Here is a 288,358-nt window from a genome sequence, read left to right as displayed (position 1 = left end):
TGCCATATGATAGCAGTGAATGAAAACAGGCATAGTAGGCTAATTTATTGATATATTTATGACCAAACTTTTAGACAACACTAAAGCGTAAGTAGCCAAAGCTAACTGTTTCAGCAGGTCATCAATGTGTTTTCTCCAATTCAATTTCTCATCAATGCACACACCCAGAAATTTTAATATTCTGCCTTAGCAACAGATTTCTGTTCAAAGTCTATATTTAAAAAAAAGTGTTATGGCATTTACCGTACAGAATTGCATATACTGTGTTATCTCAAAATTTAGTGAGAGTCCATTTCTAGAGAACCACTTAATAATTTTCTGAACAATATTATTTACAATTTCCTCAGCTGATTCCTGCTTGTTGGGTGTGATTACTATACTTGTATCATCAGCAAAAAGAGCTAGCTTTGCATCTTCATGAATACAGAGTGGCAAGTCATTAAAATATATTAAAAAGAATAAGGGGCCCAAGACTGAACTTTGTGGGACACCATTCTGGATACTTCCCCTTCTAGAAGATTCTGCTGATTTTTGCAGACTATCTGTACTGTTAATTCCAACCTTCTACATCCTTCCAGTTAAATATGAATTAAACTATTTGTGCACTGTCTCACTCATACCACAATACTTAAGCTTATCTAAAGGAATTTCATGAATCACACAATCAAAAGCCTTTGAGAGATCACGAAATGTCCCAATGGATGATGTTTGGTTATTCAATGCATTTAATATTTGATCAGTGAAAGCATATGTAGGATTTTCTGTTGAAAAGACTTTCTGAAAACCAAACTGTCATTTTGTTAGTGCAGCATTTTTACAAATACGTGATGCTACTCTTGAATACAATACTTTTTCAGGAATTTTAGATGAAGCTGTCAGAAGTGAGATTGGGTGGTAGTTCTTAGCATCAGACCTGTCCCCTTTTTATGCAAAGGTTTAACAATAGCTTATTTCAGTCTACCTAGAAACAATGCCCTGTATCAGTGGGCTCCTACGTATGTGGCTAAGAATCCTACTTATCTCCTGGGCATAAGCTTTCAGCACTGTGTTGGGAATTCCATTAGTTCCATGTGAGCTTTTACTTATGAGTGAATTTATTATTTTCCTAATTTCTGTAAGAGAGGTGGGTTGCATTTCAGTTTTATCTAATTACATAGGTATTGTCTCTTCTATTTACCAAATCGAACTTGCTCAGTTCAAACACCGTTGAAATGTTACATATATATCTTATTCTGTAACTCTGTTTGTTCATTAGTTTGTTTCCCGATTTTTTCTTTGTGCAGTTGTATATTTCAGTTTCTTCCAGAATATTTTTACGTCGGGCAAACAGGGAAAAACTTCAAAAAGGGTTCCACAGGACATATTAATCTTAGTGAAGCCAGTCCCTCAGTATTCAGTGCTCGTTTAAGAGATTACAACAATTCTGCTAATGACATTAATAAAAATATTACCATTTTTTCTAAGGCATAAAAAGGCAGATTATTAAATATTTTAGAAGGAACTGAAATATACACCCATATGATGAAACAGCCAGACGACATATTTAATTAATAAAGATGTATATACAAAATTGTAATATCTCTTTATATTCGATGAATTATTCAGATACAATTCTACCCTTGAATGACGTTTACTAATTTTCTATCTTCATACTCGCAGAATCCATGCGAAAAGTAGCTCATACAATAGCTATGCCATGAGCGCATAAGTATTCTTTGTAGTACTCTCTCTGGTGGTTGTTAGAAAAAAAAGAAAGGGAGCTTCCGAGATTGTCTTCGTGCCGATTAGCCTGTGCTTGGTTTGGAAGAACTGTAATCTGATTATTGAGATTTATTACAGAAGATAACTGATATGAACTGTACGATTAAATGGAAATATATATAGATGGCTCCTTCAAGTAAATGGTGTGTATTTTAAATTTGAGAATTAATGATATTTATCGATATATTGCGTAGTTGTTAATCAGAAGGGACTTCCGAAAGACTGGATACGAACCTGCACTTAATAATCCAAGAGCTCCATTGCTTCTTCGGAAGGTTAAACTTCATCAAAGCCAAATATCCGCTTGATCTGAGGTTTCCCGACTGATTATACAACGCTCCCAAAATTACGAGGCATTTTATTTGTGCAGATTAGCAGACTGCCGCAAAGCACGAGCCTGCAGAGAAGAAGAATCATCGCCTGATTTCATTCCAACAAGTAAAATTTCAGAATCATTTTGAGTGACTGAGCTATGACTGTATTTCCTATCATGAATGATTGATTGCTCGAACGAATTGAGAGCTACAGAATTACGTAGATAGAAGGAAAAAAATTACAGTGGCGCCAGTGTGACAGGACTCTCTTGGATTGTTATATAATATATGTATTTTTTGTTTCATGAAAACCTACGAGAACGAGAGGTAACTAACCTGAAGAGAGATTCGGTGCCCATAGTAAAAGATTGCTGATACCAAGAAACGATTTCAACTATTGGACAACACCAAGACTACAGAACAAGGCCAGAGAAATCTATTTTTTTTTCCTGTAGTTAAAATAGTTTGAAATCAATTTAGAAAGAACTTTTCTCCAGATAGTAGTTAGATTGTAGAGCTGTATATTGTGTGATTTCGTATCTGGACATTGAACTTTATACCATCTGTGAAGTAATTTGAAAGTTAAGCGTGTCTACGACAGTAAATTTGAAACCGTATTTAGTGATTAGAACCTGATATTGACAGTTATTTAATTGTATTGACTAGAGCGGCATTTAAAATGTCATTGAATCAGCAACGAGACGTGCAACAGCCTTCAGCTGTTTGCGCAGGAGCAGAGGCCACGGATAACAATTCTGAGACTGTTGTGGCTAGCGGTAGCAATATAAATAATCCCGCTGGTTCAGAAAACATTCATACAACAGCTGATCAGACTGTTGTTGACACATTAGTTGTTATTATGCAACAGTTGTCTCTATTAGCCGAAGGCCAAGCGGAGGTAAAACGAGACTTATCCGTTATACAAAATGAATTCAAAAATCAACTAGCCGAAAATCAAACAGAATTACAAAATCAGTTAAGAGCAACCTTTACCGAATTAGATCAGAGATTAAATACCCAGACACAGGAAATAAAGGAACAGGCAGAAAGGACCGAACAGAATCTTATTGCTCGAATTGAGCAGGTCCGCCAACAATGCCAAGAAAACAATTGTAAATTGAAAGCGGAACTAACCGAATATGTATCCGTCAAAACTGACACGATACAAAAACAAGTAGAACTGTTTCCTCAAGTAATACAAGCTCAAGAGGACATACAGTGTTCCGTATCTATGATACCAGAAGTAACAGAATCCCAAGATAATTTAAAGAAGCAATTTGACGAAGTGAAGGAAAAACAGGAGACAGTGGAACATAGAATGAATGTACTTGCGGGAAAGTTTTCAGAAATGACATTAGAATGGCAAAATTCTCCTTCGGAAACCATAGAAGAAACTGTGAATGTAGCTTTACAGTCAATTTCAGAGAGTTCCGAGGATAATTTTTTTAACAAAGGGTTAAAGGAAGTTCGAGAACAACTTGGCGAAGAATTCTCGCGTTGGAAAGAAAATATCGAAAGATCGCTAAATCTCTCGCAGGAGGATTTAGAAACACCGAGAAGTAGGAAACAAAACTCTCAATCTGTGCGTGACATTCCGTCCACGTCAAGATCCGATGTAGACAGAACTGGAACGTCACAAGTAAGATTCGATATAACGGATAGCCACAGGGAAAAGTACGAACAGGATGATTTTTGGAATCGTAGTAGCATTGAGGAGAAGATGATTAAACAGAGACAATTTCAAATCTTTAACCCCGACAAAAAGAATGTTCATCCTGTAGTCTTTATTCGAAGTTTCAATGGTCTATTTCCACGATCTTGGACAGAATGGCAAAAGATTAGTTTTGCATCTGGATATATACAAGGAACAGGAGCATTGTGGGCATCCGAACAAACATCTTCTTGTAACTGTTACAAAGAATTTGAGCAGGCTTTTCTAGCAAAATATTGGTCTGCTGGAATACAAGAAAGACTTAGGCAGGAAGTATTATATCCTGAGCCTTTCTCGTTTTCTAGAGGATCTCTAAAGAGATATTTTGAGAAATACATTAATAAATCTTTGTATTGGGATGTACCGATTCCTTTGCCGGATATACTTAGACTACTCAAGTCCAGACTACCCACCAGTATAAGGAATCAGCTGTTATATACAAATGATAAGGATATAGACTCATTTATGACAACGCTTGATCGTATTGATATAATTGAGGAGGACAATAAAAGGGCAAGAGAAATGTCATATCAAAGAAGAGCAATAGAAGCGAATCCGAGCTGCAACTCGAGTGGGAATGGCAGTAATGGTAGCAGTAACAATAATCATAACCAACTACACTCTCCGAGGAGACTTAGCAATGGACAAAATGCAAACAATAATTATTACCATAATGGAAACTTTAGTAATGGTGCAGCGAGGGGCTATTTGAGGAACAGTAGGAATTTTAATCGGTATAATCCAATGTATGGCAACACAGGACAGTTCTACCAACACCAGCAAAACAACAACAATAATTACACGAATCAAGCAAGGCAATATAGTCAGAATTCACCACAACAACCGATAATCACTAAAGTAGCTGAAGAGACAAATACCAATCGGACCAACAGTCAGTCAAACTAAACGTGACCGCATCGTGCCCCGGAGGAGCGGTCAGGGGATCTGTTAGGGGCGAAACAGTAAAATTACAATTGTTAAGATATAATGATGGTGAGCTGTTGACTGAAGAGTTAACAAAGGATTTACTAACGTGTCATAATGACAGATCGAGTGTTCCGGTATCGGAAGTATTTGTTGAAATAGAGGAAGTTCCAACGAATGTGATATTGGACACCGCCGCTTCCGCCAATGTCATCTCAGGCGCTCTTTTTCGGAGAATTATTAGGAAGAAGAAGGTACCAATTTTGCCAGTACAGAACTGCAAAATCATCGGAGCTGTTGGAGCACGCTCTCCCAATGTCAAAATACAAACACAATTAGAGATGGAAATGGGAAATGTAGCAATAAAATGCACGTTCCTTGTAGTGGAGAAGTTATTAGTGGACTGTATTCTTGGTATTGGGAGTATGCAGGAGTACGATTGTCAGACAGATTTTTTGGAAGGAATAGTTAAATTTAGATTAAATGGAGAAGAGATAGCACTGGATTTAAATAGAAAGGAAACTGTGCATGAGAAATATTGTCGCGGTGCCATAATTCAATTAATTGACACTACAAACGGTCGTTGGAAGGAGCTTTCAAAGGATTTGATACAACAGGAGGACTTTAACCAAACAACAATGATAAAAGCTAGTGAATCAAATCAGCTTACCGGAGAACAAAGGCAGCAGCTTCATTATTTGTTAGAGGCATATGAAGAGATTTTTGATGAGAAACTAGGAATTATTAAAGGGTATATTTGTCACCTACAAGTGAAGCCACATCAGACTTACTGTTACAAGCACTATCCGATCCCCTGGCGTTTAAAACAATCCGTTCAAAGGGAGATAAATAGAATGTTAGAATGGAACTTGATTGAGCCATCAACTAGTCCATATTGTTCTCCGCTCTAAGTCGTTCCAAAACCTGGAGGCAATGTAAGAAAAGTATAAAGACCAGAATTTAAAATGGGAGGAAAAGATTCGACTCGCACTTGTCAATTTAACTAAAAAGGCAATACAACGGAAATTGACATATGATAAACGGATTCACCGGATTCAGACGTTTCATCTTGGAGAAAAGGTTTTATTGAGGCGACACATCCATTCTTCGAAACTGATGAAGAACATAAAGAAATGGAATCTTATGTATACCGGACCATATGTTATTGTAAATATACCAAATCCTGGATCATACTTGTTGGCATATCCCGAATCGAAAAGGATAAAGGGATTATTCCCGCATAATGATATTAAGAAATTTAGTGAAGGATCGTAGATCTGTGATACCAAATATGGAGAAGAATTTAGTGTGGAATTTGACTATGAGTCGAATGTGTATATAAATATCAAGAAGTTTATGTTGTCTAGAGGTTAAGAGACAGTGAGATTACTCTTGTGGTAGGTTAAGAGACTCTTGTGGTAGGTTAAGATACAGTGAGATTACTCCTGTGATAGGTTAAGAGACAGTGAGATTACTCCTGTGATAGGTTAAGAGACAGTGAGATTACTCCTGTGATAGTTTAGCACAAAATTTTTAAGATAGGTAGAAGAATTTGTTAATTACTAGTGTTTGTAAGTGTGGACTATGAGCAGAAGCCACAGTGATATACAATGAAAGTGCATCTACATTTCCTCAAGACACGGCACTGAGAATTGCGTGTGAAACTTGAACAGTGTGGGATATGTAGGTAAATACGCTGTGTGTATGATGTGCGCTGTTTGCGCAAGAAAACAAACGAACTGTGAAATGAAGCAACAGTCGATAATGTCACTGTTGCAAACAACTGAAGAAACTCTCTGGTTGCGCGAGAGAAAATTATTATAATTTTTAGATTTTTTCATTATGCCTTCTTTACCAGGAGAATTAATTTAAGAATTTTAATGAACATATTAAGAATAGCAGTTTGTGTGTTTCATATTATGGACATAATTGTTGAAATATGTTTCCATAAATGTTCATGAGAGGATGAAGAAGATTCTGCGAGTGGATGATTTGTTAAATGAACATACGTCATCATTAATGATATTTATTTTCAAGTGGATCTATAAATCAATTAATTATAAGAACAATGAAATTCCTTTTGTGGAGTCAGTGTCATATGCCTATGTTTAAAATTTTTCATCAGGTGTAAACTTAAATTTTATCCTTAATTTCGTAATTGAAAGCAAACCTCGGACAGATTCAATGCTCTACTTCCACCTGCACTATAACAAAACGAAGATTAGATTAAAAAATTTTTTTGAGAGGAATACATTCGATATGAGCTACAACAAAATTTAAATGCCCACAGTCTATTTGGCAATGTTTTGGACAATCAGCAGTTGTAATGCAAAACAACTTTGGTATTGAGGACTACAAAAAATTCGCGATTGTCAGGACTGATGGATGTTCCAGTCTAGTACAAATGGAAGAATATAAGAATCCACTCCGATTTTGAGTTCAACGATGAAATATGGACTTAGTTGCCTTAATCCACTCTCTTCCAGGGATTTATTCAGTCAGAACCTTTTCTTATTCCACTTTAAACCTGTTTCATGTTCACGTACCTGACCATCTGTTCCTGAGATCATCTTCCTGTTTCTACGGCACGTTACCAGCTTCTATCCTGTACCATAAGCCATCGCCTGTCCTCCGTGCCGCGTCCACCAAACGCTGTACGTCGCCTACCCGGTGTCCGTACCCAGTGTTCCTGTTCCATCGACTTCACAACGAGATCGCCGGCTACATCGTCGAAAGAAGAATTTTGAAAATTTTTTTTTGAGCAATATTGTAAATTTTTTTTTGGCTATGACGCACTTTTCCTTCAGTCTAATCTATAGAGCTTCTATATATTTCAAAATTACTGGATTTAGGCTTTCCTATCTTCTTTAATACCTGAGCTGGGGTCTATTCTTCCGGGTTTTCCAGGGTTTCCCTGTGAAGGCCAGTTCCCAAATGGGTAGACCTTTTTCGTAATTACACCAATCTACATCTTCCCTGGTTATGTACTCGGGATGCGGGTATACCCCGGTACATGTAAAAGCTACAGCTTAGGTATTCTCGTAACTTATTGTCTTAACATGTTACCCATACTCTCTATAGTAAAATTCTACGAATTCAAAATATTCCTCTTTTGAATAAACAACCCAACAAATTTTTTTCTGTTAGCTCGCAAAGTTTATTATCATTAACTTTGCTCGCTGCGAGGGGCAATTGTAATATCTCTTTATATTCGATGAATTATTCAGATACAATTCTACCCTTGAATGACGTTTACTAATTTTCTATCTTCATACTCGCAGAATCCATGCGAAAAGTAGCTCATACAATAGCTATGCCATGAGCGCATAAGTATTCTTTGTAGTACTCTCTCTGGTGGTTGTTAGAAAAAAAAGAAAGGGAGCTTCCGAGATTGTCTTCGTGCCGATTAGCCTGTGCTTGGTTTGGAAGAACTGTAATCTGATTATTGAGATTTATTACAGAAGATAACTGATATGAACTGTACGATTAAATGGAAATATATATAGATGGCTCCTTCAAGTAAATGGTGTGTATTTTAAATTTGAGAATTAATGATATTTATCGATATATTGCGTAGTTGTTAATCAGAAGGGACTTCCGAAAGACTGGATACGAACCTGCACTTAATAATCCAAGAGCTCCATTGCTTCTTCGGAAGGTTAAACTTCATCAAAGCCAAATATCCGCTTGATCTGAGGTTTCCCGACTGATTATACAACGCTCCCAAAATTACGAGGCATTTTATTTGTGCAGATTAGCAGACTGCCGCAAAGCACGAGCCTGCAGAGAAGAAGAATCATCGCCTGATTTCATTCCAACAAGTAAAATTTCAGAATCATTTTGAGTGACTGAGCTATGACTGTATTTCCTATCATGAATGATTGATTGCTCGAACGAATTGAGAGCTACAGAATTACGTAGATAGGAGGAAAAATTACAAACAATTCTGCTAATGACATTAATAAAAATATTACCATTTTTTCTAAGGCATAAAAAGGCAGATTATTAAATATTTTAGAAGGAACTGAAATATACACCCATATGATGAAACAGCCAGACGACATATTTAATTAATAAAGATGTATATACAAAATTTTAACAGTGATTCAACCGATTAAGCTGGGTGTGAATTATCTCCATATCCTACATGTAAAGTAGTCTAATTTGATGTTTTATGTAAGATTATTTTGCAATTTCATACCTTTTGTATATTTTACCTTTGTATACCAATTGCTCGAAGATTGTATTTCACAGGTATGAATGCAAGTCATAGACGTATATAAATATGATCCCTTTGACCTGTCAGTTCCATGTTTGCACTATATGACAGTTTTGCCAGATCAAGAATTGTCACTGCCGAAGATTTGACAACAATGACATACGCGAAGACCAGTTTACTACATGATAGGATGGATTTCATATCCTATCGTATTAACTGATATGAACGTCATTGCTATAGAGATACTTAATGTAGGCAGATTTATGTTGTTGTTGTCATGTTGTAGGAATTTATGTACATACAGTTGTTTGTTCCTCTGTATCACATTCCACTGGCTTTCGGTTATACACTCGAATATCGATTTGGCACATAAACGTTTCAGGTGCAGCTCATGGTGTTTAGAATAGCTTCTTTAATAAGTGGTTTGTTGCTGCGCTCCAGGAAAAGGGTCCCTAAGTGGATTGTGCAGACAGGTTACAATGATTAAATCCACTGTTGTATCAGAATTTACAGGAATCAGAATATAAATATGTGAAATACCTGACTTAATAACGCAAAGCCTTTTTATGACTCTCCATGAGTTCGGCAGTGATGGTAATTAAAAACCGCTTTCTTGCTGATGACACTTGCAGCTGGCTGAGAATAGAATTTCGCCGTGTTTGCACTTACACGAATATATGTCAAAACGATGTTATAATTGGGCAGTTTGCAAGGTGGTGATAACATAGTGAAATGTTGTCCTGTATTACTCTTGTGTCACTTTCATTTCCACGTGAGTCAACATCAGTGAACATAAACTTGTAATTAAAATCGACGATAAATGTAACACAACGCATAAAACATATTTGTAACTATAAAACAGTGTACCACTATGGGTACGGGAAAATTTTGCACATGATTTCCATCGATGGTTCTACCACAATTTGGAAAATTCCATTAGGTTCAAAGTCCTCAGATTTCTTCTTCCAATCAAGAGGGTGGCTGCAAAAATAGAAGCGTTAATTTCTTCTTAATTACTAACAGCGTGAATCGTGCTATTCTGCTGATGTAGCTCCGCTATATTCCGAATGGAAATGCTTGTTGCAATGTACTTAAAACACACTTAAATCAATTTGAAATTCGGAAGATAAAAGCGAGATGCACATGGGAATTGAAAGTTATAGATAACTGCCCTGCCTGATTTAGAATAAGATGCAATTATTCCCTAATAATTAATGCTGACACATTGCAGTTGAAGGTGTTAACAGATACCTATCAAAAAACGGCTTAAAAAAAGGAAAAGTAACTGGACCTTTTACTTCAGATCAATGTAAGAAATGGTCACTGGCTGATACACTGGCATTTCTTGGAAGAGCGGACAGTAAGAGAGAATAAAGTATTCTTCATCATTTTCTCTATCCTTAACTTACATATATACATGCATACATTCATAGTCATGAAATTGTAGTTAAATTCATTAGAAATGAAATTGTTTCCTCACAGAGGTGTATCAAACATTCAGCGTTCTGCTCTCAGTTCTCAGGGAGCTGATGATAAAACCGTTGCACTAGAGCTTCCTTCGACAGAGAATGAAGATTCATTTGTTGAATTCCTTCCATAGACTAGTAAAAGGCAGAAACGAAATTATAAAATTTTAGAACGTTTGGAAGCAAGGAGCATCGAAAGGGAAAACAGAACTTTAAGCAGATGCCTGATAAGGATGTCGATTTATTTCTCAGAAATATACCATTGTCAAACAAAAAATTGAGGCAACACTTAGTCAAAGATGAAAAATGGTGTCATTGCAGATAGTTTCCCATTTATAAAATCTTAACGAACAATCAGCATGTTCAGCATCCCCAACTATTAATATTGCCACACCATTACCACCACCAAATTTAGATTTTATAAAAAAACAATAGAACTGAACATTACTAATAATTCACAAAATGATAGGGTAACAAATTTCAATTCGTTCAGTTTTCACTGTTGCACAACAAAATGAATCTTAGATAAACCACTGTAGTTTTTAAAGTATTGTGCTTTTTCTTACATTAGCGTTACAGCTAATTTTTCGTCAGGTGTTCTTGGATACAGACATCTATTGCATGAACCCTTGTAGAAACCTTCTTTGAGCAGATCTAGGACGTATTTAAGCCAGGCAATATTTAATCTGCTGAACTCAATAAACTTTCAGTCGTTGTTTCATAAATGACGATTAATAAGAGTCATAAAGAAAGCTTCAGTTTTTCCGTTATGTAATTGTTGGCGTAGAATGGCTTCTCCTTCAGCATTTTCTTCCAGCATAGTATAACAATAAATCACCATCACTCATTTTGAGAGATGTGCGTCTGCTTGCATGAACTGCGCTGCAGGCTACTTACATTTAGGCGCACTCAGAGCCAGCTCCCTCAAGCAGAATACAGCAACTTCCATTTTCTTCATGCTGTAGTGAGATATGGCTTGCAATCCGGCGTTTAAAACAATTTCGATGTGTTAGCAACATTTAGTACTCAGCAGTGTATCACCTAAAATTAACTTAACATAAAGTAACCAATGACAACATTTTTCACTGCAAATTCTTCAAATTCTATACAATATCTTACTTGGAAAATGAAGAATCGAAATACGAAATAGTTATGGCCTATATCGAAAACATACACACTTCAACTTGGAGTTGAGATGTGAAATTATAAGATATGAAACAATTGATTTACGTGTGCAAATTAGTTTCCTCAGACTCGAATGATAAATGTTAGTTTTTTAATGGAAAAATAGAGCCTGAACCAAAAAGCTAACTCCAGGAGCTGATGTAGCTTTGCTTCATTTAGATACAGTATTTTCTACACCAAGAAAATCTAAACACTCATTTTTCTCATGTAGGTACGATTAGCCGAAAGCCATAACCGCTTCGTGGGAACTGCTCGTAAGGCTAAGCGCAAAATGAGATATGTATAGCGCATGTGACGTGACGCGACACTACAACTCGTCGCGCACATTTCGCAAGTGCAGCGCAGGTCCTGCGTGCGCATATTGGCATATTGAGACGCATACACATAACGTGCACATGCCGGTTGGCGACGCTCAACACTGACAATCGAAGCGCGCCCACCCTGTAATCTTTCTCAAACTATTTTACAGAAACTGTTCAGTAAAAATATCTGATTTTTGCTTTACTTATAGCGTTACATGTCAACTTCATGTCGGAGTGCCAATCATCTCGCTAATGCTCATACTTGTTACGATATACGAATTTTCATAAGACACTGTGGAAAATTCGAAAATTTTGCAATGACAATTAGGGATTGCTACAAGTTTGCGTTTGGTGCGAATTACACCAATAGTTGCTGCGTGTGAAATATAGCTAACATATTGAACTTTTCTTTACACTTCGGAGGATGCCTCAATCTGCGTCCGACCTTGAGAAAATGTGTCCTAAGTAGTGCGTTCACTCCTGATCTCACGCCCGCGAGAATGAAATATTCACAGCATCCCTCATATCTACTAAACCACTCAAGACATCGAAACGAAATTTTGGCGAATGATAGCACACAAGGAGGAGAGTATTTTACCGATTCGTAAAAACATGGAACTTTCTTATCTATGGTGATATATCAGAAGTTATACTTTCTTTTTTTTTTACTCCAGTTACCGTAATTTTTTAAGAATTATCGACAGCTAGTGAAACACGCGTTTCCTAGTACGAAAATAAACATGAAATTTCTTCTTTTATATTACTGAAAACAGACACAATGAGGTTTCTTGTAAGCTGTTGAGCTCTCTGGTTGCCAAGTACTTGTTTAATGAGATACTCTGTTTCAGAATCCTGTCGCAATAGCTTCTGCAAGATGATTTTGTGCAAATTATACTGTGTTTTGGCGAAGAAAGTACAATTAAACCTGTCAACAAGAGAAATAAGGCAGTTACTTATAAATTGTGATGCTTCTTCGAATGAGAAAGGTCAACAGTTCACATAAAAATAAATCGCTAATTCTGTTTGAATTTTGGGTGAATCACCGCGACTCATCATATTTTTAACACTGAACGACTGTAATTGAAACTTACCAAAGGATTTTATTGTTCTTCTTCATCAGAGGAGTATTAAAATAATGGCGAGCGTACCTTTCAGGCAGAATGATATGCACAAGGTTGGTTGGTTGATTTGGGGGTAGGGAACAAACAGCGATGTCACGGTTCCCATCAATTTTGGGAAGGATGGGGAGGGAAGTCGGCTGTGCTCTTTCAAAGGAAGCATCGTGGCATTTGCCTGGAGCAATTTATTGAAATCGCGGAAATCCGAAATCAGGATGGCCGGACACATGTTTGAACCGTCGTCCTCCCGAATGCGAGTTGAATGTGGTAACCACTGGGCCACCTCGCTCGACATGCACGTGCCAGATGCTGGTTACTCACGTATAGTTTGTCAAACTGACAATGTGTGACTCATAAATAAAATAGTTGTTATTGAGAAAAGTAAACAATTGATCTGTCGCACAACACAATGATCAGTATATTGTCAACAGCTGAGAATAATGCATGTGACAGAAATGCGGAAGCTAGCCAAATGTGCCTTGTGACAGGAAGCGTTCACTTCGTTCGAAAAACACCGTCATGAAAGTAGATCGATCTTTGTCAGCAGTACATTTCAACAAATTAAATACGTCAAATCACCACACTCATTCAGGATACTCATACTTTCGGAGTAATTCGGATCACTCCTGTATTTGTGTAGTTTGTATAATTAGATTATTACTGCTGGTAGCGTGAATGCAACCACTGAAATGCTTTTTCTCATCACGACTTTTTCTCGTCACGACGGAGCCAATTAACACATTGTATTCATGAGGGCATCTCGATTACTTCTAGCTTGCATTGGAAATGTGATGTCCAAATTAATGTAGTATTTGTCTCTTATTACATCCATATCCAAGTAATGATAGTAATATTGGCCTGAAACCCTTTGGTAAGTTTCCATTCCAGTCATTCTGTGTTAAAAATACGGTGGGTTATGGGAATTCAACTAAAATTGCAACACAATTGGTGATTTATTTTTGCATAAATTGTTAACCTTTTCACTATTTACAAATAATTGCTACATTTCTCTTGGTGACAGGTTTAACTGTGCTTCTTTTGCCTAAACACAGCACAATTTGCGCAAACTCACCTTGTAGCCCCGGGTTCCCGGGTTCGATTCCCGGCGGGGTCGGGGATTTTCTCTGCCTCGTGATGACTGGGTGTTGTGTGATTTCCTTAGGTTAGTTAGGTTGAAGTAGTTCTAAGTTCTAGGGGACTGATGACCATAGATGTGAAGTCCCATAGTGCTCAGAGGCATTTGAACCATTTTTTTTCACCGTGTAGCACCTGTTGCGACAAATTCTGAAACAGAGTGCCTCATTAAACAAGCAACTGGCGACCAGAGAGATCAGTAGCTTACAGAAAACCTCATTGTGTCGATTTGCAGTAACATAAGAGAGAAAATTTCATGTTTATTTTTATACTAGGAAAATCTCGTTTCACTGGCTCTAGATGACTTACAAAATTACAGCCAGTGGAGTGAAAACAAAAATAAAATAAAAATTACAACTTGTGATACATCGTCATAGACAAGAAACTTCTGTCTGTTAACAATGTGGCAAGAAGCTCTCCTCGTTGGGTGCCATAATTCGCCAAAATTTCGTTTCGATGTCTCCAGTGGTTAGGAGATATGTGGGATGTTATGAATATTTCACTCTCACTTGTGTGCAATATGGAGTGAACGCACTATGTACGATCCTTTTTCTCTAGATTGGAGGCAACAAGAGATCTCCTCCCAAGTCTAAAAAAAATTCAGTATGTTAGCTAAATTCCATACGCACAACATATAGTGTAATATGCACCAAACGTAAAATCATAGCGACCCCTAATTTTCATTGTAAACTTTTCGAAATTTTCCGCAGTGTCTTACTTAAATTGTTATATCACAATTAGTATGACCATAAGCGAGATGCTGGGCACTTCACCACAAAGCTGACATATAGTGCTAGAAGTAACGTAAAAATCAAATATTTGTACTGACTAGTTTCTGTAAAATCGTTTGAGAAAGATTACAGGGTGCGCGCGCTTCGATATTTTCAGTGCAGAGGGTCAACCACAGCGTGCAAAGTATGTGTAAGCATCTCAATATGCGCAGGTCCAGAGTGGCACGTGCGGAACGTGCACGTCGCGCTGCAGTATTGTGTCACGTGACACATGCTATATACATCTCAATTTGTGCTTAGCCTAACGCTGAGCGCAAATTGAGATGCATAGTGTGGCATGGCGTAGTGCAGCACACGTTTTTGTAACTCAACAGGTTTACGCGCGGCTGCACAAACTGGAATGCAACGCGATGATGTCATGACACGCGCCAGGTCATGTGGCGCTGTGCTTGCGGCACAGTTTCTCGCCCCGCAGCCATGCACTCACTTTGGTAGGCATGTGGCAGGGAGCTTGAAAGCGGCCTCCCGCATGGTTCCTCAGGCAGCCCGAATATGGCCAGTGGTAGTGTTGGCCATCTGAAAAATATTGCCTCGTTGCTAAATTGTCACTGAGTAGTGTTTCGTTTTTCGCCATTTAAGCTCTTGATCTTTTCTCGATAGTTCATTCTATTTTTCAGTTATTTATATCTATATAGTTTTGTTGTTTTATTTCGTTATTGTTTTTCTTTTGTCACTAACAATGCACAACGTAGTGACTGGAAATCATTAACCACTGGGATATATCATCTGCCCCTACAATGTCTTCAAATTGCAAGAAGGGACAGTAAAAAATCATGTGATCAAGAATCAAGGCCGGAAGTTTTAAATACACTCCTGGAAATGGAAAAAAGAACACATTGACACCGGTGTGTCAGACCCACCATACTTGCTCCGGACACTGCGAGAGGGCTGTACAAGCAATGATCACACGCACGGCGCAGCGGACACACCAGGAACCGCGGTGTTGGCCGTCGAATGGCGCTAGCTGCGCAGCATTTGTGCACCGCCGCCGTCAGTGTCAGCCAGTTTGCCGTGGCATACGGAGCTCCATCGCAGTCTTTAACAATGGTAGCATGCCGCGACAGCGTGGACGTGAACCGTATGTGCAGTTGACGGACTTTGAGCGAGGGCGTATAGTGGGCATGCGGGAGGCCGGGTGGACGTACCGCCGAATTGCTCAACACGTGGGGTGTGAGGTCTCCACAGTACATCGATGTTGTCGCCAGTGGTCGGCGGAAGGTGCACGTGCCCGTCGACCTGGGACCGGACCGCAGCGACGCACGGATGCACGCCAAGACCGTAGGATCCTACGCAGTGCCGTAGGGGACCGCACCGCCACTTCCCAGCAAATTAGGGACACTGTTGCTCCTGGGGTATCGGCGAGGACCATTCGCAACCGTCTCCATGAAGCTGGGCTACGGTCCCGCACACCGTTAGGCCGTCTTCCGCTCACGCCCCAACATCGTGCAGCCCGCCTCCAGTGGTGTCGTGACAGGCGTGAATGGAGGGACGAATGGAGACGTGTCGTCTTCAGCGATGAGAGTCGCTTCTGCCTTGGTGCCAATGATGGTCGTATGCGTGTTTGGCGCCGTGCAGGTGAGCGCCACAATCAGGACTGCATACGACCGAGGCACACAGGGCCAACACCCGGCATCATGGTGTGGGGAGCGATCTCCTACACTGGCCGTACACCACTGGTGATCGTCTAGGGGACACTGAATAGTGCACGGTACATCCAAACCGTCATCGAACCCATCGTTCTACCATTCCTAGACCGGCAAGGGAACTTGCTGTTCCAACAGGACAATGCACGTCCGCATGTATCCCGTGCCACCCAACGTGCTCTAGAAGGTGTAAGTCAACTACCCTGGCCAGCAAGATCTCCGGATCTGTCCCCCATTGAGCATGTTTGGGACTGGATGAAGCGTCGTCTCACGCGGTCTGCACGTCCAGCACGAACGCTGGTCCAACTGAGGCCCCAGGTGGAAATGGCATGGCAAGCCGTTCCACAGGACTACATCCAGCATCTCTACGATCGTCTCCATGGGAGAATAGCAGCCTGCATTGCTGCGAAAGGTGGATATACACTGTAATAGTGCCGACATTGTGCATGCTCTGTTGCCTGTGTCTATGTGCCTGTGGTTCTGTCAGTGTGATCATGTGATGTATCTGACGCCAGGAATGTGTCAATAAAGTTTCCCCTTCCTGGGACAATGAATTCACGGTGTTCTTATTTCAATTTCCAGGAGTGTATTATACCGTGAAACAAGGATGTCCACATGTTGTTTATGCTCACGTTTCTGTACAATCCGTTACAAAAATTCGAAAAGTGGAAATTTCCCTAAATGTATCCCCTTTGTGCTGCTGATAAAAACCGTCCAAGATTTGAAGTATAAGAGTTTCACTATGATCACTTGGATATGAATGTAAGAACAGACTTTATACTATATGCATGCGCACATCACATTTTCACTGTAAGCTAGAAACAGTCGAGAAACCCCACTCGATGACAATGTTCTAAATGGCTCGCAGTGTAGAGAATAAGTATTTCAGTGATTACATATACAGTGTCGTCATCGATAAACTTTTTATTCAACGGGCTACACAAGTGATGAATGCGATCGTAATTATTCCGAAAGTATGAGTATCCTGCAAGAGTCTGTTGATACAGTGTGTTTAACTTACTGAATTTTATTGCTGACAAGGTAGGCCTACATTCTTGACAATGTTTTTTCGAGCGACATCAACTCATTCCCACGCAAGGCACACCTGGCTAGCTTCCGTATTCCTGTCATGTGCAACATTCTCAACTGCAGTTAGTGCACTGACCGTCGAGGTGTGCGATAGATCAGTGGTTAACTTTTTTCAATAACAAATATTCTATTCGGTAATCAAACATCGTCAGTTTGGCAAGCCATAGGTGAGTAATCAGCATCTGGGAAGTGCACGTGACTCTGTCTGAAGGGTACGCTCTTCATTATTTTCATATTGCTCAGATGAAGAACAGGAATAAAACCCTTTAGTAAGTTTCCATTCCAGTCGTTCAGTGTTAAAAATACGATGGATTACGGTGATTCAACCAAAACTGCAAGAGTACTGACGACTTATTTTCGTGTGAATTGTTAACCTTCTCTCATTCGAAGAAGCATCACCATTATCGAATAAAGGCTACATTTCTCTTGCTGGCAGGTTTAATTGTATTTCTTTTGCCAAAACGCAGTATAATTTGCAAAAACTCACCTTGCAGCAGCTATTGCGGCAGAATTCTCAAACAGTGTGTCTTGTTAATCAAGCAACTGCCGACTAGAGAGATCAATAGCTATCAGAAAACCTCTTGGTGTCGGTTTGCAGTAACATAAGAGAAGAAATTTCATGTCTATTTCCATACTAAGAAATTCTCATTGAACTAGCTATCGATGACTCTTAAAAAATTAGTCACTTGAGGGTGAAAACAAAAATGAAATAAAAACTATAACTTCTGATATATCGCCATAAATAAGAAAGTTCTGCGTGTTAACAATATGGCAAAATACTCTCCACCTTAAGTGCTATGATTCACCAAATTTCGTTTCGATGTCTTGAGCAAAATAGGAGATAGAGGGATGTTATGAATATTTCATTCTCGCTTGCTTGCGATCTGCTGAGAACGCACTATGTACGATCCTTTTTCTCGTGATTGAAGGCAGATAGGTATCTCCTACCACGTATAAAGAAAAATTCAATATGTTAGCTATATTTCATACACAGCAACATATGTATAAAAGCACCAAACGCAAAATCATAGCCACCACTATCTTTCATTGCAAACTTTTCCAATTTTGTGTAGTGTCTTACTTAAATTGGTATATCACAATAAGTATGGCCATTAGCGAGATGATGGATACTTCATCACGAAGATGACATATAACGCTACAAGTAACGCAAAAATCAAATATTTTTACTGGTTAGTTTCTGTAAAATCGTTTGAGAAAAATTACATGGTGGGCGCGCTTCGATTCTGTAAGCGCAGAACGTCACCAGCTGGCAAGTGCAAAGAAAGTGTAGTGTCTCAATATGCGGACCACCAGCACGGCATGTGCTGAGCGCGCCTGTCGCACTGTTGTGTCGTGCCACAGGACAAGTGCTATGCGTGTCTCAATTTCCACTTAGCGTTACGTGTCTGCCATGTGCGTCAGCTGCACTGAGATGGCCTCAGTCGACAGCCGTATCATGGGAGCAGCACCTAATTATACTGCCCCCCCCCCACCCCCTCCGGCCTGTGTATGTGGAACAGTGCATATTACTAGCAGCGGTTCACGTAGATGACATTGTATCTGGCCACGACCATTATCTTGCATTGCAGAATGGGAACCCGCCCACCTACACGTTCTGTATTGAGGTACTACCGAGCAACACATTGTCCTCTACTCCTGGTTTCACCATCCTTCAACCACTGTCCACAGATACTCATGACAACAGCACATGAACAGCCGACCAGCTTCGCCATTTCAAAGTCGCTTGTATCAATGGATTTCCCAAACTTCAGCTCAACTCTATCTTAGTGCCAATATTCAGGCTTCATTACACCCATGACATGGTGACTGCACGTTCAGAACGTTTTGTAGAGGTCATAACTACTGTACCGTTAAGCTTGCATTAATTCTGGAAGTATTCTCCTACTATCTGATATTTATTCACTGAAAATTTAAATTAGTAACTAAAAGTCACTATTTTAGCTGCAAAAAATTATTCCTAGCCTGGGGACGTACATAAAGTCATGCTGCCGAAACTAAAACTCAACGCTGAAAAACGCATAAATCTGTATAATCTTTTAGAATCCTTTTATTTATACCAGTAAATAGCAAACATTTATTGTGTTTTTAAAATATTCACAAATTGTAGAGAACACTCATATTGAGTTTGATAGATTCCCGCAATGTGCGAGGATTTAATGTACAGGAGACATTAAGAATTCGCCGCCAGTGTTGTAATGGAGACCAGCATTATTGAGACTAAAGTGTGTAAGAGACAGTATTCACAACAACTTCTGAGAAACTTGAAAGTTGCCTCTAATGTATGTCAGCTTTCAGTTTCTCGTACTTTTCGCGCCTGCAATTCGCGAACAGTTTTGCTGCGGGAATTTATGCCCACTAACTTACGAATGAGGTGGAGATAGTCTCATTCGAGATGGGGACTCTAAATGACACTCTTTGGATAGCTGTATGTCTCGTCCAATAGGAAACTAGCAGGCGCGCGCCGCTTCAACATGTTCGGTATTCGAATGGGACGCGAAGAATCTTGATGGTTTTTAGCTGTTGCTGATCTAATGTATATAGAGTGAGAGACCGCTGGCTGTTACAGGTTGTGGTTGTATTTGAAAACTTACAATGAGATTTGCTTCCTGCATTCTCTGGTTACGAGCTACGAGTTAGAAGGTACCGGTAACATATTGCAAAGCGCAACTTGGTGTGGTATATTGGTGCAAAGGAATTTACTGTTGTACGAAACCATTACAAGTGAAACTATGAACATGTTTTGTACTGTGGAGCATCCAGTCTCGATTCATGTGGGTCAGAATTCGTTTTCTTTAGATTACGCATTTGGATTGTAGATGAACTATATAAATCACTTTGTGATTCATCTAGAGATTCTTCTTTCGCAAATATTTTGTGAGTAATGTCTTTTTAAGCAGGGGTATAGAATGACACATGGTTCATGCAAAGAGATAGAATACCACGGAGAGGCAACACCGCAACCACAGTGGAGCAAACTGAACAACTCCGCGCCATGTTTTTGGAAGTCTAAATAAAGTCGTATGGCACGTGATAGTATCTAAGGAAATTACAAAACCTCGGGTAAAATGATAAATTCATGTATTCAGATAAAGTTAAAGACGTGAATGTGCTGGTGTATAACACAAATGCACAAACCCACTAATGGACAAAATTTTTAAACGGTACTCACCCGAAATAAGATATATTCTCAGTTTTATTAATTTTGTGCATGTAGTTATACAATGCGCAAACGTTAGGCATGATTTCGAATAGAAATTCGACAATAGTTTATCTTACAAGTTCACTCACGTACTATTTCACTTTCAAAAAAGCCACAGAATGACTTCCGAAAATATGGCGCACAATAGTACAGTGTGGCTAAATAACGTGCCTCAGCCTATAAATATTCTATGTCTTTGGGTTCGTGTAGCTTTAACTATGTTCTTCCTTGTGTTTGAAACTGAAAAAACTCAGTAGTTTACGCATCATCTCTCTTTATTTATTTTCACTCTTCGCCATTATTAAATCGACAGCTTACATTTAATTATAATATTTAATATGCCACGTATTCATGGACTTTACAAATGAAACGGTAGTGAGAATTCTAACATCATCAGTAGCATTCAGCACACGTATTTATGTAATTACAGTTGCTTGCACATTTATTCAGATTGCTGGTAGCGTTTTCGTATGATTCGTTCTGGTTGCAGAAGGTAAGTTTACCTCGAGACCTACGAAGCAGCTAACGCTTTCGCAAGAGCCTGTCGGTCTTTATTTTGTCATTCTGTATTTTCAGTCTTTATGTGGAAAAGTATTTACCCTACAATTGTGAACTTAACATACTCATGGCACATGCTTCATCTATAAGATGGACCATTTATACATTTTGTAGGCCAAGTGGTTATTTCAGAGATAGGAGACGGGATCATTAAGGCGTATTTAAATATTCATTTAAGCCCACTGAGTAACTGTTGCACATAGCAAATGATTACTGTGATAATTTGCTCTTAAATGATGTGTGTTAGTATAAAATAAAATTGTCCATGGGTCAGTTTTTTTCAGATTGTAAATGGGCGTTCTAATCACGACAATTTTCTGTAGACATTCTCATATGTACTCACAATTTGACAACAACCAGGGTAGCTGCAGTCTCACATACCTGTCTTCGAAGATATTTCCTGAAATTTTCTGATAGTAACTGACTTTACAGGACAGTTACTGTTTTCTGTTCAACTCTGCTAGTATAAGTCTTACATTTTGGTTTTATCTACATCTACATGCAAATACCAAAAGCCACAGTAAGGTGCGTATTGGAGTGTACGTTGCACCACTGCTAATCATATCTCTTCCTGTTCCACTCGAATACAGAGCGAGGGAAGAATGCCTGTCTATATGCTCCCTTACTAGTTCTAGTTTACCTTATGTTCGCAATCCTTACGCGAAATGTACGTTGGCGGCAGTCAGCTTCAAACGTTCCTCGAAAAAAAAGTCACCTAACCTCCAGGGATTCCTATTTGACTTCTTGAAGCATCTCTGTAGTACTTGCATGTTGCTCGAACCTACCAGTAACAAGTCTATCAGCCCCGCCTCTGAAATGCTTCGATATCTCCCCATAATCCTACCTGGTGGGGATCCCAGACACTGGAGCAATGTCTCACTAGTGTTCTCTATTTTCTCTCCTTTACAGATGAACCACACTTACCTAAAACTCTCCCAATAAACCAAAGTTGATCATTCGCTTCCTCCTGTGCAACCCTTACATGCTCGTTCCATTACATATCGCTTTACAAAATTACGCCTACGTATTCAATCGACCTTTACGATGTCACGTTACTAATGCTCTATTCGAACGTTACGAGATTGTTTTCCCGACTCATATGCATTAACTTATATTTTTCTACCTTAATAGGAAGCTGCCATTCGTCACACCAACTTCAAATTTTGTCTAATTACCTCGTACCCTTCCACAGTTACTCAGCGACGAAACCTTCCCATAAACCACAGCATCATAAGCAAATAGATAGAGATTACTGCCCACTATATCCGTCAGATCATTTATGTATACAGAGAATAGTAGCGATCCTACTATACTGCGCTGGGACAGTCAGGCAGTATCCTTGTCTTGCTCCCGCACTGACGGGGCTCTTTCACTTCAACAAAGCCAAAGTTTTTCGTTGTCAGTATTGAAGATCGGTTTGTGGAGGTTGTGGCAATAGAGAAGATGAGAAATGGATCTTTGCTGATCAAAACATCACATGCCAACCAATCATGGGCACTGCAGGCCTGTGTCAAGTTAGGAGATATTCCAGTCACCATTTCTCCTCATAACAAGCTCAATAGAATCAAGGTGTTACCTTCTGTTGGGACCTAACGCTACATACTGATGAAGAGCTGTGTACTAATCTGGCGTGGTGTGGAGTCCATTTTGTTTGCCTCATTCAGAAGGGATCCAAGGATAATACAATGGACACTGGAGCTTTTATCCTAGCGTTTGACGGCAACACGTCCTCCCACTGAGGCTCTCTGTAGGGTATGTGGATGGGCATCCCATCAGGGCAGCCCTTGTAACCAGTCCCCTCAGTGTGTCAGCTGTCTGGAACCGCACCCTCCTCAATCACCACAGTGCTCAGCATTCAAGAGGGAGAAGATAATTCAAGAGTACAAAATGCTTGACCACTTGTCTTACCAAGATGCAACGAAAAGGTTTGAAAAACTACATCCGATTAACATGGCCTCCAGTTTTGCGACTGTTGCGTCACAGTCCACATCTCACATGATGGCAATGTCCTGCACAACACCTCCAGGCCGTGGTCATATTCCAGGGCCTGCCCTACAGTTGGTGAAGAGAACCTCAGCTCCTTCATCACATACGATCGGTGCAGCCAGAGATCCCTAGTGATCCTCTTGCGTCAGGGATGAGGATACCAATCAAGGTGCTCCCCTCTCAAGACAAGAATGGTCTTCTTTGCTCCTAGAAGCAAAAGTGGAGAAATCTTCACAGAAATTGAAGTCTCAGAAGGATAAGAAGGATAAACAGAAAGGTAAACTACTTTCTGAGGCTTTGGATGGTCCGCTCCCCAGTCCTACAGCCGTCAAGCCTATGCACATGGACGACGGATTCCACGATCAGGTGGACCACGACCTGGTAGCAAAAGTAATCACACCTGTATTTTCCGCTCTCCACTTTCTCAGATCTGGCATCAATGCACCATCAATGGAACTGTAATGGCTTCTAGCGCCATTTGACTGAACTCCATCATTAAATGGCTACTTACTCCATAATTGGCACAGCGCTTCAGGAAACACAGTTTACGGCAACACACCTCCTGTTCTGAAAAATTACCAACCTTACTGCACCAGTAACGTTAATATCGAGAGAGAGTCTGGTGGGATCTGTACCCTCACAGCCTCCAATATTTTCAGTGGGCAGGTACTCCTTATCACTGCACAAGAGGCGTGGCCATTAGTGTCTACCTGTCAGTTCGGATGAGAATATGTAATGTTTATCTACCCCCAGACAGACCATTCCATTACCACGAGCTGTTACAGTTAGTGGCACAGCTCCATGCCCCCTTCATCTTATTGGGGGACTTAAACAATCATAATCCTCTGTGGGATGGTGACACTGTGTCTCGCAGAGGCCGAGCACTAGAAAACCCCTTTTCAGAATTGGACGTCTGCCCAGTCAATATTGGAGCTGTAACCCATTTGAGTGTGGTCCACAGAGTGTTTTCAGCTATTGATCTCGCAGTTTAGAGCCAGAGTATCTTAGCCGTGATTCAGTGGTGCGTCCATGGCGATCTTTGTTACAGTGACCATTTTCCTATCGTTCTCTCCTTCTCCACTCACAAACATCTAGAACATGCTCCACATTTTTCGCTTCAGAAAGCTGATTGGCAGGCTTTCTCCTCTGCAGCTACTTTTGCAGCCAGTTGTGTGACAGATATCGACAAATTCGTAAAGGGGCAACAACGGTACCCTATTCCTTTTGCTCATCCCAACGACCGCCGGTGCCATGGTTGTCTGAAGATGTACCCACAGTTATCATCGAACGCGACAGGACGCTTCAACCGCCATCCCCCTATGGATAATTTAATAGCCTTCAAGAGACCCCAGACGAAAGCGTGTTTTTTAATAAAGAAAAGGAAACAAGAGTGTTGGGAACAACATAACTTAACTACGCGATCCCACACCCCATCACCATCACCCCAAGTATGGACTAAACTCCGCCGCATGTGCGGCGATCTACCATCCATGGCAGTTCCTGGCAGCGTTGTCAATGGTAACATCTGCACTGATCCCATAGTACTTGCCGAATGTTTGCGGCACACTTCACTGAAGTATCCACTTGCAGTAATTATCATCCTCATTTCCTAACCCGGAAACAACTTACTGAGTGCCTCCCGCAATCGTCCCGTGCACACGAATCTCTATCACACAGTGTCCCTTTTAGTGAATTGGGGCTGCACAGCGCTTTGGCAGAGTGTCGCAAAACGGCCCTTGGATCCGACAAAATCCACAATCAAATGCTCAAACATCTTCATGCCAACAGTATGAAACATATCCTCAGGCTTGTTAATCGCATTTGGCGGGAAGGAGCACTTCCCTCTCAATGGCGGAAAGATATTCTTATTCCTGTCTTGAAACCGGGAAACGACCCACATATCTTAACTACCTACTGGCCAATCTCTCTAAAGAATGGGCTGTGTAAACTATTCGAACGAATGGTCAACCGCCGATTCCAAAGTAGCTTTTGGGCTTTCCTGTCCGCCACATATCACCTGATTCGTTTGGATTCCGCAGAGCGCAATGCTTTTGGGCATCACCAACATCTGTGCTCTTTGAGCTACAGAAAACGTATGACACAACCTGGCGACGTCACATCCTCTCTACATTACATGAGTGGAGTTCCTCAGGCATTTTACCCATTTTTATCCAGAATTTTCTATCTCTCCGACTTTTATCGGGTCTGGATAGGTTCGACTCTCAGCAACCAGTATGTACAGGAAACTGGAATACCTCATGGATCGGTTCTGAGAGTAACGCTGTTTGCTGTCGCATCAATGGTATTGTAAATACAGTGGATCCCACAGTCTCTCCGTCACTGTTCATGGATGATCTTTGCCTGTACTATGCCTCTCCATCACTGCACACCACCGAGGGCCAAGTACTGGGGGCTGTCTGGAGAGTCCGTGACTGGGCCCTCAATCATGGCTATCAATTTTCACCTGCAAAATCACAAGTTATGCATTTTTGTCGACTCTGGATTGTGCACCTGCAACCAGAAATTTTCCTTCGTGACCTGTTACTTTAAGTCATTGAAAGTTTCCAATTCTTACATACTTTATCTGACCACAAGCTAACTTGGCTGCCGCATGTCCGCTGACTCAGAGCAACTTCCATGAAGAAAACTGAATGCTTTCCGTTTTCTTAGTCATTCTTCATGGGGCGCGGACTACACAGTTCTTCTGAGCATCTACACTACTGGCCGTTAAAATTGCTACACCAAGAAGAAATGCAGATGATGAACAGGTATTCATTGGACAAATATATTATACTAAAACTGACATGTGATTCCATTTTCACGCAATTTGGGTGCATAGATCCTGAGAAATCAGTACCCAGAACAACCACCTCTGGCCGTAATAACGGCGTTGATACGCCTAGGCGTTGAGTCTAACAGAGCTTGGATGGCGTGTACAGGTACAGCTGCCCATGCATCTTCAACACGATACCACAGTTCATCAAGAGAAGTGACTGGCGTATTGTGACGAGCCAGTTGCTCGGCCACCATTGACCAGACGTTTTCAATTGGTGAGAGATCTGGAATATGTGCTGGCCAGGGCAGCAGTCGAACATTTTCTGTGTCCAGAAAGGCCCGTACAGGACCTGCAACATGCGGTCGTGCCCTATCCTGCTGAAATGTAGGGTTTCGCAGGGATCGAATGAAGGGTAGAGCCACGGGTCGTAACACATCTGAAATGTAACGTCCACTGTTCAAAGTACCGTCAATGCGAACAAGAGGTGACCGAGACGTGTAACCAATGGCACCCCATACCATCACGCCGGGTGATACGCCAGTATAGCGATGACGAATACACGCTTCCAATGTGCGATCACCGCAATGTCGCCAAACACGGATGCGAACATCATGATGCTGCAAACAGAACTTCGATTCATCCGAAAAAATGATGTTTTGCCATTCGTGCATCCAGGTTCGTCGTTGCGTACGCCATCGCAGGTGCTCCTGTCTGTGTTGCAGCGTCAAGGGTAAACGCAGCCATGATCTCCGAGCTGGTAGTCTATGCTGCTGCAAACGTCGTCGAACTGTTCGTGCAGATGGTTTTTGTCTTGCAAACGTCCCCGTCTGTTGACTCAGGGATCGAGACGTGGCAGCACGATCCGTTACAGCCATGCGGATAAGATGCCTGTCATCTCGACTGCTAGTGACACTAGGCCGTTGGGATCCAGCACGGCGTTCCGTATTACCCTCCTGATCCTACCGATTCCATATTCTGCTAACAGTCATTGGATCTCGACCAATGCGAGGAGCAATGTCGCGATACGATAAACCGCAATCGCGATAGGCTACAGTCCGACCTTTATCAAAGTCGGAAACGTGATGGTACGCATTTTTCCTCGTTACACGAGGCATCACAACAACGTTTCACCAGGCAACGTCGGTCAACTGCTGTTTGTGTGTGAGAGGCCACAGGCGCCAACCTTGTGTGAATGTTCTGAAAAACTAATCATTTGCATATCACAGCATCTTCTTCCTGTCGGTTAAATTTCGCGTCTGTAGCATGCCATCTTCGTGGAGTAGCAATTTTAATGGCCAGCAGTGTACATCTATCTACATGGTTACTCCGCAAATCACATTTAAGTGCCTGGCAGAGATTTTACAAAGCGCTAATTTATCCCGCTTGGACTATGGAAATGTTGCCTATGGGTCAGCAGCACCGTCCTCACTGAATCTGCTGGAACCTGTTCACCACACTGCCCTATGGTTGACGATGGGGGCCTTCCGTATGAGCTCTGTTGTCAGCATCCTGGTGGAAGCCGGTGTCCCACTGCTGTGGGCTGCATGACAGCAGCTTCTGGCAAGTTATGCAGTCACAATCTGTCAGATGCCAACCATCCATGTCACTGAACTCTGTTGCACAACCAGCAGTTCAGATTGTTTGCGCGCCACCAAAACTAAGAAGACCGATTGATATCCAACTCGATATTCTACTGAACGGCCCCCAACAGCTTCTGTTAGTCCGTGTTCCTAGAGCTCACTCTCGGCATCCCTTAAGGGCTGTGCCCTGTCCAGTGATACGGATGGACCTCTTTTGTGGCCCCAAGAAGGATGCTTATCCTATCCTCCTCCTATATCTGTTTCTTTCAGTCCTCCACGATTATTCTAACACACACGGATCGAAAGTCAATGAGTTGGTCGGTTACGCTTTTGCATATGCAAGGGGACACAAGAAGCACCCTCTGCTGAGTGCCTGCAGTGTATAAACTGCAGAGTTGGTTGCCATCTCTCAGGCTTTGTGGTACGTCAAATTCCAGGCCATGAGGAACTTTCTGATCTGTAGCGATTCCATGAGTTGCCTAAAAGGCATAACCCCATGCTATCCCAAAAATCGTTTGATCGCCAACATCCAGGACATGCTGGTTGACCTCTACAGCTCTGGAAGGACGGTGACCTTCAGCTGGACACCGAGGCACATAGGCATTCCAGGAAATAAACTCGTCAACCATCTAGCTAAAGACGCAACTACAGGAGATCAACTTGACGTTGGCGTACTGGGCCCAGACTTAAGATTACAACTTCCACGCAGTATTCTGACGATCTGGGAATTGGAATGGCAAGCTATTACGAACCAAAACAAGTTGAGAGCTATTAAATGGTCCACCTATGGTGTGGCATACATCTTTCCAGGCCTCTCAGGAAGATGCCATTGTGTTGTGCTGACTACGCATTAGCCACACAAGATTCACCCTTGAGTTCCTGCTGCATCAAGAGGATCCTCCTCACTGCAGCTGTGGTAGTCTACTGACGATAGCGCCCTGCTGGACGATCCGTGGCACACTCTCAGCTTGCCTTCCTCACTATCTCAGATGCTTGCGGGTCACGTGACAGAAACACTACCAAAGTATTGTATTTCCTGAGAGAGAGCGGATTTTTCTTTAACCTATAATTCTCTTCCACTTCCAGTGTTAGGGATGGTTGTGGAAGCGATAGCCTCCCCCTCTGGTGGTTACCCACCCCCCCCCCCCCAAGCGACTGTCTTCTCCTCTCACCTTGTTGTATGCTTTAGGCCCCCTTTGGCAAGATGCTACCTGGGTTATCTCATTTCTTTTACCTGTCGTGTTACAACTACTGTCACGCCCTTTTAAACTGTTTGTTTGAGCAGCCGAGTTCCCATTTTTTCTCATTTTGCCTTTTTACATGTTTCTCTCGTGATAAGGAGGGACTGATGGCCCAGTAGTTTAGTCCTTTAATCACATAATCATCATGTATAGACACCATCGATAAGATCAAGCCTATTTGTAGTTGCAAGGTCTAAAACATTTTCATGTGTGTGGGCCTTCTAAAGCTGTTCAATACAGTTTTATGGAAACGTGTTCAAAAGTACTTCACAAGACTGCCTGTCTGTACACTCTGCTATGAATCCATACATGTCTCAGTCTATACTCGGAAGGTTTAAGTTCACTCCAACTAATATAGCATGACCCGGGTGTTTCTGCGCTGCTGAGTGTAGACTTTCTTAAGTGACTATAAATCTGTCACTGTGGAATCGGGTGGCTCGTAGAAACATCCGACTGGTAACTTAATTTCACCTACACCTATTATACGAGTCTAGATAATTTCATAGTCAAACTCAAAATCGACCTCATTAGAGACAATATTTTTGTCGACTGCAGTGAAGACTTTGCCTTATATGGCGTCTACAACAGGAGTGCGAGCATTGCTGGCGAGTAATAACCGCCACACGGCCTACTTCCAACTTGAGGAAAACAAAAGAGCTCACATTCCATTCGCTAGCGACTACCAATCATGGCGCACGACGTAAGAGGCAACAGACGACAACAGCTCTTCACTCAGTCACTGTCCGCTGCTCGTGGTCGTGCGGTAGCGTTCTCGCTTCCCACGCCCGGGTTCCCGGGTTCGATTCCCGGCGGGGTCAGGGATTTTCTCTGCCTCGTGATGACTGGGTGTTGTGTGCTGTCCTTAGGTTAGTTAGGTTTAAGTAGTTCTAAGTTCTAGGGGACTGATGACCTAAGATGTTAAGTCCCATAGTGCTCAGAGCCATTTGAACCATTTGAACCACTCAGTCACTGGTAACTAAGCTGTAAAACTACCGTAAGCCACCGTAGGCTATCATAAATCACTGTAGACTAGAGCAGTTTTCGTAGCGGTCTTACTCAGTTAATATCGCAACAGTGTTACCTGTAGGTCAGGCGTATTGCATACCTATCAGGCATTACCTCATTTCGATCTCTCTGTTTGGAAGCGCTAACGGTGTCTTATTAGATTCCCCTAGAAACCGGAAGTGGTGAACCATTTAGAAACTGAGTGTTGATACACAAAGAGAAGTGTAACATATGGAGCATTTCTTTTCTACAAAATCTTCCAGTTTGTTTCTTACAAACAAACATTATTCATACCAAATTTGACATTGTCAGTGAATAATCGAGGTTTTATTGGAAAATTGTTGATTTGTTACGTGAAACAGGGGGATGTGGTTGTAAATATAAAAAAACAACACAATTTTATCATATAGCGCTAGAAAACGCAATTTCCTAAAAAATTGTAAAATTTAAAAAAATCCCATGAAAAGAAAAATATATCAAACATTGTTTTACTTCGTCTAGCTCATACAGGGTGCTCTAAAATTCTCCTTAAAAACTTCTAGGACCTGTGGAGGGGACTGGGTAGATAATATTTTGAATAGAGAACCATGTCCAGAAATACGTCCTTTCCGTGCTACATGTTGTTAACGCGACTACTTTTAGATGGTAATTTACTAGGCGTGACCCATTACATCACTTGTTTTATGATTCCACTCATTAATAGCCAAAGAAACAAAAAGGAAACGTAATTAGTTTTCCCGAACACTGTTGTTTACATTTAATTAAACCTTTTTTCTGTTTCTTTCCGAAGGAGGCTTAGCGTTCTGATCCCCACACGTAAGGTTCGATGTGGTATCCATTGCCACTACTCGTGTGCTCGCTGAGAGTTTCTCTTCAACGTAATGCAGTACAGCCTCCTTCAATTAGGGTGTGCGATGTCTCCTTGGAGCACCACAGTCACGTGTGCTGACGGTGAAGGTACACACACACACACACACACACACACACACACACACACACACACACACACACACACACCCGCCGTCACGAAGCCGCTGCGTACTTGTGACGAAAAGTAAATGCGGTAGAGTCGGACGTTGTGGACAATGGACCCTTTACAAAGGCGACGAGGGGCTCTTCCAATGCCGTGAGCTTCGCCATACAGGAGGCTCTGAGCACTATGGGACTTAACATCTATGGTCATCAGTCCCCTAGAACTTAGCACTACTTAAACCTAACCTAAGGACATCACACAACACCCAGTCATCACGAGGCGGAGAAAATCCCTGACCCCGCCGGGAATCGAACCCGGGAACCCGGGCGTGGGAAGCGAGAACGCTACCGCACGACCACGAGCTGCGGACGCCATACAGGAGGATCATGTCTGTGTATTCTGCATACGTGTACGCAATCGTGTTGCTTGACACTCGCAAATAAGTGAATGAGGTTGGAACTAAATCAGAGAGGTAGGATAAACGTCAAATGACATCAGGTGGTGCGACGTAAGCATCCCTCACCACTACTATCCTGTTCCATACCTACCTAGAAAACATGTTTTTCCGGACATGGGTATCAGTTCAAAATATTGTCTATTCAATCTCCTCCACAGGGTGTATCATAGTTAATGGCGTAAACGCATACAATTGAAAGTACGAGATGCTAAGCAAAAAAGTATTAATAAACATAGGGTCGAAAGTGCATACCTTAAGAGCTACGAGCAATTTTACATCTTCGATACTGTGAAACCAATCTCTTCTACGGCAAGCTCTTTGCTCTCCACTTTATGGGAAGTAGTAGTATGGACCAAAACAAAACAAAAAATATCCAGTAAACATGCATACCGTACCTTAAAAGTTATGAGCAATTGTTCATTAGAAGATTTGTGTTTCCAAGTAGCGAAGATGAGCACTTGCTCATAGCTCTAAAGGTATGCATTTTAGAGCACACGTTTACTGGACTTCTTTGTTTTGTTTTGGTCCATACTACTACTTCCCAAAATATGGAAAGCAAAGAGCTTGCAGGAGAAGAGATTTGCTTCACAGTATTGAAGATGAAAAATTGATGGTAGCTCTTACGGTAAGCATTTCCGAACCTATGTTTACTGAGACTTTTTTGCTTCTAGTATCGTGTACTTTCAACTGTATGCGTTTACGCCATTAATTATGACACACCCTGCATAAGTCCCAGAAGTTTCTAAGGGGACTTTTGGAGTACCGCTTATAAAATATGTTTCTGTTATTTATAATCATCTTTCGCACTTCTTAAGAATAACTGGGAACTCTTGCTTTGATCATGATGAAGAACGTTCTACTGAGTACAACAGTAATAATTACATAGTTTTTGATGCTTGCGCATATAAACTGTACTTGCATCAAAAGCAATTGCTTTGATTACATAAAAACGCAGAAGTTGGCGAGCAACTAATTTTAAGTACCTATAAATTGCGATTTACATTTTGTAAGCACATAAGATGCACAATGGACTAACACATAACAATGTGCGGTTCTAATTACGTGCAAATGAAACAAACAAGAAGCAAAGAGAAGTCGTTGGCTCCCAGATCCTCTCACACGTTCATGTGTGTTTCTTTTCCCACCAATGCTGCCGATATTACCCGCTATCCCGCCATTTACTACGTCATTTATGTAGTGTACCAAAACGACAGAACGGTAGTTTTGGTAGAGCGCAACTGTATTGATAACCCGTTCTTCCGCCATAAGAGACCAATATCATCGTTTTTCATAAATTTTGACGTAGTATCTTGCTAAGTAGAGCAGTCATAACCAAATGTAAGTGACTCTAGATAACAAAATATACAAGCTGACCCAGAAGAAGACTATTGTAACCGTATGTGAAATGATGGTGACAGTTATTTACGATATGACGCGGTACCATAGTCAGTAAACTTTCATATTAATTGTCTATGAACTGTTTTGAAGTGCATCCTAAGCGTAATTATGTTCTATGCGAAGTGCAGTTCTCATCACTAAACCCTAGAACATCAAGGAAGATCCCTTCCAGCATCTCTGGTATGTTTCTTACGCTTCAGAAATTTCATCTCCTTTCCTTCGCTTTCTTTAATTCACAGTTTTCAAATAGAAATAAGAACTCTTTTTTTATTACATAATTTCGCAAGATAAATTATGTAAGAAGGAAATAACGCCTGATAATGGACCCAAACACCGAAATACAACACGCAACACAATCAAACTAAATTTTTGTGGTTAAAGGTATTGTCCATTTTAGTTTTGGTGTATAACCATTAAATTTATCTTAAGTCAGATGGAAATCATTAATTACGTTCTGTTACGACGAAGAACAAATGGTATGTTGAATTTTTCGTCGTGTGCTGCCGTTTCTTGTCTTGGGCCGTTTACTAGATAAGGAATGTGCAGCTGCTGTGTTTGCCGTGCCAAGTGTTTGATATACGCACCCGTATTAGTGGAGAACTGATAACCACTGGGCGCCATTGTTTCGATGCCTATAAGAAACTGTGTTTGTTTCTAGATTTGTGTCAAAAACCAAGGCATAAGATGTTTTCTGTAACGTTCCACGTTTTAAAGAAATTTCCCTTTGAGTTTCTTTTCCTTTTAGAGGGTAGAAGAAACTTTAATCTCAAAATTTATCATAAAATTTTGAAACAAGACGTCGCACGTGTGAAACTCCACGTCTTCGATCCTTTTCAACAAAAAAATGGTTCAAATGGCTCTGAGCAGTATGGGACTTAACTTCCGAGGTCATCAGTCCCCTAGAACTTAGAACTACTTACACCTAACTAACCTAAAGACATCACACACACCCATGCCCGAGGCAGGATTCGAACCTGCGACCGTAGCGGTCGCGTGGTTCCAGACTGTAGCGCCTAGAACCGCTCGGCCACCCCGGCCGGCCCTTTTCAACAGACTGTCCTATTTAAAACCTTTCACATTAAAATATTACCGCGCCACTGCATAGTGAAGTCCTCCCTTGCTTCATTGCAAGTGGGTAGTATTCGTGTTACATTTAAACCCGGTCTCGATGAAAAGTGGCGGATCAGAATCGATGGCACAGAATAACTAGGACATGTCGCACTACGGAGTCCCTCGTGAATCTGTTAGAGAGCCCGCACTGGTATTTATACAAGTCAGTGAATAACCCTTATCTTGAAAATAAATTATAATTGATAAAGTATTCCGTGAAATTATGCCGTGACTGGATGGATTTCACAGCCGTTAAGCAAACTAATGTTTTTTCTCCATATAACACCATACATGGTTGAGCACCGTTGTGCCATCGTCAGTAAAACGGGGAGTTCCACACTTTGACCCTACATGAGCCAATCGCGCCCCTATCGACCTCTGTGTCATCCTGTGTCAACGGCGTCGTTGGACGCAGTGCGATGAAGCACGTGATCAGCACACCGCTCTATCGATCGCTGGAGGGTCGCTTGACTTTGGAATCGCTATCACAGGATCAAGTAGCTCCTCATTTGGCTTCACGAGGTGAGTGAACCCCGTCTCAGTCCTCACACCACGTAAAAAGAAAACCCTGGCTGTACCGGAAATCGAACCGGATCCCCCACATAGCAGTCAGCCGAGCTGATCACTCAGCTACGAATGCGGACACCACCGTCATCGGGTATTCTTTATTCAGTTCTTAACTTTTCTCCATTATGGGTTATGTAGGACCCTCTCTACAGTACTGGATATTGGTAGTTTGTTATAGTTTTCGAAAAGCTTTTTCATCTGCATTCTCATGTGTTATTGAGATGCACGCATAAACACTACAACAGATGCGAAAATTCAGTTTAGAGAGGCTTTTCGAAAACTAGGACAAGCTACCAATATCCAGTAATGTACAGTGGATCCTAAATAACTCAATAATGTAGAAAAATTAAGAACTGAGTAAAGAGTACCCGCTTCCGATGGCACATAAAAGTGGAAAAAATTTTGACTTATACGAAAAATCAGTGATTTGTTTAACATCCACTAATTTGCATGTATCCAATAATTTTGTCTGCAAGCACAGCTACCGCAAGAGCTGCAAAACCAAAACCGCATGTACAGTGTGACTTAGACGTAACACCCCTTTGTTTTCGTGAACGGTTCAAGATATCGAAACGAGGTTTTCGGGAAATGGTGATAAGCTGAGGGGAATTTACTTTGCTTGATTCGTGTATCGATCGAAATATTGAAGCGAATATGATTTTTTTAAAATAGAATGCTATACTTTCTTTAAAGTCATGCGAAAGCGCCTCAGAAAAAGAGTGTAGTGATATATTGCTTGTTAACGTTGAGGTTGATACTCTTCGCAAAACAATCCGAGAAATGTACCAAAACTGGTAGGAGAGTGATGTAAGCTCCACCAAGCTGAGCTCTGATGCGAGGCTCCGTCGCTTTAAGCAATAAGACAGGCCTACGCTATTAAGGAAATACGTCATTTGGTTCAAATGGTTCAAATGGCTCTGAGCACTATGGGACTTAACTTCTGAGGTCATGAGTCCCCTAGAACTTAGAACTACTTAAACCCAACTAACCTAAGGACATCACAGACATCCATGCCCGAGGCAGGATTCGAACCTGCGACCGTAGCGGTCGCGCGGTTCCAGACTGTAGCGCCTAGAACCGCTCCAAATACGTGATTTCCTATACGACATATACTGACGTGAAAAATATCCCATCACCAAGAAGGAGTTGTGCGAGATAAACCAAAGTTGGTAGGCAAGAAAGATGACATCAAATCAAATTTCGTGCCAACTGCGTAAGAGTGCAGCTAGTAGCACCACTATGAGGATGCAGATCAGGTTGGTGAAAAAATCACGCTCTTTGTAGTTACAACGACAGAAATAAAAATACCCTCAAGATCAGGTTTGCTTTGAATACGTGCGTATGATTCTCGTGCACAGCACTGCGTCTGCAGCAGCAATATGAGCAGCAGTTGGCACTACAGTGACACAACGGACTGTTACAAATCTGGTGATTGAAGGACAGCTCCGAGCCAGACGCCCTGTAGGATGCATTCTACAGATGCCAAACCACCGCCATCTGCGACTTCAGTGGCGGGCAGAGTGGGGGTCTGCGTTTTCTGATTACATCCGATTGTGCCTCAGTGCCAGTGGTGGCCATGGGTTGGTTAGGAGGAAGCCAGGTGAGCGCCTGCAACCAATCTGTCTGCGGCCTTGACATACTGGACTTACACCTGGAGTTATGGTCTGGGGAGCGATTTCGTATGACAGCACGAGCACTGTTGTGGCTATTCCACGCACCCTGACTGCAAATTTGTACGTCAGTCTGGTGATTCGATCTGTTGTTCTGCAACTCGTGAACAGTTCTCCATGGAATGTTTACAAAAGGATAACACTCGCCCACATACCGCTGTTGTAACCTAAGATGCTCTACAGAGTGTCGAAATGTTGCCTTGGCCTGATCCATCACCAGATCTGTCTTCAGTCGAGTGCGTATGGGCGTCATCCGACCACAACTTCAGCGTCATCCACAATCAGCATGAACCGTCCCTGCACTGACCGACCAACCACTAAAGATATGGAACTCAATCCCACAAACTGACATAAGGCACCTGTAAGACACAATGCTTGCATGTTTGCATGCTTGTATTTTAACATTCTGACGGTTTCACTGGTTAACAATATAACAGCATTTCACATTTGCAATACCCTTTCTCGTTCTTACATTAACCAGTAAACTTGCAACGTTAATATCTTAAATATGTTACCTAGATAAATGTATTCCCGAAATTAATTACTCTACGTTAATTATTTATTGGCGTTTTTTTCCGTTAAGAGTAGTTACAGGGTTAGCTACGATTTTTGTGTTTGGAACTATGGCATATATGCTAGCTTCTGGCGCTTCAGGTGGGGCTTAGGGAAGCTATTTCAAGTGTTTTTACGCTTCCAGGGTTTTTTGGAAACAACTACAGTTTCGGCAGGTAGTTTCGCATTTAAACCCTCCCCGTTGCTGCTTACTTGTCAAAGCAAAACAGAAACGTCGGTCAGGCATACTTCATATCGAGAAACGGCCCTATTCAAGAGAGAAAGGAAACAACTGTATTAACATCCTTGGGTCTGAAAAACAGAAAGAAAATAATACTTCACCAATCCTTGCGTGGAGACGCCTGAATGCTTCTCAGAGTAAACCACATGCTGTCGGACGAATGTGCATATAAATACTACTCGAAATTGTAATTAGACAGACTACACTTTGAACAAAGTAAACAGTTTCTTCAGAATGACTGACGTCACATCACTCACAAAATAAATACTTCTCCCGAAGGAACGTAGGCACGTCGCCCACAAAATAAATACTTGTCTTTAAGAAACGTAGTTTTATATTTAAGTATATGCTGGAATTGTTTTCCATCGAGTGTTAGGTACATCTGCAATCGTCGTTCGAGAGATATATGAACAGAAGAAAGTACATTGGATGATACACCGCTGCGTCCTGTGGCGATTCAACGGCGCATATCGTCTGGCGTAGTTGGGGCTTCAGGATACGCTGCATTTTTCAATGCTTCTCACGAAAGAAATCAGGAGGAGTCAAGTCAAGACACCTCATTAGCCACTGTACTATCCAAAGGTCAGGAAGCATATCATTCAATATTTGCGTTGCAACACGGGAAGAGCGAGCTGGGCAGCCGTCGTGCTGCACCACATACAATGTCGCTTACGAGTATCCAATGGTACCTCTCTTAGAAAAGCAGATAGAATGTTCGTATTTCCATTTAACGTCCCTGAGATGAAGTAAGGTCCCACTACAATGGAAGTTCCTATGATGCCGCACGATAGGTTTACGCTACACGGCCGTTGTTTGCTGTATCTGATGAAACCAGCTGAGTAGTAATCCATGTTACGTAAATATACATTATCGTCGTTCGCAAACTTTGCTTCGTGGGTAAAGAGAATACGATGCAGAGCAAACCAACAAAATTGTATACGACTTTCTAAATCACGTGCTCTGAGTATCTAATGTAGTGACAAACGGTAAGGGTGGAATTTATGTCGATACAAGATGCGTATGACTCTCCTCTGATTGATCCCACATTCCTTGGCAATACGTCTCATGCCACCAATCGCCATAAAATGTATCGTGTCTAACTTCTCCTCGTAGTGTAAATGTCTGCATGCACTGAATGTTGCAGCAGGAATGACCTGCCGATAGACGACACAGTTCGTGCTTGTACTGCATTGCAGAAAGGCTTGACACAACGACATACGCCGGTGTGAGCGTGTTCACAACGCAGTAGCTGATTCTGGCCGACTTTCCTTTCAATTATGGAATATTTCTCTGACTCTTTTGCGAATACGATATTGCCCTGTGTTATTCCGAATTAGGATAGGATGTTCCTTTGGACATGTAAGCGACTTCCAAGTCAAATGTCTCTTCTGTACGGGAATATACATAATGGATACACGAGTACAAGATGTAGACACATGGTTGATGGCAGATGGAAGGTTGGGTAGGGCCGTGAATCGCGATTGGACAGCGATATGCGGAAAATGTGTACTGGAGTCCCGGTCCGGCACAAACTTTGTCGTCATTTCATTATACAGTTGATGGTTGTCCTTATTAGCAATTGCGAATACATTTCGTTTACTTTTGCGAATAGTTCAATCCCAACGTTTACAAGTGTTATATCACTGTAAGCACTGAAAGACTTGAGTCGAAACAAGGCCCCGGGAGTAGGCAACATACCATTAGAATTACTGACAGCCTTGGGAGAGCCAATCCTGACAAAACTCTACCATCTGGTGAGTATGATGTATGAGACAGGCGAAATACCCTCAGACTTCAAGAAGAATATAATAATTCCAATCCCAAAGAAAGCAGGTGTTGACAGATGTGAAAATTACCGAACTATCAGTTCAATAAATCACAGCTGCAAAATACTAACGCGAATTCTTTACAGACGAATGGAAAAACTGGTAGAAGCCGACCTAGGGGAAGATCAGTTTGGATTCCGTAGAAATATTGGAACACGTGAGGCAATACCGACCTTACGACTTATCTTAGAAGAAAGATTAAGGAAAGGCAAAGCTACGTTTCTATCATTTGTAGATTTAGAGAAAGCTTTTCACTATGTTGACTGGAATACTCTCTTTCAAATTCTGAAGGTGGCAGGGGTAAAACATAGGGAGCGAAAGGCTATTTACAATTTGTACAGAAACCAGATGGCAGTTATAAGAGTCGAGGGACATGAAAGGGAAGCAGTGGTTGGGAATGGAGTGAGACAGGATTGCAGCCTCTCCTCGATGTTATTCAATCTGTATATTGAGCAAGCAGTAAAGGAAACAAAACAAAAATTCGGAGTAGGTATTATAATCCATGGAGAAGAAATAAAAACTTTGAGGTTCGCCGATGACAATGTAATTCTGTTAGAGACAGCAAAGGAATTGGAGGAGCAGTTGAACGGAATGGACAGTGTCTTGAAAGGAGGCTATAAGATGAACATCAACAAAAGCAAAACGAGGATAATGGAATGTAGTCGAATTAAGTCGAGTGATGCTGAGGGAATTACATTAGGAAATGAGACACTTAAAGTAGTAAAGCAATTTTGCTATTTGGGGAGCAAAATAACTGATGATGGTCGAAGTAGAGAAGATATAAAATGTAGACTGGCAATGGCAAGGAAAGCGTTTCTGAAGAAGAGAAATTTGTTAACATCGAGTATAGATTTAAGTGTCAGGAATTCGTTTCTGAAAGTATTTGTATGGAGTGTAGCCATGTATGGATGTATGTGGACGATAAATAGTTTGGACAAGAAGAGAATAGAAGCTTTCTATATGTTGTGCTACAGACGAATACCGAATATTCGATGGGTAGATCACATAACTAATGAGGAGGTATTGAATAGAACTGGGGAGAAGAGGAGTTTGTGGCACAACTTTACTAGAAGAGGGGATCGGTTGGTAGGACATGTTCTGAGGCATCAAGGTATCACCAATTTAGTATTGGAGGGCAGCGTGGAGCGTAAAAATCGTAGAGGGAGACCAAGAGATGAATACACTAAGCAGATTCAGAAGGATGTAGGTTGCAGTAGGTACTGGGAGATGAAGAATCTTGCACAGGATAGAGTAGCATGGAGAGCTGCATCAAACTAGTCTCAGGACTGAAGACCACAACGACAAGAACATATCACTTTTCAAGTGCTTTTGGGCCCTGTTAAAAAATATAACATTCTATTTTTTTTAAATCAGACTTGCTTCAGTGCCTCAATATCTGATCGATATAAGAGTTGTCCAAAGTCCATGAGACTTGGTGTACCATCATTTTCCGAAAACCCTTTTTCGATATCTGGAACCGCGCACGAAATAAAAGGGGTGTTACGTCTTACGTGACTCAAGCTGTATAATTCATCGGACAAGACAGTTCCAATAATATAAGAAAGATTTCTCACCGAAATATAAATTGCTGGCATTACAAGTCAACCGAGTACATTTCGAAGCGGTGTGACCACCATTTAAGAATGTTTCACAAGTTCTGTCTGTTTTAATTTCTTGTTGCTAAACAAAATTATTTACATTTTTTTTGCAATGTCTGAACAAAACTTCGCAAAATAACTGAGGTATCATTGTTCGCAGGTAAAACAAGTACTTACACAAATGAAAACCAACATACTGGTATATTTAAGAATATACGCTATCTGTGGCAAAAAAGCTCATAGAATACAATTCACGTTTCATATTCGTAAGTTTGTCTTGTCTGTGTCACATTTAGTTACTTGCAGAAGTAGTTCTCTATCTCTCTTTCTCTGTCTTTCCTACAGGTCTGCAAAATATTCACCGTTGTGTCGATATAGACTGTTGTCTACACGTAAATAGTACTTACTCAAGAGGCAGTACGGCATCAACTGCTACATAAAGGGTGAAGAATAACTCCCGCACTTGGCGGTCAGCACGTAATTCCTCATTCTAATTCAAGACAAAAGTGTATCTAGCAAAACCTACTCCCGCCAATAGGGTTACAGAAATGTGATTTAAAAAACTAGGCTATGACAATGCTGTAATTGCGTGCAGCATGGCCAAGGACACGTAGCTTGTACTCTGCACAGTACCGGAGTTGTCCCATTAGACGCGGCAATGCTGTGGACAACGATATGCAGACTCGGCGATGTTTGAGTCGCGTTCGCACCAAATATACATATTTCTTTTCAGTTAAGTCAACAAACTGTATTCAGTTCACACCACCACAATAAAGTATCATGTGTATTTCTTTCTGTTGCTGTTACCTTTATTTAAACATTAGACATAACATGAACTTCTTACAGGCATAAACGACCACTTTGTTTCATCTATGACACAAATAAGGCCAACAGAAAATAATAGTGGATGCATCAACATCGTCTGCATTCACTGAGGTACAAAAAACACAATAGATAGGCTAGACTAAATTGTACATTATGATGCACACAATAATTCCATTCTGTATGTTTGACATCCAGACCTATCTCCACAGAACCGGTACGTACACGTACGCATTAGAGAAGGTGTTCAAAGCAACCACCTTGTATTTGCAAACGCTTCGCCACTCTCTGGATCAGACTTTGCTGGACCCCACGCAACACACTTGCGTCCGACCCTACGCAATACACTTGCGTCCACCATTGCCAAAGCGGCTTGCTCGCGAGCTATTAGGTCGTGTACATACGTAGGTGAAGTACTATGAACTAGTGCCTTTCAGTGTCGCCACAAATACAAATCTAGTGGATTAAGGTCATCGGAACGTGGAGACAGAACACTGGACCTCAACGACCAATCCATTTTTCAGTTAACACTTCATTTAAATAGTTACCCACGTTTATTCCAAAGTGTTGCGGGCACCATCATGCTGAAACCATAGCTGTCGACGAATACCAAGTCGAATGTTTTATAATGCGTCAGGCAAAGTACTGCGAAGAAACGTACTATACAGGGGCGCATTCAAAACGTCCGGCAATAGGTAAGAGCCCAAAAGCACTCTTTCCACGATTCCAACCCACAGGCTTACGCCAAAGCGAGGCTGAAAACCGCCTTCATGGATGACATGTGGATTATGTTCCGACAGATAATAGCTGTGTGGAGGTTAAGAATACCTTCACAAGCGAAGTTAGATTCGTTACTCCATGTCATGTTATTTATAAAATAATCACTGTCTTCCACTTGGTGCAAAACCCATTCGCAGAACCGTACACGTCGAATGGGGTCTTCTGGCTGCTGGTGTTGAGTTAACGTATAGTGGTAAGGATGTAGTTTTTATGGTGCGACGGTTCGACAACCAGACTTTGAGATATCGAGAACTGCCTTACAGTACTTTGCCGAGGGTACTGGTGTATGGTTTCAAAAATCGCCTCCTCTGTTTGTGGAGTACGTGTAGTCCTACATTACCGGTTTCACGAAGATATTGCTCCAGGTGATGAAAATCATTTTTACCGGGATGGTCTCTTTGGGTGTACTGTGCAGCATACGCACGAGCAGCAGCAGCAACTTGGTTATCGGATACACCCAGCACCAAAAGTATATTGACGTACCCATCGTTTGTGTACTCCATCGGGAAGCCGCCCTACGTGAACTTGATAGGTCCAATTATGGTTATGCACTGCGCGGTTAGTAGATACACGCATGCAAGTTAATGGATCAGACTGTCATGCGATAGACTATTGCCATATGGCAAAATGATGTCTTTCTTATAAACGACGAGAACTAGGGAACGGATGTCTAAAAAATCAAAAACGATCCTGACGAGGATTCAGATCCATAGCTCCATGGAGGATGTAGGTTTGGTGTACCAGCAGTTTACTCAGTGAGCTACGACGGCTGGTACGGTAGTGCGGCGCGATACACGTTCCTCTGTACATTCCGATGTGCTGCACATGTGGCAGTGTTGTCAGCTCCTCGTTTTTATACTTGTGTTTTCAGATTGCACCCGATTTAATTTTGCTAGATAAACGTTTGTTTTGAAACTGCGTTAAGAACCGCATGCCGACCTCCAAGTGCGGCATCTTTTCTTCAGCCTGTATACTGCATAGCCAAAAGATTCTGCACTCCTTTCTTACCGCTCTGTGCCTCCCGTCAAGCGTCACGTCCGTTCGTTTCTAAATGCAGTCACAATGCGTCGACACGTAACGAAAATTAACTGACTAAGAGAACTGCGTTGTTTGGAAAGAGTCAGACCCGTATCGGCTCACTAGTTCTTTCATTTCGAGGGTAAAGCTTCACTGGAGCTTCATGAGTTCAGACCCTCTGGTAGAGATTTCACTGTAATGTTGAAATGTCGAAGTCAAAAACATAGTGTACGATTAAACATTTATTGAAGCAATTGCCAACAGCTGTTCAATATTTTCTGGAATGCGTGACACACAGTCGTCTATCGGGTGACTTTGTGATGATGTTAGAAACTTTCATGGCTCCTGGAGAAGGGTAAATGTATCAATTTGAAGGAAGAGACTGAAGTCCTGAAACAGCCGAGTCGGAAGGTATAAGCGAAGAACTTCTCAAGCTCCGCCTCGGCCTCTCACAGCACTCAAACTAGGGGCTCTAACTTCCGAACCCTGATAATGACACATAGATTACCGCTGAATACTCACCAGTGTCCTCTGTTAATTTCTCCTGTTGGTGAAGTGATAGCGGTGCACGTAACTGCCGGCCGATGTGGCCGTGCGGTTATAGGCGCTTCAGTCTGGATCCGCGTGACCGCTACGGTCGCAGGTTCGAATCCTGCCTCGGGCATGGATGTGTGTGATGTCCTTAGGTTAGTTAGGTTTAAGTAGTTCTAAGTTCTAGGGGACTGATAACCTCAGATGTTAAGTCCCATAGTGCTCAGAGCAATTTTGCACGTAACATGATGCCACAGAGACTGAAAATCCTAAGTCCATGGTGCAGCAATAATTAATTCCATTTACCTGCACAAGTTTCACAAGCTGCTGCATTTACAACAGTTGTTCACAATGGGGTCCCTCAGCTTCAGTGTTGGTATGGAGTAACCACACCTGTTGCCAGAAGGTCCTCTTCAGTTTCGACAGGCGTCTCGTAGAAAAGACTTTTCACATGGTCCCACGAGAAAAAATAAAGTGGAGTGAGATCAAATGAACGTTCTGGCTACGAGACAGGACCTCCTCTTTTTATCCACTGCTTGTTTCAGACATTCCCTGCAGTGTATGATCCACGTGTTCAGGAACCCTCAGTCCAAAGCGAGGTGGGGCTCCATAATCTTGGAACCACATGCGTGGACCAATAACAAGGGCTCGTTTGGATTGCCTACCCTACGGCGGTACTAGTAGATGGATTCCACTGTCAGACGGATCAGAACGATTTTCGCTTATGACTTTCGACTCAGTCGCTCCTCCAGCCGGGTGCCTTACCCCAAATTGATACAGTTACTGCGTCCGCGGTGACCGAGCGGTTCTAGGTGCTTCAGTCCGGAACCACGCGGCTTCTGCGATCCCAGGTTCGAATCCTGTCTCGGGCGTGGATGTATGTGATGTCCTTAGGTTAGTTAGGTTTACGTAGCTCTAAGTCTAGGGGACTGATGACTCCAGATGTTAAGTCCCATAGTCCTTAGATCAATTTGAACCATTTTTGATAAATTTACCATTCTTCAGCATTGCTGGAAGTCTGCAACATTATCACGGCATCATCATGTATATGTCGTTCACTATCGCTATTAGTTTCGGTTAATAGCCGTCATCGTAGTATAAAAGTTTAACCTGTGACGACTGTTGTTATTCGAAACCCATGGTAATAGTAAAGGACAATATACAGCTGCATTTCATAAAATACGTATTGTACGAACCTCTGGTCAGACACCTTTGTCACCTGTTGCAGAAGACTGTCGTTTAAGTACCAGAATACAGATCAATGACAGAAAGATGAATCCTGATGGAACAAGGCTCGGTTTTCGTGCTTGTGCTATTGCACACAGGCAATGATGAATGCGTGCGTCATTTATTGATCTCTGGAGCAGTGGAAGATGGTTTTGCCTATTGATGGGTTATGTTTCATGATGCGCACACAGATAGCATGTCAGGGTCTAGTGGAGGCATGTAGCAAAATATGTCAGCGTCAGCGAAATTCGGTAAAGGTGTTGTAATATAACGCGTTCGGATTATTAACGTTGGCCGATGGTCAAGGGAAAGCAGGTGTTAATAAAAAATTTTAGACTATAGCAAGTTTCCCACACTACGGCAACAACTTCATATCAGACCTTTCTTTATGTGCATTGTGATGTTCGTGACCACAATATAAGGTTCACAGTCAATTATGTACGTCTAGTGACGTATCCTGTAAGCCAGTGTTTCTGACCTTACAGTGAGCGTCTGCTTACCATGTTCCGTTTTCAACGTATGGAAATTGAAACTGACCTAGGAAGACCGATAAAAGACAGACACATTTGAATCTGCCATGAATGTCGGTGTAATACAGTAACTAGTAACTAAAACTTGTTTCGAAAATGTCAGGCGAGAAAGGTGCTCGTAAGAAACCCGGTATGAAAGTTTACCAACCATAGCTTAACTTCTTTCCAGTTATTTCAGTCAAGCATCAAGATTTATCCTTTCTGCGAAATTCAGAATAGTGAGGGAGTTACGTAAATCATTTGCTGTTTTCCTGACGATCTTCGAAATACGAAAAATCACTTACTGCATAACCGTTTGGAATTGGAGGCATCCCGTACACAAGCACTCTCCATTTATTGTTTTTTGAAGATACTCATTACTGAATAATAAAAAGCCCTTTTTATTTTTATGTGAGACGTGTGTGTTTGAAATTTGTTGTTCCGTCTGCGATTTAATAAACGCATTACCCTCCAGATGTTTGCTCCTGATCCCTGCGCAACATATCATTTCTGATCCACGCCTTTTTGCTCGTTTCTGTGGCTGTTGTATAAGCCAGGGAAAGAGGTTTTCCCCATTCTGGAGGTAACTGTCTAGTCTTTCCCTAATTCCTAAAAATGAGTTGTGGTCTGGATGCATGAGACTTCTTCAAGGTAAACGATTTCCGCACTATGGCCGTTTATTTCCAACACAGACTGCAGAGAATCCTCAAATAAAGTAGCACCCTACAGAAGCGCTGTCTCTGGGAACTACCAATGAAGATGTCTACATTCTGCTTCTGATTCTAACTGTCTTAAGCGTCCAAATGTCAAATAATTCCTTGGAGGGGGGGGGGGGGGGGGGGGATTTGGAGCTCGCGAAATCGATAATTTCAGAATTCTTGAGATGTGTGCCCTTCGTGATCAACCGAGCTATTTCTTGCAGTACGGAACTTTTGAGAGGTTCCGAACGTGCTTTCCAGTGGTCGGGCGTGTATTTCGGGTTAAACTTCCCTGTGTCCTGGTCTAGTGTTCCCTTTTAAATGAGTGGGCACGCGCTCCGTCTTACACCATATCGCAGAGCCAGTGGCTGGCAGGACGGTGGTGTTTCGCTGAAGCAGACGGCCTTCACGAGGTTTGACAGAAGCCAATAAATTCTATGTGCTTCCACGAAAATTTGAGAGCGATGTTTTTATGCGACTCTTTCCATATTGAGTTTGAACTGTTTTGTCGTTGCGGTGATCTTCGGCGGGAATTACTTGCAGCCATATGGAGGCGGTGTACTGGACTGTTAGGGGCGAATATATTCCAGTCTCGCAGTTGGATCACGGAATCTTTCCTCAAACTTAATTATTGACTTTGGAGTTGCGGTTGTTTAACTCTGGCTTATGGGTCAAGGCGAGGCTGGCGACCCCTGTTTAGAATGATTGATAGGGTAGCAGAGCGGAGACTTAATCTGGGACCGCCAATAAACTTTTCCGATTAAATTTGCGACGTACAGAGTCGCATAATTTTTCTCGCGTGTCACACACGGCTAGGAGTGTGTGGACTCAAGTCGCGGCCGTGCGTGTGTTTTCGTGTGATGCCAAGGGAATCTCAGAGGACCGGACGGAAGGAACGTTTCTCCTGTTGACTTCATTTGGATGAATAACCGCTACAATTATGCTGAAATTGATATTTTTCACGAACTAGTTTTGACAGCATGTCATCAACCGGCACATTTAAAAAAAATTAATGATGTATAACACAAATCACCTATAATTTCAAAATATGTCGGATACCTGAAAGCGCTGTTAAAGCTGGTCGCCCTGGAATACGGCTCGTCATTATGTAACCCAGACTCAGTACCGCACCTACGCTTATTATCAAAAGTACGATGGTATGGAGTATCAACCGAAATTTGTGACTTGGTTGAGGATTTTTTGGTAGGAAGGACGCAGCCAGGTATAATGGAACGAGGATTTGGATGTGCCACAAGGAAGTGTGTTGGGGCCGCGCGGGATTAGCCGAGCGGTCTCAGGCGCTGCAGTCATGGACTGTGTGGCTGGTCCCGGCGGAGGTTCGAGTCCTCCCTCGGGCATTGGTGTGTGTGTTTGTCCTTAGGATAATTTAGGTTAAGTAGTGTGTAAGCTTAGGAACTGATGACCTTAGCAGTTAAGTCCCATAAGATTTCACACACATTTGAACATTTTTGAAGTGTGTTGGGACCCTTGCTGTTTATGTTTTATGTTAATGACCTCGCTGACAACATTAATAGCAAGCTGAGGCTTTTTGCCGATGATGTAGTTATCTGTAGAGAAATGCTGTCTGAAAGAAATTGCTTAAATATTCATTCAGCTCTTGAGAAGATTTCAAAGTGGTGCAAAGATTGGCAACCTGGTTCAAATGTTCGGAAGTGTAAAACTGTGCACTTCACAAAAGGAAAAAAAAACACAGTATCCTGTCAGCATAATATAAAAGAGTCACTCTTGGAATTGGTCAACTACTATAGCACCTGGGCGTAACACATTGTAGTAATATGAAATTGAATAATCACATAGGCGCAGTCGTAGAATACTGGGGAAATGCAATCACTCGACAGAGGAGGCTGCTTACAAATCACTCGTGCGATCCATACTGGAATATTGTTCAATACCAAACAGGGCTAGCAGGGGATATTGAATGTATGCAGAGGGGGAAAGCACAAATGGTCACAGGTTTGTTCGATCAGTGGGAGACTGTCACAGAGATGCTCAGTAAACTGAAGTGGCCGACTCTAATCTCATCTCTGATCTTGAAGGTACAGGTCAACTATCCGAGAAAGCCTGTTTACAAAGTTTAAATGATGACTCTAGGTATCTATTGCATCCCCCTGCGTATCTCTCCCGTAGAGATCGTGAGGACAAGATTAGATTACTCACAGCACTCACGGAGGTAATGAAGCAATCATTCTTCCATGCGTGAAGGCAATGAGAGGAAACCCCAATTAGTGGTACAATGGGACGTAACCTCTGCCATGCATTTCACAGTGGTTTGCTGAGTAGGTGTGGATGTGCAAGTAGATCAGATTTCATTTAGGAATTTAACTCCCAGAGTTCAGTTTTCTTTTTTTTTTTTTTTTTTTTTTTCCTATCGCGTTTGTCTCAAGTGAAGACGTTGATGACTTCGACTTTTGGTCCAAAATCAGGACCGCAGTGAAATTTTGGATTGTCAACAGCTGAATGCCTCCTCTGCTGTGTCTGTGCCCAAGTAGCAGGACAATAGGAAACGACCTTGCTGCCGTGATAAGCTGGTGATAACGCCTGCGAGGTGCGCCGAGCAGCCAGCCAGGCGCAGCTTCACCGCGCAGACGTCGTCCAGCCGCCAGCCATGTTGCCGCTGCTGCTGTGCCTTCTGGTGGCGACTCCGTGGACGCCGGCGTCTGGCGTCGCGACGGCGGAGGAGCGGCCGGTGGTGCGCGTGCAGCAGGGCGCGCTGCGCGGCGTCTCCCTGCGCTCGGCGTCCGGCCGGCCCTTCTACGGCTTCCGCGGGGTGCCCTACGCGCGGCCCCCCGTCGGCAAGAGGCGCTTCAAGGTACTCGCCTCGCCACTCGGCTTCACGAGCGCTCTAGTTTGCCAATATTTACAAACACACTGGCAAAGATGCTCCTGCTGTTTTGGAATTTAGGTTTCGAAAAATGGGTTGCAAATGGTGTGTAGTACAAATTCATCTACGAAAACTCCCTAAAAGATTTTTTTGAGTGTTCCGGAGAATTAGAAGACGCGTAAAACGTGGATGCAATGTACCGGCAACTTGCCACCGCGTCGACGCACAAGTTCACTAACTTAATTAAAACTGTGTTATACTGTGAAGTTAACATCCATTGTTACAACGAAGGATAGCGTCATTCAACGAAATTAAATACCTAATGTCGTTTTACCTAACTACACATCAGATATATGAGAGCTCAGCCGTTAGAGCGGTAAACCGTCGAATTTTATAAGGCGATTCCATGGATCGCTAGTTCAAATCTAACACGAAAGAACGTTTTAATTTATTTGTAAAACGACTCGACTGTCCTCTCATACGAAAACCAAATCACAATCACAAAACTTCATCACACGACCAGAAACAGAATATTATTGTTTTTCCTTTGCTGTTTACATGCGCTTACATTTCCAACCGCTGTCCACTCGTCACGTTAAAGAAGATATTTTCTAGTTAATGTGACCACACAGTTTTTACTATATTAGAAACTATGTGTTTTATCTTCGTACTGTTTAACTAGAATCCTTATCGTTTGCACTTTTGCAGTTTCATCATCTTACATAAAGATGAACTAAGCCTGCACTAACGTTTATTTACACTAACAAACATCACAGCCCTTCTTACGTATGTGTCACCTGAATATTGTACACGTTTTATATCTCTCCGTGTAACCTAATCGTCCTACACCTCGTTGTACTGTGAACGTAAGGTTATATCTTCACTACTAGCAATGCTTTCCAAAAAAGTATTTATTCGCAAAGTAGATACATTTATCCTCTGTTGTCCGTTTCTCTGATTAAGTCTAACGAGAATTATAACACATTCCACAATCGAAACAACTGCTGCAATGAGATCTTGTTAACGCTATTCTCATTTTCGTTCAAAACTTTAAAAAATATATTATCTTTCTAGGAATCGAACACATCTCCTACATCGAAGGAACTGTCCGTTGCGCTACGAAACGCCTGACAGATGGAGTGTGTCTGCTGCATATCTTCTAGACAGGAAATCAGCACAAGTTTTACCAAGAACAATTTGTGCTTTGCGCTGTAGCTCATGACAGATAGTCGACAATCTAGTTATAAAACACGGGCACAGTTGCAAAAGTTCTACGTTTCCTTAGTTTTGAGCGAGTTTTTGCGATGTTGCAGGAAGTAGAGAAAAAATGTCCGTCGTTGCACATATCGCCGCTCTAAATGGATGGCGCATAAACGCATCAGTTTTCGCGAGGCTTTCGCTATCAGCTTCACAAAATTCCATTCTATTGTTACTTAAAAGCTATAACTACGTTCTCCATCACTAAAAGTGTGTAAAAACCTCGTAACTTCTGCTAACGCTACTATAACCAAGCACAGCTTCTTCGTCTTACGCATCAGCTAATAATAGATTGTTTACGGTCACGTGATCAGATCTCGGTATTTAATGATTTTTAAGCTTTAATTACATAAAAGTAACAGATATTTTGAGAGAATATTAACCGTAAATGCTATTTAATTGTTATATTCAATCAGAATAACAACAGTCCGAACCAAATATTTTAACATAGGAAAATATACTTTTATCCTTTTTTGAGTAATGATGGGTGCCGATTTTTAACATCGACATTTTACCTCTTTCATTGTGTGGACGTCCAGTCTCTGTAATTTAGTAATGGTCGGCCAAAACGAGTCTCACGTTGTTCCCGTGTGGCCTGGTTTTGGCAACCTGTCGTACTTTTTCGTCCCACCCTGCTGAGTCTTCTATCCACTTGAAATCCTTTCTCTTATCGGGTTGATAAAGAAATTAGTTGAATAACTGGTTGATAAATAAATCAGCTGAATTACTTTCGCGTTAATAAAGACTCGTATATTTTCACTTTAAAAGGGGAGGTTTTCTAACATATTAATATGGCTGACTCGCACAACGTACTGCAGCAATGACTCACATAGGCAGCAAAAACTGATTAAAAATGTTGAATGTAGCTTAATCTTCGGCTTTCATTTATGACTTCAAACATATTCTGTTTTCTTAGCTCCTGTGACTACGTACAATTTACCGTAACCTGGTACAAAATATCGGTAATAAAGTTTATCATAAAAAAAGATAGAAAAGGCATTTCTTTCTTCTGTCAGTTTCACATAGCCTATTCACCCAGAGCTGCAACAACACAGAAACAATTTCACGTTACGGACCACCGGGTGTCCCAGTGAAAGCAGGGGTATCGAAAATCCTTCGTACATTCTGTGCTGGTGGTCGCTGGGGTGACGTCACAGCGGATCGTGCGTCTCTAGTGACAAGCCCTGTACTGTGTTGTGAACTTGGGCTACAATGTAATGAAAGGAAGCGTAAAAAGCTGACAGTCGGCATAGCAGAATCAAACACAAGCGATTTTAATAAGAACACCAGGAACAATAATGTTAAAGGTCGATAAATCTAAACTCATTCTGCTGCACTTGAAATATTTTCATTCAATTTTATAACAGAACGCACTTCTTTTTGTTCTATGATCCACTCTTCTGCAGTCACTGTATTGACGGGTTGTTCTAAACCGTGGGCTTTGATTCTGGCTCAAACTAACTCGAGGTCGTTTAATCTGCAGTGTTACGGAGGAATTCAAAGAGCAGTTTCCCCTACGTTCTTAGCCATTTCACCTACTGCGCGTTCAGTGTGCACTACTCTGTTTTCTAACTATTTCTAGTAGTTCTTTCTTTCCACCTTTAAAATTGGTATTTTTCGATTTTAGCCATTTTGATACATCTTATTAGAATTCGCATTAGGATCTTTTTCTTTTTGACGAAAATGGTACAGCTCGATATCAACAACATTTAACTGAGTTTTGCTGAAGCGGAGAGAGGACATCTTGAAACCACTTCTCGAATGTATCGACGCAAATTCCACTCATTTTGGATTCGAAAATCCACAGATTTCGACGAAGCCGGTTTACTCCCATTACATGTGATAATCAAGCATTTTCCTTTACCCGGTGCACCATTATTTCCTGTCGATAAAGCGGAGAGAAACGCTTGTTTGGAGAATTTTATGGCGTTATCTACCCAGACTTCACGTCAGGTATGTCCTGCATTCAACCATGTTTCATCCAAATAGTATATGGACCTCCCTTCATCTCTCAACAATTTAATGGTTCATAGATAACACTGCCTCATTCAAATGATGTCATCCCTATCTGTTAGCATGCTATCGCGTCCAAGCCGAATATATTTAAAATTCATTTCTTTTAATAATTTATAAAATGTTGTTATCCAAAAATTGCCCAAATCTCGATCTTCGTTCACGGCAGCAAGCACTTCGTCAGTTGTTGGCAACTAGTTACGAAAACTATGTGTACTTTCCTTCCTATCGCATTTCTATCGAAGTCGTCAATTCTTCCTGATGTCTTCTGTTGCGATTTTCCTTTGTTGGGAGACTTCAAAGAGTGTGTGGCTCTGTGATCACAGGATACACTGAATAACGACAAACACCTGTACATGCAGCTGTTTTCAAAACAATATCGGTCATTGAGTGCTGTGGACACAACAGCTCCGTTTTATACACATTAATCCTAGATCACAAAGCCTATTCCCATAATACATAAACACAAATCCTCGAAATTTTTACGTTTTATTATTTTCATAAAAACACACCACAATAAATTGAAGATATAACGAAAATTGTATACTGTAATTCAAAACAGAAACTTCCCTTTAAGTATTTTCTTGCAGTTTTACAGTTTTTATTACTTCATTTACAGTGTGCTCCCTGCCGCCGTTGGATAAGCAGCTGCAGCAGCAAGTCGTATACTCCTAGCTCACTCACGTGTTACATAGTTTAATTCTTAATTTCTTTGCGTGTTTTTGGTACTTGCATTGTTTAATTCATAAATTTCGAGCGTATTATAGTATTTGAGAGTTGTAGCATCGCGTTTTAGTACCTGAATAGTGTAAATTCGCGTAGTCGTTTGTCTACTGTTTTGTTTTGAACGGCCAGTGTCGGTTGGTCGCAGTCAGTGTGCTCCCTGCCGCCGTTGGATAAGCAGCTGAGCAGCAAGTCGTATACTCCTAGCTCACTCATTTGTTACATAGTTTAACTCTTAATTTCTTTGCGTGTTTTTGGTTCTTGCATTGTTTAATTCATAAATTTCGGGCGTATTATAGTATTTGAGAGTGTAGCATCGTGTTTTAGTACCTGAATAGTGTAATTTCGCTTAGTCTCCTTCCGCCGCCGAGCAGTGTCAGCAGTGCGCAAGTAGCAGCATTACTGCATTTACTAGGCAATCTTGTATTTTAATAACCGTTTAAATTTTGTCGATTTGTTTGCGCTCTCTGTAGATTAGTTCAGACGTTCTTAGCAAAACAGTTTTTAGCATGGATAGGAACTGCAACTGCTGTGTTCGGATGCAGGCTGAGTTGGCATCCCTTCGCTCCCAGCTTCAGGCAGTGTTGGCTTCGGTCACACAGCTTGAGGCTGTTGCCAATGGGCATCACTGTGGGGGTCGGGATGGGGGTTTGTCGGGGACGGCCAGCTCGTCCCACGCATCCCCTGATCGGACTACGACTGTGGTTGCCCGGGATACTGCCCGCATTGAGGCTGATCCCTCACCTGTGGTAGAGTGGGAGGTCGTTTCAAGGTGTGGCAGGGGGCGAAAGACATTCCGGAGGGCTGAACGGAAAGCCTCTCCAGTTTGTCTGACGAACCGGTTTCAGGCTCTGTCTCAGGCTGATACTGATCTTCGGCCTGACATGGCTGCTTGTCCTGTTCCAGAGGTTGCCCCTCAGTCTGCAAGATCCGGGCAGTCGCAGAGGGTGGGCTTACTGGTAGTTGGGAGCTCCAACGTCAGGCGCGTAATGGGGCCCCTTAGGGAAATGGCAGCAAGAGAGGGGAAGAAAACCAATGTGCACTCCGTGTGCATACGGGGGGGAGTCATTCCAGATGTGGAAAGGGTCCTTCCGGATGCCATCTGCAGGTGATCGCTCATGTCGGCACCAATGATGTGTGTCGCTATGGATCGGAGGAAATCCTCTCTGGCTTCCGGCGGCTATCTGATTTGGTGAAGACTGCCAGTCTCGCTAGCGGGATGAAAGCAGAGCTCACCATCTGCATCAGGACTGACTGCGGACCTTTGGTACAGAGCCGAGTGGAGGGTCTGAATCAGAGGCTGAGACGGTTCTGCGACCGTGTGGGCTGCAGATTCCTCGACTTGCGCCATAGGGTGGTGGGGTTTCGGGTTCCGCTGGATAGGTCAGGAGTCCACTACACGCAACAAGCGGCTACACGGGTAGCAGGGGTTGTGTGGCGTGGGCTGGGCGGTTTTTTAGGTTAGATGGCCTTGGGCAAGTACAGAAAGGGCAACAGCCTCAACGGGTGCGGGGCAAAGTCAGGACATGCGGGGACCAAGCAGCAATCGGTATTGTAATTGTCAACTGTCGAAGCTGCGTTGGTAAAGTACCAGAACTTCAAGCGCTGATAGAAAGCACCGAAGCTGAAATCGTTATAGGTACAGAAAGCTGGCTTAAGCCAGAGATAAATTCTGCCGAAATTTTTACAAAGGTACAGACGGTGTTTAGAAAGGATAGATTGCATGCAACCGGTGGTGGAGTGTTCGTCGCTGTTAGTAGTAGTTTATCCTGTAGTGAAGTAGAAGTGGATAGTTCCTGTGAATTATTATGGGTGGAGGTTACACTAAACAACCGAACTAGGTTAATAATTGGCTCCTTTTACCGACCTCCCGACTCAGCAGCATTAGTGGCAGAACAACTGAGAGAAAATTTGGAATACATTTCACATAAATTTTCTCAGCATGTTATAGTCTTAGGTGGAGATTTCAATTTACCAGATAAGACTGGGACACTCAGATGTTTAGGACGGGTGGTAGGGACAGAGCATCGAGTGACATTATACTGAGTGCACTCTCCGAAAATTACCTCGAGCAATTAAACAGAGAACCGACTCGTGGAGATAACATCTTGGACCTACTGATAACAAACAGACCCGAACTTTTCGAATCTGTATGTACAGAACAGGGAATCAGTGATCATAAGGCCGTTGCAGCATCCCTGAATATGGAAGTTAATAGGAATATAAAAAAAGGGAGGAAGGTTTATCTGTTTAGCAAGAGTAATAGAAGGCAGATTTCAGACTACCTAACAGATCAAAACGAAAATTTCTGTTCCGACACTGACAATGTTGAGTGTTTATGGAAAAAGTTCAAGGCAATCGTAAAATGCGTTTTAGACAGGTACGTGCCGAGTAAAACTGTGAGGGACGGGAAAAACCCACCGTGGTACAACAACAAAGTTAGGAAGCTACTGCGAAAGCAAAGAGAGCTCCACTCCAAGTTTAAACGCAGCCAAAACCTCTCAGACAAACTGAAGCTAAACGATGTCAAAGTTAGCGTAAGGAGGGCTATGCGTGAAGCGTTCATTGAATTCGAAAGTAAAATTCTATGTACCGACTTGACAGAAAATCCTAGGAAGTTCTGGTCTTACGTTAAATCAGTAAGTGGCTCGAAACAGCATATCCAGACACTACGGGATGATGATGGCATTGAAACAGAGGATGACACGCGTAAAGCTGAAATACTAAACACCTTTTTCCAAAGCTGTTTCACAGAGGAAGACCGCACTGCAGTTCCTTCTCTAAATCCTCGCACAAACGAAAAAATGGCTGACATCGAAATAAGTGTCCAAGGAATAGAAAAGCAACTGGAATCACTCAATAGAGGAAAGTCCACTGGACCTGACGGGATACCAATTCGATTCTACACAGAGTACGCGAAAGAACTTGCCCCCCTTCTAACAGCCGTGTACCGCAAGTCTCTAGAGGAACGGAGGGTTCCAAATGATTGGAAAAGAGCACAGATAGTCCCAGTCTTCAAGAAGGGTCGTCGAGCAGATGCGCAAAACTATAGACCTATATCTCTTACGTCGATCTCTTGTAGAATTTTAGAACATGTTTTTTGCTCGCGTATTATGTCATTTCTGGAAACCCAGAATCTACTATGTAGGAATCAACATGGATTCCGGAAACAGCGATCGTGTGAGACCCAACTCGCCTTATTTGTTCATGAGACCCAGAAAATATTAGATACAGGCTCCCAGGTAGATGCTATTTTTCTTGACTTCCGGAAGGCGTTCGATACAGTTCCGCACTGTCGCCTGATAAACAAAGTAAGAGCCTACGGAATATCAGACCAGCTGTGTGGCTGGATTGAAGAGTTTTTAGCAAACAGAACACAGCATGTTGTTATCAATGGAGAGACGTCTACAGACGTTAAAGTAACCTCTGGCGTGCCACAGGGGAGTGTTATGGGACCATTGCTTTTCACAATATATATAAATGACTTAGTAGACAGTGTCGGAAGTTCCATCCGGCTTTTCGCGGATGATGCTGTAGTATACAGAGAAGTTGCTGCATTAGAAAATTGTAGCGAAATACAGGAAGATCTGCAGCGGATAGGCACTTGGTGCAGGGAGTGGCAACTGACCCTTAACATAGACAAATGTAATGTATTGCGAATACATAGAAAGAAGGAGCCTTTATTGTATGATTATATGATAGCGGAACAAACACTGGTAGCAGTTACTTCTGTAAAATATCTGGGAGTATGCGTACGGAACGATTTGAAGTGGAATGATCATATAAAACTAATTGTTGGTAAGGCGGGTACCAGGTTGAGATTCATTGGGAGAGTGCTTAGAAAATGTAGTCCATCAACAAAGGAGGTGGCTTACAAAACACTCGTTCGACCTATACTTGAGTATTGCTCATCAGTGTGGGATCCGTACCAGGTCGGGTTGACGGAGGAGATAGAGAAGATCCAAAGAAGAGCGGCGCGTTTCGTCACTGGGTTATTTGGTAACCGTGATAGCGTTACGGAGATGTTTAATAAACTCAAGTGGCAGACTCTGCAAGAGAGGCGCTCTGCATCGCGGTGTAGCTTGCTCGCCAGGTTTCGAGAGGGTGCGTTTCTGGATGAGTTATCGAATATATTGCTTCCCCCTACTTATACTTCCCGAGGAGATCACGAATGTAAAATTAGAGAGATTAGAGCGCGCACGGAGGCTTTCAGACAGTCGTTCTTCCCGCGAACCATACGCGACTGGAACAGGAAAGGGAGGTAATGACAGTGGCACGTAAAGTGCCCTCCGCCACACACCGTTGGGTGGCTTGCGGAGTATCAATGTAGATGTAGATGTAGATTTTGTGCACAGATTCCCCCCATGTTCTTTGCAGTAAGCACGACGACGTTCTCTGCAACATGTGCCTGTCCTACTTTTTCTTTAGAAGGGGAGATGAGACAAAGAGTTCTCTTGCCAGTCGTCGAAGGTTATTCTTGCCGTTGTGATGGTGAAACTTTAGTTATGACATTTTATATGGCTATTCGATGCTGTGTTTGCAGACTGGGAGTTTCTAGCCTCTTCGCCATCCAGGGTTTAGCGAGTTCTTCACCTAGGCGTATAAGGAAGCCTTTTCTTGGCAATCTGTTGGCCCTCTGCTGCTAATTATTGTGGGTATGCATAACCGAAGCATTCACATACCCAATATTTATGATGCCATAAAACACGCATAGAGGCCATCTTCTGGTTTTCCGACTACAAGAATAGATACTGCACATCTGGTCTAGCTCGTCTATTCCAAATTTGCTGGCATTGTAGTCGTCGATTATGTGTGGTTTCTGACTGACGTCACTGTAATGGGCTGATCGTGAGCAGCTGACGGCAGCACAACCATTTATTTGGTTTTGCTTTGTATGAAACCAGGGTTTTTTCTTTATCAAAGCAAAACGTAGAATACTTACATTTCTGTTTTTCGTGGAAAGTAGCTCAGACGGTATTTCAGGTTTGTTGGAGCGAATAGTGGCTACCTGCGTGAGTTTTTCCTTGAAAAAGTCATATGAGAGTTTCACTGAGGGAGACCAGTTGTCTACCGTAATGCTTCTATTTGAGAAGAGTGTTGGTCATTTCCCTTACATAAAATTCCCCGAGAGACATTCCATTTGTCTCTGTGTATTTCCCTAAGTAAGGAGACCCGTCGTCCATGTACTTTGATTTTGTATCACAGGCCATTACTATTTTGATCCCATATTTGTTTGGTTTATTTGGGATATACATGCGGAAAGGACATCGCCCACGGAAACCCATCAGTTTCTCATCTTCGTTAACAAATAGGCCTGACTTATAACAGGTTCTTATGAACAAATTGTTTCAAAATTTCGCGTCCTGGTGCGAAATAATCGTTTCCTCTTCTAGCTTGACGAGTTTCTTTGTTATCAAATCTCAAGCATGAGATTAGAAATTCCAACCTTCCGGCCCTCATTATGGCTTTGCACAGAGAACCACATAAATTTGTATTGAACATTTCTCTAACAGCTAATTTTTCAAAGCTACTGTTATTATGAAGATTCCAAGAAGGGCTTTTATCTCTGCTATGTAGGTTTGGTTTGTGTGTGTGTTTTTGTTTTGTATCTTGATTTCCTCCCATCTATTTCTTCATTGCTATGTGCCACTATAGCGTTTACCATCTCAGCCGTGAAAAGCGAAGAAAATGTCTTCTGAGGAGTGTTCGATGCCTTAGCCTGTCTCAATGGGCAGCTGAACGGAAAGGATAATGTTTTTGCTTGGCGTGCGACAACTTGAACGACTGGCAGGTATTGCGGACCAGCGGTAATTGTCCTTGCCTTTTAAAACCTTTCTTGGTGGCAACACAACATTTGTATTCCTTGATCGTTAGGAAAGTCTATCGTCTTCATCACACATGGGTTCATTAGCATTTTCAGATTCAATTTGCTACTGTTTCCGTCCGGTTTGTCCAAGCCCAAGATTGTCTCTGGGACTGCTTCGACTCATGTCAGTATTTGGCTCTCGGATTTCTTCACGACCTGAATCAGTCACTGATCAATCTCTACATTATCGATTTCTTCGGTGGAACCAGAATCACTGTTAGATCCGTTTTCGTTTGTTTCTTCTTCAAGCATTTTCATAAGCTTCTCTTCGAAATTAGGGCCGTCTTCATGCAGATTACTCATCTAAAATAATATAAAATAAAAATTCAAATTCTTGCCGCCACACATTGTGCACTTCATATAGGGTGTTCAAAAAGAATATACGTATTTCGAACGCTTATGTTTATTAAACTTTAAGACATATGAATATGAAACTTTACATACATATTTACAAACCTCTCAAGTTCAGATTACAGATGCGACACGAACAATATCACAAAAAAATAGTTCAAATGGCTCTAAGCACTATGGAACTTAACATCTGAGGTCATCACTCCCCTAGACTTAGAACTACTGAAACCTAACTAACCTAAGGACATCACACACATCCATGCCCGAGACAGGATTCGAACCTGCGACCGTAGCAGCAGCACGGTTCCGGACTGAAGCGCCGAGAACCACTCGGCCACAGCGGCCGGCTAACATTATCATATCGTTACTCAAATTCCTCCCATACTCGGGCAAGCATGTCCTTCGTCACTGATGTTATGGCAGTACGGATCCGGTTCTTCAACTCTTCCAGGTTCTGTGGGAGTGGCGGTACATAAACGTTGTCTTTAACGAAACCCCACAGGAAGAAGTCAGAGGGTGTCAAATAAGGTGACCGTGGAGTCCAGCTGAGACATGCTAAATCGCCAGCTCCTTGACGACCAATCCAACGGTTCGGTAGAGTTTCATTCAATTATTCACGCACTTGGCGACTCCAGGGAAGGGGTGCCCCGTCTTGTTGAAAAATAAAGTTGTCTCCGCGCAGCCTCGGAAACAACCAGTTTTGTAACATAGCGAGATACTGCTGACCGTTAATCGTGTTTCCATCAAAGAAGAATGGGTCGTAAAGAGATGATCAGGGTATCTCACAAAACACATTGACTTCGGGCAAATCTCGTACACGTTCAATGGCTGCATGTGGGTTCTGTAGGCCCCAAATCCGAACATTGTGTTTGTTTACCTGACCACTAACATGGAAAGTCGCTTCATCACTGAACTCGATGCGTTGTGCGAAATTGTTATCACTGTCAACAACATCAAGAATCTCGTTACAAAATGCCACTCGATTGTGTTTGTCATGAGGACGCAGAGCTTGTAACAGCTGTAACCTGTACGGCTTCATAATCAACCGACCTCAAAACACGCCAAATTGTTGTTGTACACAGTTGTAACTCCCGATTGGCATGACGAGTTGATTTTGAAGGACTACGTTGGAAAGCAGTTTGAATTCGTGCAACATTTTCTTCAAGAATACGAGGGCGGCCAGGACTCTTCCCTTTACATTCACATCCTGTATCTAGAAACTATAGATACCATCTGCGAATGTTCCACCCATTCGGAGGATCAGTTTGGTACCTCAACCTGAAACATCTTTGCATTGTAATCATGATATAGCTCTTCACAAACTCGAGAACACAAAATGATTTCTGCTGCGAAGTAGCCATTTTAAACATGTGACGTTTACCAAGCAAAACAGAAGACTAATGACATCTAGCGGCTATTAATATAAACTAGACTATGTATTCGTTTCTCCAATAGCCGAGCCGAGGCGCAGTGATCGATAGTTTGGACAAAATAATAGTTTGCAATACATATATCCATTACGAAACACACTGTACTACGACATATACTCATTCAATCAATATTTTTGTTTGAAATAGTTCCTGCTTTTGCACTTATCTTGGGTAATTCTGGATACGTAGACACAAATCCTCGTAACATTTGTAACACAGCACTCAATACCGCTGAATCAAACAAATAAATTCCGACAATGTATACTCACGAAAGTTAAGAAGCTACAATGAAGAATAGCAGTGTGGCGCGAAAAACGTTAACAGACAAAGCAATGCTATCAATAGGGCATCGTCAAAATGACGAAGCTTTGTGATCTAGAGTTAAGAAACATGCGTTTCTCTGCATGACTTTATAATTTCTTCTTTTATCGTTTCTTGGGTGGACTCACAAGTGACATGTCGACTTCGCTCGCTGAATCCGCGTAGAGTGACATAACGTGTTTACTCGTACGTGGTACTAATGGAAAAATGGATGGACACGGAAACAATGAATGATGAATACGATTACAAACTCTGATTCTCACACTAATAAGCTAATATTTCTCTGTCAAACATGATGAACTTTACACTCAGATTTTGAGATAACGCAATGACGACTTATATTCGCAACGAAAGGCTGCCGCACTGAGATAGCGCTCCCTGTATTGTTCACCCCTGGACGGCAGCGCCGTCGTCACGTGTGTTTACAAGCCCTCTCTCGTTTAAGGTACATTACATACGCCCCCCACTGGCTATTGGCATCGATCATTTCAGTTCCTTCGAAAACAGTATGCAGTAGAGGTGTTATAATATCATACACATGAAACGCACATTTTATGTTGATGTCAGATCATATTACGAAAATCTTACCGTATTATATAAAAAACATGTTTTCCGCGTCAAACAAGATTATTTCTACAATCTCCCTTTGATGTTTTACCTGAATTGTGTCATGGTCTGGGAATTTATTCCTTTATTGCTGGAACAGAGGATGAGAACTGGTTGTTACAGTTTATTTTTGCACTGAACGCGGATCAGTCCTTTTTGAGAATTAAAACGTAAATCTTAAGAGTATTATTTTACAAATTACATTTACACATTTCATAATTACATAAAGTTGTCTCGTGTTTACTACCATATTTACAAGTTTGGTAATTACATGCGATTGTTGCCCTCTCAGTGCGGCAGCCTTTCGTTGCGAATATAAGTCGTCATTGCGCCTGTTTCTTAAGTAGGTATTATTATATGTTATTTGTAGTCCATCTTCCTTTTATCAGTGTCTTTATCACCTTATTCGTCCGCAACGGAGGCACGTGGTTTTGTTGGCGGCGGAGACATATTGTTCGACTTTCTTTTCAGTTAAGTCATATTGTTCGGTCCAGCCAGAAAAAACCGCAGTGTTCTCAGCGCATTGGCTATCAGGAGCAAGTTTGCAGTACTAGTCCGTCTGGCTGTAGGCCCATAGTTGTCTTGTGTCCAATAATCATTTCTTCCAATGAATTCGAAGGGTCATCTTTGGCCGAAAGACCCGAAGAAGACTCCGCAAATGATGCATACAGCCTAAGCCTTCATAAAGTAGGTTTGGCACATAATATCAAGTAGTTTCATGAAGTAACAGTTCGCCCTCTCCAAACTGACGGAATCTCTCTACCGCCCACTCACACTTCGTCATACTCATTTTGTGGATCGTATTACTGAAGTGTGTGCTGCCTAATTTAAATCATTTTACACATTTTAAGTACGATGACTGTAAATTCACAATTTTTTTCGTACGTCTTTACACAATTTCACATACGCACATATGAAAATAAAATCCTCATCACGTTTTATTACAATACGTATACTACTATATACAGTTTGTATCATGACTATGTTCAGACCTAGAGAGGGTTTCCCATATGCCAGTCTTCTTTACATTACATCATTCTAAGGCTATAAGGAAATTTGAGAGTTCATGTAGGTAATTCGTGGTTCTTTCCAAATCGGTTGAATGAACACATCTTATTCGGTCAATTCTGTGTTGAATATCTAGAATTTCGTCAGAATTCTGCCATATCTACGTCTGTGACTACATTCAGCAGCATGTAAGGGACGATTTCTATAGTCGTATAACTCAATTGTCGTCTTTTGCAACTATAGTAAAAGCCTTAGTAAGACCAGACATGTTGCGTTTTATTTTAAAGCAGCCTCCGTGACCAGGTTTTCTTGTTGTTTATTGATTCTTCTTCGTCTTTTACGTGTATGTGTTGAGATTTTGCACACATCACTTTCACCGCAATTAATAAATTCACATTTCTGTATTGGGAAGCATCACTGTCCTCTCCCAGTGTTGCAGGGTCAGAGTGCACATTCTACAGTAGTGTATGTGATTACACCACAATAAAAACGTATTGCAAATACACAAAAAATAATGGCATACTGTAAGGTGTATTATGTACAGTCGTGGACAAAACTAGCGAGACCCCTCGCCTTTTCGTTATGCCGATCCGCACAGCCTTAAAGTCTGATACACAGCATAACAGGCAAGGAGACTAGGTGCTACCAACATACTATGCACAGGCGTGAAATTGAAAAACCATCCGAACTATGTCAGACTGTTTTCGATCTTGTGTAAGACTATATTAATGCTGATTAGTGTGTTAAACGCAATACGTAAATATAAGATATAAATGAAAGAAGAAACGCTAATTAGTATGAACTGTACTAATAAAAATGAATTTCAGCTTATCGGGATAACACAACTGTTTTAGGAACACAAAGTACCGCAGATCGTTACGAATTAGCAAAATAATATGCGCATTCGGCCGCGAAACGGTCTGTGTCAACGTTCAGACCAGTCATACTGGATTACCGTTGTTGACCTCCCATGAAAGTGTGCAAAATTTAGTGTAACAACTATTTCGGCTTCTGACACCAAATGTAACAGTTGTGTTACTAAATGTGACACTTCTGTCACTCAATGTAACTGGGTTTTCTCTTTGGATGCTGTCAATTGTCAGGATGAGCATTCTAAAGCATTCTGTCAGGGTGAAAATATTAAATAAATTAACTTTTCTCTCTTAACAACATGTGGGCAGGGTGGGTTCTTCCTTGGCTCGGGTATGAGGTCGAATGAAACATCATTTTTACATAAGATAACTTTTATTGAAGATTTATACAAATGTATCTTACGGGATGTTCTGGTTCGGAGAGCGGCGGCTGTGGCGTTTGTGAAGTCTTCTGCTGCGGCAGCGGCAGTGGCGGCGGCGGCGGCGGCGGCGGCGGCGTCTGATTACGCGTAGCGGTGTGTATCTCGTGTCGCCGTCTCGCCCAGTTGACCGGAGACGCGCAGCGCGAGGTGGCCGGTTTAACTATTGCGAGCGAAGTCGTGCATCGGATGATACCTTGGGTGTGGCGTCCCAGTGTTTCTCTTCTCTAAGCGGCCGCGTGTGTTGTGCGTCGACCAGCGGAGCGGCGCGGCGGGGCAAGGCCAGTGTCCCGAACTCGAACCACGGACTCCCGCTTGCCAGTCTTCGGCTGTCAGGTCTTTATCCCAGCTCACAGGTGACTGCTGAGGTGAGGCCGTCTCCTTCCCGTCCTCACGAGTCACCCGGGTACGTAAAAATCAGACTTCCAATACCTTTTAACTTCTGTCTTCTGGCGCCGCGGCTGCTGCTTGCTATTCCATTACAGCGGCGGACTTGGTGCGACTGCGCATGATGTAGTCTCTTCTTGCATGACGGTCTTCAGCACCGAAACTGACTGAAAACTACTGCTACTCTTCTTTTCTTCCTTCGTCTCTCGTCTTCGTCTCCGTCTGTCTTCATCTGTCTTCATCTGTCGGGCCCACCGCGTCTCGCGTATTTATGCACTTCAGTTCACTGGAGGTGAACGACTTCACGGCCATTGCCTCTTCTGTCACGTTGAAAAGCTTCTCGAAGAATCTTCTTGACGTCGGTCATTGGCTCTTGGAATGTAGGCGAGGGCTTTTGCTCACATGCGACAGCTGAGAAACACGTGAGCCGGTCGGGCGATGCCCTGACGGCTGAATCGACAGCGCCCGCTTACGTGGAACTCGCTGACTTCACGGTCATTGTCTCTTCTGTTCTGCTGTTCTGCCCACTGAATGCGAGTATGTAACTCTCTAAACTAAACCAAGTTTTCCATTTATATTCTAATTTCTAGTTCACTTTGATTTCACTAATTTATTTACTTAAGTACCACTCAACATTCCTCCACCCTTTGGAGAAATTCGCTCTCGAATTTACCACTCAACATTCCTCCACTCTTCACACGGAAAAAGCACAAGCACTGAAAACTCTCGACTTAGAAGATTACACACGCTTCACATTAAGTATGTGGAAAATACCTTATCACTTTACAAAAGCACTGTACGGTCTTGAATCACATAGTTCTTACATAAATGGTTGTAATAAGTGTAACAAATTTTGATGACAATGAATAAACAAAAAATAGATTTTGCACTTAGAAAATTACATAGCAACAGCTGTTTAATCTACGCTATACTAATGCAAGAATATCTATTCTACAGTATTGTTTATGTTAACAAGAGACTGTTTAGTAAAGAATGAAGTACAATAAACAAAATTAATACACTAAGGCTCAAAAGTAACTGCTGAAGTACACCATTTAAGAGTGTGGTATCCAGTTAACAGGGATTTGATGAAGTGGTATATTATTATTTGGCTTATTTTTTCGTCTTAAATAAAAGAAAACTGTACAAAGCAGAAACACCAACACAAAGGTTCCAGATATACCCGTTCCTAGCATTATAATTTTAGTTTTGTGTTCACCTTTTAATGTTAAGACATGTTGCATCATAACATTGGCATCAATTTTGCCTTGCTGTGAGTTTATGACTTCAGAAGGGAACTGTCAAGGGAGTCATTGAGGTAGGATAGGTTTTGTGTAGGAAATGCTTGCATGGCGTTTTCTGAAAAAAGCAAACAACATGGTTATGAACCTACAAACCTAGTAAAAACAAAAACAAAGAACAGACGGAATACATTGTTAACTACAAGATCTACATGTTTCTACGTTCAACTTTTCTTTCTTAAAAAATAAACCATTATCATATATTAATTATTCACATTTGTATATTATCCACAGTCTACTAAGATTCAACTAGGACATTCGCACTCTTGGTCGAAGATTGTATGGTGCCATGTCTGTATGTTGTGCTGGCGTGGCCACTCTTTTTCCTTTACGGGAACTTCCTCCACCCTTCGGAAAAGCAGACACTATTGTTGAAGGAATTACATCTGGAGCGCCCTTAAAAGGTTTTAAACGACTTGCATGGACAATGGTCGTTCGGGTGGGCAGTTGCAATTTAACGTTGACTGGTGACGTGATCTCAATAATTTGATAAGGACCTCTGTAGTTTGTTACAAATTTCTTCGTTTTTCCTTTCGCTATGTAAGGAGTTGAAAGCATAACCCACTGACCGATTTTGTAATTTGGATATTTAGCTTGGGTATTACCTAATCTTTCCTGTCGTTCCAAAGCCTTTGTATTAGATTTTTGAACCTTTTTCCATACATCCTTCATCATTCGACTGAAAGCTCTTACTGTTTCTCCGACTTTTCCGTTTTTCTGCCTGATTACATCAAAAGGGGACGGCATTTTTTTTCCATAGACCACTTCATAAGGTGACAAGCCAGTTGCTTCATGCGTTTTGGCGTTGTATACCGACACGATTATTGGTAAATACGTATCCCAATTAGAATGTTGTTCGTTAATATAATAACTAAGCATCTTGCCAATTGTCCGATGAACTCTTTCTGTGCGCCCGTTGCACTGAGGGTGTAACGGAGTTGTGCATAATTTGCGTATTTTTAGTAAGTGGCATAGCTGTTTCATTAATTCAGACATAAAATTAGATCCCTGATCTGTGATAATAGCTTCAGGTACTCCAAATTTAAGTATCCAGTTGTTAACTAAAGCTTGGGCAACTGTATTTGCTTGCTGATCTGGGAGACTCACCATAGCTAGATAGCGTGAAAAGTGATCGATAATTGTAAGAACATACTTATTACCAGCAGGTGTTTTATGAAATGGTCCGTAGAGATCCACTCCGCACATCTGAAATGGACATGAAGCCTCGGGGAGCCTCTGTAAGGGTATTTTTGAACGAGAAAGTTCAGCTCTTTGTGCGCACGCAATGCAATTACGAACGTACTACGCAACATCCTGCTTTCTGGTTTGCCACCAAAATCGCTCTGCTACTCGTCTTTCGGTTGTCCGCTGTCCACCGTGTCCTGCAAGGATATGATCGTGGGCCTCTGCCATTATTTCTTGTCTAAGGTGTTGGGGAACAACAATTCGCGGTCCAAGTTTTGTTTTACGGCATAATACACCATCTTCAAAGCAAAATTGTTTTTGAGTTGCGTATTTTTTACATTCTGTATCCTCCTCTTGTGCCTTTTTCCAGTCCTTAGTATCTCGGCCTGTTGCTTCCAAAAGTGCTATTTTCCGACTTAGGCAATCTGCATTTGTGTGTTTTTTGCCTGGTTTATGGATAACTTCGAAATCCATTTCGGAAAGACATAGGGCCCAACGGGTAAGACGACTAGATGGATCTTTTAATCCAAGCAACCATTTTAAACCTGCGTGGTCTGTAATGACCTTGAATTTCCTACCATACAAGTAGCATTTAAAGTATTTGATACCATAAATAACACTTAACAATTCTTTCTCCGTTGTGGAATAATTTCTTTCTGCCGTTGTTAGTTGTCTCGAAGCATAGGCTATGGGGTGTTCCGCGCCATTAATATTCTGACTCAAAACAACTCCTACTGAATGACCACTTGCGTCACAGGATAAAATAAATTTTTTGTTATAATCTGGGTAGGCTAATACTGGACTGTGTGTTAACTTATCTTTAAGGGTTTGAAATGCAGATTCACAATCTTCAGACCAATGAAATTTTGCACCCTTTTTCAATAATTGGGTTAAGGGTCGGGCAATTTCAGCAAAATTTTGAACATATTTTCGGTAATACGATGCGAGACCAATGAAACTTTGTACTTCCTTAATGCGTTGTGGTGTTGGGAAGTCCTTAACTGCCGAAATTAATCGAGGATCTGTTTTAATTCCTTTTTCACTAATGACATGCCCTAGGTATGTAACCTCTGTCAATGCAAAACTACATTTTTCCATATTTAATGTTAATTTAGCTTTTCTAAGTCTCTGAAAAACATTACGCAGACGCACAGCATGTTCATTAATGTCTCTGGAGAATACAATAATATCGTCTAGATATACACAACATTGCTGAGTTTTGAGTCCTCGCAATACTCCATCGAGTAGTCTTTGAAAAGTTGCTGGTGCATTTTTCAAACCGAAAGGCATTCTTTTAAATTGCCAGTGGCCTCCAGGGGTAGAAAATGCTTTTTTATGCCTATCTGCAGGTGCGACTTCCAATTGATGATATCCGCTACGTAAATCGATTGTTGAGAAGTATTTACTGTTACCCAAACTGTCAATGATATCTGTAATGTTTGGAAGAGGATAAACATCTGAGATAGTTTGTTTGTTAAGGTGTCTGTAGTCACAACAAAATCTATATCGTTTCGTACCGTCGGGAGACTTCTTTGGAATAATTACAATATTTGAATTATAAGGCGAATCAGAATATTCTATAATTCCATCTTTTAGATGCTGTTCCAAAAATTCATCCAGTACTGGCTGTAAGTGATGCGGAACTCTATAAGGCTTCCTATAAACTGGGGGGCTATTTCCTGTTGGGATCCTATGCTGTGTGATGTCTGTTGCTGGCAATGGACCTTCTGCATTAAATAAATCTTGGAACTCAACTAAAACTGCTTCTATCGTGTCTCTATCCTTTCCTTTCAAATGCTCAATCTTCTGGCGCAATGCGGTTTTATAGGCGTCTGGTTTCTGACCATCATTAATATCTGACCAAATGAAATCTTCCTCTTCAAAAGTACTGACTGTAGCCACTAATATTCCCTTATGCAACTCTTTGTCCTCCACTCCGAAATTGTCAATATGTACCGGTACTTTTCTTTCTCCCTCAACGTCTTGAACCCGTACCACACTCCTACGTACAAAACAATGTGATACATCTAATTCCTCATTTTCCTCTAAAGGCTCTATTAGACACACTGTATCTGTAGGTACTTCGTTGTCAACGGTCATCCAGAGAAGTTTTCCTGAGCCAGATGGTATCTGATCCCGTGAATCAACCTTCAAGGACGTTGCACGCAGTATAGTTGATTTCGCCTTCCGGTTAGGGAAATCTTGCGGCAGAGGGCCCTTTGCAGCGGTGTCACCTAGCTGAAACACTATTCCGCTAAGTTCTACAGTTTGCTGTCTGAGGTCGATTTTAGCGTGATGTTTATTCAGGAAATCCAACCCTAGGATCGCGTCGTACCCGTCAGTTACCTTTGTTACCACTTCTACATCTTCTTGAAATTGTACACCGTGAATATAGAAAATCAGTGATGTACATCCTAATGACTTCACTGTACCTCCTCCTACTCCATTCAATCTATACCTTGGAGGGTCATATTTCTTTTCTCCAATACATTCATTACTTACTATTGATACGTTTGCGCCTGTATCCACCAGTGTCCTTGCCTCTTTATCCTGTATGGTAGCAGATAACCAGCATTCCGCCTTCACATTCGCCTTAATGGCATGAAATTTTATTGGGAACGCCTGGCGGCGGCTCCGACATTCCCGTTTGAGTTTAACTGATTTCTATTTCCAAAAACTTTCTTACACCTGCATTCCTTGAATGTGTGACCTATTCTTTGACAATTAGTGCATTGAGGTTGTCTGCAGTTTTTTGCTATATGTCCCTGTCGATCGCACCTAAAACATCGTACTCCTGCTGAAAATATATTTCGCTTCTCCTTGTATCTGGTGGCAATGTCAATTTCTTCAAAAGCTGTCGCCACAGATACAGCTTCTGCTAAATTTTTAGGAAACTCTGCCCTGACACGACGGGACGTTTCAGGAGGTAACCCACGTAAAAATGTATCCAGAGCTCTATTTTCTGCCTCTTGTAAAATAACTTTATTTGCTTCATCACTAGTTGTCAACTGATAGGTGTTAATATTAACTTTTCTAATCCTATCTACAAAGCTTTCGAACGACTCGTTTTGCCTCTGAGTGATAGTGTTTAATTGTTCCCTATAAAATCTACAGCTGTTCTGTTTTTGAAAACGTTTAAGCAATCCTTTCTTCAATTCCTCAAATGTTGGAGCATTCCGTAATTCTTCATGGTATAAGACGTGTGCTTTAGCCTCTCCTGTCAATCTTAACTTTGTCATTTGTAAGAGCTGTTCATCTGACCATGAGCCTAACTTTGCAGCTGCTACTAAATCATCAAAAAAGGCTGTTATGTCCTCGCCAGGTTTACCTGAAAAAGGAGTTACTAAGGCTGCTGCTGAGGAATCTAGGGTGGGAGGGATTGAACTGGTTTGCCTAACCTCACTCAACTGTTTGAATAATGCATTGTTATCGCTTTTAAGCTGTTCTATCTGATTAACTAAGATCTGAATAGCTTCCTCAGTAGAAACCGCTTGTGGTGCTGACTCTGACTTTGTACGATTTCGTGTCATCATTTTACAAACTGTTAGTTACACAATCTTCCTATACTGAATTTAAAAGATGTTTAAATATTTCCGACAAACTCTTAAAATCATGAGAGAAAATACACTTCTAAATAAAGAAAATATTACGACTGCTATGCAAACCTCTATCCCTTCACACATTAAAAAATACTAACTGTGGACCTTTAGTGACTGTCATTCACACCTCATATTGAGCCAAGGGTTTTTTCTCTGACACTAAATGTAACAACTAAAACGGCTTCTGACACCAAATGTAACAGTTGTGTTACTAAATGTGACACTTCTGTCACTCAATGTAACTGGGTTTTCTCTTTGGATGCTGTCAATTGTCAGGATGAGCATTCTAAAGCATTCTGTCAGGGTGAAAATATTAAATAAATTAACTTTTCTCTCTTAACAACATGTGGGCAGGGTGGGTTCTTCCTTGGCTCGGGTATGAGGTCGAATGAAACATCATTTTTACATAAGATAACTTTTATTGAAGATTTATACAAATGTATCTTACGGGATGTTCTGGTTCGGAGAGCGGCGGCTGTGGCGTTTGTGAAGTCTTCTGCTGCGGCAGCGGCAGTGGCGGCGGCGGCGGCGGCGGCGGCGGCGTCTGATTACGCGTAGCGGTGTGTATCTCGTGTCGCCGTCTCGCCCAGTTGACCGGAGACGCGCAGCGCGAGGTGGCCGGTTTAACTATTGCGAGCGAAGTCGTGCATCGGATGATACCTTGGGTGTGGCGTCCCAGTGTTTCTCTTCTCTAAGCGGCCGCGTGTGTTGTGCGTCGACCAGCGGAGCGGCGCGGCGGGGCAAGGCCAGTGTCCCGAACTCGAACCACGGACTCCCGCTTGCCAGTCTTCGGCTGTCAGGTCTTTATCCCAGCTCACAGGTGACTGCTGAGGTGAGGCCGTCTCCTTCCCGTCCTCACGAGTCACCCGGGTACGTAAAAATCAGACTTCCAATACCTTTTAACTTCTGTCTTCTGGCGCCGCGGCTGCTGCTTGCTATTCCATTACAGCGGCGGACTTGGTGCGACTGCGCATGATGTAGTCTCTTCTTGCATGACGGTCTTCAGCACCGAAACTGACTGAAAACTACTGCTACTCTTCTTTTCTTCCTTCGTCTCTCGTCTTCGTCTTCGTCTGTCTTCATCTGTCTTCGTATTTATTCACTTCAGTTCACTGGAGGTGAACGACTTCACGGCCATTGCCTCTTCTGTCACGTTGAAAAGCTTCTCGAAGAATCTTCTTAACGTCAGTCATTGGCTCTTGGAATGTAGGCGGGGGCCTCTGATCGCATGTGATGACTGAGAAACACGTGAGCCGGTCATTGCCTCTTCTGTCACGTTGAAAAGCTTCTCGAAGAATCTTCTTGACGTCGGTCATTGGCTCTTGGAATGTAGGCGAGGGCTTTTGCTCACATGCGACAGCTGAGAAACACGTGAGCCGGTCGGGCGATGCCCTGACGGCTGAATCGACAGCGCCCGCTTATGTGGAACTCGCTGACTTCACGGTCATTGTCTCTTCTGGTCTGCTGTTCTGCCCACTGAATGCGAGTATGTAACTCTCTAAACTAAACCAAGTTTTCCATTTATATTCTAATTTCTAGTTGACTTTGATTTCACTAATTTATTTACTTAAGTACCACTCAACATTAGCAATGCATGAAGATTGATAACGAAATTCAGTTATAAAGCATTCAGTGCTACACTTAAGTCAATTCAGTTATTGACAGAAGAGGAAAAAGTAGACGGTAACAAGTATGAAATTCTACGAGAGTTTCGTATTGACATCCACAGGGTGCCGGTACAAAACAAAGGTAGCAATAAAACATATTGGGGGCGAGAGAATCACTTAAAATTGCTTTACTGATAGTCTAAGAGTGGAACGGTAAATAAATAGTCCGAAGTTGGTTCGATGAACCCTCTGCCAGGCACGTAAGTCTGGATTGCAAGGAAATCCTGTAGACGTAGTCATGTAAATGTAACAACGAAATTATGTTGTAATTGCGACATGTCAGTTACATTTGATTTAAACATCGAAGTTGTTTGCTGTTTATTTATTTTTTCTTCATTATTTGCAGCCATAGACAAACACATAGGTGCGTTAAATTGAAATTGAAATAAAGTGTCATGCGTGGACCAATAACAATAAATTCTTAACTACTTGATATAATACTAGAGTATCTGCCAGCGTCTTCAGAAGTGGATATCGCATATGACGTTCCTAGGGTGTTTATAAGTGGCTATTGCTGAAGACTTCGAACAAAATTTGAATGTAGCATCGCAAAAGTCCCGTGATCAAACGATTTGAGTTGCTGGCGAATACAGTTTGTCCTCACTAGACAGTATATATTATCATTATACATGAGGTGAAAAGGGTTTAGCCAGGTGCGGTGGCCGAGCGGTTCTTCGTTTTTTTTTCTTTTTTTTATCTTGTTCGTTGCGTTTGGTCGTCGCGGACGTCACAAGACATCTGTTAAAGTTCGTTTGTTGATCCTTCCACTCAGTTTTTTTTTTATTACAGAGGCCAACCAGCTCTCTAACTGGACACGCTGAGCTACCGTGCCGGCGTTCTAGACGCTTCAGTGACGAACCGCGCGGCTGCTTCAGTCGCAGGTTGGAATCCTACCACGAACATGGATATGTGTGATGTCCTTAGGTTAGGTGGGTTTGAGTAGTTCTAGGTCTAGTGCACTGATGACCTAAGCAGTTTGGTCGCATAGTTCTTAGAGCCATATTTTGTCCTTTCGCGTAAATTTTCTTTAAATAAACGGTCGTATCTTTAGATTGCGTTGACATAGAAGCTCACTTTTTTACACCACCAAGGGACCATATACCACAGGAAGTGTGATACATTTCCGCTTATTATGTCCACCCGTTCTCGAGGTAAACAGGTTTTAAGGGTTGGGTAGACAGATAGACAGTCAAGAAAGCGAGACTAGTAGGGTTCCATTTTTAGCGATTTAGGTGACGAAAATAACTACAACAGTTACTGATGATGAGAGCCGCATAAATAATTGCACGTACTCTTTATTCGAAATGTTCTAGTTGCAGTCGATACATCAGCATATTACTCGTAGCTACGCTTTCGATCCAAATCACGTTTACAGGAATGCAAATAAAATCCATTTGCCTATACACGTGGTAATTCAGATCCCAATATTAATGCCACCGCGTTTTAGAAGTGCGAGCATTCCCATTGCTAGCTAGCTTAAGAAACACTTCGGCTAATAAACGTTTTCTGGCTGTGACGAGTCTAATGGAGAATTCGAAACCTTGTATAACACGTTTGGCAGCTTTGTATCCGCTTATTTCCTGGGGTGGTGCAGAATTATCTTACTAAATTTACTCGCTAATAAAAGTATTTTGTTATTTCGATAAACATCCCGAATTATCGTCACATAAGTGGTGACATAAAGGTAGAAAACTCATGTTTTTGAGTCCAGAAAGCTCTATGCAACAGAAACTGCAGATCATATTGCCATTTTCATTGCGAAATTGCCAACTTATTCATGTCTGGGGTAATAATAGAGGGCTGTTTGCCTGGGTTGTCTGCCACCGTAGTGAAAGGTGTATGCTACTGCAAGGGAGGCCTGGTTTGTTTTTGGTTCTAATCTCGATGGAGGCAGATAGACTATCAGTAAAGCAATTTTAAGAAATTATCTCGCTTCCAATACGTTTTACTGCTACCTTTATTCTGTACCGAAGCCCTGTGGATGGCAATATGAATTGACTTAAGTGTGGCACTGAATGATTTTTAACTGAATTTCGTTATCAATATTCATGCATTGCTAGATTTGCATACTTTCATGGTAGGTCAGCAACGGTAATCCAGTATGACTGGTCTGAACGTTGACACAGACCGTTTCGCGGCCGAATGCGCATATTATTTTGCTAATTCGTAACGATCTGAGGTACTTTGTATTCCTAAAACAGTTGTGTTATCCCGATAAGCTGAAATTCATTTTTATTAGTACAGTTCATACTAATTAGCGTTTCTTCTTTCATTTATATCTTATATTTACGTATTGTGTTTAACACACTAATCAGCATTAATATAGTCTTACACAAGATCGAAAACAGTCTGACATAGTTCGGATGGTTTTTCAATTTCACGCCTGTGCATAGTATGTTGGTAGCACTTCCTCTCCCTGTCTGTTATGCTGTGTATCAGACTTTAAAGTTATGCGGATCAGCATAACGAAAATGCGAGGGGTCTCGCTTGTTTTGTCCACAACTGTACATGTTTAGATAGACAAACTCGACGAGGAATCGGCATTGTGCCATCTGTTTTGTCAAAGCCCTGTTTATTTATTTATTTATTTTTCATCTACAAAGCGATACAATTCACATTATCTTAACCTCATTGTTTCTCGTGTATATGCGCAAATGATTAGCGTTATTTCTTTATACGGATGCACGTGAATGTTTGCCTCTAGTCAGTCTTATCTTATTTATTCTTATTACTACCAATATTTACAGTGTTAATGCCTTTGCTTATATGGAAAGTTGTCTTTAAGCAAATCTCCAATTGATTTTCGAACATAATGTATGTTTGACTAGCCTACAGTGATAACATCTTCATATACTGACAGTATACAATATCTGAACACTCATAATGTAACAAATAGTGGAAGACAATAACGTATCTCAAGTAATTCCTTCTACGTTCCTGGATGATTTGTGTAGCGCGTTGTATAAAAATGCAAATGATCACATCTGTGTGACGGAAGACAGAATTGGCAGTGCTATATGTCGTGAAATATTATGTACTCAGAACTGGGGAACTTAGGTCACGAAGTGATTTGTGGTTCAGTGTTTTCGTGACCTGTTGTGTGTAAAAATTCTTCCGTACTCGTTCCTCACTCTCTCAGTACAGTTACAGCTATTGTATTGTACACGGTAATGAGCATTCACACGTACTTCACTGTTCCACGTTGCATTCATTTTCACACGCATTCAAACATATCTATACTTATTGTCAGTGGGCCCTACTGGTACCTACCGCCGTACTCATACCTACTTTCCGTTATTAATCGGACATGCAATTACATCTTTCCCTTAAAACCTTTATCCTCGAAGAAAATGACTAAATGCTTCACTACGTGTAGGTTAACCAGAGTAACACGCATATTTCAAACATTTTTCAGCAGAGCAGCGTATGACGTGTTACTTCTCTTACTCGTGTGAGCTTGTGTCTCTCAGAGTCCATCAGTTTCAAAATTATACTTATTCTTATCAAAGCTTATACTATTGAGCCCACTCGCTAATCTTCGTGTTGTAGGCTTATATACCCCACATATCATGTTCTTCATTACTGAACTTAGCTTCTGATGATTTTATTCAGTAAATTAAATCAATTGCCTTTCGCAGTATTACACATGTGGTTGTGCTCATAGTGTTCAGTGACTCACACTCTTTATACTCGTCATGCCTTGCTACGGTATTTCTTGTTGTTACGTTCGTTGCCCATAAGGCTTTTGTAGTATATAGCGTGGATTGAGTTATCTTTTAATCTAGCGTAGTTCGGATTTCGTGTACAAGACAGGGTGTATACGCTCCAGTACAACCGGGGAATACCAGGGATTTTTTTTTTTTTTTCATACGGGAGAAGACCTTTAAGAACCCGGGAATTTTTTAGAGTTCCGGCAATTTCTCATTGTTTTAGTCTTCAGCTAAATTTTTGTAATTTTGACTGGTAAGAACTGATTGTCTAACAAAGAATTTTACTGTATCACGCTCTGCAGAATAATACTGCAGCAATAAAATGTAAACAAGGGAATAAAATCAAAATAAAATTTAAGTATCAAAGGAAATGCGCCATTTACAACAAAACACAGTGCACACACAAGCGCCTGCCAAAAGCAAAATGTATCAAAGGCTTTAGGACGAGGACTATGGAATACTTCATAAGAGCAAACTGCTTCCGATGAGCGTGACGTCACAACTGTTTACATTAAGTTCGTTTTGAGCAGTCGCCAGCGGGCTCATGCGCTTGGGTAGATGAGTGGCGTATGAGCAGTAGCTTCTCCCGCTTTTGGCTGCTTGAAGTGTGGCTGCAGCAGTAGCAAGAAGCACGTGTTACCCAGAAAATTTTTCCTGGGGCGCTCAATCTGCCAGATTCGCGCATGCGCAGAGCAGTCTGGGTTGTACTGAGTAGGGGGATAGTGACCTGTGTTTACGTTTAGTGATTCTGCTGTTTCTTCTTCGTTTACAGTTCACACGTCAAATGAAAACAAAACGGATTTGTATGAATTAAAACACATTCACATAATTACGGAAGGCGAAAGTATGTTATCAGTTTCAGGTTTCTGATTTTATTTCCACATTTTTGGCAGTCAAGCATTAATTGCCTTGCACAACAATGAAGTTATTTTTGTCGGTTTCCGAAATAAATGTGGCTTTTAGTAATCTTTTCCGCAGGTGCAGTCAATTTATACGAAAGGAAGTGTTTCATTCCACACTGTTGGCTAGTTTAAGCTGTTCACTGAATTTAAGTGCACATTTTCATCTTCTGGCACATATGGCATTGTGCCATAATAAAGAATCAAACGTGAGATAATACAATACTGATACTCCAAGAAAATTTGCATCCCGAAAAGCGCACTGAAAAGCTTAATATCAGGTTGGGGTATCTCATTGTGGACCTGGACATACGAGTGTGTCCTTTAAGCCGAATTATCCATTTTAGTTTGGTTTTGCGAAATTCCTATGCTCTAAGAGTATCCTCTGATGTCATAGTCCTTTTATGACGCCATGTAAGATCTGTTAATGCTATATGTGTACGAACATATGGGCTTCCTACGTCATCGTAGCTGCCTACGCGCAGTAACGCTTGTTTTCCGGCCGCTCTCTGTCTGGCAGCTGCTGAAACGAAACCATGTCTAAGAGGTTACGGGAAAATACTGCGAATGGTTCTTTGAAAAGCGTTATTTTCAAAGGAAATTTCCTTTTACGCAAGATGAATTATGTAACGTGTGAGAATGTGCAATGAAAAATTAAATCACAAGAGCGTTTGACTCACATTTAAAACTTACCCGTTTGAGGACCAGCCACTTAGAATAATTATGAGCCCAGAAGATCAGACATTGTCTCTGTTTAAAATTTTACTGGTACATTTGTGTGATGTATCTGAAGTGTAACACACGCTAAAAAGACCAAGATATTATATGCGAAAGCTTAGCTTTTCTTGTAGCTACACTACGTACATTTATTTAAACCATTAACTTTTCCTATTTGTGCGTTTACGCTACGTTGGTTGGCGAGATCACGTGACATGAGCTATGATTGGCTTACAAAAGCGGATTGCGATCTCAATTTCAATGCTTCGGAAACTAACGTGCTGTAGTTTGTGGAATTCGAATTTATACTTTCATAATACGAAAATATGCAGCGTACGTAATATGAAAATATGCAGCATACATTTTGCTGCACATCAAAGATCGTTTCAAAACGCGTTTTTTTTTTTTTTTTCCTAGTTGCGTTTTCTAAAGTGCAGAGTAATTCTACCCTGGTGTTTAAAACCTTTACCATTCAAAGGATTGATATTTTTACAGCTCCGAGGGAAAGTACATTGTCGCCTATCATGGAAAAAGTCTATTTTCACTTGGAAAAAAGTGCGTTTTTAACCGGGAGATCCGGGAAAAATCCGGGGATTTTTTTCTTGTTCGCGTATACACTTTGCAAGAGTTCTCTTGTAAACCCTTAGGATAGAGTCTTGCGTAGTTCGGGATATTCGTATAATAGTTCTTTTGTAAATAGTCACATTCTGGTACTTAGTAGTTAGTTCCTTTAAACATTATCATAAGTAAAAATACATGTTTTGGTGTTGCGTACTCCAATCTGCAGAGATTAAAAGGTATTTTTCTCTTTCCTTTGCTAAGATTTCTTGCATGGTTCCTGTGTTAAAGTCGTTTCGTTCGAACTAACTCTGCCATTGGCCAGTCCAGAAGGAATTAGCCTTCATGTCCGCCTCTGCTTTGATAACAATTTTATTTTCCTTTTCGGACATCAGTTTCTCGACTTCTTCTACATACGTTCGATGCTGCAGCACAAAATTTTTCGCGAGTGTGGCGTCACTGTCGAACGCCCCCACTTGTGCGTGGTCATTCAACTACTTTACGTCTGTGTCAAAAAGTTTTTGTTCCGGCTTCATAAACCCAATCTCTTCCGACAGTTTTTTCGCTTCGTCTGGGAGTTTGTTGCAAACTGATTGAAGTTTTGATACATCTGTCTGAATTGCAGATGTAGTCTGAGCTAACTCGTCTTGTGCAGTTTGCAAATTGTTTTGCTTTTCGGTCAGCTCGTCTAACCTAAACGGAGTTTACTTTTGTTCTTCGAGTACTTGTGAAAATTTCTGACCAGACTCGTTCGAAAATTTTGAAAAATTTTGATGAAGTTTCTGATCGAAATGATTCGTCATATTTGTAAACAGATTTTTGTAAAATTGCATCATCTCGTTCATGTCGCTTGGTTGAGATGAAGTAATAATTCTTGATATCTGTGATACCCTGTCGCCCGTAAACATTCTTTGTCCTCGCGACAAATGGTTCAAATGGCTCTGAGCACTATGGTACTTAACATCTATGGTTATCAGTCCCCTAGAACTTAGAACTACTTAAACCTAACTAACCTAGGAACGTCACACAACGCCCAGTCATCACGAGGCGGAGAAAATCCCTGACCCCGCCGGGAATCGAACCCGGGAACCCAGGCGTGGGAAGCGAGAACGCTACCGCACGACCACGAGCTGCTCCTCGCGACATGTTTCTTTGTAAAGTACTACGAGAAAAAGTGCTCGCTGTTAACAATTGTATTGACAATTCATCTATTGTCTCCACTGAAATGTATCCTAATAAAATGTTTCCATCTGTAGCTTTCGTTAAACTGAAATCTTGGATGTTGCTGCGTAGTTGTCATCTTATTATTTCGCTGCGTTAGTCATTTCAGTTTGTTCATTCATATTATTTCCTGTTCCTATTTATGAAAAACATTTCCACTCATTTCGTTGCTTTCTTTTTGTTCCATGTTGTTGAATATACAGGATTCACCTACCTTAACTATTGTTTATACTATTACAAGTTATGTTTAGATATCATCGAAAATTTTAGTATACTAATTGCACGCACCAAGATGGCTTTTGTCTCCTTGAGCTCAAATTAAATGGCGCGGAAATCGTTCCCTATCTGAATATTAGTTTTCGCACAGGTGATGCTACGAAAAAATAATTTATTTATTTATTTATTTTTTTTTTTTTTTTTTTTCACTTCCTCCGATGTGCTCATTTGCGTCTGCATAATTTTTTTTTCTATTTTTTCGTTTCTGTTGTGTATTTTCTCCCTTTCTTCTTTGAAGTTTCCTTCTGGGCTTCTGTTTCCTTTCTTTATTTCATTATTGTCATTTTCTTTACAATTCCTGTAATGCAAAGAAGAAAACGCACATTGTTATAATGTGAAGAATCAAATTCCTTAAAATAGTTTAAACAAATTGTACTTACAAAATCCGATAGGTACAGTCCCTGTAAGGTCGCCACTTATAGTGTTACGTTGCACTTTTAGCAGTCAATTAAGTGTTTTAGGCGTCCCATACAGAAACTGAGAGAACAATGAAAATTTTCTACGAAGATTTTTATACAATTCTAACTTTTGGAGGTATTGTCCTTTCTGGAGTAATTATGGGCGCCGATTTTCCCCGAAATAGTTAACATCAAGTTTTACCTCTTCATTGTGTGGTCTTCCAGTCTCTATAATTTAATATTGGTCTGCCAAAATAAATCTTGCATTGTTCCTAAGTGGCTTGGATTAGGCAATCGGACATATTTTTTCGCCTCGCCCTTCTGCCTCATCTGTTCACTACAAATTTGTTTCTCGTATTCGGGTAATTAGGAAAATAGTTGAATAACCTTTGTGTTCATAAAGACTCGCATTTCTTGCCTTTAAAAGCGGAATTTTTGCTAGGAGAAGGTGACGCAAATCGGGGTCATAATGTTTGGACCCGATTATTTGTCATCAAATAATCTTAAAGTCTTATTTCTATTACATATGAGCATTTATTACACTGTCAGGAAGTACAAATTTGCCTAAAGTGGACATCTATAGTCCGTGAGACGAGTGATTGGTACTGACAGTTCCGGCGGGCAGACGGCGCTGTTGCCGAACGTGGCTCACAGCACGCGGCGCCCTGTCTGCTACACGCATTCTCTAGCAGCAGAAAAAAAAGCGAGACAAAATACAAGTCGTATTGGTACGCGTTAATTTATTTAAAGTTGATGCTTGAAATATATTAACTCGAAAACTGATAAGAGCTATTTAGTACAAGTATCTAAGATGCTGAAACATAATAAAGTTATTTGTTAAACTTCACAACTGAAATGAAAACTATTTTCGCAAGTTGTTGAACATTAGCAGTTTTGGTTTCCATTGTTAAGTATTAGCATTATTAATTTGTTCTACTACAAGCTACAGAATAATTGGTCAGTGTATTAAGAGTTATAATCTGAAGAAAGTACTCACAATATGATGATCTGGTTGTAGATCGATAGCAAACTCCCTCCTTACATTCCTGAATACGTTGTAGTTACTGTAATGGAAAAACACCACTCACATCACTGTCAGAATCTGATTTGACATTGTCTTCCTCAGCACTACTCGAACTATCACTGCTCTCTCCCAGATGTATAATTAAATTTTCGATGCATTCTTCCACAACCCCTGCGGTTTTGGCCGCCTCTCTGATGGCACTTGCAGTGCTGTTTACAATTTTAGCCCACGTCTCGCTTGTCACTTTATTGATAGCTGCTGGAAGGAGAGTTTCCACTTCAGAGACCGTGAATTTTTTATTGTTTGCAGCAATGTAATTTTTTATCTGCGCCCACACTCCTTCAATTGCATTGAAGTGACAGTGGTATGGAGGAAGCCGAACGATTTCATGCCCGTGCCTTTTAGCAATCTCGTCAATTACATATGTTGGAAATTGGGGTTTCTTTTGTGCCACAATTTCGAGCAGTTCCGCCTTCCTTAAATCTTCTCTGAAATCTACTTTTCGCCGTTTCAACCACTGAATGATATCGTCTTTTTTTGTTGCCAAGGTTGGTGCCTTATCGTGAACAACGGAATGATAAGGCGCATTGTCCATAACAATCGCTGATGGACTTGTCAGATTCGTCATAAGCGATGTCTCGAACCATTCTTGAAATACTACACTGTTCATTTCTTCATGGTAATCTCCCGTCTTTTTTGACCGTAACATTTTCAAGCAGTTTGGCACAAAACCTTTCGATGTTCCTGCATGTAAGACAAAAATACGCCCTCCTTTGCCAACAGGCACTGCCATTGTCCCCTCGGGCGTTCCATCATTCCAGCCTCTACGTAAAGAATGGCTGGCATTGACCCAAGTTTCATCTAACCACACTATACTTTCCAATTCCACACCCATGATCCTGCGCAGAAATCTGCACCGCCATGCAACTACATCTGTCCTTTCCATAATATTTTGCGTCCGTTAAACAGTGAATAGCTGAAGCCTATGTCTTTCAACACTGTACGCAATGAAAATTTCCTCCCTTTAAAAAGATCGTCTTTCTGAAGCGACACCAGTAATTTAGATAGAGTGGGATGTTCCCTTCTCTTATAATACCTGTATATATGACGACGAATAGCGTCTTTCTGAAAATCGTCCAAAGCTGTCACCTGCTTACTTCTCGGTCGCTTCTTTCCTGGTGTGTGCAGCTTTGTTGTGCCACTCTCGTCACAATCTACACTATACTGTTCTTTCCCTATCTTTACAACAGTGTTCTTACTTATTTTCAATGCTGCTGCAGTTCTCTTCACAACCTGAACAACAGGAATTAAGGGCCCACCTTTGTCCTTTTCTTTCTCAAAGTAATCCCTTACAGAGCACACGAATTCACGGGCCTGGGTGTGTAGCACACTTTTCTTCCTCCGTTTCACTTCTTGTGTTGGGTTGGTACTACCCGCCGCACTAGACATTGTTTACAACGAAACATAAACAAAGAAATCATGGCAATAGAGACAATCGTCTTCTTCATTACCACATGATTTAAAGCCTGTAGGGAGAGCGGAACCGATCTTCTCGCTGCTTTTGCCACGCTTAGAAGAGGATTTTGTTTTTCTTTCTGCAAATCTGAGACATCTTTGTGGTAAATCCAAGCAACGTTTGACTCTTTTCTTCGATTGCTTCCCATTCTGAGCATCTCGTAACTCCAGCTTGTATGGGGTAAGATTGTGATTCGACCTGTCCTGATGTCTTGTCCGAAAATTACTTTGAGCAGGTAGTTAGAGAACCAACTCGAGAGGGTAGCGTCTTAGCCCTCCTGCCAACAAACAAACCTGAACTTACCGAATCAGTTAACGACAGCTTCCATGACGACGGGTCCTACAAGGAATGTTAAGAACGGTAGGAAGATATATTTGATCAGCAAGAGTGACAGGATACAAATTTCAGAATACCTCAGCAGTCAGCATCAAATATTCGGTGATGAGGATGAAGATGTGGAAAACAAATGGAGAAAATTCAAAGGTATCGTTCAATATGCCCTAGACAAGTATGTTCCGAGTAAGGTTTTAAGGAATGGAAAAGATCCACCATGGTTTAATAGCCATGTTAGAAAAGCGCTACGTAAACAAAGAGCACTTCATCTCAGATTCAAGAGAAGTAAAAATCTAGCTGACAAACAAAAGATGAACGAAGCGAAAATGAGCTTAAGAGAGCAATGACAGAAGCGTTCAATGATTTTGAAATTAAGACGTTGTCAAACCGACCTGAGTAAAAACCCTAAGAGATTTTGGTCGTATGTAAAGTCAGTAAGTGGGTCAAAATCATCTATTCATTCTCTCAGCGACCACACCGGCATCGAAACGGAAGATAACTGAGAAAAGGCCGAAATACTGAATTCGGTCTTCCGAAGTTGTTCCACCACGGAAGATTACGACGTCGAAATTGCAGATACTGAGATAACCGATCGCGGAATCGAAAGGCAGCTACAAACGGTTAGTAGTGGAAAGGCGTCAGGACCACATGAGATACCTATAAGATTCTATAAAGATAATGTGAAAGGACTTGCTCCGCTTCTCGCAGTAATTTATCATAGATCGCTTGAGCAACGAAAGGTACCTAACGACTGGAAAAAAGCGCAGGTCATTCCCGTCTTTAAGAATGACCGTAAGACAGATCTACACAATTATAGGCCTATATCGTTGACGTCAGTCTATTGTAGAATTATGGAACATGTTTTATGCTCAAGAATTATGATGTTTTTAGAAAATGAACATCTCCTCTATAAAAATAAACATGGATTCCGCAAACAGAGATCCTGCGAAACAGCTCGCTCTGTAACTCCACGAAGGCAACAGCGCTCAAGATGATACCGTGTTGCTTGACTTCAGGAAGGCAATTGACACCGTCCCGCACTGCCGTTTAGTGGAAAAAAAACGAGTTTATTGCGTATCTGGGCAGATTTGCGACTCGATTCACGACTTCTTGCAGACAGAACTCAACACTTCGCTCTTAACGAAACAAAATCGACAAACGTAAAGGTAACATCCGGAGTACCACAGGTAAATGTGATAGGACCGTTGCTGTTTGCATATATATAAATGATCTATTAGAAAGCGTCGGATGTTCTTTAAGGCTATTCACAGATGATGCAGTTGTCTATACTAAAGTAGAGAAGATCCAACGAAGAGCGGCGCGTTTCATCACGGGATCGTTTAGCTGGCGAGAGAGCGTTACGGAGATGCTAAACAAACTCCACTGGCAGACGTTACAAGAGAGGCGTTGTGCATCACGGTGAGAGCTATTATTGTAATTTCGGGACAGCACTTTTCGGGAGGAGTCGGAAAACGTATTACTTCCCGTCACATACATCTCGAGTATTGACCACGAGGAGATAATTCGAGAAATTAGAGCCAATACAGAGGCTTACCGACAATCATTCTTCCCCCGCACTATTCGCGAGTGGAACAGAGTTGGAGGGATCAGATAGTAGCACCGAAAGTACCCTCCGCCACACACTATTAGGTGGCTTGCGGAGTATGATGTAGATGTAGATCTCGTTTACTTGAAATTCGTTTTGTACTCTGCACAACTGTAGAAACAGGTAATATGTTTTCTCATCTTGCACACTGGAAACTACTGCAGGGTGGTGAGTCTCTGATGTTCTCATCACATGATAAAGTCTGAAGGTCCTTGCTAGTTGAGGCTAAAAGTGGTTCTTCAGTCAAACTGGATTGGTGAATATCTGTCGATGCAAATGGAAGAAAATTTCCATCACTGAAAACATTCCTATTGAGAGGTCAAATTCCAGTTCGTCAGAATCCATTCATAGCAGTGATCATTGTTGCAGCTTGCATATAGGCTGCACTAAACAGACAAGCCATCTGAAATAAAGTCACAACTCTTCCAGGATTAGATCTCAGCCATTTTCGTACTTCGCCCACCTAATATGCTCAATGGTTTCATAAATGATACGTCCAATGGCTGCAGTCTACGAGAACAATGAGTTGGAAAAAACAACCGAATCACTCCATTTTCCCGGGCTAGGTCAATCAGGGTCAATCCTTTTGTGTGCGTCGAGTGCCCGACCAGAAGAAGCAACACCGATCTTTCTTTTGTCGCTTCTGTGAACGAAATAGACTTTTTGATCCACACTACAAAAAGTTCGTAAGTCACCCACCCTGTTTCGTAGACTTCAACAGAAGTGCCAGGAGAAATTCCACTTCGGAATCCGTTTTCTTGGCAAGACAAGCGTGTACAGGACACATGTTCCACCAGCAGAGGCATAAATTTCAGCTGACGCCATTTCTCACCTCTCAGCTGATGTTATCGTTCCGAAGTGCCGACGTCCGCCCTCTGCTATTAGTTTTGAATGGCGTTTGGGATTCACAGTTGGTGCCGTTTCGTCACTGTAGAAATGTCCTTTCACCGGTGAGTTTGGGAGTGTCTACTACCTGGCAATGAACGTCATAAAACTGTTATACTGCCACCTTGTTGAACCCCACTGCACGAGCTACTGATGTAGCTTCAGGTCTTTTTAATCTTAAATTAGGATGTGTTGACATATATCCTCTTGCCCAATCTATACCTACTTTTCCACCGTGAAATGCTTGAGGGAGGTTATTACGCTCGGTTTACTGGAATGCAGGTTCACGCAACTCAAGAGTAAGTCCAAATAGCTGAGTTTCCGTTTTCGGGAGATACTGTTCTTCTTCCTGCTCCTCATTAAAAATACTTACAAAACGTCCAATTTTAATGAACTTTGTACTTCAGATTCTCCTTTCTTTCCTGAACATGCTCGATACAGTTCCCCACAGTCGTTTAATTAACAATGTAAGAGCATATGGACTATCAGACCAATTGTGTGATTGGATTGAAGAGTTCCTAGATAACAGAACGCAGCATGTTATTCTCAATGGAGAGAAGTCTTCCGAAGTAAGAGTGATTTCAGGTGTGCCGCAGGGGAGTGTAATAGGACCGTTGCTATTCACAATATACATAAATGACCTTGTGGATGACATCGGAAGTTCACTGAGGCTTTTTGCAGATGATGCTGTGGTGTATCGAGAGGTTGTAGCAATGGAAAATTGTACTGAAATGCAGGAGAATCTGTAGCGAATTGACGCATGGTGCAGGGAATGGCAATTGAATCTCAATGTAGACAAGTGTAATGTGCTGCGAATACATAGAAAGATAGATCCCTCATCATTTAGCTACAAAATAGCAGGTCAGCAACTGGAAGCAGTTAATTCTATAAATTATCTGAGAGTACGCGTTAGGAGTGATTTAAAATGGAATGATCATATAAATTTGATCGTCGGTAAAGCAGATGCCAGACTGAGATTCATTGGAAGAATCCTAAGGAAATGCAATCCGAAAACAAAGGAAGTAGGTTACAGTACGCTTGTTCGCCCACTGCTTGAATACTGCTCACCAGTGTGGGATCCGTACCAAATAGGGTTGATAGAAGAGATAGAGAAGATCCAACGGAGAGCAGCGCGCTTCGTTACAGGATCATTTAGTAATCGCGAATGCGTTACGGAGATGATAGGTAAACTCCAGTGGAAGACTCTGCAGGAGAGACGCTCAGTAGCTCGGTACGGGCTTTAGTTAAAGTTTCGAGAACATACCTTCACCGAAGAGTCAAGCAATATATTGCTCCCTCCTACGTATATCTCGCGAAGAGACCCTGAGGATAAAATCAGAGAGATTAGAGCCCACACAGAAGCATACCGACAATCCTTCTTTCCACGAACAATACGAGACTGGAATAGAAGGGAGAACCGATAGAGGTACTCAGGGTACCCTCCGCCACACACCGTCAGGTAGCTTGCGGAGTATGGATGTAGATGTAGATGATGCTCTAAAGTTGTATGGGACACGTGATACTAAGTAGCTGTCCTTTTTCATCCCACAGAGACATTCACAACAGCCTGGACTGCTTCATCCATGGATACACTGCTCCATTGGTGCCTTTCCATCTTTCTTTCATATGATCTTACCATTCTGAAATATAGAACCGGAAAAGGAATCCATAAGAATAAATAAAATATAATCAAATACGAAGTGCGGCAGAGCGAGATACTACCCAATTATGCCTCACCCATTTTGCCCCAAAAGCACATTCTTAGTTATGAGGTCTTGACAACACACATAATTCAAATATTTTAAGCAATGGAATAAGAAGCTCATAGAGCACACTTCGAAATAATAATACAAAATTTTATCTAAATGCATATCATTTCCACTTACTCGAGATGAAGGAATGCTGATCAGTTGCAAAACAATGACAGAATACTAGGCAGTGGCCAGAATAATACAGACACGCGCAAGGAATGGCGGCAAACCGTCGTGTGGTAGTGGATAGCCCCGTGACATCATTATCCTGAAAGATTCCGACACATTGCACCACTTACCGCGGAGATAAGATCTATACCAAGTTCTGCCCTGCTACCCTGCTTTGCCCAACCTTCCCCTACATATCGTTAATATGGCTGATTCGCTACTCAACATACACCAGCAATTACTCATGCAGACAGAAGACACAAATTAAAAGAATTGAATGTAAACTAATCTGAAGCATTCGTTAACGACTTCAAAAATATTATGTTTTCTTAAGTCCTATGACTCTCACCTTCACCCCCCCCCTCACCACCCTTGTCTAAATATCCCCTACCATGCCACGACATCTTTACAGTGTCCTCCACCATAGTATCTGCTCCCTGACCACCCACAAACTCCTCTTCCTCCACACCCTCAATCGATACCACACGGATGCCTTCATCCTAAATGAAACCTTCCTCCAACCCCATCTCTCTGTCTCCACAGTCCCTTACACCCTCCACCACACTGATAACCCATAGCATGTGGTGGGGTTGCTATCAGCCACCTTAAATCTCTCCTCAACAATACTGCTGAGCATCTCACCCTCAACCTCTGCATCCCCACCCTTACTGTAATCTGTGCCACCTTCTACATCCACCCTCATACCCCCATCCCATACGATTTCCTGGGCCACATTGACCACACTTTCTCCACCTATGTGATTGCCACAGCCGTGCTCCTGCCAATCTCATTTGGTGGCATTGGTTTATCACCACCCTTCAGAGAGACCTGATCGCCCTCCCTCAACACACCCGACCTGAATCCAACACCACTCTAGATGTGATCCTAGCCTCTCCCAACCTCCTTGGGCGCATCATCACGTAAGTCCTTGACCTAATTGGAAGCGGCCATGCCCCTGTCCTCCTCACTATCTCTGATAGTCGCCATCCTCGCCCCATTCCTCACCCTGAGATTCCTCCTAAGCTTGTCCACGATTACTCCCACGCCAACTAGCGTGCCTATCGGGACTTCACACACACCCAGGTCGAACGCCACAACGCTACACTCCAATCTACCGCCAACTTTGACTGATGCTGTAGTCACCCATATCCTACCAAAACCATCAGCCCTCACCACCCAGCCCTGCCCCCACAGGACATCCTTCTCCTTCATGAATCCTGTTGCCTGTACTGATCCTTCCTCCACACTCGTGATCGGGACACAATCACCTGTCATTGGCAATTACAATGACACATCTGCAACATGCTTACTACGAAGAAACGCAGTGCCTGGCGACAGACATGCACACAACTCAACGCCACACTCCCAATAATCTCTTCCAAGTATTGGCCTGCTTTCCACCGCCTTACTGGAACCGCTCTTCCCTACCGTATCCTCTCCTACTTGATGACTGTCCCTTTCCTGACAACCTTAGTAAGGCCAACCACTTTGCCTCCCACCTATCCGATGTCTTTTCCATTCCACATGATCCCCAGTTTGATTATTCCCTCTTCCCTGATGTCATCGAACATATGGATACCTCCACTCCTCCCCTTGCTCCTAGCTTTCAGTAGTTGGGCCACAGACCACTATCAGAACATAATACTCCCATCACTACGCAAGACGTCAGCCTCACACTCCTCACTAAACACAACACTGCCCTTATCAGGACTCCATTACCTACCACCATCTCAAACACTGCCCTCCTTCCTTCCTTGCAGTCCTTGTCGCCCTCTACAATGTAATTGTTGCCATGGGCTCCTACCCCGACCTGTGGAAAACTTCCCATATCCTGATGTTGCCGAAAACCTAATATGCCTCCATCTGATGCCTCTTCCTATCGTCCTATATGTCTCAAGCTCTTGGAATCCATCCTTGCCTGGCACATCCATCACCACCTCCACTGACACCACTTCCTCCCCAATACCCAGTGTGGCTTTCGACCTCCTTCTCTGCTGATGACCAACTATTATGATTCACCCATCTCCTCACCCTCCAGCTTAACTCTCGTTGCTCCACCATGTCTGTCTCCCTAGACATCAAAAAGGTCTACAACCGTATATGGTATCCCAGTCTCCTGTTTAAACTCCAGATCTACGCCCTTCCTAAAACTATGTCCATCTGATTGCCTCCTTCCTCTCTCGTCGCCCCTCCTGCGTTACCATGCATAACAGTGACTCCTGCACCTTCTACCCCTCTGCAGGTGCGCCCTAGGGCTCTGTCCTCTCCCCTCTCCTCTATCTCCTGTACACAGCAGATATGCCCCAAACCCCCCTCCAGTTCATGTCCTGCAGTATGCCCACGACACCACCTTCTTTGCCCTTGCTCCTACCCTTCCACGGTTCCAGCACCTTAACCTTTTTGTCACATGTTGTAACCAGTGGCTCCTAAAAATCAATCCTTCCAAGACCCAGGCAATCATCATAGGTCTCACCACTGGCTCCTTCTGGGCCCTTGATTTTTCCCTTACCATCTGCGCCCATTCTGTCCACCTCTCCCCCACCCTCACCTACCTTGGACTCACCATTGACTGTCAACTCAACTGCATCTCTTATCTCCGCTCTATCCAATCCAAAGCCCACAACCGCCTTCATCTACTTAAACTTCTCTCTGGCCGGACATGGGGGTTGAGCCCCTCTTCCATCCTCCACACCTACAAATCCTTGATCCATCCCATCCTCTGTTATACCAGTTCCGCCTGGATATATGCCCCCACCCCCCAGATTCAATAAGTCCCTCCAGATCCTCAAGCACCATGCACTCTGCTCGCCTTCCATATATGCCTGCTGTCCCCCACGCATATCCTCTATGACATGATTTCATTCCCCCACCTGCTCCTTTTCCTCGAACATATCAGAATCCGCTACACCTCCTGTAAACTTGATGCTCTCCTCTCCAACCCCTGCCTGCTGTTGTGCCTTCACCATTGTGTCCCCCCTACCCTCCACCTCTACGGCCTTCATCTCCTTTCCAAAGGTGGCTTCCGTCAACTCCCCCTCCTGGATGATGCCCTCTCCCCCTCCATTTATCCCTCCTATCAACTCTGATCCTCACCTACCCTTCCCTACCTCTGTCCCTCTCCTGGGCCGGGCTTCCTCTCCCCCCTCCCCCCTCCCCACTGGTTTTTGCCCACCTACCCTCTCTTTGGCTCCGTTCTCTCCCCCAAGTCCTTTTGCTTTCCCCTCCTCTACCTTCCCCACTCCTTCTCGTATCCAACCTGCCCCCCGCCCTTTTTATGTGTCCTCTTCCTGCATCAGCTCCAACCCCTTCTTGCTTTTCCTCTCCTCCCCCCCTTTTTCCCTTCATCTCTCATCTGTCCGGGTCTTTCCCCTTCCCCACATCTGCCTTAGCCTGTGGTGTGTTATCTTCATGTCTACTCTATAGTGCAGTATTTGAGTGAGTATTCAGTGCTGTGCGTCCCCTTTTTAAATGTGTTTTTTGCCTCTTGTGTACAGAATCCAGACTACCACAGCATTTTTTAAATTGTGCATCACGAACTCTGTGTTTTTATAGTTTAACTTCTACAACATTCTGCCATTTCACTGTTTTTTTTTAAAAGTCACTGTTTCATCACCTGTTATTTATTGTTTGTTATTTTCTCATTATGTTTTTTTAACTCTTCTGTAGACTGTAGTGTGGCATATTAAGCTGCTGCCAGCCCCCGCACCCCCTTTGGGGGGGGGGGGGGGATCTAAATTCATTAAAGGACGAATCCTATGACTATCTACAATTTATCATATGTGGTTGTAAAATAATAAAGAAGTTTATCGTCTAAAAAGAGATCTCATCTTTCCTAGATACATTTCAGAGTCACAGAGGCACCATATTTGGTCAAATTCATGGTTGTGTCCCATAAAAATGCGTGGGAAAGTCAGTAAAAATGCAGAGGAAAGTGTGCCATCTACACAATATCGAAGGAAAATATTGTTACAGGAAAGTTTTCCATATTAAAAGAACTGTGTATAGACTTAGAATGCCTTTCTCTGACCAAATTATGTTTCATTGTTGATGCAAATTATGGAAGTTATGATATGGAGGGTGCAATGTGAAAATAATTACTGATAATATTTTATCGAAAATAAAATCAGACGAGTGGTATTCAATTATGATAGATGAGTTACTAACATTACTTAAAACGAAACTCTATTAATATATGCAAAAATAGTGCATTAGTGGAAAATGTACATGCACCCTTTAATGCTGTGTCTGCTAATAGGATGTAGTGTGAGAGATATGCACTGAAATGACATGGGAACTGGTATAGGAATGTGTATTCAAATACAGAGATATATAAACAGACAGAGTATGGTGCTGCAGTCAGCAATGGCTATATACGACAACAAGTGTCTGGCACAGTTATTAGATCAGTTACTGCTGCTACAATGGCAGGTTATCAAGATTTAAGTTTCCCCGTGATGTTATAGTCGGCGCATGAGCAATGGGACACAGCATCTCTGAGGTAGTGATGAAGTGGGGATTTTCCCATATGACCAATTCAGGAGTGTACCTTGAATAACAGAAATCTTGTAAAACATCAAATCTCTGACATCACTGTGACTGGGAAAAGACCCTGCAAGAATGGGACCAATGATGACTAAAAAGAATCATTCAATGTGATAGAAGTACAATCTCTCTGTAAATTGCTGCATATTTTAATGCTGGGCCCTCAACAAGTGTCAGCATGTGAACCATTCAATGAAACATCATTGATATGGGCTTTCCAAGCCTAAGGCCCACTCATGTATGCCTGATGCATGACACAAAGCTTTATGCCTCATCAGGACCCGTCAACACTGACATTGGACTGTTGATGACTGGAAACTTGTTGCCTGGTCAGACGAGTTTCATTTCAAATTGTGTTGTGTGGATGGACGTGTACAGGTATGGAGGCAGCATCATGAATCCATGAACACTCTTTGTCAGTAGGGGACTGTTCAAGCTGGTGGAGGCTCTGTAATGGTGTGGGGCATGTGCAGTTGGAGTGATATGGGACCCCTGATACATCATTGGGAGGGTCAGTAAGTTCGCAACATGTAAACTGGAATTCTTTTGCATCTGTGCTAGCAATAGGTAAAAGTCCAGTAGCTCTTAGTACACTAGAAAATTTAAACTGTTTACAGTTTTTATCAGTATTGTCTTTTATGAAATATTTCATGTTTCTTGTTAACAAATTGTGTTTGTCTTTTGGAAAGTCAAATTAAGATCTCAAGTGCATTTGCATGTAAATTTGTGTGAACTCATACATACAAGGACTTTAAACTGAAACCTGGTCCAAATTACATTTTTTTTCTCAATAAAGTACCTCCAGAATTTCAAGACTGTAAGTTCACATTTTGTGGAAGTGTAATGCAGGATTCATTGCAACATAGAAACCTTATTAAGCTCATGATCTGCTAATTCTTAGATAACTTCCTTATAAATTTAAATGGGATGCTAGGGGATTTAGATAAGTTAGGAGTATTTAATTTATTTGTCCTAAAACTACAGAAACATTCTGCCACATCTACAGATTTACCTGATCTTTTACTGGAATGGGCATAATTTGAGTAGGTGTTGACAGTAGATGCAATGGAATGGATTTCACAGAGATGGTACGGTTCATTTATGTTAATGAGATGAGTGATTGGTTTCCTATTATGGATTTAGTCTTATAGATTTAGTTACGGAATATACCACTACTACACTCCTGCACACAGTTTACTCTGAGTGCTTATTTAGTTGCATGAACAATATGAGTAACACAATTCAGAAATGACCTTAACTATGGAAAGTGTTAATAAACTTGTCGGCTGAGTAATTTTCAAGTGCCATCTCACAATGACTTTTATTTTGAAACTCAGGCATTCAGTATGTGGAGTACACATAAAAAGCGATATATTCTAATGTGATATGATATAGTATCATGCAAACTATGGAAATCAATACTGACAGTTTACTATGGTGTAGATTTTATATGGAATGTGTGGATCTATTTTAAATTTAATATTACTAAATTTAATTTTAAAGGTAATTTTAAAAAATATTAAAATTTTTGTTTAGCATATTCGTGTTAGCTTCAATTCAGTGTACACATATTTCACTTTTAAAATTCTCATTAATAGTATAATTTATAAGATTTTCTACTCACATAATTTAGCACAAACTTCTCATATTTTGCACAAATGTGAATTTTGATTTGTGTATTTTTGCAACATCATTTTATTTTCTAGTCTAAACCCAGATCAGCTGAGTGGCAGTATGCAAAATGGTGAGAAATCTGCTGCTTGTCATTTTTTTCTAATGTTGTGTTACGGTATGCTCTTATTAATGACTCTCGGTAACTATTCCTTGTATTTGACTCCACTTCAGCAATTTGCACATCGTTGAAAATGATATTATGAAATGCTTAGGACAGCACAAACATCCAGTCACCTAGCAAATAAAATCTCTTAGTCAATTGGAAATCAAGCACAAGCTCCCACAATCCAGAAGCAACGGCAATAACCACTAGACCACGACCTGTTGACTGGAATTACACAGTCTGACAATCAGGAACTGAACGCCACTCACCTCATTCTCCAAGCAAATACCGACAGTACCCGAGGTAATGTTCAGTACAACACTTTCCTCAGAAATAGTCTGGCAGTGTCCTAAAAGTGAAGGTCAAGAATGGGTAACCCCTCCCCTTCATGCAGTTTTCATGGTTAATGTATGATATGTGTACACAATATTGACCAAAAGGCTCATTGGAGATGTTCCCCTTGTCCAATACAGGTTTCTAAATTGATTTCAGACTTCTAGATTTTATAGCAAGAAGTGCATTACATGCAACCAAAACTTGGCGGTGCTACAGATCATTCTGTTACCACAAACTTTATTTCACATCCATATTCACATCCGCTGGCTTTGCCGACTGACAACCAAATTATCATATTCCAACCCAACATATATCTGTGTCTACACTACATATTCATCGTCACCACAACCAAAATTTCAGGCAGACGGAGGGGGGTGAGGGGGGGGGGGGTTGCTGCAGTGTCACCCTCACTCAGCTGAAGGCTGCTCAGCCAAAGAATTTTGACCCTGACTTACTTGGACTGCTCTGTGCTGACAGACTTTGGCCTCACAAGTAGCACATTTTACAGCTACATTCTTTGATTTTTTACTTCAATATTTTTATTTAATATATATTTACGCTCCTGGTCTTAAGAACTAACAGAAGCCATTAAATGGTACATGCTTCCATTTAATGAGAGATTATTTATGTTGTATGCTGGCAATGTTAAATTAGCAAACTTTGTCACCCATTATCTTAGAAAGATTTAAAGACTCAAATGTCCAGTTTTTCATGTTTAATTAATGTACTTTTACTAATATACTGAAGTAGAATTATTGCAAAAATTGTAGTATGAGACCTGTCAAGATATTTTTTTTCATACACTTATTTTTATAGCAGAATATTGTAAATAAATGAACATAAGAACTAAACAACATAGGATATTATTATTATTCTAGTTCCATATGTGTTAAATCTTGCTCTTGATATGCTGTGAAAATTTCATGTTTTTATCTTCAGTGCTTTTTTGAGATAATGGTCATTTATAGTGAAAAGTAGTTCCGAGGTATTGACGTCAAAAGTTTTTTAATTCTAAACTTTTATACTGACATACTGCTCTGACTCTTTCATGCACTAGATTGTTCTGGCCCATATTCTGTGTTCTCTTCAGAGCTGTAATCGCTCAATGCTTGTCTTCTTTTTACTTTCTTGCCTCATTTGTATTTGCTGAGCAGCAAACTCTGCTTGGCATACATGAAGCACGTCCAGTCCTCATCACACCAACTTCTCCAGAACGTTCATTCTTTTATACTTCCCCCTGTCAAATGCTATTACACCATCAGACACTGCTAACTTTAGAATGATGAGACCAACAATAACAGTTTTAGGTACATGTCACCACACAGCATTACTGAAGGAGATGTTCATGTTTTGGGTCTTCTCATGCAAACATTTGTGTAGTACCTCTGGATCTGTAAAATCTTTGAATATAGGTTTGATTGGCTCCATTAATGTCAAAGGAAGATAATTATTATGTGTAATGGATCTAGGTTACCAGAGAATATAGCTTGCTTATAATTACTCCAAGCAGTATTGGTGTGGCCACTTCAAAAAGCATTATTCTGTTTGTTTACACTTCCTTCATTGTTTGCACAGCGTTTCCTACAACTTCAGACACAAATTCAGATCTTGTCTGTTAACCGCAAATTTGCATTTCTTTTGTGCTTAGTCATTTAATATACATAAAAAAAGAACAATATACACAAGTACACTATTGAAATTGCTGACTAGCACATTATTTTCTAACAAACTAGTCCCCCAAACAAAGGATTGATTCTTTTATTCATATTGCCACTTCTGAGGCATAGCATTGGCATCAAAAAAGGCAGTTTACAGCCTTCTAGCTTGTGTGGTTCACAAGATAGAATTGTTTAACTATATCAGTGTACGTGGGGTGGTGGAAATTGTTAATTGCTTGTCAAATTTAAACATATTATTTGAAGGTCTTAAAATAGCCTGTTTTTGATGTATGATATACCATATTGTTCAGAAGCATCTAAAATACATTATGGAATGGAAAACAGGTAACATCAAATTTCATCGAATTTGACATACAGTCTCCTCTAACTCTGATCATTGCTTTTCTGTCTCAGAAGATAAAGAAGCTGCACATATTAACTAATGAACAGAAGATTTTCCCTTTGTTCTTTATTATTTGTCAAAAATTATTTTGAACTGTTTACAATACAGTTGGAATGTCCTTGCTTCACAGGACACCCAGTACATGTGAATGTAAAAAAAGAAACTTATTCTGTCCTTTTATAAAGGCAGCAGGCAAGTAAGGGACATAATTGCATTACAGGAGCCTGAACCGCCCAAACCATGGCCAGGGGTCTGGGATGCTACGCATTATGGTAGTCCGTGCATCCAGTATGTGTTCGTGCATAGCTCTAGTGACTCACCTGTGGTTGGTGAAGAGGACTGTCTGCACCTCAACATCTTCACACCAAAGGTGAGATAATTCAAGGCATCAAATTACTGTCAACACACCAAGGTGGTGTATATTCACATTGCTATTGGACTCTGTTGGTGGCTTTCAGTAACATCTGTAAAAAAATCTTCCCCATTACATGTAAATATATGACAAAACTACACTGTACAGCAATGTATCATGAACCATCACTCATTCTCTCCTACCCCAGGGAGTTGACAAATATACTTAGTGGATGTAAGTATGACAGTGTTAGGCCTACCTTTTAATTGATGGGACGTTAGAGACTACACTTACTAAAATGAGGTAGAGCACTTGCCCGCGGAAGGCAAAGGTCCCGAGTTCGAGTCTCGGTCCAGCACACAGTTTTAATCTGCCAGGAAGTTTCATATCAGCACACACTCCACTGCAGAGTGAAAATCTCATTCTGGACACATCCCCTAGGCTGTGGCTAAGCCATGTCTCCGCAATATCCTTTCTTTCAGGAGTGGTAGTCCTGCATAGTTTGCAGGAGAGCTTCTGTAAAGTTTGAAAGGTAGTTGGTGAGGTACTGGCAGAAGTAAAGCTGTGAGGACAGGGTGTGAGTCATGCTTGGGTAGCTTAGTGGTAGAGCACTTGCCCGCGAAAGGCAAAGGTCCCGAGTTTGAGTCTCAGTCTGGCACTCAGTTTTAATCTGCCAGGAAGTTCACTACACTTACTACTTTTTTGTCTAATACTGTGCTTCTTTATTTCATGCTAAATTCAGTGTTTTTTTACTAAACACAAATACTATTATGGAGTAAATAACAACCCATTAACTGGTTTAATGACTCTATTATTAATTTGTACTATTTTCTTTTCTTTAAGAAATTGCAGTGTGGCATTGTTGACCGTGAGATTTCACTGCAGTTGTTCATCCATGTAGTGTAAGTCTTTCTATTTGACACTATTTCAGTGACATCCAGAGGAAGACTAATCTCATTGGCTGCCATTGGTTAGTGGGTGGTGGAAAACAATTAAAGTCTTGTTATATGCCAAGTTATGAGGCAGCAAATATTAACTACACTCAGTAGTGAGCCACTGCATGAATCTGTTGTAGATCTGAGCCATGACCCCTCCAAAAGACTTTCACTCAGGCAGGATCAAAACATTAAATTTTTCAAGAAAAACCCATAGGCCTACTGCCTGGGGAATTTTGAAAATTAAAAAATTATCATACAATGTACAGTTCAAGTAAATTTAGAAAATTTTCACCCGTCTTCCTAAACAGTTATGTCGTTATAGATGACACGCTACCTAATCAAAAGGTATTAATGTGCTTCAAAGCATATAAATTATGAGTTAAAGTAGAAAAGTACCATAGTAGTAACAACAAAAATATTTAAACTGACTTTTCCATCAGCATTGTTAGCGATCAAAAATTTGAAATTAATTCATAAACATAATGAATGGAAGAAATGCATAGAAGTGTTTCTGTGAAATATCTGTGGAAACAACCTTGTGATTGTCAAAAGCAATTTGAACCCATTCCCATAATTATGTCTCCAAACATGACTGTTTTGAATCATTAAAATGGTAGTATGATCACCAATTAATTCATTAATGGTGTTATTATTTCTACTCACAATACAGAGTATAAATCCCAAAAAGAAGTCAGTAATTGTTTTTAGCACACAAAATATTTGTCTCAATTCCAGTTATTTTACTTTACAATTTTCCATTCATGTTTCAGCATCATATGTTGACAAATACAGTCCTTATAAGTAAGGAAGTATTTAAGGAACTGTAGGCATACTGGAAGGTCTTAGAAAGAAAAATGAATAATACAGCTTTCCTACCCTCTTAGAGATACAGTGTGAAGTATGAGTAACAAAAATCAGTGTAGTTCTAAGGTAATATCATAGCGTATAGAAGGCAGAAAGTGTGATTACTATCTGAGTACACCCATTTTGCCACTTCACAGGACTAGCTCCAATTTAAACGCAACTCTCCAATGCAGTTTGATTACATTTTCAGATATGTGCCTCTGTTTTACATGTTATAAAGTCACGATTCTCATATACACTATAGGAATGTACTTAAATTAGACTATTTAAGCATAGACTTAATACTGATAATTGATTTTTTGAATTGTTCGGGCATAGAAACAGGATAACGTGGCAGTGCATAAACCACATGACTTCATGCACAATATTTAATTTTTGGATTGTCAGTGTATTAAAGTAGCAAGAAAAGGAGTAAAAAGGAACTATTGAATTCTCTATGGCAACACTAATATTTGTTCTTACCATGTCACTTCATATTTGTACAGCTGACCAGCTAGTTAATGATTGTGAAATCTACTACAAAATACAATACATTAACAACTTACTTTTAATAATACTGCAGATAAACTAGAGTTATTATAATATGTCATTTCTTGTGAAATGTTTTCAGTTCTGTTATATATATTGCAGAATATTGTTGATCTTTAATTCTCTCCCAATGTTGTGTTTATAACTATTGGAATGACAATTTGATAATAAACTCATCTAACAAAATGAGATCCATGTGGAGAGTTAGAAAGAAAGAAACTTGTAGTTCAGTGCCAAAGAAGAAGAATGTATCATTAACACAAGAAGGCTCAAAAGTCCCAGACCCAAATTCAGTTGTGGAAAAATTCAATGAATACTTCACTTCACTAGCTGAAGACCTCATTCAAGTACACAGTCCCAAGTTTCTCCAGCAAGTCAGTGATCTCGACTGCTTCTATGTATGTTTATGAAACAAACCCCCAATGAAATTATTAGTAAAATTAAATTATTAAGCAATAAAATGTCAAGTGGTCTTGATGAAGTACGTGATTTCATATTAAAAGCATGTACTCACCACATAGCAAACCACTTGGCAAAAATTTTCAACCTCTCTAAAAACTGGTGTATTTCCAGATATTTTTAAAATAGCACAAGTTTCGTCACTGCTAAAAAAAGGTTCTTCTGAAAAATATCAAACTACCGACCTCTGTCACAGTGAAGTTCCTTTTAAAAAATTCTAGAAAAACTCTTATATGACAGGCTTTTAAGATTCATAAATTTAATTTGCACCTCTTACAGTACAACCACATGGTTTTGGAACGTCTAAATCTACGCAGACAGCAATTTTCGAATTCTTAGACTGCATTTCAAAATCCCTTGATCAACGTAAATTAGCCGCAGGTATTTTTCTAGATCTACCAAAAGCCTTCGATGTCCTGGGCCATAAGATTCTGCCCGAAAAATTGGAACGACAAGGAGTAAGAGGAGTAGCACATAGCTGATTGTGTTCATACCTAAAAAACCGCAGTCAGAAAGCATCACTGCAGTATGAATTCAACAAAATGAATAAAACAAGAAACAACTCATTGCTTTATGAGTCCCACAAAAACTATCCTGTTTGCCGAAGACACCAGCATATTTCTCACTGGATCCAGTCCAGAAACTTTGCAGTCCACAGCAGAAAGTTCTATGAAAAGACTTTCTGAGTGGTTCACAAAAAACAAACTCATTATAAATACTGAAAAACTGTGTGTGTCGATTTTCATTTAATTCCTCCAACTAATCAAATGTCAATCCAAGCTCAATTAAAAAATTATCCCCTAGAAAATGTAAGTGTCACAAAATTTTTGGGTCTATGGGTTCAGCAAGACTTAAAGTGGATCACACTTATAAATAACTTATCTAGAAAACTACCATCTGTGTGCTATGGCCTAAGAATTTTAAAGGCTACAACAAGCAAAACAACAGTACTGCAGGCATACTATGCACAGTTCCACTCACTAGGCCGATATGGGATCGTTTTCTGGATACACTCAGCTCACAGTGTAAAGGTTTTCAGAATGAAAAAAGAGCTCTAAGACTAATTTGTGGCCTTAAAAAGATGGAGTCCTGTAAATCCCATTTTACTGAGCTGTGTGTTCTAAATGTTCCAAGTTTATTCATTTATGAAACTATCTTGTTCACTAGGGACTACCTCCTGAAAACAGGCAAACTGGTACAGAACAAAAATTAACACAACTACAGTACCAAAGGGAACTCTAATATACATAAAAAATAACACAGAACAACTGCCTATCAGAGGAGCATAGTTAACATTGGTGTAATACTACGCAACAAGATACTAGAAAATAAAAAATGCTACTCATCCAATATTTAAAGCTAAACTAAAGGCATTTCTAATAAAGCACTGTTTCTATTCTGTCAGAGAATTTCTGAATATGTAACAAAATTAATTGTAATAGGTACCTATTTTTAATTTGCCTACTATTTTGCTAATACTATGTAGTATTGTAACTATTCTTTGATCTGTGCAATATCAATTGTACAATTTGTGCTGTACGATACAACTGGATCGATAAAAAATCAAATCAACTTGCTTTCTAGCCTTTCAATCTTGATTCAAATTTTCTTTGCCAATAGTCAACCAAGAATGCATCAGCACCTATATCTCAGAAGACACAACAAGAGTACCCTTAATAAAAATGCTACTTGCCCAAAAGTCCCATAGGTCTACCAGTCCATAGAGCAAATGAATAAAAATTACAATACACTAAAATCCCCCCTCCCATGATACGTGGACATTGCCATTAGTGGGGAGGCCTGCATGCTTCCGTGATACAGATAGCCATACCATAGGTATAACCACAATGTAGTATCTATTGAGAGGTCAGACGAACATGTGGTTTCTGAACAGGGGCATCAGCCATTTCAGTAGTTGCAGGGGCAACAATGTGGATAATTGACTGATCTGGCCTTGTGACATCAACCAAAACGGACTTGCTCTGCTGGTACTGCGAACAGCTGAAACCAAACGGAAACTACAGCCATAACTTTCCTGAGGGCACAAAACTCTACTGTATGGTTAAATGATGGTGGCATCCTCTTGGGTAAAATATTCCAGAGGTAAAATTGTTCCCCATTCAGATCTCTGGGAAGGGACTACTCAGGAGAATGTCATTATCAGGAAAAAAACTGCCATTCTACAGATCAGAGAAAATGACTTATCAGTAAATACAACAGCTGTACCATAATTCCGATTGCCCTGAACACCAATTGAACAGGTACGATAACAAATAATGTCTCTATCATAATAGGACTCCAAACCCAACTGAAGCTTATCACTGCCCCTTACAATAGCAATAGTTAACCAACTATTACCAGTTACAACCTCTGTAGTTGTACAAGAAAAATTAATCTTAGCTCCTACAAAAGTTATAGGTCCATTCAGAAGCTCTTCTTGTGCTACATTGTTAGGAGTAAGACTAAATGTATCCACAGTCTTGTACACAGGCATTCTTGATCTTCTTGCATATCATCTCCTCCCGTATGGCATGGCTGTGTGCTCAGTGCAGCTGCCTCGAGTCGAATGAGCATGCAGCTGCCTGTACTGCGGAAGTTCCCACTGATAAGCACCGCCTAACTGGGCGCGGCAGGAAGTACTGTGCTGATAATCCAACATGGCGGCCGGAAGCTGTATTTTTTCCAGCGGATCACGCTTAGTTGAAACTATAGCGCGATCCGCCGAGCTCTAGCGGCGGCCGAGCGAAACTCGTTCAAGGTCACCCGCCAATATATTTTTGAATATTTATTTATATATTTTTGAATATTTATTTATTTATTTTATATAAACTTCTACACATTGATCTTGCCAAAAGCCAAGAAGCGATTCTTCTTAGTGTTTTAGCTCTCTGGGGCACTCTGGGATGCTCTCTGGGTCACTCTCGGATGCCCTCTGGGGCACTCTGGCATGCTCTCTGGGAGAGTTTTGGATTCATTTTCTTTACTATTGCTTTATTTATCTCTCACCTTTCATTTTTAATTTTTTTATTTTATTGGTCTTTATAAAGTTGCGAAGCATCCTTATCTATCTCGTGAGATTTTTTTTTTTTTTTTTAAAGTCTACTTCTAATTTGATGTTAATTTCTTATCTTTTAGATCTCTAAATTAATTATTTATTAATCACAATATGTCTGTGGGTTGCAGGGGTTCCGACCCCTGGAGAGGTGGGTGGGTGTATGTGCATGGCTGTGTTTACTTAGCTGCTGCAGCTACATACAGCGCCAGTTCCTACGTAGTTCGCTCGGCCGCCGCTAGAGCTCGGAGGATCGCGCTATAGTTTGAATATTTATTTATTAATTTTATATAAACTTCTACACATTGATCTTGCCAAAAGCCGAGAAGCGATTCTTCTTAGTGTTTTAGCTCTCTGGGGCACTCTGGGATGCTCTCTGGGTCACTCTTGGATGCTCTCTGGGGCACTCTTGGCATGCTCTCTGGGGGAGTTTTGGATTCATTTTCTTTACTATTTCTTTATTTATCTCTCACCTTTCATTTTTAATTTTTTTATTTTATTGGTCATTATAAAGTTGCAAAGCATCCTTATCTATCTCGTGAGATTTTTTTTTTGTTTTTTTAAGTCTACCTCTAATTTGACGTTAATTTCTTATCTTTTAGATCTCTAAATTATTATTTATTAATTACAATATGTCTGTGGGTTGCAGGGGTTCCGACCCCTGGGGAGGTGGGTGGGTGTATGTGCATGGCTGTGTTTGCTTAGCTGCTGCAGCTACATACAGCACCAGTTCCTACGTAGTTCACTCAGCCGCCGCTAGAGCTCGGAGGATCGCGCTATAGTTTCAACTAAGCGCGATCCGCTGGGAAAAATACCGGAAGTGGCAGCCACGTTGGATTATCAGCGCGCTACTGAAATGTCAGATCCCTTAATCAGGCACTTAGGTTAGAAAATTTAAACAGGAAATGTATAGGTTAAACTTAGATATAGTGGGAAATAATGAAGTTTGGTGGCAAGAGGAACAGGACTTCCGGTCAGGTTAATACAGGGTTATCAACACAAAATCAAATAGGGCCAATGCAGGAGTGGGTTTAATAACAATAAGAAAATAGGACTGCAGTTTAGCTACAATGAACAGCACAGTGAACACATTATTGTAGCCAACATAGACATGAAGCACACACACACCACAGTAGCACAAGTTTATGTGGCAACTAGCTTTGCAGATGATGAAGAGATTGAAGAAATGTATGATGGTATAAAGGAAATTATTCAGTTAGTTAAGGGAGATCAAAATTAAATGAGGAAGCCGCATGTTAGAATTTTGCATAGAGCATAATTTAATCATAGCTATCAATTGGTTTAAGAATCATGAAAGAAAATTTTATATATGAAGGAGACATGGAAACCCCAGAAGGTTTCAGATTGATTATATAATGGTAAGACAGAGGTTTTGGAACCAGGTTTTAAATTTAAAGACATTTCCTGGGCCATATGTGGACTTTGATCACCATTTATTGGTTGTGAACTATAGATTAAAGCTGAAGAAACTGCTAAAAGGTATGAAGTTAAGGTGATGGACCTGGATAAACTGAGAGAACCAAATCATGTTGAAAATTTCAGAGTTACCATTAGGAAATAATTAACAATAACAGGGGAAAGGAATACAGTAGAAGAAGAATGGGCAGCTTTGAGAGATGAAATAGTGAATGCAGCAGAGGATCAAGTAAGTAAAAAAGGTGAGGACTAGTAAGAAATGAAGTAGATGAAAGGGAATACAAACATCTGAAAAGTGTGATTGACAGGACAGGCAAAATGGCTAAGCAGGAATGGCTAGAGGATGAATGTAAGGATTTAGAAGCGCATATCACTAGGGCCAAAACAGATGGTGCCTACATGAAAATTACAGAGAACTTTGGAGAAAAGAGAACCAATTGTATGTATATCAAGAGCTCAGGTGGAAAACTAGTCCTAAGCAAAGAAGGAAGAGCAGAAAGATGGAAGGGGTATGTAGAGGGTCTATACAAGGGAGATCTACTTGAAGGCAATGTTATGGAAATGGAAGAGGACGTAGATGAAGAAGAGATCGGAAATAAGAAACTGCATGAAGAATTTGGCAGAGCACTGAAACACCTAAGTTGAAACAGGGCCCAGGAATAGACAACATTTCATTATAACTACTGATGATAGCCTTGGGAGAGCCAGCCATGACAAAACTCTTCCATCTGGTGAGCAAGTTGTATGGGACAGGCAAAATGGCCTCAAACCTCAAGAAGAATATAATAACTCAAATTCCAAAGAAAGCAGGTGCTGAAAAGAGTGAGAATTACTGAACTATCAGTTTAATAAGTCACAGTTGCAAAATACCTACGTGAATTCTTTACAGAAGAATGAAAAAATTGGTAGAAGCGAATCTTGGGGAAGATCAGGTTGGGTTCCGGAGAAATGTAGCACTGACCATATGACTTCTCATACCTGATATCATTTGTAGGTTTAGAGACAGCTTTAGACAGTGTTGATTGGTATACTCTCTTTCAAATTCTATAGGCATCAGGGGTAAAATACAAGGAGTGAAAGCCTATTTACAGTTTGTACAGAAACCAGGCGTCAGTTGAGGGGCATGAAAGGGAAGCAGTGGTTGAGAAGGGAGTGAGCCTATCCGCAATGTTATTTAATCTGTGTATTGAGCAAGCAGTAAAGGAAACAAAAGAAAAATTTGTAGTAGGAATTAAAGTCCAGGGAGAAGAAATAAAAGCTTTGAGGTTTGGTGATGATATTTTAATTCTGTCAGAGACAGCAAAGGACTTGGAAGAGCAATTGAATAGAATGGACAATGTCTTGAAAAGGGAATATAAGATGGACATCAACAAAAGCAAAACAAGGATAATGGGATGAAGTCAAATTAAATCAGATGGTGCTGAGGGAATTAGATTATAAAATGAGAAACTGAAAGTAGTATATGAGTTTTGCTATTTGGGCAGCAAAATAACTGATGACAATCAAAGTAGAGAGGATATAAAACATGAACTGGCAGTAGCAAGAAAAGCATTTATGAAGAAGAGAAATTTGTTAACATCAAATATAGATTTAAGTGTCAAGAAGTCTTTCCTGAAAGTATTTGTATGGAGTGCAGCCACGTATTGCAGTGAAATGTGGATGATAAACAGACAAGTTGAGAAAAGAGGTTTTGAAATGTGCTGCTACAGAAGAGTGATGAAGATTACATAACTAATGAGGAGGTACTGAATGAAATTGGGAAGAAGAGAAATTTGTGGCACAGTCTCACTAGAAGAAGGGGTCGGTTGGTAGGTCACATTCTGAGGCATCAAGGGATCGCCAATTTAGTACAGGAGGGAAGCATGAGGGGTAAAAATTCTAGAGGGAATCCAAGAGCTGAATAAAGTAAGCAGATTCAAAAGGATGTAGGTTGAAGTAGTTATTTGGAGATGATCAGGCTTGAACAGGATAGAGTTGCATGAAGAGCTGCATCAAACCAGTCTTTGGATTGAAGACCACAACAACAACATAAAAAATAAAACATAAAAAATTAAAACATTTTCAATGTATTTTCTCACCTTTTAACTACTTGGAAAGTTTACTTGTTGATTCACTCATTTTTATTGATTTAAGTTCCTTCCTGAGTTCCTTCATTTTGAAACAGAATTGACATTTCATGCAATAAAAAAGTTAGTTCAGATACAGGCTCCATGGCTGCCAAGCTGCCAAGCCTGAAGTAGTCATTTTTTTTTTTATGTTTTCCACACACTCATAGAACAAGTCAACCAAGGAAGCATATAGAGAAGAAAGATTAGTACTTAATGGTTCTTCTGCCTGTAGCAAGACATTTAACAGTACTTCTGAAGGGTAACATACATAACTTTGTCGCTGATGAGAACCATAGCCTTTCAAGTTAGTGAAAAGTGAAAATGGGCCTTTTTCTACTGATGAATTCTTTATTGAATCTAAACAGGCACAACATTTAGTGATTTTTGAGGCCTGATGTGCAATATAACTTGCTATGTTGTGTACAGTACATGTTTTGTGTTATCAAGTACCCTGTTGTAGTACTCATTCGGTTTTCACTCAGAATGACTTTCATTGGTATTTATGACAATGTTTTTGTTCTATACTCCCTAGCACAGATATTTTGATGTCAGTGTATTTCTTCTTAGTCTTCTTAGCTAAGATTCTTATCTGATTGGCATAGGATGGAACAGTGGGTTCTGTCCCTGATTCAAAATTCCCTCAATTTTTTAAAATATTCTTGACAGGCACATATATTGAGTGGAGCATATGTAAAAGTAGAAAGTCTACTAATGAAGGATGGTCATCACAGATAAATGATCTAATAATACAAATATGTCACTCTAGTGTACCCTGATTGAACTTGGCTGTCAATACATATTTAAACCATTTCTTCCACAAGTATTCAGCTATTTCTAATGTGTTCTATACTGTTACTCAGATTGATTCCAATTTTCTGTGTGAAGCAAAAGTACTGTCTGAAGTAGCCTGAATATAAGAACTACACTGTAGAATTTAATGATGATCTGAATCTTTTCTCATACCACATGCTGGTGTTTTTGAATTCAAAATATCACAAAGGTAATTTGTATACTGAGTACATTTTCCAGTTGGCTTACTATTTTCAAATCCCACAGTGTCACTCTTGCTAAAAAAGTGTATAGCTTTTGCCATGCAGGTACTAAACAACTGGAAAGCAAGGTGAGCATTCATCCGTTGAAAGGAGGTTGGGTGTTTGTGTGTGTATGTCAGTTTGCCACATGCCTTTACACCAGCAAATTCCTGTGAATTGACAGCTTCATAAACATATTCATAAAATCCATAACTCATGATGTCATCATTAAAGTGGTTACATATGCATTTCAAAATATGTTTTAAATCTGAAAAAACTCAAACTTTTCTTTTCTCATCAATAGGATTTTGAAAATAGCATTTAGTATTCCCCTTGTTTCCTGATATTTGAAAATGTTTCCAGGCTTGTTTTTTAGACTGGCTGCCATCACATGTAATACCTACAGTTTATAATGGGTCACCCTCCTCTAGCATCACTTTTTTTTTTTTTTTTTTTGTAGAAATAACTGATACCATGTATAATATTGATTCTTGTATAGGTGAACATTATATCAGCTGTCTAGCTGAATGAACTTAATGTGATTTTGTATACAGTGTGTTATGTTTTGGGCTAAAATACGTAAAAAAATTGATTTGTTTGTACTCTGTACATACAGTTAAAATTACTCTTCTTTTAAAAATGTTTGAAATTACAGACTAACAAGCATACTTGAAATTCATATTATTAATTGCACAATGTAACACTAATTATCCAATTTAATTCTGGACTCATTTATAAAATAATGATATAAATTAGAAAAGATTCTTTTTGTGTCAAGAAAGTTTGTAAACTCTTTTGCATTGTAAACTGTTTGGAATATGGTTAGTAGTTGTGGGTATGCCTCTAATGGAATCAGATGTGTTTTTGATTGTGTCACCAATAATGTAATCTGTTGCATGATAGAAGTGAAAATTGCATTTATCATGAATCTATGAGTTTCTTGTTAGCTCCTTGTCTTCCCTTGGGGTAATTTTTTTCCACTTGATAAAATTTTCTAGATCTTTTGGGGGCTTGAAATCTGACTTGCAACCAGGCACAAAACAGGAAGGCACTGCCACTTCAGTTCAGGAGACTGCAGACCCAGCTATTAATTTCAATCAAAATATTCGCTTGGCAACCATGTGTTCTGGTTTAATTTTCAGAAATCAAAAAATATGGCATCTACCTGCCTGCCTTGATCCAAAGCTTTCAGCATGTCATGTGAGAAAAGTGTGAGTTAATTTGGCATTGAGAAGGTCATTCTCTTCAAGATACCTCATTATGTATGAGCTGATAATATGTTCTAAGAGTCTACAATAAATCAGCGTCAAAGATGTTGGACAATCGTTTTATGGATAACTTCTGCTATCCTTGTAGATGGGTGTGACTTGTGCTTTTTTCCAAGAACTGGACACAGTTTTTTGTTCAAGAGACCTACAATAGACTTTAGTTAGAAGATGGGGTTAACTCAGCCACAAGTTCAGTATAGAATCTGGCAGCGATGTCATAGGACCATGTAAACTTGTTTAGTTTTAATGATTTCAGCTATTTTTAAACACCACTGACGCTAATACTTATTTCATTCATCTTTGCAGTGGTACAAGGATTAAACTGGGACAATTCTCCTGGGTTTTCCTTTGTGAAGCAACATTTGAAAATGGAGTTAAGCATTTCAGCTTTTGCTTTGATACCCTCAATTTCAGTTCTTGTCTCAGTTGCTAGGGACTGGACACTAACTTTGATGCCAGTAACAGCCTTTACATATGACCAGGATTTTTTTGGGTTCTGTGAAAGATCATTTGATAATATTCTGCTTTGGTAGTCATTGAAGGCATCAAGCATTGCCCTCTTGGAAGCCAAATCCATTTGATTTAGTATCTCTGTATCTATAGCCCTATGCTTTGTTTCAAATCTATTATGAAGTAATCTCTGTTTCTTTAGTACACAGTGACTGTCTCCCATGGAGATTCTCTCCTGTTATGAACTGTACTGTTAGGTACGTATCCCTCCAGTGCATTGCCAACTATTTTTTTCTAACGTGAGCCATAGTTTCTTTACATGCTACTGCACCGTGCTGAAAGTTTCAACTTCCTGACTGAGATGTGCCGCTACTGATTTTTTATCTAATTTATGGAAAATATAAATCTTTCTGCTTGTTTTAGTTGTACCAACACCGAGATTTTGCACACAGCCAACCTAAGTATGGACTTTACCTTTTATTACACTTCATGTTGTCAATTCTTTTTTTTTTCTTCAATCTTCATTAGTTGATATTATCATAAAAAAGTCTGCCTGCTTAGGTGAGTGGTAACATGCTTGCCTACCATTCTGTGGGCCTGGGTTCGATTACCGACCAGGTTAGAGGTTTTCTCTGATCATGGACTGGGTGTTGTGTTGTCCTCCTCATCATCACTGATGTGCAAGTCACCCAATGTGGCGTCATCTAAAATAAGACTTCCAAATGGTGGCTGAGTTTCCCCAGACGTGACCTCTGTGCCAAAAATGCCACATGATAGTTTCATTTTTTATCATAAAAATATCCAAAAGCATTTGGAACAATTAATAAACGTCAGCTTTCAGCATTTTTTTTTTCTTTTAATAGCCTTATATGAAGAACTTTCTTTCCTAAAAACAAAAGTACAGTGTCTTGACACTGAAATAAGGAGACTGGATCAAATACTAGTCACCCCAAAGAGACATAATCTAAAGCAATGTAAAATGGTATGCTCTTTAGTTGAACATTGAACTCTGACGATGGCCTCAAACCAGTGAAGAAGCAAGCCCAAAAGTTTTTTTTAGGTGTGCCATAATCAGCTGAAGCCACTCATTCATATTCATTTCCTGTAGATCTACCAAATTGTGGGGATTTTTACTGCTAAACTTTAACCATGCTCCCAATAGCCACACATATTTCCCAAGAGATTAAGATCAGGTGATTTAGTTGGCCCAGCTTGAAGATTTAGAAGAATGAAGTACCTCTGGCCTGAGTTATACCCTCCATTTAATGTGACACATTAAATCATTGGCAAACTCAACATTTTTTCTCATTTTGAAAGACCCAAAATGAGACTCTTCAGGCTTCACTACATGCTGCCAGTCAGCTACTGTCTAATTGCTGTGTTGTATGGTTGACTGAAGATGCGCAACTTTATGCACCACTGTGAACAATGGCCATTTTGAGGTACGTGACTCTAAATGTCCTTACATGTGATACCTTCACACATAAGAACTGGTTGGGATGGGTCGATATTGACTAGCAGTAGCAATTCTTGCCATGTTTGAAACCAGTTACCATTGACAAGGTGTGACATTTGCCTCTGCTTCCTTACATCCTACACAGCTGTGAGTGGTACACCATTCCTTGTAGGTATGTTTAATGGTCCACACTAATACACACAAATATTGTGTAACATCATTTATGGTGTATTCATGTGCACATCTAAATACAATAGCATCTTTCAGCCATTATGTCATGTATCAATATTTCTCCATCTTACTGAGCTGATTTTATACAACCAACGGGCATATACACACCCTTTCACTGTCATGACTTAACAACACCGCTGTAGAACCACATGACACCTGGCACCAGTTCTACATCACCTACAGGATTCTAATGTGAGCAGCATTCTCTTTCAAGAGGAGTGGCTAATATCTTTTCCACAGAGATTATTATGCTAAGGAAAAAAATCAGTAATAAAACAAGAATAAAGGCTAATGTTATATGTTTTTAAAGCAGTAATTCAAAATGTTTCATTAATTTAGTCATCACTAACTCATTTGTGCAATACCTCAGTTTCACATCTTAATGAATATGGAAACTGACTCATACTTCAAAAATAATAATAATATTGTATGTGATGCTATGAGGCACAAACTATAGACATTATACTTTCGAAAGAAAAGAAAGACAGATAACTACTGTCCCAAGAATGCATTGTGTTAATGAAACTAGCTAGTCTGATAAATTACCAGTACAAGACTCATAGTATTCTGCCCACTGTATATTCATGTATGAAGTATGTCTTTCTGTTCCAGTTGCCTACACCAAATGGAGTATCTCCCTTATTAGATGTTTTTGTGTTTATTCATGGAGGAGGCTTTATGAGTGGTTCTGGAAGATACTTTGGACCTGATTATCTACTGGATCATGAAGTTATTGTAGTAACCATCAACTACCGGTTAGGTATTCTTGGTGAGTTGTCATTTATCTGTACAGCATGGGAATCATTCATTTTCAGTGTTCTGTAATTTTTGATGACACTTTGCTCCCTAGATGAAATATGTTTCCTAGACAAGATCAGTGGTCTCATTCATTCTTCTTTTCCAGTTTGTATTATGTAAATCCATCATCAAGTATAGCCAATGGCAATATTATTCACTAAAATGCAAAAGCAATTTATTTGTGTAAAGTATACTAACCATAAATGATGACTAGGGCTAATCTGTACATACTGTTAATTATGGGAATTACTTTATGAAAGTATACGTAGCCAAAAGTATTGTGCCTTGGTGACTTCTCAGACTTTCACCTCTAGCCAGCCCTGTAGCAGAAGTTTAATATATTTTCTTATTCCATTTTTAAATGGTGCCCTTCACCTTTTTTGAAATTGCAAAAATTACTCCAGAAAATTAATGTTTTTTGTACACAGCTCAATACACAAATATCTTACAAATGCACTCACTCAATCAGAACTGAATGTTTGGGTGTAAATACTTCATTCTGCACTGTCATTGCTAGTCAGTGATAAGTCTTTGGGGCACTGTCCCCAACGAGCCCTCTCTGCTCCACTATCTCCCCCAGCCCCCACCCCACTCCTCAAGTCCAGAGCACTGAACAAGGGAGGAGGGTTGTCAACAATCAATGTGCGGTGCTTGTAGTTGCAGGTGCCATGCAAGTTCATATGACTGATGGTGCCCTAGCTAGCACCTTTGTGAGGCATGACCAGATTGTTTCTTGACAGGCTGCTGTGCAAGATTGAATGACTGCCTGTGTGATGGCCTGCAACATGTCATGGCACTTTTGTGATCAGATTGTTTCACATGGCTTGGAGTGCTTCAGATGCTATCGATAGGAGAATGCTGCTTGACATGTTGGCAGTTGTTGATTGGAGACAGCTTGAATGTGATATGGAGCTAGCCATAGTGGAAGGCACAACAGTCGGCCAAAGTGCAATGTAGTGAGGGCTTGTCTGCCAGAGACTGTGACATGTGTGAAAAAGCTACCACATTGTCAGGGTCATATTTGTGTTGCCAGTCTTGTCAGTAGTTGGAAGGAAGACTATTAACTGGCCTGTCTGTGAGAGAAATCATGACTCTGCCATGAAGTCCACTGTTTTTCACAAGCAAAAAGTGTGGATAACATTTTTTACTGACAGGTGTAGTTGTAGAGTCCAGTGCCTTGTGCATGGCTTCTATACAGGAGTGATCACCAATCAGTTTTACTGCTTCTTCTTAGAACTGAAAATCTCTAACACTGATGGTGATATCGGCTGGTCATTCCGGCAGAGAGTTAATGGTAGGTGACTTGCCAGAGGTATTATCTTGTTGGAAATGACTTTTGTCATTTAAGGAGTGAAGGATCTGTGTGGGCTTTACTTGTTGATAGACACTATCGTTATCTTTCCATTTAAGCCTACATTAAACATGTGGCTACACTGTTGCAGCACCTAAAATGGTTTGTTATAAAGTGGCGACAGTGTTGGCCATACAGTTATCATCTTGAATCACTACATATTCATAGTCAGTGCAACCATTATGAAGGAACAGTGTCTGTACCATATGCACCAACAGAGGAGGTATGCGTGATTTCTGTATATGTCTTTTGACACTCTCTGCCATGTCCAGTAGGTCAGATGCGCTGGGGGTAGGAGTAGGCAGCACAAGCTCTGATAACAGTGTCAGTGTCTCCCTGTATAGAATATCTGCTAGTGAAGCTTTTGAATCATCCTTGTGTGCCATGCAGACTCCAAGGAGCATCCATGCAGGGGGCAGGAGGTTGGGGGGGGGGGGGGGGGGGGGGGGCTCCATCCATTCAACCCTGAGGCACATGAGTTTGGTTTTCATTGTTCAGTACCATCATTCCAACAGGCTGTTGCTTTGGGTATAGTAAGCCATAGAACAATGGCAAGTTGCTCTGCACAAGTATCATGATGCACTAGAAAATGAAGACTTAAAGTAACAGCTCTGATATGTGGTAATAGTGTCAGGACAGCCAAACTGGGTGATCCAGTTCATCATTAAAGCACTAGTCATAGATTTTTATGTAATTTTGAAAGTCTGGTCTTCCTCCACCCAGTTCAGTTGGTTATGTGGTCGACCATCTACAGTATGTACCTGTATCCCTCCAATTCTGGTGAGGGTACCAATAAATCGAGGTGTACATGTCGGAACTACTGACATGGAATTTCAAACTTGTGGGGTGAGGCTGCACATGCTGGTCTTCTTTGCTGCATTGACAGTCTACACACAACCTTGGTCATTCCCAAAAATCACAAACAAAATGTTATGTAATGATCCAGGTTATCAATTGTTCACCTTTGTGGCTGAGATTATGTAGTGTGCCAAAAAAATAATGCATTGCGTTAATGAAGGTATTGTAGGCTGAAAATTTTGTTGTGATATGTCACAGAGGACAGCTGCATCTGTTCCCAGGATTGGTCTGCATTCATTCTTGAGGTTAAAATGAATCCTCGAGCATTGCACCAGTCGTCCAATCATGTTTTTGTTCTTCCCCAACTTTGTTGAAGTTGAGGGTGAGGGAGAAGGTGCTGACTTACTACAAGTAATCAACGACAACATTATCATCCCCACAGAGATGGTGGGCATCCATAGAATACTTTGAAATCAGACCAAGAGATTGATATTGTCTCGGTTTGACCATAGATGAAAAGTTGTTGAATGGCATCTGCCAGAGGTTTGTAATCTGTATTACTAATCACATGACAACCATCAATATCCTCATAAAAATGGGTGAATAGTTTGCTGTCAAAAGCTGTCCATTTTCTTTGTGGGGCTGTAAGCTTTTCTGGAGAGAAATCGTAGAGGTTGTTTAACACCTGCTACATCCTTGTGGAGGATGCCACCTATGGCTTTGTCACTTGCGTCCATCATAATTGTAACCTGTGTGTCCAGTACCACATGTACTGCACCAGTAGTATCTAACCAGCAGTCTGGGAAAATGCTGCGAGCATTTCCCATGTCTACAATAGTATATGTTTTCCTTTTGTTTGAGGGCCAGGAAGAGCATTCATATATGGTGCTTGAACACGTCTGAGACATGTGCTATCGTATTTGCATAATTTTCACTTGTCTTCACTTATGATCATACCTGCATCATGGAGGACAGTGAGAATGACTTCAAGGTGAACTTCGTGGCTCTGATGACCATGAGAAAAAAATAAGAATCTCATCTAACATAGCAGCAGTACAGGTTAAACGATACCCTCTCGGTGAATAATAACCAGGTCCATACCACTTTTTTGAGGCCATGTGGCATCACCAGAAACTTGAATAAGCCAAGTGGTGTGGTGATGGCCATTTTAGGAACATCATTTGGATGCATATTGATCTGGAAGTGTGCCTTTTCAAAGTCAGCCACTGAGAAAAACCTTCACCCCTTTGAGCACACTGGTAAAGTCTCTTATGTTTATTGTATGGTAACTGTTGAAAATCATGTGTGAGTTAAGTGTTCTATAGTGTCCACATAGTCAAATAGAATCATCTTTCTTAGCTATTAATTTTATTTGCAATGCCTACACACTGTCTAATAGCTTACAATGCCCATATGCAACTTGTCATCCACTGTCATCTTAGCTGCCTGCAGGAGGGGCAGGGTGAGGTGGTGTCTTTTGTGCCAGAAAAGGGTCCTATTTTCATATTTATGTAGTGCATCATATCATTTTTAACTGTGCACTGATGAAGTAGAACTGAGAGTCCATAACTGATGGGGTCAGAGAAGTTTTGAAAAAACACAAAAGGTGACACAATATGTGCTTTACTGACCAGAGAGAACTGTCTCTATAGTGGTTCAGGTGGCACAGCTATCTCTGCATGGTGCAGAAGAGCATGAATATCTGTTAGAGGCATAGCTGCATCATTCATGACTGCTGTGTGCTTGTTGTTGTTGTAGCAGGTCAGGCTGTGTGGCCTCCTTGGTCAGTTGTGGAGGGATGTGGTTGGTCATCAGAGGCATGGCTGAATCATTCATAGCTGTCACAACATGTTTATGTAGTCACTGAAGGAGGTCCGACTGCACCACATCCTCATTGTGTTGTTGATTGGATGTTCTTATCAGTTAGGGATATGGCTGCATCATTTACAGCCACTGTGATGAATGTTAGTTGTTGTAGCTGCTCTCGCACATGCGTGAGAGTGAGAAACTTCTCGTGTATTTACTGGCATTATCTGTCGTTATCATAATGCACGGAACATGTGTCATCATAGGTCAAGAAGAGACATGCCTGGATGATGGACATAGCACATGTTGCCTTGGTACATTCAAGCAATATATTTTAGGGTTTTGTGCTGGCCATAGTGAACAGGCACAAATGTTGTCTCGCAGCCTGGGATAGATTTGAGGTGAAGAGCCATTGGATGAACTGTTACACCATGTAATGGAACAGAGTATCCTGGTTGAGGTCGAGGAAGAGACAGAACTTTCTGAGAAAATCAATCTACAGGACTGGTTTTGCTATGTCAGCGAGGTAGAATGTCCAAGAACAACATAACTCATCTGTAAGTTGCACAGTATATTCAGCTTTGCCATGCATGTGGACGTTGATTTCATTTGCCACATGGAGCTTTAAACTTGGAACCTTGTAGTAAATTTTGAGTATGTGTCTTGGTACAGTACATACATTACTTCTGAGCCTGTGCTGATCAGGAAATATATATTGGTGTATGTGCCTCGGATGTACATGTGACCTCCAGTTTGTATTCTCATTGTGGAGGAGAGGCGACTTGTCAATGCTAGGTGGGGCAGTGCACCTATATTGGCTCATGTATGAAGTTTGGGTGCAAGCAGGCCTATTGACAGTTGAGACCAGCATCATTGAAATGTGCATGGTACCAGAAGCGAGGTGGTGGCAGAATTAACTGTACCAGTGTCGTCAGGTGGTGGTGTTGCACCATGCGACAGTGCTCGGGCCAGGGGTTGTGATGTCAGTTTCCCACATCTTTGAACAGCATCAGATCTACTAATGACCATAGGCAGTGCTACAGTTGAGGGAATGAGCTGTCTGATAAACATTCCTCTTGTATCACTTGCCGCACTTGTTGCTCCAGTGAATGCAAACATGTTGCAAGAGTATTGCTGTGTTGCATTTGGTACTGGCAGGTGACATGAGCGTTAGGGCACTAATTAACTCTGTGTGCTCAGTGAGATGGGATATTAGAATGACAAATTCTGAGTTGTCATGCACAATTCATAATGTTGCAAAAATTTGCTCTGTTATTGCAAACCATAAAGTTACCTGATTGGGCCTGAATGGAATGATTTTTGGTTGCATTGCTTCTTGTCATTTCACAATGTAATCCACTTATTGCTGCCCTGTAAAGATCAGATAGTAAGGCTCTACCATGGCATCTGTTGGTAGACAAGGCATAGTTGCCTGACCAAACACGGCAGTACTATTGTCCCTGGGTTGTTGCTGCAGAAAGATCATGTCAAATGTTGGTAATCATGACACAGTATATGAAGTAGTTGTGTATATTGCAGTAGATGTAGGATCCACAGTTGGAATATTATTTGTTCTCATGAACACTAAATTTGTAGTTTTGCTGCCCATGGACTTGGTGTTGCACTTACCAACAATCTATGTATGAAATGATGTGGTAGGTGCAGTAGATGCAGAAGATGTAAAATCAGTCTGTACACATGTAAGTCATACAGGATAACCAAAATTTCCTGTATTAAGTTTGGAGCATAAGTTCATCATTAAAGGTGACCATTGTTTCATCACAATCACTGTATTCTACACTGCCATCCTGTTCTAATTTGCACCTGTTTGTCATTGCAAGTGCTGTGGGTACTGAGCAGTATTAATACCTGACATAATCAGGGTGGTCAAACATCGTAAAACAGCTGGTGGGTATGAAGTTGTGCCTGCAGGTTGCATCATACACACTCAAAAAATACTTCAGCACTCAATGTCACTGTATTCGTGGTGTTTTTGCAGTCATGGCCACCAGTATGGATTGTTTCCTCTGTAGCTTAGACAAGGAATGACCCAATGATGTACAAAGACATAGAATCTCAATATATATAATTTAGTTTACACAGCACAATACACAAACCTTTTTACGGTTGCAGTCACTTGGTCTGAACTGTTTTCAGCACAGACACATGACTCTGCACGGCCATCGCTGGTGAGTAATAACCTTTTGGGCACTGGAATCAAGAAAATCCTGTCAGTATTGTATTTAATTATCTATCTGTTACATTATTACTCTACTACAAATCTATTTGTTATGTTATTATTCTACTATAAATGAATAATCAGTAATTGGCATTGAATTTAGCAGAAGTGTTATCAAAAACCAGGTACCAGTTAAACACATTTTGAAATAGAATCTATTGGAAATTAAAAATATTTCCATTTTCCAGGCAGGTAAAATTCTTGAGGCAAGTATCACATGTTCCGAGGTAAAAGACCTTTGTTTCAAGGCTCAAGATGTTTCATGACTGACAAACTATGGCTTAACTGTCCAAGTGTTATATAAACAGTTCTAAAAACATATGTAAATTAGCTGCTGATAAAATTTCTTTGCTGAACAATCAGTTTTGTCCTACACACCTTTGTCAGGTTCATAAAAACTTTTGCAACATCATTCTAGGCAATAAGATCAGTGCCATCAAATAATAAATCCAGGAATTCACCATTGTTCTCAAATAGCAAAAAAATGTGCACTCATTCTTGTAGTATTAACACTCAGCATTAACAGTATTGTATGAACACATTTCTACATACTGCTGATTACTGAAAAAAGTAATATAGAAAAATTTTATCTACAGCTCTTGGGAGTAAATCATAACCATTTTAAAATATTTATAATCCGTGTAGCGCCATCTTCTTAAAATTATAAATTGTTTCAGGTTTCCTGAGTACAGAAGATGAACAACTACCAGGAAACAATGGACTAAAAGATCAGTCCATGGCCTTCCGCTGGATACAAGGAAATATTGCATCCTTTGGAGGAAATCCAGCTAGTATTACAATAGCAGGTTCTTCAGCTGGAGCAGCTAGTGTCCATTTTCATTATCTTTCTTCCTGGTCTAGAGGTATGAATTGCATCTATATACATCTTCATCCTTTTTACTCTGTGAGCAACTTTCTGATGTGTGCAGGAGGAAAAAAGTCATGGGATACCTCCTAACATTGTGTGAGACCTCCATTTGTCCAGGGTAGTGCAGCAGCTCAATGTGGCATGGGCTCAACATGTCATTGGAAGTCCCCTACAGAAATATGGAGCCATGCTGCCTCTATAGCCATCCCTAATTGTGGAAGAGTAGCTAGTGCAGGGCTTTGTGCATCAACTGATTGTTTGATTATGTCTAATAAATATTCGATGGGATTCTTGTCAGGTGATCTGGATGGACAGATCATTCACTTTAAATGCCTGAAATATTCTTCAGATCAATTTCAAACAATTGTGGCCCTGTGACATAATGCACTGTCATCCATAAAAATGTCATTGTTTTTGGGAACATGAATTCCATGAGTGGTTGCAGATGGTCTCCAACTAGCTAAACATAACCATTTCCAGTCAATGATCAGTGACCACGCCATGGCTTTCCAGTCAGTTAGGGTTGAACCGATATGGTCAGTAGCCCAGGAGAAATACTGCAGGTGATATTGTGCTGTTAACAAAGGCACTCCTGTTGGTCATCTGCTGCCACAGCATTTTAATCTCAAATTTTGCTGCACTATCCTAATGGATACATTTGTCATACATCCCACATTGATTTCTTGCTTATTTCACTCAGTGTTGGTTGTCTGTTAGCACCAACAACTCTATGCAAAAGCCGCTGTGCTTGGTCGCTAACTGAAGGCCATCAGTCACTGTGTTGCCTGTGGTGACAGGTAATGCCTGATATTTGCTATTATCTGCACACTCTTGATTCTGTGGATTTTGAAATACTGAATCCCCTAACAATTTCTGAAATGGATTTGCCATGCCTCTAGCTCCAACTACCCTTCTGCATTCACAGTCTGTTAATTCCCATCGTGCAGCCATAATCACATCAGAAACCTTTTCACATGAATAACCTGACTGAAAATGACAGCTCCACCAGTGCACTGACCTTTTATACCTTGTGTACATGATACTACCACCATATGAGATTGTATGTTTTGCTATCCCATGACTTCTGCTACCTCAGTGTGCTGTGCACCACTAGAATCCCCCTACCCCTAACACTACCTCTGTGTTTTATTTGTGGATTGAACATGAGGAGAATGATTGTCAGTAGGAATGCATCTCAGTATGGGCTAAAATTCTATGATCCTACCATCATGGATATTTTGTGAGATATGTTGCTTTGTCCTAAGAATATGTATCTTCAGAATTTTGGCAGTAGCTTCTCTATGATGGACATGCTTTTCTTATGTGTCTGACATTTGAGCTGGATGAGTGTGTCAGTGAAACTTGTGTGCTGAGTAAATGAAAAAATAAAAACAAACACTGTCTGAAGAGGCCTTGAAGGCTCAACAGTACTGATCAGCTGCTGTATCATCCTCAGCCCTTAGGCACCACTGGATAAGGATATGAAGGGGCATGTGGTCACACACCGGTCTCCCATCCACTGTCAGTTTTTATAACCAGTGCTGCTACTTCTCAGTAAAGTAGCTCCTCAATTGGCCTCACAAGGGCTGAGTGCACCCTGCTTGCCAATAGCACTCAGCAGACCTGGACAGTGAACCGCCCAAATGCTAGCCAAGCTCAACTGCACTTAATGTCATTATCTGATGGGAACCTGTGTTCCCACTGTGGCAAGGCCATTGGCACTGAGTAAATCAACCTGTGATGAAATGCAAATCCTTTCACTGTATGTCATCTGTTTCCCCTATTAATCATAACTTCCAAGAGCCCAAATTGCTGAGAAATTCTCACGAACAAATCAAATGAAAATTTTGTAAGCTACATTATTAATGGATGAACTACCTTTCCTTACCTGTCTTTCCTCTACATAAAATTTAATTTTATATGAGAGTTCTAGTTTAAATTGAGGTGATCCTGTGCATCCAAGCATTTTAAACTTGTGACTGTTTCCTGAAAATGACTGACTTTTACATAATAAATAGTGAATTGGTTTTTACTTCTATCAATGCAAAATACATTCTATTTGTTTGAAAGGTGAAGTACAAATCCCAGTGCCAAATTTTGGTTCTCTACAGGTCTTCTTTTCTCTAAAACAATTTTCTGACATTGTGACTTTCCTATTTACAATTTCATCATTTGATACAACTCATATAACTTGCCATATTATCCACATAATCTTTTACATATATTGTAAATGGCGATAGTCACATAATAGTTGTTCATCGTATCTCCAAAGCTACTTCTACATCTCACAATTTCTTCCAGTTCATTATGACATACTGAGTTCTGTTTTTAAGAAATTTTTGATCCAGTAAGAAGACTGATGTTAGGGAGCGATGTAAAATGATGCAAAATGCCTCTGAGAAGATAATAAATGTGGCATTCACGGTGTTAACCTGGGTACTGCTATCTACTGCATTTGGTACTTCATGAGCAAACAGAATAGTCTGAATTTCACACCATCATTGCTTGTGGAATCTATGTTGGTTTCTATACATAAGATATCTTGTCTTCAAAAACAATAACATCTGAGCATAAAATATTCATATTACTAAATTTCACAACAAATTAACATCAATGCTATAGGCCTATTGACTACTCCTTTCCACAATATCTGTCTCTAATGACCTTGTCATCAATATGACATTAAATGCTAACTTCTTTCTTAAAATGGCAGTGCCTTGTAACTTGCTGCAATAGCTTGGAGTGCTTTCTTGCTCCATTGACCTATGATGATTTTCTGTTAAAACTTGAGCAAATTCTGTCACATAATCTGCATGGAACTGAACTTGTATTATATCAAATTCAATGACTTTCCTCTATTGAACCATTTCAGTTGTTTTCAAATTCCATGACCGAGTGGTCAGCGCAGCGGAATGCCATGCCAAGGGGTCTGGGTTTGATTCCTGGCTGGGGCATGAGATTTTCTTCACTCAGGGACTGGGTGTTGTCCTCATCATCATTTCATCCCCATCTCTGATGCGCAAGTCACCCAATGTGGCATTGAATGCAATAACTACTTGCCCTTGAGGCCAAACTTCCCCAAATGGGGGACTCCCGGCCAACAATGCCGTACACTCATTTTCCATGACCATGTATACCTTTGCCTTGTCTGTCATTTCAACACTGGTGGAACAACGAAAAATAAAATGTAGAGTAATAATCTTCAGTGAAACAATTTTGGAAGACAGAATGCAATGTTCCAGCCTTGACTTTATCATCCCCAATTTCAGTACCAGTGTGATCAATGATCAACTGATAAATGACTTTAATTCCTTTACTGACTCTACACTTCCTAAATTTTTCTGTGAATTGTGTAGTTAATACATCTTTCAAATTCATTTAATAGTTGTTCTATTGTTCCTCTTATGCTCATTTAGATGCTGTTCATCTTTTGTTTCACAAACATGTTTCAACTTTGCTTAAATCTCTGATTAAGCTCAGTATACATTTGTTGAAACTTCCTTCACAGCTATTGAAGTGTGATGTGTCTTTCCCAAACCTCAGAATCTAGACATCTCTCCTTTTTCACTGATTCATTCAGTCGCTATAATACATGGGGCAGGTGGCCTATAAAAGCAATGGGCCAAACAATATTTATCCCATGTTTGAACTTTATCTTCATGCAAGTTATTTCATGGTCAAATTCATACAAATTTTTTAGGGTATAAAAGAGTTCTTCACAGCAATAAATATTCTTCCACCACACTTCCAGCTTGATCTTGAAAAATCTGTTTTATTTATAAGTTAAAGTTAGGCGGTCATTTACTTCAGATTTCAATATAGCTCCACAATCCAGACAGTAGGTATTTTTACATTTGCCCAGATATGTATTTTAATGTGTTGTGGAGATGCCCAGACACTCATTTGATACTTCACCAACATTAATACACCTCCTTTATGCTCACATATAGTACTGCTAACAAAGGAAGGATGATTTATATTTTGTACTTCAAGCTGAGTCCCTAAAAACTGACATGCAAACATTATTATTAGATGTTTCAGATGTCTGCCACTCATCATTCACTTGCTACATGTTGAAAGTGTGATTTACATTTATGAACTACCTTTCATACTAAGTTTAATACACATCAACATACCTGAAACTCTTGATCAGTTCCAGTACAGAGGCAAATTTTTGCATCTTCATGATAGCTAAAAACTTGGCCTTTGTTATTGATTGTGACACAAACACTTGTAGGTTAATTTACATTGTTCCACCACTGTACTTGAAGATTAGATTTACCTAAAGAATGGTGAGTGGTTAGTTGAGTGGTGTTTTGCACATTATTGTATGTGTCCAGCATTCCTTATAGTTTAGCATCTCTGTACTTAAGTCAACGTGACAATATCCTTTTGACAATTTTATGTCACATTACAGCACCGATTTTCCAAATTTTGTAACATGTACTCTAAATGAGAACCAAAGTTGGATGTGTAACTATTGTCAAGTACATCAAGAATCAAACTGCTTCTTGAGGGGTATCTCTAACTGTCATACTGTACTGTATATGCTCAATAGATGAAATTTCATTATTTTATAACCTTCTTGGTGATGCAACTTTAATGGCCAGCAGTGTAAATTAGTTTGGATAAAAGAAGTTCACTTATGAGTATCTGAAACCAACGTATGCTGACATGAAAAGTTAGTTCTAGTGACAGATTAATCTGTAGCATAACCCAAGGTCTAGTTTAGGTTCAGAGATTAACATTCGGTTCTGAGACGGTTAAGATAATAAAAACAAATGCAAAGTCTTAGTCGTGGTGACCAATTGAATAACTTCATAGCTCAATGTCTAGGTTAGCATCAGTAGTGATATTTTTGTTGTGAGTTGCAGAAGCCACTTAGCAATAATGAATAAACTTGTTTGTGGAGATGTATCGGATTGTAGTGCAGTCTGAGATATAGGTTATGTTGCATTGTGACAGTTTGTTTATGAGGTAGTGAAGACAGAAAATATGAACATGAAATATTGATCATGTCAGTGAAATGATAGACTGACCAGTATTGTAGCCAAAGTTGTAGGCCATGTTAGAATATGACATAAGGTTAAGAGATTGGGATGTCAACTAATATGAATGCAAATACTTGATTCTTGTGATAGATACATCCTTAGTATTGTCTGATGGCTGGGTTAAATTGAGAGGTGACAGTTCATTTGTGTGCTGTTAATACCAATAAATGTGAATACATAGGTTTGTTTGTCTTTCCCACTTGCATCTTATAGTGACATCATGGCATGTACAATGATGGTTCAGTGTCATCACATACTGCCATTTCCACATGCTAATAACAAAATTTTAGTGGCACAGTTTACAATTTAATTTTAATTAAAAGTATCATATGGGCATACATAAATGTCTTCTTGCAGAAAGTTACATTAATGCTGTGTCAAGAGCTAAATAAGAGCAATGGAAAACTCAAATGTTGGGTGCAAATGTGGAGTATTTTCAAACACAACATATGAATATCCCTCATTATCCTGTACCCAGTTATAAGCTATCATGCTTTCTGCAAGTTAATCAAGATAAAATTTCATTAATTAATTTTGTCCTTAAGGACTCAGTAATACATACAACTGATGTTTGGACTTTCATATCCCAATAAAAGTATATTACTTCAGTCTGACATTATAATGCCACTAACAAACAGGAAGTTCTCCTGTGACTCCAAATTTTGGACTCTGAAATGCCTTTAAGATTAGATTATGCTGTCAAGGGCATACCCAGTGAGAGTCAAGGAAGAAAAGCTAGCACCAAACACCACCCTTCTTCCTTGGCCCCTCCAAAATGTTAGCTTTCCCAAAACGTTGGTACAAGTCCCCTTTTTGATTCCTTTCCCATCTTCTATTTTTCTCTGTTGAATGTAGGCCCATAGATCTTTCTGAGCACTTTCCTTTCAAGTGCACAAATGCTCTCTTCAAGTGTTTGTGAAGTCACCCATGTCTCACAGCCACATAACAGAACCGGTTTTACCAGTGCCATGTAGAGTTTGACCTTGCTGTTTTGTGAGACCAAGCATGACTTGAATTAGTAAATTCAGTAAATTCTTTAATCCCTTTTATATCCTTATTCCTATCTCTGAATTATTCGTTATCTCATTTCTCACTAAATCATACTGCATAACTATCTCAGGATGTAATTACCAATTTAAATTTAAAATAGGAGATTATAATGCTGATATTTTATTCATAATTTTTAACATTTGTTGATGTGAATCAATAATGTAATTTCTGAACCTGTTTATTTTATTTTAGTATTACTTAAATCTCTCTTTGCAATTTGCTCAGCAGTGGTCTGAGCATGTGTCCCAGCAATAGATCATTCAAATTTGACACCTTGATCATCTATTTTCACATTTAATACAACCTTTAAGTCAGAATTAGTGGCATCTAGCTTGACATTTAACTCTGCATTCCTTTATGCTGACTGTCCCACTAAAGCATTTACTTCAGACCTAGCTTTGAGCATTTCCTCCACCTTTTGAGTTACTACTGGCAACAGTTAAACAACAATAAGTTTACAATTGTTCTTTCCTAAATAAGGACAGTCACCAACATTTATTTAGAAAACTTCTACTAAAAATAATTAGCGTAATCTTCAATGAGCGCACATACTTCTCTCACATTTCAAGTTGTGTCCACTTGAGGGACTGTTCCCATGGCTAGTGCTCCAGAAATGGCCCATATTGCAGGCCAAGCATTGTTCAGATGGTTGGTGACTGCTGAAGAGGTGGTCTTTGCAAACTTCACTTGCAGCATTCAGGCAGTGGAAAGCATGGGAGGATATACATATGATTCCAGAGGTTGCAGGAAGAGAATGGATCCCAGACTTCTCACTGTGTCTCCCTTCAGTCTCCAGCCTGACAATATGCAGTCCTCCTTTGCTCTAGTCACTCTGCCTTAATTGAGTCCTAATGGCTCCTCCCACCTGTTGGCAGCCGATCCACCTTCCCAAGACACATCCCATGTGTCTCTTGTCACAAAGTACATCATGATTTCTAATTTCTGCCTACAAGATTCTACTGTTAATACTTGAAAACCCCCTAATTGGATGCCTACTCATTACCCTACCCTCATTCCCTGTACAACCAGTGTCAGGAGTGAGATCTGGCATACTGCATGATCAGTGAACAGTTACATTTTCACAATGAGTACTGCAGAAGGCATTTTTTCAGGGTTGACGATGTAGTAGGCCTGAGAGCAGCTTAACTATGGTGAGTTTCTGTCTCATGCTGGGCGTGGGCACACTAGTTGATGCTAAACATCCTGCTGACATGACAAGCAAAGTCCAGTCTGGAGCACTGTTGCAACCCACCAGTAATGCCATGAGTCGAACATGCCAGGAAGTGATGCTGCATACCAACCACCCACCCACGCACACACACACACACACACACACACACACACACACACACACACACACACACACACACACACCATGTGTGAGCAGTGCCTGCCATGAGGGCCAAGTGGATGGGTGTGGTATACGGTCAACATTGACCAGAGACTTTGCCCCAAGTTGCCTGCCTGTCATCCAGTGGCACCACCCCACCTATTGCTTCATAGCTGGGCCTGCCATCCTCACTGCCTTGCTGCCTCAATGCCACACATGCCATTGACCAACTTATCCATGCCATGGGCCATTCTGTTGCCACTGGTCATACTACAGCTTACCTGTCAGCAGCCATGCTGCTTTCTTACCACCTATCTGTCAATTTACATGACCATTGTGCACTTCTCTGCTCCACTTGTGAGTCAGGCTTCGATGCTGAGGCACCTCTTCCTCAGCGCCATTGCTGCCAACCTGTGGCCACTGAATCTATGCCATATCCGTGCTACATCCATGTTGGTGTTGTGTGCCTGCAGTCCATAGTCATCTATTTTTTGGGTACCTGGTTCTGGTACCAACTGACAATACGACAGTGGAGACGGTAGTAAAAGCCTATTTCAGTCACTTGGTATTGCCTTTTTTGAAGCCCTGAGGTGATTCTGATAGACCAAGGAACAAAATTCATGTCTGCTTTATTTGTGAAAGTCTCTAAACTTTTGATCATTAAAAAGTGGAGAACATCCTCCTTCCACCTTAAAGCCAATGGCCATTTAGAATGGGTTCAGAAAATGATTGTTAAAAGGTTATCTTACTATGTGAACAAGGCACATAGTGATTGAGATCAATATCTGCCATACATCTTGTCTGCTTTTAAAAGTAGAATCCATGAGTCGGTGCTACACACACCATATGAGTCAGTATAAGGACACACAATGAATTCTCCCTTTGAGTTAAGTAAGTTGCTACCAGGTGTTTATTTGGGTGAAGTGGAGAGTTTAACAAGACAACTGAAGTTGATATTGAAGAATTTTAAAAGTAATACTGAGACTGGTTGAGAGAAGTCACAAAGTTACAGTGTTACTGCCCAACTGACAGGGTAACAGGGTCGTTTGTGAAATCCTGTGATCAAAAAAGTGAAAATAAAATTTTCCCTGCTCTGTGAAGGGCCATACCTATTACCCATTTGACGTACATAGTTGACATGGAAATGCAGGTGACAGACCACTCTGTAATCAGCCACTTAGCTAATTTGATGCCTTATTGTAAAAAAGCTATGTCATACTCACCTGTTATATTGGTAGAACCACTGCAACTCAAACACGGTACTGTGAATTTGTTTCACATCTCTTCCTTTTGCAACATTAATATTAGTATTATCCCAGCCCCCCCTCTCCCCCCTTGAGGCTCAGATACTGGATACATTCTTATAATACTTTCATTACTAGAATGTGAAGAAACTGCTATTAGAGAATGATAGGTTTTGCATTAACTGCAGACCTCTAATTTTCTTCAGCTCAGAAATAAGCTGAGCCATGAGGAAGACACAAATGGCCTTCTGTTACTAATTACTCAGTTACCCTTGTCTATCTGCATTGTAATTTTTGCTAACCAATGTTATCTATTGATCAAATGTTATAAAATCACAAAAAATCAGCACATGAATTTGTTATTCTGTCTCTTGAGAAGATTGGCAATGTTTGTGATTGTTAGCAAGGTTGTAAATCGAATTTATACAGGTAATTTCATGCTTTTGTTATTGCACATACTATAATTTTTTGTGTCATTTGTCGCAGTTTATTATGCAATGCGAGGTGCTCACATTTGTACATACTGGACCCCAGTAAAAACAAATTACATGATTACCTAATTGCAACAGATTACCACATTTGTATTTTTAAAATTTTCTAATACACAAAGAGAAGATGGCTTGATAGAAGAATTTCTGAAAGTATAATCTATTCTACATATAATGGGATAAAAAAGACTGCTTCAAACTGAGTTTCATGATCTTTCTAACTGTTAAATCATTTGTTCTTAGACATTTGTTGTTGCAGTCATAATAACATAAACATATTGATGATACTTTAAAATGCAGCTGCCAAATTGCCATCAAAGCTAACCAAAGGTTGGGAATGGTTGGTGGCATAACGAAGTTGAAATGATGTTATCTTAATGGGATGGGAAAAGGAGCTGTCATTCAAGAATTTATGAAGTAAAAAACTTACGTTGTTCATATAGCAGAATAAATATTAACTTAAAAAGCTCACCACCTGCTGCATGGGCTGTCCATTAAGATTCATAAGGATTTTGTGCTGTCACAAATTAATTAATTTTCACAAACATATCTAAACATTTCACATGGGTGGTATCTTAGGGTGGTAGTTAGGGTGGTAGTTAGGACAAGACCCAGTGGTGGAGGTAAAATTCCATTTACAGCATTAGTTATCCACTCACTTTGGTAATTTATTTGAACTATATCAGGATTTATTGCCTTTATTAATAAACTGTAAACATTCATTAGGCATAAGAGGAAGTAATGTATTAATTTTATAGTATAGTAGTTTATACAATAATGAAAAAATACACAAAACCATACAAATACATTAATAAACCATATAAGATTATAAGGAAGCTTAACAACATGGCATTAACTGGTTTACTTAGTCACAAGTAATAGCTGCTTAAAATAAAAAGATGAAATTACCCACAATTTAACACATCTATGTATGTATATTTTCTAGCTGTTTGACAGATCAACTTTGCTACATTACTGTCAAAAAAATCATTAACTGAAAGTAGAGGTTGCAGACTTAGAGTGTTATGAACTGTTGTTCTGAATCTGTGGTGTCTATTGACAGCCACCATGTCGATAGGTGTCCATTCGAGCTAGTTTCTTTGCCTCTAACTTAGTCAGTGACCATATTGCTTACTTAAATGAGCATCCTGTTATTCTGCTCTAAGCTGTGTGTAATAAAAGTGTACTTCAATCAGAAGTATGGAATCATTTTATTCTCCATTGGATGTAGTGCCACTTCCTTTCATGAGCCATTGGCGTAAACAGTTATGAACAATGGGCAGGTTTAATACCAATGTTCTGTCAATGCTGTCCATGCCAGATGAAATGAGTGTGACACAATCACATTACTCTGTGCAACTGCAGCCACAAAATCATCTTGTCTTGCTGCCAAACACACCAGCACATGAACTTAACCCTTGTGACACAATACTACCATGGTGGGAATGTCACGCCATGCTGCCGACTCCAGATGCCACTTTCTCTGGAAACTACAGATTTACATTCACTTCACCATATGGACTTACACAGATCAAACATGAATATTTCTCACTCCCAAACTCCAGCTAGTATGTGATCTGTATTTCACACAAGAACGCATGTCATTCTGTCGAGTGCACAGATCCTTCACATTTGTGTTTTCAGACAGCTACTGGCATTACATCCACGCCAGTCATCCCAACTTCTACACCTACCACACTGTATGTGTCATGCAGACAAACCACCTCCCACACTGTCGCTAAGACCTCTGGCAATGCCATGCTTGGGACTCTGCTCCTACACTCTGTTCACTGCACTTCACCTAACACTCTCACCACCTGGCTCATCTAAATATGCCAGCACATGGGACATTATTATCGAGCACCTGTCTCATTCACCAGAGGACACAATTTGTCATATCATACATGAATAACAGCTGGGCAACAAATCACTGTCATAGCTCTGGCACAGATTGCATGCCCTCATTGACCTTGAAGTGCTTCAGAAAATGGCAGTATGGACTGTATGGACATTGTGGGTGGTGAAGTTACTCAGAAGCTGCAATTACAACTACTTTTCCATGTCAGTGAGCCTTCAGATGCCCAGCTTCACCTTGCTGGTCAAGTATACCACATGATATGTCTCTGCCAGCTCCTGCCCCAGCGAGTCGCCCTGCATCAGACATAGCTAGCAACAGTGTTTCAGCCACCCCCCCTCCCTAACACGCCAAGGGGTGCACAAGATCACATGTAACACTAGACAGTACCATGCTGCCACCAGGGAGGCAGTTGTTAGCTATAGCAGCTCAGGACCACCAGCCTGCCCCCTCCACTAGCGAGTGGTCCGTTCACTAGTAGTGACGTATAGTGCAGCAGACAGCACAAGCCATTACCTTTGCACACCACACCCTGTCTATATGATATGCTGATTCCACATGACATTTGGCGACACTGCAATAAATTGTTAATCTCCTTGCACATGCAACCCAAAGTTGCTGTGCAGGTCAGTCGAGGTGTATGATCCTGCATCACTGCAACAGAATGCTGCCTCCGAGATCATTCATAATTCCCTGTGTCTTCACCTCTGACAGACCTTACATGCTTGAACTAGCTACTCATACGCTGTTCCTTGTTGACACAGGTATCAATTCAAGTGTCATCCCTCTCTACATTGCCCTTTTAGTCGTCTACCAATCCTGATGTTTCTATGAGCAGCTGAGAGCTCCGATATCACAGTCCGTGGGGCCACTGATCTTCAGTTTCAGCTTCAGCCTGAGCTTCAGTTCTCTTGGAAGTTCCCACATTGTCAGTGCGGATGGCCCAGTCCTTGTGATTGATTTCCTTAGTCATTTCAGTCTCCCACCAGACCTTCATGCAGCTGACTTACTTCACCACACTTTGGGCATGCACATTCCCAGTTCCTTCCCCTCTGTGCCTGCTTCATCTGTGGTTCACAGTGTCCTTCTCATCTGTGCTTCTTCCAAGTGTTCCCACCTGACTGCTTCTCTTGTTATGTCCCTCGGCAATCTCTTGATTCAGTACCAAGAAGTAGATGCATTATGTGCCAGTAATAGCATCCTCCATCAGCTGATCACCAACACATTGGCCAACTTGGCATGTCGCTCTCAGCACAGTCGATGCCATCACTGCTTTGCACCTGACTTCCATCAAGGGTCCTGACAACTCACCTGCCCTTCTTCTTTGCCAGCCTTGCTGACAACACACAAGATCAGTAACTCTCATTTCCCTTGTGTTTTGTGTGACATTCCTCTTCTGCCTCATAGGACACAGTGCTAACCCATCCAGCATCTCTGAACCAGGCATTGACATGATAACTAATAGTACCCTTCCACAGCTTAAATACCATGGGAGGTCCTGTCATCTGTTACGGAGCTAGATCCTTACTGTTAAGAAAGTATGTCATGCAAAGTCTGCTGTGCCCATCTGATAGCAATTGGTCATCTCCAGTTCACCTGGTTCCTAATAAAAATGATACCTTTCGGTTATGTGGAGATTATTGCAGTCTCAACACATGTACTGTTATTGACAAATATCCAATAAATCACATTCAATACTTTGTGCAACAGCTCCACAGCACACAATTCTTCATAGTCCAATGTGCTAAGACAATATTCCAAAGACTGCCATTATCACACCATTCGACCTGTTTGAGCATTGCTTTAATCTCGATGGCCTGAAGCATGTTGCTCAAAAACATGGAAATGGTTTATGGACTCCATACTGTTTTCATTACCATTTTGCTGTGCTTACTAAGATGGTATTGTCTTTTCTTCCACTTCTGCAGAGGAACATGAGTGACACTTATCCCAAATTCCCAAAGTTCTTTCAGGAAACAATGTAGAGCTCAACCACAACAAATCACAACTTCAATACTGTAGTATCACATTCCTTAGCCATAATGTCACCCACAGTTGAGTCCATCCAACATCAGACTGCATGCCTTTCTTTAATGAACTGCCTCTGCCAGAAACTTACTATGATCCCAGACAGTTTATTAGCATGGTGGACTTTTTCTGTCCTCATATCCCTCACGCTGCAACTTTTCAAGCTCCTCTGACAGATGCACTGACAAGTAAAAACTCCACCAGCACACACAAGGTACAATGGTCTGAGAGCATGACACAAGTGTTCAGTGACTTTAAGAGAGCTCTTAGTAACACCCTCACACTCACACTCCCAGTGACAGATGCTCATATCTCCATTACTGTGGACATGAGCAAATCTTTGATTAGCAATGTTTTACAACAACACATTGGTGACAACACACATCTTTTCCAAAAAACTTTCTTCCTCACAATGCAAATGCTCAGCCTTTGTTAGAGTACTGTTAGCGATCTACAAAGCTGTCCGTCACTTCGCTCAGGACATAGAGGGGCAGAGAGGTCGCAGTTTTCACCGACTACTGGCCACTCACAGATGTTGGGCAATCCCCCTTGTTCCCAGCACATGGACCTTGTCTGCCATACACTATTGATGTCCGCTACACTGGCGCACAAACATCATCATGGTTGACTATCTGTCACATGTACGCCAGCCGGAGTGGCCGAGCGGTTCTAGGCACTACAGTCTGGAACCACGCAACCGCTACGATCACAGTTTCGAATCCTGTCACAGGCATGGATGTGTGTGAGGTCCTTAGGTTAGTTAGGTTTAAGTAGTTCTAAGTTCTAGGGGACTGATGACCTCAGAAGTTAAGTCCCATAGTGCTCAGAGCCATTTGAACCATTTGTCACAAGTACACTCTATTTCCTCCCCACTCAACCTAAATGAACTGGCTTGCCTCCGAGCGCAATACCTTGACATCCAAGACTTTTATGTGGTACCTCCTCCTCTTTGATCCTTGAACCATCTCTCCAGTTCTCCTATATTGGTTTTGTGTGACAAATCTACAGGTACACCCCATCTGGTAGTCACCACATCTCTTCAACTTAAAGATTTTTTGGTCTTTAGAAAGCTGGCACACCCCGGTATAAAGGCTACAACTCATATGGTAACCACAGTATTTTACTGGCCTGGAATTCATAGAGACTATTGCAGTTGGGCTTGCACATGTTTAAACTTCCAATGCAGTAAGGTTAGCTGTCATGTCCAAAAGGCAGATTTTGCCACATCCATTTCGACCTGGTCAGTCCTCTGCCTCCTTCTGATAGATTTAAGTACATCTTCTCCATAATAAACTACAGCAGCAGATGGGTGGAAGCCCCTCTACAGACATTTCAGTTAATTCAGTTGTGTTAGACTTGTCAATACGTGGCTTTCCCATTTTGGCTGTCCCTCCTCCATCACAACCAATTGAGAAGACAATTCAAGTCTCTATTATTTTCCAAGATGTGCACTTCCTGTAGTACCAACAAATTTCACACAACGACCTGGCATCCTCAAAGTAACAGGTTGGTTGAGTCTTGGCACCACACCCTGAAAGCTGCTCTCTTGCATCAGGCTGAGTTATGGGCCAAAGCCCTGCCTTGGGTGCTACCAGGTAGCTTCACTGCTTTCAAAATTGACCTTGACTCCTCACTGGCTGAGGTCCTTTAGGGCAGGCCCCTGTTACTTCTGGCCAAAGAATCTATTCCTCTTGCTCTCCCTGATCTCCCTACTCTCTGAGTGCATCCACTCTCACATTGCTTAGCTACTTATTCCCAACTCTCATCCCCTTTCACACTTTGGCTAATCTTACACAAAGTCCTTGACCAGTGTGAGCTCATTATGCTCCACAACAACTCTATTTGTGCAGCCTTGCAGCCCCCATACTCAGGGCCAGTGAGAGTACTCCGCTGGCCTGGCAATACTATGGACATTTACAAGCACAGCAAATGCCAAACTGTTTTACTTGTCAGAGTAAACCTGCCTGAGCACTGAACGAGGATCCTCCGTCACCTCTGCCTTAAATAAGTTTTCTGCAAGTGTCATCTCCTCCTGTGAGTGCCTAGGTCTGCAGGCTTCCACATGTAACTGTGCTAGTGCGTCCTCAAACTCGTAACTCGAGTGCTGCATGCAATGTACCCCCACTTCTTCCCCCCTCCCCACCTTTCCATGCTCTCTTACGCTCATCTCCACAAGTGTTGAGGTTTCTTTTCTATGATGCCTGCTCCACGTGTACACTCTGCTACAAGTGCTGCAATTCAAGTGTTTCCTCTTATAGTGCCTTCTACTACATTGCCATCCCCCATCCCTTCCAGCATCATCACTTTCTGTCTCAACATTTCACCATGTATCATCAAGGATCTCTCCCTGCAGCTGTGCAATGGCACATTTTTCATCCTTTACATACCCTCACACTTAGCTGATGCTCCAACCACCTCCCAGCTTCCCACTAGTGCTGATGATAACAACATCTCCACATTCTTCAACACCAATGGCTGCCTTACAGTCTCCATTCCTCTCAACCAGCAACCTTCTCTGGCTCAGGGTCATCTCATACCCTTGTCCCATGCAGGTTGCTCATTTCACCTGCCACCTGGCTACAAGAATATCATCTCCTCCATCAGTGTTGAGGCATCACCCTCCATGAGAAATGCTCCAACCATGCCTTCCATCATGGCCAACCATGCTATGACTAGCAACGTTGTTGTACTGAATTCCTGCCAACTGCTCACTCCAACCATTGCCCAATGCATCTGTGGTTGTCATCCTCCCCCATGCTCCACCTCCACACTGTTGGGGGGAGGGGGGGGGGGGCAGGGGAGTCCTCTGCGTTGAACTATCAACAGCGGCACCATCAATAGCTGTCCATTCTTTGAGCTAGATTCTTTAACTTAATTGGTAGCCACATTGCTTACATGTATGTTCTTCCTGTTATTCTGTTCCAAGTTATGTGCAATAAAAGTGTACATCAATCATAAATGTGGATTCATTCTGATGTCCACTGGGTGAAGTGCATAAATAGCCACAAACCTCTCCAGTGGCAAGGATTGTAATTCAAGACACAAGTTAAACTTTTCCACCACTGTCACAGGAGATCTATCACCTGTTTTGATAGCTGGGGATGTCTGCATTTCACTTTTTATGAGTGTTGTAACAGAATTTCATACCTAACATAAAAGGTTTGCTGACTTTCTTTTACGTAACTGAAACTGATTAAAGCACATTGACTGAGAACATTCATAAGCTTTACCTAGAGGAAGGGAAGACATGTTTACAACTGTCCTGATTTTTACTTAATGTTATTATCCCAACTGCCTTCTTCTGGAGTGATAGAGCACTCTTACATTCAGCTACGTTGCTTCACTACTATAATATGTATGTGATGTGAGTATGAAAGAATGCACAGTGCACTGTTGAAAGATATGGCATTATTATTAAATACCCTATTTTTGTTGAGGGAAATACTACATATGAAAGTTTTCCACATACATCTGCAATGTGTTCTTTCCAGGTGACTCTGTTGACAATTATGAAATCAAGGAGTTTCACAGCACATACATTATCCTAGAATCAAATGTCACCAAGAATACATAATTTTTCTTATGACTTATCTTCATTTATTTATATTTTGTGAAGCATGAACCACTCTTTAGCCACACCGAATAACACATCTGCTTTAAGAATTGCATGAGGAAGTCTTTTGAATTAGATACCAAGGTTGTATAATGTACAAACAACATGATCTTCCCATTACAGACCAGATCATTTACAAGTGTTAGAAATAAGATAAGCCTAAGTACAGATCCTTGGGCACACAATATTCCAGATTGAATTCCCAGGACATTTTTTTGGGCAGATACAACCTGTCTCTAGTTTTATATCTAGGATCTTCATCTACATCTACATACATACTCCGCAGTCCACCATACGGTGTGTGGTGGAGGGTACCTCATACCACAACTCGCATCTTCTCTCCCTGTTCCACTCCCAAACAGAACGAGGGAAAAATGACTGCCTATATGCCTCTGTATGAGCCCTAATCTCTCTTATCTTTGTGGTCTCTCCGCCAAATGTAAGTTGGCGGCAGTAAAATTGTACTGCAGTCAGCCTCAAATGCTGGTTCCCTAAATTTCCTCAGTAGCAATTCATGAAAAGAATGCCTCCTTTCCTCTAGAGACTCCCACCTCAGTTCCTGAAGCATTTCCATAACACTCATGTGATGATCAAACCTACCAGTAACAAATCTAGCAGCCCGCCTTCCTCACAACTGGAGTCCATTACATGCTTGTCCCACTTCATATTGCTCCGCAATGTTATGCCCAAATATTTAATCAATGTGACTGTGTCAAGCGCTACGCTACTAATGGAGTATTCAAACATTACAGGATTCTTTTTCCTATTCATCTGCATTAATTTACATTTATCTATATTTAGAGTTAGCTGCCATTCTTTACACCAATCACAAATCCTGTCCAAGTCATCTTGTATCCTCCTACAGTCACTCAATGATGACACCTTCCCATACACCACAGCATCATGAGCAAACAGCCGCACATTGCTATCCACCCTATCCAAAAGATCATTTATGTAGACAGAAAACAACAGCGGACCTACCACACTTCCCTGGGATATTCTAGATGATGTCCTCACCTCCGACGAACACTCACCATCAAGGACAACATACTGGGTTCTATTACTTAAGAAGTCTTTGAGCCACCCACATACTTGGGAACCAATCCCTTTCGCTCGTATCTTAGTTAGGAGTCTGCAGTGGGGCACCAAGTCAAACGATTTCCGGAAGTCAAGGAGTATGGCATCTGTCTGATACCCTTCATCCGTGGTGCGCAGATATCATGTGAAAAAAGGGCAAGCTGCATTTCGCAGGAGGGATGCTTTCTAAAGCTGTGCTGATGCATGGACAGAAACTTCTCTGTCTCAAGGAAATTCATTATATTTGAACTGAGAATATGTTCGAGAATCCTGCAACAAATCTATGTTAAGGATATTGGTCTGTAATTTTGAGGATCCGTCCTTCTACCCTTCTTATATACAGGCATCACCTTTTTTCCAGTCACTCAGGACTTTCCGTTAGGCAAGAGATTCATGATAAATGCAAGCTAAGTAAGGAGCCAATGCAGTAGAGTACCCTCTGTAAAACTGAATTGGAATCCCATCAGGACCTGGCAATTTATTTATTTTCAACCCATTCAGTTGCCTCACAACCCCAGGAATGTCTATCACTATGTCCTCCATATGGGAATCTGTACAAGACTCAAACAGCAGTATGTTTGTATCAGGATAACACCAGCACCGTACCACTTCAGCTAGGAGTAATGTTCCAGCAAATGACTTAACTTCACAAACTTTTATTGTTATACATTATTTTTCTTCATATACTTTCATTATCTTTCTTACCAGTACAAATATTGCAGAAGTGGCAGACTGTGCTTTTGAAAATCCATGTTGTGTATTGTGAAATATGCTGCTATCTTCAAGGTAGATGAAAAACTTATGTTTCGTTACAGATTCTGTCACTTTAACCCAAAAAGGAGCTTTGGTATTGATCTACAATCTGACTTTTTAGTTGATCATCTTTTGTTAAACATATTATACAACCTATTTTTAAAAAGGGTAGGAAAGCAGAAAAGGAAATTACTTATTTATCATTGGTGCTGACATTTCTGCAATTTCAAAAATTATGTTCCTTGGTATAACACATGAAATTTAGGAATATTGTCCTGTTTGTGCTAAAAATCCAGGATGCGTCATGTCAGGTCTGATTTTCAAACCTATAATACAGAGAAATATTTGTACCAATTACAAACATGTTGTGTTTACATTCTTTCTCCATGTGCCACTCATAATACATGCAGTTTCATTGTTACTGTCAGGCAGATATCACTGATTACTTGACAAGTAACTTTCTTGTAGTTATTCATTTTGTACAAGTATTTGAACATGAACATTTTTTTTAAATTTGAGTGTGGCTGTTCCTTATTAGTTCCAGTTGTTAGCAAACAACTAATTTTGGAGTTTTTATATGTTTTTTAAATGATGGTGACAAGTGGTTGACTGATATATGAGCAGTGGCTTTATTTCCAAGGAAAGAAAGTGGATTATAAGGATCATTTCTAAAGATAATTTAAGTGATGGTTTTCAGTGGAAGTGTTGTATTAAAGGAAAGAATTGATGTGACAGATAGGTCTCAATAAGGGAAATGCTTGGCTTGCTGGTTGCAGATTATCAGTGACCATTATTGTGTGAATGACTTTGGGAATCCCTATATACCAGTAGTGGATTAGAGGGACTATAGCAGAGATGTTTGTACCTCTGAATACTTACAGAAAAAATGATAACTCAAGAGCAAAAATGTTATTTGATGACTGATAATTCCCTGTTATGAAAAAGTAAATGTGGCAGCATGAGTATGTTATGAAGTGGATAGATAATCAGTGCTTTTCAAAGAGGCAATGTTAAATATCTTTTTTCATAGTATGAAAGAGAATTCAGAGAAGGTACTGCTGTGTCTCAAAAAGAGAACTTATTTCCAGTCACTCACAGCTATAGTTTGGAGGCATCACTTTGTAAACATTAGTCTATTTCCTCCTATTGCTCATGTATTAACTCTTTCTCATAAGCTAAAGTGTATTATGAGAAAAATGCTTATGTGTTCTTTTATTTTCCCACTGCTAATTCACAGTTTGTTTTATAATAATTTTCTATCAAATATTATTAAACTGTTATTACTTGTCGTGAATGAAAATTAATACTACATCAGTATCAGTAATTTGCTAATTCCGTACTTATTTCATAAACGCAATTTAATGTCATATGACCATTGAATATCCATGTTAACCTAAGTTTCTTAGCATGTTGTTTGTTATTATATGTTATCATCCATTCAAGATATTTTAATGACATTGTAATAACAGATTATAAGATTCAGTGATTCCAAAGGTTGACCATTCATTGGCAGAACACTTACCTCTAAGTAAATTACAGTAAATGAAAATCAGTACAGAGATCATACTCATCACTGATATAAATTGTAGAGGATCATATTACACTCCAAGAAAGCAAATACCAATATTGATGATTAATGTTCATGGTGTTTATTTTTATCATTTGTGAGCTAATTAAAACTATAATATGAATGAGATATGAGAGATCTAAAATGAAAGGAGTTTTATTTGAAACCTATCTTAACCAATTATTGTAAGCATATTATGAAAAGGACAGTTGCTGCTCACCATACAGTAGAGATGCTGAGTTGCAGAAAGACATAACAAAAAGACTATCGGAAAGTTAGCTTTCAGCCAGCAAGCCCTCTGTCAAAAATAAAGTTAATGCCTACACCATTTATTAGTTTTGTGTTCATATTCAGAAGGTTCTTCCATCTTTTAGTAATTTTTAAAGAATATAGTTTTTATTTCTGAATAGAATGGTGAAATTTACTTACTAATATTTTGAAAAGGTTTGTTTCAGAGGGGTATGTCATTTAGTGGATCAGCCCTTGTTCCATGGGCAATTGCAGAAGGTCAGCGAGAAAAAGCTGATAAACTTGCTAGTCTTGTGGGATGTAAAACACATTCCTCTAAAGAAATACTGGAGTGTTTAAGAACTAGACCAGCAAGGCAATTAGTTGAGATGACACAACATTTTCAGGTACTGCAGAACATACATTTTTATCTAAAGCTCAAGACTGATAGATTAACATGTCACGTTTCTTAACACCTCCACTTTCAGAGCAATTTTGTTACTGAAAATAGTATTTCATAACAAAGATAACAAACTAGATTAACATGTCATGTTTCTTAACACCTCCATTTTTTGAGCAATTTTGTTACTGGAAATAGTATTTCATAACAAAGATAACAAACATTCTAGATGTGTGACTATGTCACAATGATAAGTATTCAGACTTTCTGGCCATTAGCAATAGTGACAAAAAGCTGGAAAATATTACAGTGATTTGATCATGCACCAATAACACTTTTGACAACAGCCACAGAACTCCCTTTTTTGTTTGTGTGATGCTTCTATAAATTGATTACACCTTAAGAAAAAAAAATAATGGAAGTCCAAACTGATGAGAAGACTTCCTAGTGGCAGGGGAATTTTGTTGCATACTTTCAGTCAGTAATAGCATATTGAATAATGGAAATGAGCGTACGCCATTGTGGGCCGGGAGTCCCCCATTCGGGGAAGTTCGGCCGTCGAGGGCAAGTACTTATTGCATTCAACACCACATTGGGCGACTTGTGCGCCGTAGATGGTGATGAAATGATGATGATGACAACACAACACCCAGTCCCTGAGCAGAGAAAATCTCCTGCTCCAGCCAGGAATCGAACCCGGACCCCTTGGCATGGCATTCCGCCGCACTGACCACTCAGCTAACAGGGGCAGACCATATTGAATAATGTTCCGGCATAACTCATGTTTAAGGAAGAAAGCCTTCAGTTCTCAGAAATGTGCCGTAAAAATGATATGTGGTGTTCACCCATGATCACCATGTAGACACCTGTTTTAGGAGCTAGGTATTTTGACTACTGCTCCACACTGTATTTATTCCCTCATGAAGTTTGTTGTAAATAATCCACTACAGTTCAAAAGCAACAATGATGTATATAATTATAATACTAGAAGATAAAATGACTTTCACTGTGCCACATTAAGGTTGTCTTTAGCAGAAAAAGAGTTTCACATTGCTACAACCAAAATTTTTAATCACTTACCCAGTGATATTAAATGTCTGGCAGACAGCAAAGTAAAATTTGAAAACAAATTGAAAAAGTTTCTTCTTGAAAACTTCTTATGTTCCATAGAAGAATTTCTATAGCTGTAATGTGTAATAGGTTTTTGCTAGGAATTACTAACTCACAAAAATAACTTGTAAAAAATTAGTAGCCACATTAACAAAATAAATTGTAATGTGAGTATGAAATGACTCATTCTGCACTAGTATGGATCATTTTGCAGATGATCCATCAAACATGAAACTAATTAACTAACTATTTGGGGATAAATACAAAAGATACACTGAATCATGCCCACAAAACTAAAAATTAAATTTTATTATAGGTTAGAATGCTATTGAGTCAATATGTTCATAAACTGAACAAATATAAATGTCTTAATTGTACTCTCCAACTGTCTTGCATCATTTTACAGTCTTCAGACTGAAAATATGTTCTTCACAATACCATCCTTTTTACAAAACAACCTGGTTTTTAGCACTCTGCTTATCAAGATGATCTTAGTTTATTTTTTATGGACCTCGAGGCAAGACAAGTCATTTGTGGGACACGTACTTCTGATAAAAATGACACTTCCTGAAATTGTAGTTACTATGATACAACAAGAGGTATGATCCATCTAAGCAAGCATAAATACATCCTAGCATTAAAAATTATTTGTGAAACTAGTGGTAACCAGAGTCACATTATTGTTTGTATATTAATTAGCCAGAGTGTTATGAACATTTGCTAATAACATGTTGAGCTATCAATTGCTATAAAAACATCTTCTGCCTGTTGTGAAATTGGTTTTTATGTTGGCAATATACACTGACAAAAAAATCACAACACCAAGAAGGAGTTGTCAAACATAACAAAAGTTGGTACCGATTTTTCTACTTCTAACAGATGATGTCTATTCAGATTTTGCACCATTTGAATAAGAGTGTCACTAGTAGCACCACTACGAGAGGATAAAAGTCAGGTTTGCTTTAAATGCATGCTGTAATGATTGTGAGCTTTAGTTATCTCTTGAGAATGGACTTGGTCAGTTGATGTTAGTCAAGAATGCCTTTAAGGCAACAAAGACACCAGTATTAACAATTCACACAGTTTGAATGATGTCATGTACAAGGGCTCTAAGAAGCTAGATTTTCTTTCTGCAATACTGCAGAAAGTCTTGGCAGGAATGCAGGTATATAGCCATTGTACATGACTGCTTGCAGCAGTGTTCACAAGAATGTATGGTTGCAGGTGGTCACTAGAATGTACGGTTGCAAGAAGACACATGGCACTACTAAGAGGGAATGCTGTTGTGTTCAGTGTATGGCTCTGGCAAATTGTACTGCATCTGCAGCAGTAATTTGAGCAGCATTTGGTGACAGGTTGACACAACAAACTGTAACAGTTCAGATACTTCAAGGACAGCTCCAAGCCAGATGCCGTGTAGTGACCATTCTACTGAACCCAAACCACTGCCATTTGTGACTTCAGTGATGTCAAGCATGAGCCCATTGGAGGCGAGAGTGGAGCTCTTTTGTGTTTTCTAATAAAAGCCGGTTGTACCTCAGTGCCAGTGATGGCTGTGTGCTGGCTGGGAGGCCAGTCGAGGACCTGAAACAGCCTGCCTGCTTGTTGGATGCACTGGACCTCCATCTGAAGTTATGGTCTTGGGTGCAACTTCGTATGACAGGAGGTGCACTCTCGTGATTATCCTATGCATTCTGATTGAAAATTTGAGTGTCAATGTGGTGATTCCTGTTGTGCTGCCATTCATTAACAGAATCCAGGAGGTGTTTTCCATTAGGATAACGCTCACCCACATACAACTGTTGTAACCCAATATGCTCTAGTGAGAGTCAACATGATGCCTTGGCCTGCTCAATCACTATACCTGTCTCCAATCGAGCACATATGGGACACCATTGGATGACAACTCCAGTGTCATCCAGAAATAGCATTAACTGTCCCTGTATTGACCGAAAAAGTGCAACAGGCATGGAACTCCATGCTACAAACTGACATCTGACACCTGTACAACACAATGCATGAATGTTTGTGTGCTTTCATTCAAAATTCTGGTGGTTTTACTGGTTATTAATGTATGAGCATTTCATAGTTGCAATGGTTTATATCACACTTACATTAAACTGTAAACTTGCAATGTTAATCACTTAAATACAAGGGCAATCCCAAAAGTAAGACCTCCCATTTTTTTATAAGCACATAGACCTGTTTATTTCTACAATGATATGCATCAGTTTACAGCTTGAACATTTAGCTATTTTTCGACATAATCACAATTTCTGTCGATGCATTTTTGTAGACGCTGTGACAGTTTTTGTATGACCGTGTCATACCAGCTCACCGCCATGCTGTTCAGAAAGTTATGAACCTCTTCTTTCACTTCGTCAGAGCTGAGTCACTGGGACCACAATTAATGTTGACAGGTACTGTGAGACTGAAAAAACTCAATCAGGCGATTCAAAACCAGAGATGACAAATGTTGAGCAAGGGCATACACATTACCCATGACAATGCTTGCCCACACATCGCTCAGCAAACCGTTGCTCTCCTGAAACAGTTTCAGTGGAACATCATCACCCACCCACCCTATAGTCCTGACTTGGTGCCCAGTGACTATCACGTGCTCCCTAGGTTAAAAGGACATTTGGCTGGAAAGCGATTCAGTTCTGACGACGACATGAAAGAAGAGGTTCATAACTTACTGAACAGCATGGAGGTGAGCTGGTATGACATGGACATACAAAAACTGCCACAGCATCTACAAAAATGCATTGACAGAAATGGTGATTACGTTGAAAAATAGCTAAATGTTCAAGTTGTAAATTGATGTAAACCATTGCAGAAATAAACAGATCTATGTACTTATAAAAAAATAGGAGACCTTACTTTTGGGGTTACCCTCGTATGTTACCTAGAGAAATGTACTCTGAAATTTCATTGCTCTACATTAATTACACTTTGGTGTTGCAAATTTTTATCTTCACTGTATACGAACATTATTAAGCATTTGTTGGGCAAACTGTGCAAATTATGAAAAGGTGGCTTGTGAGCCCATAAGATGGCACCCAGCAATTTCATTATTTATTGATCCAGGGATCATCTCACAAACATATAAGATGTATCTTGATAATACAGAGAAAATAGATGCTCAAAATGCCCTACACCTAAAATATATAAGTATGTTTTTGTGAGGAAAGGGCCTTCCCTTTCCATAGTGTCATTGTGTAGTATTATAAGTTTCTGAGATGGTTGATAGCTGTTTTTTGGAACCTAACATCAACTGTGAATTATATTTATTTTCATGTACTTATGGTCTTATGGTATGTGAAGTTGTTCAGTTAACAAATATAATTTCTCATACTGAAAGCATTTGGCATCAGGTGATGCAACTCATTATAAAAATGTTGGACTAGTCCCGAAGCATCATCATACCCTCTGTTATATCTCAGTGGACTGCAGTGAAATGTCACCCACAGCATAATACTGTCATCACTAACATATTCATGTTTTATTCACTCATTTATCCATTTGTCATGTCCTGTACATCCCATCATGAATTCAGCTGTAATTGTTAAGTCGTAGCAAAAAATATGCTTAACTCAACCAAGTAACCTATCTTTGTTGTTGCAGATGGCAACCACAAATCATCATGTAAGTGGCTTTATGATAGTCTGTGTCAAGTTTATAGCTCCAGAGTCCCATCCACAACATTGTCCAAATTACTTTTACCTTTTCAATTCATAGTGTCTTCTGCATTCAAAATGGCTACCTATTATGCTTTGCAGAACAGAGAAGCATCTAAAAAATGTATTGTAGGAAGAGACATTCAATTAAATGATTGTTCATAAGAGTTTTACCTTCATTAATCCAACACTGGCTAACACAAATTATAGCAGGAAGTACATACACAAATCTCATCATTTCTGTGACACTCTTTCTCAGCTGCCATGATATCATGATCTGTTATTAGTATCCTTACACTCAGTGAATTGTGACGCTTCAATTTCTGCAGACATAGACCTTGCCAGGTGCTGTAGACACTATATGCTGAGCAGGTATTTGCACTTTCATTTGTATTTTGGCCAGTTTACACCCATTTAAGTTCAGTCACCTACCATCAAGCAACCAACAAACAAGACTCACAAGCTATTCAGTGCCTCTGTTATATAAGCTAGGACTTTATTTCATTCCACTATTCCTAACAATGTCTGTCTTGTTTCTCTCTACCTTACACCAATCTCACTGGCTGGTCTTCATTCCCCAAAGCATACCTCATACCTACTTTCTGTCCTTGTCTATGACACATAAAGTCACAATCTTTTTTATTCATTTTTTTAAAAGTTGTATTCACTCTCTACAGTTATTTTAGAATTCTTGAGAGTACTCAACCTTTCTTGAGCTTTTGTAAGAACTAAATAAACTTATTATCCATTCTGTAATCACAGTTTTCAGTTTTGGGGAGGACAGACACTACTGTAAACCTATAGTGAGGCAATCCTCAAAGCAGTGAAATATGACAAGAAAAGATAAATTCATAATTTATGTTTACAAAGAACCTGCTATGCTCATGTTCCCTCCACAGATTCTAAGTGAAATTGTCGTGAAGAACATGCAGTCAATAAAAAATTGAAAGTTATTTTTGTATGCAAGCAATACAAAATTACCACAAACGAGTAAATAGGCACAGATTCACATCAAAGTATGTAAGTTAATTTCTAGGCTGATTTGTACTGCTGAAGGTGGGGAGTTTAAAGTCATATGTGTGTGTGTACTTATAATTGAAGAAAGTAAGACTTGGACTAACTGGTAATAAATATTCTTGTTTTTTAAGTGTGGTACAACAGTCTACTTTACTTTTTTCTTAGATGTGGCGATACAATCCCTTTACCCCATTTGGACCAACTGTTGAAACAGCAGGAAGCACCCCATTTTTGGCTAAACAGCCAGCAGAACTTATGGCTGAAGGTTCTATTCAAGATTTGCCTTGGGTCACCAGTGTTACAACAGAAGAAGGTGTTTATCCAGCAGGAGGTGAGACTAGTGCTTCCATGGAAAATTTGTAGTAATAGATTTTATTTACCATTAGACTGTTTTCCCACTGCAGTGCACATAACAGAATTATTCAAATGCAAGCAGGATATGGAGAGAAGGCAGGTATGTTTACAATTGTTTATGTCTTCATGTATCACTTTTTGTGAAGTAGAACAGTTACAGCATGTTTGAAGATATGTGGTGTTTTGTCATTCTTTGCATAAATTCTAAAAAACTGCTTTGCCTCCAGCTAAAAGTTTAAGCAGAAACACAACCAGCTCCAGGTGACTATATACACTTAATGTAACATTATTTCCAGATGTCATTATCTTTGTTTCTGATAAACCTCCTGGATAATAAATGCTTCAAAAGAAAACTTCAGATTCTTGTACAACTGCCTGCCTGTTGTCAGACATATCAGCCACTTCCCCACATAATAAAAGATATTTGCTAAAAGTATGATCATCAGCTACTATAAAAAGCATTGGATTTTGTTGAAACACAGCAATAAGCTGACTGAAAAGGTGCATACGTCAAAATGAATTGCTTGCAACCCATGAACAGATAAATAGAATTAAAAAATGAGAATGAATTTTCATTTCATTTGTGTATCACATATGTTGAGAATGTTTCTGAATCAGTTTAAACAAAATGTATAAAAACAGCCAATGCTAATAATGAGAGAGTGCTACAGCTTACACAGTGAGAAATTCAGAACTGAAAGGTTCTTCAGGCAAGGAGACTGGATAGCTTCAAAAGTGCTTAGCAGACCAAGAGGGAGTTTTCACATCAAAAATAGGCAAAATGAAGAATTAATTCACGTTAATGGGACATACCTCATCCACTTTCATTTTGCTGGTAACATTATACTGCTTGCCTCCAATGCAGTTGAACTTCAACAACACATGTAGGAACTTAATAGGCTAAGTTAGAAAATAGGACTTGACCTAGAATTAAAACTAAAATTATGTGCAGTGTATTTCATGTATGGCACAAGCATTCGGTATGGCATTGCCCAAGAATTAATACTAGAAGGCAGGGTGCAATCACCACATATGCTCCAGCCCATTCCTTGGACTGCAGCAGGTGAAGTGTGGGTTTTAGCCAGACCAGGTGAATGAGGAGCAGCCTTGTAAGGTAGTCTGAAAAAACTATTGCTTCATTTAGCATTTCAGACAGCTAAGCACAAAGCCAAAGTGAAAGCGTATGAAATAATGGCAGTGCATTCACTCATCAGCTCAGGTAGACAGTTCCTATCATAAAACCACATCATAATAATGTCATATGCACATTAACATGTATACTCTTTACTCAGTCAGAAAACTTTCCATTGGCATATGGATACTTACATAACAATTTAAAATGTTATTGGTCTCAGACAAACACTCTTTCATTGACTTTGCAGATATGTATCATAAAAGTAAATTTGGAACCAGCCCAAAAGTTAATTTGAACATTATGGTGCTTTACTAAGCATGGCACTGTGGGGCTACAACCCACAACTGAATACTGGCTTCATAAATATCATAATGTTATTTCTTTAATGAGCAATGTAAAACAAGGAAAAAAATACTCAGGAGTGAAAACAGAGAGATCTCACAAAATCAAGGAGAACACATAAACAAAGATGCTGTTACTTCATCCATCACATAGACACAAAGAAAATCCACACTGTCTGCTACTTATGTCACCATGCAGCCCCTCTCCTGCAGAGTGGAGCTCCTGGAACAAAATGATACATGTGAAGAATTTCCCACCCGCTCTCAAACAAACAGGCACCAGTATCAGTGAGTGCGTGAGCTCATTCAGAGGAAAAGTGCTTGTTGATGTGGGAGTGCCTGCAGTGGGTGACTCCATTGATGATGATGGCAGGGTGACAGTTAGAGCTGTTGAAGTGGGGACTTTATCAGCAGGGAAAAGTCTAGGAGTAGCTGTCGGCCTATGGAGAGGCTGTCACTATGCAGTGTCATCTCACAGAAGGAGATATACTGATTTTCCCTGTTCAGTGGAAACCCTGTTTGGCTTGGCATTAATTAAGTGTGTCATTGTGTGAGCATCTCTTTCCAAAATTGGAAAGGGGCCAGAATAAGCTGGTTGCAAGGATGCTGCATCTGAATGGAGCATGACAGGGGTACTTTGAGTCAAGTCCGTATGCAGAAAAATGGGTGGTTTTATATGGCAAGATGCCATTGACGGTCAGAAATTTGCAACGCAGTTCTGAATTTGTAGCACCAATGGGTAAGGATATTCAAGATTGTGTCCTTGTTCCATAAAAAATGTGACAGAAGTCTCAGGGTTTCACTATACACCATTCCTGCTTCTGAAGTAGTGAGGTTGGTTTTGAAAGCAGTCCACAGCCCAAGAGGTACCACTGGCAGTTCTGTCAACTGACAAGATTTGTGACACTTTAATGCCAACTTGAGTGCTCTGTGCCAGAATTCCATCATGCTGTTGCTTGTCAGATGGTAGCTGGTGGAATTATGATGAGTGAATCCACGTAAAGCAGCTAGTTCATTGAACAAAGAAGACTCAAATTGTCAATCAGTCTTGATCTGTTGTCACATCTTTCAGACACCAAAATCTCAAAATCCATGTTCAAAAGACCTTATGCAACTGTCTTGTCCATAACAGGTGTGGCTTCAACCCAGCAAGTACATCTATCACTGGCCATAAGAATATATTTGAGTCTTTGTGCTGGGGGTAGTGGTTCTATGAGGTCTATGTGGATAAAGAAGGAACCAAGAGGCTTTTGGACAAGGCATCTCAACTTTGGCTGACTGACAAAGCAAGCACATCTTAACCCAGAAATGACAATCACATCATACTCCCAGCCAAACATATCTTTCTGTTACCATCTTCCTACAATTAAAGGTCACGGTTGGCTATGCAAAACATCACACCAGAGTAAGAAGTTGTCCATAGATACTTGTTTCTTGTCATTTGCTTCAAAAGCAACTCAAATAAGTCCTCATCCATTACTTGTGCCATAGTCAGCTGGGTTGGATCCGCTCTTCCAGTGAGCATACTGATTACTGAAAAGTAGTTGCCAAATATATTGTCAGCTCATCACAGGTGAAAAAATTATGTACTGAATTGCATGATGAATTCTAACTGGCGAAACTGCTGAGGAGAGTAGGAATTGTGAGGATTGTTAAACACCAAAGAAAAAGGTTTATGGTTTGTAAAGACAGTAAAGTGGCATGCATCAACTTTTGGTCATAGATGTCTAAATGCTTCAAAGACTGCTAACAGTTCGTGGTTGTAAGCATTCCATGTAGTAAGTGTGGCAGACAGCTTGCAAGAAAAAAAAATTGAGGGGCTGCCATGGTCCTTTTACCTCCTGTTTCAGCACTGCGGCTTTTGCCACCCGGCAAACATCTATGAGAACAGCCAGTGACGCTGAAGGGAATAGATGAGCAAGAAGTACTACCTCTTGCAAGGAGGATTTAACTTTGTAGAAAGCAGACAACATTTCAGGTGTCTGCATGATGAGGCATTTTCCTTGTGAAGTGTTGTCGGAAAGCCTTCTGTGAACGGTGCGTGGGATACCACTGCTCGTGGTAGGTGGCACTTGTAGAAATTAATCATGCCTAAGAAATGGCATAATTGCTGATATATTTTGGGTTAGGGAACAGCCTGAAAAAAAGTCCACCTTGGAATGGAATGGCTTAATATCTGCGGGAATCACCCGATGTCCTAAAAAGTCTCCTGCCTGTTTGCAGACCATGCTCCTGTCACCATTTATCTTCAGTAAATAATTGGAAAGCCTCTCAAACATAGTCTTCACATGAGTTTCATGCTCAGCAACAAATGCACAAAACGTTAACACATTGTTGAGGTATGCAAAGCAGAAATTCCGACCACAGAAAAGCTTGTTGACAAAATATTGCCATGTTTGTGCAGCATTCTTAAGGCTGAACATAGTCAGACAGACCAAAAGACATGGTTACTGCAGTCTTTTATACATCCTCTGGTGCTATCAGAATCTGATGATAGTCGTAAATATCTGTGAGCCTGCCAGAGAGGCTGTAAAGTCATGTAAGTGAGGAATAGGATAGTGATCTGGCATGGTATGCACATTCAGGGAGCAATAGTCCCCACACAGACGCCATGAACCATATTTTTTTCAAACTAGATAGAGGGGTAACACAAAAGAGGTGTTTGTCTGATGACCCCTATAGCCAAAAATTCTCCAGACCCTTTTTTTACAGCAGCATATTTACCAGGAGCCAACCGACTGACCTTGTAAGCAACTGGCAGCCCAGGCATATTGGGAATATGGTGTTATGATTTAAATTTTACTTGGAAGTTTTGTGCTGGCTGGCTTCTGCTGAACATGCTCAAGTCCTTTTGTGTGGTGTTGAGGTTGCCACTGAACCAGAAGTGTCTTTTAGAAAGGTCCTATGTCCATGTACAATTTCATTGTTCATGTGAAGTGCAGCCTCCTGTATGAACAAAGTTATGTCTTGACAATGGAGAAAATCTGCTCTCAGTATGGGCTCAGCAGTGTCTGCGATCAGGAAAGTCCACTGAAAATTCTGTGAGAATACTAAATTCAAGCTGAACTGTTTGCAGTAGTGGGTAGGCACTTAGACATTTAAGAATTTCGGTAGTGTGTGACTCCCCCATTTCAGGATCTTACCAGTATAAACACCTAAGAATTTTGAACTTCATGCTCATTTATTGATTTATCCTGATTAATTATTTCTAACGATGTGTTCAGGCCTTGTGTAGTACTGAACAGCATATACTGTATTTTATGAAAATTCAGTGACAGGTCATTTGCCAGCAACCAGTTATTAATTTCAAAGAAAATATTATTTACATTTTAAAGTGTTGAAATCACTCCATTAGTCTTGACTGCAAGACATGCATCATTACAAAAGATAACTTCATCTTATTCTTGAATAGATCATGGACGATATATTCCAAGAGAAAGAGTAGACCCAACATTGATCCCTGTGGTACACGTGCAGTGATTATTCCACATTCTCAAGATACTGTTTCGTTTTGAACACACCTTTAATTTTGTAATTCAGATTTTTTCATCTTTTTAGACAGAAAGGATCAAAACAGTTTCCAGCAGTATCTAAGAATGGAAAGTCCTCAATGGAAAACAACAATAAGGAAAGCATAGATTACTTTTTACTCATAGAGGGGGCATTTAGTTGCACATAAGCACAATGAAAAAGACTGCAAAAATATTCCTTCTTTTGAAATAGAAAACATAGACACATTCAATCAAGCACAACTCGCACACACTTGGCCACTCTGTCTGGGAGATGGAGCCCAACTGCTGTCGTCCAGTGCTTTGAAATGATTTATGAAAGGTTACAATTTTCTTCAGCTGCTTGGTGTTTAATTACTATTATAATGAATTTTTCATGAAATTTTTCTTTTGTCATATATGCCTCAAGATTCAGCTGTAAGCAAAATTTATTCCCATCATTCTGCTGGAATCTATGTCAGTTTCTGGTGAATTCGGGAAGTCCTATTCCCTGTATCAGCTCTCAAAAGTAAGGTGCCCAATGTCAACAATAAAGGGGCATTTTTGTTCTCATTAAACACAAAAAATTGTTCAAGGTGTAATTTTATGTGCCAAATAATAGAATAACATGATACTAATATTGTGAAATATTGATTTCAAGAATACTGACAGAGAAATGAAAACATAAAGAGTAATTGATATTTGCAAAAGTGAGTGAAGAAGGCATGTGCAGTGATGTGTATTCTTCAAAGTACCTACATCTGAATATACATATATACTATTCAAACCATTATAAAGTGCATAGCATAGGGTACAACATGTCATGGTTTCTTTCCATTCTGATTACATATGGAGAAAGGAAGAATGGCTGTTAAATGGTTCTGTAAGAGTGAAATTAATCTGCCCTTGTCTTCATGAAACCTAAGAGAGTGATATGTAAAGGGTTGAAAAACATATCTAGAATCTTCACTTAAGAGCAGTTCTTGAAAATTTATAAAGAGGCTTTTGTGGGATAATGTTTCTACCTTCAAGGCTCTGTGAGTTCAAATTTTTCATTTCTTTGATGACCAAACAAACTTGTGACTATCAATATCCTCTTGGAATGTAATAAGAATTAGGCTACTTTAATAAATTGCAGATCAAGACCACTTTTGGTTTTGAAGTATCTGATACCATTTCCATCTTGTAATGTACAATAAATGGCTTCTGATGAAGCATGTGATACATCAGAGCTTATACAAGAACAATAATTTTATAACTAAGGTGTTTATTCCTGTCAGTCTCCACATTAAAAATAATGTTCAAAGCTTGTCATCCTACTCATTTTACTTTGAAATATAAAATAATAAGTGAGGACCTGATCTTGAAAACAAATGTATATTGAGAACACTGTTTTCCATTATTTCATGTAAACTTGCAATATCATGAAATTTTATTTATGTTGTGCAGTACCATGATTTATTATTTATTAATTAAATACTTACATTTTTACTATGGAAATGAAGTTGGAGTTATAAAAGAAGAATGAGAAACTCTGTAATATCGCAACGAAAATGAAGCATATGAAAGTTTGGTCAAAAAAAAAAAAGTTGTAGGAATAGACTGTCATCAACCAATTTAAAAGATTCTCATCATTTTCTTGGCAGTATACATTTTATTTTGTTAAAAAATGTTGTTGTTGTTGTGGTCTTCAGTCCTGAGACTGGTTTGATGTAGCTCTCCAAGCTACCCTATCCTGTGCAAGCTTCTTCATCTCCCAGTACTTGCTGCAAACCACATCCTTCTGAATCTGCTTAGTGTATTCATCTCTTGGTCTCCATCTACGAATTTTACCCTCCACGCTGCCCTCCAATGCTAAATTTGTGATCCCTTGATGCCTCAGAACATGTCCTACTAACCGGTCCCTTCTTTTTGTCAAGTTGTGCCACATACTCCTCTTCTCCCCAATTCTATTCAATACTTCATCATTAGTTATGTGATCTACCCATCTAATGTTCAGCATTCTTCTGTAGCACCACATTTTGAGAGCTTCTATTCTCTTCTTGTCCAAACTATTTATCGTCCATGTTTCACTTCCATACATGGCTACACTCCATACAAACACTTTCAGAAACAACTTCCTGACACTTAAATCTATACTCAATGTTAACAAATTTCTCTTCTTCAGAAACGCTTTCCTTGCCATTGCCAGTCTACATTTTATATCTTCTCTACTTCAGCCATCATCAGTTATTTTGCTTCCCAAATAGCAAAACTCCTTTACTACTTTAAGTGCCTCGTTTCCTAATCTAATTCCCTCAGCATCACCCGACTTAATTCGACTACATTCCATTATCCTCGTTTTGCTTTTGTTGATGTTCATCTTATATCCTCCTTTCAAGACACTGTCCATTTTGTTCAACTGCTCTTCCAAGTCCTTTGCTGTCTCTGATAGAATTACAATGTCATCGGTGAACTTCAAAGTTTGTATTTCTTCTCCATGGATTTTAATACCTATTCCGAATTTTTCTTTTGTTTCCTTTACTGCTTGCTCAATATACACATTAAATAACATCGGGGAGAGGCTAGAACCCTGTCTCACTCCCTTCCCAACCACAGCTTCCCTTTCATGTCCCTCGACTCTTATAACTGCCATCTGGTTTCTGTACAAATTGTAAATAGCCTTTCGCTCCCTGTATTTTACCCATGCCACCTTTAGAATTTGAAAGAGAGTATTCCAGTCAACATTGTCAAAAGCTTTCTCTAAGTCTACAAATGTTAGAAACGTAGGTTTGCCTTTCCTTAATCTTTCTTCTAAGATAAGTCGTAGGGTCAGTATCGCCTCACGTGTTCCAACATTTCTATGGAATCCGAACTGATCTTCCCCGAGGTCAGCTTCTACCAGTTTTTCCATTCGTCTGTAAAGAATTTGCGATAGTATTTTGCAGCTGTGACTTATTAAACTGATAGTTCAGTAATTTTCACATCTATCAACACCTGCTTTCTTTGGGATTGGAATTATTATATTCTTCTTGAATTCTGAGGGTATTTCGCCTGTCTCATACATCTTGCTCACCAGATGGTAGAGTTTTGTCAGGACTGGCTCTCCCAAGGCCATCAGTAGTTCCAATGGAATGTTGTCTACTCCCGGGGCCTTGTTTTGACTCAGGTCTTTCAGTGCTCTGTCAAACTCTTTACACAGTATCTTGTCTCCCATTTCATCTTCATCTACATCCTCTTCCATTTCCATAATATTGTCCTCAAGTACATCGCCCTTGTATAGACCCTCTATATACTCCTTCCACCTTTCTGCTTTCCCTTCTTTGCTTACAACTGGGTTTCCATCTGAGCTCTTGATATTCATACAAGTGGTTCTCTTTTCTCCAAAGGTCTCTTTAATTTTCCTGTGGACAGTATCTATCTTACCCCTATTGAGATAAGCCTCTACATCCTTACATTTGTCCTCTAGCCATCCCTGCTTAGCCATTTTGCACTTCCTGTCAGTCTCATTTTTGAGACGTCTGTATTCTTTTTTGCCTGCTTCATTTACTGCATTTTTATATTTTCTCCATTCATCAATTAAATTCAATATTTCTTCTGTTACCCAAGGATTTCTACTAGCCCTTCTCTTTTTACCTACTTGATCCTCTGCTGCCTTCACTATTTCATATCTCAAAGCTACCCATTCTTCTTCTACTGTATTTCTTTCCCCCATTTCTGTCAATTGTTCCCTTATGATCTACCTGAAACTCTGTACAACCTCTGGTTTAGTCAGTTTATCCAGGTCCCATCTCCTTAAATTCCCACCTTTTTGCAGTTTATTCAGTTTTAATCTACATTTCATAACCAATAGATTGTGGTCAGAGTCCACATCAGCCCCTGGAAATGTCTTACAATTTAAAACCTGGTTTCTAAATCTCTGTCTTACCATTATATAATTTATATGATACCTTCTAGTATCTCCAGGATTCTTCCATGTATACAACCTTCTTTCATGATTCTTGAACCAAGTGTTAGCTATGATTAAGTTATGCTCTGCACAAAATTCTACCAGGCGGCTTCCTCTTTCATTACTTAGCCCCAATCCATATTCACCTACTATGTTTCCTTCTCTCCCTTTTCCTACTCTCCAATTCCAGTCACCCATGACTATTAAATTTTCATCTCCCTTCACTACCCGAATAATTTCTTTTATCTCATCATACAATACTTCAATTTCTTCATCATCTGCAAAGCTAGTTGGCATATAAACTTGTACTACTGTAGTAGGCGTGGGTTGGTTGGTTGGTTTGGGGAAGGAGACCAGACAGCGTGGTCATCGGTCTCATCGGATTAGGGAAGGATGGGGAAGGAAGTCGGCCGTGCCCTTTCAGAGGAACCATCCCGGCATTTGCCTGGAGCGATTTAGGGAAATCACGGAAAACCTAAATCAGGATGGCCGGACGCGGGATTGAACCGTCGTCCTTCCGAATGCGAGTCCAGTGTGTAACCACTGCGCCACCTCGCTCAGTAGGCGTGGGCTTCGTGTCTATCTTGGCCACAATAATGTGTTCACTATGCTGTTTGTAGTAGCTTACCCGCACTCCTATTTTATTTTTATTCATTATTAAACCTACTCCTGCATTATCCCTATTTGATTTTGTATTTATAACCCTGTATTCACCTGACCAAAAGTCTTGTTCCACCTGCCACCGAACTTCACTAATTCCCACTGTATCTAACTTTAACCTATCCATTTTCCTTTTTAAATTTTCTAACATACCTGCCTGATTTAGGGATCTGACATTCCACGTTCCGATCCGTAGAATGCCAGTTTTCTGTTTCCTGATAACGACGTCCTCTTGAATAGTCCCCGCCCGGAGACCCGAATGGGGGACTATTTTACCTCCAGAATATTTTATCCAAGAGGACGCCATCATCATTTATTCATACAGTAAAGCTGCATGCCCTCGGGAAAAATTATGCCCGTAGTTTCCCCTTGCTTTCAGCCATTCGCAGTACCAGCACAGCAAGGCCGTTTTGGTTAATGTTGTAAGGCCAGGTCAGTCAATCATCCAGACTGTTGCCCCTGCAACTACTGAAAAGGCTGCTGCCCCTCTTCAGGAACCACACATTTGTCTGGCCTCTCAACAGATACCCCTCCGTTGTGGTTGCACCTCGGTATGGCCATCTGTATCGCTGAGGCATGCAAGTCTCCCCACCAACTGCAAGGTCCGTGGTTCATGGGGAAGTAAAAAATGTATTTGTACAATAATAATCAACCTTTAAGATTTAGACATTCTGGGACAGTCCAATGCAAAATCATAATGTTAATTATCTTTTTATTTAAATTTGTACTCACTAGAAAGCTATATTTATTTATTTATTTTATTTAAATGTCAAGTTCCGTAGCACCAAATTGAGGAGAAAATCTCCAAGGTCATGGAACGTGTCAGTACATGAACTTACAACATAAAAAGTAATAACAGATAAAAATAAATTTTCATGAACCTGAAAGAAAATTAGTCCATAAGTTTAAGCAAACGCTATCAGCAGTACAATGAGAATCATCCTAATTTTTCAAGGAACTCCTCGACAGAATAGAAGGAGTGACCCACGAGGAAACTCTTCAGTTTCAATTTGAAAGCGTGTGGATTACTGCTAAGATTTTTGAATTCGAGTGGCAGCTTATTGAAAATGGATGCAGCAGTATACTGCACACTTTTTGCACAAGAGTTAAGGAAGTCCGATCCAAATGGAGGTTTGGTTTCTGCCAAGTATTAACCGAGTGAAAGCTGCTTATTCTTGGAAATAAACTAATATTGGTAACAAGAAACAACAATAAGGAATATACATATTGAGAGGCCAATGTCAAAATACCCAGACTCGTGAAAAGAGGTCGACAAGAGTTTCGTGAACTCACACCACTTATTGCCCGAACTGCCCGTTTATGAGCCAAAAATATCCTTCTAGAATGGGAAGAGTTACCCCAAACATAATACCATATGACATAAGTGAATGAAAATAAGCAAAGTAGACTAATTTACATGTCGAAATATCACTCACTTTCGATACTGTTTGAATAGTGAAAGTGGCAGTATTAAGTCTTTGAACAAGATCCTGAACGTGGGCTTTCCATGACAGCTTACTATCTATCTGAACACCTAGGAATTTGAACTGTTCAGTTTCACTAATCATATGCCCGTTGTGTGAGATTAAAACATCAGGTTTTGTTGAATTGTGTGTTAGGAACTGTAAAAACTGAGTCTTTCTATGACTTAACGTTAGTTTATTTTCTACAAGCCATGAACTGAGGTCATGTACTGCTCTACTTGAAACCAAGTCAATGTTGCACACAACATCCTTTACTACCAAGCTAGTGTCATCAGCAAACAGAAATATTTTAGAGTTACCCATTATACTAGAGGGCATATCATTTATATAAATGAGGAACAGGAGCGGCCCCAACACTGATCCCTGGGTCACCTCCCACTTGACAGTACCCCACCCAGATCCCACATCACAGCCATTATCAACATTGTGAATAATTTTGCTGCCTGTTGCTAAAGTAAGAGGTGAACCAATTGTGAGCTACTCCCCTTATTCCGTAATGGTCCAACTTCTGGAGCAATATTGTGTGATCAACACAGTCAAATGCCTTTGTTAAATCAAAAAATACGCCAAGCATTCGAAACTTTTTGTTCATCCCATCCACTACCTCACAGAGAAAGAGAATATAGCATTTTCAGTTGTCAAACGACTTCTAAAGCCGAACTGTACATTTGATAGCAAATCATACATACACAGCCTTTTTGATAACTTTTGCAAATACTGATGGCATAGAAATAGGTCTAAAATTATCTACATTATCCCTTTCTCCCTTTTTATAAAGCGGCTTTACTACTGAGTACTTTAATCGCTCAGGAAACTGACCATTCCTAAAGGAAAAATTACAAATATGGCTAAATACAGCGCTAACATGTGCAGCACAGTACTTTAATATTCTACTAGACACTCCATCATAACCATGAGAGTCCTTAGTCTTCAGTGATTTGATTATTGTCTCAATCTCCCTCTTGTCTGTATCACAGAGGAGTATTTCAGACGTCAATCTCTGAAAGGCATTTGCTAAGAAATTTATGTGATTTCCTGTAGATACTAAATTTTTATTTAATTCACCAGCAATGCTCAGAAAATGGTTGTTAAATACTGTACATATATCTGATTTATCAGTAACAGAAATATTATTACTGCAAACTGACTTTATATTGTCAACCTTGTGCTGCTGACCAGACACTTCCTTCACAACTGACAATATGGCTTTAATTTTATCCTGCGAATTAGCTATTCTATTTGCATACCACATACTTTTTGCCTTGCTAATAACATTTTTAAGCACCTTACAAAACTGTTTGTAATGGGCTACTGTAGCTTGATTGTGACTACTTCTAACATTTTGATATAATTCCCACTTTGTTCTACATGATATCCTTATCCCACTAGTCAGCCAACCGGGCTGTCCATTACTGCTAGTACCCCGTTTAGAATGTTCTAATGGAAAGCAACTCTCAAAGAGCATGAGAAATGTGTTATGGAAAGCATTGTATTTATCATCTATATTATCGGCACTATAAACATCTTGCCAGTCTTGTTCCTTGACAAGTTTTGAAAAACTCTTTATTGCTGTTGGATTAACTTTCCTACGTAGTTTGTAATTAAATACGACATTGGTTAGAGTACAAAAACCTTTTAGTGTTAAAATTTGTGCATCATGGTCTGAAAGGCCATTCACCTTGTTACTAACAGAATGCCCATCTAGTAATGAAGAATGAATAAAAATATTGTCTATGACTGTGCTACTGTTCCCCTGCACCCTAGTTGGAAAAAACACAGTTTGCATCAGGTCATATGAATTTAGGAGATCTACCAACATCCATTTTCTTGCACAATCATGTACAAAATTAATATTGAAATCACTACATAGAACTACTTTCTGGTACTTCCTACAAAGTAAATCAAGAACCCTCTCTAGCTTAAGCAAAAATGCTCTGAAGTCGGAGTTAGGGGACCTATAAACAACAGCAATTAGAAGTTTAGTTTCACTAAATTCAACTAATGCTGCACAACTTTCAAATATCTGTTCAGCGCAGTGTCGTGATACATCTATGGTCTCAAATGAAATACTGTTTTTTACGTACAGAGCCACTCCCCCACCCTGCAAGGAACTCCTTGAGAAACAGCCAGCTAATCTGTAGCCTGGTAAAGGAAGCCTCTGAATTATCAAATTATTTAAGTGGTGCTTAGCTATACCAATTATTTCAGAGTTAGCATCTATTAGCAGTTCACTAAGTTTATCTCTAATACCTCTTATATTTTGATGAAATATGCTAATTCCTTCTCTACTTGGAAACATTACATCCTCTGGAGGTGAGCCCTTAGTTAGAGGCACTTCCTTTAAGCAGGTATACCTATCAGCTGACTTCAGTCTAAAAAAGATGCAGCTCTAACACCAACTACTATAGGAATTTTTCCATGAGTGATACCACTACCACCACCACCACCACCCACTACACTGTCACCTATAAGCTTAGCCAGCCTCCCCTTCCCATACCTATTGAGGTGCAGGCCATGCCTAGTGAAACCCCATCTACTGATAGACCCAACTGGCACCATGATCCATGATCCATGATCCATGCCCTCCACCATCAGTGCCCTCCCCAGCCCCACATTAACACGCCTAACAGCCGCATTAAGGTGAGGCCGATCATGATGCTGAAACAGCTGCACGAAATGCACATTAGTACCACCAGTTTGAGTAGCTATCTTAACCAAGTCACCACTGACATCATATTCCCCATCCATATTGAGACTGTTCCCTGCTCCACCCAATATTACTACCTGATCCTCTTTCGTAAAGTTCTTGCATAACTCCCCTATGCTTTCAGTCACCTGACCCAACCCTGCGCTGGGCTTCACAATGCTGGTGACCTGGTACTCACTCCCCAACACTTCCTGCAACTTCTGGCCCACACCTCTACCGTGGGAACTACCTAGCAGCAGAACCTTCTTTCTGCTAGACTTTGCAACTAACGTAGGCCTCCTAACTGCTGAGGACTGCTGTAAGTTACCTACATCTATGGCTACACGAGGCTCCTCTCCACTCAACTCTGACAGTTGGTCCTATCTATTGCATGTATGCAAAGCAAAACTGTCTGAGAACCTCCTCTTCCTAGCTACCTTCTTGCCAACTGCCAGTTCCCATTCCCCACCACCCTTCACCCTCCTCAACCTATCTAGTTCCTCCTTTCCGCATTGTAACTGCACCCGAAGGGCACAGATCTTACGCTCCTGCTCCTCTATTAACTTGTTTCTACCACAGATTCTACATTCCCAGGAGAGGATCTCCCTAAGATGACCACTGGCTTCCCCACTGCATTCCCCCCAATGAAAATACTTTGAACAAATCCCACACCATAATCCACTACTCACAAACCTACGACAGAGCCCACACTTTTCACTCATGGTAAATTTTACAATTACTGAAAAAAAAACTATATGTCTACGTTACCAAAGTTCAGTTACACCAGTAGAACTATCTAAGAACTAACAATAATGATCTCGAAATTCTCTGCCTACTAAGAAAGCAGCTACTTGTATTAATACCACTACAACACAGCCGATACCAATACCAGCAAAACTTCACAAAATTATTAGCTACAACCAATAAATTAAAACTACCACTGTAACACTACGCGAAGTTAAAACACTATATGAAAATTTTACTGAAATATTTCACTAGAAAGAATAATAAATATCAGTTGAAAACTAAAGCACGAAAATTACTAACAACTTCAACACACTGAAAACTCTCTAAAAGACAGTGAGTGAACGATTACAAAAGTTTATTAAGTCGTTATTTCGACACAAATGGCATGCAACACCACTGAAATCTATTAAATTTAATAACTGTATTACAGAGCACAAATAAGTTTGTCAGTACTTAGCTTATAACCGCTACAGCTGCAGTGCACGCCGCAAAATGTAAACACACTACTGAGGCGCGAGGCTTAGACAAACGACGAAAGCAGACTCACAAATACCAGACCACTCGAGTCAATAACACAGGAAGAAAGACTGAGATTAATGAAAATCCACTAATAGGTTACTTTTACAGCAAATATTAAAACAAATAAACTTTAAAATAAGTAAATGAAGTCTAAAATTTATAAAATATTAACAAGCTATTTCAACAGCAGTGCAGCACACGTGACGTCACACCAAAGAACATCCAACATGTAACTAAAATAATTTAAATGACACTGGGTGATTCTCTAAGGTCATGCTCCATAAATATAAATTATATATGTAATTATCAAAAATGCACCAGAATGATGTTACTTAGCTATTTGCATCAAAGGCAGATCTTTAGTTAGTTGTAGGGAGCTCATAATAGTTCAACTTCTTTTATCTGGCTAGGTTGTTTCAAGTCAATTAGGAAAGGTTTAATACTATGAAGAGAACCTTTAGTATTGTTTGTTTAAAAAGTTTGAAGTTCGTATAAATTTGATCACCAGTTATTTTGCAACATGTGATTTTATAATGAAAACTCATTTTGCGTTTGTTTGTGACAAAACTTGATCAAGACATGAAGAAAAATAATTATCAGTTAGGGAACAGCAAAATATTTTCTTTTACATAATTATGAGATAAATAATTATCAGTTACAGAACAACAAAAAGTTTCTTTCACATAATTATAAGATTCATGATCTCTGGACGATGATGGACTATTTCTGCAGAGAACATTGAATAACGATGAGTATGAATTTTTCTTCCATGTTATTTTTTAACTCTCAGCTTCCCATGACAATAAGATGCACCATACTAGCATAGAGCTTGCTGGGCATTGTGAAGTACTGAAATTTGTGCAAAGGTTACATTTTCTCAGCCAAAAACAATGCTACAAATGCAAAACATTACTTATGTATTATATGAAGTCTGATGAATGTGCATGCCAAGTTTCCATCACTTCTGACAGATAGCATAGCTCCAGGACAGTTTCAAAACGGCATCTGTAGGAGATGTATGTCACAATCAATGTGCTGTCATTGAATCTCTCACTGCAGAGAAAGAAACTGTGGGGAATATTCACAAATGCTTGTGCAAAGTCTATGGAGCATCTGCTGTCAACAGAAGTACAGTTACTGACTGGGCACTGAGGGTGAGATCATCATAAGGTGGTTTGGTGCTGCTCCATGATTTTCAGCGATTGGTGAGACCATCCACAGCTGTCACACCTGACACACTGCAGTGAGCTGATGTTGTCATTTGCAAGGGCAGACACATTACAACTCGGCAGTTAGTGTGGCATCTGTCAGTCAGCAAAGGGAGTTCACACAGTGAAGCACTGGCTCCACCACCAGGACAAGGATTGGTTCTGACAGGACATATATGCCCTTGCTTTGCGCTGGAGGAAGGGCATAGAATGGGATGGGGATTAAATGGAGAAATAGGGTGTGTAGCTAAAACACCATTCTTTTGTGTGTGTAACTCACATTACGTTCAATAAAAAATTGTTGAAGAAAAAATATGTGGTGCATTATTTTCTGGGAAAACCTCGCATATCAAGGGCACCCATCTTCGATAGTGTCAGCAGTATAAGAAAGGTGTTGCAGATTAAAAACTTCTATTGGCTATTACATTCTGATCTTTGGCTGTGAACATAGAATGCTTGCACACATTAGCAGTAGGAGTGATGGAGTGAGGGGACAGGGGGGGGGGGGGGGGGGGGCGACAGGTTACTATGACAGATACAGAGACAGTTGGTAGTATTGGTAGTTTAACTGTGAAGGCCATCTGCCTTTAAGTTTCTTACATTGCGTTTGTAATGCTGTGGTGCAAGTAAAGCTGTGCTCAGCCCAAAGGTCGGTTTGAATATTGTAGAAATTAACTAGGGATGGTGGTGTGCCTCTATACGAACTTGATAGGCAGTTAGAGGGAGACCTACATTTCAGCATGTACTTCAAAATGCAGTACAATTTGACTTGGCATTTTTCACATTGTTAGTGGTGTAAAAAGTGATAAGTGACAAAGAAAATTGTAGGACCAATGGGGGATCAAACCTAAACCTTCAGTTTTGTCACCTGGAACTTAATCCACTGAGCCACATTTCTGTTCAAACCATTAACGAGTTATTTTTTCAAATGGAAACTGCACTGAGCTGGGGAAAAATGGACTGCTTATAGATTTCTGCAGAAGTAGGAAACTAAGAAATGACAGTTTCATTCTACTTTATTTGTTATTTAAGTGACAAATAATTCATTCATAAATAAATTTGTTTGAATTATCTACATATCTGAATAACTATTCATTTAGAAATTTATTCAAATAATGCTCATCTCTGCTTTTCATGAAACCTCGCACTTCTTTCTTCTTCCATTAATTGTAACTAGTATTATCACCTGTAAGGACTCATATTAGCTCATTTGCAGAAGTTAGTCATGAGAGCCTGCAGTGTAACTGGATTGAAGTTTCTTTGTTAATTATCAGAAAAGGAGACAATTATAATCAGCTGTCATGCTCATCAATATAAATCTTTTACGTTTGTTCTGTAAAAAATATATCTCAGTATCATTATGATTTTTAGGTGCAGACTAAATGTGAACATTATTTCGTCTGCTTTCATTCACACAAATTTAAAATTCCACAGTTAAATCAGTGACCTTCAATATCACTGAATATTTGATTATCACTTTACACCTCATCATACATCAACATATTCAGCTGCAGTGGAATATTTGGTGAAACTCAGATACAGGCTCCACAGCACACATGATCTCAGTAGGAAGAAATAAAAATTAGATGCCAAAGAAAAATTATAATTCTAAATGCATCCCAATGCTTGTCAGGTCCATTAGTGCCACTGTATTGTGATGAATCTGTGTAGAAACCATGTTCCCTTGGTTACATGGCTGAACCACAAGCCTACCTGTTGCCCTACACTCAGTGAGAGAGTGTCGTGTGATGTTGAATGAAACCACGTGATACTGAATGCAGAAACTGCAGGCTGTGTACTTCTGTAACACATGCAAGCAACTGATGGGCAGCAAACGCTACTCACATGGTTTTTCCTTACAGATGCAGTGCTCTACTGGGCACTTTATAGCACATGGGCTGATTCTACTTAATGTGTCATAAAAGCAAAATCTTCAATGACAGTGCACCTGGTGGCTCTTAGGGGAGACACTGAATGCTTGTTATCAGGGCAGTTAATTTACTTTTTCTCAGAACTTTTATTTACAGGTAATTCTTGTCTGTGATTTTGCAGTACAACTGATTGCTTCCATCTCCAATTTTACCAGTTCATGTATATGATTTTTTGAAGAATTTCCCTGTATTAGAAAACAACATTGTTTGTATGTGAAAAAATAAATCTCAATTTACAGAAAATATTATTGATGTAAACGTAAGAAACTAACTAACAAACAGTGACAAAGTGATAATTTAAAATCAATTCTAGCAAAAGTCAATAGATTGAACAACTCAGAAAATGACTTCTGTGTTAGTAACATACAGTTATGAATAATTACAATGTAAAACAATGACATACAAACCACATGTGATTGTAGAAACTTTTTTGTGATGAACATTTCAAGCCAACTGTGACCAAAGAGCAACATGGAAATTTTGCATCAACACAATGCTATCATACATTGTGAATATTTTATCTGTTTACTAACCCATAAAACCATAGAATCATTCCCAATTCTTGTGAAGCAAATGAGCCTGTTGATGTTAAATCTTCTATAACTTTCTCTTTGTGATGTTTATTCTGTATCTAATTGACTATATTCACAATACAAACTGATGTGTGCAAATTAAGTCAGGGAAAATACCAACCTCTATTTTAAAATAAAATTTGATTCATAATCTTTTGATACTTGTTTGTTACTAAAAATATCATGGTCAGTTCATAGGCAGGATTGAGACAATTACCAGTACTTACGACATAGCACATATACCACATAAAATAAAAACTGAAGCTAAAACTTCAGCATATAAAATATACAGCCAACAAGTTGCATAAGTTTAATGTATATATCTTGTCCAGGTGTCAGTACTACTAAGGATATCTTCTCCAAAAGGAAGTCACATAAATTACACAACATCAAAATTGTAAATACACATGATGAGCTAAGGAGCTCAAATAAAACAGTAGAAAATACAGAATAAAGTCTTCCATGGAAATACTGGAAATTGTTTCGCACGTACAGTTTGTAAAAAGAGCAGACAGGTTGACCAGGACTAGTGTAAGATATAATGGCCAAGGCTTTTGAATTGTTAATATTACCTGTTGTTGTTGTTGTTGTTGTTGTTGTCTTAACTCCTGAGACTGGTTTGATGCAGCTCTCCATGCTACTCTATCCTGTGCAAGCCTCTTTATCTCCCCATACCTACTGCAACCTACATCCTTCTGAATCTGCTTAGTGTATTCATCTCTTGGTGTCCCTCTACAGTTTTTACCCTCCACGCTGCCCTCCAATACTAAATTGGTGAGCCCTTGATGCCTCAGAACATGTCCTACTACCGGTCCCTTCTTCTAGTCAAGTTGTGCCACAAACTTCTCTTCTCCCCAATCCTATTCAATACTTCCTCATTAGTTATGTGATCTACCCATTTAATCTTCTGCATTCTTCTGTAACACCACATTTCAAAAGCTTCTATTCCCTTCTTGTCCAAACTATTTATCATCCACGTTTCACTTCCATAAATGGCTACGCTCCATACAAATACTTCCAGAAATGACTTCCTGACACTTAAATCTATACTTGATGTTAACAAATTTCTCTCCTCTTACCTATAGATAATATTAACTATGTCACAGTCCATTGAGGATTCAATTGCCTCTGTCTCTGTGTTGCTGATCAGTTAGGCTACAGAATCCCTCCTCCCTTTTATCTAGAAGGAGCACTAATAATGCCTTACACCAGCAGTGTAGGGATATCAGAGATAATGGCATCCCCACCAAGGGCTCTGACATAATGGGACATGACTCTGAGGCAGTGACACTGTCTTTGTTTAAAAGCAATAACTGATGCCTCACTAGGACTTGCTTTTGGGCTCTTAGTATGGATTGGAAGGTAGTACAAGTTACACCTGTATTGCTGACCCCACCTTCCTTCAATTTACTGACTGGTCTGATGCAGCCTGCCGTGAATTCCTCACCATCTGTTGACCTCAGAGTGGCGCTTCCCTCCATTATCCTCAAGTGTTTGTTGTATCTATTCCAAACTCTGTCTTCCCTTACAATTTTTACTTTCTGTAATGACCTCAAGTACTGTGGAAGTTGTTATAAGATGTCTTAACATGCTTCCTATCAGCCTATCTTTTCTTCTAGTCAGTAGTTCTTCTGTTATGTTCATAATTGAATCTGTGAGAACCTTTTCATTAAGGTTGTTTTTTTTTTTTCATGGGGGGCAGGGGGTGTTGTACAGTCCATCTCTTGATCCTGTTCGATGCACAATATTTTGTTTACTCAGTCAGTCATCTTCTTCAGGTTCTGTGAACAGTGCTATTACATGTACTCGCTGTTTGGACCCTAGCCAGACAGTGAAGTATTGATGGTATCACACTGCTATTTACTATCCCCAGGTTTGACCTCGGCCTCCCTCTGCTGTATTCTTCCAGCTTGTTCATCTCAGTAATCTGGAACTTAACTGTACACCCAAAAGTGCACCACTAATTCATCATGCTGAGAAAATCTGAGATATCGCATCAGTTCACTCAATGGGAGGAGATGTTCCACAATTACATATAATGGATAAACTCTGTTAGAAGAAAAGTTGACTTTCCAATATGCTAACCTTCCTAACAAGGTGCTGAGGCGAACAAAATACAGGAAATTAATGAACTCTTGCCATAAATCTTCTCTCTCTGTTCTGCATTCAACAATGAAATTCCTTTTCAACTCTTAATGTTGCACATTTCTTTAAAATTCCCTAAAAGTTATTTTGATTTCTCTATGTGCTGCAACTGTCCTTACAACAGTGGTTTCTTTTCTGATTTCTTTACATTTTCTAGCAGCCATTTCTAACTTTTTGACAGCGATTTAAAGTGAGAAGTAGATGTACAAACTTCCCACTGGTTTTACACGAGGTGACTCACTTGAGATTAGCAGCCAATCTTCTTTGCTGGCTGCTGGAAAACTCTCTTGACTTTGTCTCTGTTGAATGATGCTATGTACTGGAATATTTAAGCCTCTCTCTCTACTTGTGAAATAAGTTGGCACACAAACTTTACTTTTTGCTAACCAAGGGTGTACTTGAACTCCATACAGAGTAAAATTCTTACTTTTCACATACACATATGACTTCCAGTAAGTCACTCGCTCTGTCAAACATCAGAAACAAATTTAATTACATTTATAAAAGAGTTGGCTTAATAACCATGACTCTACTTAAAATGAATCATAAAATACGTCTTGTCTCTAACAAGGCTGGATTAAGAGTTTTCAAGATTACTTTTTCACCCGTTCTTCTTTCACATAACAATAGTCAATGACACAATAGGCACACAGCTGCATAAAAACCCCATGGTTCTTCCTCTAAAACATCTATGGATTGCCTGACAATTACTTGTCTGTGCCCTTCGACTGCTGCGTCTACTTTCTTCTCGCGACTGACTTTAAACCTGCACACACAAACATGCGATGCGCAATAGATAGGATTTTACCATCTCACTCTTGTATCTAGAAAATCATGCATTCAAGATGATAGAAGGCTGAGTGGTTCTAGAATTTACACCAAAGTTCTTGAATCACTACACATTTTGCTTTAGCTTTCTTGCCTGTGCTATATATTTTATTTCTAAATGGCTTGTATCACTATCTTCAGTCTTGTTCTTTACCATCATTATATTCCCTTCTATCATGAATTAATTGTGTCATTTCTTCTATTAAATACAAATTCTGTATTGTTACCCATATTATACCCATATTTGTATCTGTAACTTGTATAACCAACTTTTTAGATGTCAGTTCCTCTGGAACTGATCTAGATACTATAGTATTCATTACTGCAGCATTGACAGCTTCAGTGAAGCTTAAATGGATATAATTATTCACCAGAACTTCAGTTTTTTACTTTCTTCTAAGTTGATTCTTCTTTTCAATGCTCTTATACGTCAGCTGATTCTTCAATATTGCTAAGTTATGCTCTAAGTCTATTTCTACTCCTGAGTATGCCTTACAATCCAGTACCTGATACTGGAATTTCTATTCACTATGGCATTGTATAGCAGATGTCATACCATGCTGTGGCCCTTTTCCAGGATGCTTGAACCTCTTGTGATTTTTTAACAGTACGTTTGCTATTACCAGCCAAAATTTATTACACAGCCCAAGGAGTCTTTCTCCTCTCATATTCCTTTTGTTCAGTACACACTGCTATTATTTTTCCCTAACTGCAATATTCCAGTCTGTCTTGATTAATAGATATTCATCTCCCTTTAGGTGTTTAATTACCCATAAGATTACCTCGTACACCAACAGGAAAAAAATCACAACACAAAAAACAGTGAATGTAGAATAATGAATTTTCATGAATACATTTGTCTAGGTAACATACACTCCTGGAAATGGAAAAAAGAACACATTGACACCGGTGTGTCAGACCCACCATACTTGCTCTGGACACTGCGAGAGGGCTGTACAAGCAATGATCACACGCACGGCACAGCGGACACACCAGGAACCGCGGTGTTGGCCGTCGAATGGCGCTAGCTGCGCAGCATTTGTGCACCGCCGCCGTCAGTGTCAGCCAGTTTGCCGTGGCATACGAAGCTCCATCGCAGTCTTTACCACTTGTAGCATGCGTGGACGTGAACCGTATGTGCAGTTGACGGACTTTGAGCGAAGGCGTATAGTGGGCATGCGGGAGGCCGGGTGGACATACCGCCGAATTGCTCAACACGTGGGGCGTGAGGTCTCCACAGTACATCGATGTTGTCGCCAGTGGTTGGCGGAAGGTGCACGTGCCCGTCGACCTGGGACCGGACCGCAGCGACGCACGGATGCACGCCAAGACCGTAGGATCCTACGCAGTGCCGTAGGGGACCGCACCGCCACTTCCCAGCAAATTAGGGACACTGTTGCTCCTGGGGTATCGGCGACGACCATTCGCAACCGTCTCCATGAAGCTGGGCTACGGTCCCGCACACCGTTAGGCCGTCTTCCGCTCACGCCCCAACATCGTGCAGCCCGCCTCCAGTGGTGTCGCGACAGGCGTGAATGGAGGGACGCATGGAGACGTGTCGTCTTCAGCAATGAGAGTCGCTTCTGCCTTGGTGCCAATGATGGTCGTATGCGTGTTTGGCGCCGTGCAGGTGAGCGCCACAATCAGGACTGCATACGACCGAGGCACACAGGGCCAACACCCGGCACCATGGTGTGGGGAGCGATCTCCTACACTGGCCGTACACCACTGGTGATCGTCGAGGGGACACTGAATAGTGCACGGTACATCCAAACTGTCATCGAACCCATCGTTCTACCATTCCTAGACCGGCAAGGGAACTTGCTGTTCCAACAGGACAATGCACGTCCGCATGTATCCCGTGCCACCCAACATGCTCTAGAAGGTGTAAGTCAACTACCCTGGCCAGCAAGATCTCCGGATCTGTCCCCCATTGAGCATGTCTGGGACTGGATGAAGCGTCGTCTCACGCGGTCTGCATGTCCAGCACGAACGCTGGTCCAACTGAGGCGCCAGGTGGAAATGGCATGGCAAGCCGTTCCACAGGACTACATCCAGCATCTCTACGATCGTCTCCATGGGAGAATAGCAGCCTGCATTGCTGCGAAAGGTGGATATACACTGTACTAGTGCCGACATTGTGCATGCTCTGTTGCCTGTGTCTATGTGCCTGTGGTTCTGTCAGTGTGATCATGTGATGTATCTGACCCCAGGAATGTGTCAATAAAGTTTCCCCTTCCTGGGACAATGAATTCACGGTGTTCTTATTTCAATTTCCAGGAGTGTATGTAAGTGATTAACACTGCAAGATCACACCTCAATGAAAGTGTGAGATATGCCACTCCAAATGTTAAATTTTTGGTACATTAATAACCAGTGTAACCATCAAAATGTGGAATGCAAGCATACAAATATGTATCCATTGTGTTGTACAGTTTTTGGAATGAAGTTCCACACCTATTGCACTTGGTCAGTCAATACAGGGATGGTTAATATTATTTCTGGATGACACAAGTTGTCATCTGGTGATGTCCTATATGTTCTTGATTAGAGACAAATCTGGTGATCAAGCAGGCTAGGGCAACATGTCGACACCCTATAGAGCATATTGTACACAGTAGTGGACAAGTGTTATCCTGTTGGAAAACATCCCCTGGAATGCTATTCATGAATGGCAGCACAACAGCATGAATCACAAGACTGACATACACATTTGCAGTGAGGGTGTGTGGGGTAATTGCAAGAGTCCCCTGCTGCCGTACAAAATCATACTGGTAACCTTTACTCCAGGTGTAGGCCCAGTGTGTGTAGCACGCAGATAGGTTGATTTCAGGCTCTCAACTGGCCTCCTTCTAACCAACATACAGCCATCACTGGCACTGAGGCAGCTTTCATAAGAAAACACAATAAATCTCCATCCTGTCCTCCACTCAAGTTGCAGATATCAGTGGTTTGGGTCAATGGAATGAATGCTACAGGGCATCTGCTTCAGAGCTGTCCTTGAAGTAACTGATTTGTGACAGTTTGTTGCGTCATGTGGTGCCAACTGCTACCAAAATTGCTGCTGCAGATGCAGACCACGCACCAGAGCCATACACTGAAAATGATGGTTTTCCCTCTTGTTACTGCCATGTGGCCATCCAGAGCCTGTTTTTTGCAGCTTTGCATTCTCTTGACCACTACTGGTAGCAATCATGTACAGTAGCCCCATTCCTGCTAAGTCTTTCTGCAATATCACAGAAGGAACATCCGGCTTCTCATAGCCCTATTACATGACCTCATTCAGACTCTATGAAATGTTAATAATGGTGTCTTTGGTGCCTTAAAGGCATTCTTGACTAACTCACTGCATTGAGTCTCAAAGATAATAAATGCTCATGAAAGCTACAGTATTTATTTAAAGCAACCTGATTTGCATCCTCATAGCAGCACTTCAAGCATGACTCTTATGCGACTTGTGCAAAATTTGAATAAACATCATCTTTCAAATGTAGAAACATGCCTACCAACTTTCGTTTATGTTGAACAACTACTTCCCAGTATTTTAATTTTTTCCCATTAGTGTATATTCCATTTAGAGTCTTCTGCATGTTCACTTGAAATACATCTGTTAGTGGTGTTTCAATGAGAATATAGATGTTGCTGAAATGTTCACAGTAACTCACTGTGTTTCCTGTAACTCTGTTCATGACAAAATATTCCTCCTGTTACGATTTATGATGGCATTTCACTTCACTGACCCCTACTACACATACAGTATGTGATCAAAAGTATCTGGACACCCAGCTGAAAATGACTTACAAGTTCGTGGCACCCTCCATCGATAATGCTGTAATTCTATATGATGTTGGCCCACCCTTAACCTTGATGACAGCTTCCACTCACAGACATACATTCAGTCAGGTACTGGAAAGTTTCGTGAGGAATGGCAGACCATTCTTGATGGAGTGCTGCACTGAGGAGAGGTATCAACATTGGTCGGTGAGGCCTGGTACAAAGTCAGCATTCCAAAACATCCCAAAGGTGTTCTATAGGATTCAGATCAGGACTCTGTGCAGGCCATTCCATTACAGGGATGTTATTGTCATGTAACCACTCCACCACAAGCCATGCATTATGGACAGGTGCTTGATTGTATTGAGATGCAATCACCATTCCTGAATTGCTCTTCAACAGTGGGAAGCAGGTGCTTAAAACATCAATGTAGGTCTGTGCTGTGATAGTGCCATGCAAAACAGCAAGGCGTGCAAGCTTCCTCCATGAAAAATATGACCAGACCATAACACCACCTCCTCCAAATTTTACTGTTGGCACTACACACGCTGGCAGATGACATTCACTGGGCATTCACCATACCCACACCTTGCCATTGGATCACCACATTGTGTACCATGATTCATCACTTCACACAACATTTTTCCACTGTTCAATTGTCCAATGTTTATGCTCCTTACACCAAGCGAAGCATCGTTCATCATTTACAGGTGTGATGAGTGGCTTACGAGTAGCCGCTCGACCATGAAATCCAAGTTTTCTCACCTCCTGCCTAACTGTTATAGTTATTACAGTGGATCCTGATGCAGTTTAGAATTCCTTTGTGACAGTCTGGATAGATGTCTGCCTATTACACTTTACGACCCTCTTCAACTGTCGGCAGTCTCTGTCAGTCAACAGACGAGGTCTACCTATACGATTTTGTGCTGTATGTGTCCCTTCATGTTTCCACTTCACTATCACATCAGAAACAATGGACCTAGGGATATTTAGGAGTGTGGAAATCTCACATACATATGAATGACTCAAGTGACACCCAATCACATGACCACGTTCCAAATCCGTGAATTCTGTGGAGCACCCCATACTGCTCTCTCACGATGTCTGACTAATGAAGTTGCTGATGTGGAGTACCTGGCAGTATGTGGAAGCAGAATGCACCTAATATGAAAAACATATGTTTTTGGGGGTGTCCAGATACTCTTGATCACATAGTGTAGTTTCACCATTTGCAGTTCCTTTTTTAGATCTTTTAACTTCCTTGCCAGATTCAGACCTCCAACATTCCATGCTCTGAGTAGTAGATTGTTACCTTTTTGATAGTTTTCAATCTTTTTCTCATGGGGAACTAATCTTGAATCTTTCAGTAAAGCATATACCAACAGAACACTTTTTGAATTAAAGTCCATTTTTCCAGTGGAAACACTTTTCCATGTCTTTAATGCAGCAGTTTCAGCATCGTGTTTCACAGCCCCATGCTGGTGCTTGTTCTTCTACCTTTCAAGACAGTCTCCTGCTTCTAGGAAATGAGGGTGGTTTATCCTTTACTTCTGCCATCTTGTTACTAGGCTGGTTGCTCAAGATGACCTCTTCTTCCAGATATCAGTATTCACAGATTATTGTCATGATTAAAGTGTTATATGTAGAAAACATGCTTAGGAATTGTGCAGAAATCAAGGTATAAATTACTAATCATTATCAAGCACACTAACCATTAGGTTATAGGTTAGCCAGTATCTACCCACTGCCTTGTTCACAGTTGGCTGTTGTGACTGTGGTAGCTGCATGGCATGAATTTGTAATGGTGCAAGAGTGCAGGCTGGAATGGAGGTTAAGGCCTAGACCAGCAGCAACATGGAAGTGTGATGGTCAGCAACCCTAATAGTCTTGAAAGTCTCTTCAGGTTTGCTGCCAGATCCTAAAATCAACTGGATTTGACATTTTGGTGATCCAACTGGTCGCCATCTTCAGGATAATGCTGCTTCTGCTGATGAGTCAGATTGAGAACTCAGTGACTTCAGTGGTGTGAAGTGAGATCTCATTGAAGGAGAAAGTGGAAGTCTGTTGTGTTTTCTGATGAAAGCTGGGTCTGCCTCGATGATAGTGTTGGTTAGGAGGAGGCCAGTCAAGAAACCTGACACCAGCCTGTCTGTGGAGATACTGGACCTACACCTGGAATTATGGTCTGTGGTGCAAATTTGTATGACAGCAGGAGCTCTCTCTATTACCCCATGCACTCTGACTGCAAATTTGTATGTCAGTCTGATAATGTAACCTGTTGTGCTAACATTCACAAACAGCTGTCCAGGGTTTGTTTTCTGGCAGGATAATACTGGTCCACATACCACTGATGTAAACCAACATATTCTACAGTGGGTCAACATGTTGCTTTCAGCTGCACAATCACCAGATCTGTTTCCAATTGAGAACATAGGGATATCATCAGACAACAACTCCAATGTCATCCAGAAATAGGATTAACCTTCCCTGTATTGACCAAACAACTGCAACAAGCATGGAACTCCATCCCACAAACAGACATTAGACACCTGTACAACACAATGCATACACATTTGCATGCTTACATTATCGTTCTGGTAGTTACATAAGTTATTAATGTACCAGTATTTCACATTTACAGTGCCTTATCTTGCACTTACATTAACCTGTGATCTTGCGATGTTAACCACTTATTATGAAAAGGATAGTTGCTATTCACTACATAGCAGAGATGTTGAGTTACAGATAGACACAACACATCAGAAATAGACAACCCACCAACACACACTTTTTTACTTCTATTCTTTTCTGCTACACTCCCCCCCCCCCCCCCCCCCGAATCATCTATCCTCCCCTTCCTACTGCCCCTAGCTGCCCTGCCCCCCTCTATCTCTCGTCTCTGTATGCTTCTACAAGCACACTTTACTTTCCCACATCCATAGATGATAAATACAATGCCTTCCTTAACACATTTCTCATACCCTTTGAGAGTTGCTTTCCATTAGGACCATTAGGACATTCTAAATGGGGTACTAGCAGTAATGAGCAGCCCAGGTGGCTGACTAGTAAGATAAAGATATCATGTAGAACTAAGTGGGAATTATATCAAAATGTTGGAAGTAGTCACAATCAAGCTACAGTAGCCCATTACAGACAGTATTGTAAGGTGCTTAAAATGTTATTAGGAAGGGCAAAGAGTATGTTGGTATGCAAATAGAATAGCTAATTCACAGGATAAAATTAAAACCATATGGTCAGTTGTGAAGGAAGTGTCTGGTCAGCAGCACAAGGTTGATGATATAAAGTCAGTTCACAGTAAAATTATTTCTGTTACTGATAAATCAGATATATGTACAGTATTTAACAATTGTTTTCTGAACATTGCTGGGGAGTTAAATAAAAATTTAGTTTCTACAGGAAATCATACAAATACCTTGGCAAATGCCTTTCCGAGATTGATGTCTTAAATACTCCTCTGTGATACAGACAAGAGGGAGATTGAGTCAATAATTAAATCACTGAAGACTAAGGACTCTCATGGTTATGATGGAGTGTCTGGCAGAATATTAAAGTACTGTGCTCACATGTTAGCCCTGTATTTAGCCATATTTGTAATTTTTCCTTTAGAAATGGTCAGTTTCCTGAGCAATTAAAGTACTCAGTAGTAAAGCCGCTTTATAAAAAGGGAGAAAGGGATAATGTAGATAATTTTAGATCTATTTGTATGCCATCAGTGTTTGCAAAAGTTACTGAAAAGGCTGTGTATGTAAGGATAATTGATCATTTTAGATCATACAATTTGCTATCAAATATACAGTTCGGCTTTAGAAGTCGTTTAACAACTAAAAATGCTATATTCTCTGTTCTCTGTGAGTTACTGGATGGGCTAAACAAAAAGTTTCAAACATTTGGTATGTTTTTTGTTTTAACTAAGACATTTGATTGTGTTAATCACAAGATATTGCACCAGAAGTTGGACCATTACGGAATATGGGGAGTAGCTCACAATTGGTTCACCTCTTACTTTAGCAACAGGCAGCAATATGTCATTATTCACAATATTGATAACAGCTGTGATGTGGGATCTGAGTGGGGTACTGTCATGTTGGGGTGCCCCAGGGATCTGTGTTGGGGCCACTACTGTTCCTTATTTATATAAATGATATGCCCTCTAGTATTACGGGTAACTCTAAAATAAATTTTTCTCTCGGTCGCCACCCGCCAATGCGCTGCGACTAGCATCGCACTGCTGCCTGTGATTCTGGAAACTGCTACAGTCCCTGGTCCTCAACACCCTCCGCCCTGTTTGGCTTGCTCTGTCCGACCATGGAACAAAGGTGGGTGTACTGGTCACCCATGGTCCTCGGGTGCTGCTGCTCCCAGAACAGGACCGATCTCAAACCCGTGCCCTCCTGGATGCTGTGCTGCAACTTGCCACTAGTGGTGCTTGCCATGCAATCTACAAGTTCCATGCTGCCATTCTGTCCCGCCCCGGTGTTGAGTTCTCGGAGGCGGAATATAGCCCGAACAAGTATGTAGAAAACAGCATACAAGTTTATACAGAATGCTTATAACATTGCTACCAGACTGGCTCCTATAAGTGAAGACCAGCAAAGGGGCATCCCTATGATTGACTGACCTGGTACACTCTACCCTAAGCTAAAATTTTCCTTCTATTTATATCAGTTTTCCTCTCGCCTCTGACGTAGTGTCAGAGAGAGACAGAAACTATGGCAGGTATAAATTCCCACACATCAGCTACTTGCAAATCGCCACCCTTGGCTCTGGCCTAGTGCCCTGCCTCATACATCGCAATAACTTAAAGCATTTCTGCAGTTTTCAGCCTCGTTGTTACTCCACCCCAAACAAATTGTGCATGCAATACTGCCGTCGCAGCTCCGCACCTGCAAGTGCCATGTTTACCTTGCCTGACCTGCTTGCTGTTGACTGTTACCACACTCTGCCAGCGGCCCCAGATTTCATCGCCCAACCATGTCTTCATTGAATTTTGACAAAGTTTCCCTTTCCTTCGACTAGGACTAGTACTAGTGCAGCAATATATTAACCAGTGACGTAGTTGCACTAGTGTGTACTTGGGATTCTACATTGTCTGATTCAGTTTGTAATAAGAGTGTCAGCTAACAGAGCAATTCATCCTTTGAGTCAGACTGTGACATTGTATTGTGCTGTGGCCTGTAATTCTTCTGTGCCACTCGGTTGAAGAGACACACAACTACCAAATGATCATTTTTACTGCAAGTGAAGCAATTTTTCTTTTTCATATCCACATTGGCTTCGAGCATAAACATTGAAGCAAACCATATGTTATTTCTGCGGTCAGCAGCAGTACTGTGATCTGTAAAAAGCACTTTTTGTGGCCAGTTCTGTGGGGGAGTGCCTAACACATTTTGCCAACTCTGCTGCATGTGAATGTGTCATAAACCATGCTCTTTTTTAAAATATGGTTGAGATTAATATCCTGATAAGGTTTCATAACCCATATGAGTTGTATATGAAGCTGTTAAGAATAAACATTTGATTCTTATAAATGACCATCAAGCACTTGTTGTTCTAATGATGTTCTGAGAGAGTACATTGCTAGAAGAGTCAACCAGTACACTGCTTCACCCTTTGTATATCTTACAAAAACACCATGAAGATAGAATTAGAGAAATTTGAGCCCACACAGAGACTTCCAGCAATCATTCTTCCCTTGAACCCTTCGCATCTGGTACAGGAAATGGGAGAAGTGAAACTAGTACACAAAGTACCTATTGCCACTCCCCATAAGGTGTATTGCAGAGTATGGATGTAGATGGATAACTTATGTAAAATTTCACTACAAAATGGTTGTGAGTATACAGTGCATATTATTCTCATTGCTCACGTTGTAAAATCAGTATCTTTTTTCTAACTGTTATGTTACCACAGAAAATTATGCCACATCCCATTCATGAGAACAAATATGCAGAACATGTACAGAAAATTTTTGATCTGTTTGTTTCCAAAACTAGCAATTAGCCAAAGAGCAGAAGTAGATGAACTCTGCGGTTTGAGAGGCTCACAATATGATTTTTGTACTGCAAAAGTTCATCAGTATGTACATTCAAAAATTATATGTACTTTGTCATAATTTAATCAAATGGGACTAGCTATATGAGAAAAAGTCTCATTAATTCTTTGAAAAACATAAGTAACATTTTCTTCTGTTGCTGTCTGTCTAATGTGATTAAATTTTGAAAATATAATGTAACTGTACAGATAAAAAATTTACTCACTAAGTGGCAGTGGGAGGAAACTTATGTAAAGGTGTTGAAATTTGCAAGCTTTCAGAGACAGTGGCTCCTTCTTTTGGTAGAAGGATTGAAGGGGAAGGAAAACGGTTGAAGGAAAAAGACTGGTGAGGTTTGGGAAAGTTGGCCAGAACCTCATGCCAGGTGAGATTTACCAGATGGTGAGTCTCCTTCTTCTTCTTCTTTTTCTTGCTGCATGCATGAGGCATTTGCCTGTCAAGCAATCATTGTTGAAATTACAGACCTTTCTTCCTTTTCCTCAGTCTTCCTAAAGTATTTGCTGTGTGGGATAGCCACACAGTCTAAGGTGCCTTGCCATAGTTCACGTGGCTCCCTCTATCCGAGATTCAAGTCCTCCCTCGGGTGCAGATGTGTGTGTTGTCCTTAGTGTATGTTAGTTTAAGTTAGATAAAGTAATGTATAAGCCTAGGGATTGATGACCTCAGCAGTTTAGTCCCATAGGAACTTAACACAAGTTCTTAAGTTTTTCTACCCATTTCCTAATAACTCACAATTACCATATTACTGGAAAAATCTGCACATGTTTTTTCCAGAATTTTAGGATGAAAAACTGGGGTGCGCGGATTATTCGAAACGTTGTTGGTACTGCTCCACCTGCAACAATACATCCCATTATGCTATTGTATTGTTGCGGCCTCAGTCTGCGATGCATCAGTAGCACGTTAGGAGTGAAGTACTAATGTCTTCAAACCTATTAATTATGGCTTCAAGTTCTCATCGCTCATACACTGCTAAAGAAAAAGTGAAAATTATTGAAGAAGCTGAGAATATTGGAAACCGTGCAGCAGGAAGAAAGTACGACGTGAGTGAGAGTTGTATTTGCGACTGGCGAAAAAATAAAACGCAGCTTCAAGAAACTAATAGTAATCACCGGGCATTTCGTGGCCAAAAAGCGAAGCATCCGAACCTCGAGAAAAGGCTCTGCAATTATGTAGATGAGAAGCGACAATACGGATGCGTGGTGATGAGTGAAATGTGCCAACTTAAAGCATTATCTTTAGCCAAAGAACTAGGCATTACCAGTTTCAAAGCTAGCCGGGGCTGGCTATCAAGATTTTTCAACCAAAATGGTTTAGGATTCCGGAGGAGAACTACTGTCACTCAGCAGCTTCCAGGTGATTAGGAGGAAAAAATTGTGAACTTTCATCAATACGTGATAAATCTGTGCCGTAAACAGTCCTATATATTATCGCAAATTGGTAATGCGGATCAAACGCAAGCCTATTTTGAGATGCCGCTCGACAACACAGTGAACATGAAAGAAGAATCCAGCATCATGATATGAACTGGCAGCAGTGAGAAACAAAGATGTACAGTGAAGTTGTGTGTAACTGGTGATGGACAAAAGCTACCACCTTACATGATATTTAAAAGGAAAACTAACGTCGTCCTGGTGCATTACTGAATTTATGCAACATGTTGGTCCTGGACAGCTTCCACAGACATACAACTAAGGAAGTGCAAGACAAATTACAAAAAGGTAAAACTGACTTGGTCATTATCACTGGAGACCTAACATCCATCCTACAACCACTAGATGTGTGTATAAATTGGCCATTCAAAGCTGCACTTAAACAGCGATATATGTAATGGATGGCTGAAGAAAACCATAAGTTCACACCTAGTGGAAAAATCAAATGGCCGGATTTGTCCCAGATTTGTGAATGGGTGAAAAGTGCATGGGACTCCATTCCACAACCACTGGTGGAAAGATCCTTCAAAAAATGTGGAATCACTAATTCACTGGTTGGAACAGAGGACGATGCTCTATGGGAAGATGGTGAAGACGACAATGATTCTCCCGCTGGTGATGATGATGAAAGTGATGAATAGAGTGGTAAGAGAAGAAATGTACTGGTATTGACTAAAATATTTTATTGCACATACCGTATTAACAAATTCTTAAACAAGATAATTCACAGTTCTTTTTTTGCTATTGTAGGTATGCGTAGGGTCTCGGCTGGTGGTGACAATGTTCCCCGGCCACCCGCCCGTCTAATGGGCCAGCCGGACAGCTGCACGCCACTGGCCAGCTGCTCGCAGCTGAATCAGTTGCATTTTAACGATGTATCAACCTGTACAGCAGTGTTGCTTCAAACCAGTAGTTATTATACATACTTTTGAACACATCATAACATTGGAACAATTTTTTTCTTTTTTGTAAATAAAACAAATTAAAGCAAAAAATAATTTTTTTGTCCTCTTCCTCAAAATTGGGGTGGGCAGATTATTTGAGGGCGTGGATTATTTGAGTATATACGGTAATTTTGGTTTTCTGTCATCCTGCATTCCTGTAATGTGGTCCTTTCAGCTGCTTCTGTATTGCTTAATCTGCTCATTTATGTTTCTCATTCTTAGTTCTTCTGATGTCAGTATTCTTCCTCCTATTGGATAGCGTGGACCCAGATGCTCTCCTTAGCAGTCACATTTTGATTCTTGTATTCTTTGTTCATTTCTTTTGTTACAGTCAGTAACTCATTTACATATCTCATGCTTGGCACTAACATTGTTTTGTAGAACTTGAATAGCGCTTGTTTTTTCTTGCTATAGTTCTGATGGCTCTATAGATTGTTCTGTTGATGTAATTAAATGTTTGTACTTACTTTTGTATGTCCATTTCTGTCATGAAAGAGATGGGTAGTTCCTAAGAAGCTGAATGAGTTTGCTCTTTTTATTTCCTGATCACTGGGAACTGGCTTTTAGCCCCTGAAAGCCACAAATATTGTTTTCTTTGAAGATACTGATAGAGTACATAACTTAGCTGATGAGGATAAAATATGAGCAACTGTCCAGAGTGTGTTCTATCAGCAGTCCTAGTGAAGATAACTGTGATGAAAAATGGGGAAGAACACTTGACAAATCCTGGAGACATGGATTCATAGCTATAGCAAAGGCAACCTTCTTAGGGAGACAACCCTAAGAGAGGATCAGATAGGTCACAGTATCTAGAGATGGCAGCCAATCACACAGCTTACCCAACAGGACCTATAATATGGCCAGCAAACAAGTTATTACTGAGACTCTTCAAAGAAAAGCCTCATAGAAATAATATAAACAGTTAATTTAAATGATACCATCATATTAATATAAATGGTATTTAATAATTTTGTTTAACATTGTTGCTTGATGGTGAGCATCAGTGGATTTAAATACATCACAAATAATGTAATGTAAATGATAATGTATCAGTATTTGATTAGTTAAAGTCAATATTTCATTGATTTTATTAGAATGCTAGCAAATGCGGCAATACTTAGCAATTGCTAAATTTGAAGGAGAATTGTATATACATCCTAATCTCATTCTCCCCTCTCTGTCTGTCAACCATCTCCTCCTTCTCTCTTTATCCATGTCCTCCCCCCCCCCCCCCCCCACAAAAAAAAAAAAATCCCTCTACAATTCCCTCTCATCTCTCTGTCCATCTCGTCCTTCACCCCCTCTCTCTCTCAAATTCCTCTGTCCAGCTCTTCTCTTTCTCTCTCTCTCTCTCTCTCTCTCTCTCTCTCTCTCTCTCTCTTGTTATTGCAAACAAAACCAAGATTGGGAAATGAAGTCACTTAAAACAAATGGATAAATTGGTTGGAATCATTAATATAAGGGTACAGGAGAAACCTCTGCAGCTGCTGTATCTGTGATGATAGTAGCTTCAGTTACACTATTTCTCTTAGTTTTAATGGATGGCCAGGATAGCAAAGTTTCAGATGATTCAGATTCCATAGTAGATCAGACTCTGAATGTGGCTCTCCAGCAGGGATACGACTTCCTCAAATCCTGCCCTGAAATGAGATCCATCCTTCATGAAATCCTCCCCACTCCACCAAGAGTGTCTTTCCGCCGTCCACCTAAACTTCGTAACCTCTTAGTTCATCCCTATGAAATCCCCAAACCACCTTCCCTACCCTCTGGTTCCTACCCTTGTAACCGCCCCCGTGTAAAACCTGTCCCATGCACCCTCCCACCACCACCTACTCCAGTCCTGTAACCCGGAAGGTGTACACGATCAAAGGCAGAGCCACGTGTGAAAGCACCCACGTGATTTACCAACTGACCTGCCTACACTGTGACGCATTCTATGTGGGAATGACCAGCAACAAAGTGTCCATTCGCATGAATGGACACAGGCAGACAGTGTTTGTTGGTAATGAGGATCACCCTGTGGCTAAACATGCCTTGGTGCACGGCCAGCACATCTTGGCACAGTGTTACACCGTCCGGGTTATCTGGATACTTCCCACTAACACCAACCTATCCGAACTCTGGAGATGGGAACTTGCTCTTCAATATATCCTCTCTTCCCGTTATCCACCAGGCCTCAATCTCCGCTAATTTCAAGTTGCCGCCACTCATACCTCACCTGTCATTCAACAACATCTTTGCCTCTGCACTTCCACCTTGACTGACATCTCTGCCCAAACTCTTTGCCTTTACAAATGTCTGCTTGTGTCTGTGTATGTGCGGATGGATATGAGTGTGTGTGCGAGTGTATACCTGTCCTTTTTTCCCCCTAAGGTAAGTCTTTCCGCTCCCGGCATTGGAATGACTCCTTACCCTCTCCCTTAAAACCCACATCCTCTCGTCTTTCCCTCTCCCTCCCTCTTTCCTGATGAGGCAACAGTTTGTTGCGAAAGTTTGAATTTTGTGTGTATGTTTGTGTTTGTTTGTGTGCCTATCAACGTGCCAGCGCTTTCGTTTGGTAAGTCACATCATCTTTGTTTTTAGGTATATTTTTCCCATGTGGAATGTTTCCCTCTATTAATTCATATCATTAATTTGAACCCAACAATTACGTTTGTTATTGTCACTGTTGCATTTCGAAATCTTTTCTGTCGTCTTATTTTCTGTTTTTGTTTATGCCAGTAGTTTCACTTTGTATTGACCTTCTCCTTTTTACCGTAATCTACTATACAATTTTATCCCGCCTATATATACTCAATAATACGTCACCCACTTCCAAACCATAACCAAAAAAATTTTTTTTCCGCTGTCAACACTACCGCTGCTATAAAATCCACTGTTTCTAGTCCACAAACAGTTCCTTTCACCTATTAAACAACCATTTCGTCTAGTTCTGATAACTTTCGCTTTATTTCCATTTCCGTTTTTCCTACATTACTGGTAATTTTTAGCCGCTTCCCACAGGTTTTAACGTCATTATTTCTTCGCCAGACAATTGTTAGCCTCATTTTCATAATGTGCCACCACAAAACCACTCTTTTTAATACATTTACACACCGTTTTTTCGAAATTTTCCCGAATCTCTCCATCCTTTAACGTGTTTTGGCGGCAACACAACCACCTAACCTTTGTGCACATCGTTGTCTACCAACCCAAGTTCACCAAAGGATCAACATGGCCCAGCTTTATCCAACACTTTTTCGCCTTTTTTCACAACAGATCTCCAGTTACTTTCTCCAGTTATTTTCATTTCCATTTCAACCTCATGTTACACTTTCCACCTTCTAATACCATGTCACCCTCACAACACCCCCACAACGACCCCATTAAGTTTCATTTACATTCCCTCCGCAAACATGCCTTCACCCTAGCCAGATTACGCTCGCGTATTTTATTTTCTCAGGCTTGTCTGACATTTGGCATTACCCCCAAAGGCCTCACACTTAAAGTTCCCATCTCTGGCTGCAACCCTTCCTTCCATCAGTCCCTATACCAGTTCCAAACTGAACAATCCATTGCCCTCACCCACCTAATCCTACAAATTAACTCAGCCAATGAACACACCTGTCAACTCCTATCCTTAATAAAAGTCGTCAATCTTTCCTCTCCCACATCCACACCGGCTGTTCAGAGCATCCTCCTACAGGCCAACCGCAAATTAGAACAGCATGCCACCCTTCACCTCAAAAAACTATCCAATCTCATGGTTTCCCACCTCCGGAAAGGCAACTCACTCACCCTTCACAACCTTTCCAGCAAACCTCAACCTCCTCTCATTGCACACAAACCCAGTCTCTCCCATCTACTCAACCTCCCACTTCCAGCTCCACTCCCTCCAAAACCTCAAAATTCCAATCAACACAATCTGGAACCACAACACCCTAATTCAGTAGTTAACCTTTCCTCCAAGCCTCTCTCCCAATCCGAAACCTCTGTCCTATCCAAAGGCCTCACCTTCAGCCCCACTCCCAGATTCAACCAAACAGCCCTCGTCAAAGATTTACTGTTCTACACTCATACTCTCTGCTAGAAGTATCACTTTGCCACGAAGAAAAATGATCCTAATCCTACTCCTAATGATCCAACTCCCCAAGACACTATCCAAATTGAACCCTGCCTAGAACAGTTCCGTCCTCCGTCACAGCGGGACCCACCTCCTCTTCCTCAAAATCACCCTCTCCAAACCTTCCAGGAATTTCTGACGTCCAGCCTTGCCTCTCAATCCTTCTTAAAAAACCTTAATCCTACTCCCAACATCACCACTGCTGAAGCCCAGGCTATCCGTGATCTGAAGGCTGACCGGTCCATCGTCATCCTTCCAGCGGACAAGGGTTCCACGACCATGGTACTTGATCGCCGGGAGTATGTGGCTGAGGGACTGCGTCAGCTTTCAGACGACACCACATATAAAGTTTGCCAAGGTAATCCCATTCCTGATGTCCAGGCGGAGCTTCAAGGAATCATCAGAACCTTAGGCCCCCTACAAAACCTTTCACCTGACTCTATCAACCTCCTGAACCCACTGACACCCCGCACCCCTACCTTCTACCTTCTTCCTAAAATTCACAAACCCAATCATCCCGGCCGCCCCATTGTAGCTGGTTACCAAGCCCCCACAGAACGTATCTCTGCCTGCGTAGATCAACACCTTCAACCCATTACATGCAGTCTCCCATCCTTCATCAAAGACACCAACCACTTTCTCGAACGCCTGGAATCCTTACCCAATCCGTTACCCCCGGAAACCATCCTTGTAACCATCGATGCCACTTCCTTATGCACAAATATCCCGCACGTCCAGGGCCTCACTGCGATGGAGCACTTCCTTTCACGCCGATCAGCTGCCACCCTACCTAAAACCTCTTTCCTCATTACCTTAGCCAGCTTCATCCTGACCCACAACTGCTTCACTTTTGAAGGCCAGACATACCAACAATTAAAGGGAGCAGCCATGGGTACCAGGATGGCCCCCTCGTACGCCAACCTATTCATGGGTCGCTTAGAGGATGCCTTCTTGGTTACCCAAGCCTGCCAACCCATAGTTTGGTACAGATTTATTGATGACATCTTCATGATCTGGACTCACAGTGAAGAAGAACTCCAGATTTTCCTCTCCAACCTCAACTCCTTTGGTTCCATCAGATTCACCTGGTCCTACTCCAAATCCCATGCCACTTTCCTTGATGTTGACCTCCACCTGTCCAATGGCCAGCTTCACACATCCGTCCACATCAAACCCACCAACAAGCAACAGTACCTCCATTATGACAGCTGCCACCCATTCCACATCAAACGGTCCCTTCCCTACAGCCTAGGTCTTAGTGGCAAACGAATCTGCTCCAGTCCGGAATCCCTGAACCATTACACCAACAACCTGACAACAGCTTTCGCATCCCGTAACTACCCTCCCGACCTGGTACAGAAGCAAATAACCAGAGCCACTTCCTCATCCTCTCAAACCCAGAACCTCCCACAGAAGAAACACAAAAGTGCCCCACTTGTGACAGGATGCTTTCCGGGACTGGATCAGACTCTGAATGTGGCTCTCCAGCAGGGATACGACTTCCTCAAATCCTGCCCTGAAATGAGATCCATCCTTCATGAAATCCTCCCCACTCCACCAAGAGTGTCTTTCCGCCGTCCACCTAACCTTCGTAACCTCTTAGTTCATCCCTATGAAATCCCCAAACCACCTTCCCTACCCTCTGGCTCCTACCCTTGTAACCGCCCCCGTGTAAAACCTGACCCATCCACCCTCCCACCACCACCTACTCCAGTCCTGTAACCCGGAAGGTGTACACGATCAAAGGCAGAGCCACGTGTGAAAGCACCCACGTGATTTACCATCTGACCTGCCTACACTGTGATGCATTCTATGTGGGAATGACCAGCAACAAAGTGTCCATTTGCATGAATGGACACAGGCAGACAGTGTTTGTTGGTAATGAGGATCACCCTGTGGCTAAACATGCCTTGGTGCACGGCCAGCACATCTTGGCACAGTGTTACATCGTCCGGGTTATCTGGATACTTCCCACTAACACCAACCTATCCGAACTCCGGAGATGGGAACTTGCTCTTCAATATATCTTCTCTTCCCGTTATCCACCAGGCCTCAATCTCCGCTAATTTCAAGTTGTCGCCACTCATACCTCACCTGTCATTCAACAACATCTTTGCCTCTGCACTTCCACCTCAACTGACATCTCTGCCCAAACTCTTTGCTTTTACAAATGTCTCCTTGTGTCTGTGTATGTGTGGATGGATATTTGTGTGTGTGTGCGAGTGTATACCCGTCCTTTTTTCCCCCTAAGGTAAGTCTTTCCGCTCCCGGGATTGGAATGACTCCTTACCCTCTATCGACCTGCCAGCGCTTTCGTGTGGTAAGTCACATCATCTTTGTTTTTAAATATATTTTTCCCGCGTGGAATGGTTCCCTCTATTTTTATATATATATATATATATATATATATATATATATATATATATATATATATATATATATATATATATATATATATATATTTTTTTTTTTTTTTTTTTTTTTTTTTGTTCCTGTCCATCTGAATGTTACTAGAATAATCAGTTCTTGAACATACCGGGTGAAGAAAAATTTGCACTCGCAGACTTTGCAGTATGATGCCTCACATACTAGCAGTACAAAAATGTCTCTCACAAAATTTCATCCTGCCCATATTTCCAGCAGTAAATAGACATTAAAGGTTGGCAATCTGGCAACATTGTTATCACAAGTATACTCACTACTTCTGTCAGCACATGAGAATACTGCTGTGCAGTTGGTGCAGTGGACAGCATTTTGGGTTAGCATGCAGGAGGCTAAGAGTTTGGTTCTCAGTTACACTTATTTGTTTTTATTTGCTAGTTTCATTCTGTCATATAATACTGTAGTATACATCATTTCTGAAGCCTCTTGTATCCAACATGTACACAGTATAGTGCTTTGTTATGGTGAACATAATGAAAATGTGGTCAAACAAGTAATAAATAGACAGTTGAAACAAATCTGTCTTAGAACAGATTATCTAAAAAAACAATATCAGTTTTTGGATGTTGAAGAGGATTGCATGGTTAAATAACTTAACATCCACTAGACATTTATACTACACCCGGTATGTCTGTTCAGATGTACACACTAGCAACCAGTGATAATAATAATTCCCATATTAATGCCCACATGACATTTATAAAAGAAACCATTGACCTCAGAGCAGGTGCTTGAAGGTGACCCCTGCATGTCCAAACGTTTTGTAACCCTCTGGATCACATAGCTCCAGACTCTTCACAACATGGTTGCATCCACAGATACAAGAGCAGCATGAACACACACTCAGTTCTTTCACATGTGTCAGTGGAGTAGAATACACATTCTCCTTCAAGTGTCTCCACAGGAATAAATCCAGGGGATTTAGGTCAGATGTACGCAGAGGCCACATAACTGGACCTCCCAAACTGAGCCATCTCCCTCAAAAATTTCTGTCTAAATACCATCGCACATTAATTCTAAAATGAGGAGGTGCAACACCATGTTGGAACTGTAACCTCTGCTAAGCATGAATTGGAACATTTTCCAGTGCTTCAGGCAAATAGTTTGGGAGGAACGCATGATATGTTCATGTAGTCAGTGGGTCAGGCAACGGGTAGGAACCCAAACTCCTGTCTCCCAGTATTCTGGCCCAGACAATGATGCCAAAGAGAACTTTATATCAACAGGCTTGGATGATGTTCAGATTAACGTCAGACCAATGGTGGGCATTGTGTATTTTGAAAGAACCCTCATGAGTGAATACTGCTTCATCTGACCACATCAAAGTGTTTATGAAGTTGTCATTGGTTTCCTGTTGTTGTTGGAATCATTCACAGGTGTTGTGTTAAAGAGTAATGATAGGGGTGCAGCCCATGCTCTTGCAGCACATCAGTGACTGTGCATTGTGAGACAAGCAGTTGCCTTGCTACAATACATGTACTTCACTGGGCCCTTGGTTTATGATCTCCAGAATAGCTTCTCAGTAACTGGAGTGTGGCAAGGTCATGGATGACATCTATCACACAATGGTGGGAGAGAAGTTGTTCCTGAAGGTGAAACTCTAGATGACAAAACGTATTTTTATCAGGATGATGTGTGATAGTATGGGGTGCCATTGGTTACACGTCTCGGTCACCTCTTGTTCACATTGACGGCACTTTGAACAGTGGCTGTTACATTTCAGATGTGTTACAACCTGTGGCTCTACCCTTCACTCAATCCCTGCGAAACCCTAGATTTCAGCAGGATAATGCACGACCAAGTGTTGCAGGTCCTGTATGAGCCTTTCTGGATACAGAAAATGTTCGACTGCTGCCCTGGCCAGCATATTCTCCAGATCTCTCACCAATTGAAAATGTCTGGTCAATGGTGGCCGAGCAACCAGCTTGTCACAATAAGCCAGTCACTACTCTTGATGAACTGTGGTATCGCGTTGAAGCTGCATGGGCAGCTGTACCTGTACATGCCATCCAAGCTCTGTTTGACTCAATGCCCAGGCGTATCAAGGCTGTTATTATGACCAGAGATGGTTATTCTGGGTACTGATTTCTCACGATATATGCACCCAAATTGCATGAAAATGTAATCACATGTCAGTTCTAGTATAATATATTTGTCCAATGAACACCGTTTATCATCTGCATTTCTTCTTGGAGTAGCAATTTTAATGGCCAGTAGCATACATGGAGATACTTACTAAAGAACATGCACTTATCAGACTCACTGTTGAAAGGCATAGTTAGTGGTTCCATGGTGATAATCCATACAAATGGTAACCGAGTTTTGACATTATTTCCAAAGTACATTGCTAGCCCTAATGATGACATAAGGCTGCAATGAAATGTAATTGATCTGAACATGCTAAGAATAACAGTTGGACTAATCGATGTGACCAATGGGGGGAGGATACATAGAAAACAGGTTTGGAATCTAGTAGATGCAGGGGAGTAAAATAGTTCACATCCACAACAGGCAAAAGACTGTTTTGAAAGATGACCAATCAGATACTACCTTCATAAATAGATTGTACTTCCATTTCTGTGTTTGTAGTACATAAGCACAAATGTTGTAGAAGACCCACTGTAATTACTGTATGACAATTAAAACACCAGATATCATACCATGCATATTACATGTAGTAAATGAAACAAATACGCCTTGGCCCAGAATCGAACGCTTGTCCTCCTGCAGGCTAACCCATAACACTATCCACTGCACCAGCTCCACAGCGCTTCTCCTATATGCTGACACAGGTAGTTAACATACATGTGATAATGGTGTAGCCAGACTGGCAATCTTTAACATTCATTTACTGCCAAAAATGTTCGCAAGATGAAATTTTGTGAGAGACATTTTTGTATTGCTAGTATGTGTGGAATTGTGCTGTAAAGTCCAAGTGCACAAATTCTTCTTCATCCCATATAATGTAACTGGACAGATAAAAAATCTACTCACTGAGTGACACTAGGTGGCAGAAGAACACACTTATAAAAGGTATTAAAGTTTGTAAGCTTTTGGAGCCAGTGGCTCCTTCTTCTGGCAGATGGGTTGAAGCAGAAGAAATAGGGGTGAAGGAAAGGGAATGATTAGGTTTAGGAAAAGGGGTAGAGTGGGGGGGAGGGTGAAAAATAGACACATGATAAATAAAAGGGAGTGAATAAAGGAATAGTTGCTGTGAAGAAATGCTGAGACTGAATAAATTAATGCAAATTAAGGCCAGGTGGATGTTAACAACCAGGGACATAGGGACATTTTGTAGCACCAGTTCCCACATGCAGAGTTCTGAGAAACTGGTGTCCAAGAGAAGAACCCAGATTGCACACATGGTGAAACAGGCACTGAGGTCACGACTCTCATGTTGTAGAGCATGCTCTGCAACAGGATACTGTGTGTTGCACCTATGCCCATTCATCCTAATAACCTTATTCACTGATAACGTGGTACATGCTGATGAAAAAGGCTGAACAATGTTCACATAACAGCTAATATAAGACATGCATTGTTTCACAGGTGGCTCTCCATTTGATAGGATATGTTTTGCTATTTACAGGGCTGGAAAAGGTGGTGATAGGAGGATGCATAGGGTATGTTTTACAGCAGGGACAGGGACTTACCCTATGCACCCTCCTACCACCACCTGTACCAGCACTGTAATTGGAAAAAAACATGTGCTATCAAAGGGAGAGCCACCTGTTTAAAAAACTTACAACAATAAAAAAAAATTAAAAGAAGCCTACAACAATAATCACTCAAACATTTATATCATATAAAAGTTTGAAGTAAAGTATCACAAACTTTTCAATGTTTTTGGTAACGACATTAAACTACAACTTGTCGTCATATAGATGTATAGATTTTGTGTATATTTTTATATACTGTATACATTTAAAAATATATAGTCTATGTGTGCCTGAACATTTATTACATTATCGTGTATAGACTTGAACTAAATTGGACAAGAACTTTCTGATATGTTTGCTAATTAAACCTTTCCTTTAGTAAAAATTTGAAGTAAATTGTTCAAGAACTTTTGAAGATTTTTGGTAACAATGTTGAACTACAACTTGTTTTTATATAGATAAACCAAATCTGACGTACATAACTTTCTCAAACATTTTGGGAAAATATGACATTGAGGAAACTGCATGACAGTTAATTAGGTCCTTTCTATCACACTTCTTATAAATAATGAGAAATTTTAACCAGTCTGAAGTAATCCATGTGTTAACAATGTGTTGTGACAATGCCACAACATTTAACAGTGCCACCACAACAGTACGCGCAAACGGCGATAGAGGCACTCCGCAACTCGGCTGAGCGCGGGAGCGCCACCTAGCTACGAACGGCGCCGGCCGCATGTCACGGCACGGAGTCGAATAAGAGATACTGAGTTGTTATCATATAACGAGCTATTGTTCCTAAGTGAGAGTGTTTGAATATCCACGCAATTATTGGTGATTAAAGGTTATAACACTTTTTGGTGATGAGGATGGGATATTTTCACTGCATTGTGGATTTGTGTGCTCATGACGGGGCAGACATGGAACAGCTTATGCAAGCGCTCATTGAACAACAAACACAGCTGACGGCTGCTATTCAGGCGTTGTCGATGTCACTTACTCATCATCTGTCTACCTCTTCTCCGCCTCCATTCCCTCCTTATGACGAGGCCGCTGAAGACTGGGAGGATTATGAGAAGCGTTTGCGGCAACACTTCTTGGCTTTCGGCATTGTCGACGCTCCTATGTGTAAGTCGTTATTTCTATCTTGGATTTCCCCACGGATCTATCAGCTGCTATCTCAGTTAGACCCTCTGTGGGAACCTGCCTCTCTGTCCTTCCAAGAAATGTGTGACTTATTGTCTAACTATTACCGAAAAAACATCCACGGCATTGCCGCCCGCGTGGCGTTCTACCGGTGTCGTAAACAGCCCAATCAATCGTACCGGGCTTGGACGGCGGAACTACACGGTCTGAGTAGGAAATGTCTGTTTGTCACGGACACTCATCATGAGTCTTATGCTGATTCAATGGTTAGGGATGCTATTCTACGGCTTGCTCCTGATAAAGAAGTTCGGCAATGTGCCCTACAACTGCCAAACCCCTCGTTGTCGAAAGTTCTAAGTATCGCTCAATCCTTTGAAGTGTCTCACGCTGCTGGCGCGCAAATAGATGCGTGGTGTGATGTAGGCGCTGTACAGTCAACTTTCGACATGGACAATTTGCCTGTTCCACAGGAGAACGAAGATGTGGCGGTGGTTCACTCGCATAAACAACGTCGCGTTGGGCCGCAACGCTCGCAGCGAAAACAGCAACCACAGAAGCAGGTTCCTCCTGCACTTCCTTCTTGTCCCTGTTGTTTCGTACAGCATGACAGGGTCGTGTGTCCAAAACATTGTGCCACGTGTAATTCATGTAGGAAAAAAGGCCACATTGCTTCTGTGTGTCAGTCCCCTAAAGTTCCTGTCGATGAGGACAAGGCATCAGACATGGATGTTAACTGTGTGCTTTCTCAGCCAAATAAGTTGTTTGTTACTGTTTGTGTTCTGGATAAAGACATTCGCATGCAAGTGGACACTGGCTCTGCAGTAACTCTCATTAATTCTCGCATGTATTTGGAGTTGGGCTCTCCTCCCTTGTCTCCAGTTATGCGATTCTGAGAACTTACAATAAACAGAAAATTCTTATCATTGGCCAGTTTGATGCTTCCACTGCCTACAAGTCTGTTGTTAGGCACCTCACGTTTAATGTGGTGGATCATGCGGGCACTGAAAACCTGTTCGGTTATGATGCTTTCCAGTTGTTCGGGTTCTCCATTGATGATGATGTGCACCTCATATCTGAGGATATTCCGTATCAACAGCTGGATGGATTGTGTTCTGAATTTTCGTCCGTGTTCTCTGCTGGTCTGGGTCGTGCCAAGGATTTTGAAGCCCACATTACTCTTAAACCTACAGCTCACCCTAAGTTTTTCCGGGCACGCCCTATTCCAGTGGCGTTGCGTGCACCTGTCAAGGCTGAGATAGACAGGTTAACATCTTCAGGGATTCTCCTTCCTGTTACCTCCAGTGAATGGGCATCGCCAATCGTGGTGGTTTCTAAACCAAACGGAGTCTGCGATTGTGTGGTGATTTTAAAGCCACTGTCAACGCTCAGAACCTCATTGACACTTATCCTCTTCCCCGTCCTGAGGAGTTATTTACCAAGCTCGCTGGGGGCCAGTTCTCTTCCAAACTTGACTTATCAGAGGCGTACCATCAGTTGCCGTTGGATGCTTCTTCCAAGGAATTTCTCGTCGTCAACACTCCTTGTGGGTTGTATCAGTACCAGCGGTTACCATTTGGCGTCGCTAGTGCGCCGGCCATTTTTCAGCGGTTTTTGGAACAGCTCACGGCTTCCGTTCCCGGCTGCATAAACTATCTGGATGACATTGTTGTCACGGGGGCCTCCACTGAGGAGCACCTTCGCAATTTGCGTTCACTGTTTTAGGTTTTTGCATTCAGCTGGGTTGAGGTGCAATCCGGACAAGTCACAGTTCTTCCAACCCTCCATTGTGTATCTTGGTTTCCACTTGTCCCATGAGGGTATACGTCCTCTACGTCAGCACGTTGCAGCCATTAACGCTCTACCCCGGCCGTCTACAGTCAAAGAACTTCAGGTGTTTCTAGGCAAGATTGCTTATTATCACAAATTCATTCCATCCGCGGCAACGGTAGCTCATCCTCTGCATCAGCTGTTACACAAAAACGTCCCTTTCTGTTGGTCCGACGAGCGTGAGCAGGCTTTTGTCCGCCTGAAGGCTCATTTGCAGTCGATGCCTTGTCTTGCCACATTCCGTCCGGGTCAGCACTTGGTTCTGGCGACTGACGCGTCACAGTATGGCCTAGGGGCTGTTCTCGCCCATCGGTATGAGGATGGGTCAGAACGGCCCATCGCCTATGCTTCCAAGACCCTCAACGATGTGCAACGGCATTACTCTCAAATCGAAAAGGAGGCGCTCGCTATCATTTATGCTCTAAAAAAGTTCAGCATTTTTTTTGTATGGTTCTAAGTTTCACCTCATCACCAACCACAAGCCGCTGGTCTCTCTGTTCAGCCCATCGGTGTTGCTTCCGGATAAGGTAGCTCACCACGTGCAACGTTGGGCCTCATACTTGTCTCGTTTTCACTATGAGGTTCACTATCGCCCCACGGCCCAGCACGCCAACCCTGACACATTGTTGCGATTGCTGATGGGCCCCGACCCAGTTTTCAATCATGATGAACTACTCTGCTTCCACATTGATGAGGAAGAACGTCGTGCGGTCAAGGGTTTTCCACTTACAGGTTCGCAGGTCGCGCCGGCTACGGCGCAGGACCCGGTCCTGCGTCAGGTGATCGGTTTTGTTCAACGGGGTTGGCCGGACAGGACCAAGGGCCAGGCATCAGATCCCCTTCGCAACTACCATGCCTTGTGCCTTCGTCTGTCTGTTCCTGATGGTGTTGTTCTTCTGGCCACGGATGGCGCATCTCCACGGGTCGTGGTGCCAGCCTCTCTTCACAAAGATGTTCTCAAACTGTTGCATGAAGGCCATTGGGGTATTTCTCGGACAAAGTCCCTGGCCCGCAGGCATGGTTATTGGCCCAGTATTGATTCCGACATCGCCCACATGGTTGCTGCGTGTGGTCAGTGTGCTCAACAACTGGCCGCACCTCGTACAATGCCCTCTCCGTGGCCTGATCCGGCGCAGCCATGGGAACGGGTGCACGCTGACTTTGCTGGCCCCTTCCTCGGTACTTATTAGCTACTGTTGATTGACGCCTTCTTGAAGTTTCCGTTTGTTGTTCGATGTCCGCCGCCCACCACTGCGGCGACGACACTGGCTTTGTCCAAAATCTTTGCGCTAGAAGGTCTTCCATCCATGATCGTCACGGACAATGGCCCTCAGTTCTCTTCGCAGGCCTTCCGTGATTTTTGTACTGGACAAGGGATTCATCATGTTACAGCACCGCCCTTCCATCCGCAATAGAATGGGGAGGTCGAGTGCCTTGTCCGCACTTTCAAAAGCCAGATGAAAAAATTCCTTTGTGATTTTTCCACAGATGACGCTCTGCTGCAATTTCTGAGTTCTTATCGCCTCACGCCTCTGGGTGATCACAGCCCTGCTGAACTCTTGCATGGCCGCCAACTGCGCACTCTACTGCACCTGCTTCACTCTGTCAGGCCTTGTGCTGTGTCCCCTAGTGCGGGAAAATACTCGGTAGGCGCCGACATGTGGGCACGAGGGTATGGATCTCGCCCTAAATGGATTCCAGGGGTGGTCAAGGCTCTTCGCGGCTGCCGGCTTTGTGAAATACGTACGGATGACGGCATGGCTGTTCGCCATTATGACCAGATGTGCGCACGAGTGGTGGCCACACCGGTGCCACCACCCCTTCCTTCGCCTCCACCAGCCCGAGAAGCCAGTCCTGTTGCTGCTGCCGATCTACCGTACGTGTTGATGCAGCCGACGTCGCTACTGCTTCCGAGTATGCCAGAACCGGCCCCAGTCACAACGCTGCCTTCTCCAGGACCCATCTCGCTGGAGCACACCCCCGGGTCCACGACACCTATGGATGCTGCTCTGGAGTTTTCACCCATCATCTCGTCCAGGAGGCATGTTCCACGAACGAGCTTCCGTCCTGGACATTTTGGACCATACTCTCATGTCTCCCTGCGGGATCTTCTCAGGGCCTCAAAAGAGGCCATGGATGTCTCCGCACTGTCCATGTCTCCAAGGAAGTGAGTGTTTTTTTTTTTTTCAAGGGGGGAAAAGTGTTGTGACAGTGCCATGACATTTAACAGTGCCACCACGACAGTACATGCAAACAGCAATAGAGGCGCTCCGCAACTCGGCTGAGCGTGGGAGCGCCACCTAGCTACGAACGGCGCCGGCCGCATGTCACGGCACAGAGTCGAATAAGAGATACTGAGTTGTTATCATGTCTAAGTGAGAGTGTTTGAATATCCACGCAATTATTGGTGATTAAAGGTTATAACGCAATGCACCATATTTATCGGATGTCAGAGTTCCAAATATTCCATGAAATTTTGGGTAAAACGCCAGATTTCAATAATTCACCGCCATGATATTTTAGTGCACATTCTTCTGGCCATCTTTAGGTGTACAGTGGCAAAAGTATGTTGAATACTCCTACTTAAAACTGTGTTTGCCCTCATAGTATTGTGATGACAAGTAGCTGACACACACAAGATCTAGCAATGTATGTGCAGTGACAGGTGAGGAAGGCGTGCATGTGCCAGCGAGGCTTTAAATGGATAGCTCAGCGTAGTTCTGCCAGTATACACCTGAAGAGGACTCTGCACAAAATATTGTGTCTGTAAGTTATGGACATCTGGCAGAAAATTTCATGGAACTATCTGCATGCCAGGAAAGTTTTAATTTCACTCCTTATAACTGCTTAACCATTTGTAGAACATTTTCAGTATATCCCAGGTTTAGAATGTGTTTACAACCTTGCATCTAACTGATATGTTGATAGAAATTATTCAGCACCAGGATATAAATTTTTGTGTTTGTAAACACATGACTCAAGAAGCTTTATACAATGACCATGATAACCAATAATTATTTTTTTTCAGAAACTATGCTTGAAATTAGAGATCCATAAGCTGATACAATGATAGAGATCTCCACCTCTGTATATAAGTTTAAAAAAAATGATTTACATTAGTGAAACCTGACATTGTCAGGAAGGAGATGATGATCTTAATGTAGTTTATTAAACAAATTTTTTAAAGCAAAAACATTTTGATGCCAAACAACAATATTCTTATTCAGCTGAACTGGAATAGGAAAATTGCTGTCTAGTCATTAAAAACTTTTTGCTTTAAAAATTTTTGTTTAATTAATGCTTTACAATGGGGGATATGAAGGAGGAAATTTGTCACACGCTTAATGTCATTCAGTCACTTCTGGCTGAGATTGCTGTGTAGAAATTCAAAAATATGGTTTGTCTATCATAATAATTATACATTTTTTATAATCTGTATTTTAATAAGACAACTATAAAGTTACTGAAAAACATTTGAGTAAACTGTTTTAATAATTTCACTTGAATTAAAAAATATATTTTGTATTTACAGATTTTGTAACTAATGAAGATCTTATGGAAGAGCTCAACAGGCATTTTGTGGAACTTTCACCTTTTCTTCTGGACTACAATTATACAGCACCACAGGCATTACACCAAAAAATTGGAATAGAAGTGCTACAGTTCTATGTTGGTGAACAGCCCTTATCAACAAATACTGCTGATGAGATAGTACAGGTCACAAACAATTTATTTAATAAACCTACAGAAACATCTCATTAAGATTTTGAAAGATGCACTAATGTTCTGTATTTTGCTCTTTGTGTATGTAATTGTTTACAGGCTCCTGTTAAACATGTCACTTCTGTTTGAAGTTGTTTGTAACTTAATTCTCAGGTAAATGATGTTCAGTGAGAGTTGTTGAGTTCATCATTTTGTGTATTAATACCACTGCATAGAATTCGCTTAAGACTCGTCATTTATGAATATTTTAATGTTGATTTTCTGTTAGATAGTTCTGATTGAGGACACTGATAATTATTATCACCATGCTATGATTTGACTCCCACAGTAAAGTTCCCAATGAGGTTTAGGGGAAGTCATTTGTCAGTGTACCTAATGGCAAGCAGTTTGCTTGGTTTTAGTTACTTCATTTTTATAATGATACCAGGTGTTGTATGAGAGATTTAGGCTGTACAGTATTGTCCTGCAGAATTTAATTTATGCAGAAACTTGCTGGAATTCAATATCTAATGACCTATTTAAGTCTGTACCTGAACAAGAAAGCTTCATAAAAAGCTCCTTTTACTGCTTGTGCAGTAGTTTACTCTACTTATTCAGTGTACTTACCTAACAGGAAGTTTGAATAAAAGTGCCTTCTGTTACAATTTTTTTGTTTTATTAAATTACGTGATGCATACATAATATTTGTTAGACAATTTTCAACTGAAGATGGGCCCACACGGTCTGAAACTCATTGTGTAATTAAAAAAAAAAAAAAAAAAAAAAATTGGGTGTGAAGGTGTTCTTATTCAAACTTGTTCTGCATTGAACACAGTCATGTTCACAGCTGCAAAATACATACAAATTGAAATACCTTTCTAATTTCCCACCAAGTAACCAGCAGGCACACACAAAAAAGAAAAAAAGCTCATTAGCTTTCTGAATAAATCCTTTGTTGAGCTATAACACACACACACACACACACACACACACACACACACACACACACACACCACTGTGCCTCTGCATTGTGTCAGCTGATTGTGTGTCAGCTGGCACAATGTGTGTGTGTATTTGTACTCTAATTTGACAAAGGCTTTATTCTAAAAGCTAGCAATTTTTCTTCCTCTTTTGTCTGTCCCACAATTGTAGACTGCTGCATGTACTGCCTTGTAGGCAGCATTTGGCCAGTGGGAGCATTGCTAAGATTTAATCTATGAGTGGTGTTTGTTTCTGTAATAGTAAAAAGAAATACTTCCATTTCTTTAAGTAATAACTTTTTTTGTATTCTCTTAATTTTTATTGAATCATCATGTGCATAACAGATGAGAAGTCTCCAAAACATGAAAAGTAAGGCACCTCTCACAATACATATATTCTCATTTCTTAATACAATCTCTACATAAAAATTATTTTGATTTAGTTGTTTCCAGTAAGTGATTTACAGTAGTTTGCAACTATATTGTCTGGATACATGATAATGATGTGGGAACGCAGCTGAATTGTCAACTTTTTAGTTTCACAATTACTGCAATTTTTTCTGTATAAAGAAATGCTTTCCATAATAACAAATAAGCTACCTAAAAACTTTCCTCATTCACAGCTGACAAAACTAATAATAAGAAATAAAATAGTAATTTTTGTCAAAAGGATAATTCACTTGAAAAAACTGTGAAAATACCAGATGACAGATTGATAGGCATGTTTTACCTTCAGGAGCCAAAATTCCAATAAACACCTACAAAGGTAGAAAAATCTATAATTTGTCAATCAGAGATATTGTATTTTCCCTCAAGGAGTAAAAAAAGATAGGTTTTGGAAATCTGGAATCAGAGGCAGATTAGTCAGACTTCAGATCATCAGAATCTGTCTCTTACCTCCCTCCAGGAAAGAAACTGACAGGTCCTAAAACTAGACAACTGTTTCTTTCTGCAAGTAAGCAAATCTGTCACCAATATTGGCATTTCACCTTCTAACGATAAGTATGCTGTTACGCAGCCATTCTGTGCCTTTATATTTATCTAAAGTCATCATTTGTAAGACTAAATATGTTTGGCTTCAGTTTTTTGTAATACACAAGAAAATTGCTCAAGGTACAGAGCGATTCTTGTTCATTAACAGTTGCATATTGTCTGCATCTGCTTGCTTAATATTTACAGAAGTACACATATAATGTCATAGGGTTAGACTATTTGGAATGCAGTAAGAATGGAAGCCTATTTACATTGAATATATCATCCTCTATTTGGTGAGCGAATTAATGCTAAATGACAAAACTAGCAACCAATGATTAGGGGTTTAGTGCCCATTTGTCCCACCTTTTTTTAATTGCTTTTTTCACTTCTGACAATGTGTAGGCAAAACGTTCAAAGTTGTGGTGTTGTTTGGATCTATGTTAAGTTACATGTCCTCTATAATTGGCTAAGTACATCGCATTTTCGGTCAGAGAAACGCTGTTGTGTACCAATAGGCATCAGCAAAATGGTAAAGGAGGGGAGGAGGGGGGGGGGGGGGCGGCAAGACACCCACCGGTCCCCTTCTGTATTCTTGTTGGGTGTAGACTTTTTATTCACTGCAGAATTCTGACACCTTTCTACAAATCAGTTGTTTGGAAATACTGTGTCTTTAGCCGTGACCATATAGCCATTCATGGAAAATTAAGCTACTTCCTTAACATAGCGGAACAGGGAAGGAAGATTAGAGCCCTCAAGGCTGAAATGGATAGTGCTATGGAGGAACTGATGAGGTTAAGGGGGGAGAAGGGTGAAGACAGTGGGAAATGGTAGCAAGGAACAGGGGCCACAGAAAAAGAACAGTATCTGACAGTTTCATCATTGGCACAGACAATAGATTTGCCTTGCTACCTCAATCAACTAAGGAAGAGGCTCATGTAGATTTAAGTGTAGTCAGCACTCAACAGACTTTCACTAGGAAACCAACTGTTTCAAAAAAGTAGGAAGTAGGAGGAAAGTTCTGTTGTTAGGTATTAGCTATGGAAGAAGTGTGGGCCAGACCTTGGAGGAAAAATTAGGTGACAGATACCATGTCATAAGTATTTTCAAGCCCAGTGCATGTCTTAGCCAAGTGATAAGGCATGTGGGATCATTGTGCAAAGATTTTACAAAGCAGGATCATGTAGCAGTAGGGGATGGAGTGGGAAACAGTATTGATAGGGATCAGGGCTACGACATTGAGTGTGACCTGGTAAAAATAGCATCTTCAATGAACCACACAAATGTTGGCTTGGTTCCTGCCATCATGTGGTTTGACTGGCCCCAATTGAACAGCTCTGTCAGAAGGGTCAATATGGAGCTAGATCAGCTGCCTCAGGCGGCTACTTTGTCAGGCGTATGTTTGGTTCCTGTATGGTATTAGTAGGTGGGACTTCACAAGACATGGCCTGCGCCTCAATAGGAAAGGGAAGGGTAAACTAGCTGGGATGATAGCAAAATATTGAGGGGGGGCACTGAAACTCATGGGAGTTAGGAGTTTAGGCTAATATCAGTGTCCAGTCACCCAACATTGATTGAAATTAAGCTTAATGAGAAACTCAGAGAGGCAGTACTACAAGATTCTCATAACAGTACAGTAAAAAATAATGTTATTATATTGGATCAGAATATCAGGGGTTTAAGAGCTTTTTGTTTGTTTAGAAGTTTTAGAAATTGAGGATGGAATAGATGTACTATGCCTGTCTGAACATCATATAATCACAGGTATGGAAATGGTAAATGTAGGTGGATATAAGCTTTCAGCACATGTAAGTACAGACTCTATGGAAAGCGAAGGAGTTCCCATATATGTTAAAATCTGTCATAGTATGAAAAATGTGGAAACTAAATATTTTTGTCTAGAGCAACATACAGAAGCATGTGCATGTGAGCTTAAACTGAATAATGGCACTTTTATAATTGTAGCTGTGATAGGTCCCCTTTCGGAAATTTTCAACTACTTTAGAAAAACTTGGATTCTTTGATGTGCTATCTATCAGACAGAGGGAAGCAAATTTATTTTTGTGGGGATTTAAATGTACATTTCTGAAAGAGTCTGATAGAAAGCTTTTCATACACCCAAGATAAATTTAACCAAATAAAAACTTTTCTTGTTAAGAATGATCATGATGCACAGCTAGTTACAGTATATGACATAGCTCCGTACAGCAATGCAAAACAGTCCTCCAAAACAATGCGTTCTATTAATCATTGAACAATTTAAAATTTTAGGGAATGCTTGCAACAGTTAGACTGGGATGAAGTGTACAGGGAACCTGATGCTAATTTAAAATTTAACCTATTCATGATACCTTTGTGAGTATATCTGAAACCAGTTACCCTAAGAAAACAGTGAAACGTAACTGTAGGAAACCATGTAAAATGCCATGGCTTACTAAAGGGATAAAAATATCTTGTAAATGGAAAAGGGAACTGTATCTTATAGCTAGGAGGAGTAATGATCCAAAAACAGTGAAACATTATAAAAACTACTGCACTGTATTAAGAAAAGTTTTTAAGAAGTTCAGAAGTATGTGCATTATGTCTGAAATTAGCACTTCTGATAATGAAATTCAAACAATTTGGAATATCGTTAAAAGGGAATCAGGGGAATCGGGAGCATAGGAAGACTGAATTTCTATCAAACTCAGTGAAAAGTTGCAGTATCATGAAAAAGAATGTTGCTTTTCACCATATAGCAGAGATTCTGAGTCACAGCAATGCCCAACAAAAAGACTTTCACAATTAAAGCTTTCTGAAATCAAGCCCTCTGTCAATAATAGATGACAGACACACATACACATACACACACACAAACTCGTGCAAACACAACTTGCACACATGACTGCATCTCAGGCAGCTGAAACCAAACTGCCAATGAAAAGTTTGTTAACAAGAAGTCAGAAGTAGAAAACATTTTTAATAATCATTTTTAAGTGTTGTAGTGATAAAAAGGATCCAGCTAATCATTGGAAAATGCATGGTAGTATATGATAATATCTATGCAGTTTGATAAAATTAAAATTCAACCCATGTCTACTACTGAAATTAGGGAAGTAATAAATTCACTCAAAAGTAAAAGCTCACATGGAATTGACAGCATCAGCAGAGTACTAAAGGCTTGTGCTCAACAAATAAGTAGGATTCTCAGCCACTGAAACACTCACTGAAACAGGCCATTTTTTTAGATAGACTGAAATGCACTATTGTTAAACCATTGCATAAAAAAGGGGATAGGTCTGATGCTAACAACTACCACCCAATCTCACTTTTGACAGCTTTATGCAAAATTCTTGGAAAAGTACTGTATTCAAGAGTAGCATCACATATTTGTAAAAATGCTGCACTAACAAAATGTCAGTTTGGTTTTCAGAAAGGCTTTTCAACAGAAAAGAAGATCCACTGATCAAATATTAAATGCATTGAATAACCAAACATCATCCATTGGGACATTTTGTGATCTCTCAAAGACTTCTGATTATGTGAATCATGAAATTCTTTTAGATAAGCTTAAGTATTGTGGTATGAGTGGGACAGTGCACAAATAGCTTAATTCATATTTAACTGGCAGAATGTAGAAGGTTGAAATTAACAGTACAAATAGTCTGCAAAAATCAGGAGAGTCCTCTAACTGGGTAGGTATCAAGAATTGTGTCCCATAGATTTCAGTCTTGGGTCACTTATTGTTCTTAATTTATATTAATGACTTGTCACTCTATAGTCAGAAGATGTAAAGCTAGCTCTTTTTGCTGATGATACAAGATTAGTAATCACACCCAACAAGCAACAATCAGCTGAGGAAACTGAAAATAATGTCTTTCAAAAAATTATTAAGTGGTTCTCAGCAAATGGACTCACTAAATTTTAAGAAAACAGAGTTTATACAATTCTGTACACATATAATGTAACACCAATGACAAATATAGGCTATGAACAGAAGTCTGTTGCTAAGGCGGAATATTCAAAATTTCTGGGTGTGTGCACTGATGAGAAATTGAACTGGGAGAAAAGCATCTATGATCTGCTGATATAGTTAGTTTCAGCTACTCACACTATTAGCGTTATTGCAAATTTTGGTGATAAACATATGAGTAAATGAATCTAGTATGCCTATTTTCATTTACTACTTTCATATAGCATCATATTTTGGGGTAATTCATCATCAAGAGAGAAAGTATTCATTGCACAAAAGCATGTAATCAGAATAACAGCTGGTGCCCACCCACGATCACCTTGAAGACATTTATTTGAGGAATGCAGGACATTCACTCCATTTGCAATACTTATACTGACTTATGAAATTTGCCCCCCCCCCCCCCCCCTCCCATGAACCATGGACCTTGCCGTTGGTGGGGAGGCTTGCATGCCTCAGCGATACAGATGGCTGTACTGTAGGTGCAACCACAACTGAGGGGTATCTGTTGAGAGGCCAGACAAATGTGTGGTTCCTGAAGAGGGGCAGCAGCCTTTTCAGTAGTTGCAGGGGCAACAGTCTGGATGATTGACTGACCTGGCCTTGCAACATTAACCAAAACGGCCTTGTTGTGCTGGTACTGCGAATGGCTGAAAGCAAGGGGAAACTAGGGGCATAATTTTTCCCGAGGGCATGCAGCTTTACTGTATGGATAAATGATGATGGCGTCCTCTTGGGTAAAATATTCTGGAGGTAAAATAGTCCCCCATTCGGGTCTCCGGGCGGGGACTATTCAAGAGGACGTCGTTATCAGGAAAAAGAAAACTGGCATTCTACGGATCGGAACGTGGAATGTCAGATCCCTAAATCAGGCAGATATGTTAGAAAATTTAAAAAGGAAAATGGATAGGTTAAAGTTAGATACAGTGGGAATTAGTGAAGTTCGGTGGCAGGTGGAACAAGACTTTTGGTCAGGTGAATACAGGGTTATAAATACAAAATCAAATAGGGATAATGCAGGAGTAGGTTTAATAATGAATAAAAATAAAATAGGAGTGCGGGTAAGCTACTACAAACAGCATAGTGAACATAGTGAACACCTTATTGTGGCCAAGATAGACATGAAGCCCATGCCTACTACAGTAGTGCAAGTTTATATGCCTACCAGCTCTGCAGAGGATGAAGAAATTGATGAAATGTATGATGAGATAAAAGAAATTATTCAGGTAGTGAAGGGAGACAAAAATTTAATAGTCATGGGTGACTGGAATTGGAGAGTAGAAAAAGGGAGAAAAGAAAACATAGTAGGTGACTATGGAAATGAAAGAGGAAGCCGTCTGGTAGAATTTTGCACAGAGCATAACTTAATCATAGCTAACACTTGGTTCAAGATTCATAAAAGAAGGTTGTATACATGGAAGAATCCTGGAGATACTGGTAGGTATCAGATAGATTATATAATGGTAAGACAGAGCTTTAGGAACCAAGTTTTAAATTGTAAGACATTTCCAGGGGCAGATGTGGACTCTGATCACAATCTATTGGTTATGAACTGCAGATTAAAACTGAAGAAACTGCAAAAAGGTGGGAATTTAAGAAGATGGGAACTGGATAAATTGGCTAAACCAGAGGTTGTACAGAGTTTCAGGGAAAGCATAAGGGAACAATTGACAGAAATGGGGGAAAGAAATACAGTAGAAGAAGAATGGGTAGCTTTGAGGAATGAAATAGTGAAAGCAGCAGAGGATCAAGTAGGTAAAAAGACAAGGGCTAGTAGAAATCCTTGGGTAACAGAAGAAATATTGAATTTAATTGATGAAAGGAGAAAATATAAAAATGCAGTAAATGAAGCAGGCAAAAAGGAATGCAAACGTCTAAAAAATGAGATCGACATGAAGTGCAAAACGGCTAAGCAGGGATGGCTAGAGAACAAATGTAAGGATGTAGAGGCTTATCTCGCTAGGGGCAAGATAGATACTACCTACAAGAAAATTAAAGAGACCTATGGAGAAAAGAGATCCACTTGTATGAATATCAAGAGCTCAGATGGAAACCCAGTTCTAAGCAAAGAAGGGAAAGCAGAAAGGTGGAAGGAGTATATAGAGGGTCTATACAAGGGCAATATACTTGAGGACAATATTATGGAAATAGAAGAGGATGTAGATGAAGATGAAATGGGAGATACGATACTGCGTGAAGAGCTTGACAGAGCACTGAAAGACCTGAGTCGAAACAAGGTCCCGGGAGTAGACAACATTCCATTAGAACTACTGACGGCCTTGGGAGAGTCAGTCCTGACAAAACTCTACCATCGAGTGAGCAAGATGTACGAGACAGGCAAAATACCCTCAGACTTCAAGAAGAATATAATAATTCCAATCCCAAAGAAAGCAGGTGTTGACAGATGTGAAAATTACCGAACTATCAGTTTAGTAAGCCACGGCTGCAAAATACTAACGTGTATTCTTTACAGACGAATGGAAAAACTGATAGAAGCCGACCTCGGGGAAGTTCAGTTTGGATTCCGTGGAAATGTTGGAACACGTGAGGCAATACTGACCTTACGACTTAAATTAGAAAATAGATTAAGGAAAGCCAAACTTACGTTTCTAGCATTTGTAGACTTAGAGAAAGCTTTTGACAATGTTGACTGGAATACTCTCTTTCAAATTCTAAAGGTGGCAGGGGTAAAATACAGGGAGCAAAAGGCTATTTGCAATTTGTACAGAAACCAGATGGCAGTTATGAGAGTCGAGGGACATGAAAGGGAAGCAGTGGTTGAGAAGGGGACAGGGTTGTAGCCTCTCTCCGTTGCTATTCAATCTGTATATTGAGCAAGTAGTAAAGGAAACAAAAGAAAAATTCGGAGTAGGTATTAAAATCCATGGAGAAGAAATAAAAACTTTGAGGTTTGCCAGTGACATTGTAATTCTGTCAGAGACAGCAAAGGACTTGGAAGAGCAGTTGAACGGAATGGACAGTATCATGAAAGGAGGGTAAAAGATGAACATCAACAGAAGCAAAACGAGGATAATGGAATGTAGTCAAATTAAGTCTGGTGATGCTGAGGGAATTAGATTAGGAAATGAGGCACTTAAAGTAGCAAAGGAGTTTTGCTATTTGGGGAGCAAAATAACTGATGATGGTCAAAGTATAGAGGATATCCAACATATACTGGCAATGGCAAGGAAAGCATTCCTGAAGAAGAGAAATTTGTTAACATTGAGTATAGATTAATGTGTCAGGAAGTCGTTTCTGAAAGTATTTATATGGAGTGTAGCCATGTATGGAAGTGATACATGGACGATAAATAGTTTGGACAAGAAGAGAATAGAAGCTTTCGAAATGTGGTGCTACAGAAGAATGCTGAAGATTAGATGGGTAGATCACATAACTAATGAGGAGGTGTTGAATAGAATTGGGGAGAAGAGGAGTTTGTGGCACAACTTGACAAGAAGAAGGGACCGGTTGGTAGGACATGTTCTGAGGCATCAGTGGATCACAAATTTAGCATTGGAGGGCAGTGTGGAGGGTAAAAATCATAGAGGGAGACCAAGAGATGAATACACTAAGCAGATCCAGAAGGATGTAGGTTCCAGTAAGTACTGGGAGATGAATAAGCTCGCACAGGATAGAGCAGCATGGAAAGCTGCATCAAACCAGTCTCAGGACTGAAGACCACAACAACAACAACAACAACAACAGCATGAAATTTGTTATTAATAACCCATACCAATTAAAAACTAGCAGCAAAATGCATAGCTACAACACTAGAAGAAAGGATTATCTTCACTATTCTGTATTAAATCCACTTTTGCGCAGAATTATACTGCCACAAAAATCTTTGGTCATTTGCCAAATAGCATTAAAAGTCTGACAGATAGCCAACTAACATTTAAAAGCAATTTAAAAGAATTTCTGAATGACAACTCCTTCTACTCAATAGATGAATTTTTAGATATGAAGTAGTAATTGTTAAAAAATTTAATTATTTTGTGTAAAAAAAGTTATTTTAAAGTGACACATTCCACATCATTACGAAATGTCATACTCACGATTTATGGAACCAGGATTAATGTACATGTGTGTGTACATGGTAGTGGTTTCTGCACTGTGAACTTGTATGAAACATCTTTTCTCCATAACTTCCACAAATCTGCCCTTCTCCATATGCAGAAAAAAGATTGGTCCAACATTCTGGCATGCAGGAACAAATTGACTAAACCCATATCACTGTGAAATGATTTATAGTGAACAAAGCTTCTTGATTCTTGAGTCATATGTTTCATGTACACTCACCAACTCCCTCACCATCATAACATAATCATGACTGTAGTACACCTGTCCAATATCCACCCTTAATTCATACAAGGACATCCCTTCCCTTTATTCCAGCCATAGTTTACCTTTTTCCGTACATGAACAATACCTGTGGCTGCTTGCTGGAATAACATTTAATTTTACATAGTGAATGAATGAATCACATTATGAAGAATATGGACATTTTATAGTGGAAGTGTGATTTTACATGGACACGAATACATCATTTGGAAAGAGGAAATATCATTTTCTGTGCATAGTAGAGGGAAGAAAATTGAAATTTGATGGTCAAAACGTGTCTTTTCCAAAAGTTGACACCTTCCCTATTACCACCGGGTGCTCCATATCATAAAATAACAAATTCTGCAACAAAATAGGCATGGTTGCACAACAATTGTTCAATTGGGAGACGAGGACCATTATGATTCAGTCTTATCGTGTTAATGACTCAGTTCTGTCACAGGTTTTGAGTAAAGTTTTGGGGGCTTCTTATGTGTTACACTTCACACAAAGAATTCAAAGTATATAGCTTTCCGAAGATATTTGTTCAACTCAAACTAGCCCAGTCACCATTTAAAACACAGAAAACATAAAAATAATGCAATTAATTCATTAGTTTGAACAGATATGATGTTTTGAAAGTAAATAAATTGTTACAGACATCAAAGTTGAATAGTAGTAATATCTGACAGTCAGCAGGTGCATCTTCTCTGGTGTTTCAGCAGATTTTTGTGATTTAGTTTTTGTTATGCATAGCTGGTGTCAGCCCAAACAAATACTGCTCATCACATCTTTCATGCACTGCCCAGTGTTTACAGAAAGCATCAGTTTGTTGCCCATTACAAATGAAATTATTTTTAAAGCAGGATCTTTACATGCCCATTTGACAGAGTGGTCCAAAATTAGGCTAATGGATATTGGGTTTATTGATATTTATTAACAGGGATGGAAAAACATGAGAAATAACCAGTGCTCTGGCAGTGACTGAACAGCACTGTTGCATGGCAGTAGCAGTCTGTGCAGGCCAGGGTGGTGCCGTTACTACTGGAGTACTGGTACTCAGGGTACCCTCCACCACATGCCGTCAGGTGGCTTGTGGAGTATGGATGTAGATGTAGATGTATTAAAAATCACTTTGTTTGTAAAAGGGAACAAACCAATGCTTTCCATCAACACTGGGAATTGCATGAAAGATGTGCTGAGCAGTATTTGTTTGGGGTGACTGCAGCTATATATTGCAAAAACGAAATTCTAAATATGTGCCAAAACATCACAGAAGTAAATTTGGTAACTGTTAGCAAGAACACTTGGGATACAACAATATGGAAAGGCCAAATTGCTACTCACCACACAAAGGAGGTAGCTAGACCACTCAATTGCTGAAAATATCACTCTACATGATGTGCTTCACTTTAAAGACTGCTTTATATTCCACACAATCTGGATTCTCCCTATCAACACATGCTTTTCCAAAATGCACAGGTGGGAATGCTCCCTACAATATGTCCTTCATGTCCATACCTCCCCTGCCCTCAACCTTGGCTAGTCACTGTCCTCTACCTACCTTTCTCCTCTTCTGCTCCCACTCTAGGTCTATACACACCTTCTATCCTACCAACACACTTATACTACTCCAACACAACATGGCTGTCATGCAAGACAGTGTACACGTCAGAGCCTGGAAAACTCTGTCTTTCCCCTGGCATAGAGCCTGCTCCACAAAACAGGCCAACAAGGCCGGTAAATACTGTTTCTACACAGCATGCCTGTTTGACAGGTGCTGAAAAAGCATGTTTCTGCTCATATCTCCACTGTTATTAGAGCTGGGAGGTTATAAACATCACAATGCCGATACGCTTGAAGTCAGATGTTTGTTTGCCAAACTTAGTTGAGATTGATCCAGGGGTTTGAGAGGAGATCCCAGACATACATACATATATACATATGTTCATACACACTCCTTTATATATATATATATATATATATATATATATATATATATATATATATATATATATATATATATATATATATATATATATATACTAGCCTTTTCCCTGCAGCTTCACTCACATGTATTGCACACATCTCCTCCTCACTGCTATCTGTGTCCATCTCTTCCTCCTGCTCTCCCTCTGTCCAGCTAACACTCCCAAGTCTATCGGTCCATCCCCTCCTCCACCCTCATCTCTCCATCTCCTCCTACTCCTTCTTTGTCCACCTCTTCTGCTTCCTCTGTCTGTTCATATTCTCCTTCCCCCCCCCCCCCCCTCTGTCACTCTACACTCTCCTTCTCCTCGTCCCCTTCCCTTTCCACTTACCAATTAGCCCTCTACAACTTCCACCCATCTCCTGCATCCCTCTCTCTATCCATCTCCTCCTCCTCTCTATTTCTGTACATCAACTCTTCTCCCTCTTTCTGTCCATCCCCTCCTTGCCCCTCTCTCTGCTCAACTCTTCTGCCACCTCAGTCTGTCCATCTAATCCTCCACACTCTCTCTGCGCCTCTCCTCCTCCGCGCTCTCTCCATCCATTTCCTCTTGCCTGCTCTATCAAAATTATCATCCCTCCTCTCCCCCCTCTCTCCATCTCCTTCTGCCATCTCTCTCTGCCCATCAGATGCTTCTCCCTCTATGTCTTTCCTGTTTCTCTTCCCCCCCTTTTTCTGTCTATCTCATCCTCCCCCATGTATACCTGCCCATCCCTTCTCCACCTATCTTCCTGTCCACCTGTTTGCCCCCTCTCTGGCCATCTCCTCCTGCCTCCCTCCCTGTCCATTCCCTCTTCTCCCTCTCTCACCTGTCCACCCCCTCCTGCCAGTCTCTCCCTACTCATTCCCTACTGCCTCCTCTCTTTATCCATCCTACCCTACGACCATCTTAACTTTCCCTCAGCTATGTCCAGCCGCGTATATAGCCACTGAGGAAGATGTGAATATAGCAGGTTGCTATTACTCCCACACCAAGCTTGTTGTGCAAGGCTGGGAAACCATTTATTGCCCCTGACATGGAGGCTACCCTGCAAAGCAAATCAATAAGGCAAATCAATCTTCCCATATAACACACCTGTCAAGGAGGGTAGCCTACATGGCAGTGACTGTAAAAACACATTTTTCCATATCTCCACTCATATTGGAGCTAGGAACCTTTAACACTTACCATGCTAAGCCCTTAACTGTGTGCCACTCCCTGTGTGCTGGCTGATTTTTTCTGTTTTCAACAGATTTTAAATACCTGTAAAGGACGTTTAGTTAGAGATACATAAAACCTACAGGTATGGTTTAAAACTTTAAGGTTTCAACTTTACATGGGTTAACAGTCATTTATATGGGGCATATACTGTTTCCAAGAAGTGATGCGGATTTCTCCTCAATTTTGCGAAAATAATTTTTTGTCAAAAATTTATTTTTACTACTTTATTCAATTTAAAGAAGAAATAAATTTTGGAAAGTGATTATTTGACACTAAAAAGACATTTGTTATACCATTTGCACATAAAGCATAGCTACATACACATAAGCTATTTTGCATAGTGAACCACAGTGTGATAAAGCTTGAAGCAACAGGGTGACACACAAACCTACATTACACTCACTGCACTCAAATAAGTATCTTTCCTCCCAGCTTTCCCAGTAATGTTCTTTTGTTTTCCACTACACACTACACAACGTCTTTGCGCTTTCCTCTTCCCGTCCACCATTTCCATACGGTTCAGAAAATGTTGCTGCGACAATCGAGCAATCGTTGCAGATCCAAGAGAATCCTCAATTCTCTCTCCTCTCTGTAACACTAACGCAGTACAGACATCCTGTATAAACTTAGGAGTGGTCAGTTTCTTCTCATTGATGCAATTGTGCAAAATACAACCATTGGAAACTGCCATAATTGTACAGTTGAAGGCAAGCTTTCTCCACCACTTCACTGTTTTGTGATCAAGTGCTCCATATGAAAGACGCTGATCAAAAAGGTCTACACCAGCTTTATGTTTGTTGTAATCCATCACTGCCACTGGTTTCAACTTCTCATTGCCTTCTGTTGTAGCAACAGGCAACATTGAGGATGTGTGCCTGGTACTTATCATCCACAAATCCCTCTTGTCTTTCCATCGCAATGCTAGCACATCGTTCTTTCAGTGAAATATTTGTTCACCCTTTTTGAGTTTACCCTCTTTGAGAGCCTTGGGCAATCCTTTTCTATTTGGCATTACAGTCCCTACAAGACCAGTATTGGCTCTAGCCAGTTCTTCAGCTAGCTGAACACTGGTGTAAAATCTGTCAACATATACAGTGTGGCCCTTACCTTGGAGTGAGCCGAGCAATCGCTTTACCACTGCAGAAGCACTGTTGTCCATTTCATTGTCCCTTCCATGGTAAACTCAAAGTTGTATATGTACCCAGTTTTGGATTCTGCAGGAATGTATAGCTTCATGCCATATTTGTTTGGCTTATTACCCATATAAACTTCGAAACCTACATGCCCTCAGAAAGGACACATACCTTCATCAATGGCTGATAACTTTCTTTGAAATTCCTTACCAAATCATCCAGAAGAGGCCTGACCTTATGAAGGGCATCAAAGTCTACTTCACCTTCCTTTTTTTGCTTTGAATTGTCATTTATGTGGAACATAGACAAAATATTCAGAAATCTGTCCCTTGGAATAATATTGGGGCAAAAATTGCAGCCAACCACTGGATCACTACACCAGTGACTGGCCATACTTGGCCTCTCACTGATTGACATATAGAAGATAATAGCCAGAAACGTCTTTGTTTCAGCAGTTGTTAGCATCCTCCACTGCTTGAATCTAGAATTGGGCCCTAATTTGTTTTGTGCTCTGTGTGGCCAGCTTCTGTCTAGCATATAGGTTTGTTTGTTCCTTCATAATTGAAATAACCCTGTCATTTATAAAATGAGAAAAAAAATCTAAATATTCACTAGACTGACAGAGTCCTACATTATTTAGCACACCATGAGACCCTGTAAATAACAAAATGTTTGGTGTTTGATCCACTATAGTCCAATCATCCTGTGAAATGTCACTCAATCTTGGCATCTTTCGATGATGGGCGGGGGGGGGGGGGAACACAGGCGGTGGCTCACCTTCATCTGACGACAAATCTGTGTCTGAAATAATACAGAATGTAACAGAACAAATCGCAACATGAACTGTCTTGTTCTGCATCAAGTTAGTACGATGTTAGACTTACCTGGACTATCGTTATTCTCCGGCATTTCGCAATCACTGTCACTATCGAAATCCGAAAAATCATCATCAGTAGGTTCAGCAAGTACTTCTTCAATCATTTTTCAAAGTTTTGCAACGTCATCACTCGCCATTGTGAGTAAAAAGAAGATAAACAAGCTAAAACCAAAATACTTGCGCCAAAATCTACAGTAAACAAACGACAGGACACCACAGAACATGTAACATACGCGTGAAAAACACGTGAATTCGTTTGGAAATATATACGGATATATCGCATTACCTCACTAGGTGCTGCGATCTAGCGCTAATATGATGAACTACAAGCATTACAGGACCTACAGGTTGTAGCGGGAACGCTAACAATGCGTTTGAAACACTAAAACAACGTGGAATGCGGCGGGACGTAATATTATGGCGGCCGCATTTTCTTCGTTTCCGCCCGCGACGTAATATTACGGCAGCCGCACGATAAGTGTTAAATCCCACAGTACAGATAATCATGAAAAGCCAAATTTAGCTGAAGTGATCCAAGGGTTTGGAAGGAAATCCTGGCTGTACATAAATACATTTTAATTGCATAGAGGAGGCTTGAACAGCAGGCAGGCCCATTTAAAAGTGCACTGCTGAATTATTTTAGCTTTCAAACAATGTCCTTCATCATATGAAGCGGATGAAGAAACATATACATACATTCACACAGCTCACATAAATGTGGCTACTATTGTTAGGTGCAATGGTCTAACTGATATGTGTATGTATATGTGCTGTTTCATCAACTTGGAACAGATGGAATGCTTTGCTGGTAAATTTTGTTAATACACAATAGGATTTTTATCAGACGTACCTTTCCTTTCTTTGTATTTTTAATATCCGGCACAGTCTAAAGATATCATTCGTGAAAAACATTTTTGTGAATATTTTCTAACATGGTTTACTGCTGCACTTGACACATTGGATTTTATAGTATGAGGGTGTAATTTCAGACCATGAACTCAAGAAAGTGGCTTTTGTAACCATGTTGGGTAATATAAAAGATTTATTTTGCATTAATAATGAAATATGTTGTGCTTTTAACTATCAAAGTAATTTACCTTGAAAAATATATTGAGGGAATCTCTACCAGTCTTTTGAAATACTGAAAGTTTTACATAACTTTTGTCAAACTTATTTATTGTAGCATCAGTTGTTCGAAGATGACAGTTTTATAGTTTTACCCCTCTTTGGTAAATTTCTGTGTACACTCATGGACATATCACTTCCAATACAACAATATTTAAGAGTCCACTGTGATATCAAAATCAACTTACTGGTTGAGGCCACATTGACTCAATTGTTAATTAGAGGAATGTTCTATCTAAAGTAACCGGATAGTGAGATAATTTGTATAATATATTTTTAATTTTGTTTTCAGTGTGCATGGATTTCCAGTTCCATAACCTATGCCAATAGGCAGACAGATTGTTAGTGATCTTTTTGACAGCATATAGAATGTAGGTCTACAGGGAAATCATTTTAATGTATTTTTTTGATAAGAAGTTCATGTTAAATTTGTTTCTCATGCTTAGTCACAAATACCACCAGTGAGTAGATGAGCTAGTAAGTGGTGATAAGAATGCCACTAATTTTACAAAAAGGGTTCTGAAATGTGTTGGACTGTCTTCAATGTTCTGGATTCTTTCTGACAGAGAATAACTGTATGCTGTCCAAAAGTCAATTTTGGATCTTTGCCTTTTACAGCATAACATTACTTCCCATATTAGATACATGCATCATAATGTTTACTTCCATATAACTTCCAAAAGTACTCATGCAGTTAAACTTTATAAACGAAAGCAGTTTTAATCTTTGACTGGGAATATCTTTGTATAACGTACACCAACCACAAATAACGTTGTCTTGTAGCTTTCCATTGTTGCTTTGTAACCACAAGCCCACACATATTCCTTCATTATTGCTTCAGCTAATCCAGTGCTAAGTTATACTATCTATGTCCAAGCGAGCAGCAGTAATATAAAAAAAAAGTGCATGCTAGTGAGAAAAAATGTACTGTACAACCCATGCAAGAAAATGACCCAGATTCTGGACTAGCAGCACAATGCCACAGTGAGGCAGTTGTATATGAGGTAATTAAAAATCTAATAAGAGGTTGGCTGTTTAAGACTTCAAGTGTGTCATTACTGTGGGGTAAGACTTGTGCACGGCATCAGAGTGATGTAACGAAAGTTTATTTTCTTATTTTTTAATTAAATATTGATTTATCTCATATAAACTATGTTAATTTTATTGTTGTTTAATTAAACTAAGATTAAACTGTGATTTTACTCATTCATGTTTACCTTAGTGACATGAAAGACAGCTATTCTTTAAATGCACACAAAATTGACCGTGAACCCACTCAAGAGTTAAGTGCATCTTTAGCAGAAATAAGAAACATTTGAGCACTTAATGTTTCTCTGTGGGAGGTAGAAATTACAAATAATGTTTATTTTATACTTACATGGCTTTTTTCTTAATGAGATTTTTTCTTGACATCTTGTTTGCTAAAAGTGTTTGGGTTCATGGTCTTACGTCTTTGACTGTGATAATGAAAACACCATTTTTCATTGGTTCTGTCAACATTTACTTTTCTTCCAATAATTATTTCTAAAAAGACGTCACAGAATATAAAACTGATAAGTGTGATGAATAAGATCAGACACACTTGGTGGCATGCATTGTGTCTTTGATAGTTTATTGTTTGGCAAGCAGGGTTTCTGGAATATTGTAGATTTTTGATTACATTCCTTTTCTAACTGAAACATTGATATTCACAAAATTATAATCTTTTGGAATTTACAATTTTAGTGAAGCAAAATGATGGCATTTATTCTTTCCATTAATTTCAAATTTATTACTAAAACTTCTGAAACTCCAGACTTACACTCATTTGTTTACATACTGAAACTCCAGACTTACACTCATTTGTTTACATAGTGATTTCTGCCATATTACTTTTAATATTTTTTTATACAAAACGAATTGTTTTTTTTATAGTCAATGAGAAAAATGATCACCTACTGTTAACAAATTTCAATTGAATCAACTCAAGTGAAAAATTTATAATTTTGTAAGTTTGTGTGTCATTCATTACGTTCACAAATACGTTGAATAATAGGAAATTATTTTGCAAACATTTGTTTTCAAGATTGTATCCTCATTATCCTTCTCTATTCAAAATTAAACAATAATGAGATTATGAAGCTTTTCTGGAACAAAAAACACCCATGCAATGCACAGAACAATACCAAAAGAAATGCATATACCAGTCAGTGTCAGTTTTAAATGATATATGTGGCCAACTGAATCATGAACTGTTAATACAAAAGTATATCAGTTGAAGAATTTAATGTCTGGTGTTGTATGCATCATAATCTGAATTTTTCCTAATTCCTGGTACTTTACAACAAGCAACTCACTTCCTAAAGCAGCATATACTATGGCCCAACATACAGTCAAAATATACTGTCGAGATCAGTGTAATTCAGACTGACTGAATGAATAATATTGACTGATACAACACCAGAGAATTACATGACAGGAAACTCTTTATTCAATGAGAGCAGGAGACTAATTGAACTAACCCAGAGTGACAGTACAAAGCATAAAAAACAATTAAATGTTGAACATAAATAAACACTGTGCACTGAGAAAGCACAAGTGCATGCAAAAAACACCAGTGGCCTTGGCACCCACACCTTGTTCAGGCAAGTTCTGAGGTCTTAGTTTGGCAGCGGACTGTGATGCCTCTTGAAAAATGTATGCAGGCTTGACTCTGTTTAGGGAAGTGACTGTTGACTTGGTGTTCACTGTCTGCATACTTCTCTCTGTAACATGCAGTATGGGCCAGTGTATGCACACCTTTGGTGCAGAGCATGACATGTGAGCAGTGATCCAGGTCCTTGATGCCAATAACAAAAGAGTATGTTATAACCAGATACCTTCGAAGGACAGATCTGTGTGACATGGTTCCACAGGCAATGTAATCAATCTGGCTGGTCCTGCAAGAAAGTTTTCAGTGTATCAGCATCAACAAGTTTGCCAGGAAGATGCAATGTCTCTCCACAGACCAACTCTGTAGCAAAGGAATCAATGTTGCATTTATAAGTTGTTTGTAGGCCAAGTAGAACCATTGGAAGGACTGATGTCCATTTGTTTTCATGGCACATAAGCACCTTCTTCAAGGAAATATGACAGCATTCAGCCATGTCATTGCCAGCAGAATCATACTTGATGGTCATATCCACAAAACTTGGCAAGCTGCATGAACAGGTCTGACTCAAACTGCCATCCACACTAGGTGGTGATGTACTGCAGGCACCCGAATATTGCCATCTACATTGACGCAAAGGTAGAGGCTAACATTTTGGCAGTAATATTATCAATTGTCACTGCCTGTTGTCATATTCAGTCTCCATGAAAAGGTAGTGTTGACTGTTTGATGGAGGAAACGGTCCCACAACATGCACATGTATGTACACAAAATGTACAGTTGCATCTGGAAAGTCACCAATTGGAGCATGTACACTTTACACCTTTGATATTGCAAACATGTCCCTGTCCGTTCTTCGCAGTCCTTTCCCAACCCACACAAAATATTGGGATAGGAGTGGAAATGTTGAATGTACTCCTGGTTGGCACAATTTATGACTGCTGCCATAAGCTTATCTCCTGAATGATGGTGAAAGAAATGGACGAGGTTGTCTGTGAGAGATATCACAGTAGAGCTTTACATCTTCTCCCATAAGTCAACGAGCTGCAATTGTAATCCTGGCGCGTCATCATCGACTAACATCTGGGCACCCTTGTGTTCTTGTTGTGTTCAGTTAAGTGCAGAAAAGTCAGTAGGATTTGTCATGCTGCTGATACATGAAAGAAGAATTTCACTGCTTCATATATATTGCCAGGAGCTTGCAGCCATAGACAGTCCACTTTCTCTGAGATGGTGACAATTTTCGTGAAAGTATGCCAATGGTTACCATGAACCATCTGACCACTGGTGTAGTGCTGCACCAATAACTATCTAGCTTGCATTCAAATACAGTGCAAGAGGTATGTCAAACTTGAGATGAGCTAGAAGACTGCATTACTCATTCTCTTTTTCATGTCCTCGAATGGGAACACAAAGCCTCAGCCCACTGCACTAGGGGTCTTAGGACCAGTAACCACTGCAGTCAGTGGTTTCTGCAATTCTACTGCATGAAGCAGGTGGTGTCAATAAAAATTCAGCATACCAAGGAATCAATGCAATTCCTTGATTTTGGCTGGCCTGAGTTACTGTAAAATCACGTCAACCTTTTCTGTCAGAGGTAGGGAGCCTGCAGGAGATATTCTATGTACCAAGAAGGTCACTTCAGATTGTCTAAAAATGTACTTGATGACGGTCAACATGACTCTGTAATGTTCCAAACGTCAGAACACTTCCTGTAGATGTTTTCAGTGTTGTTCCTCAGTCTCCAAGAACATGAGCACGTTATTCAGATACGAAAAATAAAACAGGAGTTGAAGAACAGAGTCAATGAGTCTTTGCCAAGTTTGACCACATTTTGTAGAGTGAAAGTAATATACACACTCTCAAACATGCCAAACAGCGTTATAATTGCAGTGTTTAGAATGTCCTCTTTGCCACAGGTATCTAGTACAGGGTTTATTATGGTCTAAGATGCTGAATATCGTCACATCACGTAACATGTTGTAGTCTCCTAGTAATGGCACTGCGTATCGGTCTGGCACTGTTCTCACATTCAGTGCACAATAGGCTCTGCACAGGCACCAGGCCCTACCTTCCTTCAGCACCAGCTGTAAAGCAGACTACCACAGACCATTCAATGGTCTAATAATGCCCTCTTGCAGCATGGTGTGGAATTCAGCTTTGGTAATTGCAACACAGTCCAGTGCTAAACATCTAGTTTGACATGTTACTGGTGGTCCATGTGTTGGCTTTACATGATGCACTGTATCGGGTGCAATCTGTTTAGGTTCCCTGAGTGGCCAACCCAAATTTGGAAACTGCTTTAACAGTGAAGTGTATCCAACCTTAGGTGCCTGTGTAAGCTTTATGCTGTGGATGGTTACAGAGTGATGAAAATCGGTGACCGTTAAACCAGTAATGCTGTTCACAAATCAGGCATTTGTGATGTCTGGCAAGACAATCAGGCATTTGCCATGTCCAGCAAGAGATTGTAATGTTCCAGAATATCTGCACTGATGATCACTTCCATAGCACCTGCAGGTGATATTTCATGAGAATGGATTACATAGGCCTATATTCAGCTCCATTCACTGGGTTTCATGGGTCACCATAGTCAAATTATTGGCAGCCATTAGACGGAAGGCAGTTGGTGGCCTATACCAACACAACAAATGTTGCGGCAGGATATTGAGATCCAAACCAATGTGCACAACCTCTTGTCACTCATGGACAGGTGTCTGGATGGTGACTGGCAGTTGCATCTGTGATCAGCCACCATCAGCATTTTGGTGGACGCACGGAAACATACATCTTCGCATGTTCTCACCAAATCTGGCGTGGTATCAACACAGAGGCTGCTCACCTCATGAAGACATAGTATTGCTTGAAGACTGGATCCTGAATGTCTACACTAATGCCCTATGTTGTTTCCGGTGCCACCTTTTGACAATAATGCACTGACCTGCACATGTAAGATGTCTACTTTGCTGTGAGTGAGTCATAAGCAGCACCTGCAATCATATCTGAGGCTGTTGCACTGCTGCTTTGTGCCACAACCACGCTAATCTGGGCAGATCTGATGGTATCCTGTATGTGGTCTGCCAACTCTGCCATGGAATGCAATGGTTTGTTGGTTTCTAATGCCACTATTGACCTAATTTGCAGCAGTAATCTACTTCTCCACAGTGTATGCAGTAAGTTGTCTGGCACTGTGATGGTGTACACTATACTGCACAAATACCTCAGATATTGTGATAGTTTATGGTCACCAATGACTTCTTGGGTAAGAAATTGACAAATACAATCTTCCTGCAATGCAGCAAATCCCCATATTAGTTCCAACTTGAGTTTCTCATAGGCATCCGCTGCTAGGGAGTGCAATGATGATGTGCATCTCAACTGCAAAACAGTGGACCAACTGGCTTACAACAAGCATGAACTTTATGGTTTCGGTCATAATTCCAGCACAACAGAAACTTGCTTCCACCTATGCAAGCCATAAGATGGGGTTATTGGGCCAAAACAGTTGCAGATGGACTGCTAGTATCGATATGATGTGTTCTTCAGACATCTCCTGAGCTCAATAGAGAAAACTGCTATAGTTCAATTCCTTCAACTTAAAGATCATGTCAGGGTCATGTTAGGATCAGTGTAATTGAAACTGATCAACTTAATAATACTGACTGATCCAACACCAGAGGATTACGGTTAACAAAAGACTTTTTATTCACTGAGAGCAGGAGACTAATTGAACTAACTCAGAGTGATAGTACAGAACATAGAAAACATGGGACATAAAAACAGAGGAATAAACATCAAGCATGGAGGAGGCAGATATGAAAAAAACCAGCACCTTTGGGGCCGGATGCGAAACTCTGTGACAGACACAATTCATCAATTACACACAAAAACATAGGGCCTGTGGAGGCCACTGCGGAACTCCCTTGACAGCCATGATTCAGCTGATAGACCACACGAAACTGGATGTACAAACTATGCAAATGCTTCACTTCTCGACACTAGCACGTAACAGCTGTCATTTTGGACATGGTACTACCAATATCTCTTTTGCGCTCTTCTAAATTCCACAGAAATTCTCCTGTGGGGATTCTGTTTATATCATACTCTCTGCTGCAGAGTGAAGGTTTTGTTTTGGAAATAAACAAGAGGTTATGATTAAGATAATCTCTACAAGCTGTGTGTGCTGATATGTTATCAATATTTGTCAGTCATACGGAATTATAAGAACAACATTGGTGTATTAAAATTGTTATAAACATATCTACTATGGCTTGCATATTTTATTTGCTTGATTTATTCTTGACTCTGTATCATTGCAGCTGTTTAGTGACCGGATGTTTGTGGTAGATGCTGAGCGTGCAGCACGGATGCAAGCTGCTGTCAACACTGCTCCAGTATACTTTTATGTTTTTAGCTACAGAGGAAAACACAGTTTTTCTGAAATAATGTCAGGAAATGATGTTGACCTAGGTAAGTATTAAAAAAATTTTCTTTATAAAAATTTGTGAAGGAGCACTCTTTACTTAGTCATATTTTTAGATTATATTATTTCTAAAATATGTGTACATATTAGTATATAAATACTAACATTTTGTACATTTAATACATACTGTTGGTCTTCATTTATTCACATTTTGGTAATACAACATCTACATAGTATCTGGGTACATGTTCTGCATGCAACTGTACAGTTTGTGGGCATTCATCCTGTAAAACAATTGTTTGTCCCTTACTAATTTATTTTCAGGTGTTGTGCATGTAAAATAACTGTCATTATTGCTAAATACACTCCTGGAAATGGAAAAAAGAACACATTGACACCGGTGTGTCAGACCCACCATACTTGCTCTGGACACTGCGAGAGGGCTGTACAAGCAATGATCACACGCACGGCACAGCGGACACACCAGGAACCGCGGTGTTGGCTGTCGAATGGCGCTAGCTGCGCAGCATTTGTGCACCGCCGCCGTCAGTGTCAGCCAGTTTGCCGTGGCATACGGAGCTCCATCGCAGTCTTTAACACTGGTAGCATGCCGCGACAGCGTGGACGTGAACCGTATGTGCAGTTGACGGACTTTGAGCGAAGGCGTATAGTGGGCATGCGGGAGGCCGGGTGGACATACCGCCGAATTGCTCAACACGTGGGGCGTGAGGTCTCCACAGTACATCGATGTTGTCGCCAGTGGTCGGCGGAAGGTGCACGTGCCCGTCGACCTGGGACCGGACCGCAGCGACGCACGGATGCACGCCAAGACCGTAGGATCCTACGCAGTGCCGTAGGGGACCGCACCGCCACTTCCCAGCAAATTAGGGACACTGTTGCTCCTGGGGTATCGGCGAGGACCATTCGCAACCGTCTCCATGAAGCTGGGCTACGGTCCCGCACACCGTTAGGCCGTCTTCCGCTCACGCCCCAACATCGTGCAGCCCGCCTCCAATGGTGTCGCGACAGGCGCGAATGGAGGGACGAATGGAGACGTGTCGTCTTCAGCGATGAGAGTCGCTTCTGCCTTGGTGGCAATGATGGTCGTATGCGTGTTTGACGCCGTGCAGGTGAGCGCCACAATCAGGACTGCATACGACCGAGGCACACAGGGCCAACACCCGGCATCATGGTGTGGGGGGCGATCTCCTACACTGGCCGTACACCACTGGTGATCGTCGAGGGGACACTGAATAGTGCACGGTACATCCAAACTGTCATCGAACCCATCGTTCTACCATTTCTAGACCGGCAAGGAAACTTGCTGTTCCAACAGGACAATGCACGTCCGCATGTATCCCGTGCCACCCAACGTGCTCTAGAAGGTGTAAGTCAACTACACTGGCCAGCAAGATCTCCGGATCTGTCCCCCATTGAGCATGTTTGGGACTGGATGAAGCGTCGTCTCACGCGGTCTGCATGTCCAGCACGAACGCTGGTCCAACTGAGGCGCCAGGTGGAAATGGCATGGCAAGCCGTTCCACAGGACTACATCCAGCATCTCTACGATCGTCTCCATGGGAGAATAGCAGCCTGCATTGCTGCGAAAGGTGGATATACACTGTACTAGTGCCGACATTGTGCATGCTCTGTTGCCTGTGTCTATGTGCCTGTGGTTCTGTCAGTGTGATCATGTGATGTATCTGACCCCAGGAATGTGTCAATAAAGTTTCCCCTTCCTGGGACAATGAATTCACGGTGTTCTTATTTCAATTTCCAGGAGTGTATATTCATAAATTCTTCTAATTTTTGTCCTGTGATCATTATAGAACATTCAAGTTGGATAAAGTAAAATGGTTCTTGATTTGACTTAGAACATTGGCACTACAAATTTTGAAAGTAATGTTCCCAAAAAGTGCACATGATGTTTCTTATAGCATGCCCCATTGGTATATATTGAACATTTCTGTGATACTCCTGCACAGTAAAATGAAGATGTAATGGAACAGACAGCTCTTCTTTCAACTTTATCCATCTTGTCCATTAATCCTGTTTGGTAATCAACCCAGAGTAATGAATTTGTTGGACAAAACTTTTTTGGAAATGTCCCCCTTTGTCGGCATACTACACCTTGTTAGGATTCTTCTGATAAACCTCTCTGGCAACTCCTTACCTCACAGCTATAATTGTGTTGTAATTACCTTACTTCAGGATTCATTAATCTGCAGTCTTAACAGTATCTCCATCATTGTTTCTTTTTTTTCAGGTGAAAGTTTGGGTATCCTGGTTACCTCTTCCTACATCACCAATGTTAAATCTTAATGCTTCTTGTTCAGTTCCGAAATTAATAATTTTTGCTCATTGTCTCCCAACTCATCATTTTATTCCTATAGATAAATGAAAACAATATACTCATATGTAGAGCTGCTCTTTGGTATTACATAATTCTGTGTTTTCTTACAGCCAACCTGTAGTTTTCTAGCTTTCCTTAAATTGTAAGTTTGAAAAAAATATACTGTTATTCACCACTCTGCTGATAACAACAGCCATTTATCTTTAATGGTTTCCACCCTTAGAACATCACCTTTCTCCTACCTTTTCAATAAAATTTCTTTTTCTTCACCATGATGATTTAACTTTGATTTCTCACAGTAGCCTCAGTATATCATTCGATTCTCCACTCAATACCAAATAAAATAACTTATAAATGTTTGCTATAGGTTTCCTCTGCATTTGACAATAGGTTTTTCACATGGATTGCTTGTTGGATTCTGTCTTTCATTATTGACATTATTGGGTTATACTTTCCAATATAAGTATCTTATTTCTGCATATTCTTAACACTATATTATCTTGGTACCTATTCTGTCTTTGTGGACATCAAAATAAACAAATTACTGTCACACTTTTCTACTGTTTCAACCTACACTCCTGGAAATGGAAAAAAGAACACATTGACACCGGTGTGTCAGACCCACCATACTTGCTCCGGACACTGCGAGAGGGCTGTACAAGCAATGATCACACGCACGGCACAGCGGACACACCAGGAACCGCGGTGTTGGCCGTCGAATGGCGCTAGCTGCGCAGCATTTGTGCACCGCCGCCGTCAGTGTCAGCCAGTTTGCCGTGGCATACGGAGCTCCATCGCAGTCTTTAACACTGGTAGCATGCCGCGACAGAGTGGACGTGAACCGTATGTGCAGTAGACGGACTTTGAGCGAGGGCGTATAGTGGGCATGCGGGAGGCCGGGTGGACGTACCGCCGAATTGCTCAACACGTGGGGCGTGAGGTCTCCACAGTACATCGATGTTGTCGCCAGTGGTCGGCGGAAGGTGCACGTGCCCGTCGACCTGGGACCGGACCGCAGCGACGCACGGATGCACGCCAAGACCGTAGGATCCTACGCAGTGCCGTAGGGGACCGCACCGCCACTTCCCAGCAAATTAGGGACACTGTTGCTCCTGGGGTATCGGCGAGGACCATTCGCAACCGTCTCCATGAAGCTGGGCTACGGTCCCGCACACCGTTAGGCCGTCTTCCGCTCACGCCCCAACATCGTGCAGCCCGCCTCCAGTGGTGTCGCGACAGGCGTGAATGGAGGGACGAATGGAGACGTGTCGTCTTCAGCGATGAGAGTCGCTTCTGCCTTGGTGCCAATGGTGGTCGTACGCGTGTTTGGCGCCGTGCAGGTGAGCGCCACAATCAGGACTACATACGACCAAGGCACACAGGGCCAACACCCGGCATCATGGTGTGGGGAGCGATCTCCTACACTGGCCATACACCACTGGTGATCGTCGAGGGGACACTGAATAGTGCACGGTACATCCAAACCGTCATCGAACCCATCGTTCTACCATTTCTAGACCGGCAAGGGAACTTGCTGTTCCAACAGGACAATGCACGTCCGCATGTATCCCGTGCCACCCAACGTGCTCTAGAAGGTGTAAGTCAACTACCCTGGTCAGCAAGATCTCCGGATCTGTCCCCCATTGAGCATGTTTGGGACTGGATGAAGCGTCGTCTCACGCGGTCTGCACGTCCAGCACGAACGCTGGTCCAACTGAGGCGCCAGGTGGAAATGGCATGGCAAGCCGTTCCACAGGACTACATCCAGCATCTCTACGATCGTCTCCATGGGAGAATAGCAGCCTGCATTGCTGCGAAAGGTGGATATACACTGTACTAGTGCCGACATTGTGCATGCTCTGTTGCCTGTGTCTATGTGCCTGTGGTTCTGTCAGTGTGATCATGTGATGTATCTGACCCCAGGAATGTGTCAATAAAGTTTCCCCTTCCTGGGACAATGAATTCACGGTGTTCTTATTTCAATTTCCAGGAGTGTATATTCATAAATTCTTCTAATTTTTGTCCTGTGATCATTATAGAACATTCAAGTTGGATAAAGTAAAATGGTTCTTGATTTGACTTAGAACATTGGCACTACAAATTTTGAAAGTAATGTTCCCAAAAAGTGCACATGATGTTTCTTATAGCATGCCCCATTGGTATATATTGAACATTTCTGTGATACTCCTGCACAGTAAAATGAAGATGTAATGGAACAGACAGCTCTTCTTTCAACTTTATCCATCTTGTCCATTAATCCTGTTTGGTAATCAACCCAGAGTAATGAATTTGTTGGACAAAACTTTTTTGGAAATGTCCCCCTTTGTCGGCATACTACACCTTGTTAGGATTCTTCTGATAAACCTCTCTGGCAACTCCTTACCTCACAGCTATAATTGTGTTGTAATTACCTTACTTCAGGATTCATTAATCTGCAGTCTTAACAGTATCTCCATCATTGTTTCTTTTTTTTCAGGTGAAAGTTTGGGTATCCTGGTTACCTCTTCCTACATCACCAATGTTAAATCTTAATGCTTCTTGTTCAGTTCCGAAATTAATAATTTTTGCTCATTGTCTCCCAACTCATCATTTTATTCCTATAGATAAATGAAAACAATATACTCATATGTAGAGCTGCTCTTTGGTATTACATAATTCTGTGTTTTCTTACAGCCAACCTGTAGTTTTCTAGCTTTCCTTAAATTGTAAGTTTGAAAAAAATATACTGTTATTCACCACTCTGCTGATAACAACAGCCATTTATCTTTAATGGTTTCCACCCTTAGAACATCACCTTTCTCCTACCTTTTCAATAAAATTTCTTTTTCTTCACCATGATGATTTAACTTTGATTTCTCACAGTAGCCTCAGTATATCATTCGATTCTCCACTCAATACCAAATAAAATAACTTATAAATGTTTGCTATAGGTTTCCTCTGCATTTGACAATAGGTTTTTCACATGGATTGCTTGTTGGATTCTGTCTTTCATTATTGACATTATTGGGTTATACTTTCCAATATAAGTATCTTATTTCTGCATATTCTTAACACTATATTATCTTGGTACCTATTCTGTCTTTGTGGACATCAAAATAAACAAATTACTGTCACACTTTTCTACTGTTTCAACCTACACTCCTGGAAATGGAAAAAAGAACACATTGACACCGGTGTGTCAGACCCACCATACTTGCTCCGGACACTGCGAGAGGGCTGTACAAGCAATGATCACACGCACGGCACAGCGGACACACCAGGAACCGCGGTGTTGGCCGTCGAATGGCGCTAGCTGCGCAGCATTTGTGCACCGCCGCCGTCAGTGTCAGCCAGTTTGCCGTGGCATACGGAGCTCCATCGCAGTCTTTAACACTGGTAGCATGCCGCGACAGAGTGGACGTGAACCGTATGTGCAGTAGACGGACTTTGAGCGAGGGCGTATAGTGGGCATGCGGGAGGCCGGGTGGACGTACCGCCGAATTGCTCAACACGTGGGGCGTGAGGTCTCCACAGTACATCGATGTTGTCGCCAGTGGTCGGCGGAAGGTGCACGTGCCCGTCGACCTGGGACCGGACCGCAGCGACGCACGGATGCACGCCAAGACCGTAGGATCCTACGCAGTGCCGTAGGGGACCGCACCGCCACTTCCCAGCAAATTAGGGACACTGTTGCTCCTGGGGTATCGGCGAGGACCATTCGCAACCGTCTCCATGAAGCTGGGCTACGGTCCCGCACACCGTTAGGCCGTCTTCCGCTCACGCCCCAACATCGTGCAGCCCGCCTCCAGTGGTGTCGCGACAGGCGTGAATGGAGGGACGAATGGAGACGTGTCGTCTTCAGCGATGAGAGTCGCTTCTGCCTTGGTGCCAATGGTGGTCGTACGCGTGTTTGGCGCCGTGCAGGTGAGCGCCACAATCAGGACTACATACGACCAAGGCACACAGGGCCAACACCCGGCATCATGGTGTGGGGAGCGATCTCCTACACTGGCCATACACCACTGGTGATCGTCGAGGGGACACTGAATAGTGCACGGTACATCCAAACCGTCATCGAACCCATCGTTCTACCATTTCTAGACCGGCAAGGGAACTTGCTGTTCCAACAGGACAATGCACGTCCGCATGTATCCCGTGCCACCCAACGTGCTCTAGAAGGTGTAAGTCAACTACCCTGGTCAGCAAGATCTCCGGATCTGTCCCCCATTGAGCATGTTTGGGACTGGATGAAGCGTCGTCTCACGCGGTCTGCACGTCCAGCACGAACGCTGGTCCAACTGAGGCGCCAGGTGGAAATGGCATGGCAAGCCGTTCCACAGGACTACATCCAGCATCTCTACGATCGTCTCCATGGGAGAATAGCAGCCTGCATTGCTGCGAAAGGTGGATATACACTGTACTAGTGCCGACATTGTGCATGCTCTGTTGCCTGTGTCTATGTGCCTGTGGTTCTGTCAGTGTGATCATGTGATGTATCTGACCCCAGGAATGTGTCAATAAAGTTTCCCCTTCCTGGGACAATGAATTCACGGTGTTCTTATTTCAATTTCCAGGAGTGTATATCTTGAACAGATCACTTAGCACAAACTTGATAACTGGATTCATTTTTCTTTCAATAACACTGATCTCTCCTTCCAAGAGTGTTATAAAAATTTTGATTAGACTGCGTACACTCTTTTCATCTCAAATAAGTCTGTTAATTTCAGGTTAGCTTCACACACACTGTCATTACAGGGTCCACACACAGTGTTATGCATGAGAATATGTGAGTTAAATTATTCATAAGTAACCTACCATCTTCCCAAATGGAAGTATATAGTTCTGGACAAACTAGGCCCTGCCTCATTTTATTACAGGATTTTAAGAAAGTATTTCCCAAAACAGTTATTGGGGAAGCAAGAAGAAATAGATTTTATTGTTATCAACTTCTCTTCCTACATTTCATAGTGGAAATTGCACTCCAAATATATGTACTTTACATAAAGTGAAAATATCGTGATGTTAGGAATTATTATTCTGATATCATAGATATATTTTCCTCCCCCCATGAACCACGGACCTTGCCATTGGTGGGGAGGCTTGCGTGCCTCAACGATACAGATAGCCGTACCGTAGGTGCAACCACAATGGAGGGGTATCTGTTGAGAGGCCAGACAAACGTGTGGTTCCTGAAGAGGGGCAGCAGCCTTTTCAGTAGTTGCAGGGGCAACAGTCTGGATGATTGACTGGTCTTGCCTTGTAACCCTTACCAAAATGGCCTTGCTGTTGTGGTACTGCGAACGGCTGAAAGCAAGGCGAAACTACAGCTGTAATTATTCCCGAGGGCATGCAGCTTTACTGTATGGTTAAATGATGATGGCGTCCTCTTGGATGAAATATTCGGGAGGTAAAATAGTCCCCCATTCGGATCTCCGGGCGGGGACTACTCAGGAGAACGTCATTATCAGGAGAAAGAAAACTGGCATTCTACGGATCAGAGCATGGAATGTCAGATCCCTTAATCGGGCAGGTAGATTAGAAAATTTAAAAAGGGAAATGGATAGGTTAAAGTTAGATATAGTGGGAATTAGTGAAGTTCGGTGGCAGGAGGAACAAAACTTTTGGTCAGGTGAATACAGGGTTATAAATACAAAATCAAATAGGGGTAATGCAGGAGTAGGTTTCAGAATGAATAAAAAAATAGGAGTGCGGGTAAGCTACTACAAACAGCATAGTGAACGTATTATAGTGGCCAAGATAGACATGAAGCCCATGCCTACAACAGTAGTACAAGTTTATATGCCAACTAGCTCTGCAGATGACGAAGAAATGTATGATGAGATAAAAGAAATTATTCAGGTAGTGAAGGGAGATGAAAATTTAATAGTCATGGGTGACTGGAATTCAACAGTAGGAAAAGGGAGAGAAGGAAACATAGTAGGTGAATATGGATTGGGGGAAAGACATGAAAGAGGAAGCCGTCTGGTAGAATTTTGCACAGAGCATAACACTTGGTTCAAGAATCATAAAAGAAGGTTGTACACATGGAAGAATCCTGGAAATACTAGAAGGTATCAGATAGATTATATAGTGGTAAGACAGAGACTTAGGAACCAGGTTTTAAATTGTAGGACATTTCCAGGGGCAGATGTGGACTCTGATCACAATCTATTGGTTATGGACTGTAGATTAAAACTGAAGAAACTGCAAAAAGGTGGGAATTTAAGGAGATGGGACGTGGATAAACTGACTAAACCAGAGGTTGTACAGAGTTTCAGGGAAAGCATAAGGGAACAATTGACAGAAATGGGGGAAAGAAATACAGTAGAAGAAGAATGGGTAGCTTTGAGGAATGAAATAGTGAAGCCAGCAGAGGATCAAGTAGGTAAAAAGACAAGGGCTAGTAGAAATCCTTGGGTAACAGAACATATATTGAATTTAATTGATGAAAGGAGAAAATATAAAAATGCAGTAAATGAAGCGGGCAAAAAGGAATACAAACGTCTCACAAATGAGACTGACAGGAAGTACAAAATGGCTAAGCAGGCATGGCTGGAGGACAAATGTAAGGATGTAGAGGCTTATCTCACTAGGGGTAAGATAGATACAGCCTACAGGAAAATTAGAGAGACCTTTGGAGAAAAGAGAGCCACTTGTATGAATATGAAGAGCTCAGATGGAAACCCAGTTCTAAGCAAAGAAGGGAAAGCAGAAAGGTGGAAGGAGTATATAGAGGGCCTATATAAGGGCCATGTTCTTGAGGACAATATTATGGAAATGGAAGAGGATGTAGATGAAGATGAAATGGGAGATACAATACTGCGCGAAGAGTTTGACAGAGCACTGAAAGACCTGAGTCGAAACAAGGCCCCGGGAGTAGACAACATTCCATTAGAACTACTGACTGCCTTGGGAGAGCCAGTCATGACAAAACTCTACCATCTGGTGATCAAGATGGATGAGACAGGTGAAATACCCTCAGACTTCAAGAAGAATATAATAATTCCAATCCCAAAGAAAGCAGGTGTTGACAGATGTGAAATTTACCGAACTATCAGTTTAATAAGTCACAGCTGCAAAATACTAACGCGAATTCTTTACAGATGAATGGAAAAACTAGTAGAAGCCGACCTCGGCGAAGATTAGTCTGGATTCCGTAGAAATATTGGAACACGTTAGGCAATACTGACCTTACGACTTATTTTAGAAGAAAGATTAAGGAAAGGCAAACCTACGTTTCTAACATTTGTAGACTTAGAGAAAGCTTTTGACAATGTTGACTGGAATACTCTCTTTCAAATTTTAAAGGTGGCCGGGGTAAAATACAGGGAGCGAAAGGCTATTTACAATTTGTACAGAAACCAGATGGCAGTTATAAGAGTCGAGGGGCATGAAAGGGAAGCAGTGGTTGGGAAGGGAGTGAGACAGGGTTGTAGCCTCTCCCCGATGTTATTCAATTTATATATTGAGCAAGCACTAAAGGAAACAAAAGAAAAATTTGGAGTAGGTATTAACATCCAGGGAGAAGAAATAAAAACTTTGAGGTTCGCTGATGACATTGTAATTCTGTCAGAGACAGCAAAGGACTTGGAAGAGCAGTTGAACGGAATGGACAGTGTCTTGAAAGGAAGATATAAGATGAACATCAACAGAAGCAAAACGAGGATAATGGAATGTAGTCGAATTAAGTCGGGTGATGTTGAGGGAATTACATCAGGAAATGAGACACTTAAAGTAGTAAAGGAGTTTTGCTATTTGGGGAGCAAAATAACTGATGATGATCAAAGTAGAGAAGATATAAAATGTAGACTGGAAATGGCAAGGAAAGTGTTTCTGAAGAAGAGAAATTTGTTAACATCGAGTATAGATTTAAGTGTCAGGAAGTCGTTTCTGACAGTATTTGTATGGAGTGTAGCCATGTATGGAAGTGAAACATGGACAATAAATAGTTTGGACGAGAAGAGAATAGAAGCTTTCGAAATGTGGTGCTACAGAAGAATGTTGAAGATTAGGTGGGTAGATCATGTAACAAATGAAGAGGTATTGAATAGGATTGGGGAGAAGAGAATTTTGTGGCACAACTTGACTAGAAGAAGGGATTGGTTGGTAGGACATATCCTGAGGCATCAAGGGATCACAAATTTAGCAATGGAGGGCAGCGTGGAGGGTAAAAATCATAGAGAGAGACCAAGAGATGAATACACTAAGCAGATTCAGAAGGATGTAGGTTGCAGTAGGTACTGGGAGATGAAGGAGCTTGCACAGGATAGATTAGCATGGAGAGCTGCATCAAACCAGTCTCAGGACTGAAGACCACAACAACAACAGATATATTTTACTGCTACAAAAAATTATCTCTGGTATGGATATTAAATATTTTTCTTTTTCACTCAAAATAAATTTAAAATTCTTTTAGTTCTAAAATATTACTTCATCTGGCTTGAGTTAATGCAACTTCTGTTTGTGTGATTTTATGTAATGATAAATTTGCAACATTAGAAGATAACTGTGTAGTGTTAACTGAAAATCAGACTTTGTAAATGATTTTAAAATGCAGGCTTTTCAGAATGTAAAGCATGAGAAATTGAAGAAAACTTATTTTAAGCTACTTTTGAGAACTAAATTAAAATACCACATGAGCTTCCACCCACACAAAGCATTGACCACATTTATGTAAATGGTAATGAGAGGAAAACGTTTCCAATTCACAGCAAGAAAAAAATTTTAAAATTCTACACTAATTATCATTATTTAATCATAACTCAACTTACATCAATAGGCAACAAGCCTCTATACATCAAACCGCATGCAGAGCCATGGGCACAGACAAGAACTAAGCAAGAAGATCAAAAAGACAAATGATAAGAAAAAGGTAATGTTGCGCCTTTCCTCTATCTAGTATTTCATGGAATCTTTATATATTGAGAAATCTAAAAGTTGGTAGCTATCTCATATTCTGTCAGCTGTTATTGGATGTCACTGATTCCATGTTTCTTGGGTATTCCATTTGATTCTGATACTCTGTTCAATGTTCACAAAATTTTAGTAATTTCCATATCATCCCTTTGAAATAACAGTATTTCCTCATACAAGGGTGTACTTAATAAATGAAATTACATACTCTCTAAGGACAAACAATCTTCAGTAAGTAGATTAGTCCACTAAAAAAAATATACTTATACCCAACATGTTTCTTCTCTTTTCCCTTATCTTGTGAGTACTTTTCCTTATTACTTATGGTTCACATAATCTGTATATCAGAAATATTCCTACCTCCTATCTGATGAATGATTTCTCTTGTTTGCTATGCATATTTTGTACTGTTAATTAAGAAATATAAAATATACTTATGCCCAATACATTTCATCTCTTTTCCTTTATCATGTATCTTTCCTTATTACATATGGTTCACATAATCTATGTAGCAGAGATATGCCTACCTCTTATCTGATGAATGATTTATTTTGCCTTCTATGCAAATTTTGTACTGTTAAGAAAGAAAATTAATTTGATTTTCTAAGTACTGGAAATTCATATCTCTCTTTAGTTCTTATGTACTTCCAGATTCATTGGTGTTTCTGTTCACTCCTGTCACTATTTATATTAATGCTCAAATTCTACCCCTGAACCTTAACTTGATGCATCCAATATAACATGAAATTCCATTGTTATACTTGGAAGAACAGAAGGAAAGAATGATTCAAATCAAGTGCCTCATTGGCAATGTGTGCTGTATCTGCTTATGAGGTGTTTTGTTGTAATTTCTCTGCAATATTTGAAAAATGCTCATTCACAAATTTTTGCTAGCTGGTATGGATCACTTATTACCACTATCTAATATCTGTGGCCCATATCATCATACTTCTGTTTGTCTATCCCTGTTACCTTTTTCATAACATCACATACTGTTTTCCTTTCATTCTCTGTATTATATATTATTTTGTCATTAGATGATACTTCACAGTATTAATTAAGGGAGAGTGTTGTTCCTAGAGAATAGTGTAGTCAGGAACGCACAGTATTTTTTTATCAGTAGCTCGGCCTGGTGACTGGTTTCAGAATAACATGAAGCAATGCACATTAGACACTGCCATGAGCAGTTTCCAACATTTTCTACAGAGTTTTGTGTTGTTAGTCATCAAGTTGTGTTTGCAGAACATTTGTAAATATTTCACATTCTACATGTTTAAGTGCTGTAAGCAATTTGGAATGTATTGTTAATTCTTCAGGTATAGAATTTCATGATGAGTAAAATGCTATATATTTTAGAACTATTATGGACAGTTCAGGCAACTTTTTGTTCGTGGACTGTCTTTTATCTTCAAACGGTAGGCCTTTTACCATGGGAAATGTGATACTTGCAAATGAACTGAGTTTCTATGTCTTAACAATTTTACCTGTCTTGAAAAGGGAAATTTGTATGTTTTTCCAATAGTTTCTATTTCAGAATATATTTAACTTGTTATTAATTTTGATAATACTTCTACTTAAGCTGGTGTCACTTACTGATTACTGTTATGGAGTACAGTAATAAAATAGCAATTAGACTGTTAAACACAGTATTGAGAAGATCTTCCTGATTGCAGTGCTTTTAAATTTCAGTCAAATACTTGTTCCTTAGTACATGAGCATGTTGTTCTTTCGAACAAGTTTTTACATTTGAAACTACTGCAACACATAAAACATGAATGCCAAAATTTAAAAATGGAATAAGAAAATATATTAAACTTCAGTTACAGGGCTGGATAGAGACTAAAGTCAGAAATATGTACTAAGTACAACACTTTTCCCTGTGCTCCTGTAGAACTTTATATACCAGTAGAAAAAAATTAACAATTTGAGTTCAGTGTGACTCTTTTTTTCTTCATGAAACTGAGGTACTTAAAGTTTGGAATGACTTTCTACTATCTGTGTTATCCATTTCTTTTTGTGGGACGTTGCTGCTGAAGTAGGTACCACTTTTGGAGGTGTCTTTTACAAAATTTCATATTTTGTATTTACATTGGTTTGTCTGTTCATTTCATCCCAATTTTGGTTTGCTAATTCTCTTCAAAAATTTCCACTCTATCTTTTGATAAAAGTATTTCGTAGGCCTGCAGTTAAGGGCTCTTTCCCTACCTGATTTTACTGCTACTATTTGCCAGGAATCATGTGAGAGTCCAAGATCTTTTAAAGATAGATTACACTAGTCTCTCATCATACTGATGACCCTGGTCAATTACTGATGTTGGTGCTACAGCTACCCTTTTAGCATTGTTGATCAACAGGGGCACGCCAAAACCTTGAAGGATTTTTTGAGTGCATTATTCAGTTCATCTGTGTATTTTTCTGTACATTTATGCCTCCACACAAAACTGTGTTAATTGTGTGGTGGAGATTGTATCTAGAAATTCTCTTAATGTATTACAAAAGATATACACATTACTGTTAGGGGATCTGTGAGCCACACACATAATTTCTTGTTGATGTGAACCTTAATACAAGGGCTATTCAGAAAGTAGGGAATGCTTCCATCTGACACTGCTAGGCACGCGATGATCGCGTTTATTTTGGTATGTGCGTGCTTATCAACTCAGTCGGCATCCATCCGTGACAGCAAGAATGTATCTGTGAATCTGGTTTTTATGATATTTGAATCTTTAATGTGTGCTGCAATCAAAAACCCTGCCAGTTGTGAAGTGTGGTCTGTGATATGGTTTTTGTTGGCAAAAAACCTAAAACCTAAAGAAATTTATCGTGAACTGTACAAAGTGTATGGAAACAACGTAATGTGTGAGTGTTCTGTCTGAAAATGGTGTATTTGGTTTAAAAATGGCTGAATCAATGTTCATGAAGAAGTTAAGAGTGGACGCCCGAGCATTGTGACTGCCGATCTTGTCACGTAAAGTTGAGGAAATGATTCGTGAAAACTGTCGCTTCGCAATAACAGAGCTTTCGCTTCCTTTTCCATGATTTTCACAGACTTTGTTGTTTGAAATTGTCTCTCAAAAGCTAGGCTGCCACAAATTTTGTGCACAATGGGTGCCCAAAATGCTTACAGAGCAGAGTGAATGGAGGCAATGTTGACATTTCTGGAGGCCTATCACAAACATGGTGATTCATTACTGGATCGAATCGTAACCAATGATGAGACTTGGGTGAAACACATCAATTTCAAGATTAAATTATAGTCTATGGAGTGGGGTGCACAAGGTTCCCCCCGAAACCAAGAAAATGTTTGCAAACCTTGTCAGTAAGGAAGTTGATGGTGACAATGTTTTGGGATAGGCAAGGTGTGTGTCTTATTGATTTTCTCAAAGATGGAGCAACCATAAATTCTGCCCGGTACTGTCAAACTTTGCACAGCCTTAGAAGAGCAGTTCAAAACAAATGCCGAGGAAAGCTGATGTTCAAAATTTTGTTTTTTTTTTTTCGACTATGCCTGACCTCACTCAGCAAACCACAGTAAAGAACTCTTTAATTCATTCAAATGGGAAATTTTCCCTCATACACCCTACAGCCCTGATCCTGCACCAAGCAACTTCCACTTGCTTCCCAAGATGAAGAGCTGGCTTGCAATGCGGAACTCCAGGCAGGCATGACTCACTGGCTGAAGTCTCAGGTGGCAGAATTTTATGACAAATGTCTTTCAAAGCTTGTACACCACTATGATAAGTGTCTCAATGTGTTTGGTGACTATGTAGAAAAGTAGTGTCAGTCACTCTTTCAGTTGTTTATAATAAAATGTATTTCTTGTATTTTTTTATTTATTTATTTATTTTTTTTTATTTTTTTTTTTACTGTCAAAATGTCCCCTACTTTCTGAACAGCCCTCGTAGTTCTATAACTGATGTATTAAAATATTCATCTTCCTAATTGCATTAAGGTCATACCTAAATTTAAACTGTGTTCCTTTTCTGATGTAAGAAGATTATCCTCCACCCTGATCCACTACAGAAGGAGATTACCCTATCATACAATCACAGTTCTGCAGGTTGAATTTCAGTGTCCCCAAACCAATTTTCTGTGATGCAGACTACTGTGCAGTTCATAGACTGGAGAGCAACATCATTTGCTGTAATTTATTTTTTATTGATTGCATGTTTTGAAGACAGTGTGTGAAGCCTCTTAAATTTCCAGTGCTACTTATACCAAAGATGTCCTTTTGTTCATGACATCTAATGAGCTTCTTACTATGTCAGAATCTATCCAGTGAGTGCTTGCTAAAGAGGTTTTTAAAGTGATTGGGACATTCTTTGTATAGGGAACCATTTGTCCAGATTTTTTTCTTTAAGAGATCTATTAGACCTTTCTATGAAAACATTTATTTGTCAATATCAAACAATGGAAAGTCCAGGATGGAATAATGACAATATTATGAAAAGGATAGATTGCTACTTGCCATGTAGAGGAAATATGGTGTCACAGACAGGCGCAATAAGAAGAGTTATACATTTGAGCTTTCAGCCAAAATACCTTCTAAAGTAGGAAACATGTAGACAAGCACAACTTACACACACATGATAACTATCTCTGGCCACTGAAGTGGGACAGTGAGCAACTGTGTCTGATAGGGGAAGTAGTCTGTGGTTGGTGGGGATAACGAGGAGCTTGGGGCAGGAAGGGGGATGGATAGCACAGTGACCACAGTGACACCATTCCAGAAATCCAACAGGATCTCCAGTCCCTCCTCAAATCCTTAGGCCCATCCCAGAAGCTCTCCCCTGAATCTCTCTTCCCCTTATCCCTACTACTTCCCAGATTTGTCTCTTCTAAAGACTTTCTAAAGCCCATAAACCCAACCACGTGGGATGCCTCATTGTGGCCAGTTACTGCACCCCATTGAGAGAATATCTGTTATCATGGACCAACCTATTATATGTACCTACCTTCCTATATAAAAGACACTAATAATTTCCTCCAGCAACTATAGCCTCACCTACAATTACATTACTTTATAAGGAATCACCTACAAAGAAATCCATGGTACAGCAATGGGCACCCATGACCATCCTAGCCACAAAGAAACCCAAACCCCTTACCTGGTTCAGATTCATTGATGACATATTCATGATATGGACTGAGAGAGAGGACACCTTACCCATGTTCCTCCAAAATCTCAACATACGTTCCCCTCCAAAACCTCAACATATGTTCCCCTTTTTGTTTCACCTGTTCCTCTTCAACCTAACAAGCCAGCTTCCTCAATGTTGACCTCTACATCAAAGACAGCTGCATCAGTTCCTCTGTCCATATCAAACCAATCAACCACAACCAGGACCTCCACTTCAACAGTTGCCACCTATTCCATACCAAGAATTCCCTTTCACACAACACAGCCACCAGTGGCTGTAATATCTGTAGTGACAAGCATTGCCTTTCCAAATATACCATGGGACTTACTGAGGCCTTCACATACCATAATTATGTTACCAGCCTTAAACAGGAGCAGATCTCCTGTGCCTTGTCCCACCATTCATCTACCAACTTCCACATTCCCACCGTCTGGCCAAGAAAGGGGCAGCACTCCCCTCATGACTCAGTCCCACCCAGGACTGGAGCAACCAAATCACGCTCTCTACCACAGTTCCAACTACCTCTCATTATGCCTTGAAATCCTTCCCCCCCCCCCCCTCCCCACACACACACACACACACACACACACACACACATATACACATTGGTATTCCGCCATCCACCAAACCTAAGGGCACCAATGACCTTGCTGTTTGGTCCCCTTCCCCCAAATCGACCAGCCAACAGAACTTTGATATATTCTTGTCCACTGCTGCTCTGCCCCTCTCAAACCGTTGCCCAACAACTCATATCAGTGCAGTAGACGTAGTGGCAAGACCTGTCCCATACATCCTTCCTCCATCACCTACTCCAGCCCAGTCACAGGTATCACCTATCCTACCAAGAGCAGGGCTACCTGTGAAACCAGTAATGTGATCTACAAATTAAGCTGCAACCACTGTGCTCCTTTCTGGGTGGGCATGTCAACCAACAAGCTGTCTGCCCACAAGAAATTCCACTGACAAACTGTGGCCAAGTGATGGCTAGACTACCCAATCAGTTGCTGTACAGCTGCCCAATACAATGTGCTTTGCTTCAATTTCTGCTTAACAGACTGTGCCATCTGGATCCTTCCTACCAACACCAGCTTTTCTAAATTGCACACATGGGAACTCTCCCTGCAGAATGCCCTACGTTCCTGTAACTGTCCTGGCCTCAACCTTTGCTATTCCCTGCCCTTCAACCCCACTCCAGCACTAGATGACTTTCTAATCCATCGACAGAGTCACTAGTCTTTTCCCCCTCTCTTTTTTCCTCCTTTTCCACTCCCCCACTCCTCCCCCCATCAAACTTCCCAAACGCACCTAGTAGACCCATCCTGTCCCAACCACAATCCTGCATGCTCCCACAAGCAACACTGTACCCTCCCCCACCCCTGCCCTGCTATCCTCCCTTCTCCCCACGACCAGCTGCCTCCTTACACCCACCATCCTCGGGTTGGTTCTCCCATCAGGCACAGTTGCCCTCAGTCCCATCTCAGTGGCAAGAAACAGTGGTCATGGTTATGTGAGTTGTGCTTGCTTGAATGGAATAATGATAATATTATGAAAAGGATACCTTGGTGCTCACCATATAGAGGAGATTTTGAGTCACAACTTCAAAAAGACTGTCAAACACCTAAGCTTTCAGCCAAAAAGAAGGTCTTCATCAGAATCAGACAACACACACACACACACACACACACACACACACACTCACACAAACACAACTCACACACACTTGATTAGAGTGTTTGGCTGCTGAGGCCAGACTGCAAGCAACAGCACATGATTGGAGAAGCAGTCTGGGTGGTTGGGATAAGGCGGAGGCTGGTGTGGGGAGAAGGAGGGATAGGAGGGTAGGGGTGGAGGGGGGGGGGGAGCAGTAATGTGCTGCTTGTGGGAGCATACAGGGACAACATGGAGAGATGGTAGGGCACCTAGATGCAGTAGGAAGGTTAAATGGTGGGCAGAGAGGGGCAGGGTGCAACAGAAAAGGAGAGAAGTAAAAAAACTCTGAATGCATTGGTGGAATAGAGGGCTGTGTAGTGCTGGAATGGGAACAGGGAAGGGGATAGGTGTGTGCACGACAATGAGTAACAAAGGTGGAGACCAGGAGGATTACAGGAATGTAGGATATACTACAGGGAGAGTTCCTACCTGTGCAATTCAGAAATGCTGGTGTTGGTGAGAAGTATCCAGATTCCACAGGCTATAAAGCAGACATTAAAATAAACAATTTTGGGTCGGGCAGCGTGATTAGCTACTGGGTGGTGCAGATTCTTTCTTGGCCAGTTTGCTGGTGGCCATTCATGCTCACATAGAACACAGCACAATGGTTGCAACTTGGCTTATGGATCGCATGACTTTTTTCACAGGCAGTCCTGTGCCTGATGGTATAGGTGATGCTTGTGACTGGACTGGAGTAGGTGGTTTGTGGGAAGACATATGGGACAGGTTTTGCATCTAGGACTATTACAGGGATATGAGCCACGAGGCAAGGGGTTGGTAGCAGTGATTGTTTAAAGATGGACCAGGATATTGCATAGGTTTGGTGGATGGAAAAATATTGCTGTGGGAGAGGTGGGAAGGATAGCTGATGTGATATTCCTCATTTAAGGGCATCACAAGAGGTAGTCTAAACCCTGGCAGAGAATGCGATGCAGTTGCCCCAGTCCTGGGTAGTCATGAGGGAATGCTCCTCTGTGGCCAGATGGTAGGACTTTGGGAGGGAGGGAGGGATGGAGGGATAACATACAGGAGATCTGTTTCTGTACAAGGTTGGGAGGACAATTACAATCTGTGAAGGCCTCAGTGATACCCTTGGTATATTTCGAGAGGGACAGCTTGTCACTACAACTGTGACAAGGGGAGCTAGGTGGTATGGAAGGGACTTCTTGGCATGGAATGGGTGGCAGCTGTTGAAGTGGAGGTATTGCTGGTGCTTGGTAGGTTTTATATGGTTGGGTGTACTGATGTAGCCATGTTTGAAGTGGAGGTCAACATTGAAGAAAGTGACTTGTTGGGTTGAGGAGGACCAGTTGAAGTGAATGGGGGAGAAGTAGTTGAGGTTCTGGGGGAATGTAGATAGGATGTCCTCACCCTCAGTCCAGATCATGAAGACGTCATCAGTGAATTGAACCAGGCGAGGCTTTTGGGTTCTGGGTGGTTATGAAGGATTCCTCTAGATGGCCCATGAATATTTTGGCATAGGGTGGTGCCATGCAGGTGGCATTGCCATGCCCCCGATTTGTAGGTGATGCCTTCAAAGGAGGAGTAATTGTGGATGATGATATACTTTGCCATGGTGACTAGGGAGGAGGTTGTAGGTTTGGAATCAAATGGGTGCTGGGAAAGGTAGTTTTCAGGAGCAGAAAGGCTGTGGGCATTAGAGTTGTTAGTGTAAAGGGAGGGGTATCAGTAGTGACGTGCAGGGCACCATGAGGTAAATAAACAGGAACTGTGGACAGTCAGTGGAAGAAATGATTTGTATCTTTTATAAAGGATGGTAGGTTGCAAGAATATGCTGAAAGTGTAGGTCTACAAGAACAGAGATTCTCTCAGTGGAGTCACAGTAAATGGCCACAATGGGGCATCCTTGATAGTTGAGTTTATGGACTTTAGGAAGCCCATGGAAGGTAGGAGTGCAAAGAGTGGTAGGGGTGAGGAGAGAGACTCACTCTGGGGAGAGGTTGTGGGATGAGCCTAAGAATTTAATTAGAGACTGGAGATATTGCTGGATTTCTGGAATGGGTTCACTCTGGCTGGGTTTGTAGGTGTATAAATCTGATAGCTTGTAGAATCCTTCTGCCAGGTAAGCCTTGTGGTTCAAAACAACAGTGGTGGAACTGTCCATGCCAAAACTACCAACCACCAGCAACACTTCCATTTCAACAGCTGGCACCCTCATTCCATACCAAAAATTCCCTTCCATACAGCCCAACCACCCATGGCCTTCACATCTGTAGTAATGAGCAGTCCCTTTTGATGAAGCCTTCACAGACCATAATTACCCTCTAAACCTTGTACAGAAACAGATCTCCTGCACCTTTCTCTTCAGTCACTCCCCCCCCCCCTCCCCCCACCCCTCACCTCCCAAAGTTCCACCATCTGGCCACAGGAGCATTCTCCTCATGACTCAGTACCAACCAGGATTCTAGCGACTGAATCACATTGTGCTCCAGGGTTTCGACTACCTCTCGTTGTGCCCTGAAATGCGGAATGTCCTACATATTATCCTTTCACCTCCTCCCACTGTGGTATCAGCTGCCTGCCAAACCCACACAATATCCTCATCCATCCACACAAAACCCCTGCTTTCAACCCCTTCACCTCATGACTTGTACCCCTGTAGTAGACCTAGATGCAATACCTATTCCATACTTCCACCCACCACCATCTACTCCAGTCCGGTCACAAGCATAATCTGCTACCTGTGAAACCAGCCATGTGATCTACAAGCTAAGCTGCAAGCACTGTATTGCATTCTATGTGGGCATGACAACCAATAAGCTGTCTGTCTGCATGAACAGCCACTGACAGACTGTGACCAAGAAACAGCTGGACCATCCAGTTGCTGATCATGCTGCCCAACACAACGTTCTTCATTTCAGTGACTGCTTCACAACTTGTGGCATCCGGATCCTTCGTGTCAACACCAGCTTTTCTGAACTGCACAGGTGGGAACTCAGTGTGCGGTATACCCTATGTTCCCGTAACCCTCCTGGCCTGAACTTTCATTAGTCATTGTCCTATACCCACCTATCCCCTTCCCTGTTCCCACTCCAGTGCTACAGAACCCTCTATTTCACAAATCCACCCACAGCCTTTTTCTTTTTACTTCTCTCCTTTTCCGTCCCCCCCCCCTCTCCCCCCATTGTCTAACCTCCTGATTGCACCTAGCTGCTCCATTCTCTCTCTACCTCATCCCACTATACCCCCACAAGCAGCACTTTACCACACCCCACACTTACGCTGATATCCCTCCCTCTAGCCTCCCAAGCCTCCTCCTTATCCCCACCACCCAGACTGCTTCTCCATCATGAGCTGCTGCTGGCAGTCTGGTCTTGGCACCTGAGAATGTGGTCATGGTTTTGTTAGCTGCATTTGTATGAGGGTGTGTGTATGTTGTTTAGTTCTGATGAATGCCTTTTTGGCTGAAAGCTTACTTGTTTGGGTAGGAACCTATCCTTTTCATAATAGAAAGCTCAGACATATAACAGTCTTTTTCTTGTGACTATTTGAGAGTCAACATCTCCTCTATATTGTGAGTAGCAATTTATATTTGACCATATATGGCTCAAGACCAACCGCTTGTGCTTTCACTAATTTACTGTATCAGTCATTCCTTTCTCACACCATTTATGTGCAGGCTATGCTAGTGAAACTCATAGTCAAAAATGGTAGTGGCATAGGCATGTCCAAAGTCATTGGGCAGCAGAGCCATTTCCCCTTCCACATTCATCTGTCCTAGGCATGGCTGATCATAAAGCTATAACATCTTAACGCAGTACACGTGGATGCCATGAGTCAGAGAGGAGAAGTTGTTCAGGTCCCCACTGATGTTATGTGTCTGTCTCTGTCCCACCAGCTATCACTTTCGTAAATTTTTACATGTATACATTAAATTTTCTGTACTGACTGAGGCATGCACTTTATTTAAACATACTGGTGGCCTGGTATACTGTCCCTAAACTTTCCTGTAACTGAGGTCCAACATCTCACCTCTGATTACTGCTTAACAGCTGCTCATTTATCTTACCAACTCTTGCTCACTCCTAAGCTTCCTGATTATGGTTGAATTGTGCTGTGCATTTCCTGCTCTGGGTCCTATGAGAGGCTCTTCTCCTGCCAGTTCCCAACTGCTCAAGCACCCACTGTCTCCATTAATCCCAGTGGGAGGCCCTAGCCACATAACATTTCATTTCATTAATCAGTTTCTTCTTTGCTTCCTGTCCCTCTATCAAAAAGCTCCTGCTTTATACTATTTAATTCCAAGAAAGAGTCTCTTGATCTTTCCCAGTGTTCTTCCCATTAGATATCAACTGCTGAATTTAATTTCTACAAGACTGACAACAAATTGCCATAATGACTACCCTATGAGAGCTCAGACACTTCCCACTCATGGTCGAATTCTTTTAGAAGGAGAACTAACTGTAATAGAACCTGGAGTATTTGGCAATATGTGACTTCAAAGAATATATAATGTTTATAAAGAATGCATGTTTGGCTGTATGTAAATGGAAATGGCACTAATAAGTCTTCACAATGTTATGTATTATATTAAGTAGAAATTGTTAAACATTGTTATATTTGTGGTGATACACTAGATAGAATAATCTTGATTATGATTTCCAAACAGGTGTCAGTCATGTTGATGACATGGGCTATATTATGAGGATGGATGAAAAACATGGCTTGAAAGTTCTCGAAGCAGAGGAAGACAGAAAAGTAGTGGAGTTAATGGTTGACATAACACTCCATTTTGTTAATAGTGGGTAAGTATCTATCATCAACTAACACTAAGGTAATATTAATGACATTTTAACTCTCTTAACCAATATTTTTCAATGCTTGCACAGTGTAGTCAGCTGGGATAGTGTAGCCTTACATGTGTATATGCCTATATTTATGTCTGTATATGTGTACTCTATAGCTCTGAAGACAGTTCTGTCCAAAAGTTAGCTACATTCTTAGTCTTTTTTGTGTGCCTTTTTCCAACTAAACATTTCAGCTCCTTACATTATTTATTTTAAAATCTGTTTTACAAGACCCTTCTAAATATTTTTCTCTTGAATGGTTCATCGATAAGACATTAGAATACTGGTATTTACGACACATGATGAAACATTTTACTGCCTCAAAACTCTCATTCATTCTATTCGTTGTTGACATTCTATATTCTATATTTCACAGAATGAGATGTGATAATCACGCTGTGAAATGAGTAGACAAATATATTTGTCAAGAGCAGCAGTTGCTGATATTTTCTGCTGCATGTTATGCTAATGACTAATTTACATTATGATAGCTTGTCTCGTGTGTTATAGTTTTATATATTGTGAGGAAAACATTGTTGCAAAACAAAGTTAATGATACAAAATAAAATATTTTGGCTTCATTTAGATGATGCTGTATGGCAAAAATATTCATACAGAGGGGGAAAAAAACAGGAGACAATAAAACAAGAAAATTCTTGTGGGATATGTAGCTTCAAGAGCAACTCACCAACGTACAACCCTTATTCATGATGTCTAATAGTTTGAAATTTTCTTGAGAGAGTACTCTGCAGTAGAACACTGATCCACTTTTCTGAGCAGAGCTTGTTAAATATCTCTTACTTTTCCATCCATATACTATTATTTACAGTGAACCTATCCTCTTCTTTTCTCTTCTGTTCTGTTCTCTTTCTCTTGCAATAAATAGATGTACAAGTATAGTATCACAAGCAAAACTCCAACTGAGCCAACACAAATGACTATTCTGCTATTTTCTATGAGTTTAACAAGACTTTTTGGATGAGTGAGCTACAATATTGAGTGGATTATATGTCACCTTTACAACAGAAAGCATAATGTCTCACTGACAAATTCCAGCATTGGAAGAAAATGAAGCTGAGAATAAGGGAAACACAACTAGCTCTTTATTCACATGAAGTGTTGAGTGCTATTGACAAGGGATTTCAGATTGATTCAATATTTCTGGATTTCTGGAAGGCTTTTGACATGGTACGACACAAGCCGCTTGTAGTGAAATTGCATGCTTATGGAATATCGTCTCAGTTATGTGAGTGGATTTATGATTTCCTGTCAGAGAGGTCACAGTTCATAGTAATTGACAGAAACTCATTGAGTAAAACGGAAGTGATTTCTGGAGTTCCCCAAGATAGTGTTATAGGCATTTTGCTGTTCTTTATCTATATAAATGATTTGGGAGACAATCTGAACAGATGTCTTTGGTTGTTTGCAGGTGAAGCTGTCGTTTATCGACTAATAAAGTCATCAGAAGATCAAAACAAACTGCAAAATGATTTAGAAAAAATATCTGAATTGTGCGAAAAGTGGCAGTTGACCCTAAATAATGAAAAGTGTGAAGTCATCCATATGAGTGCTAAAAGGAACTCATTAAACTTCAGTTAAATGATAAATTAGTCTAATCTAAACGCCATAAATTCAACTAAATACCTAGGTATTACAATTACAAACAACTTAAATTGGAAGGAACACATAGAAAATGTTGTGGGGAAGGCTAACCAAAGACTGCGTTTCACTGGCAGGACACTTAGAAAATGTAACAGACCTACTAAGGAGACTGCATACACTAAGCTTGTCCGTCCTCTTTTAGAATTCTGCTGCGCGGTGTGGGATCCTTACCAGATAGAACTGACGGAGTACATCGAACAAGTTCAAAGAAAGGCAGCACATTTTGTATTATCACGAAATATGGGAGAGAGTGTCACAGAAATGATACAGGATTTGGGCTGGAAATCATTAAAAGAAAGGCGTTTTTCGTTGTGGTGGACTCTTCTCACAAAATTCCAGTCACCATCTTTCTCCTCCGAATGTGAAAATATTTTGTTGACACCAACCTACATAGGAAGGAATGATCACCATGATAAAATAAGGGAAATCAGAGTTCGTACAGAAAGATATAGGTATTCATTCTTTCTGCGCGCTATACGAGATTAGAATAATAGAGAATTGTGAAGGTGGTTCAATGAACCCTCTGCTAGGCACTTAAATGTGATTTGCAGAGAATCCATGTAGATGTAGATGTAGATGAACATCTTGTCACACAAGGCTTTATATTGAGTTTACTTATGTGATGAAGTTCTGAAAGAGCTTCCAAATACTTAAAAATGTCAGTGTAAGCACATCAACAGGGTGCAGCCAGTACAATAGATGATAAGGACTCCTGTTGGTTTACAGCAAATGATTCAGTTCTTAATCTCACAAAGACTTACATTATACAATTTTTGTTCAATGAAAGTAAACTGTTGGTGCCGAAAGTAGAAAATAATTAAATGCATCATATAACATTCTATTCTGTACTCTTGGTAAATACTGAAATTGAGTCATAACATAAATAACATAATTAAGAAGCCCAGTGTGGAAAGTCTTTCACATAAAATTATTTGCTGTTAACTTGAATTGAAGGAAATGATACTAGCTTATTTTGTATACTTTCACACATTGTTGTATTATATAGTTACCTTCTAGAGCAATGCAGTTGAAACAAATGAAATATTTATTCAACAAAAGTGAGCTGAGTGGGCAACCTCTTAAAAGATTCTGAAATTCTGACACATTAGTATGTCAGTTTCATAACTGTATTCTTTGCTAATACTAATAATTAAATTTAAATTAACTTTCATTTACACAACCAAAATAAAGTCTAACAATAACAATTGAATAGTCTTCTTGTCTTAGTAAAGGTGCCAAATTGCAGTTGAATGTTCTGGTGCAAAGTAAGCTGGTGGAAGATGATTTGTCATCAGCTGTAAGCTAGTTTTGATGCTGTTCTCAATTTTTGACACATGACAGCTATTCTTTCCGTTTCAACATTGCTTCTGCATGCCTCCTCAATAATTTGTAATATATACCAATATCTGTGGTAATTTATTTCCTTCACCCCTTTACATACAATTTTCAACAGTGTCCCATGTCATAACAAGTGCACAACAATTCTGTTGGTCTGATTTATTATATTCTTTATTATCAATATTTTTTTCTTTCTTGCATATTGGAACATTTTGCAAAGGTTTATTGGGTTTTGGTGACTTTCTGTAACTACCTATTCACCAGAGGGCAAGTGCACAATCTTAAACTGTTAGACAGCACATTTTCACACATACGACTTCAGTTTTATACTGTTGCATTGTGCCATTATGTACACATGTGCAGATTATCTGGAAGGCCTAAGAAAACAGTCAGTGAATGATATAAATACAAGCATTGGAATAAAAATAAATAATTAAGTAGAAGGGGCTTAAGGGGCTAACCGTAGTTTTAGATTTTTTCTCTAAATTTATTCACAGAAAACTAATTTACTTTAAATGATGGCCTTACACAGGATAATATTACACATCATGGTACAGATGAAATTGGAAGTAACAGTCCTAGTGGAACAAGCAGAGCATTTGCAGGCAATGGCTACCATAAACCAAATGCATCGTTCAGTGCACTCCAATTTAACCAGGTTGCTTAAATTCTTGATGCTTAAAAAACTCGGTCAAATCTCATTGTAATAATTACTCCACAACACCAAAGTTCAGTCACTGTTAGTTTTTATAGCATTCACAGACCTGAAGTCTCTATTTCACAAACATATATACTGAGAAATGGCTGACTTTCAAATGTACATACATTGGTATATACTGAACACATTCAAACATGTAGCACACTAGATGCTCTACTGATCTTACCTAAGCAACAACCACAAGAAGAAGACCACATACCAGATCCACACACTCCATTCTCAGTTATGTTATGTGACATACCACCTAGGTCAAAAGAATATCTACATGTCTGGCCATCATTCATTTATACAAACATTTTACAAGCTCTAAATATTCCAAATATATACATTATATATATCTTAAATATCATCTAATTCATGGCACAGGGGCCTGATGACCACAGATGTTAAGTCCCATAGTGCTCAGAGCCATTTGAACCAGCCAATTCATGGCACAAACCTGAATAGCAATCACCAGTCAAGGGTGCCATTTCATCCTTTCTTACCTGCATAACATTACTCAAAAGTGTTCTCTGCAAATATTAATATGCAATTTTCATTTGTAGCAATTAAACATTAGTATAAACCATACTAATAGAGGCTAACAGTTTCATGTAATTGTGGAGAACTCTGTTTCGAGTACACAGCAGTAGTGATCTATGATTTTGTTTATACAGGGTGATATTCCCTGGGGCAACCAGGAAATCTGGGAAAAACTAGGGAATTTTTTTTTCATCTGGGAAAAAGCTGAGAATTTTTTAGAATTCCAGAAATTTTTCATTGTTTCAGCTCACAGTTAAATTTTTGTAATTTTGACTGGTTGGAACTGTTACTCTAATAAAGGATTTTACTATAGCCAGCTATACAGGATAATACTGCAGCAATAAAAGATAAGAGAAAGAATAACACCGAAATAAAACTAAGTTACAAAGAAACTACACCATTTACAACAACAAAACACAGTGCACACATAAGCATCTACTGACAGCAGAATGTATCAGAAGGCTTTAGGACTAAGGCTACGCAATGCTTCATAACAACAAAGTGGCTTTTTATGAGTGTGGCATCACAACTGTCTACATTTCTAACACGTCATGTGAAAATATGGCAAATGGTGGTTTACTTTCAAAGTAAATTCCCTTTTACACAAGATGAATTACGTTACATGTGTGACTATGCAATGAATTTCTTACATCATGGAGCATTTCACTCTTATTCAAAACTTAAGGCCAGTCACTTAGAAAAATTTCATGCCCAGTGGACCAGACATTTATGCCATTATTTAAAATTTTACTGGTGCATAGGTGTTTGATATACAGTGTCATAAAGGGTAACACACTAAAAAAAATGATCAAGCTTAAATGTTAATTTTCATTTCTATTTTAGTCCTTCCATAGACTACAAATTATGCAATAATGATGGCAAAAATTAAGATTATTCTTCAAGTACAAAGTCTAAGGTGAGTCTTTGAACAACTTCACACAAAATTGGGTTTTCTATGGAAAAGTAAAAGTGCTCAGTGGAACATTTATTCTGCCAGGTAACCCACAAAATGTTCAGTACACAGCACTACAATTTACAGTCCTGCTTGTAAGAAATATTCAGTTGCTGAAATTTAAGCTGTGCTCTAAAGATCCTCCTAACCACACCCTCAGAAAAAAAAAAAGAAACAGGAAAAACATTTTTACAGTCAAAATTATATCAGTATTATTAGATTAGTTTTTCTTACAGGTGTACTGCATGTACCTTAATTTAAACCATTAACTTTTCCTATGTTTGCATTCACACTATTTGACAATGATCTCTCTTCTGGCTGAGCACATGTTTTTACTGACCCCTGAGTGGAGGATGCTGAGAACAGAAGCTTGTGATCGGCTTGTACCACATTGCCTATTGATACCCCATTCCCAGACCAACCAGGTTATAGTATACAAAATAAATGAACATGTAATATGGGACGTTCCACCTTTTAGCTTACCTGGGCTACACTGGAAGAAGACGAGTACTTTTGAGTTGCACATGACGTACTTAACATTAACAATAACCACTATACATAAAAAATGTGGAGAGGGTGGAACTATGAGAGAATAGCATCATGTGTTGGGAGTTTCAAATTGAAAGTGATTAATTTATCATAACTTCACATAAATGGATTTTTCTTTTACCAGTTGTTTGATGGTACTTACTTCTTGGGCCACATTGATACTCGCTTTGGGCTACATGTGGCCCGCAGGCTGTGGGTTGGACACCCATGATGTAATGGGTTAATGCATCACAGAAGTGGCACAGAAGTTTATGGCTAGTTGTTAGAAGGACCACGTACAGCCTCTTTGGTCATTTTAGTAAATGATATTAACAATCACTAGGCACAACAATGCACACAGTTCAACACAATATTCACATCAGCTGTTTATTGTTATGGTGGACAGTGTTGTTACAAGGCTAAGGCTGGTAATGAGCATAAGTATTCCAGAGCAGCAAGAACACAGCCAACTTCCATCTATCACAGAGAGAGCAAAGTAAGAGAAGTGTGTGACCTAGTACATCATGTGTCCTCTGATCTGAATATCTACTGTCATTGGCTGGTGCGATCATGTGACATGAACTATGACTGGCTGGCACAAATGCGGTGCAGGCTTGATTTCAGTACTTTGGAAGCTACCGTGCTGTATTTGGTGGAATTAATATTTTTGTTTTCTTAATGTGAAAATATGTAGTTCACATGTCGATGTGCTTAAAAGATCTTTTTTTACTAAAATGCTGGGAACTAATATGGTGGCATGTAAAATCTTTACCATTCAAAGGTTTGATAAATTTTACAGCTCCAAGGGAAATTATGAAACCTAACATGGAAAAATTATTTCCCCTAGGGAATAGTGTGTATTTTCACCTGGAAGGAAGTGTATTTTTAAACAGGAAATTTTTTTGTTGTCCATGTACCCACCCTGTTATAGCACCAGTAAACAGATTGGTTGATTTATCCTTACATCATATATATTCATTTGATAGTGGATTTCATGAAGTAGTAGTTGATGTATCATGTGTAGTGGCACCTATCGTTATAGTTGTTAAAATGATTTCTCATACAGTTGTTAGTAAATTATTTAGTAAAAGTGGTACAAACATGGTGATACTTTTATAGGAATTATCTTTTTATTGCAATTTCAACACTGTGTTTTGATTTATTGTAGCTCTTGTGGAAGCAATTTTTCTGTGTTTGAGGAATATGTATTTTAGTTTCAAATACAATCAGAGCCTCACCATGTTAGTGTGCTGTGCCCAGGCACCTCCCTAGTTCTACATCTCTCACTTCAGGGAAAATTGCAGGCAACATCCACTCACCAGCTGACCAAATACCTCTTAACTCCCCTTCCGGCCTGCTGCACCCACTCAGTCCACACTTACCTATGTGGCCTGGCAATCATCTCACAATTTGCCATCTCTATATTGCTGAACCTATGCCTCTCATGCTTTGATGATTTTATGGATATTGTCTATGAGCAATAGCTTTACAATGTTCTTGTTCCACATTAAATCAGTTCATCTGAGAATGAGCAGCCACCAGCAACATTACATTTCTAATGATTCTAATCATTTTATTTCTGTCTTCCTTGCTGTGTATGATTAGGCCCCTGTTGAGAGCTATGCTCCAAACATAGCTCTTTATTTCTCTGTTTTGTTCTCCAGCTTTACATTTCTGGATTTTGACAAGCATTTTTTTTATTGAAAACGTTTTCCTTGTTAATCTGTGCTACCACACATTTATTAGCTATTTTTTTAATAATATATTCAACTTCTTAAATTAGAAAAGTCATTTTCCATTTCATGACACTCTTTCCTACATTCATTCATCTGAGTTTGTATTTCAATTTTCACAGTACATGAAGAAGGTAGCTAGTTGGTCTTTGAAATAATGTATGATAATAGAAATAGAAACAGGGCTGAACACCTGGAATGCACTTGATTCTCTTTATTTTACCAAAGTATTATCAATAATATATATTCTTTTAATAATTTTCAGGTATGCAGCCACATCCCATCACCATCCTACCATGATATTATTGCCCATAAATGTCTGACCATCCTCAGATGAGTGGACAACTACTGAAGGGCCCAGGTGCATCCACAGTATTTATGCCGAATCTCACGCATGTGAAATGTGCTGGTGTCTTTCAGCAATTGCATCAGGTGGACATGCGCAGGACAGCCAAGTTGTGTGTGCTGCCCTCAGAGGTAGAAGTGAGAGATGATCTAACATGGAGTATCAAATGACTCCATTGGTTCCATTGTGATTGGATAATTTTAATTATAAGATTCCAATTTTTATCCAGTTGAAAGCCATTGTCACAAGTTATAAGATTATCGGCAAGACTATTTCCACTGATTCTTTAATTACTGAATCCCAAAAACTGGAAACTGGAGCTAAAATTGTTAGAACATACTCTCCTCAATCTACTTCTTATTTAACAACATATTCATCAAACAAACAGATATCTTCATTATGGAGAGCCCTGTGCTGGCTAATCTTTTTATGGAGGAATTTGAGGAGAAATCAATTAAGTCTACTGTGTTAAAGACCATGTTTTTCTCGAATTATGTTGATGATAATTTTGTTATATGGTTTCCTGGCAGACAAAAACTGGAGAAATTCTTCTGTCACTTGAACTCATTACACGAGAACATCACATTTACAATGGAAATTGAGAAAGATGGGACTTTACGCATTCAAGACATGCTAGTAAGCCATAAGAATGATGGGTCACTGGGACAGTCTGTGTAGTGAAAACCCACGCACACAGATCTATATCGCCAGGTGTCTAGCTCCCATTACCTTGCATAAACTGCCAGAGTTCTTAGTACCTTAATACATCGGGCACACATAATATCAGGTGATGAGAACCTCCATGCAGAATTAGAACATTTGGACACTCCATGCCAAATACGGAAGGCCATGCATAGCTTTAATATCAAGATGCAAAGCACTGAGAACACTGATGATGATTGCAAAATCAACTGTGTTCCTTCCATATGCTGGGAATTTGTCTTCTAAAATGGGCAGATTGCTTGGGAAAAATAAAATCAAGCTTATCTTCCATCCACCAGCAAAGAGCTTGGGCCTAGTTGGATCCATTAAAGATGACCTACAACTAAAAGAGGAAAGTATTTACAAAATTTCCTGCAAGTGTGCTGCTGCGTATGTAGGTCAAACAACATGAACTGTCCAGGAGCGTTGTACAGAACACAAAATATACATCCATCTTCAGCAACTGTCAAAATCAGCAACAGCAGAACACTGTGGGACATTCAATGGAATACAGTAGCACAGAGTTTTTAGCTCTTGTTTCCAGTTTTTAGGGTTCAGTAATTAAAGAATCAGTAGAAATATGTCTTGCTGATAACCTTATAAAATGTGGCAGTGGCTTTCAACTGGATAAAAACTGGAATCCTATAATTAAATTTATCCAGCTACAACAGAATCAATGGAGTCATTCAATACTCAATGATTAGATCATCTCTCCTTTCCATCACTGAGGGCAGCAAACACGACTCCAGCACACACAACTTGGCTGTCTCATGCCTGTCATAACCTGACTTGTGCACCGAAATATGACAGCACAGTTCGCATGTGCGAGATTCAGTACAAATGCTGTGAATGCACTGGGGCTCTTCAGTAGTTGTCTACTCACCTGAAGATGGCCAGATGCCTCTGGGTGAAAATTTCATGGCAGAATGTAGACAGGGTTAGCTGTGCACCCAAAAATTATTAGAAGAAGAAATATGCCAGGAAAATTTCAGTGGTTATGGTATATATATTCTTTGATACTCAGGGCACCTTTTATGCATTTTTCCTTCACAAGGGATCTCCAAAAGTGTGTTCTCAGTAATTAACTAGTGTCCTGCCCAGAATCCAATTACTCTTCCTCCTACCTTATTTTTCTTCCTGAGACTGGTCCCTACCATTATTTTCTGTTACTACCATCACTGACAACACATTCCAGCCACTCATTCTGACTAAATTCTCATCCCATTTGACATATGTTACAAGTATGTTGATGTTATCATATGCTCTTTGATTTTACTTTCATCCCTTTACTTCACTGTGAAATTACTTGTTTGTCACTTTACTATTGCTGCTCTAGCCTTAACAAACACCAGGATGAATGATCCTATTGTCATCACTCTGAAAATCTGCTGAAAGGTTTTAAGTGTGAAGTTTGAAACCTAGGTAGCTCCAAAATAAAATAGATATATGTCTTTATCAGCAATGACTTCTCGAAGTTATCTGAATCGCATAGCTTCAAGGATTGAAAATACTTTTTAGTACCATAATGAGCAGCAATGTTAGCTCAAAACAGGCTTATTTTCTTACATTATGAGTTGAATAATTATTGGTCTAATCATGAAAAATATTATGAAAGCAACAGCAAGCAAATAGTAACAACTTTGTAAAAGTAAAAATTCAACAACTTGTTTTCTATTGCAGATGCTATTCTAATAACATCTTAGCAGGTGAAAGAATGAGGAGAATGTAGCAGTTTAAAATGAGAATTTTGTTAAGTTCCTTTACATAATATTGTGTTTAATATATAGGAGATTAATCAAATTATTATACACCATCCATCCAAAATGTTAAAAAAGTTCCAAGACTGATATTATTCCCCAATGAATGCCAGATAATATGCACCATTTAAACTAGGTGGCAGCAAACACAGGTAAAGTCCTATTAGTTAATCTTGTATAAATGTAGGCTGCAGGTGGGTGGCGAATAATTTTTGACAATCCAACACACAAGTTTGCATACAGATTTTCATCACTCCAGATAAGGTTACTGTGGCAGATCAGAACACCAGATCAGTTGATAGAGGCTCATATATAAACAACATAAATCACAAGAGATTTAGCACTATATTACTGCACTGGGCATTCCACTGACAGAATGGAACCCTGGCTTCAAAATCATTTTGCCTCATTGCTTGAACGTATTGTTTATACTAGCAGGCTATTGCTGTTCCACCAGTGTCTCCACTCTGTATTCTTCTAAGAACAAGGTAAATTTACAGTTACTCATTGATGAATATTATTTCTTTAACCATCTCCTCAAATTTACTACATGACAATCATTGTTTGAGAACTACGACATATCTTAGTGTTTTGAATGACACTGTTTATCATACATTTCTAACATCAGTGAAGAATTTCTTTTGATTGGGATGACACCTTCTGTGAAACAATTCTCTGTACATTTGTTCAGTTTACTGAACACTACATCATGATATACCAATCATGAAATACATGTCTGTGAGATTCTGTTTTGAGTAATGCTTCAACTTTAATATCCAGTCATGAACTGTGAAGACTGGAAAACTACTCTGTGCACACATTGCAGATGAGTGAGCATTGTTTTTCAAGATATACCACTTAAATCTACGCAGCAGATAGATGGTTTTTTTTTTTTTTTTTTTTTTTTTTTTTTTGTGTGTAGCCAGATTACAGATGGGTGCTTCATATGTGTAGCTCATTCAAGACCTCACAACCACTTTAAATATTCATTTCCAGCCATTGGTTCTTTATCTTAAAATATTTGGTTTTGGACTCCTCTACAGTCTGTATAATTTTCACATTAAAGATTTGACACACCTTATGTTATAAGAGTTTGTAGTTAACTGTTAATACAGCAAATACAATTAGTTTTGACATGTTTTCTTGGATAATTTATACCTTGACATGTTCCAGAACCCTCAAAGTTGTTCTCCATAATGGCAATTATGGAACAGAACTAATTAAGACTCATAACAAAATGTCAACTACAGACTTAAGTAAATTTTATTGTAGCGATTTGACATTACCTTGACATTGAAAATTGGTTACTAATCTAGTGGAAAGATGACTTTGTTAAGTAAATCAAGTTACTATTCCTACTTGAAGAGATTCTTGTCACACCTAAATATGTTATTCAGCATGATAGAGCCCCTCAAAAATGGTTCAAATGGCTCTGAGCACTATGGGACTTAACTTCTGAGGTCATCATCAGTCCCCTAGAACTTAGAACTACTTAAACCTAACTAACCTAAGGACATCACAAACATCAATGCCTGAGACAGAATTCGAACCTGCGACCGTAGCGGTTGCGCAGTTCCAGACTGTAGTGCCTAGAACCGCTCTGCCACTCTGGCCGGCAGCCCCTCAATGTACTGTAGAATCACTGAATAAACAAACATGTCCAAAAGAATATACACCACATATATAATTAAGATGAGACTGGCCAATGATCCCTTCAGTGCAGATGCACACCACTCTTTAACTCTTATAGGAGTCAGTGAAATGCTATGAGGAATGCGTATAATGATCTGGAACACTACATAAGTAGGGCGAAGATAAGTGGAGAATTTGGGTCTGATGGGAGGTGTGCTAGGGTAGTCAGTGCAGTTGTGATGACCACTGGGTCCAGATGGCTCATTGGTCAGAGCATCTGCCTAGTAAGCAGGAGATCCAGATTTGAATCATGGTCCAGCACTAATTTCCATCTTTCCTTGTTAACATAAATCAATGTCCACTAGCAGCTACATGTCATAAGTCTTGATTGATAATGGCTGCAAGATGAAAATGGTGTTCCTTTCAGACATGTGTGAAAGGACAGACACCTCCCATATAATTAAGATAAGACTGCCCAGTGATCCCTTCAGTGCTAGTGCACACCACTCTTGAACTGTTACAGGAATCAGTGAAATTCTGCAAGTAATGAGGATAATGGACAGGTTCACTACATCAGTAGTGTGCGTATAAGTTGATAATTTGGTCTGATGGAAAGCATGCTAGGGTAGTCCATGCATTTGCATTGAGCACCGTGTCAGGATGACTCAGTGGTCAGATCACCTGCCTGGTAAGTAGGAGACCCCTGTTCAAGACCTGGTCTGGCACAAATTTTCCACTTTCCCCATTAATGTAAATCAGTGCCCACTAGCAGCTGCGTGTCACAATTCCTTTGTTTCTTGATTGATAATGGGTACAGGATCATATACGTAACTGATATTATGGTAGACAATAATGTACTCTATTTCCATCAAGAATAATACTTTTTTTTCTTCAATGTGGAAAGTGTCCTTTAATTCTATGACTGTCTGGGTACCCTAGTAACCAAACATTGAGATTTGGAATTACAAGAATCTCAAATGGTCTGATGTACAACAGTCCCATATTCCTGTTTCTCTTATTCAAGAGCAATGAGTATGGATGAGTTTTCAATAGCACTTTCTCACTTACTTGACATCTTTGTATGCTAACAATCCTTTTGGCATAATAATACTTTCTTCTGACCACTTCATCTATCAGATTTACCAGCATTTTTCTGATTTTCTCTTCCCACTGATGTTCATCTTTGGGTATCCTTGGAATTTTATCAAACCACCCATTATGCTCTCTCCTGTGAGGTATTAACTCAGATGAAGTGTAATGTGTTGATTAATGAGCTAGGAGGTTCACTATTCCCTCAGATGGTTTAATATAACTGATCCATAATATTTGCTGATTGTGACAATAAGTTCTCATGAATTATTTTAGTTTGTGAAACATCCTTCTGACTGGGCTGATCTCTGGATGATATCATAAAGTCAATATTTGGGTCATCTGGTCCTGCCCCAAAGTGTTTCTCTGTGGGTAACATAAAATGTGTTGCATTATCAGAGCAGAGCACATGACTTGCCCACACTAAATATAATCATTGAGTGGTCTGTTCAGCATTGGTGGACTTGTGGAAGTTTTGATTAGATATAGCTTCAGACATTTAGTGAATACGCCATAGAATGCCACAACATATTTACATCCTCCACACGCTCTTGTTAGTACACCACAGACATCCACAGATATGATTCCCGATGGCTTATCTGGTACTACAGCTTGTAAAAGACCTCTGATATCTCAATTATCAGGCTTGGCCTCTTGACATAGGGTGCAGGTTTTCAAGGTTCTCTGTATCTTTCTACAAAGGTCCAGAAAATAGTTGTAGGTACATAGTTTATTAACACATTTAATTACACCAAAGTGGCCCCCATGCATAATGTGAATATCATGTAAGCTTGGATTCATAGTTTGTGGGTATACAAACACAAGCACCGATGCCATGGGGCCTGAGGGAGCCAAAGCCCCCTCAAAAATTCTTTGTGTGTGTGTGTGTGTGTGTGTGTGTGTGTGTGTGTGTGTGTGTGTGTGTGTGTGTGTGTGGAGCCCCTCCCCCCCCCCCCCCCCCCCAATAGTTTAAAAATATTATTAGTTACATTATTCTTTGTAAAATCACAAAATCATGTTGGAATTTTTTTTATTTTCCTTATTTGATGATAGTTACCTTTTAAAATACATTCAGTAACAAGTTAAAACAAATAATTATTATGGTAGTAGGCAGGTTAACTGGAAATGAGTGTTGTGAATCATGATAGTGTTCCGGTGCTGTGGCCCCCTTGGGATTTGTCCTGGTGTTCGGGCCATTGGGTAAAGTCTGGTTCAGGCGGGCCAACGCTGCGGCCACGGCGACATCAAAAGGACTGGAGCAGAAGCGCCTGGAACCCTCCACCTCATGTCGCCTTGATGCTTCGAGACATTGTGACACCACAGCTATATAAATCCCATCCTGCTGTCACAGTCATTCAGTGTGGATAGTTTCATTCAGTGCATGCTGCAAATGCCTTTAGTGTTCTGACTTTAGTGTCTAGTGGACTATTTTATAAGACTATATTTTATTTGTTTACTTTAGTCTCTTAGTGTATTATGAATTAAGTTTGCAATGGATAAATCTGTTACCAAATAGGTGCTCTTGGAAGTCGATGATACCACAAGTCAACCTCCAACAATTATTGTGTCATCAATTGCTTCATCTTCTTCAGGCGAGAACCATTCACAGCCAAAACTTGGACAATCCGGTAAAGGAAGATCATTTCAGAAGTCTTGGTTGATCAAATATACATGGCTGGAATATGAAGCATCTACCAAAAAAGTTTTTGCAAAACTTTAAAGAGGCAGATGCTAAAAATCTATTACAATGTTCTTCAAAAAGAGTAGATGCATTTACTTACGGAAGGGTTTTCTAACTGGAGAAAGGCTTTGGAAAAATTCTGACTTCATGAAAATATGTTTACACATAAAGAAGATGTTCTGAAACTAAATTCTATCACTAACTGAAGTGTGGCCTCCCAATTGAATGAACAGTTAAATAGCGATATGAATAAAGGCCATTTAGCTCTTGAGACAATTTTTACTACCATTCAATTTCTTTGCCGACAAGGACTAGCAATTAGAGGGCATGAAGATGTAAACTCAATTTTTTTTCAATTGTTGGAACTCCAAAACAATGACATACCTGAGTTTAAGGACTGGTTAGGGCGTTCGAGGTATAAGTGGATGTCCCACAATATTCAAAAAGATCATTGATCTACTAGGAAAGTCTGTGTTGAGAAAGGTATTGGCTTCAATCAAGAAGACTGAACTGTTTTCTATTATGGTTGACGAAACAAGTGATGCTTCGATTCACAAACAAGTGTCATTTTGTATTCTTACTGTTAATGATTCCTTAATCATCAATGAAGACTTTATTGGCTTATACAAGACTCCCAACACTGAATCACAAACTCTGTTTAGTATTTTAAAAGACGTTTCTGCTCGTCTTGATTTGTTAGTGGATAACTTAAGAGGACAGTGCTTTTCTATGATGGTGCCTCAAATATGAGAGGTAAGTTCAAAGGACTAAAAAGCTTAGTTTTGGATGTACAACCAAAAGCACTGCACTGCACTGGTCACAGTTTAGACTTGGTAGTTGTAGACAATCTACCCATCTTACGCCTATGAAGGATATTATGGCTTTAGCCAAGGACTGAATAAACACCGTAAGGCAATCCAACAAAAGGATGGGACTTTTCAGAAGTATATGCTGTGAGAGAGCCAATGATGTATTTTAAGATTATTAGTATTTCGTCTTCCAAATGTTTATAATTAGTACAGAATTTATATTTGTTTCTATGTCAACAATATGATTTAAGTTACAAAACAATTACTGATTTCACCCTATAACAAAAGATACTAACTAGGAATAGTCAAAATAAATTAGAAAATCAATTACATATATACAACTAAGCACAAATTTAGATTTGGTGTTAAGTCCTTTAGAACTGAGGACCAACCTTTCTCCTTTACGAAAATACAAATTATATTCACGTATGTTAATGGTAAATTGTAAAAAGTGAAAAATGAATTTAAGGGAGGCAGATGGCAAAACAATAGGGGAATTAAAATTATCTCAGCTTGCTTTATCAGAGACTTCTGCAGGTTTGCAGTTATTCCAGCCTGTAGGAATGTTCTCAGTACCATGGTTAACATGGAAATATGTTCTCCACATGACAGGTCATGATCAGTAAATTAGCTACAAATAAGGTCAACTGGCTCCTCAGTTCACCCCTGGGACTGAGTCCAATGCAGAAATAAACACTACTGAAATAACATTGAGCCTGGATTTGATAACTGTATCCTGCAGAAGGGTGGTATACTTCCTCTATTACACTGTAGAGGCACCTGCCAATATAAATGTTTTAGATCAATTCTTATGAGGTATCAAAGTCCATGAAATGTTCTTATCGACTCTTTGATGTTTTCTGTATGAGCACTCATGGGTACTATGATTTTGTATATGACCTTGGCACTGAGAACAAGTCAAGCCTTTCCTCTAGACTTCAGTCCCACTGAGAGTGGACTACAGTAGGGACTGGCAGATGGTTCTGTTTAGTCCCACTTGAACTTTCCTATACTTTCTTTGTTTGCAGCTTTATTTTGTAGACACACAAAGGGATAGAAGATATGGCAGAAAGTTTAACATGGAAAAACTTCCAAATGACATTTATATACTCATTTTATTTCAGGTTTCTCCTCAAACTCTTGTGAATATTGTGTCAAGAGGTCAAATAGCTGTTGCTTTTGCTGGTTGGTAAAGTTCTCTGGCTCTGCTATCTTTTGCAATACTAGTGTTGGGGCTCCAAGTTCCTTAATAAAATGCACCAGAAGCTTTTGTGTCCTGGGATGTTGTTCAAAAATAAAATTGATCCATAAATGTTGGCAGTATTGTCTGTGGCTACCATCCATCCATAACAACTCAGCCTTAGTTCTGGCTCCATCAACCAGTAAAAAACCTTTGCCTGTTGAAAAGTCAATTTTTTGTCCTTCTCACAGATAAAGTCAGGATCCAGAATACAATCTTTCAACTACTAGAAAAGGTGCATTGAGTAACTGTGTTTTCTAGTCTATGATCTGAGTCTGTATTCTTACAGTTCTTCATCGCATGCCTACTGCTACAAAAATCTTGAAGTTGTGTGCTGGAAAGACCAGCGTCTTGGTTTATCTGATACTTTATTAAAAAAGCTTGTTGCGATCGCATTCTACATCTACATCCATACTCCTCAAGCCACCTGACGGTGTGTAGCGGAGGGTACCTTGAGTACCTCTATCAGTTCTCACTTCTATTCCAGTCTTGCATTGTTTGTGAAAAGAAAGATTGTCGGTATGTCACTGTGTGGGCTCTAATCTCTCTGATTTTATCCTCATGGTCTCTTTGAGAGATATACGTAGGAGGGAGCAATATACTGCTTGACTCCTCAGTGAAGGTACATTCTCGAAACTTCAACAAAAGCCCATATCAAGCTACTGAGCATCTCTTTTGCAGAGTCTTCCACTGGAGTTTATCTATCATCTCCATAATGCTTTCGTGAATACTAAATGATCCCGTAATGAAGTGCGCTGCTCTCCGTTGGATCTTTTCTATCTCTTCTATCAACCCTATCTGGTACGGATCCCACACTGGTGAGCAGTATTCAAGCAGTGGGTGAACAAGTTTACTCTAACCTACTTCCTTTGTTTTTGGACTGCATTTCCTTAGAATTCTTCCAATGAATCTCAGTCTGGCATCTACTTTACCGATGATTAAATTTATATGGTCATTCCATTTTAAATCACTTCTAATGCCCACTCCCAGATAATTTATGGAATTAACTGCTTCCAGTTTCTGACGTGCTATATTGTAGCTAAATGATAAAGGATCTTTCTTTCTATGTATTCATGGCACATTGCATTTGTCTACATTGAGATTCAATTGCCATTCCCTGCACCATACGTCAATTTGTTGCAGATCCTTCTGCATTTCAGTACAATTTTCCATTGTTACAACCTCTCGATATACAACAGCATCATCCGCAAAAAGCATTAGTGAACTTCCGATGTTATCCACAAGGCCATTTATATATATTGTGAATATCAACGGTCCTATGGCACTCCCCTGTGGGACACCTGAAATCACTCTTACTTCAGAAGACTTCTCACCATTGAGAATGACAATCTGTGTTCTGTTATCTAGGGGCCTGATAGTCCACATGCTCTTACTTTGTTCCTCTGTCCTGGGTGCTACTGAGTTACGAGGGGACTGCTCCTCTGTGGCCGGATGTTGAGATTATGGGAAGTGGTGGGTGACTGTAAAGATGAGGCACAGGAGATTTGTTTTTGTACAAGGTTGGGAGGATAACTACGGTCTGTAAAGGCCTCAGTGAGACCCTCAGTATATTTGGAGAGGGACCGGTGGACACTGAAGATGTGATGGCCACAGTTGGCTGTGCTGTATGGAAGGAACTTCTTGGTATGGAATGAGTGGCAGCTGTTGCATTGGAGGTATTGCTTGTGGTTAGTAGATTTGATATGGACAGAGGTACCATCTTTGAGGTGGAACTCAGCATCTAGCTCTGGATTGAGTTGGACCAGGTGAAGCAAATGGGGGAGAAGCTGTTGAGGTTCTAGAGAAATGTGGATAGGGTGTCCTCACACTTGAACCAGGTCGCAAAGACCTCATCAGTGAATCTGAACCAGGTGAGGGATTTAAGATTCTGGGTGTTTAGGAAAGATTCTTCTAGATGGCCCATGAATAGGTTGGCAAAGGATGGTGCCATGCAGGTGCCCATAGCCATACCATGGATTTGTTTGTAGGTAATGCCTATATCCTATATTTCCATAACCCTCCTTGCTTCAACCTTCATTAGTAATTGCCCTCATTGAGCTAGCCCCTTCCCTGTTCCCATTCCAGCACTACACAGACATTTATTCCACCAATGCATCCAGTCTTTTTACTTCTCTACTCTTCCACTACCCCCTCTTTCCCACACTCTCTGTCTATCCTCCCAACTGCACCAAGCTACCTTACCCTGTCTCCATCTCGTCCTTGCATGCTCCCCAGCAGCACTTCACCGTCCCCAACCCTTACCCTGCTATCCCTCTCCCACACCACCCCTGCCTCCTCCTTACACCCATCCAGTTGTCTCTCCCATCATGCATTGCTGCTGCTGCTTGTAGTCTGGCTTCAGTTGCCAGAGACTGTTTCACATGTGTGTGAGTTGTGATTGCAAGGGTGTGTGTGTGTGTGTGTGTGTGTGTGTGTGTGTGTGTGTGTGTGTGTGTGTGTGTGTCTGCTGTCTATTTTTGACAAAGGCCTTGTTGGCCAAAAGCTTATTTTGTAACATTCTTATTGTTGTGCCTGTCTGCGACTCAGTGTCTCCGCTATACGGTGAGTAGCAACTACCTTTTCATAATATTGTTACATTCCATCCTGGATTTTCCATAATTTAAGTTGTGACATCTTAATAGATACTCCAAAAATACCTTTATTTCTTCAGCTGCTGTATTTAATGATTTGCCAGTATGCATGAATGACATCTGGCTTGTATATGTGGGGATCAATTCAAAAATCTCTGCTGTGATGTATTTTATAAAGTACTTGTGTGGCTGATCATCTTTTCCTTCCCAAACTGCTTCTTCAAATCTGGAGCAGGTGGAAAGGGTTCAAACACACTTGTGTGGCACCAAGAAGGATTACTCCATTCATTTGGCAGAAGTAATCATGGATCCATCATGTATGAGTCATCATGAGATGACAAAACTACAGATCCTATGTCAATAGGTTGGTCAAAAGTCATGTCAACCTCATCACTGCTTGACACATCAAGTTGTGATAGAATTTCAAGAAAATCAAATGGCTTCTCCAGCTCATGATGTATTACATCTTCTGGCACTGCTCGTTGACTTTCTTATTTTACCTTCCATCTAGTAATTATTCTTTTAGTATTACTATTGTTAATATTTATTGTTATTATTAAAGCTACTTCACATATTATCATTCAAAAATAGTGAAAAGTGCCAGACCTGATAACAAATTACTGCTGAATATTTACAAGTGAGCAAACTTCTTCATGAGATACAAATCCACTGTGTCATATACGAGAAACATGTGAAACTCATGCAACACAATTTTGGGAAGTTCTGTTATAATGCTCCAAGTGGCCAATATTACATTAACAGTCTGGTGACAGTAAAATAGCACTGGTTTAAGGTAATTAGGTCATGAATAAAAACACACCCTTAACAGAATTTCAACATTGTTTTGCTGTTCTTCCTGTGCAGATGGTAGATAAACATTATCTGACTTCAATAACTGACAACACAGAGAGATGAAAGTAGCTGTGATTGGTTGTAATAGCTCTCAGAAGTGGGACTACTATTGGCATATGTCTCTTTGGTGTTAACATGGACTCTGTTTTCAGACAAATATTACCAGTTCTGTGTGTCACATATGACACGTGGGATGTGAAGAGGTAGTGGTGCACTTTGTAACTACATTATGATGCATTTTGCTTATCCAAATGTAGAGAAATGCTTTACCCACTAAAATTTGTCATTTTTCTACATGTTTTCATGCTGTAATCTTCTGAAACCCTGAAGGTACTTACAAGTCACATTTTATGTTTCTATGGATTATCTTATCAGTTCTGTAATAGCATAAAAATTTTCTGACTGTCAGGATGCTGCATGCTATCTCGCATGGAGAGTTGGCTACAGACACTGAAGTAATATGAGGTATGCCCTGAGATAGTGTTCCTTTGACTACAAAGTACTGAGTGACACTAGAGTCAGTCATATCATATAACTGTTAGGCCAGAAAACTTTGTAGAGACATAAAGTAGAACAATAACATAGGTTCAGTTATAGGTGAAGCAAATGTAGGCTACAAATAGTTGAGGGTGTAACAGAATTGTTGAAAAATCTTAACTGACAGACACTTGAAGAAAGACCCTCTAGATCTCATAAGAACCTGCTTCAAAAATCTTCAAGAACCATCTTTCTGGGCAGAAGCGATGGATATTCTTTAGCCCCAAAGAAGCCTATAGAGATTAAATTAGGCAAATATGGATCACATAGAGATGTACCTGCACTTCAGCTGTGAATGAAGAAATGAAACTGTAAATTCTAATTAATTGAATAACTACTCTATACTGTCCAAAATTCTATTAAGCTGGCCATGCAGGGTAACCACACAGGGCCATGCAGGGTAACCACACGGTCTCAGGCACCTTGCCACAGTTCACGCGGCATCCCCTGTCAGAGGTTCAAGTCCTCCCTCGGGCATGGGTGTGTGTTTTATCCTGAACATAAGTTAGTTTAAACTAGATTAAGTAGTATGTAAGCCTGAGGCTGATGATCTCAGCAGTTTGGTCCCATAGAAACTTACAACTACCACCACTGTCTATTAAGCTCTATATTTTATTACACACTGAAAGATCCAGAATTAGTTAACATTTTATAAAAAAAAGTTATAATATTACTAAATCTCTTTCATTGTATATGTTATAGGGATCCAGCATCAAGAAAGAGAAATATCACTTGGCCAGCTGTGAGAAGAAATGCTAAGGATATTGACTATCTGCAAATTTCTGGATACAGTGACATTGCAGCAGCAACAAGTTATGATCTTGGGAATCGAGAGTTCTGGGATTCCTTAGGAATTTTGGAACCACAAATGCTGATCAAAAAAGAACACAAAATAGATGAACTCTAATAGATAAATTTATGTGAATGTTCAGTGGTAATCATCAACTGCCCTCAGATATTGGAAATTGAATATCTCCACCTAGCAGCTACAGCTGAATTATCTTGTTTGCAAAGAAGAGCACTAAATATAGAATGTGTTATCCAGGCTATTTCATGAAACTGGAAAACTCCTGTTCAGATCAGTAGGTCTATTTTTGTAAATATTAAACAGTATATGGTTATGATGCTGACACACTATAGACGTGTGAAAAAAAAGATGTTTTTCTGTCTATGTAGAATATTATGAAGATTTTTTTTTTTTTTTTTTTTTTTTTTTTCAAATAAACTTACATGTTTATTGTAAATTTTATGAATATTGCCCTGTATATATTTGAATTTTTGGGCTACTTGAAACACAAATATGGTTGTATTTCACTGCTTATTGCTACTGTTTATTTATTTTGATTATCCAATTCACACATTGTATGCCATTAACATTTTGGATATTTTTAATCTCCTTGCAAATTGCTTGTGGTGTTAATGTCTCAGTATTTGGTACAAATAAGACACTATTCCTATTAGTGAAGGTATTGAGAATGCTTGAGTTTTTAGAAGTTTTCATTATAATTTATTGAAGCATCTGCATTTCAAATTACTCATGTTTGGCTGTAATTCATGAGTTAGTCCCTAAACAATTTATGTGTTAATATAGTCATTGTCTGTGGAAGTACTGAAAATTAATAGTGCACCTAACTTCAGTACTCATCACAAATGTGTCTTTTTATTGTCACTCATCTAATAATCAGATAACAGCTATATGAAAAGGATAGATTACTACTCACCATACAGAAGAGTCACTGAGTTACACACAGGCCCCTGTACTGGGAGACAGTGGCCATGTGCGTGTGAGTTATGCTTGTGGGAATGTGTGTGTGTTTTCTACTTCAGAAGAAAGACTTTTTTGTCCAAATTGCTATATGTTCAGCAGTCTTTTTCTTTGAGCCTGTCTGTAACTCAACTATGTGGTGAGTAGCATTTTATCCTTTCTGTATTCTTTACAGTCATCTCTGAGTGATGGGTCTTAATTCATACTTTCTCAGTTACAGTTACATTCTGTAAAGACAATTGTATTTACATTCCAAAATGAAATTTGTACACCATTTTGGAGTTCATCTTTATATGACTGTAATACTGAGAATGAATTTTTCACTCTGCAACAAAGTGCAACCTGATATGAAACTTCCTAGTAGACTGAAGTTGTGTGCAGGACCAAGACTCAAACTTGGGATCTTTGTGTTTCCCTGCAAAAGGTAAAGCTGCAAAGTTCAGGCCTTAGACTGGAACACAGTTTTAATCTCCTGTGAAGTGACTGTAATATTTCATAAACCAACGATCTTCCACTTTCTAAGGCAAAAAGTCAACCCCTCATTGGTTGCTGAAGGTTCATCAATGCTGTAAAGGTTAATGAGGGATTTAAGTGTCATTACAATTAATTATTTTAGTGAAGAAAAACTGTCACAGGAGTCATATCTAATTAAAAGTTTAATTTTAGTGCATTTGGAGCTGTATAAGTGTTAGCCTACATCTGTTTAAGAAAATTATCAGATAGTAATAATACTGTATATATCATTACTAACAGCAAAAAGGCTCATTATTTTACTACCTGTAACCTTAGTGAATATTTTGTAAAGAGCAATTTCAAATTTATAATCAGTTGAGGTAACAAAATAACCAACTGCCTTGAAGTTTCTGTTCTCTTTACACTTGTGTAGAGAATGTAGTCAAACTATTTTCATTCTTTACTAAAGTTAGATATGACTAACAGTATCCTTTGCTGTAGACTAACTGCTGTGAAGCCTGCCTACCCTGGGAAAGTGGTGTAAGATCAGATGGCTACTACTCAAAGGCCATTTGGAGCTTAAATATTTAATCTAGACATTGGCAGATTTAGTACAAGTGATCATTGTTTAACTGGGTACAATATATTTTTCCTGAAAAGTCATAGCTCAATACTTTTTAATGATAAGTTTTTTACAGAAATAGTCATAACAAACCATTTCTGACCCACTAGTTGTGGAAACATAGAAAACAAAGATTTTCTGTGGAGAACAATATTATTCATAAAATTCACATGTCAAGCAACAATCATGTTCTGCTCTGCTGCAGCTTTTGTGGACCCAGCAAAGACATTTTCTGCATTGAATCCAAACTTCTCTGTCTTCTGAGTTTGAAAATACATCATTAGAATACAAACAATTTACATCTCATTTGTTTTATCATTTTCATCTATAGAATCATTGCTGAAGGACTGTGAATTTTTTAATGATTCATTTTTTTCATGCTGGTTCTTCACATGATATTCTTTTTGATTCATTTCATTTGGTGAAGTTTTAGGAGTACTGTGAATACACTTGTAATACGCATGACTGTGATAGTAGGAAATATGTTATAATATTTACTCACTATACATAGAATACTCATCCAATGCACATAACAGAAATCTCAACATCATAGTAATTACCAAAGAACATTAAAACATAACTCATATTGTCCAATGCAAAGATAAATTTAGTTTTTATATCACAACTGTTCGTGAATCAATTATTCCACTTGCTACATATTGATCATCCACTTTAGATTGCCACATAGCATTCACCAGTGCTGTTTATAGGTCATCGCTATGTGCAAATGTAGCTTCAGGAGTCAATGGAACCATTCTGCTGCTGGATGTGTTTTTATCAGCAAGCAGTTTGTTAAGTGGCTCCTGCAGCTCTGCCAATGTGGCAAGAGTCTTGTGCAATAATTTAACATATCCAGGAAATGTCTAAGGCCTTTAAATGTAGAAGGAGTTGGCATGTTTACAATATCTGTCACTTTTTCAGGAAATGCTTAGATACCATGATATGATATAGTGTAGTCAAGAATCTTTACATCTTCTTTTGCAAAAGACACATTTGTCCTCATTAATCTTAACACTGTAGCAATCTAATCTTTTGAACAAAGTATACAGTTGCTTAATGTGCTCCTCTTTGGTTTTTGAGAACACAAACGTGTGCTCCAAGTAGCAGAACACAAATGGAAGGCCATGCTGGACCTCATGCGTGAAACGCAGCCAGGTTTGTGCAGCATTATGGAGGCCAAAAAGACCAAAGGGTATAGTCAGAGCTATCTTTTTTTTCTTATGGTACCATAGGTATGTGTGAGAATTGCTTAGCACAGTCAACAACACTGAAATAGCAAGTACCTTCTAGGTTATCATTAAAGACTCCATGTGAGGCATGAACCATGAACCATGGACCTTCCCATTGGTGGGGAGGCTTGCGTGCCTCAGCGATACAGATGGCTGTACTGTAGGTGCAACCACAACGGAGGGGTATCTGTTGAGAAGCCAGCAAATTTGTGGTTCCTGAAGAGGGGCAGCAGCATTTTCAGTAGTTGTAGGAGCAACAGTCTGGATGATTGACTGACCTGGCCTTGCAACACTAACCAAAACGGCCTTGCTGTTGTGGTACTGCGAACGGCTGAAAGCAAGGGGAAACTACAGCCGTAATTTTTCCCGAGGGCATGCAGCTTTACTGTATGGTTAAATGATGATGGCGTCCTCTTGGGTAAAATATTCCGGAGGTAAAATAGTCCTCCATTCGGATCTCCGGGTGGGGGCTACTCAAGAGGACGTCGTTATCAGGAGAAAGAAAACTGGTGTTCTGCGGATCGGAGCGTGGAATGTGGGTTAGAAAACTTAAAAAGGGAAATGGATAGGTTAAAGTTAGATATAGTGAGAATTAGTGAAGTTCAGTGGCAGGAGGAACAAGACTTTTGGTCAGGTGAATGCAGGGTTATAAATACAAAATCAAATAGGGGTAATGCAGGAGTAGGTTTAATAATGAATTAAAAATAGGAGTGTGGGTAAGCTACTACAAAAAGCATAGTGAACGCATTATTGTGGCCAAGATAGACACGAAGCCCACACCTACTACAGTAGTACAAGTTTATATGCCAAATAGCTCTGCAGATGATGAAGAAATTGATGAAATGTATGTTGAAATAAAAGAAATTATTCAGATAGTGAAGGGAGATGAAAATTTAATAGACATGGGTAACTGGAATTCGACAGTAGGAAAAGGGAGAGAAGGAAACATAGTAGGTGAATATGGATTGGGGGAAAGACATGAAAGAGGAAGCCGTCTGGTAGAATTTTGCACAGAGCATAACACTTGGTTCAAGAATCATAAAAGAAGGTTGTACACATGGAAGAATCCTGGAAATACTAGAAGGTATCAGATAGATTATATAGTGGTAAGACAGAGACTTAGGAACCAGGTATTAAATTGTAAGATATTTCCAGGGGCAGATGTGGACTCTGACCACAATGTATTGGATATGAGCTGTAGATTAAAACTGAAGAAACTGCAAAGAGATGGGAATTTAAGGAGATGGGACCTGGACAAACTTATTAAACCAGAGGTTGTACAGAGTTTCAAGGAGAGCATAAGGGAACAATTGTCAGAAATGGGGGAAAGAAATACAGTAGAAGAAGAATGGGTAGCTCTGAGGGATGAAGTAGTGAAGGCAGCAGAGGATCAAGTAGGTAAAAAGACGAGGGCTGCTAGAAATCCTTGGGTAACAGAAGATATATTGAATTTAATTGATGAAAGAAGAAAATATAAAAATGCAGTAAATGAAGCAGGCAAAAAGGAATACAAACATCTCAAAAATGAGATCGACATGAAGTGCAAAATGGCTAAGCAGGGATGGCTAGAGGATAAATGTAAGGATGTAGAGGCTTATCTCACTAGGGGTAAGATAGATACTGCCTACAGGAAAATTAAAGAGACCTTTGGAGAAAAGAGATCCACTTGTATGAATATCATGAGCTCAGATGGAAACCTAGTTCTAAGCAGAGAAGGGAAAGCAGAAAGGTGGAAGGAGTATTTGGAGGGTCTATACAAGGGTGATGTACTTGAGGACAATGTTCTGGAAATGGAAGAGAATGTAGATGAAGACGAAATGGGAGATACAATACTGCGCGAAGAGTTTGACAGAGCACTGAAAGACATGAGTCGAAGCAAGGCCCCAGGAGTAGACAACATTCCATTAGAACTACTGACGGCCTTGGGAGAGCCAGTCCTGACAAAACTCTACCATCTGGTGAGCAAGCTGTATGAGACAGGCGAAATACCCTCAGACTTCAAGAAGAATATAATAATTCCAATCCCAAAGAAAGCAGGTGTTGACAGATCTGAAAATTACCAAACAATCAGTTTAACAAGCCACAGCTGCAAAATACTAACGCGAATTCCTTACAGACAAATGGAAAAACTAGTAGAAGCCAACCTTGGGGAAGATCAGTTTGTATTCTGTAGAAATATTGGAACATGTGAGGCAATACTGACCTTACGACTTATCTTAGAAGAAAGATTAAGGAAAGGCAAACCTATGTTTCTAGCATTTGTAGACTTAGAGAAAGCTTTTGACAATGTTGACTGGAATACTCTCTTTCCAATTCTAAAGGTGGCAGAGGTAAAATACAGGGAACGAAAGGCTATTTACAATTTGTACAGAAACCAGATGGCAGTTATAATAGTCGAGGGACGTGAAAGGGAAGCAGCGGTTGGGAAGGGAGTGACACAGGGTTGTAGCCTCTCCCCGATGTTATTCAATCTGTATATTGAGCAAGCAGTAAAGGAAACAAAAGAAAAATTTGGAGTAGGTATTAAAATCCATCGAGAAGAAATAAAAACTTTGAGGTTCTCGGTGACATTGTAATTCTGTCAGAGACAGAAAAGGACTTGGAAGAGCAGTTGAATGGAATGGACAGTGTCTTGAAAGGAGGATATAAGATTAACATCAACAAAAGGAAAACGAGGATAATGGAATGTAGTCGAATTAAGTCGGGTGATGCTGAGGGAATTAGATTAGGAAATGAGACACTTAAAGTAGTAAAGGAGTTTTACTATTTGGGGAGCAAAATAACTGATGATGGTCAAAGTAGAGAGGATATAAAATGTAGACTGGCAATGGCAAGGAAAGCGTTTCTGATGAAGAGAAATTTGTTAACATCGAGTATAGATTTAAGTGTCAGGAAGTCGTTCCTGAAGGTATTTGTATGGAGTGTAGCCATGTATGGAAGTGAAACATGGACGATAAATAGTTTGGACAAGAAGAGAATAGAAGCTTTCGAAATGTGGTGCTACAGAAGAATGCTGAAGATTAGATGGGTAGGTCACATAACTAATGAGGAGGTATTGAATAGAATTGGGGAGAAGAGGAGTTTGTGGCACAACTTGACAAGAAGAAGGGACCAGTTGGTAGGACATGTTCTGAGGCATCAAGGGATCACAAATTTAGCATTGGAGGGCAGCGTGCAGGGTAAAAATCATAGAGGGAGACCAAGAAATGAGTACACTAAGCAGATTCAGAAGGATGTAGGTTTTAGTAAGTACTGGGAGATGAAGAAGCTTGCACAGGATAGAGTAGCATGGAGAGCTGCATCAAACCAGTCTCAGGACTGAAGACCACAACAACACCAAACATGTGAGGCATTAGGTACTGGTCTGGAATAGTGCAGCTATTTAAATACTTGTAGTTTACCCAGATTCTCTGTGATGGGGCCACTCACACACCATTTGATCTTGATACAGCTCCAGCAGCAATTATATATCAATTTCCTGTTTTTCTGTGGATAATGTATTAAGGGGGGGAAGCATCAAAGTTTGAAAGCTACTGGCTGACCTGGTGTTGTCCTAATAAAATGTTGAGTGGAAAGACTTCTGTTTCTCCTGCCCAACACAGGCTCCATCAGTGCAGGAATCTCATACAGCAGCTGTTGGCCAAGGTTGCTGCCCTATGCACAGGTGGCCTTGGAGAAGGAAAAGAGGGTAGAAGCTTAGCCACCCTCTGGTGCCACAGCAGCACAGAGCAGGAGCCGCAGTCGTTCATGTGCACTATCCAACTCTTTTTGTGGTACAGGAATTTTCCTTCGCAGTTTAGCATTTTTGTCTTGTAATTCACAAGCAGTCGATCTTTTCACAGAACACAGTCCTTGTGCTTCAGAAATTTGTGCTTCAAATACCTTATAGGTCTCTCTTAACACCGAATGCTCAGTTGTTTCGTGCAAATAGGTGTCTGGCGTGTTCTCACATAAAGCACACATTTGGGATCTGCATTGATACAATAGTGATCCTGACTGCTGTACAACCATTGCGGGTAGCATGGAAATCTTCATGCAACTGAAAGCGGTGGAATCACTCAGTGCACATTCTGAGGCAGTAGTAATTTTGAGAGAGAGAGGTATTTGCACCAACCTTTGATGCACTAAATCTGGCACAACTGGGAAATGTTGAAGAAAATCAGCTCCTAAAACTGGCTCAGTGTGTAGAGCAGAAGATGTTATCTAGATCTAGAGTTTGTGTTTTCTTCCTCTATGTTCTGACTGCAGAATTGTTGCTAGCTTTGAGAAAAGTAATATCATCATTTTTACTAGAATCATATGGCATTTTTGGATAAACACTGATTTCTGAACCAGTATCAACTAGGGAAAGTGCACCACACTTTCAGTTTTTGATAAACGATTGAATGGAGTCTGTAACAGCTGAAACCATTGCATTCTTTCTGCCTTTTAGGCAGTGTGAAAAAATCTGATCAGTGTGTGCATCTACTGACACCCATTGTTCCAGTTTGGGTGTGTGCAGGGGCTTCTGCACTCATTGCATCAGCAAAACACCTGTGGTTCCGACACCAGTTTTCGCATCACTGGTTGTTTTTGCTTTGAACCCCACTGAGCTTGGTATTCCTCTCTATCTGAGTATTTAGTTTGGCTAGTTTGTATCAGCTGCCCCATAGATGGCTTTGCCTGTGGACCTTGCATCCGTGTAGTTGCAATGCATGCACAGAGATCTGTAAAAGCACAAAGGATGACCCCCACATTTTGTGGCAATTTTTGAAGCCAGAAAATTTTTCAAAAATGTTTTGATAGAAGTTAATTACCCACCACTGCATGTAATGAGTGAAGCACTTGGGATTGGGAATCAATGGCACATGCTTCACTCGCAATACTTCCTTATAGCTTTGGTTGTGGTGGTGGCACAAAACACTGGAGTACAGATTTTTTAAACACAGAATAAGATTATCAATGTAAAACATCATCTGACTGTTCAATCAAGTTTAGCTCCAAATGTGAGAGAATCAGTGTAAACTGTCCCATATCAGATACAAATCCATGTAATTGAAAAATGATCTTCACTAGTGTTAATCAAAGTTGCGCACCGATAGGCCAGAAAAGCACAACTTTTATGTTGTAGTTCTTGTTGCCATTGCTTGAGCCTGTGCTGTTTCTTGGACCATTTGTCTGTGGCATAGTGTTGCTGGCAGACGGTGGGCACTCTTGTCTTCACAGCCATTGTGTTGGCATCCACTGTTCCGTATTGAACTGTACGAGGTCAATATTTTTGGGGTACTCTGCATCCACTTGTAATACACACAACTATGATAGTAGTCAACACTTTATTGTATTTACTCACCCTACATAGAATGCTCATCCAACACACACAATAGAAATCTTAACACCATAGTAATTAGCAAAGAATATGCAAACATAAGTCACATTGTCCAGAGTCTTATGTCACAGATGTTTCTGAATCAATGACCGAACTCACTCCATATTGATTGTCCATTTTAGTCCACCACAATGTTCTTTTCTGCTTCTCTGAGTCTCCAAAAAACCACTTACCCCTTTCATAAGTAAAATATGGTAATAATAATTCTAAGTAACAAAAGCATAATAAATGCTAAATAACATAATTTTGGCTGCAAATCTGAATTTGAACATACAATTTCAATGTACCTGTTGAGTAAATAAACCATGGAAGTTTGTTTAAGTTGTGGCTGTATCTCATGAGAGTCATGTTGCGTGCTGGCAGATACATTGAAGATCGTGACACTGGAATAATGTATGGATATTGGAGTGAAAAGGTGCAAGTGGAAAAAGTAGAGAGAGGTCTGGATAAATTCGGGTAGGGGTGCAGCTGATTGTGGTTGGAGAAGCAAAAAGGCATACCTGAATGAGCACTTTAGATGGGATTCCATTCTGATGGTGCAGATGGTGGTTACCATGATGAGAGTCAGTTAAAACAGAGTTTTCCTGTGATTATAATCTTCACACTTTGTCAGGTGTATTCTACAATACATACAATACATGCAGGTTCAACTTCCTTGTTCACCACTGTCATTCCATCTTATGAATCAATGCAATAGGCTCTGTTAATACCAGAATGCTCACTGCCTTGACCATATCGTAAACAATTATAGCAGTGCTGAACTGGCCAAACATCACAGGACTTCACTGGACTGTGGACACCAAAAATGTAAACACCTGCAGTCACCAACAGGGCTTAAGGTTTATTAAACATGTTGGTAGTGTTAACTATTTTATGTGACGGAGAGTGTGTAAGTTGGAGCACTTTTCAGACTTTAACCTCTAGCCAGTCCTATAACTTTAATATATTCTATCTGGAAATGATAGCATTCACTTCATGTGTGCTGCAGTCTTCTTTTGCAATTACAAAAATTATTCTGGCAAAGTAAGGTTTTACCAAATGTGAAAAACTGTTCAAAGGTTCAACATGGTCATGAAATTAGGAACAAATATTCTGTTCAAATAGAAAAGTATTGCAGTCAACAAAAATTGTGTCATTACTGTATTTAATAGTGTGTGTGTTACATAATTACTCTACTATGCACTGATATTCAGTAAGTGAAGTCAAATTAAGAGGTATTATAAAAAACCAGTTATAAGTTAAAAACTTTTTAAATAGAAACAATTGCCAGCTAACACATATTTTCATTTTCAAGAAAGGAAAACTTCTTAAGACATTAAACAAACTCAGTCCATTTTCAAAGACATTCTTTGATTTCAAGATACAAGATGAGCATGACCATGCTGAGGACTTGTCTCAGCAACATTTACAAACCTATGATTTGGTAATGTCTTCACAAACTTTTTCATTCATTGTGGTTTAACATGAAATGATTTCCAGAGGTCTAGTCAGTAAATTTTTTTCTTCCAATTTTTAAATTTATTCCATGAGCCTTTTTCATTTTCAACAAGTGCTGACCCCTTTCCTATATGAAGCACGATATTTTTGGTATCCTTCCTATTTCCTGCTCTGTATGGATATAACTTTTAATTAATTAATTACAATCCTTTCTTAACCTCTGTGTATGCATCTCACAATTGTGCAATGGTGAAGACAATGGAACAGTGTGGAAAAATCCCCCTCAGCCATCCAGGTCAAGTTTGTCTGTGATTTCTGTAAAAAACTGTAGATGAAGGTCAGAATCCCTCTGTAAAGGGCATGACCAATTTCCTGCCTGGTCCTTGTCAAATTTGTTATACAAGCCTGTGATCTGTATGTAATGATCTTGTCATTGACAGAGTGTGTAACCTTAACCTTATTTACTACTTTAACATTGTGAGAATAAAAATAAGGCTCTCACAAAATTTATTCATAATTGCAAGTGGATGTTACATCCGGCTCCACTTGTGTCCATAGAGGCAAGTGTCGTGCCCTAAGAGCCGTGATGGCTAGGAACATGTTAACTGATAATACTGATGTAAACATAGCTGTTCTGATGTCATTTGGCAGACTGTAGCTGCAAGTGAACTGTCTAGAAACAAAGCAGTTGTCAACCTGCCACTCTTCAGGCTGTTCTTTGACCTAGCAATCTGATTTAGGATGGATTTTGTGAACAGTGGAATACCTCTGTGTTGAAATGTCACATGTGAGGCTTATGAGGCAAGGAGATCACACACCAAAGATAGATGTGTACTACAAGAAAAATACGTCATTATGACCTGTTTCTGTGCTGGAATAGGTGTTGCACACTCACATGTATGTGTGTGTCCACTGCTGGTGCCATGATGGTTGCTATATAGTTCATTTGAGTCATGTGGGGAGATGCCCGTGGAGTATTGTCCTCTGAAGGCACCTGTGTATAAGGGCAAGTGACCCATGATTCTAAGTACAGATTCTCCGTTACTGGTTTCCATGAGCGTGCCTTGTGTCAAATCTGGAGAGAGACGAAAGTGATAGAAATCCACACCAAAGATCAGTTGTCGAACATCGGCGATCAGACACTATTAAGTAAATTTAGCACATAGGCTGAGGCCTATGGTACATGTGACAGTTCTGTAAAGTTTGATTTGAGAACTATTTGCAATGCACAGTTGGGTGGCTGGTGTAAAAATCTTCATTGGTAGGTTCTCCTTGGGAACAGTGCTCGCTTCCAAGCTGGTGTAAATCAGATAGCATTAATTTGTTGAATGATCTAGTCTGTAGAATCTATCAAGAGCACCTATATGTTAGTTTTTAGGGGGAGGGGTCTTCACCTGGAACTATGGAATGTTTTTAATATTTTGGAAGATGAATGGCAACTTGTAAGTAGCCATAATATTGCTCCAGTTCTGACCATCTTAAAGCATGCATAATTTAGACTTTGAAATGATTTTCTCGAAAGAAAAACACATGTCTGCACCATTTTTTTTTTCCTTTCTGTGAGAGATAGGAGCGCTCATCTACATCTACATCTACATACATACTCAGCAATCCACCATACGGTGCGTGGCGGAGGGTACCTCGTACCACAACTAGCATCTTCTCTTCCTGTTCCACTCCCAAACACAACGAGGGAAAAATGACTGCCTATATGCCTCTGTACGAGCCCTAATCTCTCTTATCTTTGTGGTCTATCCGCAAAATATAAGTTGGCGGCAGTAAACTTGTACTGCAGTCAGCCTCAAATGCTGGTTCTCTAAATTTCCTCAGTAGCGATTCATGAAAAGAACGCCTCCTTTCCTCCAGATACTCCCACCAAAGTTCCTGAAGCATTTCCGTAACACTCGCGTGATGATCAAACCTACCAGTAACAAATCAAGCAGCCCGCCTCTGAATTGCTTCTATGTCCTCCCTCAATCCGACCTGATAGGGATCCCAAACGCTCTAGCAGTACTCAAGAATAGGTCGTATTAGTGTTTCATAAGCGGTCTCCTTTACAGATGAATCACATCTACCCAAAAGTCTACCACTGAACCGAAGACGTCTATCCGCCTTTCCCACAACTGTCATTGCATGCTTGTCCCACTTCATATCGCTCTGTAATGTTACGCCCAAATATTTAATCAACGTGACTGTGTCAAGCGCTACACTACTAATGGAGTATTCGAACATTACGGGATTCTTTTTCCTTTTCATCTGCATTAATTTACATTTATCTATATTTAGAGTTAGCTGCCATTCTTTACACCAATCACAAATTCTGTCCAAGTCATCTTGTATCCTCCTACAGTCACTCAACGATGACACCTTCCTGTACACCACAGCATCATCAGCAAATAACCGCACATTGCTATCCACCCTATCCAAAAGATCATTTATGTAGATATAAAACAACAGCAGAGCTACCACACTTCCCCGAGGCACTCCAGATGATATCCTCACCTCCAATGAACACTCACCATCGAGGACAACGCACTGGGGTCTATTACTTAAGGAGTCTTTGAGCCACTCACATATTTGAGAAATAATCCCATATGCTCGTACCTTAGTTAGGAGTCTGCAGTGGGGCAACGAGTCAAACGCTTTCCGGAAGTAGAGGAATATGGCATCCGTCTGATACCCTCCATCCATGGTTCGCAAGATATGTGAAAAAAGGGCGAGTTGCGTTTCACAGGAGCGATGCTTTCTAAAGCCGTGCTGATGCATGGACAGCAACTTCTCTTTCTCAAGTAAATTCATTATATTCGAACTGAGAATATGTTCAATAATCCTGCAACAAACTGATGTTAAGGATATTGGTCTGTAGTTTTGAGGATCCGTCCTTCTACCCTTCTTATATACAGGCGTCATCTGCACTTTTTTCCAGTCACTCGGGACTTGCCCCCAGATATGGGCATCCTTTGAGTCTACCACTGTCACATAGAACTAGGGCAGAACTACTTTGGGCCATGGGCTTTAACTGAAAGAGGCGCCACAGAGGGCAGAGAGCTAGATCATGTCTTGCTTTTGGGTGTTTGCATGGTAGGGAGCAGTAGTGCGCCCAGTTGCCAAAGCGACCATGAAACCAACACAACTATGGGTGTGAAATATTATTGTTTCCCCTGGGTGTGGTTGGCGCAGCTGGCCAGATGTCAGCAGCCTCGTGACAGCAGCTAGTGATGTCAGTCTTGTGAGCATGTGGGACTATTGAAATTGTGTCAGTTGCTAGCAGCTGATATCAGCTTGTCGCACCAGGAATGTTTTGGTGACAGTTATTTTTGTCTAGTACGTTCAAGTACTGTAGTTGCTGCAGGGCTGCAAAAAGCCTATCAGCTGGAGGTAACTGTCATTACAGCACCTTGTTTTCAAGCAAAATCATTGCCATCTGTATCTGTGGTGGTAGTTTGAGGAGCCTTAGCGTGACGTCCGACAGGAGAGATGAGATGATCGATGTACAGAGATGCCCACAAAGCCTCATAGATGACCTGTGACAACTGCTCCCCTGGTCTCTTTGTGAACATTGCCTCTTTGGTGGCATCAAACTTCCCGTCAGATAGAGGTACTAGTATGACATCGCTGATAATATGGACATATTCTCCTAGATTGTTCAATAAGGCAACGAACGGGGTAATGTCACTGGAGATGCCATGGTTTTGTTGCATGTAGTCAATGGTTGTGAACCATATTGATGGGTGATTCAGCTGGAAGAGCAGTAAATTAGGATGAAAACTTTGTCGTATATATACTCCACAAAAATCTTGTTGTTGACATGCTGGGTCGTGTGGTCTGAGGGAGACAGTGAGTGCAATCTCTGGGACCATGTATGGCATGGATGACAACCCAAAAATCTTCTTGTTTGGCTCAGCTAGCTGCATGAGGTTACGAAGAGTTAAGATGGACTGTGTTGATGCAGGCGTGATAAAATTGTGCAAGTTGCTGCTGTGTAGACACGGAATACGTGGTAGAATATTGACTTGTTGCTGTGAGAAATCATCGAACTCATTATGAAAATAGTGTGGAGGTTGGAAATCATTACACACTGTTTGTGCACAAATGCATCATTGTTGTAGTCCATGATATGACATAACGTAATGTCGTTTTCACATACACTGTAGGCAGATTCGGGTAGTAAAAATGATTTTATGAAGCACCATAACATTTCTTGTACCTGTTCGTAAGTGTGGCTATCGTGGGATGTCTCCATTCTCGCAGAGAACACAATCAATTGAAGTACACTAATTAATTTGTAGTAACTGCTGTTGTTCACTGCAGGGTCACCACTACTGAGTTTCCTGGTGGGAATGTGCACAGGAAGATGCAGAGAACAGATGAATGGAATTCACACACATTCTATTGCTCAACATACAGATACACCAACAAACGTGTACACAGTACAATAGTATACAGCAGACAGGAAGTGTCAATGCTACTCTCCTCAAGGGGACTCAACCACTGACCAAGGAGTCTTACTATTTCGCACTTGGGTTATTGATGTCTGAACACCTTCCTAAGGGAGTTCAAGAGAACATTCTAGAGATTGTTGCTCTAAGATGCATACATTTCGACAAGGTGCAAGCTGTGTATCTCTAATATTATAAGGAACTGCTGTTTTACTCTAAAACTGGAACCACTTGCATTACACCAAGAGACATTTCAGTAGTGGCGTGGTTATGAGATTCTTTTCTTATCATATAGATGCCAAGTCCTGAAGGTACTTCCTTTAAAAATTCAACTAGTCATATGGTGAAAAAGAAGGAAGATTTGGTTGGCTTAATATAGGGGCATAGCTACAGCCGTATCAGTGATACGGGGCCCCCGGGCTACAGGGGCCCGACATCTGTTAGCAAAAATTCGTAAAATGTTTTCCACAGTCTAACTCAAGGGGGACGCTTAAGCCTTAAACTGCACCCTAAACGCTTAATTAACCGGGCGTCTAAACACTGAACGTCTCGGATTTTCCGCAGTGGACATCGTCCGACTGGTAAATCTGTTGATTACTTGTTTGTTAATAAGTTTAGTTGTGAAAGAAACGATTGAAATAAAGGGAGATTACCCCAGTGGAGCTATGAAAAGAAGAAATAAACAAAAGAAGGAGGAAGCTATAAGGAAATTGCCCACAATTTCTTCATTTATTCAGTAATCAGATTCTGTGAGTGACTTACTATGCAATGGTGAGTACTTAAAACTTATTTATCTCTACCGAAAAAAATACTTCTTGTTTACAATTTACGTCACATTATGCAGCGTTCCACACTGTGTAATGCAGGTTTCGTAAGTATCATTACATGTCGTCATGGGTATATTCAACATACATATTATATGAGAAACCATATGGTTAGATTACGGTACGCATGCAATGCACGTCGCTCGAGAGCAGCGGTGTATGAAAAGTTGCATTTGGGTCTATCGTCTATTCAAAGAAACTGCACTAGGTGAATACATGCGAGCAGCGCGTTCGCCATATTTGTACACATACAACGTGCACCTCTATAAGAAAATACATTCCATAATTTTTTACACACAAGTTTTCCCACATAAGGTGTATGTACATGGATGTTGAATTTTACGAGCTTCATGCAGAGTGTATCAATTAAATAAATTTTTAATCATACACAATTAATAAGATGGTGATACATTAAATTTGTTTAAAACAATGAGCATATATCAGCAAGAGATCTTTCCCAGCCAACACATCTGGTGTTGAAAGAGCGATGAAAAATAAAATCAGTCAATGTAAATTTTTTTTAAATACACTGTTAATAAAATAAAATTTTATTCAATATAATGGGGCATTACAGTTCAACCTCAATCGTATGGGACTTGACTGCTAAGGTCATCAGTCCTTAAGCTTACACACTACTTAACCTGAATTCTCCTAAGGACAAACACACACCCCCATGCTCGAGGGAGGACTCGAGCCTCCGCCGAAACCAGCCGCACATTCCATGACTGCAGCGCCTTAGAATGCTCGGCTAATCCCGTGGGGCAAGGAAACACTTAAATGGGCAATACGTATCGGGTACACTACTCCTCTATAAATATTCATCTAAGTGACTCTGAAGTGTCAAACTCCTCGTTTCTCCCTCCTGAAACGGCACCACTATTTAAGATGGGAAAATGTTAGCTTCAATGAAATATTTCTGAGCGCAAAAGATACAGCCAGGTGTGGGCCTGTTGACAGTAAGTTACACTACCAGCGGTTGTGAAGTAGAATGGAGGCCACAGGGCCATAGACCCACTGAAAAGAGTAAACGCAGCAGTTTACATGGCGCAAGTTACTGGTGGAAGGGGCCCACTGGCCCAACCCAGGCGTTATGATTACATGAGTTGGAGTGGCACACAGAGACACACAGCCACGTATAAATAGGCGCCGGTTCACTAACAAGGGATTCAAGTGTAACAGCTCTCCTGGACGGCGGGGAATTACACACCATCAGCAACACACAGAGGCAGATGGGGCGCCAGTGTTCCTGTCCATGGCAGGTCGCTGGTTCGACCCTCTGAGGCCAATGCGGGGTCTGCAGCCAGCCAGTGGCGGGCCACGCCACGCCTTGCTACTGCGGGCAGTCTTGTTAGCTCCCAACACACGCCGGAGGAATCCCGAGGCGAGGGCCGCACATTCGGACGCCGAATCGCAGGCACTTGTGGTTGCTGTGAACTTAGCCACGCCAGCAGGAAGCACGCCATGGGCCGCCTTGCAGCTCCCAATGGGCAGTGCTGAGGTGGCATAGACAGAGACCGCTGAATCGACTGCCAGTGCATCCTGACGTCGTCACATCTCCGTGGCCGTACAAGGCCAACACACCGCAGGGTGTTGGGTTGCACGGGTCGCTGAGGCAGCGATTCCATGTCAAGCCATTTTGCAAACAGTGAAGTGGTGTCCTCAGCATTGCGGGACCTGGTGATGCAGACTGAGAGAAACGGGGGCACTGTAGCTGGAAATAATAAATCACTTGGGAAACTCGGACAAGTTTTAATAAGGCGCATCTTGACAGTTTCCATCCTCATCCAACATTCCTCTACGCTCCCTACAACAGATTTTGTGGCTGACCATAACCTTCTATACTATTGGTTCAAGCCCCAGTTGATGAAGATCTGACTTGAATATTATGATTAACAACAAGACGCTGAAAGCCCCTATTCCCCAAATACCTATACGAAGAAAAACCAACAGAAATATCTACGGAACCCTCTGCAACATGATTTTCAATTAATTTCACCAGAACTTCCTTCGTTCGATTAGGAACTACTTTAAAAACTACACCGTGACATTTTGGACCTGAAATTACAGCCCCCCAAACCCATAATCCTACTGCAGGTTCCCCCCTGTTGTACTTCTTTTTGCCAAAATGTGACTCACTGATTTCGACTATAACACCCGCCCTCCCCCCTCCCCCCAAAGGCCCATATGCTATATATATTCCTCACAAACTTCCCTACAAAACTTGTACCAGTCTACAACAGTACACTCACTCAAACGACATTCATGCACACACAGCCACACAAGATACCTCAAACTTCAACAGCATGTAAATTTTATGATATCCCTCAAGGCCAGCTTAGATTTCTCGAGTCATGTTCCTCGTCTAATGGAGCCCCACAGCTGATCCTTGCTACACCTCCATATGAATAAGTCATGAGTACGACGAGCAGACGCACTTATCAGGTGCAGCATACGTTCGCCGCATTCACGACATCGAACCTAATCAGCAACAAAACCAGAGATTTGTAAAAATCTAATGGTTGCCATCACGTCTCCGCCCATAGCCTCCTTTAAGTCATCCATATTCTACATCTACATCTACATCTATACTCCGCGAGCCACCTTACGGTGTGTGGCGGAGGGTACTTATTGTACCACTATCTGATCCCCCCTTCCCTGTTCCATTCACGAATTGTGCGTGGGAAGAACGACTGCTTGTAAGTCTCCGTATTTGCTCTAATTTCTCGGATCTTTTCGTTGTGATCATTACGCGAGATATGTGTGGGCGGTAGTAATATGTTGCCCATCTCTTCCCGGAATGTGCTCTCTCGTAATTTCGATAATAAACCTCTCCGTATTGCGTAACGCCTTTCTTGAAGTGTCCGCCACTGGAGCTTGTTCAGCATCTCCGTAACGCTCTCGTGCTGACTAAATGTCCCCATGACGAATCGCGCTGCTTTTCGCTGGATCATGTCTATCTCTTCTATTAATCCAACCTGGTAAGGGTCCCATACTGATGAGCAATACTCAAGAATCGGACAAACAAGCGTTTTGTAAGCTACTTCTTTCGTCGATGAGTCACATTTTCTTAGAATTCTTCCTATGAATCTCAACCTGGCGCCTGCTTTTCCCACTATTTGTTTTATGTGATCATTCCACTTCAGATCGCTCCGGATAGTAACTCCTAAGTATTTTACGGTCGTTACCGCTTCCAATGATTTACCACCTATGGCATAATCGTACTGGAATGGATTTCTGCCCCTATGTATGCGCATTATATTACATTTATCTACGTTTAGGGAAAGCTGCCAGCTGTCGCACCATGCATTAATCCTCTGCAGGTCCTCCTGGAGTATGTACGAGTCTTCTGATGTTGCTCCTTTCTTGTAGACAACCGTGTCATCTGCAAATAGCCTCACGGAGCTACCGATGTTGTCAACTAAGTCATTTATGTATATTGTAAACAATAAAGGTCCTATCACGCTTCCCTGCGGTACTCCCGAAATTACCTCTACATCTGCAGATTTTGAACCGTTAAGAATGACATGTTGTGTTCTTTCTTCTAGGAAATCCTGAATCCAATCACAAAACTGGTCCGATATTCCGTAAGCTCGTATTTTTTTCACTAAACGTAAGTGCGGAACCGTATCAAATGCCTTCCTGAAGTCCAGGAATACGGCATCAATCTGCCCGCCAGTGTCTACGGCACTGTGAATTTCTTGGGCAAATAGGGCGAGCTGTGTTTCACATGATCTCTGTTTGCGGAATCCATGTTGGTTATGATGAAGGAGATTTGTATTATCTAAGAACGTCATAATACGAGAACACAAAACATGTTCCATTATTCTACAACAGATTGACGTAAGCGAAATAGGCCTATAATTATTCGCATCTGATTTATGACCCTTCTTGAAAATGGGAACGACCTGCGCTTTCTTCCAGTCGCTAGGTACTTTACGTTCTTCCAGCGATCTACGATAAATTGCTGATAGAAAGGGGGCAAGTTCTTTAGCATAATCACTGTAGAATCTTAAGGGTATCTCGTCTGGTCCGGATGCTTTTCCGCTACTAAGTGATAGCAGTTGTTTTTCAATTCCGATATCGTTTATTTCAATATTTTCCATTTTGGCGTCCGTGCGACGGCTGAAGTCAGGGACCGTGTTACGATTTTCCGCAGTGAAACAGTTTCGGAACACTGAATTCAGTATTTCTGCCTTTCTTCGGTCGTCCTCTGTTTCGGTGCCATCGTGGTCAACGAGTGACTGAATAGGGGATTTAGATCCGCTTACCGATTTTACATATGACCAAAACTTTTTAGGGTTCTTGTTTAGATTGTTTGCCAATGTTTTATGTTCGAATTCGTTGAATGCTTCTCTCATTGCTCTCTTTACGCTCTTTTTCGCTTCATTCAGCTTTTCCTTATCAGCTATGATTCGACTACTCTTAAACCTATGATGAAGCTTTCTTTGTTTCCGTAGTACCTTTCGTACATGATTGTTATACCACGGTGGATCTTTCCCCTCGCTTTGGACCTTAGTCGGTACGAACTTATCTAAGGCGTACTGGACGATGTTTCTGAATTTTTTCCATTTTTGTTCCACATCCTCTTCCTCAGAAATGAACGTTTGATGGTGGTCACTCAGATATTCTGCGATTTGTGCCCTATCACTCTTGTTAAGCAAATATATTTTCCTTCCTTTCTTGGCATTTCTTATTAACTTGTAGTCATTGATGCAACCACTGACTTATGATCACTGATACCCTCTTCTACATTCACGGAGTCGAAAAGTTCCGATCTATTTGTTGCTATGAGGTCTAAAACGTTAGCTTCACGAGTTGGTTCTCTAACTATCTGCTCGAAGTAATTCTCGGACAAGGCAGTCAGGATAATGTCACAAGAGTCTCTGTCCCTGGCTCCAGTTCTGATTGTGTGACTATCCCATTCTATACCTGGTAGATTGAAGTCTCCCCCTATTACAATAGTATGATCACGAAACTTCTTCACGACGTTCTGCAGGTTCTCTCTGAGGCGCTCAACTACTACGGTTGCTGATGCAGGTGGTCTATAGAAGCATCCGACTATCATATCTGACCCACCTTTGATACTTAACTTAACCCAGATTATTTCACATTCGCATTCGCTAATAACTTCACTGGATATTATTGAATTCTTTACTGCTATAAATACTCCTCCACCATTGACGTTTATCCTGTCCTTGCGGTATATATTCCATTCTGTGTCTAGGATTTCGTTACTGTTCACTTCCGGTTTTAACCAACTTTCCGTTCCTAATACTATATGCGCACTATTTCCTTCAATAAGAGATACTAATTCAGGAACCTTGCCCTGGATACTCCTGCAGTTTACCAATATTACGTTAACTTTTCCTGTTTTTGGTCTCTGAGGACGGACGTTCTTTATCAACGATGATAATGTCCTCTCTGGTAAGCCGTCAGGTATTTTATCGTTTCGCCCAAGGGGGGGTCCCTCTAACCTAAAAAACCCCCGTGTGCATGTCACACGTACTCTGCTACCCTAGTAGCTGCTTCCGGTGTGTAGTACACGCCTGACCTGTCTAGGGGGGCCCTACAGTTCTCCACCCAATAACGGAGGTCGATGAATTTGCAACCATTATAGTCGCAGAGTCGTCTGAGCCTCTGGTTTAGACCCTCCACACGGCTCCAAACCAGAGGACCGCGATCGACTCTGGGCACTATGCTGCAGATATTAAGCTCAGCTTGCACTCCGCGTGCGATGCTGGTTGTCTTCACCAAATCAGCCAGCCGCCGGAAGGAACCAAGGATGGCCTCAGAACCCAAGCGGCAGGCGTCATTCGTTCCGACATGTGCTACTATCTGCAGCCGGTCACACCCAGTGCGTTCAATAGCTGCCGGAAGGGCCTCCTCCACATTACGGACGAGACCCCCCGGCAAGCACACCGAGTGCACACTGGCATTCTTCCCCGACCTACCCGCTATTTTCCTGAGGGGCTCCATAACCCGCCTAACGTTGGAGCTCCCTATAACTAATAGGCCCGCCCTCTGTGACTGTCGGGACCTTGCCGGAGAATCGGCCACTGGCCCAACAGGCGAGGCATCCTGTGGTGGCTCGGAAACGATGTCATCACCACTAGGAAGCACCCCGTACCTGTTGGAAAGGGGTAAGGCAGCTGCCACGCGGCCAGATCCCACCTTCGCCTTTCGGCCAGGCACGCGCGAGCCCACCACTGTCCGCCATTCACCCTGGAGTGATGGCTGACCGGTAAGATGCTCACTGCCGGAAGACGCAGCGACATCAGGGGTTCCATGTGATTCCAAGGCCACCGAAGTAGGCATAGGTCTCACCACAGTTGCCCCAACGCCACTACGAGCCGACGCCTGCGCCTCGAGCTCGATGAGCCTAACAGACAAAGCCTCCACCTGCCCCCGAAGAGTGGCCAATTCTCCTTGCGTCCGCTCACAACAACCACAGTCCCTACACATGACTATGTTTACCCTACTCTATACGGTGACAAATTCCCAAGATAATCTTCTGATGAGCTACTCTGATAATCAAGAAACACTCACTGAAATACGAGACGCGAAAACTACGCTAGGTTTTCCCAGAAAAACTATTTAAAAGCTAAGCGCAGCAAATAAGTACAAAAACGCTTTATACAAACAGTACTCGCTGCTGCTGGTGCTCTCGCTCTGGCTGTCACAAGACAGAGATTGGAAGAGATTAATCCACACCTACAAGCGAAAATGAAAAACTAAAAATTCTTCTAAAATAAAAAACTATTCGTCCAAAGTATCTCAATTTCACTAAAAATGAAATTAAGTACTGAATGAACTTAAAACAACCAATTATTTAAATCAATGCAGACGAAAAAAAATTTACGCAATGTCTAGCGCTGTCTTTTAAAACGACCTTCATTTTTTTCAATGTACAATAATGGTGCTTATCCACTGCAGACAACCCATTTATTATGTATGACTCGAAAGTAAACACATAATATCTATCAGTAACCTGTGACATAATCGGTCAAAGATGACAGGTTGTATCCCATTCTTCAATAGATCCGAAATATCTCACAGAGGACTACAAATGGGAAGAGCACAAATACAGAGAGGTAAGACAACACACATTGCAGTTTTGTAGCTGTTGCAAATTGATACTCATGTGGAATGTTTTTTGCAAACAAACCTCTAACACACTTCCATAACACACAGGCCAATTACTGGGTCTAGTGAAGCATGGGATACAACCCCGTCGGCTTTGACCAATGATGTCATACGTTACTCATAGATAGTAATGTCTTCACTTCGAACCATAAATAATAAAACAGTTCAGTGTTCCCGATAAGCAGTATCATTGCACATTAAAATAATAGAATGTAATTTGAAAAGAGATCGTTTCATATTGTTGAAAATATTCTTTGTGTGCATTTATTAAATTATTTGGTTGTTTCTAATTCATTTGGTACTTAATTTCATTCATAGTGATATTGAAGTAATTTGGACTATTAGTTTCTTATTTTAGAACAATTTTTAGTATGTCATTTTCGTTTGTAGGTATGGATTTATCCGTTGCGATGAACCTTGATGATTTACAAGAGGCTATGGGCGAAGACATGTTTGTTTTTTGCAAATATGTGGTCTCACTGCTGAGTAAGTGCGGCGAACATATGCGCCTCACAAGTGTATCTCGATCGCCATACTCACTACTTATTCGTATGATGCTGCAGCAGAGATAGGTTGTGATGATCCATTAGAAGAGGGATGTGGTTCGAAAAATCTTAGCTCGCCTTGAGAGACATTATGAAAATCACTTACTGTTGGTGTTTGAGATATCATGTGTGGCTGTGTGTGCATGAATGTCGTGTGAGTAAGCTTACGGTTATGGATTGGTATTCTTTTTGTAGGGAAGTGTGTGGTGAGTACATAAAATATAGGGGACCAGGTGTTATGGTCGAAATTGACGAATCACATTTTGGCAGATTCATCATTTTCGACCATAACACCCCCCCCCCTCTCCCCAACGGCCCCCTATATTTCTGCAAAGAAAGTGCATCCACAAGATATCACTTGTATACATCAAATCTCCACTATAGCAGTCTTGATGCATGACAAGAAAATGGTGTATGTGTGTGTGTGTGTGTGTGTGTGTGTGTGTGTGTGTGTGTGTGTGTTTTGCTTGCACTGAATAAGATGGCGCAAATAGGTCTACTTATTTTATTCCTTCCAGCACACCGTTGTTCATCCGTCTTCTGCACCTCAAACACCCACACCGCAGCGACCTTAAGATGGAACAACATATAAAATATGGCGTGCTTTCAGGTTGCAGGTCATGAACGAGGCCGTGAAACAATTTGAGTTTGCTTGGCCTGTTTTAAATATTAATTTAAAAAATACCATTTGTTTAATTATCATTTTAACCCTACAGTTTTGAATAGTTTCCAGAAATTCTCAATATTAATTTTACTTCATTTTATGTTTAGATTCATCTGGAACACATTGTCTGCCAGAGGTTCGGGAAATAAAAGAAATCCATGCCGAAGATTTGACGAATTTCATAACATATCTTTGTCAGACAGAGGAAATTTTGGCTACAGCCTTACTAAATGTGAACGAAATTTTTTTTTAAATTGTGCTCATTTAAGCCACAAAGACCCTTTCCAAAGGATCGAGAAACAGAGCTATGTTTTTCAGCCTGTTATACTCATATTTCAATAAGGCTGGTATAAAAATTTCAAATAAGTGGTTCAAATGGCTCTGAGCACTATGGGACTCAACATCGGAGGTCATCAATCCCCTAGAACTTAGAACTACTTAAACCTAACTAACCTAAGGACATCACACACATCCATGCCCGAGGCAGGATTCGAACCTGCGATCGTAGCAGTCACGCAGTTCCGGACTGAAGTGCCTAGAACCGCACGGCCACCACGGCCAGCTAAAAATTTCAAGGCCATGGCTATGTTATTCGTATATTTTAAACAAACCGCAAAGTGACTATTGTTGGTTGCTTGCAAATGGTCAAAGCAAATCAATCTCCTCCAAAAGGGTTAACGGTGTTCCAGTTAGAAGTAGTTTTACACAATGTGTATCTGACCATGAAAGCTCACAGCAGCATATTAACGCGGCTCTATCTGTTAATAATTGATTACAAGATAATACCATCGATACTTTACAGCAAAGTGAAATCAACAGTAAAATTGCTTTCTGGCGAGATGTGTTGCATCGTGTTATTAATGACATAATTACTTTAGCTTCATGCTTTAAGAGGCCGTAGTTCTGAGACTGGAAATTTCATGTCTATTTTACGTTATTATGGTCCTATTTTAAAAGAAATTCTTTTAAAACCAAAAAGGTGAAATAAATTACTTAAGCCCCAAGATTTAAAATGAAATTGTAAATTCACTTGCTACTGCAGTTAGAGAAAATATTATTTTAGAAATTAAAAAAAAAGCCCCTACTTTGGCATTTTTTGGATACAGCTAAAAACCTGTCAAAAACTGATAACTTTCTGTAATTTTTCGATATGTCTCGATAGCAAAAAATGATGATCATGTGCCTAAAATAAAAATTGCGAGGTTTTTTTCCGATTTATACCAGTAGCTGATTGAAGTGCAAAAGAGCTTAAAAGTGAAATTTTTAATACTATAAAAGAATATGGAACTGATTTGTCCAAATGTAGACGGCAGGGCTACGATGGAGCAAATGTTACGTCGGATGTGTATGCAGGATTAAAAGTCATTATAAAAGAACATGGGCCAATATCGCAGTGTTGG

General features: G+C 40.5%; 1 protein-coding gene across 1 annotated transcript; it reads left to right on the top strand.

Annotated features, from left to right (window-relative positions):
• Nucleotides 1-48,709: 48,709 nt before the first annotated feature.
• On the top strand, nucleotides 48,710-263,648 carry LOC124547608 (venom carboxylesterase-6-like; the record flags this gene model as incomplete). The annotated part of the gene is made up of 10 exons (XM_047125118.1): nucleotides 48,710-48,829; nucleotides 95,845-95,994; nucleotides 110,411-110,567; nucleotides 117,468-117,653; nucleotides 138,159-138,349; nucleotides 144,315-144,480; nucleotides 195,108-195,292; nucleotides 218,776-218,926; nucleotides 241,606-241,741; nucleotides 263,175-263,648. Coding segments are annotated over 10 exons (1,647 nt in total), but the record flags the coding sequence as incomplete, so codon positions are not given.
• Nucleotides 263,649-288,358: the final 24,710 nt, after the last annotated feature.

This window comes from Schistocerca americana, chromosome 1 (genome assembly GCF_021461395.2).
Source record: "Schistocerca americana isolate TAMUIC-IGC-003095 chromosome 1, iqSchAmer2.1, whole genome shotgun sequence".
In the NCBI taxonomy this organism is placed as follows: domain Eukaryota; kingdom Metazoa; phylum Arthropoda; class Insecta; order Orthoptera; family Acrididae; genus Schistocerca; species Schistocerca americana.
Note: the sequence above shows the minus strand (reverse complement) of the source record. Positions and strands in the feature narration are given on the sequence as shown.